The 288,358-nt window shown below is 39.8% G+C and overlaps 4 protein-coding genes and 2 long non-coding RNA genes across 28 annotated transcripts; 3 read left to right on the plus strand and 3 right to left on the minus strand.

The window, feature by feature from the left end:
* Nucleotides 1-1,169: 1,169 nt before the first annotated feature.
* On the minus strand, nt 1,170-11,488 carry LOC100567209 (alpha-aspartyl dipeptidase). The gene is made up of 8 exons (XM_016995153.2): nt 11,355-11,488; nt 9,138-9,226; nt 6,545-6,619; nt 4,781-4,860; nt 3,258-3,431; nt 2,507-2,566; nt 1,569-1,651; nt 1,170-1,468 (listed from the first exon to the last, which is right to left on the minus strand). The coding sequence occupies exons 1-8, from the start codon at nt 11,453-11,455 to the stop codon at nt 1,393-1,395; spliced, it is 738 nt and encodes a 245-aa protein (XP_016850642.2). The 5' UTR covers nt 11,456-11,488; the 3' UTR covers nt 1,170-1,392.
* Nucleotides 11,408-54,808, plus strand: LOC100567010 (cytochrome P450 20A1). 2 transcript variants are annotated; one of them, XM_003223540.4, is made up of 13 exons: nt 11,408-11,761; nt 14,009-14,058; nt 14,741-14,907; nt 32,311-32,456; nt 33,694-33,861; nt 34,105-34,183; nt 36,310-36,425; nt 38,569-38,623; nt 42,255-42,375; nt 44,206-44,317; nt 44,759-44,823; nt 50,876-50,965; nt 53,072-54,808. In XM_003223540.4, exons 1-13 carry the CDS (start codon nt 11,408-11,410, stop codon nt 53,220-53,222), a joined length of 1,674 nt encoding a protein of 557 aa, XP_003223588.4. In that variant the 3' UTR covers nt 53,223-54,808. The 2 variants fall into 2 exon arrangements, 1 of the variants encoding a protein (XP_003223588.4); XR_010000681.1 differs by lacking the exon at nt 44,206-44,317 and having other exon boundaries at nt 53,072-53,210.
* A 10,807-nt stretch (nt 54,809-65,615) lies between these two features.
* Nucleotides 65,616-120,891, plus strand: LOC134293729 (uncharacterized). Of its 2 annotated transcripts, none has more exons than XR_010000695.1 (5): nt 65,616-66,505; nt 109,898-109,971; nt 110,722-110,774; nt 118,236-118,298; nt 120,208-120,891. It is a non-coding gene; the product is annotated as an uncharacterized LOC134293729 (long non-coding RNA). The 2 variants fall into 2 exon arrangements; XR_010000694.1 differs by lacking the exon at nt 65,616-66,505 and adding an exon at nt 102,102-104,609.
* On the minus strand, nt 95,773-124,465 carry LOC134293730 (uncharacterized). Of its 2 annotated transcripts, none has more exons than XR_010000697.1 (4): nt 124,241-124,465; nt 119,478-119,592; nt 100,620-100,675; nt 95,773-99,476 (listed from the first exon to the last, which is right to left on the minus strand). It is a non-coding gene; the product is annotated as an uncharacterized LOC134293730 (long non-coding RNA). The 2 variants fall into 2 exon arrangements; XR_010000696.1 differs by having other exon boundaries at nt 95,773-99,479.
* A 42-nt stretch (nt 124,466-124,507) lies between these two features.
* Nucleotides 124,508-196,771, plus strand: abi2 (abl interactor 2). 15 transcript variants are annotated; one of them, XM_062962152.1, is made up of 12 exons: nt 124,508-124,691; nt 162,588-162,755; nt 163,796-163,972; nt 166,698-166,715; nt 171,641-171,738; nt 172,572-172,718; nt 173,699-173,820; nt 176,005-176,196; nt 178,538-178,696; nt 184,473-184,559; nt 185,154-185,327; nt 188,596-196,771. In XM_062962152.1, the coding sequence occupies exons 1-12, from the start codon at nt 124,575-124,577 to the stop codon at nt 188,769-188,771; spliced, it is 1,635 nt and encodes a 544-aa protein (XP_062818222.1). In that variant the 5' UTR covers nt 124,508-124,574; the 3' UTR covers nt 188,772-196,771. The 15 variants fall into 15 exon arrangements, with proteins under 15 accessions (XP_062818222.1, XP_062818261.1, XP_008113160.2 ...); XM_008114953.3 differs by having other exon boundaries at nt 124,509-124,691; nt 173,696-173,820; XM_062962191.1 differs by lacking the exon at nt 176,005-176,196.
* Nucleotides 196,772-197,878: 1,107 nt separating this feature from the next.
* raph1 (Ras association (RalGDS/AF-6) and pleckstrin homology domains 1) lies at nt 197,879-287,407 on the minus strand. Of its 6 annotated transcripts, none has more exons than XM_062962126.1 (17): nt 287,108-287,407; nt 270,396-270,556; nt 250,211-250,330; nt 249,018-249,123; nt 247,169-247,695; nt 231,779-231,859; nt 223,509-223,583; nt 215,124-215,201; nt 214,077-214,236; nt 212,736-212,857; nt 211,500-211,565; nt 210,159-210,302; nt 208,964-209,074; nt 208,263-208,361; nt 206,972-207,092; nt 206,362-206,507; nt 197,879-205,146 (listed from the first exon to the last, which is right to left on the minus strand). In XM_062962126.1, exons 3-17 carry the CDS (start codon nt 250,328-250,330, stop codon nt 203,212-203,214), a joined length of 3,891 nt encoding a protein of 1,296 aa, XP_062818196.1. In that variant the 5' UTR covers nt 270,396-270,556; nt 287,108-287,407; the 3' UTR covers nt 197,879-203,211. The 6 variants fall into 6 exon arrangements, with proteins under 6 accessions (XP_062818196.1, XP_008113159.3, XP_062818201.1 ...); XM_062962146.1 differs by lacking the exon at nt 270,396-270,556 and adding an exon at nt 206,024-206,102 and having other exon boundaries at nt 205,015-205,146; nt 287,108-287,404; XM_008114952.3 differs by lacking the exon at nt 270,396-270,556.
* Between the last annotated feature and the right edge of the window lie 951 nt (nt 287,408-288,358).

A 288,358-nucleotide genomic window follows, 5' to 3' on the forward strand; every position in this document is an offset into this window, starting at 1 on the left:
AAAATTAGCCACTCACCTTGGAAATTGTGCTGCTGTTTAAACTGATTTTTTCTGAACCACACAAAAATATACAACTCACTTAACATGTGCCTCTGCATTTACGTAATACACTACACACTGTAAAAAATAGAACACTAAGCCTTATGTATATACAGGCAAATGATGATCTTATACTGATTATTCTGATAGTACAATTGTGACTGATTACAAATGGGTTTTAATGCCAAAAAATGCCTTCAGATTTTAGACAGAAGTGTTTTGATAGTTAGTATCAACTAGCTTTTATGTAAAGACAAAAATATTTGTTAGTCTTGTGTGCAATACCTTTCATCTTCTTTGGGTGCTTTGGAGGTTAAATACCCTGTTTGTATTATTTTAAGTTTTGTTGGTAAGGTTTAATAATTTTAAGCTTGTATGTATGTATATTGGCTAACATTGGGTTTGTTTCTGTACAGCATGGTGGACAATGTTTTACAGTTTGCACTTTGTAGGATTTATCAATTTGTAATTTAACTCTTTTTTAAATAATGCTTGCTTACTTTGTACATAAAATGGATTGTCAAATTGGGTTTGTATATAACGGAAGGGTCTGAAGCCAATTAAATACAAAATGGGACACATGGCTTGTTTCTTAATGAACCTGGCAGTTGTTTTTCGCTTTCCAAAAAACTCTACACATGTATTGGGGGTGGCGGGGAGAGAATAAATGGATTTTGCAGAGATTTCCTCTTTTCGGTCCAAAGCATGGGATAATGTTCAAAGAAAATTCAAGAAGGTTTCGAGGGAGCAGAACTGGATGGAATCCCATCCTCCTTCTCGGCCAAATAGAGCTGGATCAATAATATTTCAGTCCAAACCGCAAGTGATCTGCCCCTTATCTACGGAAAAAATATCACAGGTAAGACCAACATTTTTTTCTTCTCCTTCAGGCAAAATTAGAATTCCCAAACAAAAAATGAGGGTGTTCCTTTCTTCTTCCCAATGAGAGTGTTGGAAGTTGGGCCATTATAATGTTTTATTATTTTACAGATTATTGTTTTTTCAGATGAGTGGGAAGTAGAGTATCGGGCAGATCTTGCTCTGGCTGATCTCTTCCTCCACTAAACTCAGATTTGGAAACCCTTTCACCATGGAGTAGCTAAGAAATAATGAGAGGGAAATACACTGTATGCTCTTACAGCATTTTTTATTACTATGTCTTTTTTTTTCCAGAGCTGACTGAGTATCTTTCCCAGTGAATGTGCTATGAGAAAGTACAGATTAATCCTGGAACCATTTACTAAGCTCAGTTCTGGGATGCCAGTAGCTCCTGGATTTGTGCACTCGCAGTTCTCACTCTGTTGCATAGCTGCTGCTTGAATTATTGCTGTGTTGCGGTCTTTTCAAAAAACATTATAACTTTTCGGGACCTTCATGCAACAGAAAACTTAAATCTGTTCCAGGCTCATATTCTGTTGGGGTGGCCCCCCTATAAAAACAACAACACGGTATTAACAACATTTATCATTAGTACCTTGTTTAAGGATTGCATGCACAATTGGTGAAATGTAATGGTTTTCTTCTTTTACCTCACAAACAGCCGAGCCCCCGTCTTTCCTTGCAAGGTGGCTTTCTCTCCTTCCACAAGTAAAAGGCATCCTTCACGTAAACCCTCCATGGGAGAGGAACAAAGTGTGCAGTTAAAATATGGAAAGAACTACCTACAAGAACGTTACTCCTCCCAAGACACAGGGCAGATACTTTTCACCTAGAGTTAAGTTGGAACATAGTTCTTGTTCACTCATCAGACCACAGTTAATAAGTGGTGGGTATGTTGGGAAGAGAGCAGCATAGGTTGAACAATATCTTTGAATTGTCAAATTGATTGTCAGTTTCAGGTTTCGATTTAACTATGTTGAGGTAGGTCATTTAGCTCTGTGCTTAAGCCATGCTTTGCATATGAAAGAAGTGATGCTCAATCCCAAGCATGGAGAAAAGGAAGGACTCATTCTCTGACATGGAAAGCTGCTGCCAATCAATGGCCCAACTCACCATATAGCTTCTTGGGTTCTTAAATACCCATAATTACAGAGTGCCATGTCTTCTGCTCACCTGCTTCGCATTGTATACATATTTAAGGAGAAAAGCATTGCACATATCAGAAATGAGCAACTTGACATCCTTTGGACATTGCTGAACTGTGAATGTCCACCGGCCCCATCTTTGTATGATAGGAATTGTAGGCCATCAACATCTGGCCAGCCACATGTTCATCATCCTGATTAACCCTGCTGCCATCTGTTTATTGACCATTTTATAATCCCTCCAATCACATTTGCTCTGTCCGTAGGTGCAAAGCCAACTCAACACATTCCCATAATTTAGGCATTAAACAATCAGCAACATTAATTCTGCAACAGTGAAGGAAAACACAGCTTTGTGGTCTGTTTCAAATGAATACGTATCAAGAACAGTTATCTGGGAGCAGAAATGGGTCTAGTATCCTGAATGAAAAGATCTGACTCACCAATACTGGTGGGGTGTTTGGCTCCTCATGGTATTGCTGAATCCTTTTTTCACGGGTTTCCTGCAACAATGGTAAAAGGTTACCAGGAGTTAGGACTTTAAAATAAAATATTCCAAATATCAAATATAGCTTGTTCTGATATAGATTATGGATATAACCTATTTCAAATTTTCTCATCTACCCCTGGGAATCATGTATACTGGTACCTGAGTGTCTGTTACTTATTATGCTGATACAAATGAGATAAACAGACCTGCCCTTTAAAAACGATGTACTGTAAACATGGATTCACAGGGGGATCTAATATGGGACTACACTGGATGAATGGGGACAGATAAGCCTTTAGTTAAGATTCCTTCCCCTTACGCAAAATGCTTCTGGTCTTGTTGAAGGAAATATAGAGATTATCAGGACTGTTTTTATTATTTGCTTTGTAGTAATAATAGTTATTTTAATCAAGGAAAATGCTATGGACTTCATCATAGCTGCAAGTAACATATTTACCAACTGGATACCCCACAGAGTCTCTTTGCTTTACCACCCTAATGTTAAGGGACTCCGTGCTGCTTCTGTTTAGATGCCACACTAAATCATGATTTGTGGTAGCACATATTGGAGTCTAAACTATTATTTGTGTTTGCTGAAATGAGGGAGTAGGGAAGCACTGGCACTTTAGATGCTGAGGAATTACTACCCCTTTATCCCAGCCAGCAAGAGCCACTGGCCAGTTACAAAGGAATCTGATACTTACCCCCATGTGGGTGCTGTTAACATCTGGATCCAAATAATGTGGATTGATGTTGAAAGGAACGAGTCCAAGGGCCAGCAAAGAAGGTGGGTATACGATTGGCATGTCATTGGTTGTGTTGATACTGATTGTTGCTACATTGGTTCCGGCACTGGATCCTATGTATGGGACCCCATCCTGTAAGACAGAGCTCCTTAGGCTGGATCTACACTGCCATATAATCCAGATTATCAAATCAAATAATCCAGATTATCCGCTTTGAACTGGATCGTGAGAGTCTACACTGCCATATAATCCAGTTCAAAGCAGATAATCTGGATTTTATATGGCTGTGTAGAGGAGCCTTAATAAATCAGGTTATCACAATTCCTGGTTTGTTTTTCCACTGTTTTGTTATATGCTGTCAAGTAAGCTTTGCCTTATGCAAACTTCATGAATGAGATCCTGATATTACCAGACATGCTTAGGTCATGCAAGCTCAGGGCTGTGACTTCTGTGTTTAAGTCAATCAATTTGTAGTATGGTCTTCCTCTTTTTTCGATTGCCTTTGGCTTTTCTCAGTGTCTTCCCCAATGAGTCATGTTTTGCAAACATAGGGCTGTGCCTTCCTTATTTGAGTTTATCCACCTGTATTATGGACTTCATCTCTTCCTACTGTCTTCACTGGCTTGAATATTCATGGTAATACATAGAGGCTGCTTTTTGTAACAAGATGTGTAGAGCGGACCTTGTTACCTATTGTGACAGCCTTTCCCATGATGGTGGCAGATTGTAAGAGTTGGAGCTCACCACATTTGGAGGCTACTAGGTTGATTTTACACTGATAATTGATACTTTTTAAGATATGGAGAAGAAAGTCCTACTTCCCTGGACCACTGAAAGTAGAACAGAATCCACACAACACTCCTTTTTCCCATTTATTAAAAACAAAAAGAGAATGGAACACTAAGTTATTTCAGAATGAGCATTCCTAGCTTACAGTCCACTTCCTCAAATGCATTTCTGGTGCATGATATTCAAGTGAGTGTGCATGATTTTATAAATGTGGGGGTTGGATAAAAAGTGGAAACAGAGAAAACCTGGGCAAGCCACCCTGATTGGCAAACAGGAATATCAGTTGATCTAGATGCTCAGATCACAATATTTTTTAAAGCAAGGCTGAATGCATTTCAGAATGCAGAAATGTATTTAAAGCAAGACTGAAAAAACAATGGTATTTCAGACCTGGATGAACTCCAAATGCTACCAGCCCCAACTGCTCTTGTAAAGCTGAAGCATGCTCATCAGCTTCTGGAGGACGAAATGTTCTCCACTCCTGATTTAGAAAATAACATCAGGTGCCCCCAGATTTTGAGTCAGAGTTGGAAGATGCCACAAGGACCATCTAGTCCAACCCCCCCCCCCCCCATGCTGGAATTCATGATTAACTTAATGCATTATTTCTACAACTTATTAAAATGGCCACACTTTGGGGGTAAGTTCCACTCATGTCCTTCATACTTTATTTGCACACTAGATCATACTACCTCAAGAACTCTTTTCCTGATTGGCTGTACCAGACCATGGTCGTAAAGAGTTTTCAAGAGACGAAAGGTATTGCCACCACCTGCAGGAAGAGAGAATCCTGTTTGTCCTAGTTTATCTTTTCCTTTGTAAGAGCCTACAAGGCCTAAAGATGAGAGGGTCATCCATACTCCTTTCCAGGGCAGGGCTATTCCAAATAGTCTAGATAAAAGAGCTAGCATTGCATCTTTTGCATATCTCTACTCATGAAACTAGATGGTAATATAGTGCCCATGTATACAGGGCTGCAAACTAACAGCACAATCCCATATGTATTCAGAAGTTCCACTGAGTTCATTAGGACTTATTCATCTGTAGTTCAGTGGCAGGGCTTTTGCATGCAAAAGATGGAAGGAAACGCCACATAAAGACTATGAAGAGCCATTGCTAATATACAGCCAAGTGGCCCAGTTGGTGGTGACTAAGGCCCCTTCTACACAGCCATATAAAATCCAGATTATCTGCTTTGAAGTGGATTATATGGGAGTGTAGAAGAGGCCTGGCCGTAAAGTGTTGTCTACAAAGGAAAAAAAATTGAATCAACTTGCATTTTTTTGGTTTGCAGTGACCACGTTAACACCAGATACATACTTATTAAATTAAAATGAGAATGGCATTACCAGGCACACGTTTTCCCTGTGCAAGCTCACTACGGTGTTCAAGTGTGGTCCTACAATGATCATATGTGCTATACTTAACATTATTTCTAACCACATGGTCAAGCCTGCTCCAGTTATTTTCCCTTCCTTAAGTGTGTAAATATATATATAAATAAATATATAAGATAAAGGTAAAGGTTTCCCCTTGACATTAAGTCTAGTTGTGTCCAACTCTGGGGGTTGGTACTCATCTTCATTTCTAAGTATTGTCCGTTGATGCCTCCAAAGTCATATGGCCAGCATGACTACATGGAGCGCCGTGACATTCCTGCTATTGATTTACTTACATTTGCATGTTTTCGAACTGCTAGGTTGGTAGAAGCTGGGGCTAACAGTGAGAGCTCATCCTGCTCACCAGATTCAAACCGCTGACCTTTCTGTCAGCAGGTTCAGCAGCTCAGCGGTTTAACTTGCTGTGCCACTGGGTGCTCCTACATACGTCTTAATAGAGCTTTGGTAAAGAAGCTGGTATTTAAATGCTGATCTATAGTGATACTGATATGCAATTGTCTGGACAAATATACTTTCAAAAAATAATGGGCAACCATATCCGTAGAAATGCACCTTGAAAAAGATGATGCCGATGGCACCTTGACAAAACAGAAATGTAAGATTTTTCAGAAATTCTAGGGTAAAAGGTTGATCTTTTAAACTCAGATTTCAGCCCTCAGTGATGACAAAACAACTGAATTAGATTCTAATCCTCAAAAGCACTGTGTTATGCCAACAGTGGATATGAGATAAGAACAATTTTGTTCATCCATGTAAACAACCCCTAAGACAGCTCTGTGGATCTCTACCTCCATTCTGATGTGCATAAGGTTGCAACTAGGTCTCGTTTTCATTGGCTACCCATGAGGTAGCAGCTACATCATGAATAGTAAATGTCTGGCCCTTCAGATGTTGCTGGACTGTAACTCCCATCATTCCTAGTTAGCTAGTCTTTATGATGGAACCAATTAGGAAATGACATTTATAACCCAGGAACAAAGATTGCATTACATCGTGTTATCTGGAAGACAATTGAGCAACTTGGGTCAAAGTCATCAGCAAAGAGCTAATATTTACCAATGAATATAGCTTCAGCTTTCCTTACAGATTCTCCTGGATCGAGCGCCTCATGGATACTGTCTAACTTATAGCCTACAGAAAAGAAAAAGAGAAGCCCAAGAACAATCAATAAGTAAAGTGGAGCACTGTCAAGGGACTTGAAAACCATTTGAAGGCCAGGATTAGTATCCTCTGGCAAGAATGAAGTGCTGTAATGAATCCTGGACCAAGAGACTAATGAAGCTGGAGGGTCCCCTTTCATAGGGTCAATATTTTAGCTTGAAAAGGGCAGTTAAGAGAAACTACTCAGGAAGGTTATCTGGGGTCTCTTCCACACAGCTGAATAAAATCCCACATTTTCTGCTTTAAACTGGAATATATAGCAGTGTGGACTCGGACAACCCAGTTCAAAGCAGATATTGTGGGATTTTCTGCCTTGACATTCTGGGTTATATGGCTGTGTGGAAGTGCCCTGGGAGTACACAGTCAGCCCTCCATATCTGCATGTTTAACTTTTATGGATTTAATACTTTGCAGGACTGATTAATATGTTCTCTCCAATTGTTAGAGAATAAGCTCGGCTGGCACACTGATTCATTATGGTCAACTTAATTCTAGATGTTCAGTGTGTTTCTAAACATGGAACTAACTCTTCAAATCAGAGAGAAGTCCCACCTGAATGGCAAAATATGGCACCCAGTCGTTGCCATGCTTGTTACTTATCCCTTGCCAGAACCTCCTGAGACGTGTTTTTTCATCCTATTCAGGTCACTTAGACTGAATGCAGGGAGACCCGGCTTGCAGCTCACCTCCATTACGTGAGCTATCAAAGTGAATCCAAACTACCACACGTGTCTATTAAGCTTCCTGAATTCTAGGGCCATTTAATTGCAAAATGATAATGTTGAGGCTCAGTTCCTCAAAATCTCTAGTATGTATTTCCAATCAGACATTAGAAACAAGATTAAAATACAATAGTTTAAGTCACAGGAAAACAGTATCCGGTGGGTACACTAGTCTTATCTGTGTTATGGGTTTTATAGAAGACCAGAGTTAGAGTAAAATAAACATATACAGTAGAGTCTCACTTATCCAAGCTAAATGGGCCGGCAGAAGCTTGGATAAGCAAATATCTTGGATAATAAGGAGGGCTTAAGGAAAAGCCTATTCAACATCAAATTAGGTTATGATTTTACAAATTAAGCACCAAAACATCATGTTATACAACACATTTGACAGAAAAAGTAGTTCAATACACAGTAATGTTATGTTGTAATTACTGTATTTACAAATTTAGCACCAAAATACCATGATATATTGAAAACATTGACTACAAAAATGGCTTGGATTATCCAGAAGCTTGGATAAGCGAGGCTTGGATAAGTGAGACTCTATTGTATATATACACACACAAACCATTTCCCCCTTTCCTGACTGTACTTTTTTTTCTCCCAGCTCTCCAAATCTGTCCCAAAACAATCCTGTTTTTTTTTCTCTTCAAAACAGTTTTCTTGAGCTTCCCCCCTCCCATCTCTTTCAGGTCATTTTGATCTCTGTCTCCACCTCTTACACCTCTTCATTCCTTTTCACTCCCTCCTTCCCCTCTCTTTAATCCATTCTCAAAACTTTCTTCTTCTAAAATTCACATTTGTAAAACCTCAGCCTCTTCAACAGCACCTCCATTCCTCTTTAACTTCCGTAACTGCATCCCGAAGAATCCTGCGATTTGTAATTTGGACCAGAGGTTGAGAATTCTAAGGTTGGAGCTACACTGCCATATAATTCAGTTTCTGAATCCAGATTGTCTGCTTTGAACTGGATTATGTGAGTCTACACTACCATATTATCCAGTTCATCGCAGATTATCTGGATTCAGAAACTGGATTATATGGCAGTGTAGATGGGGCATAAGTAAAGGTAAAGGTTTTTCCCGATGTTAAGTCTATTTATGCCCAACTCTGGGGATTGGTGCTCATCTCCATTTCTAAGCTGAAGAGCCAGTGTTGTCCGTAGATGCCTCCAAGTTCATATGGCCAGCATGACAACATAGAGCGTTGTTACCTTCCCGCTGGAGCGGTATCTATTGATCTCACATTTGTATGTTTTTGAACTAGGTTGGCAGAAGCTGGAGCTAACAGCGGGAGCTCATCCTGCTCCCCAGATTTGAACCGCCGACCTTTCGGTCAGCAAGTTCAGTAGCTCAGCAATTTAACCCACAGTGTCATAAGTTTCCCATCCTAAACTGCAAATCCCAGGAGTCCTTTGGATGCTATCATAGGAGTTAAAGTGGAATTAAAGTGATGTGACTGAGCAGAGTGAAAGGGTCCCAATCAATGCCTGGTTTGGCTGCTATTCAGGATCTGGATCTTGGGCTTATCGAGTTGCATTGGCGAGCTCTGGGTGTCCAGTTCTGCAGTAATTAAAATAGCAAGACAGAAGATATTTTGCAGCATGTCGGGGCAGTAGTTTCAAACCTTAAGAATGGGGAGAGGGCAGAGTGTGGGCCTGCTCTTTTATGTCAAAAGGACGGGAGAGAAAGGCTTATGGCTAGGCGCTCATGCCCTATGTGCCCTTCTTCTGCTCCAGATCCATCAATGGCAAACTTTCTTACCTAAACTTTCAAACTTTTCCCTGGCCATCTTGGCATAGGCATTTCTGTCGTGCAGAGCATAAGGAACGAAGAGAACTCGCTTCACATTCCTGGGTAAGATAACAACGTCACAACATTAACCAAAGTCTGCAACCAGGCAGCATCCTTCTATGACAAGGTTTTAAATTGGTGCTAGAAATATGAAGATTGTAGGGAAATTTCGCTGCTGGTGTATTTCTTATTTGGAAAGCAATACTGTCATTTTGCCTATTCCTGACTACAAAGCTAGACACCTATAGACCCACACATAACTATTCACAATTTACAATTTTAATACTTATTTTTCCAATATTAATCATTTTAACAAAGATTTGAGAAAGCATAGTTATACAAACTTTACAAAGGAAGTCAAAGAAGAAAACAAGCATGGGAGGAGCGATATCCCCACATATAGTAGAGTCTCACTTATCCAACATTCGCTTATCCAACATTCTGGATTATCCAAGCCATTTTTGTGGTCAATGTCTTCAATACATCGTGATATTTTGGTGCTAAATTTGTAAATACAGTAATTACTACGTAGTATTACTGCATATTGAACTACTTTTTCTGTCAAATTTGTTGTATAACACGATGTTTGGGTGCTTAATTTGTAAAATCATAACCTAATTTGATGTTTAATAGGCTTGTCCTTAATCTCTCCTTATCCAACATATTCACTTATCCAACGTTCTGCCGGCCTGTTTATGTTGGATAAGTGAGACTCTACTGTACTTCTGTTTTCTTCTTTGACTACATTGACAAAATTTGTGTCCAAATTATACTAGGTAACAAACGTTTGAAAAAAAATTATGTTCCTGGTTTGAAAGGGTCATTTCCTGTTTAATTGTGCAGAACTTACTTTGAAAGTAGCTCTTTTACTCCAGAAACTTTGTTTTTTGTGACTGCCACAAACTGTGTCGAATTGGTTGAGATTCAGTGAGATATTCATTGAAAAACTAGAGCAAAATGTGTGCAGGACGTCCCGCAAAAACAAAGTTTTGCAGTTTAATAAACTTTTCCCATGTTTTCTATGACAGAACCAATTAGGAAGCGGCATTTATGGGTAAAGGTAAAGCTTTTCCCCTGACATTAAGTCTAATCGTGTCCGACTCTGGGGGTTGGTGCTCATCTCCATTTCTAAGCCCAAGAGCCGGCATTATCCGTAGACACCTCCTAGGTCATGTGGCCGGCATGACTGCATGGAGTGCTGTTACCTTCCCGCCAGAGCAGTACCTATTGATCTACTCACATTTGCATGTTTTTGAACTGCTAGGTTGGCAGAAGCTGGAGCTCACACCTCTAAGGTCATGTGGCCAGCATGACTGCATGGAGTGCTGTTACCTTCCCGCCAGAGCCGTACCCATTGATCTACTCACATTTGCATGTTTTTGAACTGCTAGGTTGGCAGAAGCTGGAGCTCACACCTCCAAGGTCATGTGGCCGGCATGACTGCATGGAGCGCTGTTACCTTCCTGCCGGAGCCGTACCTATTTATCTACTCACATTTGCATGTTTTTGAACTGCTAGGTTGGCAGAAGCTGGGGCTCACACCTCTAAGGTCATGTGGCTGGCATGACTGCATGGAGTGCTGTTACCTTCCTGCCGGAGCCGTACCTATTGATCTACTCACATTTGCATGTTTTTGAACTGCTAGGTTGGCAGAAGCTGGGGCTCACACCTCTAAGGTCATGTGGCTGGCATGACTGCATGGAGTGCTGTTACCTTCCTGCCGGAGCCGTACCTATTGATCTACTCACATTTGCATGTTTTTGAACTGCTAGGTTGGCAGAAGCTGGGGCTCACACCTCTAAGGTCATGTGGCTGGCATGACTGCATGGAGTGCTGTTACCTTCCTGCCGGAGCCGTACCTATTGATCTACTCACATTTGCATGTTTTTGAACTGCTAGGTTGGCAGAAGCTGGGGCGAACAGCGGGAGCTCACTCCGCTCTCTGGATTCGAACCGCCGACCTTTTAGTCAGCAAATTCAACAGCTCAGTGGTTTAACCCGCTAGCACAATGATGGTCATTTCAGGGCCTGGTTGAGATCTGTGCCAGGTCAGGAGTTACTGCCTTGGGGAAAAAAGTTTCAATCCTCTGGAATGTTTTCCTGGCTAGGGACCTGGCTGGGGTTTCTGGGAGCTGAAGCCCTGATCTAATGGGACTGGGGGCGGAGTGGAGTCAAGGGAGCTCTTACTGGCCGAGGAAGCTGCGGATGTGGCTCTGGCAGTGGTCGAGGTAGCCTCCTCCATGGAGGGTGGAGTTGGAAGCCAGGAGGAGGCGGCGGCGTGCGGGCATCGGGAGAGGGGCTCGAGTCCGGAGGAGGCGCCGGGAAGCCAGCTCGGAAGGGAGGGAGGCAAGGGAAGCGAAAGCAAGAAAAGGCACTTCTTCCTCCCTCCCTCCCTCCCTGGGAGCAGCCTCTTGGGAGGAGGGAGGCGTGGCTGCCTGCATGCACAGCCCCTTCCTTCCTCCATTGCTCCCGCCTTCCTCTCTTTTGCAGCCTTGACCGGCTGTCCCTCTCCCTCCTCCGCCATGCTGGACTTCGCCATCTTCGCCGCCACCTTCCTGCTCCTCCTGGTGGGAGCCGTGCTTTATCTCTACCCGGTAAACCAGGAGGATTGGGGGGGACGGGGCCTTCTGAAATAGGCCACACTGTGCAAGGAGGGCATATGTGGTAACTTGGGCCCTCCAGGTGTTTTGGACTCCAAACCCCACCATTCCTAACTGCCTCAGGCCCTTTCCTTTTCCCCCTCAGCCGCTTAAGGAAAAGGAAAGGGCCTGAGGCAGTTAGGAATGGTGGGGTTTGGAGTCCAAAACACCTGGAGGGCCCAAGTTACCACATGCCTGATGTGAATGCATCCCTTGAGAGTTGGCTTGACGTGCCTTCCTCTTGGCACGCTCCATTCGTGCCTCTTCGAATTCCTCAGCACTGCTGGTCACAGCTGACCTCCAGTTAGAGCGCTCCAGGGCTTCCCAGTTCTCAGTGTCTATGCCACAGTTTTTGAGGTTAACTTTAAGCCCATCTTTCAATCTCTTTTCCTGCCCACCGACATTACATTTCCCGTTCCTGAGTTGGGAGTATAGCAACTGCTTTGGGAGACGATGATCGGGCATTCAGACAACTTGGCCAGTCCAGCAGAGTTGATGGCGTAGGAGCATTGCTTCAATGCTGGTGGGCTTTGCTTCTTCCAGCACGCTGATATTTGTCCATCTGTCTTCCCAAGAGATTTGCAGGATTTTTCGGAGGCAACGTTGATGGGGAAAAAAAAGGCCAACTACACTGCCATATAATCCAGTTCAGATCTGGATTTTATATGACAGTGTAGATGTGGCCTCAGGAGTCAGAACTGGATATTGCAAACAACAAGGTCTCAATACACTTCCAGCAATCATATAGGCTGAGTCTTAGGCCCCTTCCACACAGCCATATAACCCAGAATATCAAGGCAGAAAATCCCACAATATTTGCTTTGAATTGGGGGCGCTTCTGGACAGGACGTATATCTCAGGATCTGATCCCAGGTTTTCTGTTTATCCCAGATTTTTTGGCAATGCAGACTCCTATAATCCAGTTAAAAGTTGAAAACCTGGGATCAGATCCTGGGATCTAGGGCCTGTCTGGAAGAGTCCCCAGTTCAAAGCAGATATTGTGGTGATTTTCTGCCTTGATATTCTGGGTTATATGGCTGTGTGGAAGGGCCCTAAGACTCAGCCTGTACGATTGCTGGAACCCTTACTTACCCAAAATGCTTGGGATCAAAGTCTGGATTTTTTTTTACAGGAATACACATATATGTGCATACATACATATATACATGCACACACAGTGAGAAGCCTTGGAGATGGGGCCCAAATCCAAACACAAACTTCCTATGTTTCACATACACCTTGTACATAAAACCTGAAGGAAAAGTTGTTGAACACAGAACCATCAGGAAGGAAAGATTGATAGCAGCTTCTTTGGAAAGCTAACAAGTTTGGAGCCACCAATTCCTTGTTAAATTTGCCCCTGAAGTTTTATCCATCCAGTGAGGTGCCAAGGCAAGACTCCTAGGCTGCTCAGTAGAAGAGCAACCATAAAGTCCCCAAGTAAAAAATACAAATAGATGTAAGTGCCTTATAGGAATTGCCCTGCAAATAGTGTATAAGTTTGCATCCTAAATACATAACTGAAAAGCACACTGTCTCTATTCAAGGTAAAATGTTTTGGATTATGATTATGGACCACGGTTCGAATCCCTGCTTGACCATGGAAACTCCCTGGGTGACAGTGGTAAATCATACTCTCTGGCCCCAGCTACACTGCCATATAAAATGCAGATTATTTGATTTGAACTGCATTATATGACAGTGTAGACACCTTTAATCCGGTAATATGGATTATCTACTTTGATAATTTGGATTTGATGGCAGTGTAGATCCAGCCTCAGGCTCCATGATGTGTGAGACTGGAAATTATCCCACCTTTAATGTGCTAGGAACCAGCACCATATTTGTACCCATTGGCAACCATTATTTCTTTCCCTATAAATGACCATGGACTGGCAGCCAATTTCAGAGTAGGGGAACTATCATTTTGAGCAACAATGCATTAAACCATGGCCCCTTCTACAATGACATATAAAATCCAGATTATCTGCTTTGAACTGGATTATATGACAGTGTAGACTCATATAATCCAGTTCAAAGCATATAATCTGGGTTTTATATGACAGTGTAGATGGGGGCCATATTGCATTTAGTAGGGTGTCTAGTCCTGTAAATAGTTAAATAATGTTTGGAATGTAATGCCATGTTATAATCGATTCATACTTCAATGAGTTGTCATCTGATTGCTGCTTTCTTTCCTAGTCTTCCAGGCAGGCCTCAGGCATCCCAGGAATTACTCCAACAGATGAAAAGTAAGCTTCTAGGGAATCTATATGTTGCCTATGCCCTATGGGATTATGCATCCAGTTAAGATATGGTTCTTGTCCTTTGCCTTTCAGTGTATAGAAGGGTACACCATAGATCAGGGATGGAAACATCAACATTGTTGAGGGTGAAAGATGATGGGAATTGTACTTTGGCAGAATTTGGAAGATCTTGTGTTCCCCATTGTTGCTGTATATAGTTATCCTCACCATAGTAGACCAATGTAATCAACAAGAATTACCTACGTGTTGTCTTGCCATTCGAAAATTGATTAAGGCCCCTTCTACACTGGCATATACAATCCAGATTATTTACTTTGAACTGGATTATATGGTAGTGTAGACTCATAAAATCCAGTTCAAAACAGATAATGTGGATTGCTTTGATATACTCTGGATTATATGGCAGTATAGAAAGTTACAAAATGTTAATTTGATCATTTTGGTACCCTTGGGCATACAAATTTAGATAAAATATGACACACCAGGAAAAAGGACTGGCGGGTAGATGAAATTAGGCCCAGCCCATGCTGGCTTCCCTTCGCTCCGTCAGAGACAAACATCTGCCTATTTGGGGAGATTGAGGAGGGATGGACTTGCCCCCTTCCACTTTTCTTTTTCTGATTATGCAAACAGGTATTTAGATTTGCTTTTCTCGTTTCCATTGCAGAGACGGGAACCTCCCAGACATTATGACTAGTGGGAGCTTGCATGCGTTCCAAGTCCATCTCCACGAGAAATATGGCCCCGTGGTCTCTTTCTGGTTTGGGCGACGGCTTGTGATCAGCCTCGGGTCCATTGATCTCCTGAAGCAGCACATCAACCCCAACAGGACATGTGAGTGTTCTTCTTGGCAAAGCTGAAGTGTGTGGAACAATATAAAATTACACATTTATTGTAGCATAGAAGCCTCTGTTGTTTTTAGGACCTTATCACATTAGGAAATACTGTTTCTGAGACTGCTTGAGAAGGATTTTGAATGGGTCCCACTGCATGACGTTTGCCCCATTCCGTCAGTATTCTGTTGGAATTCGTCCTTGTCACAGAAATTGATTATTTGCAGACAGAATTCAAATCATGTTTTTTGAAATACTATGGATTCTACCATTGCTGAAGCGCCGTTTGAATGGATTGGGATGAGCCAGCCATCCGTGGTGTGATGAGTCAAAGTGCAATATTTTCAAATCATAAGAATTGTAATAATCAGGTGTGATGAGGAGAGTATGCATCCCGTCTCAATACAGTATGCATCCAGTCCTAAAAAATATGGGATGTATACTGATATAAACGGATTATATCCCAATGTGATAAGGTCCTTAATCGGCCTTGGGAGACCTTTGGTTGGTGGATTATGTGTATTTGAATGTAAAAGTATGAGAGGTGCGCGGATTTTATTGCCAAGTGATACCAGAAGGCTGAGAGGAAGGCAGCTACTGGAGCTAGCCCTTGTATCTTTAATGGTTGTGTAAAAGTGGGCATTTCCTAGTTAAATAAATAGATAATAAGCAGGCCCTGCTCAAATTCTCCCAAATTACAAGTAGTTGTTATACTTCAGAAATTTCATTTTTGTGGCTGTTATAAACCATGTTGAATTGGTTGAGACTCTATGGCAGATAATCCACATTATCTGCTTTGAGCTAGAATATATGAGTCTACACTGCCATATAGTCCAGTTCAAAGCAAATAATCTGGATTATTTGCTTTGATAAATTGGATTACATAGCAGTGTAGATCCAGCCTTAGATCCCTCTGCACTGTGCTTTTTATTGCCGGCCAGGGCAAAGCTGGATGTCTAGATTTCAGAAAGAAGCAAGACCAGATGAAGATGGATGGGACCCAAGAGCAATTCCAAAAATAGTATTGCTCTTCCTGCACAGCTGTGGCCTTTCCTAGGAGTGGTGGCATATAAATTAATTGAATAAATGCATAAATACATACCAGTAATAAAACATAGAAAACATAATAATAATTGAATCTATATATCCCAGGTTCTCTGTTTATCTATATATATAAAAGAGTGATGGCATCACGGCAATTCACAAAACAACAAAAGTACAGGCCCCCCAGCCTCAAAATTTGACAACACAACCCATCATCCACGCCTCAAGGTTGATACAACAAAAAGAAAAGAAAAATAAAGTCCTAATTAGAGGGAGAGTAATAATTGTTTTTATCCAATTGCTGCCAGTTTAGAGGGCTACTCTCTGCCCACTTGGTTGCCTAGCAACCAAGGGACAGCCAGGTTTCAGTTAGGGGACAGGCAGATTAAGGCCTCATTTAGACTTCTTCCACAGATTATCTAATTTACACTGGATTATATGGCAGTGTAGACTCAAGGCCCTTCCACACAGCTATATAACCCATTTATAATCTTATATTATCTGCTTTGCACTGGATTATCTTTACTCCACACTACCATATAATCCACTTCAGTGTACATTTTATACAGCTGTGAAGAAGGGGCCTCAGATAATCCAGTTCTGAGCAGATAATATAAAATTAGAAATATACAGTAGAGTCTCACTTATCCAACGTAAACAGGCCGGCAGGATAAGTGAATATGTTGGATAATAAGAAGGGATTCAGGAAAAGCCAATTAAACATCAAATTAGGTAATCGTTATACAAATTAAGCACCAAAACATCATATTATACAACAAATTTGACAGAAAAAGTAGTTCTATGCGCAGTAATGCTATGTAGTATTTACAGTAGAGTCTCACTTATCCAACACTCGCTTATCCAACGTTCTGGAATATCCAACGCATTTTTGTAGTCAATGCTTTCAATATATCGTGATATTTTGGTGCTAAATTCATAAATACAGTAATTACTATATAGCATTACTGTGTACTGAACTACTTTTTCTGACAAATTTGTTGTCTAACATGATGTTTTGGTGCTTAATTTGTAAAATCATAACTTAATTTGATGTTTAATAGGGTTATCCTTAATTCCTCATTATCCAACATATTCGCTTATCCAACGTTCTGCCGGCCCGTTTATGTTGGATAAGTGAGACTCTACTGTACTGTATTTACAAATTTACCACTAAAATATCACAATGAATTTAAAACACTGACTACAAAAGCATTGATTATGAAAAGGCAGACTGCGTTGGATAATCCAGAACATTGTATAAGCGAATGTTGGATAAGTGAGATTCTTCTTTAATATGAAATAATTACTGGGATAGAATAATGCAGAACAATATAATCTCTAAAACCAGGACAGTAAATAAACAAGGGAATTCCAGACAGGAAACAATCAGGGCCAGCTAACACCTCCCAACAAAGTATTCCCATCATCAAAGTCTGGCAAATCCTGTTTTCTCAGGGCCACAGACAGTAGAAGCACATAAAATATCGCAAACAACACCACTCTGAAAACAAGGGAATTCCAGACAGGAAACAATCAGGGCCAGCTAACACCTCCCAACAAAAAATTCACTCAGGGAGGAAACAGCCAGGCTTTAAAGCTGCAAGGCCATTACATCCTAATCATTTTTCCTAATTGTAGCATTCATACTTGCCTCCAACAAACAAAAAAAACCAATCAGAAATATTGTATATTCACAACCTTTAGGAAATAATACCCCCGATGGCACAGCGTGTTAAAGCGCTGAGCTGCTGAACTTCTGGACTGAAAGGCCACAGGTTTGAATTGGGGGAGTGGAGAGAGCCCCCACTGTTAGCTCCAGCTTCTGCCAACCCAGAAGTTCGAAAACATGCAAATGTGAGTGCATCAATAGGTACTGCTCCGGCAGGAAGGTAACGCCGTTCCATGTAGTCATCCCACATGACCTTAGAGGAGTCTACGGACAACGCCGGCTCTTCGGCTTAGAAATGGAGATGAGCACCAACCTCCAGAGTCAGACATGACTGGACTTAATGTCAGGGGAAAACCTTTACCCTTCACCTTAACTACCACCAATTCCTCAATACTTTATTTCCCATACCACCATACTTCGCCACAGCAACGCGTGGCCGGGCACAGCTTGTCTATATATATAAAAGGGTAATGAAATTTCGGCCTAGGACAAAACAACAAAACTACACATCCCAAAAACACTAAACTTGGCAGCACAACCCATCATCCATGCCTCAACGTTCATACAACAAAAAGAAAACAAAAAATAAGGTCCTAATTAGAGGGAGAGGAAGAATTGTTTTTATCCAATTGCTGCCAGTTAGAAGGCTAAGCTCCGCCCACTTGGTCTCCTAGCAACCCACTCAGCCCAGGGGACAGGCAGAGTTGGACCTCACTTAGGCCTCTTCCCCACTGCCTATAAAATACAGATTATCTGATTTTAACTGGATTATATGGAAGTGTAGACTCAAGGCCCTTCCATACAGCTATATTACCCATTTATAATGGACTTAATGGTAAGGTAGAACCTTTACCCTTTACCTTAACTACCACCAATTCCTCAATAGTTTATTTCCCATACCACCATACTTCGCCACAGCAACGCGTGGCCGGGCACAGCTAGTATACCTATATATCTGTATATCTATAGCTTTGCCTGGCCATGCATTGCTGTGGCTTATGGGAATCATTTGTTGGCCAGGTGGAATAGCAGTGAATAGCCTTGCAACCTCAAAGCCTGGCCATTTTCTGGAGTAGTAGGAGTAGCACCCTCAATCAAAGAGCCGCTTTGAAGCCTGGCTACTTCCTTAGTAGGGGAATCCTTGTTTGGCCAGCTTGAACTGCACTGAATAGTCTTGCAGCTTAAAAGCCTGGCCACTTTCTACATAGGGCATCCTTTCTAGGCCTGGTTGTATGGGACAGAGTAGTCTTGTGGCTTCAGAGCTTGGAGGTTTTCTATCTAGGGGAAATCTTGATTGGCCAGGTTGAATAGCACTGAATAGCCTTGCTGCTTGCAAGCCTGGCCGCTTCTACCTTGCAGAATCCTTGGTTGGCCAGTTTGAATAGCAATTAATAGTCTCAGTGTGGCAGGTATGAATGCTGCAATTAGCCACCTTGATTAGCATTTAATGGCCTTGCAGCTTCAAAGACTGTTTGCTTCCCGCCTGGGAGAATCCTTTGTTGGGAAGTGTTAGCTGGCCCTGATTGTTTCCTTTTTGGAAATCCCAATTTCCCTATTTTCAAAATGTTGCTCTTTATTTACTGTCCTGGTTTTAGAGATTATATTGTTCTGTATTATTATACCACAGTAATTATTTCATAGTAGAGTCTCACTTATCCAACATTTGCTTATCCAATGTTCTGGATTATCCAACGCAGTTGGCCTTTTAGTAGTCAATGTTTTTGTAGTCAATATTTTCAATACATTGTGATGTTTTGTGCTAAATTCGTAAATACAGTAATTACTACATAGCATCACCGCACACTGAACTACTTTTTCTGTCAAATTTGTTGTATAACATGTTGTTTTGGTGCTTATTTTGTAAAATCATAACGTAATTTGACGTTTAATAGACTTTTCCTTAATCTCTTCTTATTATCCAGCATATTTGCTTATCCAACGTTCTGCCGGGGTGTTTATGTTGGATAAGTGAGACTACTGTATATTTATAATCTTATACTATCTGCTCAGAACTGGATTATATGAGGCTCCTTCTACACAGCTGTATAAAATGCACACTGAAATGGATTATATGGCAGTGTGGACTCAAGATAATCCAGTTCAAAGCAGATAATATAAGATTATAAATGGGTAACATAGCTGTGTGGAAGGGCCTTGAGTCTACACTGCCATATAATCCAGTTCAAATCAGATAATCTGTATCTTATAGGCAGTGTGGAAGAGGCCTGATTGAAGAGGCCCTGGGCATCATTAAATGGCTGAGTGGGTTGCTAGGAGACTGAGCGGAGCTTAGCCTTCTAACTGGCAGCAATTGGAAAAAACAGTTATTCCTCTCCCTCTAATTAGGACTTTATTTTTCTTGTTTTTTTGATGTAAAAACACAGACCGGATGGCTATATCTTTTGTGGCCAAGTTTGATGTGATTTGGTCATATAGTTTTGTTGTTTAAGTGAAGGGAAAAATTATCAGAACATTTTTGTATATATAGATATATATGAGTATATTTTCCAAGATAGCCATCATTTCCAGAGAACACTGTAACCGCTGCCAACAACGGATCTGAACCAAACTTGGCACACAGTACCTTCACCCTCATCCCAAGACTATTGCATACCCCACTAGTCATGGATTTGGATGAAACTTGGCACACATACCCCCCATGACCATCTTTAAGTCCTGGTGGGGTTTTGGGCGGTTGGACACGGGACAGTGGGTGTTGCAGTACCCCTTTCATGACTACTTCACATATTGTTGCACTCTAGCCCTGGAACACCTTTTCATCCAGCACCACACCAGAGTCCAGTAGTACTAACTGCAAAAGTTTATTAGAAAAGCAGGCACAAATAGCAAAAAGGGCATTTCCCCAAAGGGCAGAAGACTAGAGAATACAAAATAGCAGTAATCCAAAAATGTCTAAGTCCATAAATTCCAGAGAGCCATCCACAGCAGTCATTCAGACATAAATCCATAGGCAGGAAAACAGGAACTTATTCCAAGGCAATTCCTTCAAAGAACATAGGCAAACAGCATAGGCAAAGACAGGATACTTGAATCATGAACTTGAGAGCTGAGTCAGGAAAGCCATCCGTAAGACAGTGTTGTCTCCTCTGAAGGCCTAAAGCCCACACACTTTAAGTCATGAGGTTATGCCTAAGGCACCTGGGCTTCAAAGTCTTCTCACTGATCCTGTCAGAGTGTCTATTTTTCACTCCCTCCCTTCTCAAGCCTAATCTAGCTTCTCTTGAAAATTCCCCATCAGATGAAGGCCGTTTCCCAGGGGACATGGGACTTCCACTTTCCCTTATTTCCCCTGTTGCCTGGGAATGGGTACTGGAATCCAAAACATCTACCTCATCTGGCTGCAGTTCTCTCCTAGCATGGACAGACTCATCACTCTGAAACCCATCAACGCCTTCATCCTCAGAAATATCAGAAAAATCCTCAGCTGCTTGCTGAGCTACAACGCATACTGGCGGGGTTTGGGGGGAAATACAGAGGTTGATGGGACTTGCAGGCCACTCATATCCTTATGCATTTTCTAATAAGCCCTTTCATAAAATCCAAAAAACAAACAATGACTTTTTCTAGTGTTTATCCTTACTAAATTGCCTAACCCGGGCATTGCCGGGTACCTTAGCTAGTAAGTAATAAAACGTAGATAATTACACAAATGTCATTCTGTGTGCATGCGTTTGAGGGAGATTTAACGTTTCAGTCCCACGTATTTGTATTCCGTTCCTAAAGTAAGACATAAAATTAGTAATGATAACAGAAGCACCAGGAAATTCAGGAACTGATTGTGAAAAGAGAAGGAGAAAACAAAACTTTTTTCCTCACCACAAAACCCATAGTGAGGGACCTGAACTAATTGTATCCGTTGACCCTGGAGGGCATTAATGCTGAGCTTAAAGAGGCAATGGTTTCACCTCTCCTAGGGGGAAAATCCCTAATAAATATCCCCTTGTGTTTAATATAAGTATGTAAGTGTCTGATATGAACAACTCTTACTGAATAGTTGGCAGTGGTTTATTTATTGCCAATCCCTCTTGACACATCAGAATGGTCAGTGAGAAATCTGACTGCAAAATGTCTTGCCTCCAGCATGAGCACTCTTTTTTGGTTGAGTTTTCTGCATTTTTGCGCCAGATGTCTCTTCATATGGAGTGGATTGTTGGCTGAAAAGATGTAAGCAGCTCCTCGGGGCTTCTGCTTTCTTGAAAGAGAAGAGGAAAGTATTGATCATTTCTCATTCTTGTGTTTGAGAATAAGATAAGAGATCATTTATAGTTCTGGCCTAACTTACACAAGAGTAGTTGAAGGCCTTCCTCAAGTTAAACTAGGATTGTAAAATCTCATTTCAGGTCTGCGATGAAAAAAGATAATTTTTGGATGTAGAATGCAAACATCCATTTTTACAAAGCTTTTTATGACTCTCAATTTTGTAGGCCTGCAATTAAATTCATTCTAGCCAGGAATTTGTCCTTGATTGGGGGGAAAGAAAAGCCTTAAGCCCCTTCTTTGAACTGGATTATATGAGTCTACACTGCCATATAAACCAGTTCAAAGCAAATAATTTGGATTTTATATGGCAGTGTAGAAGGGGCCTAAATCACACTGATGAATAACAATATGTAACAGAATTTGAAACATTTTCTGTTCCTGGTTTGAAGGATTTATTACCTGTTTAATTGTGTGGAACTTCCTTTGAAAGTAGTTGTTACCCTCCAGAAACTTCGTTTTTGTGGCTGCCACAAACTATGTTGAATTGGGTGAGACTCTCTGAGATATTGATGGAAAAACTACTGTGTTTCCCTGAAAATAAGACAGTGTCTTAAATTATTTTTTACTCCCAAAGATGCGCTAAGTCTTATTTTCAGGGGATGTCTTATTTTTCCATTAAGAAGAATTCATATTCAAATGAACATTGATTCTATACTGTACAGTAGTTGTCATCACAAACCAATATAACTAAACCAGACAAACTGTGACTCCTATCAAGAATTTCTTGTTACTACCATTATTTCCATATACAACCGGTATGTAAGCCGCCCCAAGTCCCTCTGGGGAGATGGAGGCGGGGTATAAAAATAAAATTATTATTGTTGTTGTTGTTATTATTATTATTATTATTATTATTATTATTATGTACATTTACCAATCCTGCATGCTATGGTGTTTTGTTTGGCAGGTGCCGGGCATGCTTCCAAACAAAAACTTTGCTAGGTCTTACTTTCGGGGGAGGCCTTATATTTAACAATTCAGCAAAACTTCTACTAGGCCTTATTTTTTGGGGATGTCTTATTTTCAGGGAAACAGGGTAGAGCAAAATGTGCTGCAAGGTATCCCGCCAAAACAAAGTTTTTTCAGGTTAATAAAAATTTTCAGTGTTTTTATGCTAGAACCAATTAGGAAATGTCATTTATAACCCAGGAACCAAAATAGTTTTACATAATAGCATAGTTTACAAGGTCAATGTATGGGGTGGTAGGAGCCTTTTGTATGGATCTCTCTACAGCTTTTGGTACTGTTGACCCTGTGGTGTCCTTTTGAATCGCATTCCTGGGTTTTGCTTTGGAGGGGATCATGATGCTATGCTAGCTGCAGTCCCACCTCTGTGATCAATTCTATGATTCTGTCTTCCTGATGGTAAGAGCTGTTTGACTGTGGAATAGACTCCCTTGAAAGATAGCAGGCTGTCCTTCATTATAAATTTTAACATAGAGATAAGGTGCCTATCTTTCAGTGGTCCTTTAGAGGTGGATTCCTTCATTGGCAGGGACTAGAGCAGAGGTCCTCAAACTACGGCTCGCTGGTTGGATGTGGCCCTAAAAGGTCATTTACCCAACCCCCACACTAAACTTTAGACTTAGAGTAGCCCTAAGTCTGAAAAGACTTGAAGGCACACAACAGCAACAACAATACTAGTTAACTTGACTGTTTCATTATCCAGAAGCAGGCCCACTCTTCCCATTGGTTAAAATTGTTCTTCATTTTCAATATTGTATTGTTCTTTCACGGTTTTTTGCACTACAAGTGAGATCTGTGCAGTGTGCATAGGAATTTGTTCATGTTTTCAAATTATAGTCCGGCTTCCAACAGTCTGAGGGACCATGAACCAGTCCTCGGCTTAAAAGGTTTGAGGAGCCCTGGACTGGAGGGTTATTGGGGTCCCATTTGATTCTGAGGGGATGTCTACATGGCTCTGGAGAACTACGCAAGATTGTATCTTGTCCCCCCCCCCCCATTCTGTTTAGCACTATGTGAAATGACTCTATGTGAAATCCTTCTGTCTAGAAGGCACACGTGATGGAGAGAACAGTTAGACTCTTGTCATTTCTCATCTACATTATATTCTTACTGGGTTTCCATTTTTGAATCCCTCAAAACATCAGTAAACCCTTTTATGTCAGCACTGTTGCCTCATCTTTATTATCTTCATAACTGCTACCTGGTTTGGTACGGTGCTCCTGATGCAGACTCAGATCCAAACATTCCTTTCTCAGCATTATTCATACTTTTATTTAATTCTCTCATGTCTGCCCTTAGTCACCTTTTTCTTCAATAATAAATAGCCCCAAGGAATGTAATCTTTCCTCCTGGAGAGGTGCTTTCTCTACTTGATCATTTTGGCTGCCCTTTTGAGTAGGTGAATGAACCTTCAGCAGTATGATTGATGCTGTCATTTCCATAGCTATGAAAATACAGTCGCTGCATATTTTATACTGTGAATCACAAATCTACAGGGAGAAGTGTCTTTTGACAGTATCCTGAATTTGCGTCACCCACAATCAGTCCTTTCGTATTTTTTCAAGAGACCATGAGATGACCTGCTTCTTGCTGCCTTCGGCAGATTGAACCTAGTTTGCCCTTCTAAAATTTGCCATAACAAAGGTCTCACAGTTCTGCTATTCACTGAAGAAATGGGGGTAAAAAGGCACAGGAATATTTTTATTTTGGTATTCCTGTGATCTTCCCTTGCCTTCCAGGCTAGTCTGTACAAATGTTTTCTTTCAGTTGGATTAGGGTTGAACCAAGAGCAAAATATAGAAAGGCAAAGTCTTATCTCTCTTTTTAGTTATAATATTACCAGAACTGAATCTGCTTCTTCTTCTTCTAATACTTATGTGTTCATTCCTTGGTAATTTCCCATCCTCATTATATTCTTTGGCTGTGTTTCCATTTTCTGGTCGCCAGCATTCTGCTATTGAGATTATATTTTTGGCTGTTGCAATCTAGCACTGAAACACTTTTTTACCCTGCATCACACCAGTAGTACTATCTAAAAATGTTTATTAAAGAAAGGTAAAAAGGGGGAAAAGTCATTTCCAAAAGGGTCAGTAGAATGGAAAATACAAAAAGGACAATGTACATAAAGTCAAGAGAACCAAAACCCACAGCAGTACTTCAAACATAAATCCATAAACAGGGAAATAGGAACTTTTTCCAAGGCAAACCCTCAAAGGAACAAAGGCATGAACCAGAACAGGAAACTTGAATCATGAACTTGAGAGCCAAGACAAGAAAGCCATCTTTTGTGGCAGTGTTGTCTTTTCTGAGAAGCTTGAAGCCCAAACACCTAATTTAAGCCCGTCCAGGTGCCCATGAAATCACGCTAAACACCCCGGGCCTTCAAGGTCTTATCTCGGAGAATATATCTTTGCCTTCTCAGACCTAATCTAGTTTCCTGAGAAAACTCCCCATAGGCCCAATGCCGTTTCACAAGGGAATTTGAACTTTCACTTTCTGTTATCAGGGAACATACACAGGGATCCAAAACATCGGCCTCATCTGCCTGCAGTACTCTCTGATCACTACCAGACTCCTCACTTTGAAACCCATCAATCCCCTCATCCTCTGAAACATCCAAAAAACCATCTGCTGCTTTCTGAGCTACAACATTGGTACTCATTTAGATCATGTTACATCAGTGTTGATGATGTTTCTATATCAGTTGACCATTACTTTTAGGATTTAACGCAGATTTGTAATTATAACTGTTCAAACCCTGTGTGATTTAGGTCTTCCCTATCTTTTAGCCCTCATTTCACTTTGTTTATATGCTCAGGACTTTTGTTCTATGGATTCTGTGGGTGGGTCTACACTGTAGAATTAATGCCGTTTGACACCACTTTAACTGCCATGGCTCCCTGCTATGGCATCCTGGGATTTGTAGTTTGGGGAAGCACCACCACTCTGGCAGAGAAGGCTAAAGACCTTATAAAACTTCAACACCCAGGATTTCACCTATACAAAGGACGAATCATGGAATCAGAAAGTTGGAAGAGGCCTCGTGGGCCATCCGTCCAACCCCCTGCCAAGAAGCAGGAAAATCACATTCAAAGCACCCCCGACAGATTGCCATCCAACCTCTGCTTAAAAGCCTCCAAAGAAAGAGCCTCCACCACAGTCCGGGGCAGAGAGTTCCACTGCCGAACAACTCTCACTGTGAGGAAGTTGTTCTTAATGTTCAGGTGGAATCACCTTTCCTGTAGTCTGTAGCCATTGCTTCGTGTCCTAGTCTCCAAAGTATCAGAAAACAAGAGGTTATGGGCTGCTGTAAAAAGGAACATATTTGTCAGAGGCTTTGTTAACAATGCCTGTATTTGTTGACTGTTCCTCCCATTGATTTTTTAACCTCAATTAAAAGCCTTCTTGTTTTCCAAAGCTTTTGGAATTTCGTTTCATTTAGTCTTATACAGTAGTCTTGTATATTGTGGTTATACGTATTGATTAGCCTTTTTTATAATGCATTACATCAGTTTTTATATTAGTTTTTGAATAGCTTTTCTTTATAACTGCATTGAGCTGGTTATATATGTGCCTTGCTGATTCCTTCCTCTGTTACTTCTTTTTCAAAGGATTGACACATTGTACGATTTTGTCAGGACTGTCTGTCTCTATTGTTGTACGCTGAAAGCACTATAAATACGTGATGATAAGAAGAACAACCCAGGGCCGAACTGAAATAGGACCGGTTGAATAGGTATATCCTATTGCGAACTACATGCACAAAGAAGCTAAATGTAGGCCAGTGTGCTTTAGAGGTTTCACCATTGGATGTTGACTCTGGAGCAGGGGTCCCCAAACTAAGGCCCGGGGGCCGGATGCGGCCCTCCGAGGTCATTTACCAGGCCCCCACCCTCAGTTTTATAATATAATATATTGTATATACATATAATATTGATAATAATATTATAATGTAATACAATATAACACTAATAATAATACCATATAATAATATTAATTATATATTCTATATTACATATAATATTACTAATAATATTACAGTATAGTGGTATAGTTCAATAAAGTAATATATAATGCTAATATTGTGCTATGCTAATAATATAATACATTGTATGTACATATAATTTGTAAGCCACTCTGAATCCCCTTTGGGGTGAGAAGGGTGTGATACAAATGTAGTAAATAAATGCAGTAAATAAATAAATAATAAATAAATACATTTTAGACTTAGGCTTGCCCAAAGTCTGAAATGACTTGAAGGCACACAACAACAACAACAACAACCCTAATTAACTTGACTATTTCATTGGCCAGAAGCAGGAACACACTTCCCATTGAAATCCTGATAAATGTATGTTGGTTAAAATTATTTTTATTTTTAAATATTGTATTGTTCTTTCGTTGTTGTTGTTGTTGTTGTTTTTGCACTACAAATAAGACATGTGCAGTGTGCATTGGAATTTGTTTGTATTTTTTTTTTCAAATGATAATCCGGCCCCTCAACAGTCTGAAGGATTGTGGACCGGCCCTCGACTTAAAAAGTTTGAGGACCCCTGCTCTGGAGGCTACAGTTTGAATCCTTGCTCAGTCATAGTCATTTTGTGCACATCAAAGTCTTTTAGGGTGCATCTACACCAGGCATGGACAAACTTTGGCCCTCCAGGTGTTTTGGACTTTGTAAGAAATCGTGAGAGCTGAAGTCCAAAATGCCTGGAGGGCCGAAATTTGCCCATGCCTGATTTAGACTAACAGACATCACTTTAACTGCCATGGCTTAATGCTATGGAATCATGGGATTTGTAGTTTGAGGAGGCATTAGCACTATTCAGCAAAGAAGGCCAAAGCTCATATAGAACTGTAACTCCCGTGATTCCATAGCATTTACCATAACAGTTAATGCGGTGTCAAATTGCATTAATTTTACAGTGTTGAATCTCAGAGAAAGGCAAAGGATGAAACCCCTCTGAACAAATCTTACCAAGAAAAACCCATGATTGGTCTGCCATAAGTCAGAAACGACCTAAAGGCACACAACAGACAATATATTAGTGTGACTTTCCATATGAAAGTATTCTACAGCAGTGGGATGAGAGTCTGTTAATATTTGGCCCAACAATGGGTTGTGTGTTGACTGTGATGATGTCAATACCCCCCCATAAGTGTTCTGACCCTCCGGGTTTGGGGAGCGGCTTAAAGAGCTGGGCATGTTTAGCCTGCAGAAGAGAAGGCTGAGAGGAGACATGATGAGGGCCATGTGTAAATATGTGAGGGGAAGTCATAGGGAGGAGGGAGAAAGCTTGTTTTCTGGTGCCCTGGAGACTAGGATGTGGAACAATGGCTTTAAACTACAGGAAAGGAGATTCCACCTGAACATCAGGAAGAACTTCCTCACTGTGACAGCTGTTCGACAGTGGAACTCTCTGCCCCGGACTGTGGTGGAGGCTCCTTCTTTGAAGGTTTTTAAGCAGAGGCTGGATGGCCATCTGTCAGGGGTGCTTTGAAAGTGATTTCCTGCTTCTTGGCAGGGGGTTGGACTGGATGACCCAACTCTAATATTCTATGATTCTTTGATTCTTCTTGTAAGGCTTCATGTAGTCTGCAAATGACAGGTGGAAGGAATAAAATGCAAAAATTCCTCCATCCTCTCACGCTGCAAACAAAAATGCTTCTCTAGCTACCAAAGATTTTTCTTTCTCTGCTCTGAAGAAAAGTCACAGGCATTCACTATTTGGACCCACAAGAGCTGAATGGATATACCCACTGCAGTTAAAAAAATTAAACTAGGAAATAATACCTCTGTGGGTAATTGTTTTGAATGATATGCAAGCTTCCTTACATCCTACAGGTTTTCTTCTTGGTCTCGCTTGCATTCCTAAAAACATCAGTCCTGAAGCAAAACAATCTCCTAGAAAAAATGCAGGGAAGGTGTGATCCCTTGATTGTGGACATTTCAGGAGTCACAATGACTTGAATGTCTTAAAACCGATTCCATACTTTTGATGTCTCAGTTGCTCCGTGGGAAATTCTGCATTATCTCATTTGCTTTGTGTTGCTGATTGCTTGCTAGGCTCCCATATTCACTGACTCCTTTGCTTTTGCTCTATGCAGATGATGTTTAAGGCTTGGGCTGGGAGGTAACTCGGCTGCATTTCGGGATCTTCACACGTTGGGTGGGAATTCTCCTTCCCTCCTTTGTAAGAGTCTGAAATCAGTGTGATACAGGTTGAACCTCCCTTATTTGAATTAAGAAATCATCCAAAATCCAAATTTGTACACACGGGTGGCTGAGATAGTGACATTTTTGTTTTCAGACTGTTCAGTGCCCACAAATGTTGTTTCATACACATTATTAAGCATATTTCATTAAACTACATTGAGGCTATGTGTATAAGGTGTATATGAAACATAAATATATTCCATGTTTAGACTTGGGTACCATCTCCAAGGTATCTCGGTATGTATATACAGTATGTGCAAACACAAGTATTCCAAAATCTGAAATTTGTAACACTTTTGGTCCCAAGAATTTTTGGATAAGAGATGTTAAGCTTGTACAGGAGTAGTCATGGCTCTATAACATATGAATAAGTGAGCAGAATAAAACTGTTGTTCAATACGAATACATATGCTCTGAGACCCTGGGGAGCTGAGTCTGAACCATGAGTTAGATGCAGCAGTAGTTGAAGCAAGGCAACCTTCTGTGCAATCCCAGGCATTCCTACTCTTAAATAATTTCTCTGTTCAGTGGGATTGACTCCCTGCTACTGAGCTTTGAACTTACCTGGGGTTTGTGCATTATTTTAGCCTGGAGATGGCATAGTGTTGATGCCAGGTGCAGTATGTGGTCTGCAAAGCTCACATTTCAAGCTAGCATGACCAATTAATATCCCTGACAAGAGTACTAGGAGAAAAAAAATTAATGAGTTACAGATCATGTGGCATCTTGTACCGTAATGTAGAAAAGCGTAATAGCAGAGAAGGAAGGAGGAGTGGATACTTGAAGGCACTCAGCTCATGATACACATGAGTGCATCAGGACATTTTAATGGGCAGAATTTTCTGTCACCTCTGAGCTTAGCCTGCAACTTTCACAGCAATTGTGTGGAGGGGCGAATGATTTCCCCAGTCATCATCATAGGCTATGACTTGTGGCCAAGTATGATCGCCTTCCAAATGGAGGGTCTTGGTGCTCATTCCGTAGGTGACTGGAGTTCTATTATTGACTCACATGTTCTTCCGCAGTGAGGACATCAGTTTCTAGATGGAAAGCGGTCCCAGTCAAGATTGGCTTGACACGCCTTCCTCTTGATGCGTTTCTCCCTTTCGCCCTCCATTCATGCCTCTTCAAATTCCACAGCACTGTTGGTAACAGCTGACCTCTAATTAGAATGCTCAAGGGGCAGGGCTTCCCAGTTCTCATTTTTAAGGTTAACTTTAAGCCCATCCTTAAATCTCTTTTCCTGTCCAGTGACATTCCATTTTCTGTTCTTGACTTTAGAGTAGAGTAGCTGCTTTGGCAGACAGGGATCTGGCATTCGGACAATGTGGCCAGTCCAACTAAGTCGATGGCGGAGGATCCTTGTTTCAGTGCTGGTGGTCTTTGCTTCTTCCAGAACGCAGACATTTGTCCGCCTGTCTTCCCAAAAGATGTTCAGGATTTTTTTTGGAAGCAATGCTAATGGAATCATTTCAGAAGTTGAGAGTAATATTTGTAGGCGGTCCACGTTTTGCAGGCATATAATAGGGTTGGGAAGACAATAACATTATAAAGAAGCATCTTGGTATCCCTAAGAATGTCCCTATGATTTCCCCAGTAACACCATATTGTTCAAAGTGATTCGTGTTATAATTGAAAAGGTTTTTTCCAAATTAGCTTGGTTTTGAATAACCAATTAAGACTCGTTTGCAAAAAAAAATCCACTGGTGGCAATGAAAAAGGGTTAGAACCACTAATGTATCAACAGACCATTTTTGGACTGCCCTTCAGTGTGTGGCCAGAGGAATTGTCAGGATCCACTATACCACAGATTGGCCCAAGGAAATGCTGCCTTTAACAGAGAAAAAAAATGCCTTAAATTAAGGGCTGTGCACCAATGTTCTCTGTAGAAGTGAAGCGGGAGGATTTATAAGCCAGCTGCACTGTGGCTAATTGAATTGAGCAGCAGATGGTGCGGAGTATGGATCATCTGACAGTGCTGAGCAGAGGATATTGAGAGCCAACAAAGTGACCTGCATAACAAATGGGTCTTGTTGCAGTTCTCATAATGGTTGAGGAGTGTTTTTCAGTCTTCTGATTAGTCCAGCATTAGTGAAAACTATACTCTGAAGAAGAGTGCTTTAGCGATCTGGTTGATGTGGGTTATGGACTGGATGTCACAGTGGTTGAGATAGCGGGACAGGCTTAGAACTTCTCTGGCAGTCCAGTCTTACAGGAGAGCTGGATCATGGAATCATAGAATCATAAAGTTGGAAGAGCCCACATGGGCCATCTAGTCCAACTCCCTGCCATGCAGGAAAAGCACTATCAATATACCCTGACAGATGACTACCCAGCTCTGTTTAAAAGCTTCTACGGAAGGAACTCCCACCACACTCCGAGGCAGTGAGTTCCACTGTTGAGCAGCTTTTATAGTTAGGAAGGTCTTCCTAATGTTCAGTAGAATCTGAATCCCTAATTCAACATGCCATGATATGGTAGTTGTAGTATTGGACTAGGATTGTGGAGTCTCAGGCTCACATCTTCACTTTTCCATGAAGCTGGTTATATAAGCTTGAGCATAGCTTGTCCTACCTCTCATCCTAACGTATTTGAGAATACACCCCATTCCTTTGCCTTTCTTCTGCAAAGCAAAGGGACAAGCTATAAGTGTGTGAGGCTCTTGATAAAATCATTAGGCTTGTGCAATTCGGCTGGAGGGCGATCCGTTTTTGGTATCTGAATTTTGTTGGGCACCCACCCAGATCTGTTTTTGGGAGCATCCCAAAAATTGGCTAATGGAAATATCTGTTTTTAGCTAGGCAACCAAAAGATCCAGAAGGATCCAGCCAATTGGCAGCAATGGGGAACTGACAAGGCTCCCCTTTCCGTTCCTGGGACCCTTTCCTTTCTTCCTTTCAAGGGAGTCTGGGTTTCAGCAACGGGGTTAAGGAAGCATGCCCTGCATATTCCCAAAGAGAAGAGAAGAAGCCTCACCCAGCAGCCACATGGGCCATTTAAGGTGAAAAAAACATGGCGGCTGAACCCTTGCCGTTAAAGCTTTCCAAACAAGCCGAATTGGCTGAAGGATTTCCAGATGACCTAGAAGGAAAGATGCTTTTAAATGAAGGAATAATACAGGATTCCTCACCCACACAGTGTCCAGAACTTGCTAAATGTCTTAAGGAAGTGTTCAGTGTTGTATGTAAGGATTTCACTTTAGATACTGTGTCTTTCTTTTTTTCCAGCCGACCCCTTTGAAACAATGCTGAAATCTTTGTTAAGATACCAGTCTGGTCTAGGTGGAGATGTGGGCGAGAACTGCTTGAGGAAGAAGCTGTATGAAAACGGAGTAACCAAATCGCTGCAGAGTAATTTCCCTGCCATCCAAAAGGTTAATAATGGCTCCATCTGAAGACTCTGTTTTGCTGTATAGGATGGGGGTAAACTTCAGCTGCTGACTCTGTTGAAGGGGAAGGTTCTGGAAGTTCGACCCGAGCCCCAGGTCCTGTTCAACTCTGAGCCAACCCACTTTTAATTGTTGCATTACTTCCATAAATTGGCACTACATTCCTCCATATGCAAACTCGTCAAAAGTGCAATCACTGGAATAACTCATCGTTAGTTTGGCAAAATGCCTCAGTAGGATTTTGGCCCTTTTCCCAGCTCTTATATGAAGATGTGTTCTGGGAAAGGCCTCCTATGGTATCTGTAAAAAGGAGGTAGTTAGTGTACTGAGATATAAATAACGTTGAAGCTGCATGCTATGTCCTTAACTTAGGAATAACATTGTGGACGCATTTTGTCCAATCCTTCATCATTTGGAATCGGTTCTGACTTATAGCCATTTATACCTGACAACTCTCCCATTCATCAGGGATTAAGAAGCCACACATTTTAAAGTATTGATATGCTTTTGATATAAGCCGCTTTGAGTCTCAGTGTGGTGAGAAAAAGCAGGATATGCATAAACAGTAATAATAATAATAATTATTATTATTATTATTACTGTTATTGAACCTAAGGTGCATGTGTGCTGTGTTGTTATGTACATACATGTAAATAAATAAATAAATAAATAAATAATAGCAGTAGGACTGCTGTGAGACCCGGGAGGGCTACATCACTGGTGCTTGTCTATCCAAAACCAGAGGGATTTTTTTTGCCCTCAAATGACCAATATAATTTTGACACTTTCTAAGACATTTTTCCTCACTGTTACTTTCTTAAAATCTATATAGGCTTTTTTCAAGACTCTGATTGGTTCTTATTTTGAAACACAAACACATAAATAAGAAGGCTAAAAAGGTTGTAGAGAGAAGACACCTGGTACTCTTCTAGGCCCCTTCTACACTGCCATATATCCACATTATCTGCTTTGAACTGGATATATGAGTCTACACTTCTATATAATCCAGTTCAAAGCAATCTGGATTTTATATGGCATTGTAGATAGGGGCCTTAGTTGCTTTGCATCAAAAAAGGCGACTTTCCCATTGTGGGAAGGCATAGGGACTTTTGGGGGACTGCAAATTAGCTTGCGATACATTTTGTCTAGCTGGTTTTATTCCATTTGCTCTTTCAGAGAAAATGGTTGGGATTAATACAGTTTCCCTTCCATTTTTTTCCAGCTATCGGAGGAGTTGCTAGCAAAATGGCTGTCTTTTCCAGAATCGCAGCATGTGCCCTTGTGCCAGCACATGCTTGGGTTTTCAATGAAGGCCGTGACACAGACTGCCATGGGTAGCCGGTTTGAGGATGATCAGGAAGTGATCCGATTCCGAAAGAACCACGATGCGGTACGGTTATGGAGCTGTTGTCTTGAATTCCATGTCACACAGCAGAGGTCTCGGTCATTGAAATCCAGTAAAGGAAATAAACTTTGTCAATGCCATTAATTCAGTCCACAAAGGTCATTTTCCAGTTTGGTATCCTTTCTATATAGAGCCTCACTCCTAATTTTAAAGTTCGAAGAAGATTAATATAAAACAAGACTTGATTTAATGGGATGGTCAGCGTGATTTGTTTGCCTTTCTTTGCAGATCTGGGCTGAAATTGGAAAGGGCTTCTTGGATGGGTCACTTGACAAAAGTGTGACCAGAAAAAAGATATATGAAGATGGTGAGTTGTGCTTATACTTTTTTGTCCATGTCCATTGAGACCTCGTTTACACTGCCATATAAAATCTAGATTATCTGCTTTGAACTGGATTATATGGCAGTGTAAACTCAGGGCTCTTCTACACAGCCGTATAACCCAGAATATCAAGGCAGATAAGCAACAATATCTGCTTTGAATTGGGTTATCTGTCCACACTGCCATATAACTCAGTTCAAAGCAGATAATGTGGGATTTTATACAGCTGCGTGGAAGGGGCCTCATATAATCCAATTCAAAAGCAGATAATGTGGATTATCTGATTTGATTATCTGGATTATATGGCAGCATAGAAGGGATCTCCAATAAGGTGATCGAACCCAGAATATAATACATCTCTTCTTTTAGTGGGAAACCACCTCTGCCTATTTTCAGAGGGAGATCTAAATGGTTGTCCTAAACATTGCATTACCTTATTTTCCAGCACAGGTTGTCCTGAGTTTTGCCTCTAGTCTATATACTTTGTTTTCATGAAAAAGAAAAAGATGCTTATTCTTACCCTGACAGGAAGTGTTTTAAAATGCGAGCTCAATAACTGGGAAATCAAATACTTTCTAACTAGAGCTAAAAGTGCTTAAGGGATTGGAGTGCTACCCCTGTGCTGTTGAGTAGTAGTGCCTCTGGCAAATTGGATAAGATAAAGCGTGTTTGCTTAAATACTTCCACCTGCCTTGCAGCCATTCTCCAACCCAGTACTTTGTCAAATTATGCATCGTGTTGCCAGAGGTGTGCTGTAATTCAATATACCTCCTTTCATTTTACCCACCCATTCACTGTCTTGTATTAATGAATCTTTTCTTGCCAAGATCTTCATTACCTTGGATGCAACCTTAGACTCCTTCTACACTGCCATATAAAATCCAGATTATCTGCTTTGAACTGGATCATATGCTTTGAACTGGATTATATGGCAGTGTAGACTAATATAATCCAATTCAAAGCAGCTAATGTGGATTATCTTCTTTGATAATATGGATTATATGGCAGTGAAGAAGGGGCATGAGACTCACATAAAGCTGGGGAGAGGTTGGCATGTGAGAGATATTCCCATATTTCTAGACAGAGATTAAAAAGAGTTTCTTAGTTTGGGTTGGAACAAGTGGGAATTATGCAGTTCTACAGATGTTATAATGAAGAAAGCTGGTAGTGGCAATCAATCGCAACATCTGGAGGACTATATGATCCCCATTTTTGTTCTATGCGTTTTAAGGTAGTTTGAAACTGGGGCCCCTTCCACACAGCTGAATAAAATCCCACATTTTCTGCTTTGAACTGGGATATATGGCAGTGTGGACTCAGATAACCCAGTTCAAAGCAGATATTGTGGGACTTTCTGCCTTAATATTCTGGGTTATATGGCTGTGTGGAAGGGCTTTGGTTCTGTTTGAATTGGCTCTGGCCGTATTAATCTGTTGATGATTTCTAGAAGTTGAAAGCATATGAGAGACTTTTCAAAGGATCCTTGAAATGCCAGGTTAGGAATATCTTCAGGATGCAATAAACAGCCCATTCCCAAATTGAGTTTTGTTGTTGTTGTGTACTTTCAAGTTGATGTGTAGTTTTCTTGACGAGATTTCCTCAAAGGAGGTATGCCATTGCCTCCTTCTGAGGCTGAGAGACTGTGAATTGCTCAAAGTCATTCATCAGGGGTCTTTGGTCAAGTGGGGATTTATGTGATGTTTTCTTGCTAGATCCAGAGCTTAGAAAAGTTTTTTTAGAGGGTCAAATCTACTTGTTAGTCTTGACTAGAATGGTCCAATGGAATTGGTGCACAAAAGTTCCAGTTAATTCAGTGGTTTAGTTTACTTTGGACCAACAATTTGATTGAGTCCTTGAAACGAGGCACCCAGATTCCTCCAGTCATGCAGCCAGTAGCCATACTAGCTGAGTGATAAAGGGAGCTATAGTGAGTTTTTTGTTTTGTTTTCAATTTCCCAATCTTTAAATAGGGATGTGTTGAAAGGTCTATGTGTTGCTGTTTTAATGTACCTTTCCATCTATCAACAATCTCCACGTAAGAGAGGCCTTGTATGGGGCACTGAAGTCCACCTTCTTGTTGAATAATAACCCACTCTTTCCTCTTTTTCAAGCCCTGATGGACATGGAATCGGTCTTGAAAAAAGTGATAAAAGAGCGACAGGGAAAGAACTTGAATGGGTACATCTTTATAGATTCGCTACTGCAGGGAAACCTAAGTGACAAGCAGGTATCTGCATCTGTTATGTAATTAACTGCTAATGTCATTCCCGCTAGATTTGCTGCTAATTGCATCTTGGTGGATTAGCTGAACTGAATCACCTGCATCATGTTTTGCTTGATCAAATCTTTTTCCTTGTAATATGTTTATTTCCCTGTTTCTAGCCCTGAGGAAGAATTTCTCTCCACGCACATAGAAAAACAAAAAGAGGATCTGTAACTTACGACCCTGATCTATACTTTATCCCAAGTGATGGGAAAAACCGCCTTAAGACCAAAAGGAACACATTCAGTTTCAGATACGTTCTGAGGGCTTCTTTCCAGATAGTGGCTGGGGCCAAAGACAGAAAGGATAGAACCAAAAACACCACCATATTTTAGTTTAAATTTTTGACTGCCAACAACTGGATATCTGGGGAGGCATTTCAGCTTTTTAAAAGGGGAAAGAAACCTGTACAAAAGTTGAGATACTACCAAACTGTAGTGTCATGTGGAAGGTGGTTCTCTTTAGTGGAAATGGTTTGAGTGGGGGAATCTGGTTGAATCTGGTTGAATCCTTCAACAGCTTTGAAAGCATCAACCATCTCTTTGGAAGGGTCCTTGGATTCATTGTTATGCAGTGGCTTTATTTATTCCTTGAAGGACAAGTTCAGAAGGTGGTGCTATATGATCCTCTTCACAGCATAGACCATTGGTCCTTCAAGGATCTGTCTTTTCTTGTGTACCATTTCATACAAGTTGAGTATCCCTTATCTGAAAGACAGTGATACCTTGACATACGAGTTTAATTCATTCTGTGACCAATCTCATAACTCAGTTTGCTTGTATGTCAAAGCAAGTTTCTGTATTGAAATGCTGTTAATCCATTCCAGAGCTCGGTCAGAGAACAAATTACACCCATTTGCCAAGGTCCTTCAGGATTCAGGGACGTCAGCCAGCCCTTCCTTTCTCCCTTTCTCCTTTAGCAGCTCCCTCTCTGCCTCCCTACCACTGTCCACCCTTCAGAGGCAGAGACGGAGAGAAAGGAGGCCTCAAGATGCCCATGCCAAGGTCCTTCCCTTACTCCCACTCTCCTTTTTTCCTCCCTCCCTCTCTACAAGCTTGGCCTGCCTTTCGGGCTGTCTCTGGTTCTTCTCACCACTACGGAGGCTTCCCTTAAGCTCTCTCACCAGCCTTGTGTAGTCTGCTTTGGGCCCAAGTGACAGCAGAATGCCATGGTGGGCCGATGGAGCGGTTAACACTCTGGCTGTTCTCTCTCCGCCTCAGTCTCTTGGCATGGGCACCATCTTGGAAGGGACTCATAACTCAGATCAGGCTTGCATGTTGAATCAAAAAATTCTACAAGCGATGGCTCATAATTCGAAAAGCTCGCAACTTTGGACGCTCGTAAGTCGGGGTTCCCCTGTACTTGAATTTCAAATTTTGGAATACCTGTGTTTGCATATACATACATACTGAGATACCATGGAGATGGGACCCAAGTCTAAACATGAAATTCTTTTATGTTTCCTATACACCTATACACAAAACCTAAAAGTAGTTTTATGAAATATTTTAATATTTTTGTGCATGGAACAAAGTTTGTGTGCACTGAACAGTCTGAAAACAAAGATGTCACTATTTCAGCCATCCAGCTTGACAAATTTGGATTTTAGAGGAATTCAGATTTCCAGATAAGGGGTTTTCAATTTGCATTTACATAAAGTCTTATCCAAGATTTGCCTGGACATTTGAAGAATATGTTCATAGTACCCATATCTTTTATCCCATATTATTGAAATCTGAGAAAGTTGTTTTGGTTCTTTACTGCCTTTCCAAATTACTTTAGATTTCATGATTATAATTCTGATTTTGAAGTATGAATGAACCACAGTATAGAAGATCTTTGTCTATTTGAATATTTTCTTCATTTAAAATTATGTAAGTCATATATTATCATTAATTTTGTTTTTCTAAATGTTCTGCTTGTAATCCTGCTTTTGCACTTTTAGATATCAGGAATATCTTAAATATCCTAACAACATATTGTAATCAGATTTAGCAGTGAGCTGTCACTTGCTATTTCCTTCCTGCTTTCTCTTAGTCAAGATCTTTGGTGGGATTGTAAAGCAATTGCCAATTCTTTCTCTCTGCACTAAATTTTTGTTTCCTAGGTTTTGGAGGACACAATGATATTCTCCCTGGCAGGCTCCATAATCACAGCAAAATGTAGGTATATAAAATAGGCTGTAAAGGGCGGACATAGACCAGTGTCTGGGAAAGCTCATCTCATAATAGTTTAGTTGAACTTGGGTTTTGCATGTTCACATTATAACACTATGTAACACAATTTTTGTTCCTGGGTTATAAATGTCATTTCCTAATCGGTTCTATCATAAAATCATGGAAACAAGTTTATTAAACTGCAAAAAACCTTGGTTTTTGTGGGACATCCTGAAGCACATTTTACTCTGGTTTTTCAGTGAATATCTCAACCAGTTCAACATAGTTTGTGGCAGCCACAAAAACGAAGTTTCTGGAGTAGAACAGCTACTTTCAAAGTAAATACCACACAATCAAACAGGAAATAACACTTTCAAACCAGGAACATAATTATTTTTCAAATTTTGTTATATAGTGTAATAATAGATATTTTGCATTTGTGCGATCCTAGAATCTGGATCCACATAAACTGGGATTTAAAACACTTACCTGACTACAGCGAAAGTTTGAGTCTATTGAACATATTGGCCAGGATTTACACTTTTATTTTTGCTCGCTATGAGAAGTGTAGAGGCAGAAATCTCTGTTTTCCTTTCACCAACAGGCAAAGAGATTTCTGTTCAAGCATGTTTGTAATATGTAATTACTCTCAACCTGGTAATTGGTGTGCATGCTCTATTTTTTAACGCTTCAACTTTTGTAAACAACTGTAACTTTTGTGTGGTTTTAACTAATTGTGTCTGTGAAATGTCTTGGGTCGCATTTTGGGAGAAAGTTGGCCTATGAACAAATAAAAAATGAATAAGAAATTTTGATTTCTCCTGAACTGGGTGAAACTGGGCCCTTTTCACATTAGACAAGCTTCAGATGTGTCATATGAAATCTTAGGAATTATACTTTGGTCAGAGGCACCAGAGGAGATTGCTCTACAGATGTATATAGGATGTTGCCCTGGCATTCAGAGTGGTGTCATGGTCCTGTAAAAGTGAGCCCCAGGTAAAGGCTGGAGCCCATCACTTTTGTTTCACTGTGTTATAGTTATTTGAAAAAACTGCATGGGACATTTCTGGCTACAAGACATCAGATAGAAGAAAAAAGTCTCCAATAGCAATTACCTTTGCTGTGGTCTTCTTTCTGTTGTTTTTTTTTTAAAGCTGCATACCTGTACACAAATACTGACAATTTGGAGAAACTGTTTACATCTCCTCAGCTCCTACAATTGCTAACACCTGAACATTTTTGGAAGTGTAATCCAGATTCTGCTGTTTCTATCAGTGAGAATAGGATACCTGATGCTTTTTAAATGGTTTGCATATGTTTTAAACTGTTGATATTTATACTGATGGGACTAGCGGCCATGAGCTGCTTTAATTGTGTTCAATTATGTTTAACTATGTTTATTGTTTTATTCTTAATTTATTGTGTTGCATTTTTTGATTTACTGTTTTTGTTTGATACTATGTATATTGGTTTTGTGTTGTGAGCCGGCCCGAGTTCCTTTGGGGAGAGGGGTGGAATATAAATAAAGTTTATTATTATTACTACATTTGTTCAGATGAAATTGCTAAGATTGTAGATCCTGCCCCAGCCATTTAGGCCGAGGAGATGGCATTAGAGGAATGTTTAGCAATTTTTCTATAGCCAGAGGCAAAATACTATTGTTGTTTGCTGAGACCTGTGACTCTGAGGGTTATGATATCTTGTGTAGGGTATGAATCCCTGCTTAGTCATGGAAACCCACTTAGGTGACCTTGGGCAAGTCCTGTTTCTTTAGCTTCAGATGGATGCAAGAGCAATCATTCCCTGAACGCATCTTGCCAAGAAAGTCCTATGATAGGTTCACTCTGGGGACATCCTAAGTAGGAAACAACATGAACGCACACGACAACAATTAAAATCAAATGAACCATTCATGAGAAATCTTCACGACGTCAGGAAGAGACAAGAAGCCATTGACAGAAACTACCAGTGTCCATTCAGGAAAGCTTAGGGAAATGGCTAATACCGTATTTACTCTAGTGTTAATGTGTCAATAAATCTAATACGCACATCAATTTTCAAAACCTTAAAAAGTAATTGCTGCCTAATGTAATGCACAATGCCAAATAGTGCACTCTTTGTAATTTTGCCAAAAAAGGTATGCATTATAGTTGCTGCCTGCTTATAATTCCTTCTTTAAAAACAAAACTGTTAGAACACGGAAGCTTCCAGCAATGGAAAGGTAAACCTTGGGGTACATCTATGTTGTAGAATGAATCCACTTTAATTGCCTTGATTCAATGCTATGAAATCATGGGGGCTGTAGTTTTACAAGGCCTTGACCTTTCTCTGTCAAAGAATGCTCCTCAGACTACAAATCTCAGAATTGCATAGCATTGAGCCAAGACAATTAAATTACAGATGACATCCTTCAAATAGGAGCTCCAGGTCCAGCTCCTGAAGCAGCTTCACCTTTGGCTTTGGCTTAGCACTAAGACTGCCATATATTATGCTAAACTAAAAGTGCACTTGAATTTTGGCAAGGTAATTTAGCCAAAAAAAGGTGTTCATTAGGCTTGATGTTTCTGCAGGGAAGTTGTGCTCATGGGAAGAATCTTTTCCATAACTGTAGCTCTCATTCCATGAATGAAAGTACCTTCTGTTTATGGGTCAGTCGTTTCAGTCAACACTTTATATCTTCATGATCCTAAAGTGACTAGAATGTAAGGGAGGATTTTAGACAAGATATTCTTGTTTACATTATGAGAGAACACCAGAGCTCTCCCATCCATTTTAGGAGCAGAAATGGCCCGGTTTGCATTAATTCAAAACCTAATTGCTGTGCGTTAAAGGACGTGATTTTAGGGAGTAGCAATTGAGACATTTCCTCCCATCTGTTTCTGCATTTGGTAGAAACATATGGGAGGAGAGAGGTGGAAGAGATCCTTTTGGTGCCAATGAGAATTTTGTTTTTGCAGTCCAATTGTGAAGGGAGAAGGGCAGCTGGGGGAAAGAAAAAAGATGATTGAACAAATGGCTGCGTTTGGGGGAATGTGGGTCTGTGAATGGGATGTATGCTTGCGTATTTGTGAAACAAGTGGGATGGGAGGTGTATAAGATGTTTATTTGTTTACTATGCTGCCTTTCTCCCAATACAAGATCCAAGAAACTATGTGTGGATGGTGTGTGTGTCTTTGTGTCTGTTTTCTGTTGGGAATCTCCCTCCTTTATAAACGGGCCTGGCACTGCGGTGAGACCGCTCCCATTTAAATCTAGTTTTAACCAAGCCTTGGCCTTTCAAGCCTTCTCTCTAACACAGCAATGATAATAGCAGCTTACTTTACAATGTGGCTGCGGTAATAACATATGCGAAACACACTGAGCACTTAGTAGGAGAAAGCATTGTATAATTGCAATGTGGCAGCATTACTTCAAAAGAGAGTTGAGAATTGTAAAATCTTCTCTTGGCTTTTGCAAATGTAGATTCTCATTTCCTTGAAACCCACCAAACAGCTGTTTCCTCTTTTTGCGTCATATGATCTGTGCAGCTACTTTGATATTATTTTTAATTAAGCTAGAGTACAGGAGCTAGAAAGAAGTTGCTGACCAAACGTATTAATTATTTTGTTTTCTCTAAACTACGTCTTAAATTTTTCAGTGTGCACCTGGGCTGTCTACTTCTTGACTACGTCACCAGAGGTTCAGCAAAAGCTTTACAAGGAGATGGATCAAGTTCTTGGGAAAGGCCCAATAACACATGGGAAAATTGAACAACTCAGGTGTGTGTGTGTGTGTGTGTGTGTGTGTGTGTGTGAAAGAGAGGAAAGGGGAGGGAAATGAAGAGTTCATGCATGTGTATACACATAGAGACAGTAAAAGTTGGATTACAGAAGCACACAATCCCCCCACCAACGTGCTGATTGATCATGGTGACCTGGGGATTTTCAAGGTGTGTTTGTAAGTAAAACAAGTTCTCAATCACCCTTTGATTCTAAAGGAATCAAACAAGTTGGCCCACAATTTAAAACCCCCTCATGTTATAATACTTCAGCTTTTAAATTGTCAGTAGACCCTTGATTCTTAAAAAAATCTATTTTCTGAGGCATTTTTGTCACTTTTGCTGGTGGCCCAGTGCTCCTCATATTGAAACCAGTTCAGACGACAAGATTGTACGCAGGCTTTCGTACTTGTTCTGCCTCACTTCTTCCCCCCTTCCATTGCATTTCTACCTTTTCTTCCCATGTTTTGCTTTAACCCTAATACAATGTGATGTTTGCATGGTTAAGCTAAAGCAAAACTGCCCTCATAAATAAAGTATTGGCTCTCATAACTTGCCATTGTATATGGATACATGCTTACATGGATACCTGAACACCTAGACACCTCTACTTAGATACTATAATTTTAGACTTCCTGTGGTTGATTTTTAGGTCATTCTGTGAGCAACACTATAGGAATTTCCTTAATAAGGAATTTAGTCCTGCCCTGGATTTTGAGGTGTAGCAGCAGCAGCAGCAGCAGCAGCATAGAGCAGTGGGTAAACCTGTGGGTCCCCAGGTGTTTTGGCCTACAACTCCCAGAAATCCTAGCCAATTTACCAGCTGCTAGAATTTCTGGGAGTTGAAGGCCAAAACATCTGGGGACCTACAGGTTGGGAATCACTGGCATAGAGCAATAAGGGGATTCTTCTTGTTCCGAGCATGGGCAGATGTCTATTGAGGTCTGATAAGGTTTCTTCCAGATCATTGATGAATATGTTATACAAGGTAGAGTCAAGGATGCAGCCTTGTCTGACTCCTTTGGACATGGATATTTCTCCAGAAAGTTGTCCCAGGTTGCCACATCTGATCTGTAGCTAACTGCCACTATAAAGGTAAAGGTTTCCCCTGACATTAAGTCCAGTCATGTCTGACTCTGCGGGTTGGTGCTCATCTCCATTTCTAAGCCGAAGAGCCGCCGTTGTCTATAGACGCCTCCATAGACGCTGGCATGACTACATGGAACGCTGTTATCTTCCTTCCAGAGCAGTACCTACTGATCTGCTCGCAATTCTGTGTTTTTGAACTGCTAGGTTGGCAGAACCTGGGTCTAATAGCAGGTGCTCACACTACTCCCAAGATTCGAACCTGAGACCTTTCGGTCTGCAGGTTCAACAGCTCAGCGCTTTAACAAGCTGCGCTACCGGCTAGGAATCATTCTGTAAGTTGGATGTTTCTTAACATCCCTATTTAGTTACTTAGCTATTTAGTCTAGTAGGATCACACCCTGATTCGAAGCAAGTGTTGGAACAAAATGCTGGAGGTGAAATTTGCTGAGGCTTGTGTGAAGTGATAGGCAAAGTGTATGTGGGCTCACAGCAGGCTCTCTGCTTTCAAAGCAAGGTTAGCCATTGAGAAAGTTACATCTCTGCTGGACCTTTGTGGCCTAGAGAAAGGCACTCATGTGCTAATGGATTAATCTTGTTACCAATTGTGCTGTGATTTGCTTGGTTTAATAATGTTGAGACCTTTGTTAGGTTCCTGCTGTTATGGGCTCCAAGAGCTCTGCCTCTAGTCTCCATAGGAATCGCCCTGCTAAAGGAAAGGCTTCTAAATGGTATTTATCTGCAGATATTGTCGGCAAGTTCTCTGTGAGACTGTGCGGACAGCAAAACTGACACCGATTGCTGCAAGGCTTCAAGAGCTGGAGGGCAAAGTTGACCAACATATTATTCCCAAAGAGGTAGGATTGGAAGCCAGTACTCAAATCTTCAGTTTCATGTTGCTTTACTGCAGGGATGTATGGGAAGACAATTACATATGAGGACATAATGTTTTTAACACCTTAAGGCATGTGTAGGAATTGTAGATTCTTTCAGTATAATTGTAGCCCAATGATTCCACCTGAACTGCTGTTGTTCCAACATATGGAATCTTGGGATTTATAGTTTGGCCAGTGATGGTGCTCTTTGTGTGTGGTTTCTGCATGCTTTCCCTAAACTGCACATCATAAAATGGAGCCATGAATGTTAAAAGTGGAACCATTCTGCTATAATTGGGTGGTGCAAAAGGGTCCTGGGAGTTGTCGCTGCTCAGAATTACGTTTCTAGACTCTGCAGTTAGTTTTGCAGTTATGTCATCGGTGTTGGCTAAAAGGATGCATTTTTTTTCTATTATTTTCCAGGCTCTTGTACTCTATGCTCTTGGCGTGGTGTTGCAGGACAGCTCGGCTTGGCCGCTGCCTTACAAGTAAGGCAACAAAAATGGTTTTCTGTATCCCTTTGGTCCCCATCTTTGCTAATGTGCCATTTGCTTCCGAATGGGTGGTTGGGCTGTGTTGTGTCCCATTGGGGGTACTGCATTTTAGATACAGATGGAAGGTTGTAGGCTTGTGCTGCTGGATAAAAAACAACCTCACAAGTGCAAAAAAAGCACATCAGATTAGGAATAGGAAACTATGTGGAAATCTGGGACCACTCTCCCTGACCAGCCCCACTGCTGAGCTACATCCCCCCATAGCAAACCCAGGGATTTCATTATTCCTATCCAGTCTTCCATTGCTTTTTATCAAACAGATTTTAGAAACTGATGGGAATTGAATGCGATTTCTGACCCCTGCCCAGCATTCTAAACTCAGGCAGGGGCAGAAACTGTTCATGATCACATAGTTCAGCTTCCCAAGGAGAAGCTGGCAAACACAGTGAAGAACGTTTACATTTGCTTCCAAAATTAGACATTTTTGTAAGTGTTATATCAGTGTAATGTGATCTTGCAAACTGTCTTTGTCATGTTCCATTCAACAAAACAATTAACTTGCTTTTCTAAATGGCCATGACTTTTTGTTGGAAATGCTAAGTGTAGTTTTTTTTACAAAAAAATCCAACTGTGAGCTCAAAATATTGTATTCGCAGTTCAGGGGAGAAAATGTCAACGAAGGCCTATTCTTCTGGAGATCACGCAAGGTCTTCCCATTATTTCCAGATCTGACTGTGTTTAGTTCTGTTTTGAAAGGATTTGGGCTTCAAAACTTCAATTTCACAGCGTGGCAGCAAATGTCGTAACTCTCTATAACCTCCAGATGGCAACTTCTAACATCATTCGGGAGGAAAGCAAGAGCAGGAATGAAGCTGAAATAGAGAGGTTTGCTTTTATAATATTTGGAAGTATCCAGTTTAATTGGAAAAAAAAAACTTCTCTGAGGACACTCGTCTCGCTCTAGGTATTGTTACTTTAGTTTGGAAAGTGAAGAGGCAAGAGAGCCTCAAAGCGGTGGAACTATAACTGTGATTGTGTCTCTAAACAAGATCCTGGGTTGCATCATTAGGATTGTAATGTCAGATTGAAGGAAGCATTGGTCCCACTTTATTTTGCTTTAGTTAAAACTCACCTGGAATAACTGTGTCCAGTCCTGGGCAGTGCAATTCAAGAAGGATATTGACAAGCTGGAACGTGTCCAGATGAGGGAAAAGTTGTATTAGATACAATGTGTGCATTGAATAATTGTGCATTATCTACTCACAGAATGGTCTATAACAGGCATGGGCTAACTAGGGCCCTCCAGGTATTTTGGACTACAACTCCCACAATGCCTAACAGCTTCAGGCCCCTTCCTTTCCCCCCTCAGTTGCTTAAGCTGAAAAGGAAAGGCACTGAGACTGTTAGGAATTGTGGGAGTTGAAGTCCAAAACACCTAGAGGACTGAGGTTTGCCCATGCCTGGTCTATAATGTATCTAATAAAATGATTGTTTTAAAAAGGAAAACCTTTCTGACTGTCAGAGCTATTTGACAGTGGAATAGATTGCCTCAGAGGGTAGTGGACTTCTGTTAATTTTGGAGCTTTTTAAATAGTGATCAGATGTCCATTTGTCATGAATTCTTGAGTTGTATGTTCTCACATAGCAGTGGGTTTAGTAAATAGATTTTAGGCTCCCGTCTGTTATGCAGAGATAGTGGTGAATGCAGCTTTGCTTTAAAAATCCCACCTTGATCTTTTATTCAGAGTGGAACATAGAAGAAACAGCCATCCCTATCATTATGCAGGATGAAGTTGGCATGTCTCGGGTTTCAGATTTTGGAATATAATTTTTAAAAAATCTTCAGGCTGTCAAATTACTTTGCATAGAACTTTGCTTTTCAACTGCAACGTGGGCTTTTTCTCCCTTGGATCCTAAACTATCAAGACCAGTTTGAAAGTCTGCAAATTTGGAGCATTCCCAAAACCTGTCTCCTGTACTTCCATTACTCCTTTTCACCTGCTGCAAAGGAGGCTGTTCAGATCCTGAAATGGTGCTTGCCTGCTGTGACAGTCTGGATGAGAGTGAACAAATTGAAACTGGATCCAGATAAGACAGAGGTCCTCCTGGTCAGTTGTAAGGCTGAACAGGGTATAGGGTTACAGCCTGTGCTGGATAGGGTTACACTTCCCCTGAAGACACAGGTTTGCAGTTGGGAGTTCTCCTGGATTCATCGCTGAGCTTGGATCCTCAGGTTTCGGCGGTGGCCAGGGGAGCTTTTGCACAATTAAATCTTGTGCCCCAGTTGTACCCATACCTTGAGAAGTCAGACTTGGCTACGGTAGTCCACGCTCCTGTTATACATCCCAAATAGACTACTGCAACACACTCTACGTAGAGTTGCCTTTGAAGCCTGTTCGGAAGCTTCAAATAGTCCAGTGGGCGGCAGTCAAGTTCCTTACTGGAGCAGCGCACAGGGAACACACAACCCCCTGTTGTGTCAGTTCCACTGGCTGCCATTCTGCTACCAAGCACAATTCAAAGTGCTGGCTTTAACCTCTAAGTCCCTAAACAGTTCCGGTCAAGTTTACCTATCCAAACACATCTCCCTTTATGAGCCACGTAGAGCATTAAGATCAGCTGGGAGGTTCTGCTTTTGGTCCCACCACCATTGCAAGTGCGGTTGGTGAGGACAAGAGACAGGGCCTTCTCAGTGGTGGCTTCTCGGCTGTGGAACTCCCTCTGCAGAGATCAGATTGGCCGCCTCTTTCCTGGTGTTTAGAAAAGAACTAAAAACTTGTTTATGTAAACAAGCATTCGGTGAGTGACAACAATAGCGTAGCAGATGGATGATAACCTCGGGATCAGTGCAATGTCAAATGTTTCATGTTTATGTTTGATGGTTTTATAGATTTAATGGTTTAATTTACAATTATGTTATTGTTTGGGGTGTGTGATGTATTGTTTTATCATATGTGAGGCATTGAATTTTTGCCATTTAATAATAATAACAACAACAACAACAACAACAACAACTTTATTCTTATTTCCTGCCACCATCTCCCCGAAGGGACTCGGGGCGGCTTACACCGAGACAAGCCAAACAACAACAAAGCATAACATTACATACACAGAATTTAACAGTAATTTAAAACATATCAACACTAAACTAAAACGACATAACATGACAATTATTTTAAAAGCCCGAGCTTTATTTATTTGATGTGCACTGCTTTGAGTCCCCCTAGGGGTAAGAAAAGCGGCATATAAATGCAATAAATAAATAAATCTGTCCTCCCTTTCTGTGGAGAAGCAGCATATAAATTGGCTAATCAGAGACATGAATAATAGTGATAACTTAAAAAGTGCAGTAGACAGCCATGTCTCCAAACTCTGTGAGTGCATTTTTCGGCCCTGCGAGATTAATGAAACTACGGCTCAATCCTTTGCATTTATATTCACTTACTAAAGCAATACATGAAATGGTTTTTGAGAGCAGAAGCAACGGGTGTGATTCAGAAAGTGGCTATAGAAGGAGGACAAGAAAACAAAACATTTTCCTCACTGCAGGGACTCGGGTCAATGAGAGACCTGGGGCAATTGCACCATTTGACTTGATGATAATCAAGCCACAGTCCTTGACCGTCTCTGCAGTTTGTTTTATTGTTTTATTATTATCATGCATTCATCCAATGCTTTTGGCCTATGACACGGTGCAACATAGAAAAATGCTGCATAAAGTCTACCATATCACCCGGGACTTTGATTTTACAAAAACTGTCCAGACCCTCTTAGAAAACCGTAGCTTCTATGTGGAGTTTCAGGGCCAGAAAAGCAGATGGAGGAGGCAAAAGAATGGTTTACCCCAAGGCAGCGTTCTTGCACCAACTTTATTTAATATCTTCACGAACGATCAGCCACAACCATCACTCACAAAGAGCTTTATATATGCTGATGACCTTGGCCTTACAACACAAGCAAAAGATTTTGAAACAGTTGAAAAGCAACTCACCAATGCCTTGAAAGATCTCTCCAGCTACTACAAAGAGAACCACCTGAAGCCTAACCCTGCCAAGACACAAGTGTGAGCTTTCCACCTACGTAACCGCGAAGCCAACAGGAAACTGAAAGTTACTTGGGAAGGCCAAGAGCTCGAACACTGTTTCCATCCTAAATACCTTGGTGTCACTTTAGACCGAACACTAACATATAGGAAACACTGCATGAACACCAAGCACAAAGTAGCTGCACGCAATAACATCCTGCGGAAACTGACTGGCAGCGCATGGGGAGCAGACCCACAAGTAATAAGAACATCAGCCCTGGCCTTGTCTTTCTCAACTGCTGAGTATGCCTGTCCTGTTTGGCACAAGTCTGCCCATGCAAAGCAGGTGGACATAGCACTGAATGAAACATGCAGAATCATCACGGGATGCCTTAAACCTACACCTGTTGATAAACTCTACAAGTTAGCTGGCATTGCCCCTCCTGACGTGCGACGGGAAGTTGCTGCTAACGGTGAGAGAAAAAAGGTTGAACATTGTGAAAGCCACCCACTGCATGACTATCAGCCTCCTCCCAGTAGACTCAAATCAAGGAAAGGCTTCATGAGAACCACCACTCCTCTTGATGTTCCTCCAGCAGCAGCAAGGGTGTCTCTCTGGGCAGCTAAACCTGGCAATCCCAACTGTATGCCCCTCCATGAGGGTCTTCCTCCAGGGGCAAACCAGGAATGGGCAACTTGGAAGTCCCTGAACAGACTCAGAAGTGGAGTGGGCAGATCTAAAGACAACTTGGCAAGGTGGCACTACCTGGAGGAATCCTCCACCTTGTGTGACTGTGGAGCTGAACAAACAACTCAGCATATGTATGCTTGCCCACAATGCCCTGCCTCATGTATGGAGGAGGAGTTGTTTAAAGCTACAGACAATGCCCGCTTTTGGTCCAAAACTATTTAGTTGCTTGTGATTTCTTTTCTTTTCTATCTTATTTCCATTATTTGAAATGTATTTGCTGTAGCAATGCTTTTGACACGAAATAAATAAATAAATAAATAAATAATCATGTATTTAAAACAACAAAGCAGTCCCCTGCCCTCAGGTTACAACCTTGGAGTGTGCAATATTTTTCACATTGCTCTTATAAAAAGGCCAGCTGGAATTTACAGGAAAATAAACTCTTTGGCCACGAAGAAGAGGAAGGTGGAAAACTCTAACACACAGTTGATAACTTGTATATTAAAAACGATCTGGTAGCCAGTAAAACACCATGCTTTTTGATAATTATGCACATGTTCTGGTGTGACCTCTAATCAGTATTATGTGTTGCAGTAAATAGTTCCCCCCCTCTGTGGAAGTAAGCAACCTGGCATCACCTTCCTGCCTTGTCAATCCTTTGATTATGGGATTCTTAGCGATAATTTAGGCCAGGCTGTGTAATTGCTTGTTTTAAAAACCTCGCTGACCCGATGGTGAAACAAGCTTTTCTTTCTAATGAATCATCGTCTCCTGTGTGCACATTTGCTCACATGCCAGCTGGGTTGTGGGGGGAAAAAACAGGATGAGGCTCAGTGCAGGCAGCAGGGAAAGAAGGAGGAGAAATTAAATGGCAACACTTCAACCAAATGGTGCAGAATAAAGAGTTATGATTGTTCCAGACAATGAGAAGCTATTGTGTCCCCTTCTACACAGCCATATAATCCACATTATCAAACCAGATAATCCCTTCCCTGTTTTCCCTTTTTATCCATTGTCCATTAGAATTTTTTCTTTTGTTTTCTTTCTTTTTTTCTATTTTTTCTATTTTTATTTTTATTCTATTTCTTATTTATGTACAAGGAAAACCTAATAAAATCCACATTATCTGCTCTGAACTGGATTTTATGAGTCAACACTGCCCTATAATCCAGCTCAAAGCAGATAATCTGAATGTTGTATGCCAGTGTAGAAGGGGCTTGGATTTTGTGCCAAAGTATTTCTTAATGAGAATGACTTTTCCCGGATCAGGCTTTGTAGGAGGTACTCTAATTGTTGTCTTCTGCCTTTTCACTACTATCATCCCATTCTAGGTTTGATCCAGACAGGTTTAGTGAAGAATCTGCAATGAAAAACTTCTCCCTTATGGGTTTTTCAGGAAGCCAGGAATGCCCTGAACTAAGGTGAGGAAATAGCACAAAACTCTGTTTTGTCTTTTTGTAAAAAAAAAAAAAAAAAAAAAGTGGAAGTGATCCATCCCTTGTGATGTTTGGTAGCATTTATCTAGTTTTGTCTATTTGGTGGAGTCTGCGATCTTCTTTGTTGCTTATTCTGCCTTGGGCCCCAAGCAAAGTGGATGGGGGGAAGTTACATGACTTTTTGTTCTCATCTCCACTCCAATCCCCGTTGTCTGTGCTCTACAAGAAGATCTCTCCTGAATAATGAGTCTGGAGGGAATCACCCCAAATTGATCAAGAGCAGCTTCCCATTTGAGCTGATTCCCATTCCCTCATCAATACGGCATGTTGAGGTGGCCACTCCACCTCACAAAGCCTCTCATCCAAAGGGTCTTTGTACTCAGTCTGAAATGTTACTTATGTTAGTTAAGCACTTTCCAAAGCTTGTTTTTGATATCACACTTTAAATGTAATTTACTGGGATAATTGTTTTATTGCTTTGTTACTGTTATTTGTTTGTTTTATCGGGCCAGGCCCCATGTAGCTGCCTCGAGTCCCTTCGGGGAGATGGGGCGGGGTATAAAAATAAAGTTGTTGTTATTATTATTATTATTATTATTATTATTATCATTATTATTAAATGTAAGCCGCTTTGAATCTCCTTCGGGAGAGATGAAGCAGAGAATAATAATAATAATAATAATAATAATAATAATAATAATAATAATAATAATAATAATAATAATTTGTTGTTTTGCTAAACTTATTCTGTTTTTGGTGGATTTGATTGGTTCTATTTTGAGAACTAATATTTTGGAACTATATTGAGTCCTAATATTGTGGAAAGAGGGTGATTATTATTATTCGTAGTAACTGAAATACTAGTCCTCCTACGAGGAACTAAAAAGGAATACAGGCAGTCCCCGAGTTTCAGACATCTGACTTACAAATGACTCATAATTAAGAATGGAGGTGAGACAACAGGGAGTGAGAGACATCTTCCCCTCGGAACGGAGTTATCATGGGGAAAGGTTGTCTCGACTGAAGCTTTAGCACCAGTCCTTGTTTCATAACAAATCAAATTTTTCAGTATCTAATTATCATAGGGATAGAAAATGAAGTGAAATCTTCTGAACAGAGGCACAGCCAGCAAAACAACTGTATCAGGAGTGTTAACTTTTCCCAATGATAGCCAAAACTTAAAAAAAAAATGACTGGAGTTACACTTTTAAAGTGTACCTGTTCCGACTTACAAACAAATTCAACTTAAGAACAAACCTACAGAACTTATTGTGTCTGTAACTTGGGGGCTGCCTACATGTCACTCTTCAAATAATAAGTGATTATAATTAGAATGAGAATGATAGCAATCATAATTTTCACATTACCTTTCCTTATGATCTGAAGAGCGATCTGTTCCTGCTTTGTTATTAGTAGTTAGAAAATACCATTTTAAATATTCTTTAAAATAGCATTAGTAATAACAACAATGATTATTATTATTCAGCCTTACTCCAAATATGAATTAAAACACAAAAAATGGATAATACAAAAGGTAAAGAACAAATAATCATGTTAAATATAAAATAAAATAATAATCATGAAAAATATATATAAATACAGCCCATACCATTTAAAACAGGGGTCTCCAAACTAAGGCCCATGGGCTGGATGAGACCCTCCAAGGTCATTTACTCTGCCCCTGTCCTTAACTTTAGACTTAGGGTTGCCCTAAGTCTGAAACGACTTGAAGGCACACAACAACAATCTTGACTATTAACTTGACTATTTCATCATCCAAAAGCAGGGCCAGATTTCCCATTGAAAGACAGGTAAGTTCATGTTGGTGAAAATTGTTCTTCATTTTAAATATTGTATTTTCTTTCAATTTTTTTTGTACTACAGATAAGAAATGTGCAGTGTATATAGGAATCAGTTTATGGGTTTTTTTTTCAAACTATAGTCTGCCCCCCCCCCCCCCCCCAACAGTCTGAGGGACTGTGAACTGGTCCTCCACTTAAAAACTTTGAGGACCCCTGATTTAAAATGATTGCTCACTTGTCCTAAGACCTCTGTTGTCTTCTCAATTGCTGTCTCTTTTTCGACTGTTAGGTTTGCCTATGCGGTCGCCACAGTCCTGCTGAGTGTGATTGTGAGAAAACTTCACCTGCATCCTGTGGAAGGTCAAGTCTTGGACACCAAGTATGAGCTTGTCACATCACCAAAGGAAGAAGCATGGATAACCATATCCAAGAGAAACTGAGAGAGGGTATAAAGTCCTATTTTGGCAGAAGAGTCTTCTTACACCAGTTTTTCACCATTTGGTGTTGTAGGGCAATGATCTCCAGGCATTCTCAGCCTAAGATGCTTCTCCTGTTCCTGAACTAAAATGGTCTCACCACAGAAAACTCCAGTTTGCCTTATTCTAAACAGGTCTCTAGGATTCATGAAAGAGGAGAATTTTGAAAAATAAGGACACTCTCAGAAATCAGAACTGCAAAGGAGGCACGTGATCTGATTTACCACAATCTAAAATATCTGTTGGAAAATTGTGGTAAGGTGTTTTGCGCATGCACAAAGGAATCTTTTGTAAAACTTTTTGTATATTTAGTAAAAATCACGTGTTCAGAATTAAGATGTAGCATAGCAAATCCCAGTGTGGATGGACCCCAGTGAGGCCAGATCTTAAACGCAAGCCCTGATTTGTCAACAAAAGACATAGGCCAGCACACAGTTCATTTTTAAAAAACTAAACTGCTAGAAGAATAATTATTAAAAATTATTTAAAATGTCTTCAGAAATTGTAGTTGCCACTACATCTTGAGCTGTGGTTAAGATAATTGATTTTGTAATAGAATGGGAAAAGTCTATTGGTGAGTATTCAGGATTGCTTCCAAAAGCAGGTAAGATACTACCACAGATTACCTGTTTATACTTCTTTTGGGGATTGATCTAACTCAAATCAGTACAGTAGAGTCTCACTAATCCAAGCTAAGCGGGCCGGCAGAAGCTTGGATAAGCGAATATCTTGGATTATAAGGACTGATCAAGGAAAAGCCTATTAAACATCAAATTAGGTTATGATTTTACAAATTAAGCACCAAAACTTCATGTTATACAACAAATTTGACAGAAAAAGTAGTTCAATACACAGTAAAGTTATGTTGTAATTACTGTATTTATGAATTTAGCACCAAAATATCACGATATATTGGAAACATTGACTACAAAAATGGCTTGGATTATCCAGAGGCTTGGATAAGCGAGGCTTGGATTAGTGAGACTCTACTGTAATTGTTAAGTCCACTATGGACAAAGTTATCCAGGAGTTTCCATAAGGGTACTTGATGGCATTAATGTGAACTGGATGGGAAGTGGACTAATTCAGATGTGCTCCAATACAGAGACTGAATCCATACATGATATCAAAGTGGTTTTGTTTACTTTGGATAATATTCACCAAGTAACCTGCAAGTATAAGGATATTGTCTTGTTATTTTTTTTAATCTGCATCTTCTGCTCTAGATGTTGGAGAGAGGGGTAAAGCCATTACTATTAAATCAAATCAAATAAAAAATGTTTTATTGATAAGCCTATTGGCTGTATCAAAACATTTGACAAACATTTAACACATACAACATACAACCCACATTACAATCAAAGTTAAATGAACAAGCTGTTAATAAGGGGTCAAGATCCTGAACCAGATCAAATATCTGCCTCACCCCTACAATTTACACCAATCGACTCCAAATATGCAGTTTTCAGCCAAGTTGCTGTAAATTTAAAAAAATTTTGTATGTTATTTTAGTATTCTGTCCAGCCAATAAAAATGTAGTTTTAATATAAGGATCCCAGTGTGTTTTGTATAACGTATGGCCCGGGATATTGGCTTCTCTCTTTCTTATACAAGTTACAACTCAACAGAACATGTGTGATATCTTCTACTGCTGCTCCACAGATACAAAATGGTTCATTATACAGAACTTGGTTAAAGCTTCCATGTCTGACCATTGTGTCCAGCTGTTCAAATCTAGTTCTGGTCAATACCCTTCTGAGTTGTTTAGGCATTTCTGTCTTTAGATATTGGGCTGTTTGAAAAGTATGTTTAAAACGACTTGGCCATTTCGATGTGCCAGCTTTACTGAGGGTAGCAATGTTTTTCTGAGCAGTCTATAAATGAATTAATATTCATTTATATATCCAATATTCGTTGTGCAACAATTTTTGGATCTAGTTCTTCTAGGAGATTTGGATTTAGGGTCGGAAGTCAACAACTCCTAATGTGTTTTATTTATTTATTTATTTATTTATTTATTTATTTCTGACTGTTTTTCCTCACCTCTGGGGAGGGAGTCAGTAAAGCAATATACATGGCAAAAATTCAGTGCCTCACATCCATATAAACATATAAAAACATTACATACCTAGAAACGATCACATATGGCCATAAATTAAATAATTAAAAGACTATATATACCAATTTATCAATTGAACTCACCAAGAGGTCTGATGTTGATTTTTTGTCTGCTCTAACTGGCACGGTTTTGGTAGTCTGTCATTTGCCATGGCATTCAATTTTATCCAATAGTTATATGCCCTAATTTTGGAGAAACCATCAGCTGTTATAATCCCTGCTCTGCTCTTACTGCAGCAGCTGTGGCTCTTTTGTCCATTCCCAGAAAGCTTCACAGGTGATGTGATTGAGATTGCTCTAAATCTCAAACCTCAGCCTTATATACTTTAAGAAGTGGGTCTAAAGATCCTGGTTGGCTATGATTTGTTAATGTAAGCAGTAGATTTGCACATACTCTTGCTCTGGCTGAGCTATTTTGATGGTGTGGGAGCCAGGAACCGGTCTCAGAAAAAAAACAACTCCGAGGTACGTAAAAGTGCAAACTTGCTCTATTACTTCACCATCCAGAAGCCATCTATGTCTATTATGTTGTTCCATTCCTACTAACAATGTTTTGTTTTATCTGATCAAAATGAGCCCAAAGCAATCTTTCTGTACAATTACCCCATTACATGTCAAATAATTCAACTTAACAATGTCTGCATCAAATCTGTTTCCCTTTTTTCCTCCCCTCCTCCCACAATTTTTTAACTTTTAAAATTGCAAATAGTTGCAGTATTTGTATGCAATAGCTCTAATATGGAAAGTAAGCAACGCAACAAGTGACTATATGGATGCCACCTCATGGCCAATGTAGAAATCAAATAGACTACAGTTGGAAGCAAAAGATGGAGAAGCTCCATTCTCTGTAAAAAAAAAAAAGATTGTGAAATTACCGGTAGCAAAAATTAGAATAAAGCTAAAGTAATATCAAACTAAGTATCATGCTGAAATACAATCTGAAGAACATCCTTATAGAATTTAAAAATTTAAAATTTCAAGGTAAAAAATAATTTTACACTATTAAGCCTAAGTAACAGGGCCCCTGGTGGCACAGTGTGTTAAAGCGCTGAGCTGCTGAACTTGCGGACCAAAAGGTCCCCATGTTCAAATCCCGGGAGCGGAATGAGCGCCCGCTGTTAGCCCCAGCTCCTGCCAACCTAGCAGTTCAAAAACATGCAATGTAAGTAGATCAATAGGTACCGCTCTAGCAGGAAGGTAATGGCGCTCCATGCAGTCATGCCGGCCACATGACCTTGGAGGTGTCTACGGACAACGCCGGCTCTTCAGCTTAGAAATGGAGATGAGCACCAACTCTCAGAGTCGGTCACGACTGGACTTAATGTCAGGGAAACCTTTACCTTACCTAACTGGGAACCAGAAGTACTCTGGACTGAACTGAGGGACATTGTCAGGGAGGAATGCAAAAAGAGGAATGCAGCCAAAAATAAAGAGAACAGTCATTAGATGACATGAAACTCTTCAAGAAGTTAAGGACAGAGGAGAAGTAAAAGGTAATAGAAATAGAGTCAGAACCTGAATGCAACGATTTATGAACAGAGACGAGGAAAGCTACTATAATAACCAGTGCAGAGAAATAGAAGATGATAACAAAAAAAAATGAAAAAGATCTCTTCAACAAGATCTAGGAAATCAAAGGGAAAGTTAAAGCATGATTGGAGACTAGTATGGTAACACAGTACATGACCAAGTAGAAATAAAAAGACAATGGAAACATTACACTATCTGTTTATTTATCTGTGTGTGTGTGTGTGTGTAGATATATATATATATATATACACACACACACACACACACACACACACAGTAGAGTCTCGCTTATCCAACGTAAACGGGCCGGCAGAACATTGGATAAGCGAATATGTTGGATAATAAGGAGATATTAAGGAAAAGACTATTAAACATCAAATTAGGTTATGATTTTACAAATTAAGCACCAAAACATCATGTTATAAAACAAATTTGACAGAAAAAGTAGTTCAATACACAGTAATGCTATGTAGTAATTACTGTATTTACGAATTTAGCACCAAAAATATCAAAATGTATTGAAAACATTGACTACAAAAATGTGTTGGATAATTCAGAACGTTGGATAAGTGAGTGTTGGATAAGTGAGACTCTACTGTGTGTGTGTGTGTGTGTGTGTGTGTATAATGAAAAATTGACAGGTGCGTTACAGGAAGAACCACATGAACCCCCAGATTAGAAAGTGAAGTGGAAACTGCACTCAAAGCACTTTGTGGAGAACTAAATCACCAGGAACAGATGGCATTCAAATCACTAATAAATGTGGAAAAATGGCCCACAGATTGGAAACACTCAAATGCATTGCAGTCCCCAAGGAATGCTGCAGTAGGAGTTGCAGTAACCACAGGAACATTGCAATAAGTCATGTTCAAAATTCTACAAAAAAGACTTTTACGTGTTGTTGAAGACTTTCATGGCCAGAATCACTGGGTTACTATGAGTTTTCCGGGCTGTATGGCCATGTTTCAAAAGCATTCTCTCCTGATGTTTCGCCCACATCTGTGGCAGGCATCCTCGGAGGTTGGGAGGTCTCACAGCAACCCAGGGGTCATTCTGCAAACATGTTGAATAGTGGAACACACCAAAGAATTTTGTTTTTAAATCAGCCTATGCTTTATAAATTATAGCAATGCTTGGATCAGGAATCACTCAGTTGCTTTTGAAGAAATGGGTGTGCCACAACATTTGATTGTGTAATCTGTACTTGGGACAAGAGGTTACTATTAGGACACAACATGGACAAATGGAATTGTGTTCAATTGACAAGGGAATCGGGCATGGCTGTATTTAATCACATGATCCTTTTAACTTGTATGCTGAACATATATGTAAATCAGGAGTAGTCTTGGAGAGAGGATACGTAAAAACTGAAGGAAGGAACATCAACAATGTTAAATATGCAGGTGACCCCATACTACTAGCAGAAAACAAGAACGACCTGGAACATCAAGGCAGAATGTACAAAGGCAAGTCAGGCCTGAATTTTCCTATTTAGCCAAAATGACTAAATTGAAATTATTGTACCTTGGACATATAATGAGAAAAGGGGATTCACTAGGAAAGATGGTAACATGGAGGGCAGTTGGAAAAAGGATGATGTGATTCCAGGTGGATGGATTCAATCAGGGAAGCCACCAGAGAATAAGATGACTTGAAGGTCTCTTATTCATAGAGGTAAAGGTAAAGGTTTCCCCTGGCGTTAAGTCCAGTCATGTCTGACTGGGGGTTGGTGCTCATCTCCATTTCTAAGCTGAAGAGCCGGCGTTGTCCGTAGACACCTCCAAGGTCCTGTGGCTGGCATGGCTGCATGGAGCGCCGTTACCTTCCCGCTGGAGTGGTACCTATTGATCTACTCACATTGGCATGTTTTCGAACTGCTAGGTTGGCAGAAGCTGGAGCTAACAGCGGGCACTCATTTCGCTCCCGGGATTTGAACCTGGGACCTTTCGGTCTGCAAGTTCAGCAGCTCAGTGCTTTAACACACTTCACCACCGAGGGCCCTCTTATTCATAGGGCTGTCATAAGTTGAAGTCCACTTGAAGGAAGTTAATAACAACAATATGATAGAAGGCATTTAACTGACTGAAACTTTTAATATGAGAAATTTTGGGATTCTGGCTATCAGCAAGGTGAAGGTACGGGTGATTTTCTCTTGACATGTCTTAAAGCTTGAATGAGTTATTTACATTGTTTTGTAGAATGGTTACTTAAATTCTTTAGTTATAATGTAGCCTCTTCCTCCCCATATTACCACCTTTCAACACACTAGATTGGTATGAAAAGTATTCTTTTGGGCTGGGGTAAAGCTATTGGGGGGGACAAAATATGAATGTTTGCGCCCAAATAAGAAATAATTCTCCAGTCTCCAAATGTCTAGCATTGCAGCAACTGGGATACTGAAAATCATTCGCATCTATAACTATTGGCTTTGTTCCCCTTCCCTTGGTAACTTTGCTTTCCCATTCAATCTTTGGATACCTAAATGTTCATATTACGTTTTAAGTTACTGCAGTGCCTGAAGAGAAATTTCATGGGAGAATTCATATTTGCAAGCAGGCAATGCTCTAATTTTGTCTCTTCCACTCCACCCAGTACGACTCTGATCTTCAGTAAGTATGGGCTAGTGCATGGAAGAGGGTTTTACAGCAGGATATTGGGCAAGGGAAATCTCTGGACCCCTTCCAGCATTATGCTTCTGTGATATTTTTGAAGTTAGTAAAGTATTTGATTTGATCGCTCTCCAAAGTGATCAAAGTTTCTCCATACAAACAATGCAACAGCTCCATGTCAGTGTACAACAGCAAAGTTAAGGAAGGATTGCTAGAAATTGCTGATCTCAGGATTCATGACGCATGTCTTAGGTATGGCTGCTAGGGCTTTTTTTTAACAGTTTGAGCACCAAGACCGCAAATGTTTCCAGGCGTGACCTCAGACAATTGTATTTTAAGAAGCAATCATATACACAAATAGTTGCATGGGGGGATAGCAAATAGTATGGTAGAGTTTTATAAATGACCAAAGGCCATGAAGGTTTGAAATTAAAAGCAGTTTGAAGCTGTAGGGGTGTTTAATAGTAACACAATACTTTAATAGTAACACAATACTTTGCCAAATCCACACATGCATGTATATGTGTGCAGGGCCGTAGCCAGAAAAAAAATTCGGGGGGGGGGGTTTAACCCCTAGCACACACCCCTCCCCGCTACAAACCTGTCAATATCTGCTTGAGATAGTGCCTGGAGGGACTCTTAATGTTTTGTGTCTCATAGACTTAGCATGGGGATTTGGTTAACCAGTTAAAATTCATGAGTAAACCAGGTTTTTTTTTATAACCTGAAAAATTTCGGGGGGGGGGGGGGGGGTGAACCCCTAAAACCGCCCCCTTGCTACAGGCCTGTATGTGTGTACATGTACACACATGAGAAAGGACTGGGCATACTGCAGTTTTTGGGAGGAGATGCCAGATTCAGCTTGCCCAACCTTGAGACTTGAGAGGCAAGAAAGGAATAATAATAATAATAATAATAATAATAATAATAATAATAATAATAATAATAATAATAATAATAGTCCTCTGCCTAGAAGATCAGGGGGCAGAGGACTCTTACAAGTAAAACAAGCAGCCAAAGAAAAAGAACATGCCCTGGCAGAATATGTAAAGCAAAGTGAAGAACCTGCTTTGATTGAAGTCAAAAATCAGAAACTCCTCAAAAGCACAGCAGACAAAAAACCAGTTCAAGAAAACCACACTACAAACTAGAGCTGACAGCTGGCACAACAAAGCATTGCATGGAAAGTTCCTTGACAAAATTGAAGGAAAAGCTGATAAGGAGAAGACCTGGCTCTGGCTCACGAATGGGACCCTGAAGAAGGAGACAGAAGGCCTGATCCTTGCAGCCCAGGAGCAAGCCATCAGGACAAATGCAATTAAGGCCAAGATCGAAAAATCAGCCTATGACCCAAAAGGCAGACTGTGCAAAGAAACCAACAAAACCATTGATCATCTCAGCTGCTGTAAGAAAATTGCACAGACAGACTACAAACAGAGGCACAACTATGTGGCCCAAATGATTCATTGGAACTTATGCCTCAAGTACTACCTGCCAGCAGTAAAGAACTGGTGGGATCACAAACCTGCAAAAGTATTGGAAAATGAGCACGCAAAGATACTGTAGGACTTCCGAATCCAGACTGACAAAGTTCTGGAACACAACACACCAGACATCACAGTTGTGGAAAAGAAAAAGGTTTGGATCATTGATGTTGCCATCCCAGGTGACAGTCGCATTGACGAAAAACAACAGGAAAAACTTAGCCGCTATTAGGACCTCAAGATTGAACTTCCAAGACTCTGGCAAAAACCAGTACAGGTGGTCCCGGTGGTGATGGGCACACTGGGTGCCGTGCCAAAAGATCTCAGCCGGCATTTGGAAACAATAGACATTGACAAAATTACAATTTGCCAACTGCAAAAGGCCACCCTGCTGGGATGTGCACGCATCATCCGAAAATACATCACACAGTCCTAGACACTTGGGAAGTGTTCGACTTGTGGTTTTGTGATATGAAATCCAGCATATCTATCTTGTTTGCTGTGTCATAACAAAATAATAATAATAATAATAATAATATCCAGCATATCTAATTTGTTTGCTGTGTCATAATATAATAATAATATTATTATTATTATTATTATTATTATTATTATTATTATTATTATTATTATTATTATTATTATTATGTTATTTGTATCCCGCCCTATCTCCCCAAAGGGAATAAGGGTAGATTCCAACATACAACGACAAACATTCAATGCCTATATGTCCGAAATGTATTGTTGATCTGTCAGCCCCAGCTTCCCATGTAGGGACATGAGAGAAGCCTCCCATAGGATGGTAATAAATCCAGGCATCCCCTGAGCAATGTCTTTGCAGATGGCCGATTCTCTCACACCAGAAGCGACTTGCAGTATAGTCTCAATTCACTTCTGAGACTATAGAAAAAGCAGCATTTTCTTGTGACATTTTGCCTACATCTGTGGCTGGCAAAACATCAGGAGAAAACACTACTAGAGCACAACCAGGCAATCCTGAAACCACCCAACACCCCATGTCCAAAATTGCCCGTGTATCCAAGAATGGATAAGGGCAGTAGAGTTGCCAAGACTAACAAAGCATACATTTGAAACTTGTGAAGTAGATTTGTGTGTCTGTTATTGGCCTTGATGCACTTGACAGAAAATATGTAAGTGATTGTGACTTTGGCTAATGCCAGGTTTCTCATCATGTGGAAAAACAAGTATATGGACAGCTCTCCATAGTAGTTGGCTGTAGGTTCGCCCAAACCATATGTACAGTGAAGAGAATTTAAAAGATGGGAGTAGAGCTGAATTTAGAACTAACTTCACTGTACTTCCATGATGGTCTGGGTTTGCTGTTGAACATTTCATTGTTCCTTCAACAAATAAAGTTTGGGATGATTTTGGTTGTCTTAGGTTATCCTGCTTCTTCTAAAGTCAGTTTTTAGAAATTAAGGAAGCAAGTTAGAGGAGATTTGAAGGCTTTGGGCTTCTCCACTTAAATGAATAGGGTGGAGAATCAAACATGATGGGCATTTAAACTCTTTACACAGCACTATTTTGCCCAAGAACAGAATATTATCTCCCTATAACAGAAATGTATCAGTGAGTAACTCTTCTCGGATCATTGAGAAAGACCTTAATTATAATGATGTATGTGTATGATTGTAATTCTGTGGTTTTATGATTTTAGATTTATGTATTGTCTGTATGCAGCATTTTGCTGTGTTTTGTTAGCCTCCCCGAGTCCTTTCGGGGAGATGGTAGCGGGGTAGAAATAAAGTTTGCTGCTGTTGTTGTTATTATTGCATGAAAAGTTGAGTCTTTCATATCCAAAATGCTTGGAACCAAAGGTTTTTCAGAATTTTGGTTATTTATTTATTTATTTTTGCATTTTGAAATACTGTGGAACCTTGACTTTAAAGCATCCCAAATTAAGAGCATTTTGAGTTAAGAGTTGTCACTCGACCCTCATTTTGCTGTAACATAAGAACAGCATTTGAGTTAAGAACGAGTGCCAGAAGGAGCACTAGGGTGAGAGACCCGGGCTTTAGGGCTTCACGGGAGCAGCCTCTGTGCTTCATGCTCTTGTCTGCTTTGGGAGATTGCTGTCCGCATTGCTCTTGTCCGCTTTGAGGAACTTTGGGTTAGTTGATTTTGTGTGGTTTTTATTCCTGGTATGGTTAGCTTCATGAAGAGAGAGGAGAGAGCAAAAGAGGGAGGGAGGCTCAATGAGACAGTAGGAAGAAAATGATGCTTCTGCCTCTTCACTTTGTGCTTCCTTACCACAACTTTGTGCTGCTACCATTTTAAAGTTGATCTTTCTTTTTTTAGCATTTCAATACATTTCATTGGGAAAATTCACTTTGAGATAAGAGTGATTTGAGTTAAGATCTCAGTCACTGAACAAATTAAACTCTTAACTCAAGGCATCACTGTACCTCTATTTGTGTATATGGAGTGAATGGGAGATAATGGGGAGCCCCTCAGCCTCACCTTGGAGCTCTCTTTACAACTTTCAGAACCCCAGTGGGGGAATGAGAAGGATTTTGCTTACATTAGGCCTCTGCAAATGCAAATTCCTAAATGCATAAGGTGAGCACAAAAGCATCTGGGACATCTACCCTTCACATAGGTCTGCATGAGTAAAGCCACAGGATTGTGCCCTAAGGTAAAAAGGTAAAGGTTTCCCCTGACGTTAAGTCCAGTCATGTCTGACTCTGGGGGTTGGTGCTCATCTCCATTTCTAAGCTGAAGAGCCGGCGTTGTCCATAGACACCTCCAAGGTCATGTGGCCAGCATGACTGCATGGAGCGCTGTTACCTTCCTGCCGGAGCGGTGCCTATTGATCTACTCACATTGGCATGTTTTCGAACTGCTAGGTTGGCAGGAGCTGGGGCTAACAGCGGACACTCATTCCACTCTTGGGATTTGAACGTGGGACCTTTTGGTCTGCAAGTTCAGCAGCTCAGCGCTTTAACACACTATGTCACCGGGGGTATCCATTATGGCAGCTGAAGGCACTGTTATGTGACAGCAGAAAAAAAGGGAGGCAGTACCTTAGAAATCTTCCATTTGTACACTCCAGTTCCCAGTATTTGCGACTGAAATAAACATCAGACTCCTAAGGACCCTTTCAAGCATGGCGGCAGCTCTGGAATGGAACAGTAGCTTAATAGACCATTGAGAACTGTTTTTTTAAGAATGTGGAAATTTAAGAAGTATCACAGTTGTTTGCTCTACTTTGAATGTTTTTATAATCACAAAAAAATGACCAGTAGGTCTGATCCCAGAACATGACAATTACGTGACTGTTAAAATCATCACTTTTCTTCTCCTGTGTGTTTTTTTTTAAAAACCATCTTTACATTATGAAGAAACAATGTGTTTAAAATGTTTGGACCGTGAATTGCGTAACCTTCACATATTTAATTTTTTATCTTTTTAGTTGGAATAGGAAAGGTCTTACCATCATAAAAACGTTGTTCTTACGTTTAATAACTTCGCTATTTCCGTGATGGTGTGATTCCACTTTTACTGTCATGGCTACTCCAGTAAAATCCTGGAATTTACAGCTGGGTTTTTTCCACGAATCCTCAACTAGAGAATTCTTTTCTGTTGCTTTTGACCAAACTCGAAATTCTCGTATTTCATAGGAAGCGGCCAGTTGAAGTGGAATTGAACACTATATAACATGGGTTTTGTGCCTGGGTTATACATCTAATTTCCCAATTGGTTCTATCATAAAAGCATGGGAAAAGTTTATTAAACTGCAAAAACTTTGTTTTGCAGGACAGCCTGCAGCACATTTTGCTATAGTTTTTGAATAAATATCTTTCGGGCCCCTTCTATGCAGCTGTATAAAATCCACATCATCTGCTTTGAACTGGGTTATATGGCAGTTATTAAGGGCCCTTCCAGACAGGTCCTATATCTCAGGATCTGATCCCAGGTTTTCTGATTTAAACTGGATTATATAAATCCGCACTGCCAGATCTTCTGAGATAAACAGAAAAACAGGGATCAGATCTTGGAATACAGGGCCTGTCTGGAAGGACCGTTAGTCTGTACTGCCATATAATCCAGTTCAAAGCAGATAATGTGGATTTTCTGCTTTGATAACCTGAATTATCTGGCCGTGTAGAAGGAACAATAGAGTCTCAACCAATTCACCATGGTTTATGGCAGCCACAAAAACAAAGTTTCTGAAGAATAACAACTACAGTAGAGTCTCACTTATCCAAGCCTTGCTTATCCAAGCTTCTGGATTATCCAAACCATTTTTGTAGTCAATGTTTTCAATATATCGTGATATTTTGGTGCTAAATTCGTAAATACAGTAATTACAGTGTTAGGCGATTTAATGTGATGAGGTCCTTATTTTATGTCCAAGGTATTGCTGAATTCTTCAGTCATTATGACACTATCCTGTCACCAAATAGAAAATTAGATTCAACTGTCTGCCTAGTTAGGTTCTAAAGATGGAGTGAGGGATCTTGCCCTTAGCTTCAGATATCAAGAAAAGAAGATTTTCCCTGGTCCAAAGAAAAGATTGATATGACAAACTACAGTTAATTACAGTTATTAAAGTAAGTAAAAAAAACAACAACAGTTGTTTGTAGCAAGTACTACAGTAGAGTCTCACTTATCCAAGCCTCACTTATCCAAGCCTCTGGATTATCCAAGCCATTTTTGTTGTCAATGTTTTCAATATATCGTGATATTTTGGTGCTAAATTCGTAAATACAGTAATTACAACATAGCATTACTGTGTATTGAACTACTTTTTCTGTCAAATTTGTTGTATAACATGATGTTTTGGTGCTTAATTTCTAAAATCATAACCTACTTTGATGTTTAATAGGCTTTTCCTTAATCCCTCCTTATTATCCAACATATTCGCTTATCCAAGCTTCTGCCAGCCTGTTTAGCTTGGATAAGTGAGACTCTACTGTACTTGAAAAGTAAGTACTGCACAATTAAACAGGAAATAATACTTTCAACCTAGGAACAGATTTTTTTTCCAAATTCTGTTACATAGTATAATGCTATAACTCCATAGTGTGAAAATAGTGCTGTACATGCATAGTGTGAAAGGACCTGTTGTCTGATCTTTGGCTCACTCAACACTAGGCATGCCCCCCAGAAAACAAAACACATCAAATGCTTATGTAAAATCTATTTTCTTTAAGTTAACAGATGTTTCCAGCACCATTGGAAACGATTCTAGTTAAAGGAATTTATTTTAAGCTTATGTCCCCAGGGAGAGATGAAGGATGAATACATGTTTATTTCTAAAGTCGTCCCTTTAAAAATGTTCCCTCCTTAGGAAAAAAAATGACAGTATAACATTGGAAGTGCTGCCTGGGCGTTCTTGATGCTTGCACACAATCCAGCATTTCGAGACAGTCACACAATGATAATGGATGCAGCAGACAGACACAAGGAAAATCTCTTAAAATAACTGTCCTGATGAATCCATCTCCAATGGCAAGCTGTCCTCGGAAAAGGAAAGTAATTGGTACACGTGCCACATTATCCTATGCATGTTTTGTTTATTCTGAAATGCATTCTACTCATTTCAGCAAAGTGTCTTTCAGGAAAACAGCCATAACTCAGCTAGTGGCACCTTTTCTTTCTAAAAAAATCTCTGAGTTTTAGAACAGGAGAGGGGATAAAATGGCCATCCAGCATTCATCACTTTTGGACAATGCTGACAAAGGTAAAGGTCTGGAGCAGTGGATCTCAACCTGGGGTCCCCAGATGTTTTGGCCTTCAACTCCCAGAAATCCTAACAGTTGTAAACTGGCTGAGATTTCTGGGAGTTGTAGGCCAAAAACATCTGGGGACCCACAGGTTGAGAACCACTGTTCTGGCAGGTATGAAAAAAAAATCAGGGGGCAATTTTCCCTGTCTTTGCTAAGATGCTTTTTCCAAATATATTTTTAAAAATCAACCATGGCATGCTTTCTTTTCAGACGAATGAATAAAAGATTCAAGATTACGTAGTCATCTATTCACAGCAACCCATTCATATATTTGTTGTATGTCTATAAGTCATTTCTGGCCTTTGACTCGGTTACAGGATTTTCTTGGCAGGATTTGTTCAGAGAGAGCAAACTTGTTTTCTGCTTCCCCAGAAACAAGGACACAGAACAAAGATTCAGATTACAGGAAAAGAGATTCCACATTAGGAAGAACAGCCTGACAGTAAGAGCCGTTCAACAGTGAAATATGCTACCCGAGTGTAGTGGGTCTCCTTCTCTGGAGGTTTTTACACAGGAAACTCGATGGCCGTCTGTCGGGGTTATTTTGATTGTAGGAGCCCCCGGTAGTGCAATGGGTTAAACCCTTGTGCTGGCAGGACTGATGACTGACAGGTCGGAGGTTTGAATCCGGGGAGAGCGCAGATGAGCTCCCTCTGTCAGCTCCAGCTCCCCATGCAGGACATGAGAGAAGCCTCCCACAAGGATGGTAAAACATCTGGGCGTCCCCTGAACGTCTTTGAAGACGGGCAATTCTCTCACACCAGAAGTGACTTGCAGTTTCTCAAGGTGCTCCTGACACAATTTTTTTTATTGTGTGTTCCTTCATGGCAGAGTGAGTTTTGGCTGGACAGCCCTTGAGTGCTGTGGTGGCACAATGAGTTAAACCCTTGTGCTACTGAACTGCTGACCTGAAGGTTGGCAGTCCAAATCCACAGGACAGAGTGAGCTCCCACTGTTGGCCCTAGCTCCTGCCAACCTAGCAGTACAAAAACATGCAAATGTGAGTAGATAAATAAGTGTCGCTTTGGCGGGAAAAGGCAAAAAGACGGTCCAAGTAATCTTGCCAGCCACATGAACAGGAGGTGACAACGCAGGCTCCTCGGATTGAAAATGGAGAAAAGAGCCTCCCCAGAGCCATTGATGAGCTGGAAATTAAAGGAGAAGCCTTGCCTTTGTGTCTGTGTGTCTCGTATGTGTGATTGTAAAAGTATTGAATGTTTGCCTATATATGTAAATGCTATAATCCGCTCTAAGTCCCCTAGGGAAGAAGGGCAGAATATAAATAAAGTGTATTAATAATAATAATAATAATAATAATAATAATAATAATAATAATTTTATTTTTATACCCCGCCTCCATCTCCCCAGAGGGACTCAGGGCAGCTTACAGATATAAAACAAGCATACAATGGTATCAAATACAGAAAAACACACAAATAAAATTAAAGATCACTTTCAATTCTATGATTCTGCCATATGGAGGTCTCAGAGTTGCCCACTCTTGATGCCAAACGATTTGCCCAATGTGTTTCAGCATCTGAGGCATCAAATAGTGCTTCATCTGTTCAGAGTGAACCCTAGATACTCGCCTTTCCCAATTTAAATGCCAATAAGCACAAAGATGATCTTGGTTTGTATTTCACCATCCTCTCTGCCTTGTGACCAGACCAAAGATCAAGCAATGTTGGTATTGCAATATATTCTTTTGTGCCAATCTCCCTGTGCCTTAAGGAGCTCCTCTCTCTGCTTCATTCTGTGCATCTCATCCCTTTCCTTTTACAGTTCTTGCGTGACATTAATTTTCGTGCATTTGTCTATGTCATCTTACAGCATTATCTAGACCCGCGGTGTAAGACTTTGTCTTACATTTTTGAGGTATAATTATTCTTTCCCTTTACCAGCCGGAAAAGACCTTTTTGTTTAAGCAGGATTTTAGCGTGTGAGCATAAAAGCTTCTTATTGGGGTCTAGTAATTTTTAGTGATTGGTTTTGTTTTCTGTCCATCTTTTCATTGATTTCTTACTGTTTAATCTGGCATTAGGAGCCTCCGGTGACCTCGTGACTTGAAGGTTGAAGGTTAGGTTGCTGACCTGAAAGCTGCCAGGTTCGAATCCCACCGGGGGAGAGCGTGGATGAGCTCCCTCTAGCAGCTCCAGTTCCATGTGGGGACATGAGAGAAGCCTCCCACAAGGATGATAAAACATCAAAACATCCGGGCATCCCCTGGGCAAAGTCCTTGCAGACGGCCAATTCTCTCACTCCAGAAGCAACTCCGGTTGCTTCTGACACGGAAAAAAAAAAATCTGGCATTTTTAATTGTTCTAAAATTTTCATAGGCCCCTTCCACACAGTTGTATAAAATTCTGGATTAAGTTAAGGTTTTGTAAAATATTCTTTTGGGGAGCCACTTTGGTTCCTATTCAGGGAGAAAAGTGACATAAAAATAAACAATAAATAAAAATAATGTTTCTTCAGCACCAGCTGGTGAAGTATGCAGGAGAGGTACAGTGAATAGATCAATGCTTACGTTACAACAATAATGTAGTGTCCCTTAAAGTAGCAATGGAAAGACACAATTCTGGCCCCTTCTTCACTGCCATATAAAATCCAGATTATCTGCTTTGAACTGGATTATTGGCAGTGTAGACTCATATAATCCAGTTCAAAGCAGATAATGTAGATTATCCACTTTGATCATGTGGATTATATGGCAGTGTAGAAGGGCCCTCTGTTTCATGACTTTTCAGTAAAGTATACGTTTTCATTACAGCGGGAAACTAAACAGAAAACCAGCCTACATTTAGTGAATTATTTCTACATAGCCCTTGTCACAGACTGGTTTATTTTTAAAAGCAATGGATAAATAACACAGAAGGCACCTGTTCTTTGTTGAGACATCTGGGTTGTCCTGAGTTATGCACAATTCATAAAAAATACCCGTAATAGCAGGAGGAGGATGAGACTCATTTGGTTTGTGTTCGTCTTTAATGGGTCTGGTCCACAAATATAACATCCAGGTGTGCTCTGCTGATGTCATCCAAAGGGTATGGAGACCAGGGTTCAATGGCAAACTTCCACTGGCAGAAGCAGTTCCGTCAGTCCAGTTGTGACTGCATATAGATATACGAGGGTTGAATGAAAAGTAATGCCTCCAACTTCGTTACTTGGGTTTGAATGGGAATATTTTAATTAAACAAATGCAGAAATAATCCTTAGAATGTGCTCTTTAACTACCACTATTCACTTTTCCACATAATCACCGGACAATTGGATACATTTCTGCCAATGATGAACAAGTTTTCCGAAACCGTCACGGAAGAAGTCGACACTCTGTTTCTGAAACCAGCGTCTCACAGTACCCATCGTGCACCGATCTTCCAATAGCCAAGCAAAGCAATAATGTGACCCACACATTCTTGTGAAATGCAGATTATGCTTGAAATTTCTCTCTGAGTGATACGACGATTGTCCTGAATCAATCTGACAATCTTTTGCTTTTGAAACTCGGTGGTTGCTGTCACAGGACGTCCAACTCTTTGTCACACAAGTCAGATGTTCCCACCTCAACATCTTTAAACTTACTCGCCCAACGACGCACAGTACTCACAACAACACAATCACCATAAACAACTTGCATTCTCTAATGAATCTCCTTTGGGGTGACACCTTCTGCTGTCAAGAATTCAATGACTGCATGTTGCTTAAGTCGCATTGACTGACTATCTGCACAGGGTTCCATACTTCGCATTTTAACAACACAACCGTTCAATGCTAAGGCTTCCCGCCAAATGGGACTGTAGAGGAGAGTCTACTGAACAACCCAGTACCTGCCGCATACCAGTACTGCCATCGGTTGAGGAGTTACGAAGGTGGAGCCATTACTTTTCATTCAACCCTTGTAGATACAAAAGAAGTCACAGATATTTGCACAGTAGTGGAACCCCATAGGCCTCCACCTTCGACATCTGCTCTCAATGGCTGGGGGCCCTTACACAGCCCTATATCACGGGGCTGTGGTGCAGACGGGAGAGCAAGCCAGTGTAATTAACTGCAATGAGTCACTGACCAGGAGGTCATAAGTTCAAGGCCCGCTCAGAGCTATGTTGTTTGTCTTTGTCCTATGTTAAAAGGCATTGAATGTTTGCCTGATGTGTGTAATGTGATCCGCCCTGAGTCCCCTTCGGGGTGAGAAGGGCGGAATATAAATGCTGTAAATAAATAATATCAAGGCAGAAAATCCCACAATATCTGCTTTGAACTGGGTTATCTGAGTCTACACTGCCATATATTCCAGTTCAAAGCAGATAATGTGGGATTTTAATCAGATGTATGGAAGGGGCCACAGTGTTATAGGCCAGGATGAATATGGGTTGATTATTTAAGCACAAAATACATCTTCCTTATCCTATTTAGGACAGGTAAAGGTGGCAGCTAGGTGAAACCAGAAGCCGGGCTTATAGTCAGCAACACCAGCTGAAATTCCTATTGTGTACAACATGGAATAGAAAGAGCCTTGCCTCTGATTTCACTTGGCAACCTTAGTGACAACTGCCTATAAAAACAAAAAGCCAAAGCTTGGACCATGTACAAAAGAGAGTTACTGGTATGTCAGGTATGTTCTCAATTTTATAACAAAGATATATACTTAAAGGAGGTCAAAATGGCATTTTGCAACAAACACACATTCCCAGTATATGTTACTGTGCAATGTGTGTCTATGTGTGTGAATGTTGATTGTATTGTCAAAGACTTTCACAGGCGGAATCACTTGGGTGTTGTGTGGTTTTCAGGCTGTATGGTTGTGTTCTAGCAGCATTTTCTCCTGACGTTTCACTTGTATCTGTGGCTAGCATCTTCAGAAGATCTAAAAACAGAGAAATACCAAAATACTGAAAAGGTGGGATTATAGGGAGTAGCAAAGATCATGGACGGACAAGACACTCTGGGAACTGGCAATGCAGTGGGCTGTAGACCTGTGCAGATACTTGGTGATGCCAACTCCCTCTTCTAGCAAGGATAATGAATAAGATACAAAACCAAATGCATTCCACTGAACTTCAGCTTCATTTAAGATAAAACCTGATAAATTAATGCAGTTATTTGCATTTGATCTTATTTTAGCATGGCCTTTATACTGGATTAGAGTACATTTCACAGTCTAGATTTAAAAACATTCCTAATCTCATTTATTTATGTGCCCATGTCTTCTCTTTGCTGTACTCATTCACCATCCCTGTACTTAGCTTTCAATTGATGGCATCTTAGGCTCCTTCTACACTGCCATCGAATCCAGATTATCAAAATAGATAATCCACATTATCTACTTTGAATTAGATTATATGAATTGAAACTGCCATATAAGCCAGTTCCAAGCAGATAATCTGGATTTTATGTGGCAGTTTAGAAGGGGACTTAGAATCAAAGAAATGTGGTACTACACAATTTTTAACATTTGTGTCTCTTATAAGATGGAAAATTAGTATTTGCAAGCAGAAGGTGAGCAACAACCGTCACCCAATAAAAAATAAAGCTTTGTAGTCTTTGTAAAATATACAAAGCTGGTTAACTTATAACTTGGAAAGGTTTCATAGCTATTCATGATGGGAAAGTTTATAACATGTTGCTTTTCAACTTCGGGCTCAAAAATGGAAGGCAATTCAACTGAGACTAAATTAAGAATAACCGATGCTGGAAGTGAGATCAACAAACATGAAATCGCAGTAACACACACAATGCCTAAACTCTTAGAGCCCTCCCAGACAGGCCCTATATCCCAGGATCTGATCTCAGGTTTTCTGTTTCTCCCAGATTATCTGGCAGTGCGGACTCATATAATCCAGTTTAAAGCAGAAAACCTAGGATCAGATCCTGGGATAAAGGGCCTATCTTTAGAGCCCTGCAAACTAGAAACAATAATCTAGGATGCTATTTCTAATAGAGTTGTCTTTCCAATTCCCTTTACCTATAGTTATAGTTTGCAGTTTTATAAAGTAATTAAGTCCCATTTAAAAATAAAACTGCATTAGTTACATAGTTGTCATCTGAATGCTATAAGCCACTAGCCTGTGATATAAAACACACTTTTTTCTCATCCTCCTTGTTGTTGCCTTAGCAGCTCAAAAAGAACACTTGATCCTTTTGATATTTCTCTTCCATCATTTAGTGACATCACAGCTTTAAGTTGCTAAATATGTAACAAACTCCCCCAAAGAGCCATCCAATTTTTTTCTTGCTACTTGGTACACATGGCAACCCCTGAATATGGTTCCTAAATATTTAGCAGTTGCCTCAGAAATGACTTAGGACCTTATCACATGTTTCTTTTTTATCACGTATATGTTTTAGCAAGGTTTCTTACGGTTTCCTATGGTATATCTTCTTTCCTGTACCACAACACAAGCTCCTATTCATGTGCACTAGAACTGTACCAGTCTTGGATCTGTCTGCAAAGTGTCACTTTTATTCACAACTAGCTTGGGTACTCGATGTTGCCCGGGTTATTAGAAAAAGTCAATTTTTAATTGTACAAAATACATAAGGTTGTGGATTAACTACAACTGACATAATGCCAGGTTAATCCCAAAAAACTCCATCAGTACTTAAAGTTTGTTATGTTGGGCAAGTTTACTCTGGATGCATCATTGGTGGGGTTCAGTGTGCTCTCTGGCTGTAGGGAAAACTACAACTCCCACTATGGTGAGCCAGTCCACTCAATCCCCTCCAGTAAGTTGAGTTAGTTATGGGCTTCTGTGTGCCAAGTACATCATCGGTGGAAGTCATAGTTTCCTTGGTTGTGAGTGAACAGCAACTCCCAGAAAAGAAGGTCAGTTCCCCTCAAACCCCTCCAGTAATCAAATTTCAGCATATTAGGTATGTGTGCCAAGTTTGGTCTAGGCCCATCTTTGGTGGAGTTCAGAGTGCTCTTAGATTGCATGTGACCGATACATCACAGTACTTACAACTTCTATCAATCATGGTAAATTCTCCCCAAACCCCTCTCTCTAGTATGTTCAGTTGCTGATCAATTCCTCTGTTTGCTGTGTGCCATAGAAAAGAATAGGAAAGGGTTATGGGAGAGGCAGTGGGCGGGATCATGCAAACTCCACACCAATGGAGAGAGTAAGAAACACTGGGATGTCTGTGGTGGAGGAAAAACTGAAAAACTAGGATGAAATCTTTCACTTGGGTAGTGGGCACTATGGTGTTTGTGGTGGACTTTGGTAGGGCTCTTGTACATGTTCATGGTGCTCACTGTAACCTGCAATGTCATTGGAGGAAGAGCCATTGGTGTCTCCTGAGTAGTGGGAGCTATAGCTGTTTGTGGAGGCAGGAGTTTGTTTGTGTAAGTTGACATTCCAGCACATGTCAGCACATTTCAGTATCCACATACATACATACATATTTTCACATTTATTATGTATAGAGATGTCTTACTTACATATTCGATATTCATTACTGGGAAAAGGAACTAATCACAAGTGACCAGATACTTATAACTATTTACTTCCAAGCTATAAGAATGCCTTATTTTGTAAAAAATATGCAATAAAACATAGACTGGTCATCTCTGCAGGTATTTCAGATACTACTGCAGAATGCTGAAGAGATCCTGGAAACCAGTGGAAATATGCCAGGATTTTATAGAATCGGAAGGTGTAAATACAATGTGTGTCTCCTGTTCTGCAGCCTTAGATTTATCATGGCACCACTTGGAGCGTTTCTAAAATTTATGACTAATAGTTGGCTCAGCAATGCAAGCACCTCGTTTTTCCCTGCTGAATACCAATCACAATTCCAGAGTGTTTTTTCTTATCTAAAAATAATTGATCTGGCTAGTCTGGCAGTCAATAGCACTTCCTGTCTAAGTCTGTCAAAAATCCATAGTTATTCAAATTATTTTTCTCCTCTCTAGTGTAATCCTCCCATTATGATCTGCACTTTAGAAAGCATCACAAAAATAAATAAAAGACAATAAATAAATAAATAAATAAATAAATGAAATAGAGAAGAACAGTCAGGCTAGTTTCAATGATGATGATGATGACAATGATGATGTTTTGTTGTGCCAACAAAACACAACAAAGCATTGCATGGAGAGTTCCTTGACAAAATTGAAGGAAAAGCTGATAAGGAGAAGACCTGGCTCTGGCTCACAAATGGGACCCTGAAGAAGGAGACAGAAGGCCTGATCCTTGCAGCCGAGGAGCAAGCCATCAGAACAAATGCAATTAAGGCCAAGATCGAAAAATCAGCTGATGACCTAAAATGCAAGGAAACTGACAAAATCATTGATCATATCCTCAGCTGCTGTAAGAAAATTGCACAGACAGACTACAAACAGAGGCATAACTATGTGGCCCAAATGATTCATTGGAACTAATGCCTCAAGTACCACCTGCCAGCAGTAAAGAACTGGTGGGATCACAAACCTGTAAAAGTATTGGAAAATGAGCACGCAAAGATACTGTGGGACTTCCGAATCCAGACTGACAAAGTTCTGGAACACAACACACCAGACATCACAGTTGTGGAAAAGAAAAAGGTTTGGATCATTGATGTTGCCATCTCAGGTGACAGTTGCATTGACGAAAAACAACAGGAAAAACTCAGCCGCTATCAGGACCTCAAGATCGAACTTCAAAGACTCTGGCAGAAACCAGTGCAGGTGGTCCCAGTGGTGATCAGCACATTGGGTGCCGTGTCAAAAGATCTCAGCCGGCATTTGGAAACAATAGACATTGACAAAATTACGATCTGCCAACTGCAAAAGGCCACCCTACTGGGATCTGTGCGCATCATCTGAAAACACATCACACAGTCCTAGACACTTGGGAAGTGTTCAACTTGTGATTTTGTGATACGAAATCCAGCATATCTATCTTATTTGCTGTGTCATACAATGTCGTATATACTCAAAGATAAGCAGAGTTTTTCAGCCCTTTTTTGGGCTGAAAAAGCCTCCCTCAGCTTATAATGGGGTCAAGGACAAGGCTGGGCAACAGAACCTGGAGGCCATTGTTTGCAATATATGATATATTTCTCTCTTACCCTCCCTTATCAGTGTGTTTTCCAAAGCCTCCCTCATTCCTAACCAAGGGAATGTTTTGAAAAGGAAAGGTCAGGAAAAAGAAAAATATATGTCCATTAATCTTATAAAAGCATTTTCCCCTGAAATATTTGTTAATCTCTCCTACAGATATATAGGCATTAACCCCCTGCATGCATTTGCAATCCCTATGCCCTTCTATCTATCTATCTCTATCTATCTACATTAATTTTATATATGAATTTCTCCTCATATGTTTGCAGGTCTTTGCAAATCCTATATACATATAGATCCATGTACCTGTATATCTGTATCCATATACATACATCATTTAACCTACTGATGCCTCGATTAATGTAATTTTATTGGTATCTATTTTTATTTGGAAATTTACCAGTAGCTGCTTCTTTTCCCACCCTCATCTTATACTTGGGTCAATAAGTTATTCCAGTTTTTTGTGGTAAAATTAGGTGCCTCGGCTTATATTTGGGTCGGCTTATACTCAAGTATATATGGTACACAACAGCACACCAGTTTGCTTCTCTGGGTGCACTTACACCACAGAACTAATGCAGTTTGATACCTGTTTTAAGTGCCATGGCTCAATGCTATGGAATCCTCTGATCTGTAGTTTTACAATGTTTTTGAACATCTGATGCCTCACCAAACTGCAGGTCTCATGACTTCATTGCATTACGTAATGACACTTAAACTGAAGTCAAATTGCATGGTGAATTAATGGTTGAGATGGGAAGGTGATTCAAAAATGTTTTTTGAACCAGTTGAAACAAAAAAAAAGTAAAGTAAAGGTTTCCCCCTGACATTAAGTCTAGTCATGTCCGACTCTGGGGACACAACTAGACTTAACGTCAGGGGAAAACCTTTACTTTTTTTGTTTCAACTGGTGTTTTTTTGTTTCAAATTGTGCTCATCTCCATTTCTAAGCCAAAGGGCCAGCATTTCTGTAAACACCTCCAAGGTCATGTGGCCAACATGACTGCATGGAGCACCGTTACCTTCCCGCTGGAGTGGTACCTATTGATCTACTCACATTTACATGTTTACTAAGCTGGGGCTAACTGCTCCCCATATTCAAACCATCAACATTTAGATCAGCAAGTCCATCAGCTCAGCGGTTTGACCCACTGCATTACCAGGGGCTCCGATTGAAGCCTTTTTTAAAAAACAAAAAGGACTATCTCAAATGTTGGAATCACCCAACAAAGAGAACTCTAGACAGTAAAGAATCTTTGTAGTTTTGGACTATGAGGGAAATTCAGAAAAATTATTTTCTGTGCAGAAAATTGTGCAAAAACATTTACTGTGCACAAAATGCTATTTTCCTGAACGTTTTATGGATTTTGAAACCTGCACATCTGGGATCCTTTATGACTGTTGAATTTGATACCTAAGTAGTGCTTGTGGCTATGAGCTTTGTGCAGGCGGGGTGGGAGTGAGTAACAGAAAGGCTTCTACTAGTCTCCCAGTGACTGATCAGCATTCTTGTCAATGTACAACATGCTTATACACTGTATTTATTTACATTTTGCCCTTCTCCTTGGAGGGACTCAGAGCGGATTACAGTATCATCGAGCAGACAAAGGGAAACATTCAATGCCTTATTTACAAACATACAATGAGACATACAACACAGACAAAGGCAGAGATTTCTTTCATTTCCGGCTTTGGAGGTTGTTCAAGCCGAGGAGCCTGCATTGTGTTACCTCTACGTCATTTGGCTGGCAAGATTGCCCTTTTCCACTGAAGCAGTACCTATTTATCTACTCACATTTGCATGTTTTCGTATTGGTATGTTGGCAAGAGCTAGGGCTGACAGATGGGAGCTCACCCCATCTCGCTGATTCAAACTGCCAACCTTCAGGTCAGCAGATTCAGCAGCACAAGGGTTTAACCCATTGTGCCACCACAGCCCTGTGTGTGTAAAAAAGGTAAAGATTTCCCCTAATGTTAAGTCCAGTCATGTCTGACTCTGGGGGTTGGTGTTCATCTCCATTTCTAAGCCGAAGAGCTGGCGTTGTCCGTAGACACCTCCAAGGTCATGTGGCCGGCATGACTGCATGGAGCGCCCTTACCTTTCCCGCCGGAGTGGTACCTATTGATCTACTCACATTTGCATGTTTTCGAACTGCTAGGTTGGCAGAAGCTGGAGCTAACAGCGGGCGCTCACTCCGCTCCCGGGATTTGAACCTGGGACCTTTCGGTCTGCAAGTTCAGCAGCTCAGTGCTTTAACACACTTTGCCATCGGGGCTCCTCAGTATATACATACTCCTGTGTGTGTATATGGCAGTTTTTGGTTCATCATTATGCAGTCATGATGTCTGCGATTGTCCCATCATTTAGCCATGCTGTGAAGGAGAAAACAAGAATTCTTGTTGCTGTTGTTGCGTGCCTTAAGTAATTTCTGACGCATGGCAACTCCAAAGAAGATTCATCACAGGAATTTTCCTGGGCAGCTTTGTTCAGAGGAGTGTTTCTTTTGTGGTTTGGTAAGCGGTTGAGAGAGTGTGACTTGGCCAGGGTCACCCAGTGCCTTTCCATGGCCATTCAGGGATTGAATCCTCATTTCCCAGAATCCTAGGGAGCATCTACAGTCACTGTAGGATTAATGCAGTTTGGCATAATTTCAACGTCCATGGCTCAGTGCTGTAGTATTCTAGGAGTTGTCATTTGGTGAGGCACCAGAACACTACTAAAACTACAACTCCCAGGATTCCATAGCCAGTTGAAGTGGTGTCAAACTGCATTCATTCTGAAGTGTAGATGCAACATGAGATCAACACTCAAACCACGGCTTCACATCGGCTCTCAAAAAACAAGAATACTGTCTTCTAATTTACTCCAGATTTGGGAATAAATAAATGCAGTAACTAGTTCCAGCTAGAATAAAACGAGTACATAAATTAGATTTGCAGAGGCAGTTGTTGGATCAATGTGTCTACGAGGTTGCTGTGAGTTTTCCAGGTTGTGTGGCCATGTTCCAGAAGCATTCTCTCCTGACGTTTCGCCCACATCTACGGCAGGCATCTTCAGCGGTGTGAGGTCTGTTGGAAACTAGGCAAGTGAAGTTTATATATCTGTGGAATAATGTCCTGTTTGAGGCAAGTGTGAATGTCACAATTAGCCACCGTAATTAGCACTGAATGGCCTTGCAGCTTTAAAGCCTGGCTGTTTCCTGCCTGGGGGTATCCTTTGATGGGAGGTGTTACCTGACCCTGATTGTTTCCTGTCTACTCTTGCTGGGACTATCAACTTGGGCCCGGGCTGTGGCGCAGGCTGGTGAGCAGCCAGCTGCAGCCAGCTGCAACAAATCACTCTGACCAAGAGGTCATGAGTTCGAGGCCCGCTCGGAGCCTGCGTTTGTCTTTGTCTTTGTTTTATGTTAAGGCATTGAATGTTTGCCTTATATGTGTAATGTGATCCGCCCTGAGTCCCCTTCAGGGTGAGAAGGGCGGAATATAAATACTGTAAATAAATAAAATAATAAAATAATAAATAAATAAATAAATGTGAGCCATTTACGGTGTCAAACGAGCCCTGACTTCAGGTGAAGGAGACCAGAAGTTTTGCCTGTGGAGTATATGTTACTGGGATCGATATATACTTTTAGTCAGAAACCAGTAAATGCTACACGGAGACTAGATTAGGAGGCTCCTCAAAAAGAAAAACAAAGCCCTTCTTACTCATAAGGAGCAGGGCATGGGGAAGAGATAACAGATAAGTGTTGCCATGGCAATAGTTGCTCAAAGACGTGTATTTTTAAATCTGTCTCAGTGTAAGTATTCCAAACACATTTGTCTCTTCCTTTGAAACAGAGCTGTTGAAATTCTCCTCCGTTCCAGAGCACTTAAAAGGGCATCCTCCTCCATATAAAACGAAGGGTGCGATGTTGTTAACACTTCCTGGAAAGGAAACCATCAAAGCAAAGAGGCTGGTGTCTTTCTCTCTCTCTATTTCTTTGGTCCTAAAAGCCTCATCTCAGCTCTTATCCTTCTGGATATTCAGTTTTTTCATGTTTAAATCGAATTACGGAGTTGGGAGGGACTTAGTTTGGGGCCCTTGTGCTCGACTCTTAAGATCCACACTATTTTATTTATTTATTTATTTACAGTATTTATATTCCGCCCTTCTCATCTCAAAGGGGACTCAGGGCGGATCACAATGTACATATACATGGCAAACAGTTAATGCTATTAGACATACGACATACAGACAGAGACAGAGACACAGAGGCAATTCAACATTTTCCAGCTTCTGGCTTCATGAGGGTATGCTCAATTTCAGCCACAGGAGGAGCTGTTGCTTCATCATCCACTGTGACACTGAGTCCTTGATGGAGTACTTCCTCATTCTTCCGCATACTGGTGTCGTAAATTAGTTAAATTAGCCTCCCCGCATGAATGGTACCTAAATTTCCTACTCGACAGATGCAGGTGTCTTTTGGTTGCTTAGGTCAACAATGAGTTGGCCTATTTAATGGTTGGGCGCTCAATCTGACCCGGGCTGGATTCGAAGTCGACCTCTCTGCCAGTAGTGATTTATTGCAGCTGGTTACTAACCAGCTGCGCCACAATTTCTAGGAATCTTTAGGTCCTCCAGTGCAACTCTGTCAATGTCTCCCAGAAGCTGACCATAAAACAACACTGGTGGACATACAGTTTCCAAGGTAAGTGTTTTTCTAGGAGTCCTAGGTCCTCCCAGCCCAGCTCTGTGGTTTAAGGTAACCATGGAGTCACACCAGATAACCTAGAAATTCCTAGAAAGAACACAAAGATTAAATCCAAAAGAGTGATACCTGCAACGTAGAGGGCCAGCTGTAACTGGTTTTGCAAAGTGATCTTTTGAATGGCAAGTGGGTGCTGTACTTTTATCCTTATTGTTAAGATTTAAAAAGTACCCTGACCATCAGATGTGCAAATTAAGCCCCTGTTTACTTTCTAATCATCAATCATGTTTTGAGTCTCTTTGCCCATTTGAGACTCTGTTAAGAGAGAAAAAGTGGCATATAGATAAATACAGTAGAGTCTCGCTTATCCAACGTAAACGGACCGGCAAAACGTTGGATAAGCGAATATGTTGGATAATAAGGAGAGATTAAGGAAAAGCCTATTAAACATCAAATTAGGTTATGATTTTACAAATTAAGCACCAAAACATCATGTTATACAACAAATTTGACAGAAAAAGTAGTTCAATCCGCAGTAATGCTACATAGTAATTACTGTATTTACAAATTTAGCACCAAAATATCATGAGGTATTGAAAACATTGACTACAAAAATGCATAGGATAATCCAGAACGTTGGATAAGCGAGTGTTGGATAAGTGAGACTCTACTGTATAATAATCAATATAATATAATATAACAATAAAGCATGCTAAATACAAGACACATAGTTAAAGGTGACCATCTGTTATCAAACAGATGTCTTTCACCATTTAGGGAGCATGTCTTTTAAGTAGGTGTGAAACTAGGGGTAGTAACTAGAGATTGGAAGCTGCATTGGCCACCTGTGAAATCTGGGATGGAGGCATATTTTTTATCATTAAGAAGTTTGACAGACAGAGGAACCTCAACTTAAGAGTAAGTGGCTGGGCTTTAGTACAGTGGGTTAATCACCAAGCTGCAACAAATCTTGCCAACTGGAAGATTGACAGTTCAAAGCCCCGGTCAGGGTGACCTCCTGACCTTTAGCCCAGCTTCTTCCTACCTAGCAGTTCAAAAACAAATGTGAGTAGATAAATAGGAACCGTATTAAAGTGGAAAGCTATTTATGCTCAGTATTTCTATCAAAAAAAGGAGAGGAAGTTTACGAACAAAGAAAGCTCTTCGTGACAGCACCCCCGGTGGCCAGAACCAAGCACAGCCTCCAAAGATGCCGAAAAATGGGAAAGCCTCTATATATCTCTATCTGTTGTCTATGTTGCCATTATTACAATAAGCTTTGAATGTTTGCCATATATGTGTTCTGTGCTCCGCCCTGAGTCCCCTTCGGGATGAGAAGGGCGGAGTATAACTACTGTAAATAAATAATAAACAAATATCTCAACTTAAGGGCTTTTTTAGTTATGAGCTGTCACTTACCCCAGGTTTCGCTTTGACATACAACGAGCGTTTTGAGTTAAGAGCTAGTGCCAGAGGGAGTGCTAGTGCGAGAATACAGGACATTAGGGCTTCAAGGGAGCAGCCTCCGTGCCTTGTGCTCTTATCCATGTTGGGAGATTGCTGTCTGTTTTGCTCTTGTCTGCTTTGAGGAACGTTAGGTTAGCTGATTTTGCGTGATTTTTATTCCTGGTATGGTTTGGCTTCATGAAGAGAGAGAAGGGGAGAGAGCAAGAGAGGGAGGGAGGCTAGAATGAGTCCAGTATGAAGAAAAGGATGCTTCTGCCTCTTCACTTTGTGCTTCCTTGCCACAACTTTGTGCTTCTAACATTTTAAAGTTGACCTTTCTTTTTAAATTGTTCCATGTGTATGTGCATTTATACATGATTTCTTATTTATAAACTACGTTTTCTTATTTAAAAAACATAAAAAATGGAGGGACGGTTTGGGGGCTGGAATGGATTAACAGCATTTCAATGGGGGAAATGCTTTGAGGTAAGAGCAATTTGAGTTAAGAGCAAAGTCACGGAACTAATTAAACTTGTAACTCAAGGCATCACTGTATAATGGAGAAGGCATGAAGGTAACTTTTTTGTCTGGTTGGTGCCTATAGCAGATCAAAGGAGCTAAAAACATGGGAAATTGCTGAATGTGGGGGACACGGGGGGGCAGGGACTTAAAATGAAAGTGGGGAGGGGGTTGATGGAAGCCCAGGCTTTGGGGTCCTGTATGGTCCAGAGTTTGCATTGCGCTCACTCCTATGTTAAACATATCCTGTTAAACAGACCAACAGAAGGAGAGAACAGCACAAGGAGGGTACTAAGACTGTGAATGCTCTGTCACTAACAGTAATTTGCCTAACTTCAAGAAAACCTTAAAATAAAAAACTAGTGGGGAGGAAGACATTCTTGGAGGACTATATAAATAAACAATCTTGCACATGACTATTGCACATGTTTATTCTGCCAAAAAAGGCAGGAATTTTATCCAAAAGTATCCTACTCTGTGCACTGCCACAACAGGGAGAGTAAGTGTTTGAGAGGTAATAGCATTTCAGTAGACTTTGGGTTGCATCTTCCGGGCATCTGTCCAGAATATGTTTTTGAAATTGGACGTTTCTCCCCATTCAAGTTTCAGGAAAGATCAGATTTCTAATACAGTAGAGTCTCACTTATCCAAGCTAAACGGGCCGGCAGAAGCTTGGATAAGCGAATAACTTGGATAATAAGGAGGGATTAAGGAAAAGCCTATTAAACATCAAATTAGGTTATGATTTTACAAATTAAGCACCAAAACATCCTGTTATACAACAAATTGGACAGAAAAGGTAGTTCAATACGCAGTAATGTTATAATGTAATTACTGTATTTACGAATTTAGCACCAAAATATCATGATATATTGAAAACATTGACTACAAAAATGGCTTGGATTATCCAGAGGCTTGGATAAGTGAGGCTTGGATTAGTGAGACTCTACTGTAACAGTACCAGCTGGGGTTCCTTTCCTTATGTCTTCTTGTTCCCTTTCTGCAGCACAATCCAAGCAAGTCCCTTCTGTAAAAAGCCCAGAGAGGAGGAACCCGCTCCCAGTCTTGTCCTTCTGTCTCATTTCTAATTAACTAAAGAAATTTTAAACTGACACCTCTCAAAGTCCACATAGTGAGTCACTCGTTGCAGCAAGAGTTATATTGATCCGTTTCTTTAGCTGAGTGGAAAGAAAATACTCCCAATAACAATCCTAGGCCCTTAATGATCTGGGCTGAAATGCCAAGAAATCCTATAGATACAAGTCCCTACCGATGCATTTTTGTATTGGGTGTGAAAAGGTCAGGTTTAAATGTTAATTAATTTTCTTGGCCAGAGAAGAGGCATGTCTGTGTGTGTATGTATATGCATGCCTTCAAGTTGCCTGTTGACTTATGGCAACCCGCTAATTTTTTTTAGGCAAGGAATACTCAAAAGTGGATTTTCACTTTCTTCCTCTGAAGTATAGCATAAGGTAAAAGGTAAAGGTTTTCCCCTGACGTTAAGTCCAGTCATGTCTGACTCTGGGGGTTGGTGCTCATCTCCATTTCTAATCCGAAGAGCCGGCGTTGTCCGTAGACACCTCCAAGGTCATGTGGCCGGCATGGCTGCATGGAGCGCCGTTACCTTCCCGCCAGAGCGGTACCTATTAATCTACTCACATTGGCATGTTTTCAAACTGCTAGGTTGGCAGAAGCTGGAGCTAACAGCAGCCGCTCACGCCGCTCCCGGGGTTTGAACCTGGCACCTTTCGGTCTGCAAGTTCAGCAGCTCAGTGCTTTAACACACTTCGCCACCGGGGCTCCTTGAAGTATAGCATACCAATTGGTAAATCAGCTCTTCCCCATATTTAGGACTCTGCTTATTCCATGTGTAAATGTGTTTACTGTCCAAGCATTCCTACTATAAAATATCATATTCTGGCCACCTTTTCTTTTTCTTTTTTTAAAAAATGCATCCCTTTTACTGTATACACTTTTTGCTACCACAATGCCCCATGTTATGATGTGTGGGTGGTTTTTTTTTTTTATCATGTCAGAAGCAAATTGAGAATACAGCTATAATGTGTAAAAAACCACAAAATTAAAAATTTGGCATTATACTAAATGTTCTTTGAGCAGAAGCTGGACACTTGGAGTGCCTCTGGTATTGCTGTAAGAAGGTCCTCCACTGTGCATGTGGCAGGGCTCATTGTATTGTAGTAAGTGGTCTGTGGTTTGCTCTTCTCCACACTTGCATGCTGTGGACTTCACTTTGTAGCCCCATTTATTAAGGTTAGCTCTGCATCTCGTGGGGCCAAAGTGCAGTCTGTTCAGTGCCTTCCAAGTCTCCCAATCTTCTGTGTGCCCAGGAAGGAGTCTCTCATCCAGCATCAGCCACTGATTGAGGTTCCAGGTTTTTACCTGCCCCTTTTGGACTCTAGCTTGCTGAGGTGTTCCTGCAAGTATGAGAGACGGGGACATGAGAAAAGCCTCCCCGCAGGTTAGTAACACATCAGGGCATCCCCTGGGCAACATGTCTGTAGATGGCTGATTCTCTTACACCAGAAGCGAATTGCAGTATGCAACCAAACAAACAAATGTTTGAGTGGTCATAGTATATGGAGGGAAGACTTATACACTGGGAGTGAAATTTTGTCATTTTGACATATTGCAATATACTTCTTTTCATTCTTTGGGTGATCCCTGTCACTGAACTCTTTGCAGACTTTGCCATCACTGTACTCTATTTCTAGCCATGGTTTTCAAGCCACCATCTCCTTGTTGCTCACCCTCTAATTTTGTTTTTAGAATGTGTACACTTGGCCTTCCGCATCCACGTTGTCTGCATCCACATTCATAGTTTGAAAATATTCCATCCCTGGGTTTGCTGTTAGTTTTTCGGGCTGTATGGCCATGTTGTAGAAACATTCTCTCCTGATGTTTCACCCACATCTATGGCAGGCATCCTCAGAGGTTGTGACGTCTGTTACGAGGATGCCTGCCTTAGATGTGGGCGAAATGTCAGAAGGAACATGGCCATACAGCCCGGAAAACTCACAGCAATCCAGTGATTCTGGTCATGAAAGCCTTTAACAACACATTATTCCATCCCTCCCCCCCAAAAAAACCCCAACAAAAACAAACCTGAGAAACTCCTTACCTCACAACCTCTGAGGATGCCTGCCATAGATGTGGGCGAAACGTCAGGAGAGAATGCTTCTGGATCATGGCCACATAGCCCGAAAGACATACAACAACCCTGTGATCCCGGCCATGAAAGCCTTCAATGACAAACCTGAGTTCGCCATTTTATATAAAGAGCATCATTTTATGAATGTATTGAATGTAATGGGGTTGGAGTTTCTAAGGATTTTGGTATCCATGGAAGTCCTGAACTAAACACCAAGGGAACATTGTAATGAAAAGCAACCTTCCCAGCCAAATTACAGCAGATCAACTTGGAATTTCAGTTTTGAAACTACATTCAATTGTGGTGTTTGTTACAGGGCATGGCAACCTTTCCCTCCCTTCCAAACCACGGGGCTTTCCCAGAACTTTGATGATAAAGGGTTGTTATCCACTTACTCAGTTTCATTTGCCCTTCCCCTGCATGTGAAAGTTGCAGCATTCAGCAATCATGCCAATTAATTGAACTTTTCAGATGTGTTTGGCACTGCAGGTTCCAGCAGACCTTACCATCATACCTAATAGTGAGGAATACTAGGGGTTGTTGTTCAACAAGTATCAGGAAGGTCACCATATCTATTCAGAAGAGAAGAAGAGAAGGCTGAGAGGCGACATGATGAAGGCCATGTATAAATATGTGAGGGGAAGTCATAGGGAGGAGGAACTAAGCTTGTTTTCTGCTGCTCTGGAGATTAGGATGCGGAACAACGGCTTCAAACCACAGGAAAGGAGATTCCACCTGAACATTAGGAAGAACTTCCTCACAGTGAGGGCTGTTCGGCAGTGGAACTTTCTGCCCCGGACTGTGTTGGAGGCTCCTTCTTTGGAGGTTTTTAAATAGAGGCTGGATGGCCATCTGTCGGGAGTGCTTTGAATGCGATTTGTTGGATGTTGTAGGTGTAAAGAAATAGAAGCTTTATCATGGCTTCTGAACCAAAGTTTACCCTGCAGTATAATAACGTGCCACTCGGGTTTGTGAAATAAGTAACAGTAACTTTACTTCAGTTCAATAGGTCAAACAGAGCAACAATATATACAGTAGTCTCTCTGATATCTTACAGAGAACAGAGGGAATAAACAGACCTTTAAAACAGCTTTTAAATATGCCCCATTGCCTTAAAATTGATCAGGCTTCAGAGAGACAGCAGCCATTAATTCCATAGCTGTTACCTCTTCGCTCTCTGAGGTAAAAGTACCTTTTCAAACAGTTTCTCTCAGCAGCAAGCCAGAGACAGCAGCCAATCATAATATTGGCTCCTGGCACGCTTAGCCAATCAGCTGCTGACACATGTCTTTCCAGTCAACCCATTACATCATGGTGCCTTTTACAAATCCTCACTCTGCCGTGGAATGTGGTGGATGCTCCTTATTTGGAGGTTTTTAAACAGAGGCTGGATGTGATTGAATGCGATTTTCCTGCTTTTTGACAGGTGGTTGGACTGGATGGCCCATGAGGTCTCTTCCAATTCTATGATTCTATATTTCCTGTGGTGTAACTAATTCTTCCTTTAGAGCTACAAATGTACACATTCTATTTTTTGCTGATGCCTGTTTTGCTTTAAAAAATCCTTATAGTGTTGGGTTGATATGTCCTCTGCTTCTGAAATGTCCTGTAAATGGCAGATTTGTAGTTCCTTGAACTGCACAGTAGATCATTATGTTCATGCAGGAGTTTAGTCAGATGTAAAGGACTGATTACATTTATCTTGTTTGTTCCAGATAATCCTTTAAGGCAATTTAAGCTTTTCAGCTCGACTGCCGCACAGCGCTTTCTCCCCTGCTGTGATCGGAATCACGGCTGAATATCCATCCAGGGATTCTAACATATCCAAGCAACAGAGAGGCGTTGGCGTCAGTTCAGCTCAATAGATCTCAGCCCCCAGTGAAGTCAAAGGAATATGTTGATCTATATTTTTATACTTCCTTGGGTTGCTTGCAGTGTATCGCCTCGTGTGCTGATAATGGCTGCAAAAGCGGCAGTGCATCAAACAATGGGTAACTGGATTATGTCGGCCTAGAACATTTGGAAAAGCTGCTGGCTGGCTTCAGCATTTATTAGCATTCTTTGCCATCCTGGGTTTTGCACAAATATGATCCCATCCCTGAAAAGCTATCGTAGGCTGGAATTGTTTGAATCCGCCACCGACTGGCTTTCAGAGCAGGAAGGCAATGTGGAATGTGACCTGGTATGTCTAATGGGGTGAAAATGTGCTTCATTGGGAGATTTTTCTTTTCTTTTCATACATTTAAAAAAAATCTCACAGCAGGTTTTTGCTTCAGCTAAAATCATTCGCAGGGGTTCTATAAAAACTTAAGTCAAAATTTACCAAGTTTCCTTCTCATTTCCCTTTCAGGGTTTTCCCCTTCTGCAGCAAGTTCATTTCCAAAAAGGGAAAAGGCATTCATGTTAATTTAAAACTAACCTTTTCCAACCTTTTCCAATCTTTCTCACTCTAGATTAGAGTTTCCATCCTTCCCAACCATTGACTAGCTCAGCATCATGGGAGCTCCATCCCAGCCTAGCATTTTGGAGAAAGCTTACATTAATAAATTGGTTAGAAATAAGTTCAAAATGGCATTTTATCATCATCATCATCATCCTCGTCATCAATCTAAAACAGAGATGGTTGATCCTTTTCTATTTGTGGAATTTATATTTTTATTTGAGAAGTAGAGAACACATTCCACAATTAAGTGGGCCAAACAAATCAAGTTAGGGTCAGTTGTAATTCTTAACCATTTGGATACCAAAACAGAACTCAGTTCCAGGTGGGTCCGCTCAGGATAAAGGTTTCTAGCACAATAGCTTCCCTATTTATTTATTTGTTTGTTTGTTTGTTTATGACATTTCTACCCCACCTTTCTCAACCCCGGAGGGGACTCAAGGCAGCTTTACACTTAGGCAACCACTTGATGCCTTAAAGACAATGTGCAATGAAAATCAACATTTTAAAATAGAATTATATAATACATTAAAACATTTTAAAACGTATTAAACAATACCTTCACTGTTAACAATGATAGCATATCGATGATCTCAGAACCAAAGTGAACATCTTTGAGAGTAATCATATCCTCTATCAGTTGGTGACAATAAGAACTCAATCTGCCCTCTTTGTCAGGTGTACTTTCTATTCTATTGCTCTAAACCAGTGGTTCCCAACCTGTGGTCAATGGACCACCAGTGGTCCCCAAGAACTAAAATACGGTCTGTGGTCTCACCGTTACTACACTGTTGCAATGAGAGCGACTGGTCTCGCAAAACCCTCTTATAGTGCCATAGGGGCACTATATAGGGGATGTTGGGAGAGGAGAGGCTGACTACCCACAAAAGGTGCGACAACAAGCCTCCTGACTGCTGCTTCTCCTCCTCCCCTGAGCGGATCCATTCTATGTGGCGCCTGGAAGTGGGGGTGCCTTGTTGTCTCCGTTTTAAGCCTGTTCCTGGGGTTATTTGGGGTGCTGATTCAGATTCAGCTCTAGATCTCAACCTGGGGTCCCCAGATGTGTTCGGCCTTCAACTCCCATTAATCCTAACAGCTGGTAAAATGGCTGGGATTTCTGGGAGTTGTAGGCCAAAAACATCTGGGGACCCCAGGTTGAAAACTACTGTTCTAGATGATTAAATATGGTTTTCTGTGGGCGAGCAGATGGGTGACATATGTTCTGTATCAAAAACTAGAGCTGATGTGGTCTATCCAATGCAGCTTTCCAAATCAGCACCCCAAATAACCAAACCGAATCTAAAGCGGACCAAAAACTTATTCGTAACCCTTTTGGTACTAATATTGGAGAGTACTCCCTGGTCAAAGTGGTCCTTGGTCAAAAAAAGGTTAGGAATCACTGGTCTAAACCAACTGGCCATTTGTAATGCAAAAAAAGTAACTGGCTTATGTTGCTATTTAATGTACCATAATTTTGATGGAACGAATGTATTCAACAATAGTGAAGCATCCAACTGCATTTTCTCTTCTTCTTGGAGTTACCTCTCATTTCTAACTCTTGAGCTAAAATTGAATCCCCGGAGTCATTTCAGGCAATTTGGCAACCTGCTCCTCGAATTCATGCAACCTGTCATTTGAAAATCATTGCTTCTTGCTTTCATGTGTGACACACACTCCTATCATATAATTTATAGTTCTTAGGAAACCTCACAATCACTGCGGCAGCCAAACTTAGAAAGCCTTTATATTTGGACACCTGCTCTTTGGCTTTCAGAAACACTTAACTTGCTTCTTGTATGCATGTGCCAGTAATAGTGAAAAATGTAGTAATTCTTAAAGGGATCAATATGCTTTTTCAGCTTTCTCACATCAGCTATTCGATCTGTCCTCAAGGTTCAGTCCTGAAGAGTATGTGGAGGTATCAGCTGAAAGTGTAAATAGCCTCTTGCTTTCTTGGCGGGTAAGCACGCAGAGTAAATGGTTCTCTACTAAAGCTTTCTTGCTGCTTGGTTTGAGAAATAAGTCTTAAATTCAAAGGAAGCTTTTGGTCTATTATTATTATTATTATTATTATTATTATTATTATTATTATTATTATTATTATTACCTCGCTTTATCTCTCCAAAGGGACTCATGTATGCACATAAACTGGCTGAGATGTAACGATCAACATAGAATCATAGAATTATAGAGTTGGAAGAGACCTTGTGGGCCGTCCAGTCCAACCCCCTTCCAATCACATTCAAAGCACCCCCGACAGATGGCCATCCAGCCTCTGCTTAGAAACCTCCAAAGAAGGTGCCTCGACCACACTCTGGGGCAGAGAGTTCCACTGCTGAACAGCTCTCACAGTGAGAAAGTTCTTCCTAATGTTCAGGTGAAATCTCCTTTCCTGTAGTTTCAGCTCTGCGACTGGGAGTAGTGACACAGATGGTAAGGTGATGATCCAAGAGGGCCAATGGGATCTCAGTCTGGTTAAACTGTGTGGATCTTGATCCATAATGTTTTCAGGATGATGTGTGTGTCTGCCTCCAGGGTCAATCCAGAGCATATATGGCCCAAACTGGCCATGGATTAACCATCCATGTAGACTCGCCATTTAGTCACTTTGTGACACAAATGCCAGGACTGAAACTCCTGCTCTCCCCAAACTATTTCACTGGGCATCTGATCCATGTTTTTTTGTGTGTGTCAGGAGCAACTTGAGAAACTGCAAGTCGCTTCTGGTGTGAGAAAATTGGCCATCTGCAAGGATGTTGCCCAAAGGACGCCAGGATGTTTTATCATCCTGTGGGAGGCTTCTCCCATGTCCCCACCTGGGGAGCTGGAGCTGACAGATGGGTGCTCACCTCGCTCTCATCTACCTTTTGGTCAGTGATGTTTGCATAAGGTTGGATAGAAGATCAGGCCTGGAGAAGGACAGGGACAAGAACAAAGTCAATCCTAATGTTAATGCTCAAACTAGGAAACTTGCAGTGAAGATGGACAAAATTATCAGAAGATTGGAATTCTTTATTTAGAAGGAAAAACAAACGTGTATGTGTTTTCTCTACTTAACTGGATGATCCCACTGACCTGAGTGGAATTTACTTTTGAGTTGAGGAATTATATGCCATTTTGAGCTCAATATCTGTTGTTTTGGAACATTCCATGTCAAATACGTGAATGGAAAAAGCCTTTCATTCCTAAGACTTAAATAACAAATGGAATTATGAGAGGAACAAATTGGTAGATCTAGCTAAATCTGATATTAAAGTCACTTTTTAACCATTTTGAAATGATGCAAATGCCAAAGAAATGACACCAAATGTACTGACAGAAATGTGGAAGCTGTGTTTGGAGAATATGGGACATCTATTAATTTTACAGAGAAATCAATATACTTATCTGGAATTGAGGTAGAACATAACTTTGTTAATAACCATTGCCCAATTGTAAACCCACTAAGCCATGAATTTCAATTGTTTTGAAAACCTGGAAACCTCGAATCCACCCTATATAGTCTTGTGTCTCCACTGGCAGATGCTAGTGACGGTCATGATGGCAGCAATGGCATAGACCGCAGCATTGCACTATGGAAAACATATCAGGAATAATTTCTGTAATGAGAAAAGGCTGTCTTGCTATTGGAAGCCAGTAGAGAAGTTTTCAATAATAACAGCAAGAGCTTTTCCCATCACCCCACTGATGTAACCACACCACTTTAAAAACTACCTAATGTTCTCACAACTGCATAAAAGAGTATTATATTGATGTAAACCACCCAAAGGGTGACTTTTCTAAGTGCTGGTGTTAATATTGCTCTACAAGCCTGCTTACCTTCTATATGTGAAAGTGGGGGGTGGCACCATTGTGTCTTTACGCTGGGTGTGTGTTGAGGGTTAGTTCTGAGGGTTAGTTCTTCAAGTACAATAGTGGTCATTGTGATAGAATGCTATTGGAACATAAAAAGTTGAAATCTAGGAAGAGCTAACTGCCTTCCAGAGGCAGAAGGGGAAGAAAAAGCCTTGGTTGTGTTGAAGGGCAGAAATTAGATGGTGGTCTATTGCAAAAGTGAGAGCCAGTGTTCTATAACAGTTTGAGCTTTGGACGATGACTTTGGAGACTAGGGTGCAAATCCCCACTCGGTCATGGAATCCCAATGGATGGCCTTGGGTAAGTCACGCTATTCAGAAGCAAACCCCTTCTGAACAAATCTTGCCAAGAATACCCTATTATAGATTTGCTTTAGGGTTGCCCAAAGTCAGAATTGGCTTGAACAATTCTACAGTCTATTCCACAGTCTTGACTTGATCTACTCTTTAAATAATATATCATTATCTTCTTGACTCTTGGAATTCCGAACAGTCAATTAGAAAGACAAGGCATTAATTAATAGTAAGAGTTGTTAGTTCAATCACTGTGGACCACATACCATGAGAAACGTCATATTACCATGACGCTTACCACTTTATCATATAGGGCTTTTTTAGTGTACTGGGACATGTCTCCACCAGTCCAGCAACGGATGACACATTGCCCATCACACAACATAGCTGGACTTCTTGCAGAGGCCCCACCCACAACTGCGGTGGAAGTGTCCTTCCACTGGATGCTTCCCTCCAAACACAGGAGCCTGCCTATGTTGTGGTGGCTCCAATGGAGCCAGTACGGGTCCACACTAATTTGGTGATGCGTCCCCCATGTGAAGGGGGAGGTGTTGCCACGACAAAGCGGTGTGCACGGCGACCCCCATCCCTGCCATTTTATCATGAAGACTGGTGAAACGGCATGGGTCAGAGTCCCTCGTGTGATTAAGTCCTTAGTCTTGTTGCATTAAAAAACAAATCATATCATTTATCCATACCCATCACAAGGTGTTGTTTCTTGCATTTCACCTAAATTGTCAGTTTTCAAATTTATTACATGAGTGAGCGCAGGCAGACCTTGTTCCTCTCCATGGTCTCTTCTGCTCTCCCTCCCAGTGCCCCTATTCCCAAGGAGACAGGCGACATTGTTCTTAAAAGGCAGACCCCTATTTCTCCCCATGGGTTTGTCTGCTTTCCCTCCCAATGTTTTTTATGGATTGCTAACTCTAGTTTGAAGAAAAGGGAAAGAAAAGGCAGGAAAAAGTGATTTTGAAAGGTTATAATCAAGCGAAAGCATAGTAGCGATCTTCTGAAGAAGCACAATTTCTACTGAATACATTTAATTTAAAAAATACTGTGCAAGGATTAGGTGGCTGGATTTTGGGATATTACCGGAGCTTCACTGCTTCGTAGGACACCACCCATAGGAACACCTATCCCCCCATGTCACCAAATCAATTAATTGAAGGGGAATCTGACGGATCCCATCCCATGTGTTTCTGTCATTTTCTCCTGTTTCATAACAATTCTTGAGTTTAGAAGAAGATTTTTCCTTCATTTCCTTAAGGTTTTTGAATTGTTTAGAAATTGGGGTGGATGACTGCCTGAGATATTGTCCTATATCCTTTCTGACTTTATAAAATGTATTTCCCCCATGGGACTTATTATTGATTTTCCATTTCTTTTTATGCAGGGATTCCTATTCTTTGAACAGCTATGTATGTGAGCATTTGGGGAGCAGACAATAATGTAGGTGGAAGATGCAACAGCACTAGAAGAAATAAGTGATGAGAACTATTTACCCGATTGAATGCATTCCTGACATGTGACAATTTCATTGGTATATGCCTTCCAGTCAACTCCAGTTTATGGTGTCCTTCTCATAGGGTTTCCTTGACAAGATTTATTCAGGGGAGGTTTGTTATGTTCTGGGGCTGAGAGGATGAAACTTGGCTGAAGTCACCCAGTAGGTTTTTATGGCTGAGTGGGGATTCCCAATCTAGGCTTCAGAGTTGTAGTCTAAGGCTCAAACTAAGGTAAAAGTAAAGGTTTTCCCCTGACATTAAGTCCAGTCATGTCTTAGGGTGTTGCTCATCTCCATTCCTAAGCCGAAGAGCCGGCATTGTCCGTAGACACCTCCTAGGTTATGTAGCCGGCATGACTGCATGGAGCGCCGTTACCTTCCCGCTGGAGTAGACCTATTGATCTACTCACGTTTGCATGTTTTCAAACTGCTAGGTTGGCAGAAGCTGGGGCTAACAGTGGGTGCTCACTCTGCTCCCTGGATTCGAACCTGAGACCTTTTGGTCAGCAAATTCAGCAGCTCAGCGCTTTAACACACTGCGCCACCGAGGGCTCAAACTACTACACCAAAAATTCTACCATTTAAAAAAAACTGGAAACAATCCTAAAGAACATACTAATACGTTTTGTACATTCTTTGTGGCTTTTATAAATGGAATGTTACTTACAAGAACTTACATCAGAGCAATTTAATTTTCCTAACCAACCAGGTATCGGAAGGGGGGAAAGAGTGTTGCCTTTTCTGTTATGCATCTCCCCTGTGACTGTGCTATTGTATTTTAAAATATAAAGAAGTTGTGCATGTGAGTGTGTTTTAACAATGCAGCCTCTTTCTAAAATTGGTTGTGCCAAGTCTTTCACTGTCGTGACTCACTTGGTTTGCTCATGTGGGCAGAAAATGTAGATAATGCAAGCAGTTAATGGAAACCGGTGAGATAGAACTGCTAGTTTCTTTGGAGGAGGTGGTGGAGGAGTATTCTTGTTGCCAGCATTTTGTTCAGAAATGCTGCTAAATTCAAGGCGCTCTCGTAACATTATAGAAGATTTAGTTATTCTTTGTTCATTCATTCGTTTTAAGCAATTATAGAGGAATAAAAACAGATAGAGACTATATATGCAACTTCTAGTGTATGTTCTATTTTCCCCTGCGAAGAAGATACTGGAGAAATGTGGCTTTGTTCAATTGAACAATTACCTGAATGTAATCTTTTTGTCCCTAAAAGCATATCCATGAATAACTGCTCTAAATATTTGTTCTAAAGCAACTGTGCTGAGAATAGCTAGCGAGTGCCCTAATTAATCTTTTGTTTAAAAGCACTGTAAGTACTGACAAGAAACAGATCGGTATAAAATAAATAAATAGCCCTCTGAGACTATGCACACACTGCAGGTCAGCTAATATAATTAAGAGTTCAAATACCAGAGAAGCTGTTCTGGTTACTCATGATTAAACAAAATTGCACACATCCCGATTAATGCAAAACGGAACCCTATAAACAAGCATTTGGAAATCTGAGGGGTTGGATACAACAGGTAGAAAATCCATACTTACTTCTATTACAGCACTGTAGGAACATACAGTGTACAACTATTTTAATAGCAAAAGCACTTCTTTTAGACTTTAATGTGATTTTAAAAAATGAATTATTGCTTTGCAGTTTCTAATTTTTTAAAAATAAATGTTCAGTGCTACTTCCTGTGTATATGTGTATATTTAATATTAGCTGATTCCCATTTATTATGAAGGAGACAAAAAACAAGGACCTGATTTAATTTGATCAATAAATAGCAATAGTATGAAGAATAGGATTGATTAGATACAATGGAAAAGTTTATAGAGCTCAATTGAAGTGTCTGCCATGAGAAACACCCACATGAAAAGAACTCACAGGGCAAGAAAACTCCACAAACTACAACCAAATAGTAGCAATAAACAACCCATCACCTTTCTTAATAGTGCAAAGGAAATCAATTGAAGGATAAAACTCACATAGGCAGGCAGGGCTATAAACCCTAGAAGCAAGTCTTAGATGTAGGAAAATTCAAAACAGAAATGGTATTTTGATTTTAACTGATTCAACCAAATGAGAACCTCAAACAGGACACAGGAAATCCAAATGGTGTTTGATATATTGAATGATTGTAATTGGGAAATTGTGGGGAAATTGCCTATTCAAACTATTTTGATAAACAACTGATGAAAGTACCATATATGCAGGATAAAAGGGAATATCATGGGAAAAGAGGATGTTTGGAGGTGTGAAATGTACTTGGAAATCCTATAAAAGCCTCAGCCGACCTATGCCTCGTGGTGACACTTTCATTTTCATGCTACTACCCACAGATTGTTTACTTGCAAATAATCCTGTATCTCTATCTCCTTGGCTTCCCAGAGCCTCATTGAGAAATCGGCCTGGGAGGCTTAAGGGTTTACCTTCTTAAAGGGGTAATGCAACTGAGTCTCAATAATATTACTAGCTTAGGTACCCACTCCTGGGTTAGGGTTAGCCCCTTGGAGTCTTCATATGGAGAGAAAAAATAGGATAAAAATAAATATGATGATGATGATAATAATAAGGAATTTTTCTAAGAATGAACATTAGAAAGAGTCTTTGTTTGTGTTTGGATTTTATGAATGGTCCCAATAGAAAATGCATAAGGATATGGGTGGGCTGTTAGTCCCATCATCCTCTGTCACTACCCCCACACTGCACTAGTAATTAAAGTTGGTCATGATGGGTATATGTGCCAAGTTTAATCCAGATCTGTTGTCAGTGGGGTTTATAGGATGCTTTGATTATGGGTGAGAGTATCTTCCATCATCATGTCATTGCCCTCAAAATGCACCAGTAGTCAAAGTTGGTCATTATGGGTATGTGTGCCAAGTTTGGTCAAGATCTATCATCAGTGCAGTTCACAGGGCTCTCTGGATGCGGGTGAACCAAAAATCTCCCATCATTCTCTGTCCCCAAAATCCCAGCAGTATTTAAAGTTGGGTATGATGGGTATAGCAATTTAAAAACATGCAAATGTGAGTAGATCAATAGGTACCACTTCAGTGGGAAGGTAACAGCACTCCATGCAGTCATGCTGGCCACATGACCTAGATGTCTACGGACAATGCCGGCTCTTCAGCTTAGAAATGGAGATGAGCACCAACCCCCAGTCAGACACACTAGACTTACCTTTATGATGGGTATGTGTGCCAAGTTTGGTCCAGTTCCATCATTGGTGGGGGTCATGGAGCTTTCTGGATGTGGGGGAACTGCAACTCCCATCATGGTGAGTCAATCACCCCCAAACCGGGGCAGCCCCAAGACAAAATACTCTGAATTGCAACTGGGTTGTTGTGCACTTGTAGACAACCCCCCAGGTCTCTTATGTGGACCCAGCAGGTTTTTAGAGTCTCTGTGAGACAAGCCAGTCATGAGGTAGGTATCTCAAAAATGTCTGCCCAACTCATTTTGAAGTGCTGTCAAGAGTTGAGTTGAACTATTAAACCATCTAATTTGAATGTAGCCTCATCACTCCACACAATCTTTGTTGGAAAGTGTGCCTTCTCTACATATAATGCCAAGTACCACTTGCAATACTCAACTCTTCAGTCTGAATCATATTCATTAATAGCATGGACTAATCTTGGAATGTAACTTTTCCATTGACAGCCCTTCAAAATGTGTTTTGAGATACCTACCTCATGCCTCACTTGTCTCATAGATTTTCTTGGGCTTCAGTGATATGTTCCCAGTACTCTTTCTTCCTTTGTGGAGTTTGTCAATATCCATGGCCTTCCAGAACGTTTCTCATGGACATTTTGAACAGTTCCATCGGATTCAAACTTTTCTCTAATTCAACTAATGCTAAGTCGTGTTGGTGGATCTCTTTGAAACTCCCTCCTAAATTGTCTTTGCACTTCAACTATGTTTTCACACCTGCAGTAGCATTTTGAAATGAATTTCCTTTGTTCAAAGCTTAGTCTGACTTCCATTATTAATTCTAATGGGTTTAACCTGAAAAAACAACAACAATAATTAAGCAGTCAGCTTTTAAAGTGTGTATACATTTTTGGGACACCCTGTATATATTAGCTTTGGATAGCCTAGGGAAGAGTTAATGCCCATGTGGTGTTTGGTTTGCTGCCTGTGCCTGTTTGGAAGATTTCACCTCACTTTATGTCCTTGTAATTGGACTGTGAAAAAATGGGCTTGTTACAGAAATAAGGATTGGCGAGAAAGCTTCAGCTGAGACAGCTTTTCCCCATGAAATCACTTTGAAGAGTGGGTTTCCTTTCTGAGGGATAGATTCCTCTCATTTCCTGTTGTCTCACCCCCATTCTTAACTATGAGTCATTTGTAAGTTGGATGTCTGTAACTTGGGGACTGCCTGTACTTAGGTAAAGGTAAAGGTTTTCCTCCCACATTAAGTCTAGTTGTGTCCGACTCTGGGAGTTGGTGCTCAACTCTGTTTCTAAGCTGAAGAACCAGCATTGTCCATAGACACCTCCAAGGTCATGTGGCCGGCATGACTGCATGGAGCGCCATTACCTTCCCGCTGGAGCGGCACCTATTGATCTACTCACATTTGCATGTTTTCGAACTGCTAGGTTGGCAGAAGCTGGGGCTAACAGTGGGAGCTCACCCCACTCCCCGAATTTGAGCCATTGACCTTTCAGTCAGCAAGTTCAGCAGCTCAGCGGTTTAGCCCATTGTGCCACCAGGGGCTCCTGCTTGTACTTAGAGTAAGGGATTTATGGGTGGCAGTCCTGAAACACAGAAATTACAAAGGAAGACCAGAAACTGTTGCACTGAATTATATTCCCAAATTCCAATCCATTAATGGGTATGAACAAAGACAATGGCTGAACGGAGCATTGTATATATTCATACAAGAGTTCTCTCTACTGCACACATGGCAAAAAGAATCTTCTCAGAGAAAGTTTTGACTTTTGGCAAGCAGATTGATTGCTTCCATACATCTACACTTTAAAGGTCACCTCATTCAGCCCTTTGAAAAAGTAGGGCAAGGGACATGGTTCGCATCTTTTTGGATCTTATTACATCCTGTCCTACTCGCACAACTGTATAAGTGTACTTTATAACCTGAAGTTTTAATACCACTTAACACTGTATCTAAAGATATGGATTTATGGTTACAAAAGCACTGGCTAACACAGTCTTAAAATTGAGGCTACATTCCTTTCCTCCCTCTTTTCCTTTTTATAGGCACATCTTTCAAAGCTGCTAATATTGGGCAAATTGTCTCAGCAGAAGGCAGCTTCTTCTCTTTTCCTTGCCGGCGGATCTTCAGTATAGGATTGTGCCCATAATTGCTAATGATGACATTGCTGATGCATAAAATAATAATAAAAAATCGAGTGAGTTATCAGGGCGTTTCTGTGAGTGATAATCACATGTCATCTAAAACACCCGAAGGGACCTTTCTAAATGCCTCCCCTGCTGGCCAGCTTGGTTTTCAGCTAAGCCTCCAATGCAGTGTGCAATCTTTTCCCATCCCAATCAGAAAACCACTCAGCCTGCGGTAATGAACATTTGACTTGTCATGTAGCCAAAACCAATTTTATATTTTGTCAAGTGAACTGCTCCTCCGGGTCCAGCTTTCAACAAGTTGCCATCTGTTAAAATGACTTCCAATTTCTGTTCTCGGTCCGTATCTCTTTCACTTCCCTTTCTCCCAGACCTCGGCAGACCCTGGTGCTCTCTGTGAATGACTCTGCGGTGACACTGACAGATGTAATGCTGCCATCCTTTCTGCTGGAAACAAGGAAACGCATCTCATGCGAGTGACTAGAGGAGGGCACTTTGGTCTCGGATGATTCATGGCCGAAACGTTATCATGTTTTCAGTGTCAAAATCAGATGACAGTAACTGGAAAGAGGGGCATTCTGTCACTATGATTTTTGACAGCATACAAGAGAAGAAGGAAGACCTGCCAGTAATGCTTAGGAATTGGGATAGCCACTATTACAGTTGACATACTGTACATAGAAGGCATTTCTGTTCAGATCAATACAAGTGCTCGCGTTAAAAAATGCATGAACATAACAGTTGCCAAAGATATCACTTTTCCGAATAAGATATTTATATACTTTAACTTAACAGACTGCAACCGGTACGGTTAAAGATGCCTGAGCAATGGACTATGAAGAGGCTGCTGAATATTAGTGTGGATAAATGTGGCCTAAAAATGGTCTGCATAATAAGAAACTGGTTTGCTCTGATGGCTGGAAGCCAAAGTTTCCTGCAGTAATGTTTATGCTTTGTTTATGTGTCTCAGGCCTGGCCCATGACATTTTACTGCCTGGGGCAGTGCAGTGATTGACAGTAGCATCCGGAGGCTCCCATGTCAGTGAAATCCACTCTGGGTTTTCGTCTGAACTTTAAAAATCTATCCAATGTACTGATCCTATTTTGGGAATAGGGTTCAGCACTTTGGAGATATCTTTTAAAGTTCGTATTAAAACCCAAAGTAAGTTCATTACCCCACTGTCATGGAAGAGTTACAAGCCTACGATGAAGTACTGTATTTACTCGAGTCTAATGCGCCGTCGGCTCTAATGTGCATCTCAATTTTCAAAACCCTGAAACCCAAAAAAGTATTTACCATATTATGTGAAACTAATGCACACCCAAATTTTGGGAAGGCGTTTAGTCAAAAAAGGTGAGCATTAGAAGCGAGTACATTCTAATTAAATTCTAAGCAAATTCTACCCAAACTAACTCAACGAACATAGCCCCTCCTCTGCCAGGCCAGCCTGGTTATTTTACTATCTAATGTAACAAATATAGTACAAGTATCTGTATTTTTATGATAGCTTAATGCTATCTGAGGTGGCTGCCTCACTTGATTTAATGGCAGGGCTGGCCTTTGTAACTAAATTCAAGTATACTTACATCACAGTTAACAAAGTAGATGTGTTCCTGGGCTTTACTTCTTTTTTTATTTGGTACTAGAGGCAAAAAATAAAATTGAAAGAATGAGGAAAGCCTCCAAAGCCTCAAAAAAGAAGAGTACCTCATCATGTTTCAGCGAATTCTTAATTTAAAAGAAACATTATGTGTATATGAAATGAAACAACCAGGTCAGGTAAGCCTTGAACCAGTAAAGAAAAACACTTTGAATCTCCCAGAAACAACTTCCAATATGTACCCTAGGATGACTGTTTTTTTCTTTCAACATCTTCCACTTTCTTATGATTTTCATTTTGATTATGAAATTTAAAGATCGCATAATAGTCACATTTGCCCACCCTTTTTTTGAGGGGTGGGGCAGGAGGGTGCTACTATTATGTGAAGAAATAATCTTGCAGTTACGGGGCCTCCCTTGGCTGCTATCTACCCATCCACCATTCTCCTCCGAGCAACGGAGGGTCACTCACTTGCATAATAGTCACATCTGTTAACTGTGGGTTTGACTATTGTGCGAGGAAAACAAAAATACAATTTTGGCACCGCAAAAAGGGGTGTGTGTGGCTATTACGCGATGGTGACTATTATGCAATGATATATGGGATATTTTTCAGCATGCCAGGGTAGCTGGTAAATTGGGGTAGCCTCCTTTCTCCTTTCTGTTTTGCTGTTCACACATGTTCAGTAAGTGATTTTGGGTTTGACTATTATACAAGGAAAACAAAAATACTTCACTTCACTTCACTTTATTTCTTAATTAGTCGCTCTCCACCAGAGTGCTCTGAGCGACTTACAATTTAATATAAAAACATTCAACATAAAAACATTCAACAGTGACTATTTGGCAAACTAGATCTGATCTACTCAAATGCACAACCAAACAGCCACGTCTTGAGCGCTTTTCCAAAAGGTCACAACTCCGACATTGCTCTAACATATGGAGGCAATGAGTTCCACAGAATTGGAGCATAGATCAAAAAGGCTCTATGCCTTGTAGCTTCCAGGTGTACCTCCCTAGGGCCCAGTACGTATAGGAGATTTTTCTGGGAGGATCGAGGTGACCACTGATGAAAAAAAGGAATGAGGAGGTCCCTAAGATATAATGGTCCTTGGCCATTTCGAGCTTTAAATGTCAGGATCAGTGTCTTGTAAGAGATCCAATGTTCTATTGGTAGCCAATGCAGTTGTTTCAGAATCGGTGTAATATGGGATCTTATAGATGATCCCGCTAGCAGCCTGGCCGCCGCATTTTGGACCATTCGGATCTTTTTGTCTTAGGAAGGCCGGCATATAAGGCATTACAATAATCAAACCTAGTGGTGACTGTTGCATGGATTACCATTGCCAATGCTTCTGTCGAAAGGTAGGATGCCAATTTCCTTGCCTGGCAAAACACAATTTTTTTTCTAGAGACTTTGTTAACAGACAGGGCCATAGACCTGGGTGTGTGTGTGTGTGTGTGTGTGGGGGGGGGGGGGGGGGTTGAAACTATTTTTTTAGCGAATCATGAAGAGTAGTTCCATAACACAAAATAATTTAGAAATCAGACTCTATTGATAAACTTCAGTGGACACTCATGGGGATTTGGTTAACCAGTTAAAATTCTTGAGTAAACCAGATTTTTTTTAATAAAAAAAAACTTGAAAGGTTTTGTGGGTGGGGGTGTTGGCTACAGCCTTGTTAAGAGATGTATACTGTCGTTGACATCTTTCATCTTAACATGTCTGATTGAGTGTTCCATTGGCTATAAATCCCCATGCTTGCTGTATTCTTCATACACTGAAAATTTTATATTTCCAATAGGAACAAGCTGTTGGTATAATTTGTTATTGTTACTCCCTTGTCCTTTCACTCTCCTTATCTCCAAACCCATAATTACTTTCACAAGCACATCCTTACCTTTGAGAGGACCTGGTACTTTCCCCTGACCCAACTCCCATCATAGAGCTTAAGCACAGTTTGTTTTTCTAGGCTACCAACAATGAATAAGCTATAAAATGCTTCAGGTTTGACCTAAGAAGTGGTTTTGGAACATGTGTCATTGGTGTTAGCCACAAAAAGCATTTATCCTTTCACAGAATTAATAACATAGCCAAAGGTTATAGAGCCACAATTGCAGGGAAGATTTGAAGACGCTCAACTAATATTTCTTGAAAAGCAGAATTAGGATCCCCACATATTATTTACTTATGTGTTTGGTTGTGTTTGGCCCTAGAAGGCTTTTCATTATTTTAAGGTGAAAACTCTTCTGTATATAGATGCTCTCATAGTTAATATAGTACCGCAAAAGCAATCTCATCAGATAATCTTCCCTAAGGTACAGTTTGGAGGCTGTTACTCTTTCTCTGGCTGCAGTCAGAATATAAAAATATATCTATTTAATCACACCATCAGAAAACCGAGTAAAATGGAATTTGCCTAAATAAGAGAGACTCTGTTTTCTCTGCTCAGAGACCTGTGTACTAGGCTTGAGTCTGGATTCGTTTTTAGCCATTTCCTTTGGCCAATCAGACATTTTTTGTTTGTTTGGGTGCCCACAATGGCAAGAGCCCAGCCGTTATGGATTCCTGTCCAAAATGGGACCACACAGCAGCCGATCTTGGCTCCTCCTCCCCTATTCGGCCCCACAGTTTAATCTTTTTTTTAAAAAAAATTATTTTCTTGATTCTTTTAATCTTTTAATTTAGTGGAACTGACTGGGAGTTGGGGATGCGTGAGGATGGGTGATTGGGTGCACGCGTGCATTTGGGGGTTTGGGAGAGTCACACTTTTAGCTTTTTTTCTCCTTCCCTTCCTCTCCTTCAAATACTTTTAAAAGATAATAATAGTAATAACAACAACAATAATAAATCACAGCAAACAAACAGAAAACCCTCATTCCCTGAAAACTATTATCATCTAGTTACCTCTCCTCTAGAAAGTAAGAAACGGCTTTAAGGAAGCATTAAACCCGGAGATTGAAGTGTGCCCATACCAGACAGGGCTTGCAGTAGAGAAAAAAAGAGGGTTTTTAAAAGGAAGCCCAGGGAGATAGCTCCAGGTCGATTGCTCTTTCTATCCTGGGTAGTGTGACACCTCCTTAAATGCTGCATGCAGGGAGAGAGTGTGTGCGCCTGCAGCCTGTCTCCTTTAGAGTAGAAAGAAACAGCTTTAACAAAGCATTAAACCTGGTCTCCACTACAGCAAGAAGGGAAAGGATCTCAAAAAGAGTAACTATGATGGTTTTATTCTAGGTCTTAATGAAGAATATTAAGCACGCCCGGATAGGGTGCTTTCTTAACCCTGTTAACCCTGTTGCTGACACCCAGGCTCTCTTGAAGGAAAAAAGGAAAGGCTCCCAGGAACTGAAAGGGGAGACTTGTAAGTTCCCCATTGCTGCCAATGGGCCGGATCTAGCCACAGTTTTTGGCTACGGATCAAAAATAGCTATCTGGCTACCTACTCATTTTTGGGAGTTGTGCGAAAACAGATATGGGGGTCTACCGGTATCCGGATAGCAGAAGCGGATAGAGGTTTAGCCAAATTGCACAAGCCTACTGTGTACACTACACTGCTTTTTTGCTGCTTTGCAGCTATCATTTGGTAGTAACACATTCTTTTTAGCTTTTTAAAAAAGTGTATAATGAATTCCCATTTTCAAAGTTACATAATAAGTGGGAAATTATATTACAGGTAAGACATAATTTCTGCTGCCCCATTTCATAACATTTCAGATTTACTGCATTTCTCCAGAAATAAATGAATAGAATCTAAGCCTCAATACATAACTCTCTCAACACACATGCAGTTGAGTAAGGTGGGGAACCAAGGAAAGCGAAGTGAGATAATGAAGCTATTTGGAGATTTGAGTGGGAAGAAAAGCTGGACAGGTTTTCCTTTGCATGTCTAAGTTGGGGGTATACAAAGAAAGTAACTGCACTCCTAACGTTGATGGAAGGAAGAGGTTTCCTTTGCCTGCTTCAAAAGGGGAACATGGTAGGGAGGAAAAAACTTGAATCTTATTGTCATTTGGAGGAAAATACCTTTGCCTGCTTAAAGGGGGAACATTTGAGGGGAGAAGAAACTTGAATCTCATCATTTCAGGAAAGTGGTTTTCTTTGCCTGCTTAGAAGGGGGATATGACAAGAAAGAAGAAACTTGGATCTCATTATTGTTTGGACATAGGGGTTTTTATTTTCCTGCCGAGAAGGGTTGCTTGAGAGGGAGGAAGGAACTGAAATCTTGTAGCACTAGTTTGATTGGTTTCCTCTACTTGTGTAGCTGAGAATGAGCAACTGTAGACGTATCATTTAAAAGGGAGGGATTTTTCTAACCTGAAAAAGGCAAGCACTAATATTTTATGCTTGAAGACTTTCTAAAATCAGATTGAATACAATTACTAACACAAATGTTGCAGTTATTTCAGCTACATTGAAAAACATACCATATATACTTGAGTATAAGCTGACCCGAATATATGCTGACACATCTAATTTTACCACAAAAAACTGACTTGAGTATAAGCTGAGGGTGGGGAATGTAGAAGCTACTGGTAAATTTCAAAATAAAAATAGATACCAATAAAATTACATTAATTGAGGCATCAGTAGGTTAAATGTTTTTGAATATTTACCGTATTTCAAAGAAAAACAGTAAACTAGCTCTGTAAGTGGAAAAGTAGAGTCAACAAAAGCAATATGGTATCAACAATAACATAATAATAATAATAATAATAATAATAATAATAATAACTTCATTTGTATCCCACCCTATCTCCCCATGGGACTTAGGCTGGCTTCTAACATAGTAACAGGCAAACATTCAATGCCTATATAAACAATGCAAAGTTAGATATAGATCTATAATTATATATGCTAATTTCACATATGCATTTCCCCCTGAAATGTTTGCAAATCCTCTCTCTATATATATGCATTTCCTCCTGCAATATTTGCAAGCCCTATTTATCTATGTTTATATCTATCTAGACATCTCTCTCTTTATGTGTGTGTGCATTTACCCCCTGTAATATTTGCAAGCCCTATATATCTATATTCATATATATCTATTTAGACATCTCTCTCTATAGATACTTATATCTATATAGGATTTGCAGGGACTTGCAAACACGTGAGGGGAAAATTCATATATAAAATCAATGTATTGCATGGAGGAAAATCAATATATTAATTACAAGCTTTGGGGCATGCATTTGCCCAAGGAAGAAATGCAAGCAAGGCCCCACTAAAAAAAGCTTTGGTTTCTTTTCACCTCCCCTTTCCCACCTCTTTTATTTCTCTCTTTTTCAAACTCTAAAAGGAGCCAGAAAAGGGTTTTTAAAACCTCCCTCTGCCCCCAAAAAACTCCACCCTATTTTTGTTTCCTTGGGAATAAAAAGAAATACACACCTTCTGCTGCTGATTTATGCAAAAGTAGGGCTTCATTTTCTTTTGTAAAGAGGAGTGGAATAAATATGGGGAGGAGTGGAATAAATATTGCTTCTTCCCCACTAGAATGAAAACTCATTTGACCAGGAACTTGAAGGGGAAAAGGGATATCCCTAGTTTAGATTTTCTCTCCTCTGCAAGTTTAGGAAATTGGGTGGGTTTGAAAGAGAGCTATACAAACAAGGAGGAAATGAAATATATCTCCTTTCCCTCATTCCCTCCCTTTTGACTCAAACTATTCATGCAATGTTGTTGTATGTCTTTCGGGCTGTGTAGCCATGTTCCAGAAGTATTCTCTCTTGACATTTCGCCCACATCTATGGCAGGCATCCATAGCAGGCATCCATCTGGAACATGGCCACAGAGCCCAAAAGACATACAACAACCCTGTGATCCCAGCCATGAAAGCCTTCGACAACATATTCATGCAATAATAGTAGTAATAATAATAAATCTTGCAAATTTGCAAGAGTCTCTCTTTTTCTTCCCCTTCCACTCATACAATCTTTTTCTTCTTCCTGGCTTGTAAGGGCTTCTCTCACTCACTCTCCTTTCCCTTTTGAAAACATTCCCTTCTTGTCTCTCTCTCTCTTAAAAAATAAGATAACTCTAGCCTGGGAGGAGAAGCAGAGGAGGGAGGTTTTGTGTTTGACAGCAGAGTCTGGCTTCCCATTTTCCATATACTGGTGATAGGAGAATTCCCATTAAAATGTTTTGTTGATAAAGATTTTAAGTTTCCCTTCCCTGGCTGCACAGCCTTGAGTTGAGGAAGATCCTGACACATGGCCAAGCTCTGTTCACAAGTACAACATTATTTCTTCCTTAACAAAGGTACATCCAATATGGCGAATGTTCAGAAATACAAAGGATCTTCTTCCTAGCTATCTGTAAACTTTTTAAATAATGTTGTAAAATTACTTCCCATTGCAAGTCTTTGTATATTCTGGCCATAACACTCCAAATTATTTGAACCTCCAACCCTTTGGGACAGATTTCTTTAAAATGTGTGATCTCTCACACATATAAAATGATATCACTGTGCTTTTTCTTCTTCTTGGTAGTTCACTAAGCTTTCACAACAACATCCTCTATAGAGGATAAAGGCTTTTTCTTTCTCTTTGTAGGGTGTATCCCATTGACATGGACAGAATGTCAGTTGCTTTCCAGGCTACACATTGACTTTCCATTCATCTACGGAGGCCACTTTTATAGCACACTTGGTCTATAAACTATTGCCAAAAGTTACCTTCCTTGGTCCCATTAGCGTTGTGGAGAGCTATGGGGCACTCCTGGTTGAAACACTGCAATCTGGCCCCAAATCCCATATTTTGGGGGTCTGAAAGATTTCAGGATTTTTTTTAAAAAAAACCAAATTTTGGCCTGGAACCCACACATTTGAGGAAGCAGATGTTTCTGCTTGTGTGTCAGCATGCTGGTGGGAACGTGATGTCAAGGAGCTGGATTTTCCTCCTCTCCATCTTCCTCTTAGCTATTCCTAAGATGAGTTTTACTTTTCTTTTATACATATGTGCTCTTGTTTACAATTTCAAAATGTCAATATTGTGCAATTGTACCAATCTTTTAAATAAAGAACCACAGTAGAGCAGGAAGATGTGGTTATGAGAAGATGATGGAATCAACACAATTGTGCTATGGATGGGATAGTGAAGGTGCTCAATTCGGCATGTATCCATTAGCTATGACAACATATATGAAGCAGAATAGCAGGTTGGTATAATGAAATCTGTAGTCTACAAAAGCCTATGCTTCCAACTTCAAGTTAGTCTTCAAGGTGCTACAAATCCTTTTGCCTACTGATACTCCAGACTAATAACACTGGGTCTTTGAATTCTTAGCTTAGAAAATGATTTCAGCAGGAGAGCAGCAGAACAGATGTAGGATGGAGAGGGTGTGGGAGAATATACTAGCAGTCAAAAGGAACATTGTGTGGAGGTCATCTCATAATCCTACCAAGTTTTCTAGTTGGGAGGAAACCCCCAAATTAGCTCATAGGGAGAAAATCGTTGTGAATGCATTACAAATAATGTACTTGATGTCTGAAAAAATGTTTTCTTTCTTTGAATATCCACGTAGAGATATATAAAGAATGGCTAATGTTTTTTTCCAGCAGTTGCTAGTACATACCTTGGGTCTGATTACTCTTTCTAGGTTTATTTTTAGACTACATATTTATTCCTCCTGGTCATGCGTCTCTTGTTGTGCAGAAAACATTCTAATAATGAATAAATGCTCTTCAAAAGAAGGTGTTTATTATAGTAATGAAGATGGAGAGAGTAAAATTTTATCCACTTTAGCATATCATTTAATTTGACAGATGGGGACTAATTTCTTGGAATTAGGGAAATTAAATGGAACTCAATTATAGCCTTCTGGATTGAAGTAATATATTTCAGCATCAGCATGAATCATCAGGAAGTTTATTAAAGAAGAACCATTGTCATGAAAGTGGGATTTTCAGAGCTTAATTCAAATTGAGACTTTGTAGCTCCCCAGTCAGCATGTGCAGAGCCATGCAATTATAGAAAAAGGCAACTCCAAGATTTTGACAAAAGGCCCATGCTTGACGCAGCATTTGTTCCCATTTATAGTACCATTTCCTTCAGAAAGGTTGCTATTGAAGCAAAATGGCAAGGGCAGCAAAATTATGCTTAATGAAAGATCACGCCAGATCTTTCATTAAGCAGTTAGAATGATAGGGTTTGGATTACTGCTCTATCAGAAAAAAATAACTTCTTATTTATGATCATTCAGAGAATGCATAAAAGAGGATGATGTCATAGATCTGGTCATCATTTCTCTTCTATGTTGTGGATTCGACATATGAACTACTGGCAAATCAACTGGAGCTTTGGAACAATGTGTGTGTGTGTGTGTGTGTGTGTGTGTGAAAAGAGAATACAATCTATGAAATTCAATCAAACACAAATATTATTTCACCAATCCCCCCCCCCCCCCCATTCCTACCTGTGTGAACCATCTTCATGACTTCTGACACCTCACCATATGGAACTAGCATCTAACAAAAAACTGTCCTTATCATTATATCATTATATTTCAAAATGTATTTTTGTCTTCTTTTTAAAATACCCAAAGGCAAGTCTCAATTTTCTAGTGAACTCTTCTTCATTTCCTAGTAGGAAACTTGCTAGGAGGACATGTATGCAACCTTATGCCATTGGAGATCTTGGCCATTTGAAGGCACTCAACTAACTTTCTTCTCCAATCCCTTAATAAGTACCGTATATACTCGAGTATAAGCCGACCCGAATATAAGCCGAGGCACCTAATTTTACCACAAAAACTGGGAAAACTTATTGACTTGAGTATAAGACGAGGGTGAGAAATGCAGCAGCTACGAGTCAATTTCAAAAATTAAATAGATTATTATTTGAGGCACTAGTAGGTTAAATGTTTTTTAATATTTATATAAAACTGTAATTTAAGATAATAATAAGACTTTAATAAGATATGACTGTCCAACTCTGAATACTATATACTCAAGTATAAGCTGACCTGAATAGAAGCTGGCCAAGACCCTCACTCGAGTATAAACCAAGGGGAGCTTTTTCAGCCCTTAAAAAGGGCTGAAAAACTAGACTTATACTCAAGTATATACAGTAATTCTTTTTTCCCTTACAAGATTTTGCTATTATAATTCTCGCTGCCACACAATTATATTGGCAAATTTCTACATCTTCTTTACCAATTATTTCCTGAAACAAACCCTATAGGCACATTTCTGTTTTTTTCTTAGAAATCATTTTGTTTGTTTCTTTAGTGTCTTTTTTTCTATTTTTTTTTTTTACCACCCTACAGGTTCATCAAACATGGACGAAGGTACCTTTGAGACAGTGAGTTACTTTCTGAAAGAAGACCCATAATAAAAACATGTAAGGGAAAAGATGTGCAAGAGTGTGAATAGCTAATTGACTAAGATGTGGTTCATTGTTATTTGCTAAAAATAAGAAGGGGTAGGAATAAGGATGGCATCCCAAACAGGCATGGCATACTCTGGACAGGCATCTCACCTATTAAAGAAGCACAAATTCTACTGACCTGTAGCTTTGTTCCAGGCCACACATTCCTCCTTTTGGTAAAGGCAGATCTAAGATCCCAAATTATGTGCATGGATTTCCTTCTTCTCTTTGCCACACATATTATCATCTAGTACCATCTCTTTACAGCTCTGTTGCAGAGCAGGGTAAGCCTCAGCAAAGCCTGATCAGAACTGTTGGTATCATCTATCCATTTGCTGGAGGCACACTGTGTCAGCATGTGACAGTTCAGGCACCTCCTGGGGTTCCATAAGAAAAAAAGAGGTGCACTGGGTTGGACTGAAGGCCTGCCTAGTTGTGCTGGCACAGAGGGGTACTAGTTGCCTATGGGAAACTGTTAGGAGGACATGTATACAAACTATACCTGCTGTCTTGTATTTGTATCACTCCAAAGGATTGCTGTTGCACTTAAGCCTACTCTGGGCTCTCTGTATCCAGAACTTTGCTGCACACTTGCTGCTATTCCTTGCTGTTCCCCATGGCATAGGATAGTGGTAACTTGCTGTCATGGACATCTTTGCACAACCACTGTCATAATGCAATGGTGACACTTAAGTTAACAAACATTTTTAAATGTCTTTCTAGCAAGAGGCGCATGGAGGAGGCCACCAGAGAAGCATCAGAACTTACCATACCAAGTAAGTCCTGGGAATGTGGCCAAGTTAGTGATTATTTATGGACATTGCCTATCAATAGCTGCTGCTGGATTCATTGTAGGAAGATGAAAGATCAGCAAATGGTATCACACAATGTTGATGCCTGTTGCTACTGTGCCAGTTTGCTACCTCTGTGCAAGAGTGTCCCAAGCATTTGAATGTGAGTTTCACATAATGTGTCCAATATATAATGTTACTTATGGGTCAGTAAACCCACTGGAACCAACCAATATGAAAAGGTTCTGAACTGACTTGGAGGGGGCTGATTGGAATAAATTTTACAACTGCCTCTTTCCAACCCAGAGACATTTCTGATCTATTGGCATGTGTGTGGTCTAGGAATACTGTCTATGCAACTCCTTTTGCTAGATGTAGGATATTTCTTGTAGTTCATGCAATCTTCTGCAGATACTATTTCCAATGGACTTTCTTACTCCTTGTCTTCAGAGTGCCCTTCTTGCATCTCCAGAACATAATAATACTGCCTTTGGAGGAACATATTTGAATTCCTATAGTCCTCAGGACAAAGTGATTAGCCATTTTTCCCACATGTTAGTCCACACAAACTTTGGTGCATCAGATAATTAATTATTTTTCATTTTTCTGTAGAGGGAAATGTTCTAAGACACATGAAAGCTCACACACATTCAGCACCAAGCTGGTGCCATAAAAGGTTTCACTGTAACAGATTTTTAGAGCAAAGGAGACAATAGGACATATCTGGAATGGTATCATACAAGAAAGACTAAGCTCCTAAAAATTCCATATAATGAGCTCTGCGGGAGAAATTGTGGCAGCTGTTGCAGATTGGTTAAATCAAGAATGTATGCATACTACAATTCTTTGGCTGTTTTCAGAACAAGGTCTGACAGATTATTCAAAGGTTTCTTGCTGACTGTAGTCATTGATTGAACACAAAATTTCCTTGACATCATTGTCTGGAGGGCGATTCTTGTTTAACAATGACTAAAAGATTAACCTGCATGAGCCAAAACGTTAAAAACCAACAAATACTCTTGAGGGACCCATTTTCTATTCACAGCTGAATTCAGGTTTATACTATTTTATGGCAGTGAAATGCCCTAAACAAATCCATGAATATATTATCTGAATTACGGTACTTACATCTCCTTCTTTAGATCAATTTTTGTTAAAACAATAGCAACAAGAAGAATCACTATAGGGTCTTTTTGATCCTTATATATTAACATTGGCTGGAATAGCTGCCCCCTCCACAAGAAAATCCCAGCAAAATGACAGAAATTAGCAGGCTTTGTTAACTTTAGTAAGTGGCTGAAAATTAAGGGCTTTTACCAACAGGGGAAATTATTCTAGGACTATATAAATTTTACAATGAGAAATGAATTTAACGTATAATTTTGTATCATTCCTAGGATCCTTGTAAAGAAAAATACTGTTCGCAGGTAAGGGTGCAGGCAGGGAGGGAAGAGATATCTTTCTCCACTTATTCTTAAGCTCATAAAACTTGATAGTTGTAGTTGAATCTCCATTGTGCATACTAGTTAATTTTTGGTAGTATTCAGAAGACCTTGCTATATTTGGTCCTCACTCTATATTTTCCCTTCCTTTTACCCCACACTCCACAGCTTACAAGGGACAGAAGGACCCAGTTGAGAAGGGATTTCTCAGTGCTTGGATTTGCCATTGCACTTTGCACCCCGGTGTTGCAGAAGGTCTTGCAGAAATGCCAGACTTTATTTTCATATAGCAGTTCATTGCCCCTTTCTGATTCTGTCTCCTCCAAACATACTGGTTTTATAAACTTCATACACTTTTTAAAAACTGCAATCACAAAATATCAAAATACTCTAGGTCAGAGTTTCTCAAACTCTGCTCCTCCAGATGTTATGGACTTCAACTTCCACATCCCAACAGCTGGTAAACTGACTGGGATTTCTGGGAGCTGAAGTCCAAAGCACCTGAAGGAGCAGAGTTTGAGAAACACTGCTCTAGGTTTACCATTTTGAAATTTGCTCAATATTTTGTGTATCCTCATCCTATTCTTCCATTTACAAAGAGAACATCTTTTTGCACCCAGAGGTAGATATATATATCTGTCATTTAAAAAAAGAAAAAGAAAGCCCTGTATATGATACTTTCAGACAATAAAACATATCAAGGTGTACATGCAAGTGTACTAAACATTTGGGCCAAGAAATGTTAAAGATACTACATGTAATTTGGGGAACAGGAAAATGTCAAAATAGTAAAGCAGGATCCTTGTGGGATTGTTGCGTGTTCCAGAAGTATTCCCTCATGGCCATACAGCCCGGAAAACACACAACAACCCTGTAATTCTGGCCATGAAAGTCTTTGACAACACAGGATCCTTGTGATTTTTTATAAGTGCTGTTTAAAAACATCTGCCCATTCAGGCATGTAGCCGGGGGGGGGGGGGGGGCTTGAGCCCCCCGAAATTCTCAGGGTGGTCCACGAGAAGGCCTTACATTTATTATTTAAACTGTTATGTTTATTCATATCATGATCTGACCACCATGCTCAATATATCCCATATGCATGGGGGTCTTGGGATAACGATACAAAAGGTTTGCTAGGGTAGACCCTCTCCCGCTCAGACTCAGCCCCCCCCCAACCAAAATCCCAGCCCCTCCCAAAACAAAATCCTGGTTACAGGCCTGTGCCCACTGCTTACAATGACCATTTGGCCAGGATCAAGGATGGGAGTGAGGAGACATTGAGGCTAGCAAGGCAGGTACTATATATAGAATCCCATTTTGACCTCTCTGCATGTGTGGACAAAATGAAATTTATTTCTTTGCCCTAAAACATAGCAGGAACAACTGCATTGTAGATCTGCAAAAATCATTAACACCCCTAGGAGCAACCAGAATATTTGGATGCTTAGGAAGTCACACATTTCCTGAATGGAAAATAGTTCTGAGAAGAGAAGACAGTGAAAACATTGCAGTTTATCTTGATGTGAGTATGCCAAGACTCTTTCTATCATAATGTCAAAAAATGTTTCCCTACTATACAGTTATTTTCAAAAGGAAGGAAGAACTAGTCACTCCTTTCTCTTCCTTTCTTCCTGTGAAGATTACCTTCTGTTGCGGCTTATGGGCATATGCCATTCAAACAATAGAATAATTCTTTATAATGAGCCCAGCTTGCAATATTGAAGCATTTGCTATAGGTAGATTCTTAGATGTGGCTTAAAATAGCAGCCTAGACACTCTTTCTTTGCAACAAATGTGCTCCGACATTGATGGGGACCAGATGCAATATTATTTAAATATTGTGCAGCAATGAGTTTGTTTTTAATGGGAATAACTGTCCTGCAGTCAAATCCATATATGGAAGATTCCACACATCAAGTTGTGTTGGTGACCGCACACATACACACACACACACACATAAGGATATGGTACAGAACCAGGCATGTAGGCAGCCGGGGGGGGGGGGGGGCTTGAGGGGCTTCAGCCTCCTCCCCCGAATTTCTCAGGGTGGTCCACGAGAAGGCCTTACATTTATTATTTAAACTGTTATGTTTATTCATATCATGATCTGATCACCATGCTCAATATATCCCATATGCATGGGAGTATTGGGATAATGATACAAAAGGTTTGCTAGGGTAGATCCTCTCTCACTCAGACTCAGCCCCCCCCCCCCCCCCCCCGAATCAAAATCCTGGTAACAGGCCGGTACAGAACGTATTATTTTTGCTGCATATATCTTAAAGGAAAAAAAAATGCAGACAGTTCTAGAGGTGGTGATTCAAAAACACACTTTCTGTATTAAGGAACAATGTCTTCTGAACTGAGTAGGATGTACTTGCACGAGACTATGATCAGGGTCTGTACTGTACAAGCAGATGAAAGGATGAGGCGAAACACCTGTGCGTTGATTCGTAAGATTAAGTCATGTGTAGCAAGCTAGATAACCGTTGTCCTTACTAAATGTAAAGCTATGTATCCCTTGTACAATATGCATTATTTAATTGCCCCTGCATATCTAAAAACAATGTTCCTTATAAAATATGAATTAGGTTTTGGTGAGAATTCAGAATAAAATAAATAGGATTAGCTATCAGTTTATAGAGCACAGATGCATCCTGTAGTGTTGGACAGTGAAATACTATATGAGTGTTTCATGTGAATGTTTGTTGGAGGAAAAAGCATGCAGAGCAAGGATAAATGTAAGTCTTCTATCTGTTGTCCTTTACAAACATTTGTTTCAGATTGTTGTCTTGGGCCTGAAATGAACTGAAGATTATCCAGTATCTAGGGATATGGCCTATAAACTCTTCATTTTTAAAGAGTGAGATAATTTAGAGATATCCAAAAAGCCAAATGCATTGACGCAGCATTTCTTGTGTTTTGTGCTGTCTCCATGGTTACTTTTTTAGAAACATCTTGAAAATGGCCTGGGATGGTATCAAAACAAGCGATGCTCTGAGCTGTGTTCATGATATGAAAAAAAATAGGACACATATAAGGCAAAGTGGTGACCTAATCACCACCATTTTAAAGCACAATTCTCCTGGATCAGACATCTGTTTCTGTCAGTAACCAGCAAGATGCTTATGAGAATTATTTCACCAAGACTAGAGATAATGATCATTAACAGTTAGACTCTATTTAAATGTACAGAATGGGTTACTACCATTCTGTACAGCTGTCATGGCAAATAACAATTTATAAGCCTATATTTTCTTAATTCAGCTAAGATACTCCAGTTTGAGTTAAATGAGCGGTGGAAAAAAAATGCCCGGTAGGTCATATTTCCCCACTTCTTATCTATTTCTTAGGCACCTTTCCTTTGATATTATGGTGGTTTATTTATTTATTTATTTACAATATTTCTATCCCGCCCTTCTCACCCGAAGGGACTCAGGGCGGCGTACAATTGGCAACAATTCAATGCCGATACATCATTAAAAACAACAACATATAAAAATATATTACAACCAATTAAATACAGTATAAAATATAAAACATAAAACATATGCTTAAAATCCGTTCGTCCAATATCCTCCAACTTTATCCATATATATTATATATATATATTTTATATATATTTATCCATATATAGTTTATATTTTATCTCTAAGCTCCTTGTGCCTATAGATGTATGAGTAATATAATTGTTTATTTTGCTGCTTTATTAATTTCTCTAGAAAAAGCCACCATATGTATGAAATGACATACACCTCCTGGGTTAGGCAGGGGTGGAAACAAGTTTTTCCAAATGCTGGTGTTGGGGTTGCCTAAATTATAGCTTAGAGAGGTGGATATGTCTGAGAAAATATGGGAAGCAGAATTTTTGATGAGGTAGTAAATCTGGTCTGGACTGTAAAACTTCAGAGTCCAGATGGGGGCTCACATAACTGAATGCCTAAAATTTTGTAAATAGAAAAATAGCATGTCAGGGCTAGAAAGATGACTAGGTTAGAACACTTACCCTTGGTGTTCTAGTTTTCTTGTAAACAACACTTTCACTAGGGAGTGGAGGGGGGGGGTACAAATCACACTGACACCATCAGAAGGAGAGATACCAAAATGAGTGCCTGCCTGTACAATTTGGGAGTGTCAGCAGAAATTCATTTTTAATACAAAAATATACCATCATTTAGATATAACCACAAAAACATTTTTGCAAGCCCATCCTGCATGTATTTATATATTTACAACACAGCTAAAACTATACTAATTTAATTTTTGAACTTCTAATGTGCATGTACTTCAGCCAGAGCTGTCATTATTTAGGAATTACAGTGATGCTTTGAATCATTTGGTTTCATCTGCATGCATTACAAGTGTACACTGTTAAAATTGTTGTTGCTGCTTTTGTATAGTTGCTCATTTTGTCAATTTTTCTAGTATTTTAGTTACAATATGTTCTGATATGGGAGGAGGTCCATGGGTTACTACCATGAGTTGCTACACCAGGTGATGCCAACCAGGGCCGTAGCCCGGGGGGGGGTGGTGTTAAAAGTTCAACCCCCCCTGAAATGTGCCAGGTTAAAAAAACCCTGGTTAATTATAAATTGGTTAACCAATTAAAATTTATGAGTAAACCAGGTTTCCCGGGGTGGGGGTAGAACTCTTACACCCCCCCCCCCCCCCAGCTACAGCCCTGATTGGAACCCTAGCACTGCCTTTGCTTGTAAAAAATGTTTCAAAGAAGGAGAACTCAATCTCTGGAGCCAACAAAATCTGAAAATCAGACCTCGGTGAAAGCCAAAATGAGATCTGCCACAGGACAACCATTGTGATTCACATATTGTGGTAACAGATTGAACTATTTGGGTGTTTAGAAAGTGTATTGCTGGCACAGCAAGCTGGGAAAGATGGTTAACACAATCATGCAGCATCTAAGGCCCTTTCTAAACTGCTATATAATTCAGATTATCAAATCAGATAATCCACATTATCTGATTTGAACTGGATTATATGAGTCTACACTGCCATATAATCCATTTCAAATGAAATAATCGGGAGGGACCCACTGAAAAAATAGTGTTGAAGCTGCTCCCTTTTTAGATGGCAAAACATGTTCCCCTCCTCTTTCTAAAATGTTATAAAACAGCCCTGATATGTTGAGCACTTTTTGCCCCTTCTTCTGATGGGACCCTAGACTTCCATCCTCATATTTTATCTTCATGACATATGGTTTATCCATACTATAAACTGGTTTTACTGTCCTCCACATGGAGTTTTGTGACAATGATTGAGGAATCTGTAACAGAGATTTCTGCTCAACTCAGCAACAGGCAACTTGCTGTCATCCTAAAGTAGCATGAAATTGATTAGTAAAAAATGCTGAAGTTTGAAAATGCCTGGTTTGTTGAGCTTGTGGTGCTCAGCTACAAAGTGACCCAAACACTGTTTCCAAACAGGTTCTTCTCAGTGATTTTGTTCATGCACAACCCACACTACAGGAGTTTAGAAACCACATTTTGTATTTGCATGTTCTTCCACATTAAGCTCTTATTTCTTGATGACATTCTGTTTTTATTACCATGAATCATGTCGATAGATCATCTGACTTTTTTCCTTTGGTGAGTATAACTTTCTCTCTGCCATCGCTAGTGCTGGGATGACATAGACATAGTGCATCTTAAATCACTGGCAATATATGCTTGCGCACATTTAGCCTTTTTAGTGAAATTATATTTTCACAGAAAGCTTATAAATAGCATAGTGATTTTAATTCAAACTAGGAAAAACATGACGGCCATTAAATGTCATGATGAATAGATAACATTGCTGCCTCTTTCTTCAAATCCCTTTGCATTTTTTTCGGGTTTAAGAGACATGACGCGGGGGGGGGGGGTGTGTGTTGGGGATGTTGCTGCTATATAGATGATGTCTTGCCCCAAGTTGGGCTGATTTAGAATATGAAGTTGTTTGAAAAAAAAAAGAAATTTGAAAACTATGTTTTTTTTCTTTAATTCAGTCACTATACTGAAATGTTCACAGATGTGCCACTTGGATGTAATAATTCACAGCTCTGACAACTGTAAGTGTACTGATGAAAAATGAATGTAGGTGTCTCAGCTCCTGCCTTCCCATTTGATATTGCGTTACTGTTTGATGTAACTCCAATGAGATTTTAATTGCATTTAATGAAGGTCAGTTTTTGTGACATGGACAAAAATGGATGGAAATTAGGCATCAAAAATGGTATTCAAAAATCATGAGGGAACATTTAAACCTCCCAATACATTTTCTCTCTGACCTCATAGTGGTCACCCTTCAACTTCCAGGACAATATGAAAAAGCACATTAAGAATTAATCAAGAGGTTCGATTCTATATCCTGTGTCTTTTCGGCAAAGGCCTGTCACCTTGCTAAGCTAATTAGCTGATTTATGCAAGTTTATCAACCTGCACACCTACTGCACATTAAACTTTTTTTAAATTATCAACACATTTTTTCTGCATGTAATTTTTCTGCCATCTGTCTCCCACCCATTTCTTTGCTTCAGTGTTGGCTGCCTTTATTCACTTCTCAAAAGCTGTTATATGACCACTGATTAAACATAATTTGTGCATTTCAGTTACCTTCCATTTCTATTACCAACCCATTGTGCAACCCTTTGAACTGAGCCTATAATCCGTGTATCTGGTGAAATGAGATGGAATTTACTAATGCTCATGTGAAATAAAACATGCCTATTTTAGATATTTGATCTCTTATGTTTCTAAACAAGCATCTTCCATGTTTTAAGGGTAATAGATATTGTTTACTAGAATATGATCAACATCTGCTGAGAACTGCACAGGGTGAATCAAGATATTTGAAAAGATACATAATGCTGAGGAAACCAATTTGTAATATATCCCTGGAGAGAAGAAAAGAAGTACATTTACTTCTCCAAACTCCAAACAGTGTGATGTTGTGACTTTCAAGTTTTCAAAATATTTGAAATTAGAATCTAGAATGGCTAATATATAATATGAGTTAATATTAATATACAGTGGTATTTTCAGTTTTTATAGATAGATATCAGTGTCCAAGAATGCTACTGTATTTATCTAAGTGTCTGTAACAGGAATTTTACAGTGTTCCTTATGTAAACCAGGTTTTCACATTTTGGACCTAGTCCAGTGTACTGTTTGTCTACTTTCACACCATACTGATGTTAATGAATAGAGTTACAGTAGAGTTCTACATGTCAACGTAGGAGAGCACTTACCAAATTCAATGAGACTTGGACCTGGGTAACAGAGTATAGTATTGCAGCATCATGCATGAAATTTTCCACATGGGAATCAGCCGACTTTTCTAAGTGCTGGTTTGCTACTCTTTATCTATAATTAAGAGCAAAAGTAGAAATTATATGAAATACTCCTAAAGGTATGCTTTGGGGATAAAAACGATATAAAGACTGAATTTAAACTTAGTAAGCAAATTGAGCCAGCACTTAATCTCTCTGATGTGTGCAACTGGCAACCCATCCGCCCTCCAATATGCCAGTGGGAAGCAACATACAAAGAAGGCCACATTACATATGGAGATGTGGGGTGCATCTACACTGTAGAATTAATTTGGCAGTACGTTAACTGCTGTGGCTCATAATGGGAGTTGCAGTTTGGTGAGACAGGCTCCTTCTACACTGCCATATAAAATCCAGATTATCTGTTTTGAACAGGATTGTATGGCAGTGTAGATTCATATAATCCAGTTCCAATCAGATGTGGGTTATCTGTTTTGATAATCTGGGTTATATGGCAGTGTAGAAGGGGGTGCATACTCTTTGGAAGAGGAGGCTAAATATCTTCTAAACCTACAACCCTCAAGGTTCCATAGCACTGAATCATAGTATTTAAAGTGGTGCCAAACTGCATTAATTCTACATTTCTGAAATTACGAAGTACAAATGAAAAATGTTATTGTGTCCCTTTCTGTCTTTTGGCAATCTTAAGGTGGCTCTATGATGGAGTTTTCTGGCACCGAGAGTGTGTGACTTGCCCAAGGTCCCCCACTGAGTTTCGATGGTTGAATGGGGAGTCAAATTCTGATCTCTGGAGTCAAAGTCCAACGCTAATATCAGCTACATAACACTGGATCCAGCAAAGTCTATGAGGAAAATGCCTTGCCAAATCTCTGGAGGTATCACCAACTGATGCTCTGAGGCCAGAGCAAAGAAGGGGCAGCCAGGAAGACCGTTCCACCTCGTCTCCTGTGCCATCAGTTGGAGGCCAGTAATATGCTATGCTGATAGTATTATATATATTATATACATATATATATATTGTATATTATATACAATATAATATACAATAATATATAATAATGTCATATATTGTATGTGTATATGATGTTGATGATATTGTTGTAATGTGATACAGTGTGCTAATACAATTAAGTAGTTTTAATTATATATTATATATTACATGTAATGTTACTAGCAGTGTTGCGATGTGGTGGTGTAGTACAGTATAGTGATGTGTAGTGCTGGTGTTGTGCTATGCTGGTAATATAACTTATTGTATGTACATATTATTTGTAAGCCACTCTGAGTCCCTTTCGGGGTGAGAAGGGTGGGATATAAATGTAGTAAATAAATAAATAAATAACTCATTAAATGTTAAACTCCCCTATGAAAATGCCATTCAAAATCATTTCAACTTGGCACAGGCATTCCTCAAAGCCAAAAACAATCTTTCTAGACCACCAGATTTCAGGTAAATGTACTGAGCCATTTTTAGAGGAGGTGACACAGAACTTATACTCCCCCATTCCGCGTAGTATTTATAATGGTGGGTTTTCATTTATTTGATTTATATCTTGCCTTTCTCCTAGCACTGCAACCAAGGCAGTTGGCAGCATAATTCAAGAACAGGAACAGCAAGGGAAACACAATTATGTTATAAATATTAACAAATAAATAATTTATAATATTAAAACAGGATATTATTTTCATGTTATAAATAATGAAGTATTAATTGTGAAAATGTTAAAAACGTGATTCATCTGCCTCATATTTTTTGCAATGTGGTTGCTGGTAGGATGAAATTAAGCTGAAGGCCACAAGTTATCTATTTTTCTTACATATGCAAATAATATTACATTGTTTGAAAAATGTTCTGTTCCAGGTTTGAAAGTGTTATTCTGGTTTACTTATGTGGCACTTACTTCAAAAGTTGTTGTTATACTCCAGAAACTTTGTTTTTGTGGCTGCCACAAACTATGTTGAATTGGTTGAGACTCTGTGAAATATTCATTGAAAAACAATAGCAAAATATGCTGTAGGATGTCCCGCGAAAACTAAGATCTGGCAGTTTTATAAACTTTTCCCCTGTTTTTATGATAGAATCAATTAGGAAATGACATTTATAACCTAGGAACAAAAATTGTGTTACATAGTGTTATTCTCAGTTAGGAGGTTTCTCCTAATAGTGACCCAAATGTTTCATCCTTGCAATGTAATTGATTTTAGTGCTTCTTGTTAGAATAATAAAAATACAGTAGAGTCTCACTTATCCAACGTAAACGGGCCGGCAGAATGTTGGATAAGTGAATATGTTGGATAATAAGGAGGCATTAAGGAAAAGCCTATTAAACATCAAATTAGGTTATGATTTTACAAATTAAACACCAAAACATCATGTTATACAACAAATTTGACAGAAAAAGTAGTTCAATACGCAGTAATGCTATATAGTAATTACTGTATTTACAAATTTAGCACGGAAATATCACAATATATTGAAAACATTGACTATAAAAATGCGTTGGATAATCCAGAACGTTGGATAAGCGAGTGTTGGATAAGTGAGACTCTACTGTAGATTAATATGTTGTAAAAGGCTTTCATGGCCAGAATCACTGGGTTGCTGTGAGTTTTTCAGGCAGTGTGTCCATGTTCCAATAGTATATTCTCTTGACAATTCACCTGCATCTGTGGCTGGCATTGTCAGAGGTAAGGCAAGTGGAGTGTATATATATATATATATATCTGTGGACTGTTCAAGTTGGTAGAAATAACCCTTGTCTGTTTGAAGCAAGTGTGAATGCTGCAGTTAGCAAGTTTGATTAGCATTGAGTAGCCTTGCAGCTGCAAAATCAATCAGTGAGGGTGTCTTCATAGAGGTCGCCTGGCTGTTGTACTTGGAGGCATCCTCTGTTTGGGAAGTGTTAACTGGCACTTGATTGTTTGCTGTCTGGAGTTGTCCCATTTCTGAGTGGAGTTCATTATTTACTGCCTTGATTCTGGTGTTTTTTAATATTGGTAGCCAGATTTTGTTCTTTTTCATGGTTTCCTCTTTTCTGTTGAAATTGTCCATATGCTTGTGGATTTCTTTTTTTTTCATAAATATTTTTATTGGAAAAATTTCACTTATTCAAAAATACATATTACACAAAAAAACCTTGTGGATTTCAATGGCTTCTCTGTGTAGTCTGACATGGTGGTTGTCAGAGTGGTCTAGAATTTTTGTTCTTAAATAATATGCTGTGTCCAGGTTGGTTCATCAAGTGCTCTGCTATGGCTGACTTTTGTGTTCTTTGATTCATGTCTGGGCAATGATGCCTTTGGTGGTCCCTATGAAGACTTAGAATCATAGAATCATATACAGTAGAGTCTCACTTATCCAAGCCTCGCTTATCCAAGTTTCTGGATTATCCAAGCCATTCTTGTAGTCAATGTTTTCAATATATCGTGATATTTTGGTGCTAAATTCATAAATACAGTAATTACAACATAACATTACTGCGTACTGAACTACTTTTTCTGTCAAATTTGTTGTATAACATGTTTTGGTGCTTAATTTGTAAAATCATAACCTAATTTGATGTTTAATAAGTTTTTCCTTAATCCTTCCTTATTATCCAAGATACTCGCTTATCCAAGCTTCTGCCGGCCCGTTTAGCTTGGATAAGTGAGACTCTACTGTAGTTGGAAGAGACATTGTGGGCCATCCTGTCCAACCCCCTGCCAAGAAGCAGGAAATTGCATTCAAAGTACCCTGACAGATGGCCATCCAGCCTCTGCTTAAAAGCCTCCAGAGGAGCCGCCATCAAACTCCGAGGCAGAGAGTTCCACTGCTGAACAGCTCTCACAGTGAGGAAGTTCCTCCTAATGTTCAGGTGGAATCTCCTTTCCTGTAGTTTAAAGCCGTTGTTCCGCATCCTAGTCTCCAGGGAAGCAGAAAACAAGCTTGCTCCCTCCTCTCTATGACTTCTCCTCATGTATTTATACATGGCCATCATGCCTCGTCTCAGCCTTCTTTTCTGCAGGCTAAACATGCCCAAAAGCATGTTTAAGCTGCTCCTCATAGGGCTTGTTCTCCAGACTCTTGATCATGTTAGTTGCCTTCCTCTGGACACATTCCAGCTTGTCAACATTTCCCTTCAATTGTGGTGCCCAGATTTGGTGCCCAGTATTCCAGGTGTGGTCTGACTTGCCCACAGTTGCATGATATATTCCACAGATATATACACACACACATCATTTGCCTCACTTCCAACAGACTTCTGAGGATGCTTCCCATAAATGCAGGGGAAACATCAGGGGAGAATGCTACTGGAACATGGCCATAGAGCTCGACAAACTCACTGTAACAGATTACCTATTTAAAAACAAACAAACAACTGACTGTAGATACGATGCAAAAAGTCTTTCTCCAGCCCTCCTCCCAATGGTGATGCTGCCAAAGATTTCCTGCTGGACTGAGGACGAGGGGGGGGGGAGTTCTGGTTTGGAAGACTGGAATGGGTTAATGCCTCTTCTTGGTCAAAGGTCTTGTGAAGAGAAGCACAAATGTCCCAGCATAGTGTAACGTATGTTAAAACGACCATCTAAGGGGCGCCACAAATGTTCTTTCTGCCTCAGCTGTGCGAGGAACGCAATATTCCGTCCACAGGCCTGTGTGTGGACACCAAAAGCATCCTGAGAAGCAAGGAGAGTGAGGGAGTAAGATGAGGAAACCTTCCTCTTCCTTGGTTCCTCCTCACCTCAGTGTAGCAGAGAAAGCGCGCAGGGCTTCAGCGCATGCGCAGTGCCGGCCGTCGCTGTTGGTCTTTCGCGCCGCAGACTGTTCCTCTCAGGGAGAAAGAGACAGAGAGAGGGCGGGGGAGGAGGAAGTCACAGCGACGCTTGGGAGGGAGGAGAGCAGCGCGAGGAGGGAGCGCGAGGCGAAGAAGGCGGCTGCAGTTGGTCGCCAAGGCGGCAGGGGGAGGGAGGAAGGGCGCGCGCGCGGAAGGGGGGCGGGAGAAGAGCCGAGCGCGAGGGAGAGAGAAAAGGGGCGGGGCCGAGTGGGGGCGCGCGCGAGAGCGCGAGGATGTGAAGATGGCGGAGCTGCAGATGCTGCTGGAGGAGGAGATCCCGGGAGGGCGCCGGGCCCTCTTCGACAGCTATACCAACCTCGAGCGGGTCGCCGAGTATTGCGAGAGCAACTACATCCAGGTACGGGCCGCTGCCTCGAGCGAGGGAGGGCTCCTCCGCCCGTTAAAACCCTTTCCCCATTTACCCCCCCCCTCCTCCTCAAGAGCCAGCGTGAAGGGAAACGAAGGTGTGTGTGCGCGCGTGCGTGAGTGTCATCTCTATCCTCGCTATATACATCAGTGCCTCCTTCCCTTCCCTCAAAACCATTTGGCGCACTCTTGAGGCCTGGCTGAGGTGTTTGTCTGGGGGATGCGCACGCTTTAATGTCCAGAACCGACCCCCTCCCCTTTCTTTACAATTCAATGTATGTCTCAGGCCGCTTCCACACAGCTAGATAAAATCCCACGTTTTCTGCTTTGAACTGGGATAGATGGTAGTGTGGACTCAGATAATTCAGTTCCAAGCAGATACTGTTGGATTTTCTGCCTTGATATTATGGGTTATATGGCAGTGGAAGGGCCGTCAGGTCGCAGCTTCTTTGGGGCGGCCTGATGCACGGGTTGAAGTGGGTGAATACTATTGAGGTGCCCCATTCTTGCGCATTGGGGCTTATGGCGTGACAAAGGGCAATCCTTCCTGTTCTGGTTTCGCCCAGAGGCTTTCAATGTGCCTGCATTTGGATGTGATTGTACATAGAATCGTATATTTGACTGTGAAGATCCGGGACCGGAAATTAGCTTGGATTAATATATCTATACTGGTTGAGGCCCCTTCTATACAGCTGAAAAAAATCCCACATTATCTGCTTTGAACTGGAATATACGGCAGTGTGGACTCAGCTAACTTGGGGCCCATCCACACAGCCATATAATCCAAAATATCAAAGCAGAAAATCCCACGATATCTGTTTTGAACTGGATTATCTGAGTCTCCCTTATGTGAAATGCTTGGGACCAAAGGCATTGTGGACCCCTCCCCCAGAATACCTGTATTTGCATAACACACATCATGAGATATCATTGAGATGGGACCCATGACAGAACACGACATTCATCTATGTTTCATATGTACTTTGTACACACAACCCTGAAGGTAATCATATGTATAATATTTACATAATTTTATGCACAAAATAAAGATTGTACATACTGAATGGACAAAGTGCAGGTGTTCCTATCTCACTCACTCATGTGGATAATTTTGTATTATTCAGATTTTGGAATTTGGTTTAAGGGGTGTTCAACCTGTATCTTATTTGCCAAGAGGCGAGTGCCATAAAGAGTGGGCTTTTCCTCTCTTCCATTGTGCTCCTGATCAAATTACCAGTTAGCAAGTAATTCAGATTCCCAAAGTACCAAACAGTGCCTTTTTGTGGTCTGATTGGGAGATGAAGTCAAACTACACTTGAGGTTCAAGCCTCCTACTCTTGTTTGGCTATCTTAGACCCCTTCCACACAGCTGTATAAAATACACATTGAACTGATTTGTATCAGTGTGGACTCGGGACTCTTCCATACAGCCATATAACCCAGAATATCAAAGCAGATAACCCACATTATCTCATTTGAACTGTGTTATCTCAGTGCACACTGCCATATAATCCAATTCAATGTGGATTTTATACAGCTGTGTGGAAGGGGCTTTAGATAACCCAGTTGAAAGCAGATATTGTGGGTTATCTGCCTTGATATTCTGGGTTATATGGCTGTGTGGAACGGCACTTAGACCTGACTTTGTGGCTAGATGAGTTGATGCTTTTACTGTGTTTTGGCAGAAAAACAGTCTCCTTTGAGAAAAATATATTGTGGACTGAAAATACTTTAGTATTTGAGTAGATATCTGAAGGAAAGCTTTGTACTTATGTGTATATATTTTAGATAGCATCTTTCTCACCCCAGTTTTTTGTCTCACAAGTAGAGATGATATAGTTAAAGATGATGTTAGTACTTGGTTTGTAGTTTCATTAGCATGTTGCATTGTGATACAATTCAACAGCAATTAGAGAACAAGTGAAAAAATTGCAAGAATAATGGCATGGTGTTGGATTGGAGGAGGTATACTTCAAATATTGACATAATTGTGACTTGCCTTCCATGCTCACTAAGAGAGAAGTAGGATGTGGCTAAAAACTGAATGACCATGCTTCAAGTGGCTATCATGAAGCTACATCTGTCTCTTGATACCTATCTGCATTTTTGTTATCTTTGCATTATATTTTCCCACATATCATTCAAAACTCAGAGAATTGTAGAACTTGGGTTTGTAAATCTGGGGTTTCTGGGTTGTTGAAATAGGAGAAAGGGAAGGCAAAATAATCCTGTAGCTTGTTTTATATTGGAGATTAAACTGGGCTATTATACTGATCACACACACAATCTCAAACCTTAGAATGTATCCCTGTTTTGTAGCTAAATATAATTTTAATTCATTTTCCATTCCTAAAATTGGAGTTTAGCTGTATTTACTGAGATGCCTTTGTTTTCCCCCAGTCATATACGCAGTGAGAAATTCTGGTAATATAAAAAGATGAAGATTAAGGGAAGGACAGAACATTTAAAATGGCAAAATGAGAGATGATACACTGTATTCCATTGTGTTGTTGAAAGACCAGTTATAGGAAATAGATATTCAATCTCCTGGTGTGTTCAGAGAACTTTTGTAATCCATCAGATCGGTGCATGCACCACGGCTTCACCATGGTACCCTTTATGGTTCATGCTCAACAGAAGGTTTTCCTTTTATAGCAGAGACAAGGGATGAGTAAGATCTGTTTTTCTGTGTTACTGCACTTGTTGGGAATTGGTAGAATTGCAGGATGTTTTTTTTTGTTTTTAATCATTTGAAAAGAAAGTGGTTTTTGACCGGTAAATGTTTTCCCCTGACGTTAAGTCCAGTCATGTCTGACTCTGGGGGTTGGTGCTCATCTCCATTTCTAAGCCGAAGAGCCGGCGTTGTCCGTAGACACCACCAAGGTTATGTGGTTGGCATGACTGCATGGAGCGCCGTTACCTTCCCGCCGGAGCGGTACCTATTGATCTACTCACATTTGCATGTTTTCGAACTGCTAGGTTGGCAGGAGCTGGAGCAAACAGCGGGCGCTCAAGCCGCTCCTGGGATTTGAACCTGGGACCTTTCGATCTGCAAGTTCAGCAGCTCAGTGCTTTAACGCACTTCGCCACCTGTAGATAATTTTATTTCTGATCAGACTTTGCTGAAAATGTGATGTGGCACAGGAGCTGCTATCATTATTCTCTCATCCCATAACCCTGGAGACTTTCATTGAGGATTGCAGAAAGTTAAGGAAGTCTTGTCTGCAAATGAGTACACAATCTTGGATGACATTTAGCCAGCAATGCCAATAGAGACCTTTCCTCCAAATAGCTTTTGTGTAATTGTTTAAAATGATTTTGATGTATTGCAACTTGCTCTTACACTGTACAATATAAGGTAGGTAGGTAAAATGGGTAAGATTAGGAAAGATATCTGAACCATAGTGAAGTTGGCAGATGACTGTGAATGTGTCATGTGAACAAAACTTATAATTCAGAGTTGCTGTTTGCTGGGGAAGAATGAATTATAGATTTGTTACTGGTAATTACTGTTTTCCCCATGGTTTGCAGGAAAAACAAGAGCTTCATTTTCAGTATTTAAAATTATTGCATATTTTCCATTTGGGTAATAGCTAGGTGGGGATACAATCCTCATTTTAATTTAAGCAACAAAAGCCAAGGAGCCTGTAACTCTGAAATTGCCTTAGCAGTACTAAACTTAGTAATAGTACTTAACAAAGAAAACAAGGAATTTCAGCAGTCTGTTTGGACTAAATAAACTGTTATACAGATTGTTCACAAATAGGTGGTCAATTAAATGAATATAGAAGCTAGGGACTTATTTTTAAATAAGTGTGTAGCTACATTAACCTACATTAGTGTTTTTAAACTGTGATTTCAAACTGTTTTCTAATCTTTTTTTATAACTGCTTCACTAGGGAACTGTGTTTCCCCTTCCCAAGGCGTTTCTGCCCCACTTTGTGCTGGTCATGGACCGTAATAAAGACAGATTGATTGATTAAATAAATAATTAGGTGTGCAACATTTATGACTACTAGCAGACAAAATAAATGCTTAACAATGCTTACTTATAAAAAGACTTTAGTGTTATAAACAGCATTCTGTAGTGTTACCTGTAAAAATTAACACATTGCTTTTTCTTTTTTGATATATGCAAGTAGGAAAATGATTTTCTTTCCCTACTTATGCACATATTAAATGAAAAGCTGGTGATATATAAATGTATGCATCATTTAGGACTGATTTAAAATGCATGCATTTTTTTCAGAATGTCACAAAGAAGCTGGTTTTAATGCAGGTTGACAAAGAGGTGTGTGTGAGAAGGTAGACTACTGTATATGAGGAAATGGAATGCAAGAATAGACAAAATATATATTACTTTTTCTAAGCATATATGAATCTTTGAATCTGATTCTGAGGATGACGTCATGGATAATACTATATTGCTAAGTAAAGGGTTGTTTTTATAAAAAGAAACCAGAATTCTCCAATAATTTTATTTGTATTTTAAATTTCTGAAAGTACCATTGTACACAGCTGTACTTTGAACATGTGATTAAATCTGAATTTACTGTAATCCATGACAGTGTGGAATGCGGTATATTAGTAGAGGGGTTTTAAAATAGGAAGTCTTAATATTTTATAGTAGAAATACTAATTATTTATGCTCACATATCTTTTTTTCCTTTCCATTGCAGAATGGAGAACTTGGGGTGGCTTACACAATGTATTCCATTTGAAAAACAACACAATTGCAAACTATATAATTAGGCATAATTTTTGAAATGCTAGCATTCCTAGGTTTCCTTTTATGGTCATGTCTGACAAAGCGGAAAAAGTCTTTGTAACCTTCTTTTTAACTTTTACAGAATACTAGTTTGGGCACCCGGCAGTGTCCTGGTTATTTGAAAAATGCATTGTTTGTTTTGGGGTATTAGGTAATATCATTTAGTTAATTAGTAAAACTATTTATTAGGAAAAAGCCAGTCTTTGATTTGGATTTTTATGAATGCTCCCATTGGAAAATACATAATGATGTGGGTTAATTACAATTCCCAGAATCATGGGACAATCCTCCCCAAACCAAGCCTGTATGTACAGTTGGCCATGTTGGGTCTGTTTGCCAAATTTGGTCCAGGTCCGTCATTAGCCAATGGGTTCAGTGCTTGCTGGATAAGGGTGAACTACAACTCCTAGATCCAAGGACAATCACCCCCAAACCCTGCTTGTATGCACAGTTGGCCATGTTTGGTCTGTATGCCAAGTGTGGTCCACATCCAACGTTGGCTGGGTTCAGTGTTCTCTAGACAAGGGTGAACCTTAACCCCCAGATTTCAAGGTCAATCACCCCCAAAGTATGCAAAGTTGACTGTTGGGTCTGTGTGCCAACTTAGTTCCAAGTCCATCGTTAGTAGGGGTCAGACTACCAATGCAGAAAGAAAGGAACAGTGGGATGTGGCTCACTGTAACCTGTAATGTCTTTGGAAGGAGGGCTTTGGTGGCTCAGCTCTGTGGGTTAAAGCAGTTTGTGGAAGCCGGAGGTTGTCTGTGTAAATGGACACCTCCACCACATACACACATACAGATGTTCACTTTTATTATGTGTACTAGCTTGGGGACCCAGTGGTGCCCGGGTTATTTAAAAAAGGCATTTGTCTTTGAATGTTATATATTCTGTTTTGAGTGGGTGAACTACAATTCCCAGAATCATGGGTCAATCCTCCCCAAACCCTGCCACTATTCAAAGTTGGCCATTTTGGGTCTGTGTACCAAGTGTGGTCCAAATCTGTTGTTGGCTGGTCATCGCCTGGCTGCAGTGCTCTCTGGATGGGGGTGAACTACTACAACTCCCAAATTCCTGGGGCAATTGTCCCGAAACATCTGTCAGTATCCACAGTAGGCTATGTTGAGTCTGTGTGCTAAGTGTGGTCCAGATCCGTCGTTGGCTGGGTTCAGTGGTCTTTGGATACAGGTGAACTACAACTCCCAAAATCAAGGCCCATTCCCACAAACCCCTGCAGTATGTTCAGTTGATCATGAGGCTTCTCTGTGCGAAGTTTGGTCCTGGTCCATTGTCGGTGGGCGTCACTGTTTCTCTGGATGCAGGTGAACTATAAGTCCCTTTCCCCCAAACTCGTCCAATATGCTATTGGTTATGGGGACTCTGTGTGCCAAGTTTGGTCCTGATCCATCATGGGTGGGGTTCAATTGCAGGTGAACTATAAATCCCAGTACCTACTACTCCCAAATGTCCAAGCCAATTTCCCTCAAAACCCACCAGTATTCAAATGTGAGCATATCAGGTATGCATGGTAAGTTTGGTCCAGACCCATCATTGTTTGGGTTCATAGTGTTCTGGGTGTAGGTGAACTACAACTCCTCTAAATTCCCCAGTAGGAGTCATAGTGCTCTGACTTGATGCAGGGTAAACGACAACTTCCACCATGTGAAGTCAATCCCCAAACTCCTCCAGGAAATTTAGTTTCTGCTTTGTTCTGCTGTGTTTGTTATGCAGACAGATTTGAAAGGGAAGGGCAGTAGGCGGGATCATGCAAATTTCACACCAATGGAGAACCCTGGGATGCTGCCTGTGGTGGAGGAAAATGCAAAATCTAGGATGAAATGGTCTCCAAATGAAAGCATTCCTTGGGTGGTGGTTCGTAGTGTTTGGGAAGGACACTGGCAGCGTTTGGGATACACCATAATGTCAGTTGACGGGAGTGACTTGGTGGCTTGTTAGCAGTGGGAACTATAGCCTGTTTGTGGAGGCCGGAGGCTGTCTGTATGAGCGGACACCTGTGCCACATACACACATACAGGTTTTCACTTTTATTATGGACTAGCTTGGGGACCCGGCGGTGCCCGGGTCATTTGAGAAAGGCATTGCTTGCCTGTGTTCCAAGTTTAGTCTAGATCCGATATCAGCTGGGTTCAGTGGGTGCAGGTGAACTACAACTTCCATGTGCAAGTCCCATCATCCATGGTCAATCACCCTCCAAACGCTAGGATGTATAGTAGGTCATGGGGACTCTATGTGTCAAGTTTAGTCTTGATCAGACTGGTGGGGGCCACAGTGCTCTCGGGAAGTGAGTGAAAATACTGCAAGTCCCATCATTGATGGTCCATCCCCCTACAAACCACAGTAGGATGTAGAGTGGTTCATGAGGGCTCTGTGTGCCAAGTTTGGTCCTTATTCGTCATTAGTGGGAGTCACAGTGTTCTCAGGAAGTGAGTGAAGGTATTGCAAGTTCCATCGTCCATGGTCCATCCTGTGCAAACAGCGCCAGGATGTAAAGTGGGTCATGGGGGATCGATGTGCCAAGTTTGGTCTTGATCAGTCATTGGTGGGGGGTGGCAGTGGTCTCGGGAAGTGAGTGAAGATACTGCAAATCCCATTGTCCATGGTACATGTTCTCCAAACTGCACCAGGATGTAGAAGGGGTCATTCAGGCTCTGTGTGCCAAGTTTGGTGTTGATCAGTCATTCGTGTGGGTCACAGCGGTCTCAGGAAGTTAGTGAAGGTACTGCAAGTCCCATCATCATGGTACATCCTTCCCCACACCATACCAGGGTGTAAAGCGGCCAACATTGCATCTTTGTTCCAAGTTTGGTCCAGTTGTGTCATTTGTGTGGGTTGCAATGGTCTGTGGGAGGTGAATCGGGTGATGGTACTGCAAATCCCATAATCCTTGGTCTGTCCTACCCCAAACTGCAGCAGCATGTAAACTGTGTCATATGGGCTATATGTGCCAAGTTTGGTTCAATTCTGTTATTCCTGGCAGTTGTAGTGGTGTCTGGAAGTGAGTCTGGAAGGAAAACTGCACCAGGACGTAAAGGGGGTCACGGGAGCTCTGTCTGCCAAGTTTGGTCCATTTCTGTCACTCATCGGCATGGCAATGATCTGTGGGAGCCGAAGCGATTGAAAGTACTGCAAATCCCATCATCCGTGGCCCATCATCCCCCAAACAGTACGAGGACATCAAATGGTTCATAGGGGTTATGTGTGGCAAGTTTGGTTCCAGGTTCGTCACAGGCGGTCACAGTGGCCTGCGGAAGTGGCGGCCAATCAGAAAGCTGCCACATACACAGATACATACCCACAAACATATCAACAAACATACAAACACTGACTTTATTATATATATAGATATAGTTAGATATAGATATATAGATATAGATAGATATAGATATGTGTATAGGTGGTTTGGGCATGATTCAGCCAAAGCCAGGCAATTTTAAGTTCCTTTTGAAGTGCTTATATTGTATAGTTCAAATAAAAGGAGTTGGATCCTGTACTTGTTCCCCTGTGAACTGAAGCATCACTTGTGTGAATGAAATGGTCATAGATTTTAGAGGGTGGAGTGGTTTCAAAATCAACCTGTGGAGGCTTCTGTCCCCAGCACTCCTTTCCCCCATCAACATAATCTGATTTATAAACAATTGAGGATGAGGATGAGAGGGCAGTAGTACTGCCAGGAGGACAATAATGGTGTTTCCTGCCTAAGTAAGGCAGATGATTTTTGCCAGTTCTTCCTGTCCCCACACTACTTCCTTTTGGGGTGGGATGGGGGAAGTTTCTCAGAACATTAATGCTCCAGATAATTTTTAAAGGAGTAGAAATGGAATCTGCAGATCTTATCTGTCTGTGAATTGGATTTTTATTTGTGCTGCCTTCTCTATCAGCAGAATAGCATTCATTGGCTGAAGTTTAAAACTACAGTACCTACATGTTTTGTGTCATGCTCCATTTTTTTTTAGTACTAAAGCTCTAAAACAATTATGTTTTATATCTATGACTGCTACTTGCAATCATATTGGTGCCCTCAAAGAATCAGGTCCAGAGTTTCTGTTGAATTGTATATTTGTTCTTGAAGCAAGATGCAGATTATGCTTTATTCTTTGGGAAATCCTGGATCCTATTAATGATGACGGCATATGCTCTTAATTTTAACCATCATTTGTGAAACCCCTTTAGCATATAGCACTTTCAGTTTAAAAAATTAAAGAAAGCAATACATTTGATTTAAATAGTTGTTCTGAATTCTAATAACTGGAATAAATTTATTTATTACTTTAAAATATATTTGATTATGATCTACAGCTGCATTTATTCTGCAGTTCAAAAATAATGATAGAGTAGTGGATTGTACAAATGTATACATTGATTGATGGGAGTGTTTCGGTAAAACTTGATTTGAACAAAAAAGAAAATGAGTAATTCCATTTTAAAAGAGTAAGTAGTCCATCAGAACAAATTAGAGCAAGCATTTCTTTAATTTTGTCTTCGCTTCATTTTCATTGTCTTGGAATTGTGCATAGTACCTTTTTAGGCACTATGTGAGGTATGTAGTGGGATTGTTGATGTGTGCCATCAAGTCATTCTTGACTTATGGTCACTCTGAGCAACCCCATGATAGTGTTTTTTTGACAGAATGTGTTGTTGGTGGTGGGGAGTTATTCTAAGGCTGAAAGGGTGTGAGTTTCCCTGGCCAAGTCACAGTTCCAACCCTGGCCTCTTAGTAGCCTAGAAAAGCACTTAAACCATTACTCTGTTGACTTCCTATGCAGGTCTTGTGGCCAAGGATTACCCTATATGTTTATGTATACATCTAAAAGTTTTAGTCAAAAAATCAACTCCCAAAACCTGGTTCAACTTTTCTACATGTCAGTTTGAATTCTGTCCCTTAACTTTTTTTTTTAAAGCAAAAGGCAAAAGCTTAGTTCGTCCTGGGATAACATGAAAGAATTACTGACCCTCTCTACTCTCTCTGCCACAGTGCTATGTCTGGCCTTTTTGGATGCATGGGTAGGGAAATGTCAGCATCAGCCAGAGACAGCGGCTCCCCTGAATAAGCACTGGTGCTTTCCCCTCTCTGCAGAATGACCCTTAACTTGGGTCATATCAAAATCCGTAATGTTGGCTTCAAAACCAATTATTGCCTTATACATGAGGTTGATTTATACAGGAGTATATATGGTAATCATGAAAAATGCAAAAAGAAAATACTAACACAAATGAACCAGACCCAAATGCTCTGCATTTTTACATCCTTCCTTGGGCAGCGTCCTAATTCTTGTCAGGCATCTTTCAAAATGTGATTCGTTACCTAACTTTACAACGTATACTGCAATTATATTTCTCTACTGGCCTTCAACCCAGATGTATTTGGAATCATTCATATGCAACAGCATTTCTGCACTGTGTGTAGTACAAGTGACATATAAGTGCAATACTTTCAATATTGGGAGTTGCCAAAAACCTTGCTTGCTTCCTCCATAACACTATTTTTTCAATATTATAATGATGTGATTATTTTGAGGAGAAGATTTACTGTTAGTCTTTAACAGTCATCAGTGATATACTGTTATATTCAGTACCAATGATGACTTCTGTATAACTTTGTAAACACTGCCTATGAATCTCAAAAACAAGTTTGATGCATGCAGGGGACTGAGAGGAGCACACCGCAGCCCTGCCTCTAGCATTGTTCACTTTCCTCATCCCCAGCATCCACACACTTCAGTTTTTACTTTTGCATAACTAAAGCTAATATGTGTGCACTAAGGTTCCACCTCATAATGAAGAGCGTTCATGTAAGTGTTACCTAGATCAGTAGTTCCCAAACTTTTTTTGACCACTTTGACCAGAGACCACTTTCCAACATTAGTACCAAAAGGGTTACGAGTCAGTTTTTGGCCAACTTTAGATTCGGTTTGGGTATTTGGGGTGCTGATTCAGAAAATTGCATTGGATAGACCACATCAGCTCTAGTTCCTGATACAGAACATATGCCACCCAGTAGTTGCCATCTGCTTGCCCACAGAAAACCGTATTTAATAATCTAGAGCTGATATGGTCTATCCAATGTAATTTTCTGAATCAGCACCCCAAATAATCCCAGGACCAGGCCTAAAATGAAGTCACCAAGGCACCCCCACTTCCAGGCGCCACATGGAATAGCTCCGCTCAGGGGGAGAGAGGAGGAGAAGCAACAGCCAGCAGGCTTGTTATTACGCCTTCCGTGAGTGGTCAGCCTCTCCCCGCCCGACATCCCCGTTGCCTCAGAACTATAAGAGGGTTTCACTAGACCAGTCACTCTCATTGCAACAGTGTAAAAATGGTGAGGCCACAGGCCATATTTTAGTTCTTGGGGGCCACTGGTGATCCACAGACCACGGGTTGGGAACCACCGACCTAGATAGATTTCCAAACCCAAAGGTTAGTATGTACTGAGGTGGGCCCAGTTAATTGTGTGATCTTTGAAAACAGAGACAATGATACACATGTCGTACCATGATATATATAGCAGACCCTCCAGATATTGGATCAAAACTAACAGCATTCTTCACCATTGACTATGTTGGAATCACAGACGCCTTAAAAGACCAGACTTAAAAGTGACTTCAAAACAGAATTTATAATCCAGATTAACTGGATGCAAAGAGCAACAAGTCAAACAAAGCACTCTGAGGCAAAACAAAAAGGCACACTACACAAATGGTTAACAAAAGGAGTCGCAGGAAGAGAAGCGTCGTCAGCCGAAGTCCAGAGTCGAAGCGGGAGAAATCCAAAGCAGCGTTGCTCCAGTGTCCGCAGAAGCAGCGTCTTTAGCCAAACCAGTCCAGGTCCAAACTGCAGATCCGAATCCAATGCCGAACACGAAACAGGCAACAGCAAGTCTACAAGAATCCCAATACACAGCACCCAGCACACGAACGCACATCAACACCTTGCCTTCTGCAAAGGCCCCTCACCCCTGGACCCACTTTTATATACAAATCATTATCAGAAGATGAACTGACCACCGCCCCATTACTATCCCCCGCAGCTGCTCCCAGCTCTTCACGTGAATTCCCTTGACTTTCCCTCCAATTCCTCCATCTCCTGTCAAGTTTTAGATCCCCCCAAGACTCAGTTGGATCCCCTGATTGCCAGTCTTCACCCCCAGAGAACCTCATAAAGGTATCACTAGTTGTTGGCGCCTCACAATTAGCTTGCACTTCTCTTATCTTAGTCCAATCCATGGTGTCTCCTTCTTCTCCTTCACTCAATACCCATTGTCCCCAGAGAATCCCTCAAACAACTCATCTGTAGGTGCTGTAAGTATGTCCTGGATCCTTTCTCTGCTGCTCATCATCAGATTCTTTCTCCCTAGTAACCCTTTTCCTGCTTCTGGCACCCATACTACTGTCTGCAACATTATCATCCCCAGAGTATCCTTCAAATGACTCCTCATCTGTAGGTGCTGTAAGTATGTCCCGGATCCTCTTTCTCTGCTGCTCATCATCAGATTCCTGCTCCCGAGTAACACTTTTCCCCCTTCTAGCACCCATACTACTGTTTGTAACATTACTCACAGGCTCTACTACAATAGGCTGTGCTGGCTAATGTTTCTAGGAGTTGCAGTTAAGCAACATTTAAAGGATTATATGTTTGTCACTCCTTGTATATGTGAAGCCTTTTTGTTTAATTAATGTGTGACTGTGATATTGTAATAAAAAGGTTTTTAAAAGTTCCAGTTAATCTAGCCCTGTGTACAGTGCATCATAATAATCTAATTGAAAACCTACTAGAATGAATAACTGTGGTCATACTTGCCTTGGGAATGCCAACAAGATGATTGCAATTTGAACAGTCTGGTTGTCTAATGATAAAGGCCTGTTGAATCTCTACTAATGAATCTGGGCCTAGGACATCTCCTAGTTTAAACATCGCATCTTTCAAGAGAAATGTGAATCTGTCTAGAGCAGGCAGTACCTCTAAATCTGGGCACTAGGAGCCACAAACAATGTGCTTTCTTCTTGGTAGTTGATGCATACATCTATGGCTAAGCTACATTGGCACCAAGCTGGCAAATACCTGTATATTTTTATTTTATTTTAAGTGTACCAGATGTACGTTGTATTTCATGTTTGTATTGTCTGTGCTTGATAAGGCCAACTGGCTAATCAATAAATTGTTGTATTGTGCTTTCTTCTTGGAATTGAACATTTTTATTTACATTCGGCTTTTCTTCTTGCATGAGATCCAAGATACTCATACTTTACAACAAGTTTATTAGTCCGTCTCCAGGCTGCTGCTGAGTCAGGACCTGCATGACCTTACCTCACTTAGCTTACAAAGACAAGCAGAGCTAGGGCGTCATCAGACTGCCTATGCTGCCTCATAGTTGGATAGATGTGAAAACATGGGGAATACTTTGGTTTAGCAAAAATATGATGCTTCAAGCATTTTGGATATCATTATGCCTGTTTGAAAATACGTTGTTTACTTCATCTAAGTGTGGGCCATGCAATACCACTATTGCCTTAACTGTATTATATGATGTGAATGTGTTCCATTGTATTCCTTTTTGATTAGCTGTATTACAAAGTATCAGTTTTGTAATGGAAAAATATTTGTTATTTGTAAGAGCACACGTTCTTTTAAATTATATGGAGTGTACTAATGGTCAATGTGATTGGATCTTGTGTGCTCCTATTGTCAGTGATATTTCAAGGCTGAAGATAAACATTTTCTCCCTATTGTTCAATGACAAAAAGATCCCACTGTTTCATGAACATGTATTTTATACATTCAGTTTGTACAGTTGGTATGAGTTCATATCCTATGCTCTCTACCCATTTCTGACCTTTTTTCTTTTTGACTTTTTTCTTTTTTTGTAGTCACACTTCTAAAAATCCAACACAAAATTGTATAAAAGGGTGTCCCTCACTTCCAAGCAAAACTACCCTCCTCCCATTATGTTCTCCTAAAAATGGCCCTAAAAATAGGAGACCACTGTGGTGGTGTGCCATTGCTCTTAATATTTAGAGTTGGTCACACTATTCTTTGCTTGATACTATCAACAGCTGTTGAGAAATCAAAGACAAATCAAAAACTGCTAAAGCCACTAATAGAGTCACCAGCACGGTTTCAGTGCACAGCCAGAATTAAACCTGGATGGAGTTGAATTTAATCCACTGTGGTGGTGTCATTTGAGTCCAGGGTCTCAATTCTTGCTTGGTCATGGAAGCCTATTGGATGACTTTAGCAAGTCATGCTCTTTGCCTCAGGTGAAGGCAATGACAACTCTTCTCTGCCAATAAAATCTTTTGGTAAGTTCCCCTTAGGGCAGTGGTTCCCCAGGTGTTTTCCCCAGGTGTTTTCGCCCACAACTCCCAGAAATCCTAGCCAGTTTACCAGCTGTTCGGATTTCTGGAAGTTGAAGGCCAAAACATCTGGGGACCCACAGGTAGAGAACCACCAGGCTTTCCAATAAACTAGAGGAAATGAGGCAGATTGGACACAAACAGAAATGCACATGGCACAAATCTCACCTTTCTATTCTGAGTTCAAAAAAATAGTTTCATAATTTCAAACGTCAATGTTTCTAATTTACACCTTGCTTTACTATAATTTACAAAAAAGTAGAAACATTAATACATATGTCTTTCTATTTAATTGTTTTTAATATTAAAAAAATAATTTCCAGGGGGTGCTAAGTAATATTTTTTCTGGAAAGGGGGTGGTAGGCCAAATAAGTTTGGGAACCACGGTTTGTAGGATAGCTGGTTCTTGGAATGCAACGGAGCTTTACTTGTTTTAAAAGAGTGACAGAATGGTTGTTGTGCCAAGAAAGTGGTAAAGCTATTGATGTAATAAAAAGGATTGTTTGCTTTTTTCATTCTTGAAGATCTGTAAATGTCAGGTTTCCTCTCTAGAAGGAGATTGATCTCAAGAGATTCTCCCAATTAAAATGCTTCTGGCCTAAAGGTTCACTCCTGCTGGTGCAACACGGCATTTCTCCAGTGCTTCATTCTCTGTGGCATCTGCACTTACAGTGATGACTCTGAATTATAAACCTGACTAGATCTATTCCTTCCCAGGAGAACAAACTTTCTGGGCTAGAACCCTCCCTTCCAATTTTTATTAAACAAAAAGCATTCTATTCAAGAACAACAGAAGTTGGGTCCAGAACCTCAGAATTAAAAATAACAATAACAACAAAAATCCTATTTTTAGAGGGGATAATGCAAAATGGGATTGAGAAAATGGAGGCATCACATTGATGTGAGAGAAAAAAACAACCAACCGAATAATTGAATCATAGAACCATATATGTGTAAGGGACCAGAAGAACCATCCAATCTACTCCCCTGCCATGCTGGAATACACACCTAAAGTATTCCTGAAAAAAAAAAAGCAGCCATGACTTTATCATGGTAATCTATCCCACAATGTAAGGTTGTTATCACAGTAGTTAAGATAGAAATTGCTATTCTTCAAGAATTTGGAATCCTTTCGTAGAGGTAGTACTTGAGCTATATTGTGATTTTGTAAATTTCACTCTGTGAAAGGCAGTATGGCCCTCCAGATCTTTTTGAAACTGCATTTTCATAATTTCTCACCACAGACAGTGCTGACAAGGGCTGATGGGAATTGCAGTCCAGCAATGTGTGTAAGATTACAGTTGGTGGTCGCCCATTGCCTTTATATCTGATAAGATTAGGAGCATGACTATCCCTCACTAGATGAATTATTCACACAGTACATTCATTTCTATGTGACTTTCCTATGTGACTTACCATATGGGAAATTTTATCTTACGAGAAACAGTACTGTGAGGACAAAGCATTATATCATTAAAGAGATTTAAGGATGCAGGGGAAAAAAGATCAGATTGTAGTGGATTTAAGTCATGTAAATACTTCAAGCATCTAATGGTTTAAGTATTTATTGGACAGATTTAACAGGCATTAGTCTAATCGGAATACTTTTAAACCAAATTCTGTTTTTTGTTTTAAAAAAACTTAATGTCAGATTTATGTACAATAAAGAACATTTACATATGTAGTTTAGAGGTACTCTGAAAAAATATAACACTACTTGTGTGTATTTTATGTGTATAAAACTTCTCTTGATGTGCAACTAGGTTGAGGTGTTAAATTTTAATTGAAATACTACATTTTCTTTATTATGGATCTGATTAATAATATTGTACAGTAAAGTCTCGCTTATCCAACCTTCGCTTATCCAACATTCTGTATTATCCAATGCAGTCTGCCTCCCGTCCCTGGCTGCAACAGACTGAGAAGCCACTCTCGTTGTGTTAACCACACCACTGCTGGGATCTCACTCTGTGAAGACTGTGTGTTGACTCGCCGTGCACCGACCTCCACACATTAAAAAAAATCACACACAGGCGTCTTCCAAGTAAAAGAGATTTAAAGATGGGCTTAAAGCCAACCTTAAAAACTGTGGCATAGACACTGAGAACTGGGAAGCCCTGGCTCTTGAGCACTCTAATTGGAGGTCAGCTGTGACCAGCAGTGGTGCAGAGTTTGAAGAGGCACAAATGGAGGGCTTAAGGGAGAAATGTGCCAAGAGGAAGGCCCGTCAAACCAACCCTGACTGGGACCGCCTTCCACCTGGAAACCGATGTCCTCACTGTAGTAGAACATGCAGATCAAGAATAGGTCTCTTCAGATACCTACGAACACCCCCCCCCCCCAGACAACAGAGATGGAAGACAATCGTCCTCGAACTACGAGGGATCGCCTAAGTAAGTAAGCCTCCCGCCCGGATCTACAGTTGTTTCTCTAGGCGGCAATGCACAGCAGGCCAACACGCCCATTAACAACACAAGTGCAGCCACACTCCCAAACAAGCGGCAGACTTATTGAAAAACATGTTTTGATGCTTAATTTGTAAAATCATAACGTAATCTGATGTTTGATAGGCTTTTCCTTACTCCCTCCTTATTATCCAAAATTTTTGCTTATTCAACATTCTGCCGGCCCGTTTATGTTGGATAAGTGAGACTCTACTGTATTTGGTGAGGTCTGCATTGGCAGAGAAACTTATAAGAGTAACATATTTCTAGTTTTCTTGGTAACTAGGCCAAGTAGCTATTGTCAGAAAAAGCATGTCCTGTACTATATAAGCTGTATATGCTAGTTTTCTAGTCTAAGGCTCAAGCTGGCTTGGTATTGCAGCTAGGCATATTTATTTATTTATTCATTTGATTTATATCCCATTTTTCTCCTCATGCAGGACCCAAGGTTGCATTATGAGCAGGTTTCATTTGGATGAAATGAATAAAGCTTGCTTGGTTTAATTCAAAGGCTGACACAGGAGGAGATGAGGCCTTTATTTCTGATGGGGTTTTATAGCCCGGTTTCAGGTTTATGTATCAGCTCTTAGGTTACATATTCTAATTACAAGGATGTGGTGTGTGTGTGTATAGAATATGCAATTCAGAACCATTTATATGGAGTTAGATTACGACAGGCTTCAGGTTAGTTTCTTCTCGAGCAGGAATGTCACACATTCTGGATGGACCATATTACTTCAATTTAAACCACACTTGAGAAGTAGCTCTTCTACTAATTGTGCCTGACTCGATCTATTGCAGCTTCTCTAAAGTGAGAGAAACAGCTAATGTACAAAAGTAATTACTCAAAGAATTGAGTATGCATTAAGTTATCAGTATTCTAAGCTGTGTTTAGTTTAGTTTAGTTTAGTTTTAGGAATTGAATTTTCCAATATATGAATCTCTGTTGCCCTTTCTTTTGGTTTCGAGGCAGGAAGTGGCACACCACTGTGGTGAACATTAAGTAAGACTGTGCCTAGAGCTGTGTGTCAGACTTTTCTTTAACAGCTAATATGGTTTTGTTAATATTGGAAAACCCACAAGACCTTAATTTGCCTCTTACAACTGAAGTACTGTACTGTACACAGGCCGTATAGATAATTTAATCAATACCGTTGCCACATTTTGTGTAGCTATTTTATATTGAAAAAATTAGGATGGTAAAATGTTATGTGGTTTCAACGTTTTCAATCTAAGTTTGATAGCCAAGCAAGATTTCTAGTAGCCGGCTGTTGTATGTGACATCAGTTTAGTTCCTGATTTATAGCTATCCTATCATAGGGATTTATTGGCAAGATTTATTTAGAGGAAGTTTGCTGCTGCTTTCCATTTGGGCTGAAAAGTGTGACTTGATCAACATCACTCAGTGGGTTTCTATGGCTAAGTGGAAATTTTAACCCTGGTTTCCAGAAGTCTATACTAATGCAACATTCAAATTGTTACAACATGGTGCTCTTTGTTAGTCAGCAAGAAATTAGTAAAAATCCATCAGAACACATGGAGGAATGCCTTTTTTGTTTCTCCTGAGCACATGTAACCTGGGTAAGCACATACAGAATGGATGAAAGAAGTATTGAGTTGGTCTGTATCCCCCCAAGCTGCTATGGGAAATCTTGTATTTTTGCATTTTTCTAGAATCCAGGGATATAACAACTAGATCAAGACCCAAAATTTGACCTTGGTGTTGGAGACAGACTAAGTGCCTATTGCATTCTGATTACACATAAAATGGATTGACACATGTGTCAAAATACAAAACTGAAGAAAGAATTCTGTTTCTAAAACCTTCTCTGCATCAGCAGAGTTAGAAAAAAACCTCATTAGAGGCAACCAATTACTCTATATACTTATGTATAAGTTGAAGTTTTTTGTTCCCAAAACCTGGGTTGACTTATATGCATGTCAGGGCTGGAATAGTAATTCAGTGCAAAAAAGAGTGACGAGAGGCAATATAAGAAACTCCCCCCCCCCCTTACTCCTCCCTTTCCCAAAGCAGAGAAAGAAAGATGGCCAGGATGGGGGTGGGTGGGTTGGATTTTGCTTACACAAAATTCCTGTAAAAAGAAAATGTCCCAGACATTTTCCCAATTTTAGCATTCTTTTCAACCTTTGAGAAAAGTACTTGGAGAGGTCGGGGAAAATCCTACCCCCCCCCCCCCTTTGAATCTTATTCATTTCTAGCACTTACAGCCTATTTCTCAGGCATCCACTCCAATGTACACTGCCATTGATCAGGTGGAAGGCAAGTGCGGAAGTGTCTCGGACTTCTGCCTTTTTGCAGGGGCTTTGTGTAAACAGTCTCCCACCTAAGCAGGCACTGGATGTGTGACTAACCCCCCTTTCCCAAAGGCAGAGGGAGTGACTGATTACAAGTTTTGTTATTTGGAGTTTTTTCTGATTTCCAGATAAGGGAATCTGTATCCACATTTTACTGGTAAAGAACATAGTTGCAGTTTTTAAGTAACAGCAAATTATATTAGTTTACTCAATCATACAGTCCAGGACTAGTGATACTCAACAGTGTGCAAATGGTTGTGTAAGAGATAGTTTATGAAGGCATTCTCAGACATAACACGTTGGTCAAAACCTGACTTAACAGTTTGTTATTCACACATTGATTGTTAAAAAATTGTTAGAGTTTGGAGATTGTTTTATTGAACAGAAGATGTGGCATAATGTGTACAAATCTCACTTCATTTTTCTTTGGCCCGAAATTGATTAGATTGGAAGGGAAGAGCAATTAAAACAGGCTGTGAAGGATAAACATTAGTAGAAGAACCTCATTGATGGAAGGAGATGAGAGATAATAAGAGAAGAAGATGAATGGTTCTAGATCAGGGCTTTCTAAACATTTAATGGTGATGACACATTTTTAAATATGCGTCATTTTGTGACACAGTAATTCAGTTTTATTAGAAAACCAGAAGTAAAATCAACCCCTCATAAAAGATATGGACACATACATACATTGTAATAATGAAATGTAGGGGACGTAACATATCTCATGAAAACCTTTCATTAATTTAAAAAAAATATATGATTACTTATTTCACATAGACTTTGAGGTTTCCATTATGCTCACGCAACACATCTACACACTTCAGCCAACACGCTAACCTGTCCCAACACACAGTTTTAGAAGCTCTGTTCTGGAAAGTGGGAAGAATTTGAGACACTACCATGGAGAGTTGCATGCCCTCAGTATTTCATAGACAGTGATATTTTTATGCAGGACCAAGCACAATCTGGAGAAAGGAAACATGAGGGAAAAAGAAGTTGAGTGTCTGCAGTAGAATGGGTTTACTCAGCTACTGCAACCTTTTCATTTCACATTCTTGAAATTAAGGAACAGTGCTCCTATAGCATGTTCAATATGCCTTTACCCACTAATATTAATGAGAATTTGTAGCTTGTACTATCCCTCATGCTTCAGTTACAATAGAATTGATGTATTCATGGTACCAGTATTTGTAGTTTCATTTATTAACGTGCGATCTAATATATCCTCTCTAGGCATTTTCTAGATTCTCCAGCTTGACTCTATGGTATTCTTGAGTGAAATGTTCTTCATTTCCTTAGGGTTGGCTATTATTTGCAATTCACGTATCCATTTGAAGTCAATGAATATATCTCCTGTGGATATGTGGGTCATATTGTACTTATAAGGAACAGGTGTAAGAGTGTGGTTGCTTTTCCTAAACAGAAAAATCTAGTATCTATTGCTTATAGAAGCTAGGTACTATTCTTGCTACCCTTTGAAAGGGGAAATTTTATATATTTTGACAATTTCTAATGTAGAGAATTTTCTCCTGAAGGTGTTTGTAACTTATCAAACCTTGTAGCTGTCTCTTTTTGTCGGCTGAGTCAGATCGCAATTTCTCCACAGGTGTCTTACAATCTGCACTCTAAACTAGAGCATAATGGAATGTTTAGAAGTATGATATCAATAAAAAAGCTGATATTTGCTGGAGCTATCTGGGATTTCGTTGTGATGAGGAAACATTTTTAAAGACCCTAAAGTGTACATGCAAGGTGCTTCATAATTGAATTCTGTCATGGTTGAATGCATATTACTTCCCCTAATATGCTGTAATTAGAACTATTGGAGACCTGACAGACAAGAATGTTTCTGTTACCTCTGCTGTAATACATATACAAATTTAGTGGCGGAAAAGGATTATTAAAATTGCTTAAGTTTTCAGCAGCCATGTAAAATCCGCATGAATGAACTTGTAGAACAGCTGGATAGTTGATTTGTGTCTGTTCAAAAGATTGCTACTGGAAACCTTGGGATGAAAATCAGCAGCTACTGATCTGGCACTGTTTGAAGGAATGTGGGAAGAAAGCCGTCAATGTAGTAAGCATCAGTAGGAGACATGTGAAGCTGTGCTCTGTTAAGGGACAAAGTGTGATAAACAAGTGCCGGATAGAAAGAGGCTCATGGATTGAACATGTATTTATGTAGTTTGCGGTTTTGAAACATACAGTAGAGTTTCACTTATCCAACACTCACTTATCCAACGTTCTGGATTATCCAACGCATTTTTGTAGTCAATGTTTTCAATGCATTGTGATATTTTGGTGCTAAATTCATAAATACAGTAATTACTACATAGCATTAATGTGTAATGAATTACCTTTTCTGTCAAATTTGTTGTATAACATGATGTTTTGGTGCTTAATTTGTAAAATCATAACCTATTTTGATGTTTAATAGGCTTTTTCTTAATCTCTCCTTATTATCCAACATATTCGCTTATCCAACATTCTGCCGGCCCGATAAGTCAGACTCTACTGTACTTCATAGTGTGATCTTCTTTCTGAAGTCTGGACTTTAGTGTTTATAAAAACTGGATAGGGTGTTTTTTCTGCTTGTACTTAATAATAAAATTGTAATATTATTATGGCCCCTTGATTGATTCTTAATGCCTCTGGACTTTTTTGATGTCTCATTGTCCTATCACAGTTGAACTTGGTCTCCTTTGCTTGATGGTCTGCTTTTGGCTGTTCTGTCCCTGGGGGTTTCTTTTATGGCCTCCTCAAGGTTGTTGGAAAATCCTGGAAAAAGATGAACATTTCAGACATCTACCTACTTGGGTGGGGGTCATAAAATTGTTCTGTGTTTTCCCTACTAGGCTTTCACAACACAGGCCAGGAGTAATTTGACTTAGACTTTAGGGCATTTCTTTGAGTACACTCTGTCAGTGACTACTAAGGCACAGGCTGAGAGAAACAAACTTCTCTATACTGCCTCAGTTAGGGTAGCATCAGGTTGGTATTCCTGGGGGGAAATTAGCAATTGATTTCTGCCTCCATGATCTTTGGCTCTTTTAAAAAAATCCCTCCAGGGAATTTCTTTGCAACGGAAGAAGAAGGCTCAATCTGGTTTGAAAACAGTGGTTCAAGCTGAAGTGCCCTCAACACAAGACTGCTCACTTGATCTTAGACTCAGTCATCTCAAGCACATTTTCCTTTTGTGGGAGCAGTGCAGTCTTAGAATTAGGAGAATGGTCTGATCATCATCATCTTCTGATTCAACTTTGTCTTCCTCCTTCTATTTCACAATCAGTGGACGTGTGCTTCCCACTTGAGATTCTATAAATGTCCTATGGACTCTCCTATTTATTACTATGACTGATACTTCTAGGTACTGCCTGTGCTATTCTCAATACCATGAGGACTCAATACAGAATCCCTATTATTATGAAACTGAGGGAAACTAAGACTGATGAAAGTCTTCCTTTAGTCTCTCTAGCCTTAATCTGAAATTTGAGAGAGGTTACTGTTGCTTGGCTTTCTCTATGTCTTTCAAGGCTAGAAGGCAAATGGAGGTATTAAGGCAGTTTAAAACTCTGTGAGAAGATGAATGGATGGCACTGGGAATTGAACAAGTAAAGCTAGATGAGCACTGTTCAAATGGAATTTACAGCACTGTGTTAGAACAATTCTCTTGCTGTAACACAGTGTGCTGTTTCATGAATTTAAATTCCAGCACTTTTGTCTAGTGTTATAAACAGAATGATGCTGGTAGCAAAACCAATTCTTGTCTAAGCAAACGTTCTCGTTCAGTTATATCATTGAACTAGCATGTCAAAAATTTTCTTTGTTCATTTTGCAATAAAGTATGTAAATGTTTATTGCTTTCATAGTCTATTTGAGAACAAATGAAATAATTTATAAACATGGATAAATATATAAATATGTCTGCACTTGGTCAACACTTGTTTTTATTTGAAGCTCTATATTTGGGTTTTATTATAATGTACTCAGTCAAAGAACATCCAAGTCTAGATGTTTCAAGTGGTTTTACTTTAAAAAGTAAGTAAAAGCTAACCTTTTGTGTTATGTGTGATGTAGTAATTATGAAAACTGGAGATTAGGAATTTTTAAGTGAAAGTTGTAATTTTGTAGGAAAAGATTTGAGTTCTAAAGATTTTCAGGAGGATGTGGATTAAAAAGTACAGGAGGATGAGGATTCAAAAATGGGAACACATGAAAGAAAGAAACCCAAGTGGCTGGACAGGAGCAAGGAAGTAAGAAATATCTCATGATTGAGAACAAGCATACAAAGATAAAGGTGAATGGTAGAGGTGGGTTGTGACGAGGCTAGATTTAAAAATCAGAACAACTGGGTGACATAAATTGGGTTTATGCGGGAGGAAAAACAGAATGGGGAGACGCAAAGAGAGGAAGCATGTGCATGAGGGTTAGTTGGTAGCAGTTCTAGTAAAATGAAAGGTAATATTGGCTATAGAGATGTATGTACAATTCTGGATGTTTTGAAACTGAGATTGGGATTTTGATTTTTCTACCACTCCTCCCAATACAGACATTTTCAAAAAACGGGGAAAATGCAATATTAGTTGAAAGTGACTTTATTACTATCTAGGAACATACAGTACATTATTTATATCTTAGCTTATAATAAAACTTACTATGTTTCATAATTAGAGGTACAATTTATTCACAAAATACTCTTAATAGCAAATAAAGTTTGCTTCTTAATTTGTTTAAATGGAGCTACATTCTCTTTAGTAGTAAATTAAACCTGGGAAACAAGGAACCCTTTTAGTTTCCCCAGTTTGTGAAACAGTAAAAACAGGCAAAGCTATCAATATTATTAAAGCAATAAAAATGATGTCCAACCCGATTCTTCATAAAACCAAGAAGACATAAAGGTCTCATTTCCATTTTTAAAAAACTCTGAGAAAATGAAACAAAGATTAGGAATTACAGTTATATGAACCTACTAGTTCAGCTGCTACTGGTGCATAGTTTTTAAAAATAATGTGATGGAAGTAGATATACAATCACCTTGTCTGAAATACTTTATTCATCATTCATGAGGCTACCTAAGTTGACAAGTGGCTTAAAGGCATACACATACACACCTGTCATATCCTCACAGTATACCAACACTGCTGTCAAATTCCACACTATAGCCACATCAGTCTTAACCATCTATTGTACCTTTGGATAACCTGCAATGAGAGCAACAGAGAGCCTGATAGCTTAAGCTTGATAGTTACCAATTCAGAACTATGTGAAAATACCCAGATAGAGTGAGCTTCCTTTACTTTTTATATTTTCAAGCAGCTCTTTTTATTGCACTGATGTAGACTCTTGCACTTGGTATTCATTTGCAGTCTCTCAAGTATTAACCATAGCCAATCCTGCTTGGGCTTCCATGATTAGATGAGTGCTGGTGTCTTAAAGGTATTTCATATGAATCGATGTGCAAATAACATTTTTCTTGTGCATTTGGGGAACCATGATCTGCAAAGTGTCTTTTTCATACTCAGGAATAAGAATAGATTGTTTCAAACAAGTGGATTTCATTACAAGTTGCTAGCTGTCCATTCTCTAGATCGGCTATCCCCAAACTGCTGCTTTGAAGATATTTTATACTACAACTCCCATAAGCCCCAGTTAGCATAACAATTTGTGAGATATCATTTAAGTTGAAAGCTACAATATGTCTATGGCTACATTTTGGGGAAAACTGGCTTAATTTGCTTTTTTTAAAAGAAGAAGAAAACATTTTCTTCTTGGGAAAAAATAGCAATTGTCTCATGTGAGCAGTTGAGTACCAAATGCTCTTTTTTCTGGTGCTTACTTGCTTAAATGATTTCTATTTTTAAGATTGTTTTCTGTATCCCAAAAGCAAAACTGTTAATGCTGAGAGTTTTAAGGTATCAAATCCGTTGTTGCATAGAACAATGAGGGAACTTGTGCATCCTGTTTGGAATAAATCTGTATATGTTGGATATTTCTGTTAATATGCCACTCAGTTTTTATCTGAGTGGTATAATTAGGAATAGAAGATCTTTTGCAGTGATTTCAGCAGGGACCATGGTTAAAAAGGTTCATGCTCGGTGAGCATCTATGAAACTGGAATAGCCAGGACAGAAAACAGCTTTCCGAGTTGAAGGCAAGCCACAGAGGTGTATTGCGATTTGGCCAAAAAAGGATGCAAGTATGCTTTAAGTTGTGCTTTAAAAGGCACAAGCATGAATTCACAGAAAAATACAAGACGTCTTTTACAGTTCTGACAGCTGTTCAGACTTCCTGTACCCTCCCCTGATTGGCTGAAAAAGAGGCAGGCTAGGATCTGTGCCTGGATTGCCCGGGGTTTCCCTCGACATCACAGCCTGTAGGAGGAGTTTTGCAGGGCAGGAAGAGTGGCAGCTGATGGTTGGTTGGCTCAAATAATCGGTTGCAGAGACGCCCCCTGGGAGAGCACAGTACATGTGGAAATAATGGTGTAGATATGCTGATGAGTCTCTGATTAACTCAAGTGACTGGTTCCGTGTGAGAAAAAGTGCAAGACTCAGAAGATGAAGGGGTGGTGATTTTAGACAATCAAGGACTTGGCTGCTGGCATAGAAAGTTAATGAATGCATTAAGCCATCTCTTTTGTGGGAGGAGAAGTCTCTTAGCCTCAGGTTAAATGGACAAACACCCTGAGCTTATTTTGTTGGTAAAGATGATCATCTAACTACATATATACACAGTGGTTCTGATAGATATCTGGCTTGGGAAATGGCTGGAGGGATCCTGGCCACGGTCCCCTTTCCAGCTCTCTTCAAGTTACATTTTGATACATATGCTAGCTGTGCCCAGCCACGCGTTGATGTGGTGATATGTGGAGGTATGGAAAATAAAGTATTGATGAATTTGTGATAGTTAGAATATGTTATTTAGGAGCCCCGGTGGCAAAGTGTGTTAAAGCACTGAGCTGCTGAACTTGCAGACTGAAAGGTCCCAGGTTCAAATCCTAGGAGCGGAGTGAGCGCCCGCTGTTGCTCCAGCTTCTGCCAAACTAGCAGTTTGAAAGCATGCAAATGTGAGTAGATTAATAGGTACCGCTCCGGCGGGAAGGTAACGGCGCTCCATGCAGTCATGCCGGCCACATGACCTTGGAGGTGTCTACGGACAACACCGGCTCTTCGGCTTAGAAATGGAGATGAGCACCAACCCCCAGAGTCAGACATGACCTTGACTTAACGTCAGGGGAAAACTACCTTTTTTAAAGCTTGTGAATATACAGTATTTCTGGTTGTTCCTTTTTTGTTTGTTGGAGGCAAATATGAATACTGCAATTAACCAGAATGATTAGCATGTAATGGCATTTATGCTTCAAAGCCTGGCTGCTTCCTCCCTGGGGGATTTTTTTTTGTTGGGTGGTGTTAGCTGGCCCTGATTGTTTCATGTCTGGAATTCCCCTGTTTTAGAGTGTTGTTTTTTTTTTTTGCAATATTTTCTATTCCCCTACTGTATGTGTAGATGAAGAAGTCCCATATATAGTGCTTGAGCACACACACTCAAAAAGAAAGGCTGTGGCCCTCAGAAAACAGAGGATTTGCCAGGCTTTGATGAAGCAAGGCTATTCAGTACTATTCATGCTGGCCAACAATGGATTTTTCTAGTAGGAAGCACCCAGGCAAGTGGGGTTTATATCCCCGTGGAATAATGTCCAGGGTGAGAAAGAAATCTTGTCTGTTGGAGGGAAGTATGAATGCTGCAATTAGCCAGAATGATTAGCATTTAATGGTCTTTCACTTTCAAATCCTCCCTGGGGGAATCCTTTGTTGGGAGGTGTTAGCTGGCCCTGGTTGTTTCCTGTCTGGAATTCCCCTTTTTTCTGAGTATTGTTATTTATTTAGTGTTCTCATTTTAGAGTTTTTTAAATACTTGGAGCAAGATTGTGTTCAAGTTCATGGTTCACAGCAACGCAATAATAACAATATTGATAGTAATAGTAATAATAATGATTTTGATAATACTATTTCTCTCCCTCCTCAGCTTCCTGCCTGGGGGAAACCTTTGTTGGGAGGTGTTAGCTGGCCCTGATTGTTTCTTGCCTGGAATTCCCCTGTTTTCGGAGTGTTGTTCTTTATTTACTGTCCTGATTTTAGAGATTATATTGTTGTGTTTTATTACACTATAGTAATTTTTATATATTATATTTATAATCTTATATTATTTGCTTTGAACTGGATTATACAAGGCCCCTTCGACACAACTGTATAAAATCCACACTGAACTGGATTATATGGCAGTGTGGACTCAAGATAATCCAGTTCAAAGCAGATACTCTAGATTATCTGCCTTGGCATTCTGGGTTATATAGCTACTAGCTGTGCCCGGCCACGTGTTGCTGTGGCGAAGTATGGTGGTATGGGAAATAAAGTATTGAGGAATTGGTGGTAGTTAAGGTAAGGGTAAAGGTTTTCCTGACATTAAGTCCAGTCATGTCTGACTCGGGGTTGGTGCCCATCTCCTTTTCTAAGCCGAAGAGCCGGCATTGTCTGTAGACTCCTCCAAGGTCATGTGGGATGACTACATGGAGCACCGTTACCTTCCCGCCGGAGCGGTACTTATTGATGCACTGATATTTGCATGTTTTTGAACTTCTGGTTTGGCAGAAGCTGGGGCTAGCAGTGGGGGTTCTCTCCGCTCCCCCAATTCAAACCTGCGGCGTTTCAGTCCAGAAGTTCAGCTTTAACACGCTGCGTCATCAGGGGATATTATTTCGTAAAGCTTGTGAATATACAATATTTCTGATTTTTTTTGTCTGTTGGAGGCAAGTATGAATGCTGCAATTAGGGAAAATGATTAGCATGTAATGGCTTTGCAGCTTTAAAGCCTGGGTGTTTTCTCCCTGAGTGAATTTTTTGTTGGGAGGTGTTAGCTGTCCCTGATTGTTTCCTGTGTGGAATTCCCTTGTTTTCAGAGTGTTGTTCTTTAGTGTTCTGATTTTAGAGATTGTATTGTTCTGCTTTATTATACCACAGTGATTTTTATATATTCTGATTTTAGTGTTTTTGAATACTTGGAGCCAGATTGTATTCATTTTCACGGTTCACCACAACACAACAACAACAATAATAATAATAATGCCAAAAGATCTCAGCCGGCATTTGGAAACAGTAGACATTGACAAAATTACGATCTGCCAACTGCAAAAAGCCACCCTGCTGGGATCTGCACGCATCATCCGAAAATACATCACACAGTCCTAGACACTTGGGAAGTGTTCGACTTGTGATTTTGTGATATGAAATCCAGCATATCTATCTTGTTTGCTGTGTCATAATAAAATAATAGTAATAATAATGACTTTGGTAATACACACTGCTTCACTCCTTTCTCAGCTTCCTTTCTGTATAAAATGCACAGTGAAGTGGATTATATGGCAGTGTGGAGTCAAGATAATCCAATGCAAAGCAGATAATATAAGATTATAAATGGGTTATATAGCCGTATGGAAGGACCTTGAGTCTACACTGCCATATAATCCAGTCAAAATCTGATAATCTCTATTTTATAGGCAGTGTGGAAGAGACCTAAGTGAGGCCTAACTCTGCCTGTCCCCTGGGCTGAGTGGGTTGCTAGGAGACCAAGTGGGTTGGAGCTTAACCTTCTAACTGGCAGCAATTGGATAAAAACAATTATTCCTCTCCCTCTAATTAGGACTTTATTTTTCTTTTCTTTTTGTTGTATGAACATAGAGGCATGGATGAGGGGTTGTGCTGCCAAGTTTAGTGTTTCTGGGATGTGTAGGTTTGTTGTTTTGTCCCAGGCCGAAATTTCATTACCCTTATATATAGATAGATAGATAGATAGTCCTTTGCCTCAGACCCCACATGACCTAGACTGGAGTTTCCTTTGCCTGCATTGAGATTCCTCCAAACCAGCCATGAAACAACAGAAACAACACCTGATATAAAATGTAGGCCTGTGATTCCAGCACTGTCACTTTTCTTCTCCTGTATGATTTTTGCCTGAAGTAGCTGTTTGAGCTTTTCAAAGGTCCAAAAGATATGAATCCTAAGTGTATAAAAGAATACCTATCTTCGTATCACCCTGCCTAGATGTTTAGGCCATTTGTTAACATTTTTTCTGCTTGCTAATTTGCACAAAGAAAGCTGTGGTTTTACTCTGGTTTTTCAGTTCCCAATAGTATTCTTCAAATTCTCAGACTTCAGGAATGATTGTCAAACTATTTTAATAAATCTGTTAAATGTTGTTGTTGTTGTTGTTGTTATGTTTATTTTTACCCTGCTTTTTTCTCTCCACAAGGAAACTCAAAGTGATTTACATTAAAAGCATTTCAATACAATTTAAAATCTATATACAAACATTAAAACCAAATTAAATGTAAATAGTATTTAAAAATACGTTCCTAACCAGCTATTTCAAAAAGGTGGCAGGAATTATGCAACTTATATTCCCAAAGCATGTAGAATTCTTACCATTAACTTTTAGCTGGTCACCTTTTTTTGGATTCCAAAATCAGAGACCACTCAGTGTTTCCTCTCATGTGTGGGTCTGTTCTGCATTTCAGGAAGAAAGCATGTATATCAATGATATATACATGTCTAAGAAAAATGCATTTCTAAATGTGTATTAATTGACTTGTTCTTCTTTTCTATTGCATTGGGTCTAATATCTATTTTTAATTATGTTCTTTCATAAATAATGCAAAATTTGTAGAAAGATGGGATTGCAGTTATTTGGTTAGCTTTGTCAATATCCTATGGCTAAAGTGGAGCATGAGGGAAATACCTCTTTTGCTTGTTTGTCTACTGTGAATGTGGTACTGAAAAACTGTTGTTGCATCTGATAAAATCATTGCTTAAGGAACAAATGACCAGATGGTTAGCTTCTCAGCTTTTATTAAAATGGCCTCCGACTGTTTCAGGCTGAAAAAAAAGTTATCTTCTTGCCAATTGATTTCACTAGTTTCTTTAAAAAGCAAATTACTACGTCCATGTTGAAAGATGACTGCATTGTTGGCTGGCAACTGACTTAAAAATGCTGCCCTTGCTAAATAGGTAGGAGTGCTCAATTATTGACTGCATTCCCTTGGCACTGTTTGGAATGGTAGATATGAAAAGGAAGGATGTAACTTTTTGCAACTATTATAGATCACATCATTTAAAGCTTTTGCGTTTTTAAATTCAGTTGTTAATGCCTGACTGCTTCATTGCTTTTATCCTTTCTTTTTTGGTACCTGAAGCAGAACAAAGTTGAAAGTAGTATGCATAGTTTAAAATGCCCATTTTAATTTAACTATTTTACTTTTGGCTGTACTAAGTAAAAGAGTGTGTACGTATGCATGTGCCTGTGTACATCCAATCTTCTACTCTGGAACAATAGCCTAAACACATGGCTTAACACATTAGAAGATTCTTAGAATGAACAAAGTACTGTTACTTCAGCTGCTATTGTGTCAATTCAGGTTGAAAAATAATACAAGGTAAATTTTTTGATTGTAATAGTGAATAATATTTTCTTAGAAATTCTTCAAATACAAATTTTGAACTGTATTCTAAACTGCAGGTTTCTAGTCACATGTTGTATTATGACATTGTAATTTGCAAGTTTAATACTTCATATTGTGGAGTACAGTAATCCTTACACTTTTATGAGTTTCACATTCATGGTTTTGATTATTTGCATGTTTGTGCCATCACCACTGCCTTCCAAAGTTGGTACAGCCATGTGAATGTCCTTAGGAGGTGAGCAGGGAAGTTGTTTAGAAGGTGGGTCTGCCTGGGCCAAAGAATGGAGTTACTGGGGGGAACAGAAATATGTGACAAACAGGAGGAGGAATGGGATCTGTGAGTAAGTGATATTTTGGATGTGCCTGAGACCAGTTCTTTCTCCTCTTCCTGTTTGTCCTGGGTTTCTTTTGCCTTGGCCAAACAGACGCTCGCAGCATGTAGGAGAGGAAAAGGATAAGTGGCACACAGGGTTGGTTCCGCCTCCTCTTTCCTCTGGGATGATGACAGGTAACCCCTCCCCCCCAGATCACAGTGATGGTGCCTCATTCTTCCTTAGGATTGGGGATAGAGAGCAAGGAAGGAGTGTTCAAGGGAAAAAGAGAAAGCAGAAAGAAGGAAGAACAATCTGAGGAACCAGGAAGTGGACAAGGAAGGGAAAGAAGCAAAAGAAGGAAAAGTGAACCGTATAGGAGGATTCCAGAGGGAAACACCAGGAAGATGGAGCATGAACCAAGAAACAACCCTGAGGGAATAATAGCTTGGAGACAAGAAACCAGCCTTGTCTCAGGACATGATGAAGAAAAATTATAGAGGCCAGACTGGAGAAAGGTACCTGGTAATAAGAGTTCCACCCCGCTATTTCTGCTCAAGGCACAGGAGTGCGCACCAACATAGGATGTAGTTTAGGCCTTGTGGGGTGGAGCCAGAGGCTGTTACTCTGTGCTGGAATCCTTCAGAGGTAGAGGCTAGAGAAGAGTTGCCTTAGGATTCATTTGTGCCTAAAATACATGACCAGTCTGGAGTAACAATATTTTGTGTTGGCCCCGGGAATGGCTACCATTTCTATGTCTATGCCCACAACTGGCGGCAAGGCAGAGTCCAGACCCTAGAGATGGGAAGGCCTGGAAAAAAAAACCCCAGAAAAATTGGGGAAAAAGAGTTTTTTTCCAGACCTTCACATCTCTAGTCCAGACCATCCTGTGTGGGTGAAAACTGTTCAATCCAGTTGAACTGTCACTTTACTGTTGTTGTCCCTTTCACTTCTACAGAGTTCTGGGACAGCTCTTGGCTGTTTCTGAGTGCTTTTGCTGACATCGGTTTAGTGCTAGTGTATACCAGCCCTAGAAGTTGAGAATCTTAGGTGGAATCTAGAAGGCAGTTGAATTTGTAGAGAATATAATGTGTACCTTGTGCCTGAAGTCAAGCTGTTATGGCATCTTGTAAAAATATTTTTACAGATTATAGCACTTTATATCCATGGTCATTATGGAAGAGATGGTTTGGGGAGCCATTTTATGCTGAAAATGTGCAATATGTATTTATATAAGTATCATCTGGATTTCTTCATAGCATCTTCTATTTTTATAGAATGACTTGAAGGTAAATTATGCACCCTATTCTAGAACACCGTTTAATAAAAAATCATGCAAAGAAATTCTGAATACGGTGGAATCCCTAAATTATGCAAGAAGTGTTGTGTCTTTTTATTATCTGGGAACAAGATGGTTCTTCACTGGCATTTTGAATTGCCTGCTGATTACATGCCAACACTTTTTATTTGTATGCTGTCCAGAATTCCTAAACATTCTGTTTCCTTATACCACCTGTACTATACCACCTATATTCTTATACTTCAGAGTTTTAGACGAGAAAATTGTATCTCCAAATACCTAGAGAATAGTTAGAAAGATATTCTTATATTGAATTATTGCACATAGTTTGGAGTAGTAGCAGTGATTATTTGATTTTGTGAATATTTTGTTATGAATTAAATAAACCATCCTCACATCTAAAGTTGTCTTTGGTAAAATATATATATTTTTTAGGATGTACGGATACTCTCCTTTTCATTGTAAGATTCCCAAGCTGCAGTAAAATGAAAACAACACTTTCAGAGAGGAAGTTGGCAACTCCTTTTCTCCCCAACAATGGATAAAAGTATTTTCAAGGAGAAGACAAAGACTATGCATTTTTATAAGTCTTAAACTCTTTTGATTATAGCTCATTTTACCCTCTCCCCTTCTAGAATTTTAGGAATTATAACTGAGTGTAGTGCTACGTATCTGCTTCCTCACAGTACTGAAGTTCTCTCACAAAACTACAGTTCTGGGAAGGGGAAATATTTATTAATTCAAATATGTTCTCTGGAGAAGACAAAGAAACTGATGATGATGCTGGATTTTTCTCCAGTGGATGATACATCAATTGGTCTAAGACCACACACCTACTTGTTTTGCTGTAGTGATGGGAGCTGTGATGGAACTACAGTAGTATTAGTCACAATTTAATTAGCATATGAGAAATTACATCAATACATTCTTGTAACAATCTTGTGGAGATTTATAGTGATTTTGCCAATGCTATTTAGTTAGCTTAGTGGCTGAGAATAAAATTCTTGTTGCCATATACAACACTGGGGTGGGGAATTGTAGAGCTGGGGGCATTTTAAACTCATAACCTCTGTGAAGTGTGCTCTGCTGGACTTAATGATAATGGTTTTCATTTTGGAAAAAAAATCTGGCATTAAAGATTTACGAGTACTGAGAGTTCTGGGGCCAAACTTTCTTTATTCTCTAATGTTATTGATGGGTGAAAATTTTCATCTGAAATAAGTTGATGGGATAGTTGAGGGCTTTGGGAGAACCAGTGTCAATTACTGGTTTGTTTATTGAATTAGGACTTTGAGAGAATAAAGTTTGAATATCTGCTCAGTCATGGGAACTCACAAGGCGATTTCCAGCAGGCCACACTCCATCAGCTTCAGAATGGTAGACGTGTTTGGAACAAATCTTTGAAAGGGTTGCAATAACTGGGAATCAATTTGAAGCCATATCACTATAAAAACCATACAGGAATATGCAGCCTATGGGGTACAGCTCCCCGTCCCTTGTCTAGCCCCTCTTTGAAGTAAAAATTCCTTGTACGTATTCAACTTGAATTATGGTTTGTGCTTTTCCTACATAGTATATTGGATGTTCTCTATTCTGATTCGATGTTTGTGTGAATGTATGTGCCAAAGAAGCAGCCTGTGGTGTGCCAACACTATTCAAAGTAAGCAAAATGAAAGTAGCTCCAAATTTAGATTATATTGTGTGCCTACAAGACTCCTGTTGACTTATGGTGACTCCATGACTGTCTAGGGCAAGGGTCCCCAGACTTTTGAAGCAGAGGGCCGGTCCACAATCCTTCAGACTGTTGAGGGGCCGAATTGTCATTTGAAATAAACAAAACAAATTCCTATGCATACTGCACATGTCTTATTTGTAGTGCAACAACAACAACAACGAAAAAACAATACAATATTTAAAAATGAAAACAATTTTAACCAACATAAACCTATCAGGATTTCAATGGAAAGTGTGGGCCTGCTACTGGTCAATGAGATAGTCAAGTTAATTAGGATTGTTGTTGTTGTGTGCCTTCAAGTCATTTCAGACTTTGGCTGAGCCTAAGTCTAAAATTAATTATTTATTTACTGCATTTATTTACTACATTTATATCCCGCCCTTCTCACCCCAAAGGGGACTCAGAGCAGCTGTATGTACATACAATATATTATATTATTAGCATAACACAATATTAGCATTATATATTACTATATTGAACTATACCACTATACTATTATATAATATGTAATATATAACATATAATTAATATTATTATATGGTATTACTATTAGTATTATATTGTATAACAATATTATCAATATTATATGTATATACAATATCTTATATTATTAAAACTGATATAAAAATATTATATTATAAAACTGAGGGCGGGGGCCAGGTAAATGAACTTGGAGGGCCGCATCCGGCCCCCGGGCCTTAGTTTGGGGACCCTTGGTCTAGGGGCTTTCTTAGGAGAGGAATGCCAATTATATCATATTCCCCAACATCTATATAATGTGTTGATACAGATGTGGGAAAGTTGGGAAAATGTTTATAGACATTAATTTTTGAAGATATATAAAGGCAACAAGTTGTCTGTATTAGTGGAATTGGGAACTGTTGGTTTTGCTTTTCATGATGGTGTCACACAAACAACCAAATTCTAATTACTATTTTTGTTCAGTTATGAGTCTGTAATTCATAGGGGAAATTTCCTCTTTTAATGCAGATAGAGTAGCATTGAGCAGTAGTTGTGTTTCCTATATGATTAACATTTAGTGTGACATCTGTAACAACATAGTGAGGGCACAGTTTCCCACAATTCTGAAAAAGTTTAAATAGTGGTTGCCAACAGAGCGAATTACAGGGCGCGTTCAATGCCTCTGTTTAAGGAGCTTCACTGGCTGCCATTTACTTTCCGGGCCCAATTCAAGGTGCAGGTTATCACCTACAAAGCCCTAAACGGTTTGGGACCCACCTACCTTAGAGACCGCATCTCCCTCTATGAACCCACACGTTCTCTTCGCTCGTCGGGGGGGGGGGGGCTTCTCTCGCTCCCACCACCCTCGCAGTCACGGTTGGTGGGGACGAGAGAGAGGGCCTTCTCCGTCATGGCCCCCTGGCTTTGGAACTCTCTCCCTAGAGAGATCAGGCAGGCCCCTACCCTCCTCTCCTTCCGGAAGAGCTTAAAAACCTGGCTGTTTCAAAAGGCCTTCGATGTTTAGTTGTTGCTGGATTGATCTATCTGTCCATTCCATAATAGTCCCATTGTTGTTGTTTTGCCATTTTATACCGCACTTTATTGTCCAACTGTGAAATTTCCTTTTCCCATTTCGTATCACTCTGCATTTCGCCTGGGATCTACGAATTAGTCTCCTGTTTTTAACACTGTATCCTGCTTGTTGATTTTAATGATTGTTTTTATTGATGTTGATGTTTTTACTGGGATAATTGTCTTATTGCTTTGTTACTGTTTTGTTTGTTTTGTCGGGCCTGGCCCCATGTAAGCCGCCCCGAGTCCCTTCGGGGAGATGGGGCGGGGTATAAAAATAAAGTTGTTATTATTATTATTATTATTATTATTATTATTATTATTATTATTATTATTATTTTATGCTCAGAGCAGCTTGGTATGCATTACATATTTTATTGTATTGCCATCCTGACTATTGAGGCTGTCTGTTCTGATGGGAATTGAAGATGGCTTCTAGATGATACCAGGTTTAGAAAAGCTGTTTTGAATTATAAAAGTGCTGTTGAAGATGTCTGCTAGAACACTAGAAATAAATAGCTTCATACATTGAGCTGAAAGAGAGCTTGTTGAGGAGGGAAATACTTGCCCATGTTTAATTGTAACACATTGTCAGGAAGATCTAAAACTGACAGAGATTAGACCAATGTATAGAAATATGTAAGTCATTAAAATAATAACCCTGACTTCAAAACAGCTTTAAAAAGCAAATTTGGCACCAGCCAGATTTCATGGGGAGTTTATCCTGTAATTAGATTAGGATGAGATGACTGCTGAAAAGGATCACTTTGCAGTAGTTATTTGCTGTTCTCAGAACAAACACTTGGAGCAACCCCCTCTGAAAGTGATGGCAGATTATGAATATAAAGGAAAACTTATTTCTTTAGGTTCTGTATCCCATGCCCTGAAGGGCTTACTAGTTAGCAGAAGAACTAGCTATAGCAGGGAGATGGGAGCCAGTGAAAAAGATATAATGCTGGCATAATAGGATCATGATATCACTTTTCAGTCAGTAGACTAGCTGCTATATTTTGTACTATTGTACTTGACATTTCCAGACCATTTTGGGGATAGTCCTATGTACAGTACATTGCAGTAATCAAAACAGAACAGTGCCAGTACATGAATAGTGGAGTCTAAGATATATTTATCTAGGAAGTAGCTGTAGATGTTACACTAGCATAAAATGGTAAAAGGAATTCCATGTTGGAAAGAATATTTGTGCCTTGGTCTGTAAGCACCTTCAAGCCATTAATGTGGTCCATCAAGGAAGGTGCGGCCTCTTCAGGAACAAGCTGAATATTCTTCATCCTATCATATGATGAATCTGGAAATAAATGCTTAATATGTTTACGTACTGTTGTTGTGTACCTTCAAGCCATTTCCAAATTATAGTGACCCTAAGGAGAACCTATTATGGGTTTTTCCTGGTAAGATTTTTTTCAGAGGGAACTTGCCTTTACCTTCCTCTGAGGTGGAGAGAGTGTGACTTGCCTAAGGTCACTGAGTTGTCTTCCACTGTCAAGTCTCCAGAGCCATAGTTTAATGCTTAAACCACTACAACACACTGGCTCTGTTTTTTTTTTAAACAAAACAGAAATTTACTTTTGCATTAGTGATTGGTTCATTTGGCAAGAATGAGATAGTTAGGATCAAATTTGAAGGTGTTTGAAATTTCTAACATGTTATTTGAATCAATCTTATGAAAATAACATAAACCTAGTAATGTCTGGTAGAAAATTTTTCTCCCCAAACTTTACATGACTCACATGAATAGATATTTTATATGCCAGTTGACAATTGGGAAGATTTTTAGGCTATTTTTGTAAGTTCTAATATGATTTTAGTAGTTTTTCCAGGGCACTGAGGGAGGTTTACTAAGATACGGCAATCATGGGTTGGATTTAAAACTTTCGGTGTTTGCTAAGTATTCGGGTTGTTATGCAGTATGGTACATTGTAGTACAGGATTACGAAATTGCTGATTTGTTGTTTTGTATGTTATTTAAACCATCTATCTGTTGATTTAATCATGAAAGTAAAATGAATATTGTTGTCCTCCCCTTTTGTTGTATATTTGTTTCAAATGGCACTTCCTTTTTTATTTTTAACCTGCCTACTTACAAATGCTTTCATTGCAGGTTACAGCAAAACTAAAGGGATATAATACAAGCCTGCAGTGCAGTAAGAACCAGTTTTTGGGTAAAATAATACATTCAAACATGAATACAAAGAAAAATTGCAAGATTCTTGAACACTGAAAAATGTGCTTTGGTTTGGTTATTAGAGTCCCTAAAAGATTGTTGTATGACCTGTCTGTCTCATCTTGGAGAAAATGGGTGTTTGGACATAGGTCACATTTCCTTGTGTACTTGTTATTGTGGTACTTAGCCCCATGCCGTATATTGAACTATTGTCCTCCATTCCTGTTTGGATGCTGTTTTTGTTAAAATTTCTTTAAAATTTCTTTGTATGCTACAGAATGGCTGGCCTTGGAGAGAGAAAATTGCTGAAGTGTGCATTGACTCAGCATTTGAGAATGTTCAAAAAGATATTGTAACACATTGCTTCATGACCAAAATATACAAGTCTAATGATTCCCCCCCCCCTTTTTTTTATTTAGTCAACAGATAAACAACGGGCCCTAGAAGAAACCAAAGCATACACAACTCAGTCTTTAGCTAGCGTAGCTTATTTGATCAACACCTTAGCCAACAATGTTCTCCAGATGCTGGATATCCAGGCGTCCCAGCTTCGGCGCATGGAATCTTCAATCAACCACATTTCACAAGTGAGTTGTTATTTATGTTTGCTCTATTTGTATGCAAGAATACAGTGGGTAACATTGGATTTGGGTGATCTTGAGAATCTGAATTAAAATGTAATATCTTTGCCCATTCTAGTTCAATGTGGGTCTGATGATAAATGTGCATAGTCCTGAAATATACCCTTCTCACAGGACTAGTGAGATACCAGTAATAACTAAATATCATGGTGGTTGCTACAAATAGACCTTAGAAGGTATTGTCATATTAGATAGATCCAGAAAAACTGCTTGAGACATATTTAGTAGCCTTAAAATGTACTTTAGAATTATGTTTTTTGGCTTAAAATGGCAACTATAATTTAAAAAATCTCTGTGTAGTACTAGTAGATTATGGGGGGCAGGCGGGGGGGGGGGGGGGGGGGAAAGAAGGATTCCAGCTGTGTAGATTTTCTGCTACCCTGGTCATGTTTAATACTAAATGTGTGAAATTATCTTTTGGAATAGAGGACTCTAGATGATTCTTTAAACCAGGTTTGACTACTTGATTGCAAATGCCTGTGACTAGTGATATACAATTTCTGTTTGTGAGAGCATTCAGGAGGAATAATGGTTCATATTTCTAGTAGTGACATCTCTTCTAGGACAGCTTCTCAAATTTATTTTTCTGACATATTTATTACCATAATTGAAGGAAAATTTATAAAATATGATAATGAGCATGAAAATGCATGTCACACTCATAGCAAATGTAATAAGAGCCAGGGGCAAGCTTTTAGATCTGACTTGGATTGTTTAATTATATGACATTGCCGTTAGCCTTTTGTTTCTGTGAATAACATTCCTGTTCTGTTCAAATATAATGGACTATTGCCATCTCGTATAGATGAATGTGGTAATACTGAGTAATATAAACCAAAAGTTACATTAAAAGAAGATTTATGTTAATTAAAGTAAAACGATAGGCTACAGATATCTGTGACATGATGAAGGTAGTGGTGATATTAACTGGCTTTATTAATTCATGTTAATAATAATTGAGTTAATCACTTTGATTATGTTTGCAGACAGTTGACATACACAAAGAAAAAGTGGCTAGAAGAGAAATTGGCATCTTGACTACTAACAAGAATACTTCAAGAACTCACAAAATCATTGCGCCAGCTAATCTGGAGAGACCAGTTCGTTATATTAGAAAACCTATTGATTATACAATTTTAGATGACACTGGGCATGGGGTAAAGGTAAGTAGTGTTGTGAAATAATTTTAAGTTGTTAATATGCTTGTGTACTTCAGAATGCAGATGTTTGTGTGTGGACCCCCCTCCTTTTCCAAATATCAGCATGGATTCTCCATTCTTACAGTAATTCTAAGCGACCCCCTATTATGATTCCTCTGTCTCAGTTACTTTTCAAGAACACATCTCCTCCATAAAAAACCCTCATGTTTTGGCTGTTTGTGGTATCTGTGTTTTGAGAAATCAATGGAAAGCTTATCTTATAGAGCATTTTGTGGCTATTTGATGTCAGGTGCACCCCTGATATCAAGCAGTACCTCTGTGAAAACAGTCTGCTCTTCTGTTTACCTATCCCAAATCTTGCTAGTAACCCACATATAACGTCACTGTTCGCATGGCATTTGCCTTGTCTTACACCAATGTCATAATTTCCTGTGTGTTAGGATTTCTTAAATCTGAAAGCAAGGATTAGTAGGAAAGTGTCTAGACCACTGTGCATGTAACTTTTACAGCACTCAAAGCACAACCAAATTTTTGCTTCATTTTAAAATGGAGGTACATGTACAATTTGTCTGCATGGTGCGTGTAGGTACACATTTGGAAGCATGTACAAATTTTGTTCTCTTCCTTGCATGTCCTTTCCCAAAATGTGCCATTGAAATGATATGAAGTAGTTATGTGGCTGACAAAGTGGGAAAACTCCACTTAGAAAGAAAAAAATAATGTGCATAGGAGTTATTTGCAAGGCCTGACTCTTCTTTTGTCACTAGAGCTGCAGCAAGGTAATGGTTCAGTAATATTCCATGCTGTTTATTTCTCTGAGAATTATTTGATCTTACAGAAAAACACATTTCCTCTTGTAGCTCTTCTGTACTACATAGATTACTTGCTACTTCACAAATCACTTAATATGAACAATACTTCCAGTGAAGAATAAGAGATCAAACTTGAATCAGAAAGGTATATGCCATCTTGAGTCCCATTGTAGCTACCTTGAGTTCCACTTTTGGAAGAAAAACTATGGGATGTAAGTGAAGTAACCGATTGAATAAAAAAAGCAATCTTCAGTGAAACATTTTAATAATACCTCAACATGTGTTATACAAGTGTATTCCCTTATTCTTCTCTAGATTCCTGTTTCATATTGCTTAAAGTAGCCTATACATTTTAAGTGCATTACTGGCTTTAAATATTAATAGGTTCAAAATGTAATCTAGCAACTGTTGCAATTAATGTGTATGACATTGTAAAATGAGGTGTAGAGTGAGACACAGTTTCTCAAGTGTTAAAAAGTAAATACAGACTTGAAAGTTGCTGTACCAGTTATATTCACATCATTGCAATGAGGCAGCAACATGGTTGTCTGTTTGATTTATGGGAGTATCTTCTTTGTTTAGTTTTTTATAATATAATCAATAAGGTGACAAGTATTTAATAACAGCAAGCTGACATATCCCATCTGAACGGGAATGTGTGGCTATCGCACTGCACTGGAAGAACAAAAATATATTGCAGAATATTGAGTATATTATGGTATTGTTGGTAATCCGTATCGGCGACAGTCTAGCACTGTGTAATGATTTTTGCTCGCTTGCTGTCATACACCTTCCAGATCTGCTTAGGACAACCCTAACCCTTGAGAACAGATAGCACACAGGATGGGTAAAATGGGAGATGGAAATTCTACTCTGTTTGTAAAGTTTGTTCTAGTGAATACAAACTGTTACTTTCCCCCTGAACATGAAAATGAACTGGAAGAGAGCAAGATTTAAGTACCTCTCTTCCCAGTGTAGACTTCAATGAATTAAGCACTGTTAGTGTCCTTTAGCAGAAGTGCAGGATAAAGAAAAAGTATTTATAGAGAACTGTATAGGGAAATTACATAAATCTCTAGTTTTATTTTTTGGGGAAAGGTCAAATAAATTTAATTCTTCAAGAGGGAATTCCTTGCAGGACAGGACAGCTCCCTGGTGGAAACCATATTTTTTTAGTTATACTTTCAACATGTAGCTTTTATTTTGGCCACAAGACCTGTTTGCTTATTTAATACAATATATTGTAGATTTTTAATTATATGCTTTAATTTAAGCAGTTAAAATGTCTGCTGCTATGTAAAAGTGATACAGTCAACTACAATTTATGCAGTTCTATCACTATAGTGCTTATGCAAGTTGTATAGCCTAACAAGTGACTGATTTCTGATGCATCAGATTTGCAGAGGGTTGTATTTGATAATGCTCAATGTTTCTAGTATTGCATGAAAGGCGTGATATATGCCATATTCTCCTCAAGAGAAAAGAAATAACAATACTAGTAAATGGTTCTGATAAGAATTTGTAATTGCAATATTCTGATTTTCTGCAATTTACTCTAAGTAAATTTAAGTTACCAGTAGTTTACTTAGTAACAGGATAGGTTGGCAGAAGAGAATTAATACTTTCTGTTATGTCTCATGAAACGGTGCTTGAAACATTGAGTGATAACCCCTTTAGAATAGAGTTTTAAAATGGTTATGTTAGTCTATAATGTAATAAATAATTATCTTGAAAACCTTTTGTTCATGACACATTCTGCTTTAGTCACTCTTTCTATGATCTACTGATACATTATTTTGTTGATGCTAAATGCTTAACTTCTTTTCTCCCCTTCTCTCCCCATATCCTGAAGTTTCAACTAACTTTTCAATGCTTTTCTTTCTTACCTCTTTTATTTGCTTCATTTATGCATTAAGTGGTTGCTTAGATTTAAGGTAAGAAACGACAGGACTGATGTCATTCTTCTTCTTCAGACTGTTACATATGGGGAGAATGTTAATTTTTCACAAGGTGTGGGAATTATACAATCTTAAACAACTTCCTTTAAGCCTTTTTGGTACAATGATGCATACAACATGCATCATCTGAATAATTAACAAAGTTCATCAGTTTTCATAAAAAAATAAGATAGAAGTTTATTCTTAGATCTCCCCCTCTGTAACAATCTTTTTGTCTGTTGTATGATGTGAATTGGCTAACTTTTTGAATGGTACTTGAGTTTGCAAGCATTCCCTATCTTGAAAAATCACCAGTAAATTGAGGCATGCCCCCCTTTTACATTATTGAGTAGCTGTTTCCAGCTTCTGCACCAGTTGAGCAATACCTGCAATCCATGTTAGTTTGGTTTTAGCAGAATTGTAGAATGGAACAAATATCCGAGACCCCATCTGCACTGCCATATAATACAATATAAACCTGCATTATATGTTCAGTGTTGACTCATATAATGCAGTTTAACTTCATTTGAACTACATTATATGAGTCTATGGTGACCATAAAATGCATTTTCAAATGCATTATATGGCAGTGTAGATGGGGCCCCAGCTAGGCAGACACTCTCAAGCTTTCTATGTTTATTGTCAGACTAAAATATGAGTTAATACTAAAGGTAGTGGACAATAGGATGTTGACTTACATATCTGTCAGCCTGTAGAGCAGCTGTGTCACATTCATCTCAGGTTTTCAGGAGCCTTTCAACAGAAATACGTTCATTGCTTTACTCATGCTTTTGCTAAGATATCTTTTGAGACTAGAATGTACTATATCATATTATGTGACAACTGTGTTTCCTAGACTGCATTTGAAAGGTTTTTTTTTCTACAGAGCTTACAAATTATGAATTGTATTGTTCCTGTATTAAAATGGAATTGTTTCAAAGTTTGGATGATAGCTGTATGTCCAGGGCAGAACCAAAGGCATTTTTTCATCGGCGAACATCACCTCTGTGACACCCACCTGGAGTTTTCTTGCCGGCAACATGGGACAAGGCTGCTTAACCTGTTTTTGCCCTGTGTTACACAAAGTATGGGGATGCTCTGGAGCTTCACCAAAGTTCTGGAGCAGTTCTGCACTTTGGGGTAGTGAAAACAGTTGAGTCTGCAGTTCACATGGCTGTCCTGCTTTCCCTTGGCACTGCAGTATGGGGTGAGAAGGGCAGGGTATAAATAAGGAAATGTATTACAGATTTCATGTAGCCCAGACACTCCTGGTTTCCTATGGCTTCCTGTATTTTAGGATGCAATCAGTCTAATGCAGTCACCGAGCGCTCTATCATATACAGGTTACAAGAGTGCATTGTCTTGTTAGGTGTTGTAGTTGAGATATCATCTGTATGGTTATTTAGGCTGAGATCCTACTATTTGCAAGTAGAGATTAATGTTCCTCCACTGCAGTTCTGCTGCACTATATTACGCCTGCCCTCAAATACCAGTTTCCCAATGCCAGATCGCACCCTCATGACTGCTGGCCAGTACTTGTGAGCAAAAGTGGAGTCACTGCCCTGTTAAATTTCCAGGAAGTATGTTTTTTCTCTCTCCCAGCTACAAAACTGTAAGACAAGTACTTCTTGAGCACCTCACAGGTCCCCCCCCCCCCCCGATGGACTATGAAATGGCTCCTCTACCTTCCCCCAGTTAGAAAATGCATGTTATCATAGTGAAACTTTCTTACTTGGTTGAGGTGTGACTATGCAGGTAATTGAATATTGTCTGATCAACTTCTGCTAAGTTGGAGTTTTGCCTAAGTTTCTTTTCCCAAGCTTTCTTTGTCTAGGACCACTACTGCATAGCCTCTTACCTCACAGGAGCATGCAGTCCCACCACCTCAAAAAGGTAGTACTGTTGGTGGTCTACAACTCTATGCCATAATACAAATAACATATGAAATTTGAGTTTTAAAAAAGAAGTTTCCATTGTCTGTAGGAGTAGATCAATTCTCAATGAACCCAATTCCCACAGACAAAACAGAGATAGTTGAATAGTCCTCTGGAATTGAAATGAGATGGTAAATATATTAGATGTAGTTTATTGCAGCCTGAGACACCTGTGGGATTGTTTATGTTCTGTAATGCTAGTGGAGATTCTTTTGATGGAATAGCCTAGTTGTTATTTGGTCCTTCAGATATTTTGAACTCTTGCTGCTAGTATCCCAGACCATTGGCTAGATTGGCTAAGAGACTTCTAAGGGTTGAAGTAGCAAACACATAGAGATCTAAAGTTTGAGAACCACATGGTTATAGTGTCCACAGTCACGCTTCAAACAACTTCACGGACCTTCTACTCTTGTTTGCATGAGTTGAGGATCTTTAACTAATCATAGTTTGTTTTATGTACCTGAGATTGAATAGTCAAAACATATGCTTCAAGTTAAGCGCATATGCCATGACATGTATATACATTATATATTTGAATGGTGCAGTTCTCATATCATTAAGATTTCCATTCTAAAGCTCTTTACAGATTGTTCCAAAGTATTTTAATTAGCCCATTTTTTGTTTTGGTCCCTAACTTAAACTGTCCAAGGTTTTGGATAGTTTTCCAAATAGAATCTGTATTGATTCAGTCATGCAGAGAGTTTATTTTTCAAACTTTAAATTGGCTTTAGCTTGGATCTTACAGAGGTAGCATTACAAGTGAAAACTGCATGATTTCATAACTTTAATGTTACACTTTTTCAGTATATGTTAATGTTAGTTTGAAAGCTATTCTTCCAGGGACTTTTTCTCATGATCCTAACACCTACAGAAGTGTTCTTTAATAAAATAAAATAAAATAAGGTCTGGAACCCATGATATTCCATAAAACTTGTGGATATTTTAGGTTGACCAGTTGTTTTTTAAATGAAAGGGTACAATTTAGTAGTTTTTTCAAGGTCCCATAAGTAAGCTGAGATATGAATCTAAGTTGGCTCAATTTGTTAATTTGAGCGATGGCAATAGCAAACTCTTTCTGGCCAAAGTCTAAACTAGAGTAGAACCACTAACCCCATTGCTGAATGTTATAGTGCTGCAGTGAGTCCATTCTAAATTTGGACTGGAAATTGGGGTGTAGATCCCATATGTAAATGCCAAGACATTACGGTCTCGCTTGTTTGTGATTTATATGATTGTAAACAAGATTTTTTTTCTTAGATCAATTCACATTGATGGTGATCAGCATAACACATGCCATTATTCACTCCCCATATTTGCAGCACTGCAATCAGCATCTCGTAAAACTGATCAATAAAATAGATTACTACCTGCTGGTGAAATTATCATTTCTGACAATAAATACTAGGAAGATCATCTCTTTCTCTCTTACACACACTTTTTTAAGGTCAAGCTAATTTGATCAGATTGTTGTAAGTAAAATTGCATATCTTAAGAATGATGCTGATTTGTAAAAGCCTTTAATGCAGATCTAAAGCATCATAATATATAAATATCTTAAATATCTTTATTTTCAGCAACATTAGGCTATTTAGTTTAAGGTTCAAAGGCTAAATAGGTTGCTTTAGTAATGATTTGCAGCAACTTTTAGCAGACACTGGCATTTTTGCCCCTTCCCTGTTTTGTTCTCCTTTCTTATTGCAACAGTATGAACCATGGTAACGCTGTCTGAAGATGAATCTGGCATGTAGCAGACAGAACAAGCTCTTCCATTCTTGGTTTAGAAAGCAACTAGCCTGCAGCTGTCATATGAGAAATGACTTTGGTGGATGCATGCTGGTCATTGTAGCTCCTATAAACTTTGTAGAGAGAGAGGCACTGGAAGGAACTCTACCAAATGAAAATGAATGTGCTCTTACTTGGCAAGGACAATGGATGCCATTGGTACAACAGCACTGATGTGTCCCACTCTAATACATGCTTCTGTTGCTTCGGAACAGACCCGCTACTTTCAGCAGAATAAGAGAGATTCACTGAAGCTTGGCAAAGTATTTTCACCCTCTTCTCATCAGAAATGGAGATACTAGATTAATTGTATTTCAGGAATCATTGGTTTTTATAATTCCCATTCTTTGGTTTCTATTGTGCTTATTTTAAAAGAGCTTCAGATACTTAAGATCTTGTTCTCTGTGGTAGGTATATCTGGTGAAATTCTTTGTAAATCTCTAAATGAAGAAATGAGTGGTTTTCTGCAAGTCAGTTCATAATTGCTTGGAGGGGCACTTCTTATATTATTCTGTGACTAACTTGTACTAACTGTCCAATGCTTTAGGTGGCAGGAAATCTCAGCCACAAATAGCTCTTAGGCATGTGGATCTGGCCAGTTGAAACCCCCTATTTGTCTTTCATACTCACATGTCAATACATATGTAATCCAATTATGTGTTTCCAATGTACACATAGGCTTCAGTCTGTATCCATTTACATGCAATAAACCCAAGTAGACTCAATGCGGTTTCCTCCTGAAAATACACTTAATAAAGTTCCTTTGCTAGAATTATAATCAGAGAAGTGGTCCTGCACTGAGCTGAGTGTTCCACATTTTGGGGGAGGGCGTGGAAAGTTTAGTATGCCTTACTGCAGGTAAGTGGATGTAGAGTGCAGCCAAATGAACATGCTTGTTTGGATAACCCTGAAATATTTTCTGTGCTCTGGCCTAAAAGCACATGCAATCAGAACACCTCTTAAATACACCATATAACCATATGTTCTTTGCATGTATCTAATAACTTTGAGAATAGCAGAATTGGTATATAAGTAATTAAAATATAGTATTTTAAAATAATGTGCCTCTTTTAAGTTTGTGAATAAAATAATACAGTAGTAAATATGAAAAACATAAATCAGTTGGTGAAGGAATCTTGTTTCATCCTTATTGTTTCCTTGAAGTTTCAGGATGGTCTGTTTTTCTTCCCATTGCTTTTCATGCAGGTTAGTACACAGAATATGAAAATGGGTGGTCTCCCTCGTACCACACCTCCCACCCAGAAACCACCCAGCCCACCAATGTCAGGGAAAGGGACCATTGGGTAAGTACACTTTTATGTTTGCCAAAAGGTGGATGGGGAAGATGCCAAGGGAGCAAATAGAAATCATGTATTACTGTTGCTATTGCCTGGTGTCTCGTAAGTTGTTAAAAATGGCATTGTGGGATTTGGATATGTCTTTTTTTTCTGTACTTAGTAAGCAGATAACATGTTCATACTATAGCCAAGAGAAGGCAATAAGCCAAGTAAATTTCTGCAGGAGACATTTATGTTTTGTTTATAGTATAGGCCCTGTTTTCTGTTGTATACCTGAAATAACTAGCTGACCTGAATAACCTATAGAACATGAATAGAAAAAAAAGTCAGCAGGTCAAGTTAGATGCACCGAGGACATGGTGTTAGGATGGGGAAGGGTCTTATAGACTCAGTGGACTCCTGCCTCCCTTTTTACATCCCTCTTTACATACGTGCAGAAGCATGGCAGATATGTCACAGCTAGGCCAGCAAGAGAAAATGGTTGCTCTGTGCATGCTTTCTGCATCTTTATCCAGCTCACCTTTTCTGCTCAGTACAGATTACGTGCATACCAAAAGACAGCTCATTTCGCGATGTAAGGGAGAAGGGGCTGGATGAGGTTGCAGGAGGTGTGCACAGATCCTTGTGCACCAATTGCACGTACACCAGCAGGGGAATATTGGACTGTCTTGAGCCTAAGGGGATCCTCCTCCGGTGCTGCACCGGCACTGGACTGGGTTCTGCCCTATGCATTTTCAAACCTTTCAGTGAACAGGAATTATACACAGCCTTGCCCCAAGGTCTTTGGTGTATTTCATTGTCTGAAATTGCTTCCATACGTATATGTTTTTCTTGTGTAGGCGCCACTCTCCCTATCGCACACTGGAGCCAGTGCGTCCTCCAGTGGTACCAAATGACTATGTACCTAGCCCAACCCGTAATATGGCTCCCTCGCAGCAGAGCCCTGTTAGAACAGCTTCTGTGAATCAGAGGAATCGCACTTACAGGTATTCAGTCTGCTCCTGCGCCAAATATTAACAGTAATTAAGACCCGCAACACAGTGTATAGCCATCTGCTTTTAACCCCCATCCCTCACTTAGACCTTCATAGGTTCATGTGATTTCCTGGGAAATCCATTGGGAGTCTAAGGGAAATCACTCTGCTTATAGTATACGTTGTACAGTGTGTAATGGTTTGTCTATGAAAAGTTTGTTCAGAAGCAATATGTATACACTTGACCCAAGGACTTGTGCAACAGGAAAAATAAGGTCTTTGATATATCATGCATCTCATTCAGTTTCATTATTGACCTGTCTATTCTGACGCACCTGGTTTTTATTTTTAGAGGGTTTTTTTGTTTAAATTGGACATGCATTTTAAAAAATGTGGCACCTGCCAATGGGAGTAGTGAGGCTCCTATTTATAAAATAAATGTTTTGAAACCAGAGATTTTTGTGCTGATTTTGTTGCCTGCAAAAATGTAGAAAAATTGAAGCATGAGATAGTTCAGTTAGTTACAGGAAACATGAGTGATTTCATTTCCTCCTAGACTACCAGAAATCTTAGAATAGTTTTAAAATGGCCCTGGTAAAATGACTTGCCTGTGGAAATTGGGGGAAAGGGTGGGGGAGGGGAAGAGAAAAGCATATTGTCGAGATTTCTTTCTGTTATCCTGTATGCTGTGTTGTGCTTGCATTTCTACTGGGAAGACAAGAAGTAAAACCAGCTTTCTACAGAGGTTGGTCCTTTTTTCGCCCAAGAGCCATATTGCTAGTGCTCATGGAACCTCCTAGGGACAGTTTCCTAAAATTTATTAGGCAATGTTACTGCTCAGTTTTTGCTTAGACATGAACAAATGCGTTTAGGAAAGTGTCATTTTTGGTTCTCAAGTTGCAGATACAGCAAGCTTTTTATTGTAAGGCTGTTTTGCTGAGATTCGCACTGAATGGAATATAGATATCTTGGTGGTTTTGATTTCTTCAGCAGCAGCGGGAGCAGTGGAGGGAGCCACCCCAGCAGTAGGAGCAGCAGTCGAGAGAACAGTGGAAGTGGGAGTGTGGGGGTTCCTATTGCTGTCCCTACTCCATCCCCACCCAGTGTGTATCCAGGTAAATGGGGAATAGAGCTCACTCTGGGGTTTAGGGTGATGAATGTTATTTATTTTAGTAATTAGTCATTGCTATGAAAATGCATATATTCTGTGAAAGGTTCAGAAAACCAATTCACATAAAGTGGGTAATCCTTAATTTGTCCAGAAACAGAACAATCATGTGGAAGGTAAGAAAGAAAAAAATGTGCCTATGTGAAGGAGTCCTCAGCAAAGATCTGTACCAATAAAGCATATAATAAACTTATTATATATGACTCATGCCTCTCTTCTGGGAGAGGCCAAGGATAACCCACTTTGTGTAGAGGACTCCTCTATTCCTCAGAAAAATGAACCTGTATGGTAAGTGACTGTTGCTTCAGTTTGGTCATCTTTTTTCAGCCTTGTGCTAACCCGGGAGGTAAATGAATGTTTTATATTTCTTCATATGCTTCTAACAATTGTTTAAAGTCTTGTTTTTACTATCCTTGTGCATCTTTGAGGAGAAATGGAAGTTGCCATTCAAAGAATAGAAAGAAAAGTATATTGGCCAAATATTTACACAAAATGTTTCTTTTTGTTTTTTTTAACAAAAACTAAAAGTTTTAAACTGGGTGGCACTTGTAATCTCTTCCAACTCTATGATTTGGACTGATAAGGTTGCATACCAAGATTTCTAGTCGTACATCGTCTTCTATCGGGGAAGAGACACTGGATTTGTGCAGCAGAGACCATTGTACATATATATCACATTAATCCATGGACTTTACGGTGGATCTGGGTAGAGAACTTTTGTGCAAATAGAAAGTTCAGGCTTATGTAGAATCTTCATTTTTCTCCCCAATTGCAGAAAATGGTAATTGGTGCAGCAGATTATCAGGTGCAGGTGCCCTCCCACCAATGTTTGGAGAAATGAATTATCCTCTAAAGCTGGGATGAATAGTTTTGTGCTCCAGAGTTTTTTGAACTGCCATAATATCTCAAAATGGTGGCCAAAAATAATCTGGAGCACCAGTTGCTCATCCATTCTTTATATGAACAACATCAGAATTATGAGTGTTAAAAATTATTGACACTGTTTTGAAAATTGTTATGTCATTGAATCACAGAATGAAGGAATACAGGATGCCAAAATTATCAATAATTCCATTCTAATTTTTTAGAGTACAGTGAGATAATAATCAATACAACAGTGCAGGTTGTCACTTAACGTTCACTTTTCCTAGAATTCCACAAAATATGTTAAGGATTAAAACAAGAGGCATGCTGAACTATGTTTCTACATGTTTAAAGATTATTGTCTGCATTAATTGTAGAAATAGAGACATTTGTGTCACTCCATTTCAGCAGATTTTGTCTTTGTGTTGTCTTTATACATTCAACAAAAGACAGTGACATTGAAAAAGAAGTTCTGATTTTAAAACAAAGAATGTATGCCATTTTCTGTTTGATATAAATGTATATTTTTGAAAAACAAACAAGCACAAGAAATTATAATAGGTCTAGAAGTCAGGTTTCTGCCTCTGACTCTTTCCAGGTGCTGTGTGCACTAGAATCAACTTCTAGAACCCCCAAATCTGTAGGTTATTGGGAATCTGCTTCTTGTTTTGAGAAATAGGTATTTTGTGTCCCCTGTAATGTGAAAGATTGTCACTCCTAGGGGCTTCCAGAAATGGCAGAGAAGCCTTTTTTGGGAAGAGAAAAAGGGTAGCAAGGCAGGGCACAAAGTAAAATAAGGTATAACAACTGAAGGGAGAGAATGTCTTAAAAGTTACGTTTGCCCTAAAGTGTAGAATCTAAATCATGAGATAAATATTAGGGGCTAAATCAACATTTGAGCCAAATCTTTGAAACATGGAAACTGGTTTGCCATAACTAAATGAAGCCTCATTGATTTCTGCTGGCTTATTTTACATAGAATAATACGGGATTTACCCATGTGAGTGATTTAGATTTGCAGTTTATGAGCGAAGTGTGTTTGTGTTTCCGGTTTTCTTTCTTTGTCTCTTGTTTGCTGCACACCTTTTTGTCCAAATAAACATCATTCTTCTAATCCTTCTCCTAGCATATTTTATTACTGGAATGTACATAATTGATAGATCATCTAACAAAAATACTCAAAAGGCTTTTCTAATCCTTGCTAACCTGGACCGGCGTGATTATTAACCCCCCTATTAACCCCCGCTCTCCCCCCTCTTTTCACTAGCCCCTGCCAGCTCGGCTGGCACTTCTCCCCTTCCTGCTACTTCTGTCCCTGCTCCCACTGCTCTCACTCCTGCTACCGTCCCATCCTCTGCTGCCCCAGATGCTGCTGCCACTACTGCTGCAGGGGCTCAACCCCTGGCCGATGGCTTCACCTCTCCAACTCCCCCTGCTGCCTCTTCCGCTCCTTCTGCAGGTGAGTCCCACCTGCTCTCCAAAACCACCGGAGTCAAGATGCAGATGCCTAAGGATGATCAGAATATCAAAGCTTTGATGAATCTGAAAGTTATAGGTTTTTTCTATCGACAGAAAGAGATTTTGTTTTCTAACATTCGGGTCTCACAGGTTCTTTGAGTTGATGTCATTTCTGGGGAAACAGTGTTCTTTGGCGAGAGGTTTATGGCATGGTATACTTAGCAAAAAATCTGTGTCTGACACATCACACTGGACCAGTAGCTTTTGAAGAATCGGAGTGTTCATTTTTAATTCAGTATTTAGTGAAATGAAAGCTAAATCTAGCTAAACTGGCAAATGGCATTTTGACGAACAAAGCCTGTGAAAAGGCAAATATTGCTCATTAGTTTAGTCTAAAATGTATGGGGTGTGCCCCTTATGTTATCATATAGTTTAAGTTTTTGTATCTCCATGTATGGGCTACAGGTATGTTTTTGAAAATAAGTAACTGTTCCTAACAGTTATTCTGACAGCTGTTCACTAGTTTGAGTAACATATACATAGGAGCCCCCAAATATTTACATTCAGTGTTTTGTAGGAATGTGGCTTGGACTGAATGTGTCAGATATTCATGTGACAGTTTTGAGAGACTGTGAAGCTTGGTGATGAATCTTGAAATGTTAAGTATATACAGTGTTCCCTCACTTATCGCGGGAGTTAGGTTCCAGGACTGCCCGCAATAAGTGAAAATTCATGAAGTAGGGACACTATATTTATTTTAATATTTATACATTATTTTAGTAGTTATACACTCTTTATCAACCAGACGTGTGTTGATAAATCGCCTCCTTCTCCCCCTGTTGCCGTTTGGGCTCCTTTTCTCTCCCTTTGGCTTCTCCTTCCTCCCTTCCTTAGGCTGTAAATTGTAATTTTTTATGATTTATAATAGTCCTTTAGAATTTACTAGTTGTGCCCAGCCACGCGTTGCTGTGGTGTTGTCTGGTGGTGTTGGTGAGAAATTGTTGAGGTAGTGGTGGTATTGAATGTCTGTTGTATGGTTGTCTTTATGTTTAGTATGCACACTGAAGTGGATTATATGGCAGTGTGGAGTCAAGATAATCCAGTTCAAAGCAGATGATATAAGATTATAAATGGGTTATATAGCTGTGTGGAAGGGCCTTGAGTCTACACTGCCATATAATCCAGTTAAAATCTGATAATCTGTGGAAGAGGCCTAAGTGAGGCCTAACTGTGCCTGTCCCCTGGGCTGAGGAGGTTGCTAGGAGACCCAGTGGGCGGAGCTTAGTCTTCTAACCTGCAGCAATTGGATAAAAACTATTATTCCTCTCCCTGTAATTAGGACTTTATTTTTCTTTTCTTTTTGTTGTATCAACCTAGAGCCGTGAATGATGGGTTGTGTTGTCAAATTTCAAGGTTGGGGGGCCTGTAGTTTTGTTGTTTTGTCCGCTGCCCTGATGCCATCACTCTTATATATATAGATTGAAAAACCACAAAACAGCGAATCCGCGAAAAGTGAACCACGAAGTAGTGAGGGAACACTGTACAATGTTTAAATACTTACAGGAAGGAACCAATTAGGTGCTAGCCAAATTGATTTCTCATACTTATTTCACTGGCCTCTGTGAAAAGTGTTCCTATTATCAGGGGGACGTAACCATAACGCTGCTCTTGGATTTGAAAGTGAAGGGGGAAATCTGGATAGGGAGGGTCTGACTATCTCCAAAAATGGGTCAGCTGTAGTGACTAAGCCTGGTCAGTAACCTTGCATGAAAAATTTTGTGCTCGTGATTGCTGAAGTATATTCAAACCTGGGGCAGCTTGGGACTGGTTCATCCATGAATTCCTTTCTCTCTGTTATTCTGCAATTTCTGATTTTCTCCACTAAACAAGTGGGCTTTTTCATTTAACATTGTGGCTGAGCTGATGACCACAGTTCTTCATTATGTTTTCTCATGCTAGTTAGCCTGAAAAATCAGGCACCACATACATTATATACTTGTTCCGTGTTTGGTCAACTTCTTTCAGAGCTAAAAGAATCAATTTTGTGACCCTCACTCTTGCTATATGATATGCTACCATTCATCATCTTCAAGCATGCCCTCTTTTCAGTTTCATTTCAAGTGCAATTCACATTTTCCTGCCTAGCATGCCTGTTTTGCAATGTTTTGTTATAATTTGGACACTTTTTGTGTTCATATTGAGTCACTGAGTTGTCATCTGAACAGGCTTAAATACTTGTGGCAGAGTTTTCAGAAAGTGAGGCAAATCTCACTTGGAAATACAACCTTCAGTTTCAAGGCATTCTTTTCCTTGCCCCTGAATGTTTTCTTCTTTCAAAACAGGCCATACTGTTCAGTTCTATAGCATGAATAGACCGGCTACACGACATACCCCGCCAACAATAGGGGGCTCCCTGCCCTACAGGCGTCCCCCCTCCATCACTTCACAGAACAGCCTTCAAAACCAAGTGAATGGAGGACCCTTTTATAGCCAGAACCCAGGTAAGATGGACCATAACAGAATTCACTACTCCTTTCTTCCAAGAAAGATGCCAGTGTTGTGGCGTTGTTTGCATGTGGTTATACCATAACCTAATACGTTTTATTTTTTGTTTGCTTGTTGTTTTTCCACTGTAAAGTTTATACTGTTGTAAGTCTGCATAATTTCTACAGAAGGCTTAATTTCCCATAGTATATTCAGTGATATACTCACAAAAAAAGAATTTTGGAAGGATATCTGTGCTTAGCCATTTGCACTAAGTGTGCAGAACCTGGTGTCATTCTCCAGCCAATAACAAAGCTGCAAGAAGAGCCTAACCCAGTAGGACCTTATAATGTTGTTTTAACTTCTGCGTCTTGCTTAAATAGATGGCTTGCTCTGATCGTGCAGAGCTTATGGTTGTGCTTCTGTGTGTTAGATGTCTATTATGGCACCTAGTTCTTAGCAAATAGCATATGATGTGATACAGTTTGTGCTTGGACTTACCACTTCTTTTCATTTATTTTTTATAAATGGTGTGATTGATGTGTTATGTAACATCACACCTCTTGTGCTCTTCAGTGTCCAAACTCACACCTGAATGTAGAAAATTCAGGCAAGCTAGCTTTCAGTGCATACATTTATTTATTTTACTTACAGCATTTATATTCCACCCTTCTCACCCCGAAGGGAACTCAGGGTGGATCACAGAACATATACACGGCAAACATTTAATGCCATTAGACATACAGGACTGACAGCAGATAGAAGTATTATGTCAGCATTTTTCCAACTTCGACGTCCTGGAGGTTGTGCTCGATTCCGGCCACTGGGGTGCTGTCACTCCAACTGCTATGACGGTTGATCACAAACTTTCCTCTTGTTCTTTGATCGCAGGCATTTCTGGTATGATGCTGTAAAATACCTCCCCGCTTGTGTGGTGCCTAATTTCTCTACTCACAGCTGTTTTGAAACTGCTTAGGTGGACAGTGAGCTAGGCTGAAGGTGGAGTGCCCACCCCAACCCGGGCTTTGAACTGCCAACCTTTCGGTCAGTAGAGATCTATTGCTGCTGGTGATTAGCCAGCTTTGCTAAAGCCCAGCCCTGTTGTTTCATAGGGAAATATTCCCTGATGTGAACTATTCCTTGCAGTCTAAAGGGATAGGTTTATGACCTCCCTTGTTCATGAAACCTAAGCCTGAGAAGCCTACTTGAAATAATTATTATACCGTATTTACTCAAATCTAATGCTCACCTTTTTGGCTCACTTACCTTGCCCCCAAAATTTGGGTGTGCATTTGATTCGCATAATACGGTAATCTTAGTGCTGAGCCAAAGCCAAGGGGAAAGCTGTTCAGGAGCACCTGAAGTTCCTATTTGAGGGACATCATCTCTTATTTAATGGCCATGGCTCAATGCTATGCAATCCTGGGATTTGTAGTTTGGTGCGGGATCAGCACTCTTTGGCAGAGAAAGCTTAAGACCTTGTAAAACTATAGGCCCGTAACTCAATATCATTGATCCAGGACAGTTAAAGTGGATTCATTCTATAGCATAGATGCATTCTAAGGTTTTCCTTTCCATTGCTTTTTTATTGTTCTAACACTTGATTTTAAGAAGAAATTCTAAGCAGACAACCACTGCACACCTTTTTTCTCCAAATTATGAAGAATGCACCTTTTGCCCTGCTGTACATTTGCAGCAAATTGTTTTTTGGTTTTGAAAATTGAGGTACACAATGGATTTCATTGCATATTAGACTTGAGTAAATATAGTAGTAGCATAGAACTACAGATAGGCCTGAGAGCTTATAGAATAGCAGAGGCTGTTGATTGAGCTTGAAGTTGGTTTTTGAATCTGGCTTCACACCCACACAGAACTAATTCCATCTGTCTATTCGAAAAGAAAGTATTGATTTAAAGATAACATTTTCTTGGCAGCTATATTTCCAAAGGAAGTATCTTTCCTTGTAGCAAATGATAAATAGAAGCCTGGAAATTAGAGTTGTAGTTGCTCAAAGAGAATGGCAGAGAGGCCCTTGGGTCCTTTCCAGAATAGGAGTAACAGAGCTCCCAATAAAGCCGCATTGTAGGGAGAGGGCTGCTGAGGACAACCAAATTGATGTGGTACCAGAACATGAAAAAATTGGCAGGATAAGGGTAGCAAGAAATGTCTTTTGGAAATGGGGCAGTTAATTTTTCATTGAGAGAACATGAGGAGAAAATGCTCATGAGAATATGCATTCAGAAAGGTGAAGGGACATTTTGTAGGCTGATCTTTTGGTAACAGATCATTTTTACCCTCTTCTTGTTCGGGAAAGCAAAATGGATTTTGGAGTATGTACACTGTTAGCATTCCAACATTGGGACTGAAAACTACATTTTGATGTTGAAAAACAAATGAGCATGTGCCTGTGAATATAGGACTTCATTGGCCTAAGGGCAGTGCTTTGGTCTTTAAATATTGCACTTGCTGAATGTTCTCTTTTTTTAAAATTTGTTTTTATTGTTGTTTTGTCATTTTATCCCACTCCCACCCTCCCACTCTCCCCTCCTTGTACATACACTTTATACAACAAACTACAGAAGTTACATTTGAAATATCAATCTCAATCTTAATTTTTCCACTCCACATCTTAGTACATTCTCTAAATAGTTCCTAACTGGTTCCCACATCCCCTTGATTATTGCAGTCTTTTCAATTTTATCTAAATTATTCCATTTGCAATTTGTGATTTCAACATTTAACATATCAACTATCTACTTATACCAATTTGTCAGAGTCCATTTTGTTTTATCTTTCCAACCCCTCACTAAAGCAATTTGTGCACATGTTACTAATTTGTCAACAATTTTTTCTTTTTGTATATTCTTCGCTTCCGTTATTCTTGCATGTAGTACATTTCTATTAACTATTACTATTTGTAGATTTAGCATTCTATTGATTTCTTCTTCAATCATTCTCCAGTATTTTTGCACTCGATTGCACTCCCATATCATATGATTAAACACCCCTCTTTGTTCACAGCCGTGCCAACACCTATCTTTCATCCCTGGTGAAAAACGTGAAAGTTGTGCAGGACTTCTGTACCATTTTTGTAACATTTTCCTTCTTGCTTCCCTTAATACATTCTACTTTTCTTTTGCTATATTACTTATTTCCCTTTGTATATCTTCCCTCTCAATTTCCATGTCCATTCTCCATGTTTGGAAAATTTCCTCTATTATTTCTTCTTTTACCATTATAATTTGTTCATACAGATCTCCTGCCACCTTCCTTTCGTGTCTCAAACATTTCGTAATCACTTTCTCAAATGGACTGTCCTGTTCTCTAATTTTTTCTCTCAGTCTAAAAATTTTCTGTCTTATAGCCCAGCTTTGAATCCAATTCCCTGATCCTATCCAATTCTGAATTTCTTTTTGTTCTACAGGGTCTCCATCTACTGTATACAAATCCTCCACTAATCTTTTCCCTCTACTTTCAATTGATCTCAATGTTCTGCCTATAATTTTGTTATTATTGTAATTAATTTGCCATCTAGTTGCCATCTTATTCTCATTACCTGGACTTAGCTTCTTCTTTCTTCCCCCCCTCAACCCACACTTTTATTGTTCCTTTAAAAGGTTCCTTAAATTCTGCTTCTTCTCTCCTACTCCATTCCCTAAATATTATTTCTTTTTCTTTAGTATTATTTATTATCTTCTCCATATTTGCCCATTTTTTTAGTGTACTGTATTTCCAACAATCTTTGGATTTGAAACGCATCGTTGGTAGACTTCTAAATTTGGAATCCCCCAGTCTCCCTCTTCCTCTTTTGCATTTAACCATTTGTCCCTTGTTTTGGGCCTTTTTCTTCCGACTGCCCATTTTCATATTCTCCTGCCCCATGTCTTTAGTGTCTTCCTATCTACTGTGTTCGGTAATGTTTGAAATAAATATATCAATTTTGGTATTATAAACATTTTTAGTGCCTTTATTCTGTCCACTCTTGTTAATGTTTTCCCTTCCCAATTCTTAAATTGTTTCTCTATTACAGTAGAGTCTCACTTATCCAACACTCACTTATCCAACGTTTTGGATTATCCAACGCATTTTTGTAGTCAATGTTTTCAATACATCGTGATATTTTGGTGCTAAATTCGTAAATACAGTAATTACAACATAACATTACTGCGTATCAAACTACGTTTTCTGTCAAATTTGTTGTATAACATGATGTTTTGGTGCTTAATTTGTAAAATCATAACCTAATTTGATGTTTAATAGGCTTTTCCTTAATCCCTCCTCATTATCCAACATATTCGCTTATCCAACGTTCTTCCGGCCCGTTTATGTTGGATAAGTGAGACTCTACTGTACTTTCCATTTTTGTTTATAATTCCCCTTGACTATACTCTTTGGGTTTTTATATATCCATACTCCTAAGTATTTCAACTTCTTTAATCCTAATCTTAACCCTGATATTTTCCTAATCTCCAGTTGTTCCCTTGGTGGGGTATTAAGACATAGTATCTCTGACTTTTTGATATTAACTAATAGTCCTGATATATTCTTAAATTCTTCCAATTTTTATTCATATCTTTTACCATAATTAACGGTTGGCTTGTAATAATCATTGCATCATCGGCAAAGAAATTAAGCCTTATTTCTTCCTTTTGTCCTCCTTCCTTTTCTATTTTGTACCCTGTCCAATTGGTACTATTCCTGATACTTTCAGCTAGCATTTCTATCGCTATTACAAATAAAGTGTGGGATAATGGACAACCTTGTTTTGTACCATTTAAAATTGGTATTTCTCCCGCCCTTCCAGTATTCACCCTTATTTTTGCTTTACAGTTGCTGTACAATTGTTGCAGTGTTTTGCAAAAGTTTTTCCCCATATTCAACTGTTGACATAATCTTAACAGATAATTGTGATTGACTTTATCAAATGCTTTGTAAATATCCAATTTGAGAATTCCCATTTTTTTCCTTATTCGAATTTGCATGATTCATTGCAATTACTACATTTTTTATTGAATCCACAATTTTTCTTCCCTTCACAAATCCATGCTGAATGTTCTCACATAGAACAGTTCTTTTTCATTTTCTGTCAAAACTGTGCACAAAAATCTACACTTGCATTCTTTTAAACACTCATTTAAACAATGGTATACTACAGTTCATTAAAGCCACTCTATTCATAGCTTTCCATATGCTCAGAGCCACCCTGAGCATTCAAAGTCCTTTTCCTTCGTTTTTCTAACCAAGATTAGAAAGAAGAATTGTTTGGTTTCCCTCTATATCTTGAAATAATGGATTTTGTAAACTAAAAGGTTTTGGCAGCCATAATAGAGATGATACAGAAATCATTTGGATTGGGGGGGGGGGATGGATTTAAGACTAATATGCGACATCAAATTATTTTCCCAAATAGCCAATAATGTCTGTGATTCAGATGGAATTGTTTTGTGAATATTGTTTTGTAATCACAATAGGGGAATGTTTCACATAAACTTGATCTCTGTCTGTTGCAGAAACAGACTGTAGCTTAACTTCCAAAGAAACATCAGTATTATTAAAACTAGTTAAAGCAAGTTTCTGTGTTGTCATTGAATTTGTTGCTATTTTAAGTTTACCAGTTACAGTTTCTCCTTTCAATAGTCTCTTTTGTACTTAATTAGAAACTTGCATCGGTAGGAAGTAATTACCCTTTAAGAAAGTATTTATTTACTTTATTTAATTCCATTCCTCCCTTCACTTTTTGGCTCAATATGTTCCTAATCAGAAATGTCTCTTTTTTATTGTCCTTCTCTGCAGTATCTCTTGCACCACCCCCTCCCTCTATTCTACAGGTTACTCCTCAGTTACCACTGATGGGATTTGTGGCCAGAGTTCAGGAAAATAGTAAGTTCACATTATTATGTGATTTCTTTAGAGTTGCTATATTTTGGGATCTTACTTTAAACTCATCTGTGCGTGCTAACTGTAAGTGATGATTATGAGTGTGGGTGACAGGTGATCTGGTATTGATTTATCTCCTTGCCCACACTATACCAAACATGGCTGCGTTTTTGTTCGTTGCCTGTTTAGTAAGTTTTTTTTTTCATATAGGAATAGGGTGATGTATTTTTGTCCTCAATCCCATGCTGGGGTATGGATGATGTTGAACTACAGTTTCCATCAAGACCTGTCATTGAGAGACCAATGGTAATTGGAGTCCAGTGTCACTTAGAGCTATAAATGGAAAGACTAGCAAAAGTAAGAGTAAAATGTCATATCTCCAGTAAAATACGGTGTCACAGACTGACTATGGGAAGAGTGATAGGAGCTGAAGGAGCATTAGAGTTCTGGTTTTCTCTCCCTGAGGTGTAAAAAAAGGTGTCATCTAAATTTTCTTTCCCACTCCTCCAATGGCCAAGGACATTTTTTCAAAGCCCTCGTCCATGGAATGTGCCATGTAGGCATTTAAACTATAGAATTGTTTTGGTTCTTCTCTAGTTTCGGAGACTCCTCCACCTCCGCCCCCTGTAGATGAACCAGTCTTTGATGAATCTCCCCCTCCACCACCCCCTCCAGAAGATTACGAAGAGGAAGAAGCAGCTGTGGTGGAATATAGTGATCCTTATGCTGAAGAGGATCCCCCCTGGGCACCGAGGACCTACTTGGAGAAAGGTAGGCTGGCTGGAAATTATAAGACAGAGTTGCAGTAGAGGCAAAGACGTATCTGTGCCTTTGGCATGGATTTAGTACAATAGTTCTTACTTTTCATCCAAGCACTATTCTATGAATTAAAAGTTTTGTCAAGTGATAGTATGCAATTACACTATGTAACAAAATTTGAAAAGATTTCTGTTCCTGATTTGAAACTGTTATTTCCTGTTTAATTGTGTGGTATGTATTTGAAAGTACTGTAGTTGTTCTATTCCAGAAACTTCATTTTTTGTGGCTGCCACAAACTATGTTGAATTGGTTGAGACTCTATGAGATAATTTTTGAAAAACGATAGCAGAATGTGCTGCAGGATGGTCCCGCAAAAACAAAGTTTTTGCAGTTTAATAAACTTTTTCCATGTTTTTATACTAGAACCAATTCGGAAATGACATTTATAACCCAGGAACAAAAATGGTGTTACATAATGCTATAGGAATGTTTTGCAATGGAACATAGCAATTGAAAGCCAGTCTTCTTTATCCTTTTGCTTTGTGGGTAGCCAGGCCATACCAGCATTTTTCAGTCCTGTGAAGCACCCCCTCCTTCCTTGCTTATTCTGAATCCTAGTCGCAGGCAGTCTCCTCTCTCATCCAGGATTCCAGAATAACCAAAGAATGGCTCAAATGCAGACATCTGTATCTGTTGCTAATTTGTAAGAAAAGAAACTGTTAGCAGGTGTTCATTACAGAGCCCAACAACAGCAAAAAAAATTGGCATCTTGCTTTTTAGGCTTGTTCCTGGGGCTATTTGGAGCACTGATTTGGAAAATTGCATTGGATAGACCACATCAATGCTAGTTTCTTTGATATTGTTAATATGATTTTCTATGGGTGAGCAGATGAAGACTGGTGTATGGCATATGTTTTGTATCTCAAAAGCTGATAGGGGGAAATTGGTGCTGTTTTTGGAATCAGCAGGTCAAATGTACCCAGAAACAGGTCTAACATCTGAGGCACTGAAATGTGTGTTGGCCAATGTTACCTTCCTTTTGCAGTTTTATTATGTGAGGTATAGTGCTTTTAATGTAACTACTGGATAAATTGACATGTTTTGCTATGCTCTTTATCAAATGCCAATGTGCAAAATCACATTGAACTGTAAAATGATGTACAGTTCTTTTTTCAGGGGTGGAAATCAGGTGACTCTCCAGGGGTTTGGGGACAGCATTTTGAGGAATGCTGGCAATTGCAGACCAACGACATCGGAAGGATTACATTATTTCTGTCCTTGTTCTTAACAAAGATACTAGCATTACATTCTTGAAGCTGAGCATCAGCGCAATCAAATTGTTTGCTTCCTGTTTGTTTTAGGGTACTATTCTGTGCAGCCTATATTTGTACCTTTTTGTCATGGCCTTTGGCTTGTACATTTTGTTTTTTCGCGCTGAACAGGAAAAAAAATCATACCTGTCTTGCCATTAACTATAGCCCACCGTCTGCTGTGGCCATTTGCAGTTTCTCCATTTGTTTTGCCACTGATGGAAAGGGGAGTGACACAGCTGCAGCAACAGGGCCTTTCCCTTTACATTGAGCTCATAAATATCCTGGCTAATTCCCTTGGGATTTAATGATCTGAACAGAGCCTGTGTATATTGTGGCTGAGAAGATAATTCTGTATGGCAGTCAGCCACATGATTAGGTGGGCATCAGTGAAATAGAATTACGACGGGCTCTTAAAATACGTTGCCATTTCTATATGGGAATGTTAGGGAGCAGGAGCTGGGAAAAGTCAGCATACAGTGATGATAGAACATTGTATAAATTGAGAATCTCTTTTGAACAGGATGCCTGTTTAGTGTTTTACTACCCCTGCTCCTCTTGTTGTTCTGCTTTCTGCTTGTATTTTGAGGTGGAAATAGTCTCTCCATTTTATCACTGAACAATTCTGAAGAAGGAACTAGTTAGTTTTCTTCCGTAGAATCCTTCTGTAACCCTCAGGAAATCAACTATGCATTTTTCACTGTACACTAAGTCCACATTTTAACTGAGATCACTTCTCTGGATTGGTGAAGGGAATGTTGTCTTGTAACTTTAATTACATAGTTGTGTACACTATTTCTCTGAGAAAGCCTGGGCCCAATAGAAGCAGCGAGAGTGTTACGTCTTCCCTGTGCTGCAGTGCATCTCTTGACAAAGCAAAATTTATTTCCTAATATTGTTGAGAATTTTGATATGCTTAGCCATATTGTAAAAGTCTTGTTTTGGCTTTTAGTTGAGTAACAGACTGTTTAAACCAGAAGGAGGCAGCCTGGAAACTGCAGATGTTCTGGGTTCCCCTCAACCTCAACCAGCTTGACCATGTTAGGGGTTGTGGTAGTTGTTCAAAGTATGTGGAGGGCACCAGGTTGCCTAACTCTGCTTCAGGCAAATGGGGAGAAAAAAACCCCACAACATTTCAATTAGTAACTGCTAAAGCACAACTGGGGAATGTGTTACCTTTCTAACATTATGCAACATATCCCATAAATCCTAATAAAGCAAAGGTACTAAGACAAGATGAAGGGAATTAGAGCTTGCTATAGCCTCTCTTCCCAAGTCCACTTCTCAAGAGCAAGAAAATACTTAAAAAAATTACATAGCTTCTACATATTTTACTTTAATAAACATCTTTCCTTCTTTCCTGCTTTCACAAAGCTCTTACTGGCTAGGCCAAGAAAACAAACATGCTTGAACAAATGGATTTTATTAAATAACTTGACTAAAAGTGTGCTCATATATTCTTGTGGTTTCAAATTCTTACTACATTTTAACAGATCACAACATATTGTACTTCTAATCTAAATCCCTACTTGCTCTCTCCTGCAACCATACCCACTGGGAGCACTTCCCACTTTCAGATTCATCTTCAAATCCTGATCCTCACTCTCTGTCGTTTATCACTCTCCTGTTTCAAGCTTGACATGTTCTCTATTCAGTAAAATAGCATCTGTTGTACCATACTTACTCACTCACTGAACCACTCATCCTTCCCTGCTCTCATAGCTTACCTTATTGTAAAATACTAATTGCAATGCACTGTACCATAATCACGAGAGCACAGATGTGCAAAGCTGTCAGGCACCACACTGCCCCACAACATCTGGAGAGCCAGGGGTTTGCTTATCCCTGCAGGAAAGAGAAATCTCTGGCGTTTGGAAGGAAGGGCTGCATTAAAGTGTTGAGAAGCTGAGATCACATTTTTCAATGGGTTTTTAAGGCGCACTTATTTTTCTTTTTGTGTTTGTTCCTAGTTGTGGCGATCTATGACTACTCTAAAGACAAGGAGGACGAACTCTCCTTTCAGGAAGGTGCCATCATTTATGTCATTAAGAAAAATGATGATGGGTGGTATGAAGGTGTCATGAACGGAGTGACCGGACTCTTCCCAGGGAACTACGTGGAGTCCATCATGCACTACTCGGAGTGAAGACCGCCGTGGAGGGCAAGAGGCACCCTTGCCCCTTGCTTGCCAAGAGACTGTGGGCTTCCCCAGACGTCCACCGGCCCCTGGGAGAGACCCTGGCATGTGAACTGAAGGATGGGAGGAAAGAAGGAAGGATCATTGTAACAAAAACACTCAAGTTTATTTTATTATTGGTTTTACTTCCCGCTCCCTTTTTATAAAATAGTGATTTCAGTTGTTTTGAAGAAATGGCTCTTCCATTTCTGCCAGCAGTGGCAGAGCTGAGCATTGTGACAGATTTTAATAAGCAGATCCATTCAGGCGTAGAGTCAGGAGATGCAAAGAGCTTGCCAATTAACTGATCCATTGCTCAAATTGTGACCCATTCAATCTAGACATGGGATTTTTCTCAGGAATCATTGTAAGCCCTGGGTATTGGGACACCCCAAATACCAGTGTGGGAGGTTTGGCTTTGATAGGCCATTCATTCCCTTGCCCCCTTCCCCAGCCTGCCCTCCCAATCTCCCTACATTACACACTTTTAACTGCTGCGAGAATAGTATTGTGCTGACAAACACCTGGATCTCAGGTTGGTTTCTCGCATCTCTAAATCAAGTAGTTGTTCAGCACATGTAGCCTAATCTAAACATGCAAGAAGATAGTTTCCAATTCAGTTGCCTCTTACTTTTGGAATTGTATAAGGATGTTATATTGGGGATGGTCTCCTAATTATGTGGACCCCTTTCAAGCACAAATATGGCCACTCTCATATGGTTAAATTATTTTTAAGATGTTAAAAGAAGGTCCTAGAGGAAGATAATATGTCAATATTAAATATTACCGCAGGTTGTTTTTGATTCTACAGGCAGCCATATTCTGTTCCCCAGTTTGCAAAATATTGTGAGAATGGTTTACATCTTCTTGCCTCATGTTCTCCATGTTGTTCAGTTATTTCTTTCAGAGCATGTGTGTGCCAGATGTGGTGGATATGCACGTCAGCCCTCAGCCCTGGTATTCCTTACTGAGACTCAGTGTAGTCTCCTGGAATCACCTCATGTGTTATAAATTGGGAAATTAGAACTAGGGAGAATGAGTATATCTAGGGAAGGGAAAAGTTTGAGTTTGTTGCATGGTTCAGATGAAGCCCTGATCAGCTCAAATATTTATCACCATGTATACTATTTGTCAATTTCCCGGTCTAGGAGCCTATTGCAAATGGTCTGTGCAGGCAGGCAAATATTGCCCAGTTCTGTCAGATGATTTTACAAGGATTTCAAAGGGCTCCCTTTTTCTGGTTTTCTTTGAACACTAATTAGAAACGGATGAGAGCTGTCGCTCTCTTCCACCCCCAATGAGGTGGTTGTTTTTCCTGTATGTCAGTGGAATCCTGCTATGATAGCTCTGGGGATTTTAGGACCACACCAGATGATATATGAAATGTACAGTAGAGTCTCACTTATCCAACGTAAACGGGCCGACAGAAGGTTGGATAAGCGAATATGTTGGATAATAAGGAGAGATTAAGGAAAAGCCTATTAAACATTAAATTAGGTTATGATTTTATAAATTAAGCACCAAAACTTCATGTTACACAACAAATTTGACAGAAAAAGTAGTTCAATACACAGTAATGCTATGTAGTAATTACTGTATTTACGAATTTAACACCAAAATATCACGATGTATTGAAAACATTGACTACAAAAATGCGTTGGATAATCCAGAACATTGGATAAGCGAGTGTTGGATAAGTGAGACTCTACTGCAATTGTATTTGATTAATCAGCAGCTATTGAAGTTTTCGAGCAGGATTGTGCCTGAGATGAGTGGAAATTGGAAAGAAGAGAAATGTAGAAAGAGGTTCCTGTTGTTGGCAGGAACAGCTTCTGTCTTTCGACAAATAAACTAATCTGGGGGAAAGAATTTTGCTGGGACAGGGCAGTCTGTGCCTGCCACATTTTCAATCCGAGTTCTGCCACTCCCTCTTAATAAAAGATATGTGGATGGTGACCACACATTTCGTGTATCATCTTGGTGGGTTACACTGATCTGTTAGGCTACACAGACCAGACTTGAATGCATTGAGATGACACTTTAAATGTGATGTGCTTGGAATGCAGGCTGTGCTAGCCTTTCTTTCTTCAGCTAGCTCAAAATTCATTAATCCAGCAAAACTGAGTTTTGCATCTAGGCTCCCAATCTGTGCAGACTGTGTTGGTTTAACCACCATGGCAGGAGGGTTGTGGAATCTCTCTCTTTTTTGTTGCTAGAGCCATGAACAAACTTCAGGTATTACCGAGAGTCATTATCCTCCTATAGATGGCTGTAGCCTCCAAGATTACAGCTGCTTATGTGGGTGATCAGGGTGCTTGCAAAGGTTACAGATACAAAGCTTAAGACTAAGATGCTCTTCTTTGACTACATACAATAAAAAGGGATCACAGTGCTCACAGGAGAGGTGAGTAACTGACCTTCCAGATGATTTTATCCTACTACTCTCACCAGTCACCACAGCCAGTGATAGTGGATTATGGAAACTGCAGTTGAAAAACATATGAACTGGTGTATTTGGGGGTGCTGAAGTATAGTTTGGCTAGGTGGAGCCACCTCCATAAGAGTAGGTTCACATAGTGGTTCTTCAAGTCCTAGAAGGATGGAACATGTTCAGGGTGCCAGAGGTTTAAGAACAGGTATGTTGGTACTATCTGGATACATTTTTTTGGCATAGCTCATGACCCAAATAAAATTATTATCCATGATTCATGTCAGTAATAAATAACTGAGAAGGAAGGTACCTTAAGTGGGCCAAAATTCACTTTAAAATATGCGATAATTTGGAGCTATAGTTTTCAGACTTTTGTCCAGGCAGGTACTGAAATGGGGGTGAGGATGACTCAGGTTGGGCAGAAATTAACTGTAATGCTTGGAAGTAAGATACAGAATGAGTGCATTGGAAATTATTTATTTATTTAAAACATTTATATTCTGCCCTTTTCACTCCGAAGGGGACTCAGGGTGGAGCACAACATATATACAGCAAGCATTCCATGCCGGGACATAAAATAACTATAATATACACAAACAGTAAAATCTGTTATATCTCAGACAGGTTGAAAACATTCTAGTTGTTCCCTCCTACTGGATTTTATTAATGTAAAATATGATTTTAACTTAGATTTTGTTAACTTTACCAATGGGCAGTTCTCCTTTTCTTCTGCAGTGGCTCTCAAATTTGGAACCAGTGATATTGCATTCCTTACTTGTTGTCATTTTAAGAAGGAGGGAATCCAAAAGAAAACAGAAGTATTTAGGGCTGTAGAGAGTTCTGGGGTGGAATTATATTCATGCAGGATATTTCATTGTGTTTCTCCATGTTTGGAGGGCTCTCTACAGTTTGGGGCAAAAAAGTCAGAAAAGTGGGGTTCATAGGCCACATATTGTCCAATGTCACTCACTCTTGTTGTACCAGAACCTTTCTAAACACACTCGCCATACTGGAAGTAATTTGGTTCTTTAGTGCTCATGCCATAACAGATGCTGAATGACTTCAGGGATAAAATTGTGAAAACTAAAGCTCCAAAGCTGATATTATATTGACTACATTTTAAAAACCCAACTGAAGTTTCTTTCCCCACTTAACTTTTAAACAAACCCCAGTAGAGCCACTCATTATTTAAGACAATCATGGCGGACAATTTTAGGTCATGAGCTGGCTAGATAAAGTGCAAGTTTTGTATATATTCCTGCGCAGCAGGGGAGATTTGACTGGATGGCCCTTGAGGCCTCTTCCAACTGTATCCTTTTCTGATTCTATGAGCTTGCATAATCCTTCAACCACCTCATCTGGCTCATAGAAAAAAGTTTCTTGTATGATCATTCTGCTCTACATATTGGATATGTGTATGTTAATGTTCTTATGCATCTATATTTGACTACGATCACCTTACCACTCTTAGTATGGTGAATCGGAGTCAAATAGCATCTTTAAAGGTATTGTGCACAAGCCTAAGGTATCCTAGCCTGTGAAGAAGCTTTGGAAGTACTTATTATAGTATTGCTCCTCAGGTCCCTGATCAGCATGAATGAGAAAGCCCTGATGCTTCTGTAAAGGAGAAGATCTCATGCAGAGCTTTAGAGAAGGAATCTACTCCTGTTCATTTCCCTGTGTGAGAATGCTATCCTTTTCCTCTCGCCTGAGATTTTTTAAATTGTTGAATGACAGTGACAGGGCCAGGGGCAATAACAAGTTATGGCTAATTGATAAACTAAGGCATATTAACCTGTGTGCCTGGAAAAAGGTGTTAAAAGGATCAAAGAAATGTAATGTGAAAGTTGTCCAATTATATTTGCAGTTCTAATCAAAGCATCCAGAGATTTTCTCCCCCCATTCTGCCTTGTTTCCCAAAGATTATCCAAAACTATAAAAAGGCAGATGTAATGAGGAGGGTGCAGTTAAGAGTCCCATCTGGTTTAATTGCTGCTGAAGGAGGAGAAGCTTCTTCCCCTTTGCTTTACAAAAATTGTAGCTTTGATTCTTCTCATTACTGATGCAATTTACTCCTGGCATGGGGCCCTACATGCTATGGTCAGTTTCTCAAGGACACAGTTTTTTCATTTGCCTCCCCCCCCCCCCAAAAAAAAAACAGTAAAAAAGGAAAAGAAAAGCAGTCTGCCTTAATTTTGAATTCATCATGTCAGAGGTGAGTTGATCTGTTCTCTGCCCTTCTGGGAAATGTCATATCATTTATCTTAAATAGAGTACACAATGAGACTGAGGAATGCTTACCCCTAGCATTGCTTTAGCATTATCCCTAAAAATGTGTCTGAACCCTTAACTTTGTCCTTTGCAAGGTCCTGACCACTGGAGCTAAAGAGCAAATGCATACTTGATCCAAAAAGATTGGGTCTAGATTCCATAGTCCCCTCAATTCTAACAGAAATCTTCAGTTTGGAGAGGTTTCAGAGACTGTGGCTGCAGTGTTTATAAAAGTGCATTCAAATTCAGAAATGGCTCATAAGGAGCTTCAGTGCACTGATTAAATGGATACGTTTCTTTGGTGGTGTGTAGAGTCAGAAGACCAGGCCTGCCGCTCCAAGCCTCTGGCCGCTCCAAGCCTCTGGCTGCTCCCTGCTGCCTGCCAAGCCATGGTCATCTTCCTGTGGGGTTTGTCTCCTGATTTTATTGCTTTTTATTCTTCAGTAATAATGTTGTAAAGAAATTCCTTGGATTTCATGCTTATTTTTTTATTTTGTACAACTTTGAAATCTGTAGGATGTCTAGGGATGATACTGTATGTACAAGGCCCAAAGTAACCAGACTTTTTCTGTATGTAATGTTGCATAGACTGCATGCTATATCAAGTCAGTGAGGGTGGTATTCCATCTATAAATTGTACATTTTCTCCAACGGTCCTTCTTTTTAATGGTTAAAAAAGGAGGGGTGGGGTGGGGTAGGGTGGGTGGACGGACAAGGTGAGAAGGCCTGGGAAATTCCTCCTCAGGTCCTTCTATTAAACATCAAGTGAAGGTGTCAAAACTATTATTTGAATATTTGAGGGAGAGCAAATGAAGAGCCCTGTTTATGATCCAGTTTATGTTCATGAAATAATGGCACACAGATCTGAACATAGATGCTGCTCCTTGCCCATTCTTTTGTCGGATTGGGCTTTTTGAAGAGCAGATCACTTTATCAAAGCACCAGGAACAGATCTTTCAGTGCAAAAAGCGTGGTCTGCCTAAAATAGAAATGGTAATCTTTTGTGCCTTTTTTTAAGGCTTGAGGGTTGTTACGTTGCTGTTTCCAAGAGCCGCCTTTGCTCTACTTTTGTATAAATTGCTGCCACTTGTCTCTGGCTTCATCTGAGGGCTTGCACATGCCACATTAAAGAAGGTAAAGAGCATTTCCCACAGTCCATGGAGAGGTTTATTTTCTGCTTTTATGTGTTTATGGTGAATCAGCCTGGCACAAAGATGATACTTTTGAGATGTAGCTCTGCTAGTACGGTTAGTCATTTATTTTTGGTTATATTATCAACATTTGGAGAGGAGAGTGAATTAATAAGGGGTTCATGAAGGATTTATTCCCAGTTTGCTTATGACTAGTGTTTCTAAGGATTACTTTGTGTTTCAGGTACTAACAGTTGCCTGTGTGAATGGATGGACTGCTTTTAATGGGGTTTTGCATGTGTATCCTTTTCCCCTTTCTGGATTACATTTTAAAAGAACTCTCTGGAGCCCCAACCATGTCCTTCCTATAATTTTGCATGAGAGTCTTAGGCCCATTTTCCTATCAGTTCACATAGCATAGCCTGAAGGCAAATCCCATTCTAGGAGTGCAGCTGAAGACACAGGATAAACTGGGTATTTGGCTTTAAGTAGAGCATTCCATGGCAGTCACTGGTTTTGCAAAAACACATCTAGCCATCTCTGTTTTGATTATTTGGGTGAGTGGAATGGAGAATGACACCAGCCCATTCTCTTTAAAGTAACAATTTCTTGCCTAGACCAAGTTAAGATTGTCTTTGTGTCTTCTAGTCTTTGTGGATTTTACTGGTTGTAACTCTTAAATTTTTCTGCTGACCTCTGCTAATGAAGTATTAAACGTTTCCCCCATTAAAAAGAGGTATTAAAGCAAAATATATTCCATGGCATACTGACCCGTTGGTCCCACTCGAAAAACCACAAGTGAGTACTCTGCCAAAGCACTGAAAAAGAGTGGGGGCTGTTTATGGGGCCCTAGGGTTAAAATGGGAAAGGGAATGTTTTCCAGTTAGGCCTGACTTGGATTGGCTAGTTCTGAATAGAAGAGGCTCACTTGTGGTTTTTCGAGTGGGACCAATGATTAGATTCCAAGTTGCTGGGGCAGCCTTTGGCTGTAGCAATATTTGGAAATGTCATTAGCTTACTGAAGAAAATATTGATTATTGTAATTCTCACTGATGCTACTTTTTAAAAACCTCTACACAGCTGCTAAAATAAATGAAGGAGATGGGGGAAAGGCCTTAGTCATGAGAAATAATGTAACAAGTGAGAAATGATTCCTGTCTCGCATGCAGTATTAAACTTGTAATTTTTCCTGGATAATGGGTACTGCAGTAATTATAACTCAAGGAGATACTAGCAGATATTGCCCAAAGCTAGGCATTCAGTGGATTGATAAGATGGTGTATTACATTTTTTAAAAGTTGAATCTTGCGGATAGACTCGAACTTAATAATGTATAAATTACCATACCTTCATTTACTGTGCTAAAATCCATATTATAAAAGGGTGATATTTGTCTGCTTTTCCCTCCAGTACAGTTTGGTCAAGGTTGTCGCCAAGTGCACCTTGAAAGCAGGAAATGGTTCTGTTTCAAACTGAACCATGGAACAGAACTTATGCAATTTAGTTGTTCTTTTGATTCCATCATGTTAGCTGTAGTAGTAAATGGGGAATTAGTGCAAACTGACCTCCATTAAAATAGTGGTTCTCAACCGGTGGGTCCCCAGGTGTTTTGGCCTACAACTTCCAGAAATCCCAGCCAGTTTACAAGTGGTTAGGATTTCTGGAAGTTGAAGGCTAAAACATCTGGGGACCCACAGGTTGAGAACCACTGCATTAGAACTTGGCGAATGCTCATGGGTGAGATCCAGACTTACATTTAAGAGACATGTAAATCAGTGACTAAGCCCTGTGTAGTTCACTGGGTCTTCTCAGAGTATGCCTAAGTCTGGATCTAGTCCATTGAAATGTCACATGACTTGGAAAGATGGGCTTAATAAAACAAGTATAATGTGGATAGGCAGTTATGTGACCATTGTGGAGCATAATCTGAGCTCTTGAGGTGACCCAATAAGTAACAGGAAAAGGATTCAAAGGAAGGCTGTTACTGGTTGTTCAATTGTGTGTGCCATTAAATGACCTTCCAATGAGTGAAGGAACAATTTTTTAAAAGTTTTACAATTGTATTTGGAATTGACTGTTGCTGTGTACTAAACCCTCTTGTTACAATTACAAATCCTAAATAAAAAACAAAAAGCACACTCTGACCCCTTCCAAGCGTCGTGAACGGGAATATGACAGCACTGGGACATCTGTTTCTGGGTTCTGAACTGTGAATTTTTATTAACTCCGGAAGTCAAAGCAGAATGGAGGAGGATCTCGGTTGCCATGGGGACAAACGTTATGTGAAACAGCTTTCTAATTATGTCAGCACATTGCAGTTTATGAAAAGAGTGGAGGAGCCTGTTGTAGTCTGTATTGGGTTACCAAAATGCTACCGAGTGCGTAGTCAAAGTCAGTTCAGCTGCCCTTTTTGGGGTAACTGAGGCTGGTGTTCAGTGTCAGCTCTTATTCATGGTGGAATTGGGTATATGCTGACATATAAAGTAAATGCAGCCAAGGTACTGGGAAAAAACACATTGTAAAGTAGTTTGAAGTAATTTGGTTGTTATTTTGTACTCGTTTGTGGAGCTACACAAGCAAGCTCCTTGTGAGAATGGTGCTTTATCATTAAAGATGCTTTACTTAAACCACCTACTACATTACCTGTAGCACTGCAGCTCAAAAATAGTAGGTATTTTTCAGCCAATCCAGAGACCACAAAGAAGAAACATTCAACCTGATGTAAAACAACTTCTTGCTACTTATCTACAGGGAGTAAATGGGAAATACCAAGCCAGGAGGTGGAGCATGAGAACTTCATTACTTAAATGTAAGGTCAAGTTTTTCTATTCTGAAAAAGGGGCTGGGTGTGTGGATAAAATTACAGGAAGTGTGAAAACTTGTGGACTCCCTTACCATATTATTGAGAACGCAAGTTGATTATGCTTATGAATGCCCACCAAAGGATTTATATTCAAAATATCACCCAAATAAACATTCTTTTGTGCACTTGAGCAAAGCCATCCTTCCATTTAATTTTCCCCCCACTGGTATCGTTGATGACTAAGACAACAATAATTGTTTTATTTGCTATGGGGAGGAAAATGTCTGAATGAAGATTACTTTTGCTGCTTCTACTACCTTTGCATTCCGAATTCAGCTCCAAAGAAGTCTCATGTGGGTCTTGGGGCCGAAGATCAATATGAAAACAAGTCCAACACAACAGAGCATTCTAATAAACAATTGCAACCACAAACAACTACAGATAAATGTAACTATATCTTTATTAAGGTGTGCATATTCCATTGTATAATGATTTCTGAGTACTTTGTCATGAATGCATTTTGTATTCTCCCATGCTTTAAAAAAGTATATTTATACATATTTATAGAATATTTATATAGAACAAACCTCTTCTCAACCATAAGTTATCACTTGCAATGAACTTTGCTTTCTTTTTTAAAGGGAAAGGAGATGGGGAAGGCAGTCCCATTCAAAGATAATGTGCAATATTTTTTCCCGTAGAAAGCAGTAAACATTAATGTATTTACAGCACTTTAGCACAAATCCGTTGCACGGACAAAAAACATTGCTGCCACATGGGTGTTGCACATGTGTAAATTCAGTTACAAGGATCATCACCATTGACTCTTCCCAATGGTTGCGAAACGACGCCAATGTTCTTTCCCACAATTTACAATCCTAACATTTACAATTACAAAATATGTAAAGCAGGAAAAAGCAGACAAATTATTCCTTCCATTTTCTGAAGGTGATGTACATACTTAGTGGGTAGTATAATAAGCTGCAGCACAAAGTGAGTAATAGGTAATTTTACAGGAGACCTTCCACATTCAAACAAAGGCAACACACATATGATTCTAAGGTGTTTTTGTATTATGGCCTGTGCCTCTGATAAGGCTGCAACTTAGAGGAGTTGTAAGAGAACTGCCTCTGCTATCTTGTTTTTCTTTGGTCCACAGAGAATCCCAAATATTTTGGGCCTGTCCTATTGAAGCTTGAGGGCATGTATGAAGGGCCCCTAAAAAGCGATGCTGAGGTTGGCTATGTGCTCACTGCATCCCTCAATAACTTCTTACTTACAGAAATGCTGCAATATTCCTACATTCCCCATTGCCAGAGTGTAAGGCAAGTCGTGTACGAGGCAGGTGCTCCATGGCAGTTCTTACTCCCCTCAAAGGGGACTGTGGCAGTGAGGAAATCCCACAAGAAAGGAATTTGCAACCAGACATTAGCAGTGTGAAGTACCTACATTACACACATTTCTACCATGCTATTGTATTGACAGGGTTACCCTGAATGGGTACTTTCTGAATGTCAGGAAGATACAACTGAGGGGTAGGAAGGATCGTAGTACCTAACAGTGTTCAGTATGCATTACATTAGCAAATTATAAATACCTGTTCGATTTGTAATCAGATTAGCACACTCCTTATACTTGGGGGAAAATATGGCCCCCAATGACCCCCTCTCTCAGTAACCCCCCTCCAGTGTGCAGGTTCATCATGTTTTAGGCCGGGGGGTGGGGGGGGGAAGATGACATGAATCCTCCCTCGAGTGCATACAGTACATTTTGAGTAAAATAGATAAAAATGTCAACAATTGGTTGTATGTGTATATGAGAGAGAGGGACACATGCAGTCACCTGGCTTTGGGTAGTTTTTAATGCCTGCTTCATAACTTAAATGAAATGACCTTTGAACGAAGTTTGCTTCTATATATGCAAAGGGATAAATGACAGAATTAGGGTGTAATTACCAAAAGCAAATTCACTGTGATTAAATAGCAGGCCCAGGGTGCAGTAGGGGGTTGATCCTTATTCCCCTACTTAATGCCATTCTTCAGTTGCCTGCTTGACTGTCTGCCAATTCTGTTAAACACAATTTTTAGCTTTGGGGGAAGAAAAACGATTAAGTGAACCCCAGAAGCATTTACTTTACTTAACACCTCTGTTAATAACAAGCCAGAATTATAATGCTGTGGAAAAAAATATTTTGAATGTATGTCTTTGCAAAATGCAGGGACATAATCAGAAGTTTGATTTTCTCTTGAGCCATGGTACTCTAGCTTATAACTTATGTTTTCCCCAAATGCAACCGCATTTACTACTTTACATCTTAAAATAAACTGAGAGAAATGTGTAGTGCCTTTACTGAAACTTTGTAAAAAAAAAGCTACTCAGATGTATATTTTGTTAATCATCATATGATCAGTAAAAGAAACAAAAGCAGAAATGGAAATAGAAAAGGATTTTCACTTCACGTTGCTGAATTCAGCTGTTACTGCTTTATCTGGTTGTCAGGTCTCATTTGCATTTAACCCATTTAGTACTAATTAAATACTGTCAGTTTTCTTATTAGTGATTTTGAGGTGAAGCTTGTTAAAAAGTATACCTTAATTCCCCGGATCAAGTTCACAACATTCAAGGAAATTTGTAATTAAATTGCAACCATGAGGTATTGAAGTACCTGAAAACTCAATTCGGAATTAGTGTGAACACCTAAATAGTGTTAACAAATAGAGAACGGAGGCATTATATAAAAGAAATGACAGCAAGCACCATAATAGTTGGGATACATTAATTAGGGTCAAAGGTTACCACAGCAATTCTATTCTCGAGATTTGAAAAGACGATTTGAGTGTGTATGTGCGTTGCCCTATTTCAATGCCTTTCATGTGCATTACAGGCCATTGGTAGTCTTTAAGTAAGGTTAGTAGAAGAAAGACACAGAGAAATGATACATTATCAATCAGTAACAGGGTGTATTGGTGGAATAGAGAAATATTAAGATATAAACTCACCTGGAAATTTTGGGAAACCAGGGAAAGTTTGGGAAGTCACAGATGAAGATAGTGCAGAAGACACCTTTCTGGCTCTGCTGTTGCTTTTTGGAGTAAATGCCGTGTCAGAGAACCATGCTTAATGGAGCACAGATACTCATGTTCCAAACCAGTTAGGTCAATACAAATGACTTTGGATCTCAAGCAGGTACTGGCAGTTTTGTCAACATGGCAGAACTAAAGGTCTCCCAAGACACCTATTCAAAATTAAAATGTGTGTGCAAGGGAAGTGAGCCATCAGACAAATGTATCTGCTCCAGGTTTGCCCTGTGTACTTCTACCACTCCTGGCCTGAGCACCTGGCTGCGAGGCTACTTAGGTGACCATGCTTCACTTTGCTCAAGTGAAGTGTTTGCTTTGTGTGTCACACATGGTCCAAGCAGCAGCAGGAACAAAGTCAGAGCACCAAATGCATTACCAATAAAAAAAAGCATTCTTGGTGTAAGGCGTTAGCAAGATCACATTAAACATGCTAAAATGCTGTAATGCAAATGGTTAAGGACACTTTATAAGCACAAAAATAGATGAAACAAAAACTTTGAACACTTCAAAAGATACAAAAAGGTGCCTTCCAACAGCAGTGCTTTAAAAATGCACACAATGGTATATTCTTATTGCTTAAGTAAAGTATTCCACAACAGGATGACTAAGCCCAGGTCACACTGAAGGAAGAAGAAACCAAAGTAGATTCAGCATTAGATCACAGCACCAAACTTTTTCTGTTTTTAAAACTCTTTTGGTCCAAGTTGTACCAAGGCAAATATGTCTGCATTTTCTTTTATATCTTTTCAAGGACAAAATGGAAAACATTTTTCTTCATCATACAAATGGGTCAGAGCCAACAGTTGGTTTGAACACTTAAGCCCAATAAGTAACTTCCCATGTCTTCAAAATGTTTGGATGAAACTGCAATACTCCTCACACCAGTTCTGACACAATTCTCTTCAAACTGATCAATATGTTTAAAGTACAGAAAAAATAAAATGTCTTCCTTCCACTACAGAGAGACATATCCACCTTCATAGCATTCATGATATGCAGTTTATGATAAATGCCTCATAGTAGTGAATATGTAGAGTTTTACCACCTGCGTATTGTACATTGCAATGTGTATACTGCACTTAGTGATTCAGATCTAGGAATTCCTCACCCAATGAAATAATCTGATAAAAATACTTTTCCAAAGCACTGAGAAATTTACTGTATTAATTAAGCCATATCTGGGTTGTGAGTTTTCCGGGCTGAGTGGACATGTTCCAGAAGCATTCTCTCCTGATGTTTCGCCCACATCTATGGCAGGCATCCTCAGAGGTTGTGAGGCATATTGGAAACCTTAACCTCTGAGGATGCCTGCCATAGATGTGGGTGAAACATCAGGAGAGAATGTTTCTGGAATATGGCCACACAGCCCAGAAAACTCACAACAACCCAGTGATTCCCGCCATGAAAGCCTTCAGCAACACATTAAGCCATATCTCCCCTTATCAGGGGATGTACTGTGCCTTTTGCTCTGTGCTGCTTTCTAGGTATTTAACTGGTGAATGCTTAAGCAATGCTTCCCTTTTTGTAAGCAACTGTAGAAATAAGGGTAGTATTTGCATGTACACTAAGATTAAAATTTAACATGTAAAGCTGACATGCCACATCTGAACTGACACACTGGCAATGCCATGTCAACCAAACTGAATGAAATTTGCAGCCAGACATGCCTCAGGACATCCAGAATGCTTTCAAAGGGAGATGGCAGGCTACAAGTAAAAAAAAATTGGAAAAGCAGCACAGAACACGGGATGTTTGTAGAACTTGAGCTGGTGAAAGTAGACTCCAATGAGATCTTTAAAATTTACTCCCTACCTGCATGGCTAGATTGCAGCCTTACAGCTGGATCCTATGCTTTTATGCAGACGGAAGTCTTCCTGTGTTTAATGGGGTTTACTCCTGAGTGAGCACAGAATTACTAAAGGGCAAGTGAATTGCTGGACATTTTAATTCCGTACACTCTCTTTTTAACCCTTTCCTAATGTCCAAATATATTTCACTCCAGCACCACTGTACAGCATTTTTTCTATGTATAGACCTAAATCTCAGTAGTATTACAACCAGAATGTTTTGGTAGTTTGTGTCTGTATTTTTCAATCAACTGATGATGTACAGAGACTGGCATAACCTGTCAGCGCTGTATACCCGTCACCAACTACCCAAAAAGGTCTTTGCCAATTTAAAGTGCCCCCTAATATCTTCATTTTTCAAATGTAAAGGATTTTTCTGGTTAAGATACACAATCCAAATTCTCGTAATATATATATATCTATATTTTTATCAGTTGACTGAAACAATAAATACAGATGTACAAAAGCATTCTGGTTATCCCCTATAACTGCAACAAAGTATTTCACAATATATTATATACCTACATTTATAATACATGCACCAACATGTCTCACGCTGACAGACAACAGTTGTTTTCCTGAACTGCAGGAAGAAAAAGTGTTAGTTTTGTCCAATCCACATTAAAGGTTTGAAAACTGAAAGATTTCAGTCCACCCCTCCCCGAAAGACCAAATACAAACAGTAAACCATTTTGGACTGATTTTGGAAGTGAATGCTATCATCATAGCTACCGTTAACAGCACTTTGTTCTTGTAATTATGGATATTAGACAAGGAGTCACAATGCAAGTACATCAAACCTATCGCTTGTAGTGTCTGCCAGAAGCCAATGTGCGTCTCACCCTCTATCACCAGTCTCTCGACAGTTTCGTATTTTGATCTCTCTTTGGAGGTGCTGGAGGTGGGCCCCTCCGTAAAGTTGCATAGCCTGATATATGACTACCTCCAAAATTGCTGGTCTTCTGTTTGTCTGTTAGAAGTTCAGGTGGGGGTGGAGGCAAAGCCATGTCATCCATGGTTGCCATTGGCTCTGCTCTGGATATCCGGGCGGAGGAGAGGGAGCCGTGGCGGGTGATGGACTTGCGCTGCAGAGTCCTGTTCAGATCAGCCAGGAAGCCCGGCTGAACACTAAGGCTGGATTTGGGTGAGGTGGGCACTTGTGGGGAGGCTGTGGTCACCTGTGCTTCTGCCATCTCTGCCTGTGTCAGTCGGGTGCTGTCATTACGTTTGGGGCGGGTGGGAGGGGGAGCCTTCTTCATGGATGATTTAGACCAGGGCTGAGGCTGGGGATTGACAACAGCCACTTTTGGAGAAGTATTGCCTGAAAAGACCGCAGGGATCTCTACGGGTGGTAGAGGAAGATCTATTTCAGGAGGCGGAGGAGGAAAGTCTGAATCCGATGGAGGAGAAGGAAACTCTTCTACGGCACCCTTCCCAGGTGGTTTTGCTGAAATCCCTGCTTGCTGAAGTGCTATAGGCAGAGTGAGCTTTCCTGGCTTTGGAGGAGCAGCAGGGGGATTTGGAGACTCCTTGGAGGGAGACCCTGAAGGCTCTGGTGGATGTGCAAATTTGCTAACCAGGCTGTCCACAGAAGGTCTCTTAGATTCGTGGTATTCTGCTGAGCTGTTAGACTTTATGCTGGAGTTGCGCTGTGGGGTGGGGGGTGGCTTTTTCCCACCAGGACTGGATGACTTCCCAGCTTTTTTAACTGGAGAACCCCCTGTCTTATCTGGGGTGGGAGAGACTACCAGGGGAGAAGGAGAAGGTGGAGGAGGAAATGCCAAGCTACTTTCGGGAGGAGGAGGAGGAAAGTCAGGAGAAGGGGCAGAGGTGGGCTGCCATTTGGGCTTGGCTTTCACTGCTGGAGGAGACGGCGGTGGCACACTCAGAGGGGCTGGCTTTAAAGGCTGGGGCTCTGAGACTGGCAAGGGAGGAGGGGGGAACTGACTTGCTATTTGCTTCACAACTGATGGCACAGGGGATTGCGGGGAAGGAGGAAGCTTGCTGGAGTAGTTCTGCTGCTTGGGTAATGTGGGTGGTGGAGTAGGGCCCAGTGGGACAGGAGATAATGGAGCCGGCAGCGTTGTGAAACTTGGCTGCTTCTTTACTGCTGAAGGAAGCAGAGCTGGGGGTGTGGGATGAGCCACCACAGGAGAGGCAGCTTTTGTGCTGTTTTGTGTAGGTAGAGTCATGGCAGGTTTAGGGGGAGCCTGCGGAGGTGGGGGTGCAGGAATTGCGGGAGGAGGTGGTGGTGAAGCAGTAGGCTGAGGAATGCTCTGATGAACCTGGTGAATTTTCAGCGGAGGGGCAGGAGGTGGGGGCGGTGTGAACTGTGGCACTGAAGGGGCAGAAGGCACTGGCTTCATGAGCTGTGCCATGGCTGACCCTGGAGTAGGAGGTGGTGGAGGGGGCGGTGGTGGAGGGATCACTCCATTTGGGGGTAAGAGGTTCTGTGGTTTTCCTGGTGGTGGGAGCGATGTTGCTTGGTGCATCATAAGGGGTGGCTTGAAGAGAAGACCACCATGCTGAGCAGCATTTTGTAACCTTGTTATAGTGCTGTACTTCACAAACACTGTGGCCGATCCACCTCCGGATGACAAAGACTGGCTGGGCAGAGGAGGCGGGGGTGGAGGAGGGGGCGGAGGAGGAGGGGGCGGAGGAGGGGGTGGAGGCGGGAGGGGTGGCGATGGTTGTGAGGCTGTGAATGGGGCAGCAGTTTTAGTCTGTGGAGACAAAGGTGGGGCAAACGAAGGAAAGGGTCGGTTCATTGAGTCCATTCTAGCCTGAAAGGAAAAAAATATATAAATATATTCAGACACATATTTACAGCAATACAGACATAATAATGGAAAGCCCATCTGAACACGCATTGTTACAGTGAAGTATGAAATACTGAATAAGAGGTGTCATACACCTCATGGACAGGCCATGTGGTAAACTGAAAAACCATGTACCACAGGTCCTACATGGTCACAATTCTACTAATGAGGACTGGATATGAGATATGTCCCTTCTTGCTTTTAATATTTAATTCTTCCAATTGCAGAAGGAAAAAAACCCCCAATGTATCTGTAGAACATGTAAGCAAACAAGTAAATATGATCATTACAGAGAGAAAGGGGTGAAAACTATCACTACTTTCATATCATTGTGCTGGAAAGGCAGTCAAAGCATGCATGATATATATTTTATGGGGAAAACCAAAAAGTCAAACAGAACATGAAAAATACCAATCAGTTCTGGTCAAGATATTAAGTAATTCATTCTATGACATTATATTAACTTGTAATCCTAGAGCATAAAATGAAAAATGTTTTACGAATGTCTTGTCCTTCTTATGCAATTTTTTTGAGCTTTGAACTTCTGTGATTTAGATTATGCACTACAGCGAGTAAGCCCTTGAAGCTTAGCAAACCGTAGCACCTTTTAATTTTTTCACTCTGGGAAGAATTTTCCAGTAACCTATGCTAAACCAGAACTATAATATATTAATAATAAATGTTGGGATGCATTACACTGTTAAAATAGGCTATTAAAGACTCAGGCACTTGTGCACTAAATCAACGTGTTTACAGATTAGGACTCTGGGTAAAAAGGTTAGTCTGCTTGATTTTGGTTGCACCATTCACCCAGGTTAATAGTTCGAACAAAGCCCCTGACCTTAACTCTAGCCCTGCTTAAGCCATCACTGCAGTGGAGCTCTGAGCTGATCCGGGTTTGGCATTTGCCACACGAGAGACTGCGAGGCAACAGGAAAAACAAAAACAAAACAGAGTGAACCACAGGGGACCAAGCGACAATGTAACCAAGGGAGTGACAGGAAGTGATGGTTTCTGCAATGGCACATTCTCAACATATCTGAGACTTTATAATTTCACACTTAATCTTTCAAGGCTTTGTTTGCGGAAATCAAGACTTGCAAGCAAGGCTGAGTTTTACAGTGATACCAACGAAGATCCTGCAAGTACTATCAAGTAATGTCAAATGCATATACTTACACTTATCTTACTGGACTCTTCCAGCTGAGTACCCCGTTTCCATGCCTCTGAAAAGATTGAACTAACAATGCTTTGCGAACGGACATGTCCGGTTTGGGTATCTGAAAGTCCACTATCGGATTGATTAGAATGGTTGGATTGAGATTCTGTTGAAAGAAGTATTTATTTATTTATTTATTTATTTTAAAAAAAACACATCCAAGAACATGTTTGGCATTTCTGTTCACAGGAAACTGACAAAAACCAAATTTATTTTAACTCTAAAGGAGCGTTTTCACATCATTCTGTGGGATAACTAAAGAACAGCAGTACGGCTTAACACTTCTATAAATGTTCAAAACTGTTGTCTTAAAGTGAGAAAAGGCGCCTCTGCTTAAGAATAAACCTGTCTCAATTGTCAAGCATATCATCTAAACAAGCTCTCAATGTACTCATTCTTTAACCCATTTCCAGTTTATTTAATTTCTAACTTCAGATAACACTTTCTGGTGTCAATTGGGGGGGGGGGGGGTGGATTGATGGAAAATGCATACTTCGTTACAAGTAACTGAACCAAGCCTTTAAAACATTTCATTTAGACCACCCCATCTGTATTTTGAGGTTTACTTACCTGGCAAACTGGATGAGCTAGACCCTGACTTAATACTTGAGCTGGATAGGGATGTCCAATCATATGCTGATTCTGTCCTTTTCAGAGCTTCTTGATAGTTTACATACAGTTGCTTTCCATACTAAAGAAAATAAAACTGGCAATGTGATCACCCCCACAGTGAGTATTTCCTAATTGCATAATTTAGTCCCAAAACTACCCAACTCACACCCATCTAAATAAACTTTAATTTCAGAGCAGACACTTGCTCATGACAAAACTAGTACTATAAGGAATAGTTTTGGCAAAAATGTGATTTAAAACTGGAGGCTTATTTTACCAAGTTATCATTGAGCTACAGTGATAAAATGAAAATTTTCTAATAAAGCACTGCATTTAAACAGCCTTTCTAACACTGTGGGTGACAAATCTGATGCCCAACCCTTTTCGATCCACGTGAGCCTATACTGAAGAACAGAAGCAACGGTAAGGCTTTGAAATTGAACTGGGTGGTAAAACAGCACCCTACATATGTCTAAATATGAAGTTTGCTTGCATGGAATTCAGAAAGGGACACTGTTATTGGGCAGCTAACTAATAATACAAATGAGGAATAAAACATTTTCAAATGTAAAAATCTGGAATTTTTTAGATATGAAAGTGTTGCTGTAAATATGTCATTGTTTTCCAGGTTTGATAGTCTTTAGTATGATTTTATGTAGACAGAAAGACAGAAGTGGAGCCCCTGAGTATGTTTTATAAAGTTCTGCTAAAGAAGGCATACTGAATCCTGCGAGATACATAAAGAGAATCCATTTCAATGGGTATTTTTCACTAGTTTTTCAGGTGAATCTCCATGCAAATGCATACCTACCATTCAGGGTGAAGAATAAGGGGTCAATATTGGCATGGTAGCACTAGTCAGGTTTAAATCTGCCTCTCATTCACAACAAATTACTCTCCTATACTTTTCCCATTACTTTCCTATCTCTTGATAAATCTTTGCTTCAATTAACAGTACCTTCCCCAAGCACATGGGAGGAGAAATATTGAAACTAAAAGCTACTGTTTCACCTGGCTTTGTAATGAACATTTTCATGGCCAGCTTGGAAATGCAGTGGCTGCCATTTCTCTCTCTTAGATGGTATCCCTGGTTGATTTGTACCTTGGTTCTTATTTGTAAGAATGACTTGAAGCTTTGCTGCATTTGTTGATTACGTTTTCCTTCTCTTACAATGCATAACATTTATAAAAGATTTGGTCCAGAGGCAGTGCCCAATCATAAAAGCTTGTGAAAAGATGTAAAGCTTACCTTAGCAATACGGATGCCATTTACCCATTGATGAAGGGTTCTTATATCATCACAACATAAATATTTAATATATTGAGATTTCTTTTGAATTTGAGGATGCTGAAAAAGAAGTATTTGATCTAATTAGTTCAAATTGGGTTAAAAACAACAGTAAAGATTTAAGACTTTTTCAATCATGTTAAAAATCACTACTATAGTCTGAATACAACTAGATTTTTTGATTATGCCAGTATAAAACTTGTTATACTTTCACACAGGCACATTAAAGCTGCTGAAAGGAAACAGCCTCAGACTTTGTTAGGAATTTCGCTCTTTCTTTCATATATGTTTTTGGAAAAGGTACTTCTGCTCAATCTGTATTTAAAGTGATACAGTTGGCCCTCCATATCTACAGGTTCTGCACTCACAGATTCAACCATCCACAGCTTGAAAACATTAAAAGAAATGGTATCAATGGAGGTGGGATGGGTGGCTCCTGAACCCAAACTCCAGAAGATACCAAGGCCCATGTACTTCCAAATCAAATGCAATGCTGTTGACACAACCTCAAGTACACAGTGCTGAAAGAGGTTCATGTTTACAATTAATAAGATGGGCACACTTGGCTTTATAGAAAAGCAGTATTTCACAATCTCTTTTCATGCCTTTTTCCTTTGCTCTTCTAATCATTTGTTATATTGGTAGCTGCCATGCTACGTTACCTTTAGAACTAGGCAATAATCTGTAGGGGCTTTATACTTGTTGCGATAGTCTTGCCCGTAGTAAACATTGACATGGTCTAGCTGAAGAAAACAGACAAGATCTCGCGAAACCTATAAAAAGAAACATATCTGATCAGGAAAAAAAAATAGACCAACCATTGTACTGCTGCCTTTTCAAGGCTTCCTCTTGGATGTGCAGCCAGCTGTACACAAAATGCAAGCAATTTATCCTGCAACATTGATGTGCTACTTTCAGGAAACGTGTCTCAAAAGGAAAAGTCAAGCCAAATATCTGTTGTCAGATTTGAATTGCTAGTTTTGCAGTCACCGAGTTACAAACATCCGACTTACAAAAATCTCCTAGTTAAAAACGGGGGTGAGACAAAGGAAATGAGAGAAATTTACCCCTTGGAAGGGAAATTCACTCCTGGAAGAGTCATCATGGGGAAAAGGTGTCTCCACTGAAGCTTTATTACCAATCCTTGTTTCCACAACAAGTCAAAGTTTTCAAAATCCAATTATCACAGGGAGAGAAAATGAGGTGAAATCTTCTGAACAGGGGCACAGGCAGCAAAACAAACACCCTTCCCTATGCTATCCAAAGCTTTAAAAATTATATATTTTGATAGAGTTACACTTAAAAAATGTATCCATTGCAACTTACAAACAAACTCAACTTAAGCACAAACCTACAGAACCTATCTTGTTTGTAATTTGTGGGCGGCCTGTATATATTTCCTTGCGAGACTCAATAGACTGACAACTCTAGGACCGTCTTTTGTGGTAGGAACCTAGCTGTACCTCGAGGTTGGAATCAAAGCCCCTTATCTGTGGGCTCTCCACAGACAAGACAAGTGTATATACTATACTGCACTGCATGCAAATACCCATACATAGCATCGCTTTTGAAATTCTGTTTCTCCTCTTCCAGAGGCAGCCGTTTTACAACTCTCATATCTACCATAAGAAAATGTCTTGATAGGATGTCTTCAATTAGCCTTCCCCCACAATTTCCATAAGAGGTCTATTCTCCAGAAAAAGTGTTAAACCACAAACATCATCTAGCAGTGTTTTGACAACTCTTCCATAACTACCAATGTTACTGTTTGAAACTAAAAAGTAACTTGCAATAACATTTCGGCAAAGATTTCAAATTACTGACCAAGCCAGTTGTGATTTTAAAAGAACACTTTACCTTAGCCTTCCCTTTTGGAACATAATAGATTCCGGAAGCTCGCAGAAGAAAGTAACGTTTCTTCCAAGACTTTTTGCCATCATCTTTCAGCCACAACACCCCTTCAATCTCTGGCACGGTTACTGAGCTTCCACAAAAACACTCCTAAAACAGAAGGAAAATTTATTAGAAAATTTATTTTAGCTTTGATTTGTATACTAAAGTTTCAGGTTCTCCTTCTCTAGCCATTTAAATATGCCAGAGATTTTAGTCAAAAAGTCAAACCAAAAAGCCTGGGTCAACGTATCCACAGGTGAACGTAAATACTGCACTGTAATTCTTATTTAAAAAAGGAATAATCTTCTCCGAGAAGAGTGGAGAAAGCCAATCTAAAAGATGCACTGATCCCCTCTACTCTCTCTGCCATAGTGCCATTGCTGGCCTTTTTGAATGTCTGGCCGGAAAAATGGCACCAACAGCCAGGGATAGCTGGCTTCTTGAAGCAGATATTGGTGCTTTCCCTTCTCCATGGAATAACCCTCAATTTACCCATGGGTCAAATGAAAATCCCTAATTTTGATTCCCAAACCTTTTCTTGATTTGTATACAAATTTATACGGTAGGCCTTGTATTAGTAGGAATGCCAGCAGCACATTTATCCCCTGGTGTGGGCAATCTTGCTTCTGAAAAAGAGTCTGTATGTTATATTGTATATTGCTCTTGTTATCTCTTTGCTCTCTGTATAATTTCTGCATGCCTTTCTGGTCTTTCCTTTTAATGAAACCAACTTTCCTGTTGAACGGCTTCTGAGTCACTGCATTCTCTCTTTTCACAGGCTCAGTTAATGCAGCTCCTTGATTAACCCCTGGCTATGGGACCTGTGGCTGTTTAGACATTATTACTCCATTCCCATTATTATTACTTAGCATAGCCAGTGGCCAGGCATGCTGCGAGGGGCAATTCTGCAATATCCAGATTCTCCATCCTTGCTCAAAACTTTCCCTTATTTCTAAGCTGCTCAGAGCATTGAGGCCATAAATTTCATAGATGGGAATGCTTTCAACATTACCAGATACCACTTCACACATAATGTAAGGTAATAATAAACAACTATATTACAAATAACAATACACTATGACTGCTCAACCCACAGGAAGACTTGTGCAAAACCTCGAGGAATTTCTCGATCTTCTAGTAAGACCTTATGATTACTTCTGGCAGACATTCAATTCAACAGGGGTTGCTATTATCTATCGTTTCCAATTTCCACAGTAAGTTCAAGAACGATTTCCCCACAAATCCAGGCACTGTACTATAGTAGTAAAATGATTGCCATCTCATCAACATTGTGGAAAATCTTACCTCCAGTAATACTTCTTTGTTCCTGTCTGCCATTTCAGAGGTTTCCCTTTTCCCAAGAAGATAATTCTGTAAAAAAGGAATTGAAACATCATTTGTAGCATCTAGAAGAATTCAGAAGTTCAACTGTTATCCCTTCTTCTCCTCAATGCTTGTGAATACATCTTCTCTAGGCTTCAAAAAACAAGGAAGTTACAATATTTGGTATTTTACCCTCCTTTGGTTTTAAATATTAATTGTAAGTTTTAAAGAGTGTATGTGTGTGTGTGTGTGTGTGTGGGGGGGGGGGGGGTTGTGAGAGAAAGAATGCACAGCACAGAAATAGTGATTTCTGTATCTCTTCCAGTGACAGAAAAATTGCTTAACATTTTAAACTCTATGGACATTGACTGAAATTTATCCAGGACTGCTCTAAGGAGTGGCATGGGGTATGAAAACTGCAATATCAGCTTTTTCCTATACCTCAACTGCTGTACAGCAGGCAGGATGATATACATGTTTATCCAGTTTCATTGACAGTGTTACATCCTCTGCATTCTAAACAAAATCTTTAAGATGCAAGTATACCAGAAACCTGGGCAAGCACCACAGTGCTGAAGAAGAACATCTCTGTCAATTGCCATTTGCATCTTAGACAAAGGCTTTACCAATATCATTACCTCTCTCCACCAGAGAATCCATGTGATTTCATGTTGGATGTGATGTCTTAGAAATACTGAAATTTTATAACCTATTCTCCCACATTTATTTTTTAGAATATAATCAACTTAGAAGGTCCCTCAAAGAGTATTACCCTCAAACAAATAAATCCAGTTAAGAACCTGCTTTTAGTTCAAGGGTTGACTTCCATTTAAAAAAAGATTCCAGTGGTAAACAGGTCCAAAAGCAAAAAGGTGTGGCTAAAAATGCTGCTATAGTTTAGCTTCAAGCTCTTACTGAATATAACTAAGAATTCAGAGAGGCATATCAAGTTTCTGGAATGGGAAGAGGCCCACACAAAACCACCAAATGGTTTCGGGGGAAAAAGACATTGACTGTGAGGTTATGTCCTCAAAAATGCCCAAGAAAGCCAGATTTAGCTGTAGAATGTAACCCTGTGTTCAGGGTTTCATGAAAATCCCTCCCATTTCAAGTTTGTCTGTAATTTTTATTTAAATAAATTTTGTCAATATTTTCCCCTGAGTGCACTGAATAGAATGCACTAAAGTGAAGAAGTAACAGAAAAGGTATCATGCTTACTTGAGGATTTTTGAAAAGTGCATATTTTTCTATACGTTCAACAAACATAAGTTTATTTTGACTGTCTCTTGTCCAGTTGAGGAGGTTTTCAACTAAATTTTCATGATCTTCAAAGATTCGCTCTACATAATGACAAAAGACATAATAAATATTTTAAACATGAAAATCCAGGCTCTTGCTTTTGTGGAAGCACAAAAGAAATGTTTTACTAGAGTGTTTGCACTGGAAAAGATCCATTTTTTTCAATTATATAGTTTCTATAAATCACCAAGTATGCCCAAGTGCTTTTTACATAAATATCAAGGCCTAGAGAATATAAACAAACTACGGTCCAAATCCTAATGAATCCAATTATGAAAGAACACAATCTTCTTTGTTGCATAAGTAAATATTTCATTGATTTTGTAAAATCAGAGCCAGTCATTACAATGTAGAAATTTTGTCTCTCTCCGTCTTGTGGTGCTCCCTCGATCTGGTCATTATATAACCCATATCCCTAAATTACATAGATCTGATTTCATATAATAGCAGACTATCTCTCTATTAAAACTACAGCTATAAAGAAAAGCTTCCATGTAAACGGAGTGTCCACACGTACCATCTGTGCATAAATAGTATATTCTCTGGGTAGGACTGCAGAAATAGCTCTGGTGGTCCATGCAGCCCATAATTTCCATCCCTGCTATATAGAATGCATTACTTCTGTAAATCTTGCAAAGCTAAGCGTAGTTTTGTCTAACAAAATGCATTGTTACAAAATAGAAGCCGGATCATGTTCAGAACTCGCTGCTGTTGAAAGCTATTCTAAAGCTGAAATGAAATACCCACAGAGATCTTTTATTTACACCAAGATAAAGGAGATTAATTTTTCAAGTTGTTAAAACACAGATGCATTGTCAACACAGAAACTTTCAAAGGGAAGCCAAAAGCAGAATGACTAGAAGGAAAAACAGAATGGAGTCACTGGAAAGAGAATATGCAAGGGAACAACAACACACAGAGGTAAAATGGATAGAAGGATATTCACCTCATTATCTAAGTAAGTCATTCTGAAGTTCGCATATTTTCTCTTTCAATTATGATCTCCTCCTAACTTTTGTTATGACATTTTCTAATTGCCCTCATGAGAAACAGCTACATTAAAAAAAACACATCAGATCACTTCCTGGAATTTTAAAAGACAATTCCAATAATACAAATTCTTGAGCTGCTATGAAACAGATTTTGAAAATTGAAAACTCAAATACATAATCAAGTTGGCAAAGAATCCTATAACATGATTAACTACGAGCAACATTCTATTATCAGTTTAGCATAACCAATATTTCAAGCTTTACGAACCCATTTGTAATTCTGAGATGGTTTCCACAAGAGACCAGTCTAAGCTAAACCCGCAATGAGACTTGTCCATCAAGTTATCCAGCACTTGCCGTACTGTCTGCCTTTCATCTACCATCATTGTCTTGGAGCTGTCATCAGACATATGGACTCGTATTACAAGCTGTACGTGGAGAAAAGGAAGAAAGGAGTTTGAGAATCAGACAAATGGAACGCGAAAACATACAGATTATGCTATCCCTTTTGCGCTGAAGTCTTTTTTGATTTAAGTCTATTTTACTGTCAATTACTTTCAAGAGGCCATAAATGTGGCACCTAGAATTTTGGCTGAATGAATTACTAATCTGTAAATGCCTGTAATTGTCCTGTTGGTATTTAAGAACGTATTTAATATTTGCAAAGTAAGGGAGATCCAAGTCATCAATGGATGAAAAATATCAATTATTACAGTTCTCTGTAAAAACAAAGACATTTCGCTGCCTTTGTGAACACATCATGTTGGGCTAGAACCACAAATACTGATATGACATATTTCCAGGGTTTGTGGTACTTCCATTTAAAAGAGGCATGTTATGAAATCAAATGACTCAGTGACAGAGTGCTCTTATTAGTACTATCTTCAGAAGTGAATGACTAAATAATGGTGTGATATACGCTTTAGCAACACTTTGGGAAGATAACTCAAGATAAAAGTGTGATGTGAATACAATACAACCTGGGCAATATGTTCCAAGATCACTGCTACTACCTCTGATACCTGAAATCGAGGATTATACTGAATCCAACATTTTGCCTACTTTTCCTGGAAGCATAGTACAGAATAACACTAGAAGTCTCAAGAGGCCCACAAACCCTGGCTGGTTGGTGGTTTGGAAAAATGGGTAAATGAAACCACACATAATGAATCTGTGGGTAAGGGGGGTTGCATTGCATACCACAATATGTATATGTATATGTAAGAGAAAAAAATACACTCAAAAAGAAAAAAAAACCTTGCATTTCAGATCGGACTTCAATTGTACACAGCATAAAAACAGAACTAAGGTTTACCTTCTTAACTTGTGCTTCTTTAATCTTCTCTAAAGCAACCCTGATTTTTTCAGCCTTTAACTTTGCAGCTTGTTCCTCCTGTGGGAAAATAAACTTTAGTTAACTAGCTAACACCAAATAAAGATTTAACTATTGCTACCTTTCCAATACTAACTGCTTACTTGCAACAATCACTGGACAAAACCAAAAGGCAATCCCCCCCTTCCCTTTGCAGCCTAAAATACTATTGGTCAGGTCCCTTATCCATCTCACCAACATTTCCTTTCACCTTCCCAGTTATAAGTATTTCAAGAAATTCCAATTATAATGCACAAATTTTAACTAAGTGTCTTCCTGTTTTAAAATTACTTATCGCATAGCAAAGACAGCATCTATGTTAAGCCATTCTCTTTTAAAGTATATTTTTATTGATAAACACATGCTATTGATGTTCAAAGTTTTACCTGATCTAACAAAGACACAATTATTTTTCAAGTTGCCCTTCCAAAGTGCCTTTCTATTTGCGTGTTCTTCTAGCCACATGTAGCTACTTCCTGTCCCATCATTTTCAGTTTGTACTACAATGAATAGTGAAAAAGGCAACAGCTGCTGATACCAATGGCCTTGTTCATAAGGAACACAATTATCTTCAGTGAAAGTGAGGAGGCAGATTGATAACAGCAGTAATAAATGGGCCTGAAACATTATCTGAATAGGCAATTAGGCAGGAAACAAAGGACATCATTAAGCTGGTGTAAGAGTCCATTCTTATTTGACATTAATATGGTTTCATGTGGTTTGAAAAGTGAAGCTAGCATAACCATTTTGTAGCACAAATTTCATCAGCAATTAAATGTATATGAAAAAAGTACATCAGAAGAGAATGCGATACTCAAAGGTCGCATGCTCCTTAACAGGAAATCTCTTAAAGATCCTCAAGTTTCAAGGAAGACTGTCTGCATTTGATGCTGCTTTTTCGAAAGAAAATGTGCCTGAATAGGGAATTCTATGCTACTTATGGCTCCCACAGAATTCAGCAGGTAGGTACAGATAAAGGTTTTTCCCCTGACATGAAGTCTAGTCGTATCCAACTCTGGGGGGGATGGTGCTCATTTCCATTTCTAAGCCAAAGAGCCTGTGTTGTCCGTAGACGCCTCGTAGGTCATGTGGCCGGCATAACAGAATGGAGCGCTGTTACCTTTCCGCCGAAACACTACCTATTGATCTACTCACATTTGCATGTTTTTTAACTGCTAGGTTGGCAGAAGTTGGGGCTGACAATGAGAGCTCACCCGTCCTCAGATTCGAACCGCTGACCTTTCGGTCAGCTAGTTCAGCAGCTCAGTGGTTTAACCCACTGCGCCACTGGGGGCTCCAATTCAGCAGGTACCACATAGTATTTCCTGTACTGCTTTGTGCCTCACTCTGCAGTAGCAGATGAGGTACCAACCATGATATCTCTCAACCCAGGAAAAATCTTTGGCCAACCATTCACACTCAGTAGTATAGCCCTGAATGCCTGATACAAGAAAGAACTGAGGCTCATAGACTAAAATAAAATCTCACAATTAAGTATCCTGGCTCCCCTGGTGGTATATTCAATGGGGTGATAGAATAATATTTTATTCCATTTCAAAATGTATGTCTACTCCTGGCCTATTTGCCTGTGGAAATGTTGTGTAACTGGACTACAGTTAGACTGATTCATGGGCTAAACGCTGTTTTAAAGGAGATGGAATTCCAGCCCCATATTCATTTCCTAACTTCCCTTTTTCTTATGTTTTCTGTGTTTTGGGACTATAAGCCCGAGGGCAGAGAACTGTCAAATTAACCATGTTTGGGTCACTCTAGATTTTATTTTTGGCTGAATGGAGAGATAAAAATGCTTTAAATGCATAAACATAGGATTAGATGTGCAAAGTTCATCACTGATTATTCCATTCCCTCCTATCTACAAAATAAATGGACAAAAAGGAAGTAATTGAGCAACAGCTTTGCAAACAAAGCATGACTTTGTGAGCTTAAAATATGCTCAGAGGTCAGCATTCTCATTGATCAATCATCAGTATCTGCTGAGGAGGACCATTTGATTCTTTACTATTGAACTAACGAGAGGGAATGTAGACAATCAGCTCAAAAGTTGTGTGAGTGACTGTCCAGCTTTTCCTGTTATTTAAGTGCTTACTGATATATATAAAAGTCAAAGTGTGCACATATATTTGTTTGTCTATTTGCACCTCAAAGGCTGTTGCTTGGTGTAGGGCCCTCCTGTGATGTCACTGAGAAAAAAGGTGACATGTGCATGAGAGGAAGGGAGGAGAGAAAGAGAAGAGAAAGAAAGAAAGAAAAAGAGAAGGGAAGGAGGGGAAGAATGAAAAAGGAAGGATAGAGGGAAGGAAGTAAGGAAGTGTGAGAATAAAAAGAGGAAAAAGTATGAGGGGAAAGGAGAGAAGAAATAGAAAATGGGAAGAGAAAGAGAGAGAAGAAAGGTAGGCCTTTTCAGAGCTGGAGAAAAAAGAAGGCAGGTGGATCGTGATTTCAATGATACCCGGGCAAAGCTGGGTATATACCCTAGTTATTTTAAAAAGTGGAAAACCTACCTATTGAGCCAGTTTTCTTGGGGGTACTATATCACTTAGGCCTATATCCTATAGTTAGTCCTGACTAGTGCATCAATGGAATATACCTTGCATGTCAAGTCACCATTCCACAATTGACTGACTAGGTCTATATGTTGGAAGTAACTAACAGTGTCCTCTATATGACTGACGAATGTTGTCAAAATACATAAAGCTCTATCTATCTAGCAGTCTAGACCAGAGCTTAGAAATGAAAATTTACAAGTAATATAATTAAATGATTTATTTATTCAAACCATTTTTGGATCGTGAGGGTGTAACAAAGTTACATTTTAAACCCATTGTAAGATTAAGATTGTTTTATAAGTTGAACAAGTTAGTTTAATGGATAATTTTATGTAATTTAAGGATCATTTTATGTAATTCTCCTATGAATCTGAAGATCCTCACACAAAAAATACCAAAAGTAATTGAAAAGTCATGAGGAGTGTAATAACTAATATAATGTTAACTTTTTAAAATCATCACCATTACTGACAGGAACAGAAATTTTAAATGATTACTTCTGAAAATGTAATGAGCAGTGGAAAAAAACTTTTGAAAAATAAATTTTGAACTCCTGACATAGAGAACATTATCCAAAAGAACAACTTTCTTGTTATAAAGTTCTATTTTATTTTCCTTCTTGCAGGTTAATCTGTTCACTCTCCTTCTTTAATAGCCTACAGAAAAGCACTGGAAAAAATTACCTGCTCCATAAATAACAGTACATTATGTAACAAAATCTGAAACATTTTCTGCTCTTGGTTTGAAAGTACAGTAGAGTTCTGCTTATCTGACTTCCGCTTATCCGACACACCATATTATTCGACGCCCTGGGCACCCTTCCTCCCTCGCTAACCCATCCCTTCCTCCCTCCCTTGTTCGCTCAGGAGGATCGCCAGGAGAAGCAGCAGGGACAGCCTGGAAGCCTCCCTTGAGGGCTGCACTGCCTCCGCCGCTTGTCCTCTTCCTCCTCCCCTTCCCTTTCCTCATCAGCCAGGGTGCCAAGGGAGAAGAGGAGGATCGCTGGAAGAAGCAGCAGAGACAGCCTGGAAGCCTCCCTTGGGGGCTGCACTGAATCCGCGATTTGTCCTCTTCCTCCTCCTCTCTCTCAACAGTCAGGCTGCCGAGAGAGAGGAGGAGGACAAGGAGGAGGACCTGTCATCCTCCTCCTCTCCCTCGGCAGCCTGGCTATTGAGAGAGAGGAGGAGGAGGAGGAAGAGGACAAGCGGCGGAGGCAGTGCAGCCCCCAAGGGAGGCTCCCCAAGGGAGGCTTCTTGCGGCGATCCTCCTCCACTTCTCCCTTGGCACCCTGGCTGTTGAGAGAGGCGAAGAGGAGGAGGAAGAGGACAAGCGGCGGAGGCAGTACAGCCCCCAAGGGAGGCTTCCAGGCTGTCCCCGCTGCTTCTCCCGGCGATCCTCCTCCTCTTCTCCCTCGGCAACCTGGCTGTTGAGAGAGAGGAAGAGGAGGAGGAAGAGGACAAGCAACAGGGGAAGAGGGTCCTTCTTCTGCCACCCTCCCTATTATCCGACAGTTTCGCTTATCCGACTTTCTGCCCGCCAGTTTAAGTTGGATAAGTGAGACTCTACTGTAGTTGCTATACTCCAGAAACTTCGTTTTTGTGGTTACCACAATGTCGAATTGATTGAGACTCAGTGAGATACTCATTGAAAAACTATAGCAAAATGTGCTGCAGGGTGTCCTACAAAAACAAAGTTTTTGCAGTTTAATAAACTTTTCCTGTGTTTTTATGAGAGAACCACTTAGGAAATGACATTTATAACCCAGGAACAGAAGTTATGTTACATAGTGTAATAGGAACAATAAACGAAATTTCACGTTCACAGGCACATTCAAAATACACATCATTGTATCCAACATACCATTAGTTCATATGCAATGCCAAACCATGACCTGGTACCACAGCAATGCTCTGTGCTTTTGTATTCCCCTGCATCTGCTTGTACCATGTTTCACATGTTTCTAACTAATTTGAACAAGCCTAGTTTGCTATTATAATCCTCACTGATATAGTTTATGTTTCCCTCCTACCAGGAAGAAAAACTATTTTCAAACGACAGTTTGTCAATTTTGACATAACAGCAAACTTGGCAACTTTTTTTTTGTGCCAGGAGAGACTTGAGAAACTGCAAGTTGCTTCTGGTGTGAGGGAATTGGCCATCTGCAAGGATGTTGCCCAGGGGACACCTGGATATTTGATGTTTTACTATCCTGTGGGAGGTTTCGCTCATGTCCGCACATGAGGAGCTGGACCTGACAAGAGGGAGCTCATCTGCGCTCTCCCTGGATTCAAACCGGCAACCTTCAGGTCAACAATCCTGCTGGCACAAGGGAATTATTTACTGTGATACTGTCAACTCTTTTAACTGAATGTAAGCACATTCATACATTTTTGGAGAGTCACAAATAATCAGTAATATATTCTGGTTACATTGTCTCCCCCTCACATATATTTTGTGAAACAAAACACTACTCTGCAGTTTCCTAACATAAACACGATGTCTAGAATTAAAACTGTTAGGATTTTTATGTTAATTTTTCTCAGCCCTCAATTTCTTTGAACTCCTTCTGTGTTATGTCTTAGGAAACGGGTTGTCTACCATCCCAGAAGAAGCCTCCTAAACAGTTCTTCTATTCTAGCCATTAGTGAAAATGATTGATACTGTGATTCAAGAAGTCCTTCATACTTATTGTAATGTTTAATTTTAGGGCAGTGTTTCCATATAGTGGTTCACAAAATAAAACATAAAACAATAATAGATTAAAGCACTTTAAAATAATTGAAAGGGTTTTGCAAATCTTTTATAATGTTTTTGGATTTTTTCTGGTACTAAGGATGAATAAGCATACTTGTGTGTTTCACAGTCTTGGGACAGTCCACCAGATGCACAAGGAAAACGACTACTAATGTTGCAGTGACTCATTAATTAGTCTCTATGACAGTTAGATTACTTGTGAAGTGAGTTCATACTGGGTGAGAACAGCCTATAGCAATTACTCATTAAAAGCTATCTAGGCTTTAGATGAATGGAAGTGAGGATGAAACATGAAGTTTTCCCCCCCATTCACACTAACATTCACATCAAACCTATGATTTGCTTATAAAGAACTACAATTAAACTAAACTAACTGACAATGCACCAATAGGCTGAAGAGTTCTATTCTGCTGCTCTAGAAAATAGTTCTTTGATGCAACTCACTGCTTATTTTTATTGGAAAGGGGCTATTGCTTTGGTCCAAACCAGATCCTTGATGCTACTTCAAAACAATATAAAATTTTATCAGTGAACTGTGGTAGTTTTTGGGGGCAATATCCAATATTTAATTACATTGCTGTTTAACAATTTGTTAATACAGAAAATAATGGTATAATTCAGAAATCTTTCACAACCCAGAAAGTGGCTTCGGGGAACACATTTTCATTGAAATTTAATATATACTCCATGGACATGCATTTGAACATGCATTTAAATGCAGACTACCTCTAGGTCTAAAAATACTTTAAAAAGACAATTCAAGTTGAGTACTCCTTATCTATAATTGCAAAATCTGGAATATGCTAAAATCCAAAACTGTCCATGTGGGTGGCTGAAATAGTGACACTTTTGCTTTCTGATGATTCAATATTAAAATATTGTATATAAAATAATCTTCTGGCTCCCATCTCCAAGATATCTCAAATTCAGTATATTCAAATATAGTTATTCCAAAATCCAAAACCCTTCTGGTCCAAAACAGTTTGAATAAAGGATACTCAATCTGCAGTTTAAAAACCACACCACTATTTAAGCTGCATGAGCCCTATACAAAGGATTTTTGAACCAGAGAACATGGAATGGCACAAATGACTTTTTTCTGGGCTACAGGTTTTATATGCTGCAGCGCAACTAGTGATACTCTCCCCTAATTGTAGTAATGAGATCTAGTTTTTCTTTGCAAAGAGATTTGTCTTAATGGACCACTGGCTACATAGTTAATCCTGCACTTCTAATAGACAGGGAATCTTCCATAATGGGAGCAGTAACAATGTCTACTCACTGTGAATGAGCTCAACTCATCCTACAAATGGGAACAACTAAACAAATCTGCTTCATCTTCTTCCCAAGAAGCCAGACCTATGAACCATGAAGAACCCTCTTCTTTAATCAGCCAGGGTCTCTATTTCATATAATGTAGTAAGCAAAACATGGGAAGAAGGTCTGCTGTTGTTTGGCGACATCCACGGTAAATTAGGCTTGCCATGAAGTATGAACAGGACCTATATGTTGCTATATTTCTTAAGCGTCATTTCCATTATCTTAGGAAACACCAATGGGTTTAGAAAGCCTTTGTTTAATGCACCTGTTTAAAATAATAAATCTAACTATTGTAGACCTATTGAAACAAAAAAAAATTGCCCGCGTGCACAGATGTTAGAATTGACTTATTCAATTAATGATATTTTGGATTAATAATATAAATTAGTTTTTAAAATTCAATTGGTTCAATGTAAATATTCAAGATGTGCTATTTCTGAGATTAAAATGTTTCTTCTGTTGCAAAGAAGCAGTGATGATTTTTACAAAATGCAAATACAGTATAAATAGTTTATCAAACTAAAACCAAAATCCACAAAATATGGCAGGGAAGGCAGGTGGAGTAGATTTGTTTATCTGAGACCACCTCTCATCCAGTACGGCAAATTATGAGCATGCTTCACCTAAACTGATAAACTATATTGTGTACCCTCAGCAGCTGGGCCTGCATGCCAATCATAAGAAATGCCAGGACTAAGTACAGAATACAAAACAGTAAGTTTACCTCACACTTAAGCGAAAAACAGATTTCTAGATCTGGAATCTCCACTTCACAAGTATCTGACAATACTTGTCTTGCGGAATCCAAAGCTCAAAAACCATGTGTTCGCCAGGGTGGGAATGGTGTAATCCCCAGATACTACTGAACTGCAAGTTCCAGCTGCATCGGCTAGCATAGTTAATTGGGAACTACAATTCAATACACTGAGTTGCATTAGATTCTGAAGAACCTTGGAATTCTGATTTATTGAAACTGCAACATGTGATGCCAATTCAGTTTTCAAAAACGGAAGGCAGCCAGTAAGAAAAAACTCTCATTCAGTGTGTGGACATTGTATTTTCAGTCTTCCCCTTCTAGTTCCTAATCTCTTGGCCACTCCTCTTTATTTGGGAATGCTGCAGATGTTATGCAAAACAAATTAGATTTGAGAAGCAGCATTTAATGCACCATATACCTATCATACCACTCATACTGAATTACATCAATTCATGTAATTTGTTCTGGGCATAGGAATGGTGCAAACTGTAATTGTGATGTTTTGGGTGGAGCAACACACTATGAACAAACCAGGTTTTATAAATGCTCTTTTCAAAGACATTGTACTACGCAGAAAGATATTACAAAAAGCAAACTAATTCCTTACTATAGCACAACATGGATTTCTTATTAAACAGAACAGTTTACAGATTTTTATTTAAAGGAGGAATTCCATCTTGACAAGCCTTACTTTCTCTGAAGATTCTTTGTAATTTTAATGGGTTCATCCTGGGAAAGGACACATTAATAATATATAGATTTTAAAATACTTTAAAATAAAGACTTCCTCCCCTCTTAACAGAGGACAAGTTATTCTCACAAACACATGAATAGAAACAAAGTCCAAATGTATAGACATGCACACACAGCAGGAACACCACTTTATCTATAAGAAAATGATCACATGCAGGTGAGAAGTAAGAGAATCACCTTGGTCAGCAAATGAGAAGGCTTTCCTGCAATGTTTCTCAGAAGAAGGGAGGTTTCCCTGTCCAAATAGGAGTGCTTGTGCAGAAAAGAAAAGAAAGAAATTAAGTCAAAAGAAAGCCAGTGCAGTAATTTTATAGTGTATGATTAGCAGCAGACAGGTGGCATCTTTTCTTCTTTCCATATGAAGCACAAAGAGAGAATTCTAAGTGAATTTCAAGCTGAAAATAAGCAAGCAAGCAACCAAGAGATTTTTATATGCCTGTGCAATGAAGATTTGTGAACTTCATTGTGCAACTGTAACTCCCTGAGCTACTTGATAGCGATTTTACAAAAATATTAGAGTCAAACGCTACGTAAGTATACAATTAATAAGGATTCTATGCTCTTTCATTTTAAGCAACTAAAACATGTTAGTATGCACCACTATCTTTCAAGCAGAGTTGCTTCAAATTAAAAGCTACACATTTTCATACAACATGTTAGCACACTTGACTTTTTGACTGGATAAAGCACAACGTTACATGAAAACACATGGAATTTTTTTTTTTTACCTTTTATGCTTAGGCATGTATAAATTATTAGTATGGATTTTTTTGCTAGAATATGAATGGGCAGAATATAAACTTTTTTGTAAACCTCCTTAATTCCTGTACTGGGAAAAAGGTAGGAGATAGATACATGTAGATTTCTGGATGATCTGAAGAAAATCAGCAAGGATTTCTAACTCTCACTTACTCAACAGTAAAAACAGAATGACTCTCCTCAAAAACAAATTATAATGGAATGAATGAAAATGAAGCATTAAGCAGAAATGGATTTATGTGTGGAAAGACTATGCACTATGGTTAGTGTGTGTGTGCGCGCAGTGTGCCTTCAAGCCAGTTCTGATTTATAGAAGCCATAACACAAATCTATTACAAAGTTTTCTTGGCAAGATTTATTCAAAGGGGGGATACCTTTGCCTTCCTCTGAGGCTGAGAGACATACCCAAAGTCACCCAGTCAGTTTCCATGAGCAAGGATTCGAACCCTGGTCTCCTGGGTCGTAATCCCAACACTCAAACCAATACACTATTTTGCCTCACTCTGCTTAGAATCAGTATTCAACTATAATTCTTAGAACCAACATATAAGCTTGGGTTTTTTTTTACCAGGGTTTGGATCACAACATTCTTGGTTTGTTGTTTATGTTTGAAAGACCATGCAAACTTGAAGTCTGGCCAATCCTGGATTAAGAATCCATTCAGTTTCCGTAGTTCTCAGATTTGTTGTACTACATTGTTAGGGACAGCAACTCTGATACCTGGGATTGACTCTGCTTCATCAAAAGATCCACCTAGAACGTGTAATCAGTTGATCCTCTTGTAGCCTCTTGTGCGAAGGCAACTCAACTCTAACACAAACAGATCACCCTCACCTTTTAAGCCCATTACAGATGCAGACTAGTCAGCCTAGGTCAAGCAGAGAGACGGTATAAAATCCGTCTGCAGCTGCTAAGCAGATGCCAAACTAATCCCAGATTAGCCTTATGCACTCAAAAGCAACCTGTTTTGTAAAACACAATGGACTCTTCATTTAAAAAAGACAATAAAGATAAAATTGGCTAATTTGATTTAGTTCCATTTTATCCCACTTTAGCCATGGGTGGGCATGGTTGGTCCACCAACACTGCTTCTGTGGCCCCCCTCACTACCTGTCCCCAGCTGAGCTCTCTTTGAATGTACAACATTGTAAGATGGCACAAGGAAAACAACTGAAAGTGGGAAGAAATTGATATGGAAAAAGGCATATTAATCTCTTAATTACTGGATGTTAAAAGTTGGTTGGCTCTGCAGAGTTCTGATGTTTTCTGTGCAGAAATGAGAACTAGTCACTTTCTTAAAAGGAGTACAGAATACATCTAACAATCCAGGTTCAACGCCTTCCTTCCAATTCCTTTTTACTGAGAAGCAACCACTGTGATCGATGGGGGTCTGTTGCCTAGTCACTTGATAAGCTGTTGGTTGCCATTTCAATGATCTCCCATCAGCAATCTCCAGTAACAGCCAGAAAAAGATGAACCCCTGTCACAATTCATGTCAGAAAATGCTCTCATGAGTGGGGAGTGAAATCATTAGCCAATTGGTTCTGATCGACAAGGGAAGAGACCTCAGTCAATCACAGCAGCTTCTTTCCAGTAAGTAGTCCCTGTTTATTCCCTAAAATGTCTTAGTGCCTCATCACACTAGAATTTTAAAGAGTAGGTAAAGCATACACACCTGCTTTCAATCCTATGGTTGCCTCCTGCACAATTCTGAGGTTGTAGTTTAGGGAGAGGCTGGACATAGGTTGGACCTGGTTTTTGTTGTGGACGGAGGAGAGGTCATTGTGGAAGAGCAAAATATTCTTCCATGGTCATAAACTGACCATCATCTAATCAATTTTAGACTAACTGCACCACCTATCCTCCGCGAAGGTGGAGGACCAATTAGGATGATCCGCCCCAGGAGACTTATGGATCCGAATGGATTCCTGATGTCTCTTGGGGAATGTCCTGTCATGAGGGCTGGTGATCCTGTCGATGCCTTGGTCAATCTCTATAACTCGGAGATGACCAGGGCAGTAGACACGATTGCCCCTGAACGTCCCCTCTCATCTCGCAGAGTCAATTCAGCTCCTTGGTTTTCTGAGGAGCTGGCTTTGATAAAGCGGATGAGACAGAGGCTGGAGTGCATCTGGCGTCAATCTCAATGTGTATCTGACCGAACACAGGCTCCCTTAAGGCCTATTCAGCGGCATTGCGGGCAGCCAGAAAGGATTTCTCGGCTGCCCGCATTGCGTTTGCAATTAACAGGCCAGCTGAGTTGTTTCAGGTGGTGGGGGAGCTTCTCCACCCTGGTGGTGGGGAGGCTTTCCCCGACCACCTCACAACTCGATGTGGCGAGTTCGCCCATCACTTTGCAGATAAAGTCACTCAGATACGCTCCAACTTAGACACCAGCTTTTTAAAAAAAAATTATTTGTTATTTTAAGTGTACATAAAAAGTAGGGGAACAATATATAGGAGATAGCAGTAGGGGAAGACTGAAGAGGAAAAAACGAAGAAAAAAAAGAAAGGAAATAAGTTTAGAGGAACCTCCCACCAAAAGCTGTGGTTCCTTTCCAGATTCTCTGCATCAGCTTTGAAACAGTACCACAGGAGGTAACCGAGACATCTGCTTGTCTAGCTTTAATGGATTCATTTCAGACTGTTCAGCCTGATGACGTCAAGGGGATCCTTGCGGCTGTGAGGGCGACCACGTGCGCTTCCGACCCTTGTCCTTCTTGGCTTTTAAAACTTGCCAGTGGGGGGGGGGGGGCTGATAAATTGTTATATGGGGATTATAAATGATTAGGGGCATTTTCCATCTGCCACTGGATGAGGGCTAACAAGCTGAAACTTAATCCTGACAAGACAGAGGTCCTCCAGGTCAGTTGAAAGGCAGATAGGGGTATAGGGTGGCAACCTGTGCTTGACGGGGTCACACTCCCCCTGAGGGCGCAGGTCCGCAGTCTGGGGATCCTCCTGGACTCAGCGCTGATGCTTGATGAAACTTGTACGCCAGCTGCGACCGTACCTCGTGACGTCTGACTTGGCCATGGTGGTTCACGCCTTAGTTACCTCTAGACCGGACTACTGCAATGCACTCTACATGGGGCTGCCTTTGAAGACGGTTCGGAAACTACAGTTGGTACAAAGATCGGCAGCCAGGATAACAGGAGCTGGCTATAGGGAGCAGTCAGCCCTCCTTTATAAACAGCTCCACTGGCTTCCAATAAGTTTCTGGGCCCAATTCAAGGTGCCAGTAATTACTTATAAAGCCCTAAACGGTTCAGGACCTGCTTATCTCAGTGACCGCCTCCTCCCCTATGAATCCACGCAGACCTTGAGATTGTCTGGGGAGGCCCTCCTCTCGCTTCCGCCTCCGTGTCAGGTTCGGTTCGTGGGGACGAGGGAGAGGGCCTTCTCAGCGGTGGCCCCCCGGCTCTGGAACTCCCTCCCTAAGGAGATCAGGCTGGCACTCTCTCTCTCCATTTTTCGTAAGGACCTCAAAACATGGCTATTTCGAAATGCTTTTGACTGAATAGCCCAGTTAGAGATGTAGTTGTCGCAGCCTTCGCACCTTATCCATGTTCCTCTCTTGTTGATTTTATTTTTAAATGAGATTACTCTTCCTGATCACCCTATATTTTATCCTGAGTTTTACGTTGAGCCTGTATAATTTTTGCCTCTCTCTATATATTGCACTATGCTCAGACTCATTGTTCTGATATGCTGTTTTATCCTGTTATATGGTTTTATTGTTTATATTGGTTTTATTGCATGACTGTTTATTATATGTGACATTGGTCTTGTTCCCCATGTGAGCCGCCCCGAGTCCCCCTGGGGGAGATGGGAGTGGGATATAAAAATAAAGCATTATTATTATTATTATTATTATTATTATTATTATTATTATTATTTTGGGATTCTCAGCCAGAGAGGTCCTTGGCCTCCCTAAACCTCAAAATCCAAAATTCTGCAGGAGGTAGCCAAAGGAGTGAAAGCGGGCGCACATGCTTTACCTACTCTTTAAAATGCTAATGTCATGAGGTCATTTGGCTACATTCTTTCATTCTACTCAATATCACTGTTTTCTTTTTGGAAAACCACATTCCACCATACCATTACTTCCTTCTTCAAGGATTAACTAATTACATCAGCAAACTCACATGATCTAAATGAATAAAACCATTATGCTTTTTTACACCAGCAGATTTGAATTTGTGATATCACTGAGAACAACTGAAGGCAATTGTTTAACTGAATGGGAAACAGATGAAAAAATAAGGTTTAGAGCAGTGGTTCCCAAACTTATTTGGCCTACTGCCCCCTTTCCAGAAAAAATATTACTCAGCGCCCCTTAGAAATTATTTTTTTTAAAATTTTAATAGCAATTAATCAGAAAGATATATGTATTAATGCATATGGCAAATGCACCTGTGGCATCACCGCCCCCCCCCCCCCCGGATATCTGCAGCGCCCACCGGGGGCGGTAGTGCCCACTTTGGGAATCACCAGTTTAGAGCATGGCATGGTTATTGTTGTTGCTTTTTTTAAAAAAAGAAACAAATACTTTAACCTCACTTTATTCATCTTGGTCAAGCCACTTAATAACTGACTTTCATGTATTAGTTACATTTTTGCTCTTCTATACTTCAAGATGTTCAGGCTGACATACACAGTTCTCCTCTATTATTGTTCCATCCTAACAACCACCTTGTAAAATAGTTTAGGCAGATGAAGTCCCTGGTCCGAGGCCACCAAGTGAGTTTAATGGCTGACAGACAACTACAGAACTGTAAAGTTCATTTTTAATATAATACCTTGTTTAATTATGTTTAATTATTCTTTTTATAACTACATTTTAGATTTATTACCTTAAGAGGAATACAGGATATAAATTCTGTTCCATACGGCTTCTCTTCACAACAAAATTTTATGTAGATATTCTGAGGTATTCACATAATGCCTACAGTCCAAATTAGTTATACGGTTAACAGCAAAAATTATAATTCTAAATTCTGCATTGTGGATGCATTGATGTTTTCCCAGACACAACACCCAATTACTAGAGATGTTTGCTGTTTTTAGAGACTCAACCGTAAAGGAAGCCCCAGCCATTATGCAGTATTTTGCACTGTGGAGAAACTGACTAATAATTTGCATCTTTCCAAAGATTTCTTTTTTGTTTAAGTTATTGAATGCTTTCGTACCACAAAATAACTGGTGTATATGCAGAATTAAAAAGACTCCACAGATGTACACTTGTTAGTCCCAGTGATGGATGAGGAAAACAAAAACACTCAATATGCCTTTAAGAAAATAAAATTAAGTATGTCCAGAAAGAAAGGACTTACTAGAGCAGTGGTTCTCAACTTGTGGGTCCCCAGATATTTGGCCTTCAACTCCCAGAAATCCTAACAGCTGGTAAACTGGATTTCTGGGAGTTGAGGCCAAAACACCTAAGGACCCACAGGTTGAGAACCACTGTACTAGAGAAACAAAGACAGTTCAGAAGAAATTAAATGTGCAAATCAAAAGCTCTCTACTGCTGAACCCAGCACAGAATTCTGGTAAAAACATGTAATCTCCTAACTTTAAGAACAGGAGAATGTTCTTCTATAAAAGCAGAAAAATATCTAAAGGCAGGAACTCACAAGAAAGGGAAACTGGTAAAAGCTTAAAATATATTTGTTTTTTTTAATTATTTTTAAGAAATTAGAGCACTTCATCAAAAACTGCAATAACCTGCTTCCTCCATCATAACAACCTGCTGTGCTGTGAATCTCATCCCATCCCTGACCACAAAATGATAATGCATGCTGCATATGAATTACTGAATATTATCTTTAAGAATGCTATTTTTATGTTAACAGTTGAAAAAGTTTTATAAACTTCTTACAAATAAGATTTTGAAACTTCTTTAAAAACCTTAGCATATAGCTAATATGTAAATACTTTAAGATAGTCTAGCCAATTTTAAATGCAATAAATTGGAATAAGTTTATTCCAATTTTAGGCAGCAGATGGCAACACTGTTCAGTAGCTAAAGAGCAAAATGCTTTCACTAAGATGGGTAAAATATCATTCACTTATTTTCTGGAAAGAGTGCAGATTGGTACATATTTGAGATTAAAAAAAATTGAGGGGAAACAGAAACTGAATGATGTGTTCATTCCAGCAAAAGGTTTGGAGGGCTTAGCTTTTAAAGGCCTGTCTCTGAATTCTAGCCATGTTTGTGCTACACTTGTTTAGTTAGTTTTTCTGAAAGAAACCACGGCCAAAATTCTGTCTGTTATTTAGCTATGTAAGCAACTGAGTTCATAATTATATAGTATCGTCTCATCCAACCTCCCACTTATTGGACAGTAGCTACTGGTAGCAACTGCGGTCTGTTCCCTATCACAATTCCCCCCTTGTACCAGTAATCATTTGCATGTGGGGTCTGTGGGAAGGTCAGTCAGCTACTTCCTGATCAATAGTGGAACAACAGATTTTGATTACTCACCACAGCTGCTGACTGGTAAGCGGGGATTAGGGGACATTTATGTGGTAGACAAGAATTTTGTAAGGACTTTGTAGATAGCAGACACTGCAATTCTTTATACCCTGATTCACCCAAGGGCTTTCTAATATGTCTTATAAACAAGGAGATGGGACATTAGGATTCAACCAAATGAATTTACTGAAATATAAACATATCAAAAAGTTAAGATTTTCCTGTTACTTAGAAGGCAAAAAGCCTGCCTCTGAAAATCTAGGCCAGTAGTTTCCAATCTTGGTTCTCCTGGTGTTTGGGGTTTCAGTTCCAAAATCCTCCATCAACTATGCTAACTGTTAGGAATTCTGGGTGATGAAGTCCAGAATATCTGGAGTACCAAAGACTAGGAATCACTAATTTAGGTAAATTCATATAAGCATGTACCTGTCTATGGAGATCAAGCTTGAACAGACTTGATATAGTTTTTTCAGGAATGAAAGTACAGTTCTGGAAAAACTATTCTCTAAATTTCATGTGTCCATTTCTAGGCTTTTACATTTTGTTTAAGATTAAATTGGATGTATTTCTCTTTTTCATTTAACGTTTGCTGTTCTATTATATTCTAGTTACCTGAGAATAATATTGAAGCAAGGCATTCACCTCATGTATACGTCAAGGTAGGTTTGGGTGGCAAAATTATGGATTTTGAAATGACTTGTAGATAAATTGAGGGTCATTTCACATAGAGAGGAAAGTGCCAGTGCCACCTCAGGGGACCAGCCACTCCTGACTACCATGACCATTTCCCCACCTAGATATTCTAGAAGACCAGAAGCAACTGTGATGGAGATAGCAAGGAAGAGTAGGGCTTCTTTTAGATTCTCCAAGAGCAGACTAACCCCTTGCCATTCAACACTACTCAAATAAGGGAATGGTTCCTTTTTTAAAATAAGAGTTAATGTATAGGACTTATATTGACCAGTGGATAAGTCAACCCAGGTTTTTTGAGCTGATTTCTTGACTAAAATTTCTAGACTTATACAGAAGTATACACAGCATATTAAAATAATATAGAACTAGCACAACCCAACTCTAAGGAAGGATGTTATATTTCTCCACTGGAAAACATGCTGCTGATTTCTTTCCCTACACATTGTCCATAAAGGAACTATAACAAGAAGCGCACCCAGAGACAGACATGGACACACAAATCCTGCCAGTAACTTACAGGAGCCAATTCAGCCTCTTCTTCAGAAAAGTCAATGTGACGTCTGGCTTGCTTGCTGGAATGTTCCATAGAAACAATATGCTGTGAAAATGCCAGAGGAAGAAGAAAGGAGAAGGAGAAAGGGATGGGGGAGGAACGATTTATTATCATGCAGGATAGGGGCAAGGAATGGCAATATGAATTGAAATACACTGGCCAGCATGCATCATCATTATCAATTTAAATATGAGCTAATTTTCACTCTTTCCCCACATTTCCTCACATACAATTTTGCAGTATCATTTGATGTTGAAGACAGCTCAATTAACCAAATTTTAGGGAAAATTATCTGTTTGATGTTACTTTTGTGCTGTCTCTCAAGCCATCTATCTAAATACAGAGAGGACTAGAAAATAAATAAAATTTCAATTTAAACCTATTTAGGATTGATGTGCAAGACCATCAAGCTCACTCTTCTGCTGATCAATTTGTTCTGTATTCTGAGGCATTGCCAATGAATGAATGAATGAATGAATGCAAACCAATGAATTACTGTAGAGATATTTTATCCTGTAAATTTTTGTTGTCTTTGCTGTTTTTATTGCGTTAAATGAATTTTGATTTGGTTTTTGCTATATTCTTTCATTTATATTTATAAGTTCACTTGTACGAGGTCTGTAAAGAAATACAGCATAAATGATAAACATTTTCCCCAACCTCATGTAGTTGACCTTTGGAATCTCCTCCTAGGAAGGTCCTGTTTTAATTTCATTTTATGATGGCTTTCTGGCCACACACAAAGACCATTTTATTCAGATGAGAATTTTGTTCCAAACTGTCTCGGCTGATTCTGTGGGTTAGATTTTAGCTGGCTGACTTACTGATCTGTTTTCTTTATCACCTGCTTGTTTCATATACTGTTCTGTTTTTATTCAGCCTTGGACAGCATGGTGTGAAAAAGTTAGCTTATAATGAAAAAATGAATCCAGCCTGATTGTGGTTAAAAACCTTTCCACACATGGCAATATTTATTCCAAGAATATATATTATGGAAATACTGAATCAAATACTATTCAACTGCTAACTTAAGAGCCAGCAACCGAAATTGTTTGTCATATCTGCATGCGTGATGTTTACATACAGTTTTATATGTACAAAACTAAAGTCCAACCACACACACACGTGTGTAGCCTGCACTGAATGCATCAAAGAAAGAAACCATGTCCAATAAAACTGGTTGGTGATTTAAGAGCTCAGAGCATCTCACCAATGTGGGCTACATTTATCAAAATAATGTTATTGAAAAATACTTGGAGATCTCTTAAAAACAGATCAATACGTGCTTCAAAGATGTGGCGAAAAAATTCTGAATATGAGACTAGATCTTCTTAAATCACATTTATGATAATTATTTCCCTTTTCTGAAACCTAAAGTCCATACGCAAGACTTTAATTACAAGTTGAATAACTCCTCTGGACCTCTTCCAATGGAAGAGTGAAAGCTTTGCTTTCATTTTTGTTCCAGAAATAACAGATGCTAAACTGCTGATATTTACACTGCCAACAATGCTGCAGGCCAAAATAATACTTCAAGATCATTACTAATAAAATATTATATATTTTACTTCTAAATTAACATACACAAAGCCTCTCAACTGCTTGTGCTGTACTATCATGGATATTTACAAAGCTTTTGTGCATTTCAAAAGGAGTGTTCAGCTTAAGAGTGACATCTGAACAAATCCCAGTCGCCAATACAGTGCTGTGAAAAAGAAATGATTTCTTAAAAAATCTGTTCTTATGTAAGTCACAACTACTTTTTACAATACTAATAGTCATTGACCAAATAAAAGAATGGTTGAAACCCCATTTGCTGGTCTGCATTTTAAGTTAGTTCATGGTTACATGGCAGAGATTAAAATGGATGGCTTCCAATGAATAAAAGCTGCCTGACTTTTTGCAATTCTGTGAACAAAAATGGAATTTGGATTGCTGAAAGTTTTAGTAAGCTATATGTGACCTGGCAGCCTATGAGGAAAAATAGAAAGTGCTAACATCATGATTCAGAGTAATTTAAACGTGTCTTTCCATACAAAGAGAATAGTTACTCCTACAGGAATCACACCAATACTGCTTTATTTGCAAGTTACTAGTGAAGGAAAGCACAAAACTTAATTTCTGCTACCTTTGACACAGGGGAGAATTAAGTTTTAAAATTACTACATCTATAATTTGTAAATACTAGCTTAAAATAATAGAATCATAGAGTTGTAAGAGACTGCATGGGTCATCTAGTCCAATCCCCCGCCAAGCATGAAAAGCACAGTAAAAGTAAATCTTGTATCATTATCCTTTATCACTAAATGACAAGGGTATCATTGATATAACAACAACAACTTTATTACTATTCCGCCCTATCTCCCCGAAGGGACTCAGGGCGAATTCCAACAAACAACGACATACATTCAATGCCTTCAAAAACAGATAAATATTGGCATAAAATCCCAACAAGACCCCACATATGAATACAGCGTTAAAACCTAACATCAAATTAAACCTAATATCAGTGAATTAAGTATAACACCAATAACCTAATCCAATTTAATCAGACAGTATCAGATATGAACTAAGCTAAAATATTTTATATGAAGAAAAGCAGAATGGGACACTGTGAGGGAAGCAGGTGCTAATTTATGTTCCCATGGCCTCTTTGTGCTACATTGGTATGCTTGGGGACGCTATCAGTCAGTATTCATAGCAAGGAATTCTGTCCCAAGCTTCCCGTCCTCTTATCAGGAAGCAGTTACTTCAATTGATACTGGTCTGTTTCCCTGTCAATTGGAAAGCAGTTAACTGACAATCCCACCCCTCTTGTGAATGATCTCTGGTATGTCAGTCACCCATGTCCAAATTCCCTTTTATGCCACAGATCAGTTTCACAACTGGGGAGGTGGGACCATCAGTCACCTGCTTCCTAACCATCAGAGGAATGGACTTTCATCTATCACAGTGGCTGCTTCCCAGAGAGTGAAGACTGGGGATTTTCACAGTCCCTATCTAGTTCTTAAACTAGGGGTAACATCTCTATATATAAAATGATAAAGTTGTTTGCGCAGTGACTATAACAACAAAACTAAACATCCCAGAAATACGAAATTTGGCAACACAATGCAAAAGGCTTGCCTCCAGGTTACAACAACACAACCACACCACAAAACCACAATCCAGACCCACAAAACTCACAACAACGCATCATGCGATAACAACACAACTAAACGCCCCAGAAATACAAAACTTGGCAACACAACACAAAAGCCTTGCCTCCCAGTTGTAACAATACAACCACACCACAAAACCACACTGGACCCACAAAACTTACAACAACGCATCATGACTATAACAATACAACTAAACGCCCCAGAAATACAAAACTTAGCACACAACTAAATGCCCCAGAAATACAAAACTTGGCAACACAACACAAAAGCCTTGCCTCTCAGTTGTAACAACACAACCACACCACAAAACCACAATCCGGACCCACAAAACTCACAACAACGCATTGTGACGATAACAAATACAAAATTTGACAACACAACTCATCCACCTCCCCAATCCCTACATTCACACTTGGCCTCCAAAAAAACAATTACAATAATAACAATGACAACAACAACAACAATAAGAATCAACACCATCACAGGCAAGAAACAGCCAGGCACTGAGGCTGAGAGGCCAGTCAGTGCTACACTGGGCCTCCAAAAAACAATACAGTAGCATCTAACTTATCCAACCTTCATGACCACTACAACAACAATAATAATAAACAGCTACACAGGCAAAACAAAAAAAAGACTATTGTACCACAATAAAAATATAAACCGCACTCAGCAGAATCAGACATTACAACTAACAACAAACCAAAGACAACAGGGATCTCAAGCAATTATCAATCAACACAAAAATTGAAGAAGGTAACAGACTTCAAATACTACTACTAATGTGAATATAAAGAAGGTGGAGGTCACAGCATAAATACAACCTAATGTAGACTGACCAACGCCACCAGACTAAGCCACAGCAACGCGTGGCCGGGCACAGCTAGTAGGGATATAAAAAGCCACAAGTGTGTAACTAGACCCACATTTGAAACCGCCCAACAGGATTCTGGTCATAATCTAGCTGTCATTCTGGCCGATTCAGTCCTATTTTGGAGGGTGGAGTTTTGGAGGTGGAGTACCTAAAATATGGCATCTGCAGAATGTTTTGGGACCTTTGGGTCTAGTTTTGGGCAAAAAAAAAAAGAATAAATCCCAAAGGAGACTTTATGTGCTATAGAATGGATTTAGAAGCTTTGTGTCCATCTACGTTCTCCCTCTACTTTAAAAACCAGGTGATAAGTATATATATAAAAAGAAAAAGACGCAAATGCAATTGTTAGATCAATTTAGGACAAAAGCAACTCGGAAAATACATTCAAGTATCTCAACCAAATGCAGCCTGTCAAGTATTGCCACTTTTGTCTAATGCAAATAAATCACTGATGAGGTCTGTGATTTGTTGTGGTAATGGAAGGGGTGGGGTGTGAGTGCTTCACCTGCTCCACTCCAAGATGGCAAACTTTGGTGACATTTTGGAAAATTACCTAGAGATGTGCATTTTGTAACAAATGGAGATGTGGGATGAACCATTCTGACATGACCATTAAAATTAAAACACACACATGGAGACAGGAGGAGAAAGATGGTTGGTAGAGTAGCCAGGGGTACTTAATTTCAATTCTATGTTTCTCTCCTCTTCCTTTCTTATTTATTTTCTTTCCTCTCTGTTCTTGTTAGCTGACTGAGTGAGGATTTATAACAACTGAAAACAAAACAAAAGTTAAAAGTGGAGCAAACAGATGTCCCAAAAGTCGCCATACATTGAGAAAATGGGAAATTGCAGCTAAATGTATCTTTATTTACGAAGTATTCATTACAAAATTTTACAAAACTCTCTCTCTCTCTCTCTCTATATATATATATATATATACACAGTAGTCTCACTAATCCAAGCTTCACTTATCCAAGCCTCTGGATAATCCAAGCCATTTTTGTAGTCAATGTTTTCAATATATCGTGATATTTTGGTGCTAAATTCGTAAATACAGTAATTACAACACAACATTACTGCGTATTGAACTACTTTTTCTGTCAAATTTGTTGTATAACATGAAGGTTTGGTGCTTAATTTGTAAAATCATAATGTAATTTGATGTTCAATAGGCTTTTCCTTAATCCCTCCTTATTATCCAAGATATTCACTTATCCAAGCTTCTGCCGGCCCGTTTAGCTTGGATAAGTGAGACTCTACTGTGTGTGTGTATGTGTGTGTGTGTGTGTGTGTGTGTGTGTGTGTGTGTGTGTATATATATATATATATATATATATATATATATATATATATATATATATATATATAAAACATGAAATATATATAATTTATAATATGTTTGTTACTTCGAGGACGGACTGTATAAGAATACTGAAAACATAATACAGGAGATAAAGATTTTAAACCACAGGAAACACCATCTTGAACTAGAATCGCTATCCAAACATTTGAAATTCTTAAAGCAACAAAACTTTGAAAACGAAAACAAGCCTGGGAAATGGCTAGCAAGACAGGTAAACAAAAAGAAACAATTGAAGCAAATAATTAAGATCAAAATAGGGGATAAAGAATTAAATACAGATAAGGAAATATTAGAAGAGTTCCAAAGGTTTTATAAACAACTCTATACCCAAGAACAGATATCAAAAGAAGATATTTCCTGCTATTTAGGAAAATTCAAATTACAAAAGATTACAGAAGTACAGAGGGAAGCATTAAACAAAGAAATAACTGAGGAGGAAATAGAGAGGGCCATCAATAGCTTGGACCCTAATAAAGCCCCTGGCCCAGATGGGTATACAGTGGGGTACTACAAAAACATGAAGGAGGAACTAATACCATTGCTAAAAAAAGTAATGAATAGGGCGCTTACAAATAAAGAAGTCCCAGAAAGCTGGAAAAATGCAGAGATTGTGATGATCTATAAAGAAGGGTCAGAGAAAACAGATTTATGTAACTACCGGCCAATCTCACTATTAAATTCCAACTATAAAATATTTGCGAATATTATGGCTGCACGTTTGAAAAATTTCCTACAAGATTGGATAGGAGAGAAGCAGACAGGCTTTCTCCCAAATAGAAATTTGAAGGACAATATCCGAACAGTTTTAGATTTAACTGAATATTATGAGACGAATAATCAAAAAGAATTGGCATTATTAGGAATTGACGCGGAGAAAGCCTTCGATAATCTTAATTGGGATTTTTTAAACTATTGATTGAGGAATTAGACATGGGCTTTCATTTTAACAATGCAATTAGTGCAATTTATTAAAAGCAGACAGCAAAGATTTTTATCAATGGCCAAATTTTGGAAGAAATTATGATCCTGTCGATGCCTTGGTAGATCGCTATAATAGCGAGGTGTCCAGGGCAATTGACATGATCGCCCCCGAACGTCCCCTCTCGTTGCGAAGAGTCACTTCGGCTCCCTGGTTCACGGAGGAGCTGGCAGTGATGAAGAGCTCGAGGAGGGGACTAGAGTGCCGCTGGCGGAAAACTCGTAGCGTTGCTGACCGAGCACAGGCTAGAGCCACTATTAGGGCCTACTCCGCGGCTTTGCGGGCAGCCAGGAAGACCTTCACGACTGCCCGCATAGCGTCTGCAACTAACAGACCATCAGAGTTGTTTCAGGTCGTCGAGGAGCTCCTTCCCCCCCTGAGGGGGGAGGGGCACCCGAAGACTTGGCAACTCGGTGCAGCGAGTTCGCGCACCACTTTGCAGACAAAGTCGCTCAGATTCGCTTTGACTTGGACGTTAGCTTTGTTGCAATGCCAAAAGAGGTAACTGAGGCACCTGTCTGTTCGAACTTGTAGGATTCGTTTCAGCTCGTTCACCCGGATGACATGGACAGGATCCTTGGGGCGGTGAGAGCGACCACTTGCTCTGCGGATCCTTGCCCCTTGTGGCTAATTAAATTGGCCAGAGGAGGGTTGGTAGAGTGGTTTGTGATGATAATTAATGCCTCTTTGGACCAAGGCAAATTTCCATCTGTCCTCAAACAGGCCATAGTGAGGCCCATATTGAAGAAGGCCTCCCTTGATCCGACCATTCTAAACAACTACAGACCAATCTCGAACCTCCCTTTCTTGAGCAAGGTCCTGGAGTGGGTGGTTGCCTCGCAGCTCCGGGGTTTCCTGATGACACCGATTTTCTGGACCCATTGCAGTCCGGCTTTAGACCTGGTCACAGTACTGAGACGGCTTTGGTCGCCTTGGTGGATGACCTCCGCAGGGAACTGGACAGGGGGAGTGTGACCCTACTGGTTCTCTTGGACATCTCAGCGGCTTTCGATACCATCGACCATGGTATCCTTCTGGGACGGCTCTCTGGATGGGCCTTGGGGGTACTACTCTGCAGTGGCTCCAGTCCTTCCCGGAGGGCCGTTTCCGTTTCCAGTGAAGCTGGGGGAACCTGCCCGGACCCCTGGCCATTGACCTGTGGGGTCCATTCTGTCCCCCATGCTTTTTAACATCTATATGAAACCACTGGGCGAGGTCATCCGGAGTTTTGGAGTTCTGTGCCATCTCTATGCTGATGACACTCAACTCTACTACTCCTTTCCACCGAACTCCAAGGAAGCCCCTCGGGTACTGGACCAGTGCTTGGCGACTGTGATGGGCTGGATGAGGGCGAATAAGCAGAAGCTTAATCCCGACAAGACAGAGGTCCTCCAGGTCAGTCGTATGTCCGATCAGGGTATTGGGTGGCTACCTGTGCTTGACGGGGTCGCACTCCCCCTGAAGGCGCAGGTCCGCAGTTTGGGGGTCCTCCTGGACTCAGCGCTGATGCTTGATGCTCAGGTGTCGGCAGTGGCCAGGAGGGCCTTTGCACAATTAAAACTCGTGCACCAACTGCGACCTTACCTCGTGAAGTCTGATCTGGTCATGGTGGTCCATGCCTTAGTTACCTCTAGACTGGACTATTGCAATGCACTCTACGTGGGGCTGCCCTTGAAGACAGCCCGGAAACTCCAACTAGTCCAACGTTCGGCAGCCTTGCTTCTAACTGGAGCTAATTATAGGGAGCGTTCAACCCTCCTGCTTAAGGAGCTCCACTGGCTGCCGTTCACCTTCCGGACCCAATTCAAGGTGCAGGTGATAACCTACAAAGTCCTGAATGGTTTGGGACCCTCCTACCTTAGTGATCGCCTTTCCCCCTACGAACCTGCATGATCTCTTCGTTCGTCAGGGAGGCCCTCATCTCGTTCCCACCTCCGTCACAAGCGCGGTTGGTGGGGACGAGGGAGAGGGCCTTCTCCGTGGTGGCCCCCCGGCTCTGGAACTCGCTCCCCAGGGAAATCAGGAAAGCCCCCACCCTGGTAGCATTCAGAAAGAGCTTGAAAACCTGGCTCTTTACTCAGGTCTTTAGATAAAGATTGCTCATCCCCATAGCAATCTGTATCTGTGACCATTCTTGTTCTCACTCTTTCGATGTATTCTATTTCTATATATGTTAATAAAAAATTTTGAAGAAAAAAAAGAATACTGAAGACATGAAATACACTATGGAACTGTAAATGAAAAGGATTGAAATGGAGGATATTGCCAAATAGGGTCAGAAGAAGCCATTGACGCCACCTGCCGTTTATAGCTTGAAAACAAAAAACAGTAGCAAAAACCTAAGGAAATAAAATTACAGAAAAATCTAAGGAAATAAAATGTTATAATCAGATTGATTATAAAATTCCCAACTCTGTTATGAATCCACCTTTTAAAAAAAAGAAATCTCAAGCAAGAATTACTTGATTCAAGAAAAATAAGGAGGTGGCTGAGGGACAGCAGTTCTCAGACACTAACACTGACCTTACAGGGTCACTCTCAAATTATAATGAAGATCACAAAGAAGACTTTAACCTAGTTAGATCATCTGCTGAGTTGTATTTTGCAAAGAGCCCTGTAACCTGAGGGTGAATCCAGACTGATCAAGTGATTAATAACAAAGGAAATTCTAAGCATAAAAGAGTCTCATGCCAGTCTTCCAACACAAGTGAGAAAGTATTATTAGCAGAGGACATTGAACATATAAAATCCCTTCTATCTGATAATAAAATTCTTTCTATTCTGGTAGAAATTTGCAAATCTTTCTGGATAAAACCTAATAAAAAGGCTATGAATCCTTGAAAGAAATCAATATACTGCTCTCTACTAGAAGAAACAGATCAACAAAAAAGACTCATAACATTCACAAGGGAAATAGCACAACTGTAAGATATATAATGGAACAGCAAATTACAAACACACAGAAATTGGAAACGGGAAGCTAAGAGGGATTTTAAACATACTAGAAAAGTAATCTTCTCCGCCTGAGCATTGGAAGTTGTCTAGGGCTTCTTTACCAGAGATTTCCTTGAGAATCTTGAGGGAGGGATAACCTGGCCACATCCACACTGGATCCACAAATGGATAGTTCATGGAAGAGTGCACTGAGACCTCCACACCTAAACTGATTATGGAATTATCATGGGAAAGGGACCATTAACCAATTATTTCCACTGTGAAAAAAACCAACTATTCTGCAGTGCGACAGTGCTTGGAGTGCAATGACATCTGATGTCATGTGATCATGCTGATGCAAAAGCAGGACTATTGCATTACTGTGAAGCTATAACAGTATGGCGCGACCTGCAACCCAAGGAATGTGATAATCCTGAGACCCTTGGACTTTGCACTTGATGAATTATTTTTTGATAATACTGAAAAGGACTTATTATATACTCCTTCTGTGTCCTGCCTCATGAGGCCTGGAATAAAATGTCCAGTTTTGACCTTTTATTTATTTTTATCTGATTAGTACAAAGAAGGGACAGAAGGTTTATGCAGGCAAAATGTGACCTATTAGGTTCCAGAGACTTCTGATGCAGCTCACCAGGCAATTTTATTGGAAGACATTAAATCTTTCTTTTCCTCCAAAAGATCAGGGAGTGTGATAGATTGAAATGGTTTTGAAACAAATATCTTAAAATCAGTGCCCAGGTATAAAGGGAGGTTGCTCTAAGGGAGGTTTTGGGACACTCATCTCAGCCATGCCTTGAGCTGCCTTCTTTGACATTGATTTCTTGCCTACTTCTATGATTGCTCTGGATATTAAATTGTGTTCATTTTTTTCTGGTGTTAATTTATACTATGCCAAAGATGGACAAATAAGGATAAGTGGTTCAGGACACAATCCATAAGATTGCCAAAAGATGTTTTATACTTGTATGGGAATCTAACTCTATATGTGCAAAATTGTTGATTACGAAACAATCCTCCAAGCCAACATCCCCATCTTTAAATCTAAATCTTAGTTTTTTTAATATAATTTATATAGGAAGTTGAATATGACATCTTTACCTGTTGCTAAAGAATATAACATTTTAATTAAGGAAAAAAGAAACAGGCACTGAGAATGAATAGGTAGAAATTAATTGACATAGTCAGCTACAGTCTAAGGATTGGCAAAGCATCTTACATCGATTAGGTTTTCATACTTTTGTGAAGACCTTGGAATCACTTTTCAACTATATGCATTTACGGAGACAATCAGGAGACTCGTTAACACAACAAGACCTCGAAGGTCTCCCTGATTGCCCCCCTGCTTCATTATCTGAAATCGGCAGGCTCCTTTCTGGACTTAAATTGGCAAGTCAAATTCAGAGTGTTTTCTTTACATGTATTAATCACATGAATTCCAGCTGATTGGAAGCTTCCAATAACAATCCCAATTGACAAAAAAGGTCATATTCTTCCAATTACAAACCAATTAGTCTTTCAAATATTATCAGTAAATTGTACTCCAGTCTTCTTCTAGAGAAATTATCAAATTGGATCAAAGGGGGGGAATTCTGGAAAAGGAGCAAAGAGATGTTAAGTCTGGGTGTTCTTTAGCTGATCAGGGATCAATAGTATATTATTTGTTAGAAAAATATTCTTTATCTACTGGAGGGGATCACTTTATGTAGCTTTTCATAGATTGCATTTCATGTGATCACAAATATAGACTGTGGCACAAACTTGAAGCCACCAACATTGATAGGGTGCTTGTTGATTTTTATTTGCGGTATTTATGCTAAAACACATATTCTAGAGAGATGTAATCATGAAGTCATGTGACTAAATCAGCGTTTCTCAACCTGGGAGTTGGGGCCCGGGAAGGGGGGGGGAATTGCAAGGGGGGTTCAGAGAGGTTGCCAAAGACCAGTATTTTCTGTTGGTCATGGGGGTTCTGTGTGGGAAGTTTGGCCCAATTCTATCGTTGATGGGGTTCAAGGTGCTCTTTGATTTTAGGTGAACTATAAATCCCAGAAACTACAACTCCCAAATGTCATGGTCTATTTTCCCCCAAACTCCACTAGTGTTCAAATTTGGGCATATTAAGTTTTTGTACCAAGTTTGGTCCAGAGAGTCCGCAGTGCTGGATGTAGGTGAACTACAACTCCAAAACTCAAGGTCAATGCCCACCAAACCCTTCCAGTATTTTCTGTTGGTCATGGGAATTCTGTGTGTCAAGTTTGGTTCAATTCCATTGTTAGTGGAATTCCGAATGCTCTTTGATTGTAGGTGAACTATAAATCCCAGCAATTGCAACTCCCAAATGACAAAATCAGCCCCCCCCCCCCCCCCCCCGTATTCAAATGTAGGCATATTGGCTATTTGTGCCAAATTTGGTCCAGTGAAAGACAATACATCCTGCATATCAGATATTTACATTACGATTCATAACAGTAGCAAAATTTCAGTTATAAAGTAGCAATGACAATAATTTTATGGTTGTGAGTCACCACAACATGAGGAATTGTATTAAGAGGTCACAACATTAAAAAGGTTGAGAACCACTGGACTAAATCAATACCTACACATTCTGGGAATAAAACATGAATGAATCTTGCCACTACTCAGTTCAACATTTATAGTAATTCCTTGATTAAGGCACTTTCTGAAATAAATTTCCTTCCTCCTAAATTGGCAGGGACAACTGTATGCATTCTATTCTATGAGGAATGAAAAGTTGAATGAAAAGTAATGCATCCACCTTCGTAACTCCTTGTAAAGCAGGTACTGGCTTGTTCAGTAGACTCTCCTCTACAGTTCCATTTGGCGGGAAGCCTTAGCATTGAATGGTTGTGTTGATAAAGTGTGAAATATGGAAACCTGCGCAGACGGTCAGTCAATGCGACTTAAGCAACGTGCAGTCATTGAAGCTGTTTATGGTCATTGTGTGGATGTGAGTAGTTGCGTCGTTGGGCGAGTAAGTTTAAAGATGTTGAGGTGGAAACATCTGACTTGCGTTACAAAGAGTTGGATACCCTGTGACAGCCACCACCGAGTTTCACAAGCAAAAGGTTGACAGATTGATTCAGGACAATCGTCGTACCACTCAGAGAGAAATTTCAAGCATAATCGGCATTTCACAAGAACGTGTGGGTCACATTATTGCTTTGCTTGGCTATTGGAAGATATGTGCACGATGGGTACCCAGGATGCTGATACCTGAAATGAAAGTGCAGGGACTTGAAATTTGCCAGGAACTCCTCTCGCGTTACGAGAATGAAGGTGACACCTTTCTCCATTCAATTGTGACAGGAGACAAAACGTGGGTACACCATTGCCCGGAGACAAAGCGTCAGTCTATGGAATATCGACACAAAGACTCGCCCCAGAAAAAGAAATTCAAGACACAGCCCTCATGGCAACAGTGTTCTGGGATGCCGATGGTGTTATCCATGTTGATTTCCTTGAACGTGGAACAACAATAAATTCAGAGCGTTACATCACAATGCTGTGAACTTTGAAACGATGGCTAACAAGGGTCCGAAAGGAAAAGGGAAATGTTTTCCTGCAGCATGACAATGCCAAACCACATACTTCACATGCCACCACAGCAGAACTTCAGAGACTGGATCTCACCACCGTAGGTCCAGTCCAGATTTAGCACCGTCTGACTTCTACCTGTTCCCAATAATGAAAGAAGATCTGCGGGGACATCATTATGCTTTCTGATGAAGATGTTGAGAGAACTGTGAGACGCTGGTTGCGGAAACTGAGTGTCGACTTCTTCCGTGACGGCTTCAGAAAACTTGTTCATCACTGGCAGAAAATGTATCCAATTGTCTGGTGATTATGTGGGAAAGTGAATAGTGGTAGTTAAAGAGCACATTCTAAGGATTATTTCTGCGTTTGATTTACTAAAACATTCCCATCCAAACCCAAGTAACGAAGGGGGAGGCATTACTTTTCATTCAACCCTCATATGTAGATTATGTAACACCTCTGTCCTTGTCATGTGTGTGTTTGAGATCTTCAAAGAGAATAGAAGTAGCACTGTAGCAGAAAGATGTACCACACTGACCTATGTTGTAATTTTTCAAAAGTGTATTGAATCTAGTATTAGGAAAAAGGAGGGGCCCTTATGAATTAACTACTACTATAGAGAGCCAGCATGATGTAGTGGTTTTAGCACTAGAGACCAGGGTCCAAATATGCACTTGACTATGGAAACCCAAAGTAATTTGGTGAGTCACAAACACTCAGCTGCAGAAGGCCTTATAGTGGGTTTTCCTAAGGATTGCCATAAGTCAGTAATTACTTATAGTCTATCAGTGAAAGCGTATTTATGAACGAATAGTCAATTCACACATTGCACCTATAACTGTTTTATGCACAAACAGAAAAGGAGTGTGTGTATGCATGAATATGCCAAAGTTTTGTTTTGAAATGCATGCATCATACAAGTATGTTTAATTGCATAGGAAGAGACACATAGCATAACATGAAATCTAAGTGAGTAGTCACTAGTCTAAATATCTCTAAGAATATGAAATTCAATTTTACTGGCTTTTAAACCGAGGACCTGCTATTTATTGGCCTCGTTTTTGAATGTGATTTTGTAATGTTTTTTAACTTAATATTTAATGCTTAATTGCTGAATTTTAACTTTGTTTTAATTATCTGCTTCTCATCCTAGGAATATTTATTTGGAAATGCAAGCCATTATGAAATAAAATAATATCTGACATGCTGTCATATGTCAGGGAAAAAAACTGAAGTCCATTTTTATTGAAATAAGATAGCCCATTTTGGGGTTCAATTAAGATATGGAATGTGTTTAAGTGTGCTCTTTATAATTGCAAATCCGATTCTTGAGGCAAAATTCTCTGAGACCTAAGCATCTCCGTTTTTTTTTACCATATGTACTACATCTCCTAAGACCTAAAGGGCTAGAATGATTTTAAGAATAATGTCTTGAAGAGTATGGATGACATCTGGTAATATTTACTGAAACCCCTTCCCCTGATACACAAACACACACCTTTTTCTACTAAAGTCCTTAAACCAAACAATACTCTGATTAGTTTAATATGTGAAATTCAACATGTACATTCCTCGTGGTCTCTTAATTTTCCTCCTAAATTTATCAAATTCATGTTTCATTAGTGCTAAGAACACCTAGTGCAGGCAGTCCGTTAGTTATGAACAAGATAGGTTTCTATAGGTTTGTTCTTAAATTGAATTTGCTTGTAAGTAGAACAGGTATGCTTTGGCTAGCATAGGGAAGGATTAACACCACTTTGGTGATTGTTTTGCTGCCTGTGCCCATTCAAAAGGTTTCACCTCTTTCTGTCCCTGTGATAATTGGATTTTGAAAAAACTGGCTTGTTGTGGAAACAAGGAATGGTGAGAAAGCTTCAGTGGATACACTTTCCCCCCATAACTCTTTCAGGAGCATTTTTCCCTTCCAAGGAGTGGATTTCTCTCATTTCCCATTGTCTCATGCCCCTTCTTAACTATGAGTTGTTCATAAGTTGGATGTTTGTAACTCGGTGAATGCCTCTAATATAATTCTTCCTCTATGTAATTCAAGAAACATATACCTGCCGTTTCATGTTCCTAACCTGGCAACTCTTTCCTACCTAAGCCTTCTGTTTTTCCTATCCACCTTTATCTTAGAAATGACTCTCTTATACTCTTTTGAGAAGAATTAGTTGCATTAAAATTTTACTGTTTTAAGATGAAACACAGTAGCTCTGTCCAAGAAATCAATACTAATTCCTCACTTGACTGTCATATTTTATACCTTTGACCATTTAGACATGTTTAAATATTTCAGTGTTAACTATGCAACGTGAAAAGAAGCAAGACAGTTAAAGACAGGAAGATGACAATTTTCTCCAAAAGATTTTTGAAATATATATAAAACGTATTTTTAAAAGTCATCAAGATTCACTAATGAGTTGTATTTTAAAAGCTTAATTACAATGAAAAATGAATTATACTTTACCTCACTAACTGGTTGCCCTTGTTGAGTCAAATCCAGTTCCTGAGGTCTTGTCACCTTATCGATGTCTAAGGAGTCCATACTGGAGGCTGCTGACGTGATGCTAGAACGGGAGGAAGTACTAATAGAACGAACTTCAGCATCACTCACAGTACCTGCCGATGCTGTTCTCCTATGTTGGGTAGCAACTATAGGTTTGCTGTCTTCCATTACAGGTTGCTGAGCAGCTTCATCCATACTCAGAGATGCTTTTTCTAGCTGTGCAGTAATATCATCCAAAGAAAAGATAGCATGTGAAGGCTTTGTTGCCCTACTAGATGATGAAGATGACAATCCTTTCATACTGCTGTGTTTGGCAGCAACCCGAACACTGCCAGGTGGTTTTTGAGCCATTTTTCCATCTGCAGCAAAGCGTTTCATTGACATACTGTTTGCAGATTGTGATCCAATGCTACTGAGCTCCTGTTCTATGGAACAAAGGTCGGCCATCAGAGCATCAAGATCTACGGCTTCTCCCTGATTCAGGGCTTCTGTAATGAACAACAGGAATATTATCAGCAACCCAAATTCTATCTCTATGCTCAACTGTGTTAAACACTTCATTATCCTGGTGCTGAGCTTACATACTTTAATCTATGGCAGTACTTTCTTAAATTTCTTATCTTCACTGACATCTGATGAGAAACTGAGAGTCTGCCACAGAATACCCGCACATTGCATTCTGGTTTATGCTCTAGGAGGCAGACTTGGTTCACGAGGAGCACATCCACCAAATGTTAGTCCTCACATTAACTATCTTCCTGCCTTAAAACACATACAAACCTCTCTGGCTGCATAATAGCTGTAGTGGTAGGAAAATAAAAATCCCATTATTTCCGATTCTATCATTCAGAAGCTCATAATAAATCTCTGAGGAAGTTTATTACTTATTTTCCATTCCAGCTGCATAGGAGGTATTTTATTTTACTTTGCTTTTTCAAATGCCATGTAGGCTGAAAATATTTTCTCGTGAATTTTCCCTTGCATATCTGTTTAATTTATTTATTGCACACTTGCATGCTATAAATCAGGCATGGGCAAACTTTGGCTCTCCAGGTGTTTTGGACTTCAACTCCCACAATTCCTAACAGCCTAAGCGGCTGAGGGGGGAAAGGAAAGAGCCTGAGGCTATTAAGAATTGTGGGAGTTGAAGTCCAAAATACCCGGAGAGCCAAAGTTTCATCATGCCTGCTATAAATGCAACAGATATAAATTCTAAGTGAACCTTTTGCTTATGTCATATTACACTACTTCATAATTAACATTTTAAACCATTCAAATTTAATCTTTATTCAAGTTTAATATTTACTACTTTTCACCCCATCTTTATTTAAAAACAAGTTTTCGTCTGTACAGTCTTAGAATTACTACCAATTAAAACCCAAGATACTGCACTTTCAAAATTATATGACTCCTGCAGTAACTGTTGATTTTTAATTACTGATACAATATTATTTCCAATTTAGAACTATCTGATACATATTTTCAAATTTAGACATCTATATTATGTATTTAAATCTGGATAATTAAGAGAAAAGACAAAAAGAATGTATGGAACTTTAGCGAGTATCTTTGTCTTCTATTTTATTAATATTGAGTCAGGATAGTACATCCATGCAAATATTTCAAATATCTTATGTTCATACTCTGGCAACTGAACCCCTCCATTTTGTAAGTAATACAGTTGTGCCTTTATTATGTCTTATAAAAATCCTTCATTTTAACACACACACACACACACACTTTTGTATCAAGAGCACCTTAATTCAGAGTTTCTCTTCCTTTTCGGAAGCCAGTTTAGTACCTATCTTACCATTGAGATTGTACATAGAAAAGCGATAGGAGAAGTTTGCAATATTCGTTTCTTGGCGAAGAGGGGATCTTTTTACAGGTTCCATGGGTTTGTCTGTATCCAAACTCTAAATAAAGGAATCAGAAGAACAAGCAAAATTAGCTACTGTAGTCTAAAACATAAACAAACAAAATGTTCAAAACATAAATGCAAATGTGCTAAAATCACTATTTCAATAAATCTAAAAAAATGAGACACAATGGTGTTACCAAATTCTGGGTGAACTGAGAGCAGCTCACTAAATACTAGTTTTGGGGTTCCTCCTACCATTGGGAACAGATGACCAAACCAACCAGGATTTAAGAACTGAGATTCTAATTCCATATTCACCCTTAATATGGCAGAATTCTCAACTACTCTGGTTTACTAATATATGCAAACTAAGTCAGTATCTACAACATTTTTGATAGTCTGCACTTTTTCAATATTTCAATTTCATCTGTCCAGATACTGAAAATTTTACATCCCCAACGAATTCTTGATACTTTATATTTTGCAATTCGCAATTCATATTCACTGAAGGCTCACAATCAGTATAGATTGTGATCACAAATCAACAATGCACTCATAAAGTAATGTTTGTATGTGTAGATAAGTAGGAGTCTACCAGGGGTTTTATACAGCAGTTCTGGATGTTTAGATTTTTTTATGAAATGCAAAAGGGAGAAAAACAAAGAACCTATTACCCATTCAAATGTCAAAGTAAAAATATTTTCACCAAAGTAAAGAGAAATTGTCAAGATTAGCAACTGATAGGTTAGAAAATATTGTTTTCCTAATTGCCATTCTTAGAAGGCTACTAGCATTATTTTGGTTCCCAATTTGATTTAATTTTTTAAAATCAAAAGTTAGTAGTGTATCCAGTATCATCTTCTGAACAAATCTAATCCTTCTTACTTTTCCAAAACATCATTCTACCTACAGCAAGCTCATAACCACATTGGAATACCACTATCTTACACAATATAAATGTATCCTTCAACAAATATGTCAATTTACCACTTTGTCACCTGTCAGGCAGTACAGCAAGGAATTGTATGTCATCAGTAATGGTATGAACTGCTGTCAACAGCAAAAACAATATACCGTACTAAATTTTAAAATATAATCTCTTGTACTAAGGAATGCCAATAGTATTACAAACAGAATTTAACCTGTGTGAGTTTGTCTAATTCTCCCAACCAAGCTCCAAACATCTTGTCCAAATCCTGATCTTCTTTATCACTGTCCTCTTCAGCACCATGATCAAGTTCTTCATCAGACAGCTGCTCCATCTGAAAGAGAAAACAAAACAAAAAATAAATTAATTTGTATATTACACTACGTTACTACAAAAGAATGATAATGTCTGATCCTTTTCTTAATGTTTCTTTATAAATTAGTGACCACCACAATAAATTATGTTTGAAGTGTTAGAAGATCTATAAGGACTATGAATTGACAAAATTTCATAGGTGTTTTTTTGAAACACTGAGCAATTTGTAGTATCACATAAAATAATGACTGGGAAACACATTCTTCCTGGACACAAATACAGATTAACACCCCTTCATCAACTAAAATGTATTATATGAATGTAAACGGCAATATTGTAGCAGCATTCACTTCCCTGTATACATCAAATCTGTTATCTTTTTAATTAAACACACATTTAAAGCATAAAACACATACAAAGAAAACTATAGAAGAAAATCTGCATACAACAGGGAATCCTCATGAATCTCTAAAACATTTGTACTGTATAAAAATTCAGCCCCACTTTTCATTGAATTCCTAGTTGAATGCAATAACATAAAGATAAGCAGACTGACTTGAAAATTCAGAAAAAATAACCTAATGTTTTATTTAAAAGTTAACTATGTATGGTCTTCTACAAGATGGGAAAAGAAGAAGAGGAATCTAACATCTCTTCGTACTATTTTCTGGAGACATATCCATCTATATATATAAAAGAGTAATGGCATCAGGGCGACGCACAAAACAACAAAAGTAAAGGCCCTCCAACCTTGAAATTTGGCAACATAACCCATCCATGGCTCCAGTAAGATACAGCACAATTAGATGCCAAACACAATCACAGGGCCAACAAAAGCCCAAAAACCGCAACAGGCGATCTGCGCCTGCGCGCACACCGCCCTCTCCTCCCTTCCCGAGCGCGCGCACACACACACACATCATCCTCACCCAGGAGGCCTCACAAACACCTCGCCATAGCTGGGCCTGGGCTGAAGGAAGGAAGGAAGGTGGATTCCTCTGCCCTCTCCCCCCCAATCTCCTCCCCCTCAGGGCCCATGGAGGGTCGCCGAGCAGCCCCCTCCTCTGGCCCCTCTCCCCTCCCCTCAGCACCAGGAAGGCCCCGCGGACCCCTGCCTCACCCTCTCTCCTCCTCCCGGCCTCGGCCTTCCTCCTACCGGGCCCTCCGCAGCGCCGTCTGCACCCTGGCCCGCCTCAAGGACTTCTTCCCCGGTTCTTCTCTGAGGACTTCAAGGTGAGGGAGGAAGAGGACAGCATGGCTCTCGAGCAAGCCTGGACCTCCCCTCCAGTTGTTTTGGGCGCCAACCCCCGCCCTTCCCGGCCTCAGGCCCCTTCCTTTTCCCCCTCACCCGGTTAAACGGCTGACGAGGGAAAAGTAAACAGCCTCAGACCAGGAAGGGTGGAAGTTGGCACCCAAAACAACTCGAGGGAAGGCCCAAGTTGGCCCAGGCTGAGCCCCCCCTTTTCTGTTGTTATTGTGGTTGTTGTTGTTCTCACCCACAAATGACAACCCCTCCAATGCCTCAGCAGCCCCCCTTTTTTCCCTCTCAAGCCCTATCGCCTTCACCTTTCCCTTCCCTGTCAGTAATAATTATTATTAATATAATAATAACTGGTCATCATTTAAGAATGTAATAGTAACCAATAATAATAGTGATTTATTATTGTTATTATAACAGTAATAATCATTCAACAATGCAATAATAACTAATCATAACAAGTTATTATTATTACAACTATAATAAACATTCAAGGCTGTCATAATAATTATTATTATAATACTGATAATCATCCAACAATGTATTAACAATTCAAAATAAGAGTAAATTATTATTATTATTATTATTATTATTATTATTATTATTATTATTATAGTGATAATCATTCACAAATGGAATAATAATTATTAGAACATTGATAATCATTCAACAATATAATAATAACTAATAATAGTAACTTATTATTTTTATAACACTTTGAAATCAGGAAAATTGGGAATGCCACAAAACAAACTATCACAGCCAGCTAACACCTCCCAAGAAAGGATTCTTCCAGAAAGGAAGCTCACAATGCAGTGAAGCAGTGTGTATTACCAGACTCATTATTATTATTATTATTATTATTATTATTATTATTATTATTATTATTATTATTATGTTGCTGTGAACCGTAAAAATGAATACAATCTGGCTCCAAATATTCAAAAACAATAAAATCAATATATAAAAAATACTCTGCTATAATAAAACAGAACAATACAATCTCTAAAATCAAAACACTACATAAAGAACAACAATCTGAAAACAGGGCCATTCCACACAGGAAACAATCAAGGCCAGCTAACACCTCCCAACAAAGTATTCCCATCATCAAAGTCTGGCAAATCCTCTCTTTTCTGAGACACAATAGAGGCACATAAAATATCGCAAACAACACCACTCTCAAAACAAGGGAATTCCAGACAGGAAACAATCAGGGCCAGCTAACATCTCCCAACAAAAAATTCACTCAGCCAGAAAACAGCCAGGCTTTAAAGCTGCAAGCCCATTACATGCTAATAATTTTCCCTAATTCCAACATTCATACTTCCCTCCAACAGACAAAAAACAATCAGAAATATTGTATATTCACAACCTTGAGAAAATAATCTCCCCTGATGACGCAGCGTGTTAAACCGCTGAGCTGCTGAACTTCTGCACCCAAAGGTCGCAGATGAACACAGCCCCCACTATTAGCCCCACCTTCTCCCAACCCAGAAGTTCAAAAACATACAAATGAGAGTAGATGAATAGGTGCCTCTGCGGCGGGAAGGTAACGACGCTCCATGCAGTCATGCTGACCACATGACCTTGGAGGAGTCTACGGACAACGCCAGCTCTTCGGCTTAGAAATGGAGATGAGCACCAACCTCCAGAGTCAGACACGACTGGACTTAATGTCAGGGGGAAACGTTTACCCTTTACCTTAACTACCACCAATTCCTCAATACTTTATTTCCCATACCACCATACTTTGCCACAGCAATGCGTGGCCGGGCACAGCTAGTAATTTTCTATTGGAAGATTATGCATCATTTTAAAATGAGGCTGTATCAGCCATCTTTCCTAATGAGCAGAAACCTCACAAAACATTTCCAGAATCCTGGCATGCATCAAGATGACACAGGCTGATAGCTGTTGCTTTCCCAGCAACAAATTTTGCACAGGAAAAAGATTTGCATAGGCAATATGAGCTGACCAAAAGTTGTACAATATAATACAGAAAGAAATGTGCACTGTCATAAGAGATGCTCCTGGTGCCATTCACCAAGAGCATTTCCAAGTTACACACCTGATCATTCAAGAAACATATAGTGTGATCAATATTAACAAACAAGTAGTGTTCAGTACATAGTTATTGAAGCTAGCTTTTTTGAAGTCAGTTGTGATTAATATTAACCACAGATCAGTCTGGATACCATGGCAAAAGGTTATACAAAAGCAGAATGCAGTCCTCCTGAACTCCTGCTCTTGGCTGCAAAGGAAAAGGGGAAACATAACATAATAGCCCAGGGCTCACTGTACTGCCTTCAGATTGCATCATCATCACATCATCCTCACAGCCATTACATGATAACTAAATAACTGAACTGTGTAAACATTATCAATAAGGATAAAGGCTTGAAATATAAATGGAAGGGTGAACATTCCAATTCCCTTGGACACTCAAGGGGCAGTTAGAAAGAGAGCTTTTGAAAGTAGAATATTTTAAAACACTTGACTGAATGTCTCAGTGTCTGAACAAAGATAGTGGACTTGCTTATTGTCAAAAGTAATTGTCTCTCAGAAGACTATGTTGTGTCTTATTGATTTGTTCTCTTTCAGGTTCTCAAGAACTGAGTATTTTTCAATACATTTTGCTTCAGAAAATATGTTCCTTTTATACTGAGTTACTGGATTATCTCTCAATGTATCAATGGATTACATCAATACAAAATAAACCATTTCATCTGAGATGTCATAGCACTTTTCTTGATATCTTGATTTTTTTTATGAAGATGCCAATCTGTCTTATGACTGCTCACTGTTCAGTCCTATTTTCTGTTTATCTCCCATGAGTGACATCAGAAGTTTCAGGCAGTAATTCCTCAGCTCTTCAATTTCATTTATATGATTTTATTAACTCACATCAATGGCAAAAAATAGGGTATTGCATGTTTCATTGTGAGTGAATCTCTATAAATGGGATTTTTGTTTTTAGATTGAGATTACTTTTTCCAGTTCATAGCTGATAAGGAAGGTAATGGATGTAACCTCGTGCTTACATACATGAGTGACAACATCCTCACTTCATACTGTGCTTTAGCCATTATCCTATAACGTACCCAGTAGAGAAGGCCCCGCCCTTTGTTTCACATGTCTCATTCATAGAATCATAGAATCATAGAATAGTAGCGTTGGAAGAGACCTCATGGGCCATCCAGTCCAACCCCCTGCTAAGAAGCAGGAAATCGCATTCAAAGCACCCCCGACAGATGACCATCCAGCCTCTGCTTAAAAGCCTCCAAAGAAGGAGACTCCACCACAGTCCGGGGGAGAGAGTTCCACTGCTGAACAGCTCTCACAGTGAGGAAGTTCTTCCTGATGTTCAGGTAGAATCTCCTTTCCTGTAGTTTGAAGCCATTGTTCCACGCCCTAGTCTGCAGGGCAGCAGAAAACAAGCTTGCTCCCTCCTCCCTATGACTTCCTTTCATGTATTTGTACATGTCTATCATGTCTCTTCTCAGCCTTCTCTTCTGCAGGCTAAACATGCCCAGTTCTTTAAGCCGCTCCTCATACGGCTTGTTCTCCAGACCCTTGATCATGTTAGTTGCCCTCCTCTGGACGCTTTCCAGCTTGTCAACATCTCCCTTCAATTGCGGTGCCCAGAATTGGACACAGTATTCCAGGTGTGGTCTAACCAAGGCAGAATAGAGGGGTAGTATGACTTCCCTGGATCTAGATGCTATACCCCTATTTATGCAGGCCAGAATCCAGTTGGCTTTTTTAGCAGCCGTATCACATTGTTGGCTCATGTTTAACTTGTTGTCCACATGGACTCCAAGATCTTTTTCGCACATACTGCTGTCGAGCCAGGCGACCCCCATTCTGTATCTTTGCATTTCATTTTTTCTGCTGAAGTGAAGTATCTTTCATTTGTCCCTGTTGAACTTCATTTTGTTAGTTTCGACCCATCTCTCTAATCTGTCAAGATCATTTTGAATTCTGCTCCTGTCTTCTGGAGTGTTGGCTATCCCTCTCAGTTTGGTGTCATCTGCAAACTTGATGATCATGCCTTCTAACCCTTCGTCTAAGTCGTTAATAAAGATATTGAACAGAACCAGGACCAGGACGGAACCCTGTGGCACTCCACTCGTCACTTCTTTCCAAGACGACGCACTGGTAAGCATCCTTTGGGTTCGTTTGCTTAGCCAATTACAGATCCAACTAACCGTAGTTTTGTCTAGCCCACATTTTACTAGTTTGCCAGAAGGTCGTGGGGGACTTTGTCGAAGGCCTTACTGAAATCCAGGTATGCTACATCCACAGCGTTCCCTGTATCGACCCAACTCGTAACTCTACTAGTTCCTTCAATACTCTTGGATGTAGCTGATCTGGCCCTGGGGACTTGAATTCGTTTAGAGAGGCCAGGTGTTCCTGGATAACTTGTTTCCCTATTTGGGGTTGGATTTCCCCCAATCCTTCGTCCATTCCATGTTGCCGAAGTTGAAGATGGCTTTCTTTTTGTGAGAAGACTGAGGCAAAGAAGGCATTAAGTAGTTCTGCCTTTTCCCTGTCCCTTGACACCATCACCCCATCTTCTCCTCGCAGAGGCCCTATTGCCTCCTTTTTCTTCCTTTTTCTACCGACGTAAGTCAAAAAGCCTTTTTTGTTGTTTTTAATGTCCCTGGCAAGCCTGAGCTCATTTTGTGCTTTAGGCTTGCGAACCTTTTCCCTACAGGAGTTGGCTATATGTTTGAATTCTTCTTTGGTGATTTCTCCCCTTTTCCATTTCTTGTGCATGTCTCTTTTGAGTCTTAGCCTGGTTAGAAGTTCTTTGGACATCCATTCTGGCTTCTTCACACTTGTCTTATTTTTTATCTTTGTTGGCAGTATTTGCATTTGCGCCTTGAGTATTTCACTTTTAAAAAACTCCCATCCATCCTTAACTCTCTTGTCTTTTAATATTGTCCATGGAATGCTGCTCAGTGTTTCCTTTATTTTTTGAAAGTCAGCTCTCTTAAAGTCCAGAATGTGTGTTTGACTTGTCTTAGTTTCAGCCTTCCTTTGTATTGCAAACTGCAGGAGCACATGGTCACTTGCCCCTAAGGATCCAACCACTTTGACTGTATTGATCAGGTCTTCCACATTTGTTAAGATTAGATCAAGAGTAGCCGATCCCCTTGCTGCCTCTCCTACCTTCTGGACCATAAAATTGTCTGCAAGGCAAGTGAGGAATTTGTTGGACTTTGTACTCTTGGCTGAGTTTGTTTTCCAGCAGATATCGGGATAGTTGAAATCGCCCATGACTACTATATCTCTTCTTTGTGCCTGTTTGGTCAGCTCTTGACAGAAGGCTTCATCAAGTCCTTCATCCTGACTCAGAGGTCTGTAGTAGACGCCCATGACGAGATCTTTTTGAGTCCCGATTCTCTTGATTCTTATCCAGATGCTTTCAAGCTGGTTTCCCGGATTACAGTCTTGCATTTCTTTTGCAATGTAACTGTTTTTGTCATATAAAGCTACTCCCCCTCCTCTCCCCTTTGTTCTATTTCTGTGAAAGAGGTTATAGCCCTCAATGGCTACATTCCAGTGATGGGAGTCATCCCACCAGGTTTCAGTGATGCCTATGACATCGTACATGTGGTGCTGTGCTAAAAGTTGGAGTTCATCTTGCTTATTTCCCATGCTCTGAGCATTAGTGTAAAGACATGTAAGCCCCTGTGATCTTCCCCCGAGCTATTTATTTTGGATTATTGTGCTCTCGGTACTTGGTCCTTGCTGTGTTTGTGCAGCCCTCCGTTTAGCCTTTTGGCAGTTCCCTGTGGTCGTGGGTAATATAGTGTTCGCCAGGCTGTTGTTCCCCTCCGCCAGTGGATCTAGTTTAAAGTGCGCCTGATGAGGTTTGCGAGTCTGTGCTCAAAAAGATATTTTCCAACTTGTGTGAGATGCACCCCATCACTTGCCAGTAGGCCATCCTCCTGGAAGAGTAGGACATGTCAAGGAAGCCAAAACGCTCCTCCTGACACCATTTTTTGAGCTAATTATTGACCTGTACTATTTTTCTGGCTCTTGTAGAGCCGTGTCCAACAACGGGGGGAAGGGATGAAAAGATCACATGTACATTACACAGTTTTAGCTTTGTTCCGAGAGATCAAAAATCATTTGTGATCTTTTGAAAAGTATGCCTAGCGGTGTCATTGGTTCCTACATGAATCAACATAAGGGGAGGGTGATGGAGCTTTAGGAGCCTGGTGAGCCTCTGAGTGATATGGTGTATTTTTGCTCCGGGAGGCAGCATATTTCTCGAGCCATCCCATCCAGTCTGGAAATGATGGCTTCCGTTCCTCTAAGGAGGGAGTCACCTACTACCCAGACCTGTTTCCTTTGAGGATTGACAGGGTCCCTTTTGTGCAAGATAGTGTGTAGGAAGAGTGTTCCAGTTGAAGTGAATCGTGTAGGTGTAAAGTGTTGTCCTCCTCCTCGACATCCCCAGTGCATTCATCAATGACAATCCATTGAGATGTGTCCAAGAGCCCATCACTCTCCCAAGGGTGTTCCTGTTGCACCTGGTTTACGATTGGGAATGGAGCATCTGCATGATTGTGTAAGTGTGAATGTGGTGATGCATCGCCCCTGTCAGGGCTATCTGCCGTGCATTGATTAAGGGTGGCCCACTGAGTGGTATCTAAGTAACTGTGGTCCTCCACAAGATGTTTCCTGATCAGATGTTAGTGGTGTAAGAATTTGGAATCTGCTGTGTAAGTCAAGCTGAGCAGAAATATTCTGCGGAGGCTGCCTGGTCCTGTGTCTCTTTCTACGGGTGACCTCCTTCCAAGCCTGAGGGTTGTGGATATTCGAATAGATCTCCCCATAAAGTTCCTCATCATGCTGTTGGTGTGATGCGGGTCATGTATCTAGAATAATGTGTTGTGCAGTGTCCAAGAAGAGCTCGAGTTCCTGAATGTCCTTAAGGGTCTTAATACAGTCCTCGAGTTGATCCATCAGAGTCATCTGTTTGCATTTGGAGCAGATGTAGTTGACTAGTTTTTGTGTGAAAAAGCGGAACATGCCACAGCTGGTGCATGTGATGGGAAAGTTTTGCTTTTGTTGCATCTCTTGGTGAGTGAGGTGTCCTAGTGGGATCTTTATACAGTTAGGTAATATGAACACACTTTATGTGCAGACTGCCAAAAACTACCTCTGTGTATTTGCTTATGTTGTTTTGTTTTCTGTATGTACTGTAAAGGATAGTTAGTAAAGGTGTCTTTTTCACGCGTGCCTAACGGCGTGTGCGACACTGGCTAATATTTATTTATTTATTTATTTATTTATATCATTTCTACCCCGCCCTTCTCACCTAAGGGGACTAATATAGCTTCCCCAATCACTCAATTAACAGGGGACAATGCCTGTTGTCAATCAACTTAAGTACCTGGCTCTCTTTCAATACAACAGTCACACAACAGTAAGACTTTGACCACAGGAGCCAAGCCCACACTCAGTTTCCAATCTTAGCCAAATCTTACCTGAAGCCAGGGAGCAAAGATGTCCTCTTGCTGCCTCAACTTCTGCGAGAACCAAATTCGTGCTTTTGTACCATACCGTTTATTCATATTGCACGGTACCACAGACCCCTGCCCACACAGATGAAGCAGTGAAATGAAAGGGAAAGCAGCACAAAACCACTTGCTTTGCTGCTGTTCATTCCTCTGCCTGCCTCGCTTGTTCCCTCTTGCCTGTCTCAGTGCCTGCCTTGTAGCCTGCTTATTCTTTAAGCTCAGGTCTCCTCCGCAGGCAGATCGAGAGGGGGACCTCTCAGAATCAGTGGTACCTTAAGCCCTGCCTTTAAGCTCAGGTCTCCACCGCAGGCAATTGAGAGGAAAGCTTCTTAGAATCATTGGTATCTTAAGCTCTTAAGTTAGAGGGTGGGACCAGCAGGAAAAGAGGGAATGTTTTTAAGGAGCTTTTATGTATAGAAAGAAAAGAAAATCCCTAAAATTTGGGGGATGACCCAAACTTTGCATGAATTGGAGGGTTAAAAGTGATAGATATGCCCTCCATGTGTGGTGATTTTCACCCCTCTAGCCCTAAAACTGAGCAGAAGGGAAGCCCGGGCAGCCCATCCATTGCTGCCAATGGGAAAAATGCATTTGTATAATCAGATGGTAAAACAAAAGAGCAAATTTGAATGGGCACAGGTTTCGGAAGTGGCAGACAGACATGGAAATGGGGCCATATGAATGGAACAAACAGAAATGATTAGCGATTTTATACAAATGCACAAGACTAGTACACACTAATGTCATCAGTAATGGACTGGATGAGGGCAAACAAACTGAAACTTAATCCAGACAAGACAGAGGTACTCCTGGTCACACTCCCCCTGTGTAGGTAACCAATTAAGTGTAGACAACAAATTGTCAATGGGATATAGAAATCTGCACACACAGTATACACTTTTCTACAAGTGAATTATCTCCGGACAAAATAGTTTGAGATGTATTTTTATATATCTAATTTATAAGCTGTCTTCAATGATTTCAAATATCTCAATTTAATAATTCATCTACACTGAATATTTTAATATTTTGTCTACTGTGAGAATTTGTTCCTGAGAAAGATCATTTACATTTACTGTGATTGAAAGACCAGGGTAAGTTTTACTTTATGGATAAATTTGAATCTCCTTCTCATTCTCCAAAAACATGGTAAATTAAAAGAACAGCCAGTACATTCTCCTTCAGCACCTGTGAGAAGGTTTAACAACAGCCAACTTCAGAAAATCCGAAAAGACCAACTACTCTGCAGATTATCTTCTAAGAGAAGAGAAGGCACTAAAATGCTAGAACAGTGGCAGTAAGACCAGCAAGAAGAACATCTGAAGAATGTAGAGTGAAAAATGAACACAGTAACATCTTTATTCATGCCTGCATCCTGCAAATCCAAAAGGAGCAGCTTGCCAAATGCAAGAAAAGGAAAAGCTTTATCTTTTAGTTCTTGATTTTCTGGACAAGGACATCAGTCAGAAAACATGAGTGGTTATTATACGAGTAAAAACTACAGTAATAATATTCTATCAATACATTTTAAACCATTGAATGCATTCTGAAGTGCTTTCTTACTAAAATAATAAGAAAGTTAATAGTACCACTCACCATAAATTGGTATTTTACAAACCTTTACTACCACAGAGCTATTTCTAGTACACAAAGGAGGAAGTTCAGGCAGGATGTGTATGTAGTGAGCATTTCATTGTTGATGTGGTTTTTTTCTGAAGACTGAAACAGCTGTTACCGTATAAGAAGAGTCTGATTATTATTGTGTGAAAAAATGTTTGAAACCAAATGAATAGTCCTCATTAATTAATAATGTTGGCTTCATAAAAGGAAAGAAAATTTTACCTTTTGAAATGTAGGCAATGAAGTTAATATTGCCAAAGCAGCATAGAACATCACTGCTCTACAGATTCCCTCAAAGGAAACACAACTAAATAAATCCTTTGTTCTAGTTTTGGGTGCACATACATAATTTTAAAATCTGGGAGGAGGCATACATGTTGCTAACCTTTTCAATAGTTCTGAAGGTAATATTCCCTGGCCATCAATCCATGTTCTGTTTGCCCAAGGCTCAGAGAATCATTAGTCGTAGTACACGCTTTCAAGCCAACAGCAGCACTATTAATTTCATAGGTTGTCTAAATCATAAACTTTGTTATGGCAACCAGCATGGAAAGTATCTAGTATAGTCCAACTTTGGGGAAAAAGGGCCACGCCCGAGTTACAAACATTTGACTTACAAATGACTCATAGTTAAGAACTGGGGTGAGACAACAAGAAGTGAGAGAAATCTACCACTCGGAAGGGAAATTCACTCTTGGAATAGTTATCATGGGAAAAAGGTGTCTCCATTGAAGCTTTATTAACCAATCTTTGTATCCACAACGAGCGATTTTTTTTTCAAAATTCAGTTATCACAGGGACAGAAAGTGAGGTGAAATCTTCTGAACACAGATAGCAAAACAATTACCACAGGGGTCTTTGCCCTTCCCTGTGCTCTCTAAAGCCTAGATAGATAGATAGATAGTTTTGGCTGGAGTTACACTTCAAAAATGTACTTGTTCCGACTTAAAAGCAAATTTAACTTAAGAACAAACATACAAAGCCTACAGATCTTGTTTGTAATTTGGGGACTGCCTGTACTGGCAATGTAGCAAGTAAGATACTTTTCAAAATGGTGACAGACTACTGCTTAACAGAGCCACCAACAATTATCCTAAAATAGAAGAGATTATTTTCACACAGCCCGGTACAGATTCCTCATTAAAATTCCATCACAAAGGAAAAGAAATAAATGGGACATAGTGATTATAACACCCTTCCCTGTACCATAGGAAAAATAGCTATAACAAAGGACAGAAATAGTAAGAAGATTCATAAATTCCCTATCATGACATTTCTGTAGCATCACTAGCCCATGCAACTTTGTGAGGCAATGGAATAAATTCCAATATGGTCTACTGGAAAGCAAAAACAAACAAACAAACCAGAAATAGTGCCTTACCTGCAATCACACAATATTTGACATTATGGAGGGAAATCATTCTTCTACTTAAAGAAATTGCTACAGTTTGAACAATGGTATGATGTTTCTTTTAAGTTTACAAACCACAAAGTTGTTCTAATGATCTAATTAATATAAATTTAACTCTTTCAGAATTAGAACTTTTGTTGTGACTAGATTAGTTAAAATCTACTTGCCCATCCTTGAACTAGGATGATATTTTTGGCTAGGACCAAGCTTTAACAGATGGCAACATACAGGAAGTTGCCAAATTCTGGAATATTCCTTCACTCAAAAGAGGGCTGAAAATTCATCCACAAACCAAACTTTGCTGACTTACACTTATTAATTTTGGTCAGCAGAATAACTTAACCCTTTTCTATATCAAACAAACTAGAAAACCAAAACTTTTAGCAAAGGAAACCAAGAACTCAACAAACTGGTAAAAAAATGGAAACTTGCCATGTTGTCACACAACTGAAAAGCTAAGCAGTTTCAGATGACAATGTGAATAGAATGCTCAGTCCTTCCACCATTCAGTGGGTCTAAGTGTAGAATAAAATAATAAAGCTGAGGAAGTTTACAAATATTTGATGTGGAAGTTTACAGAGGTGGCAACATATAACCATCTGTAAAGAAGTTAGCCTATGTGTAAATCTGTCAGTAATTTGTTAAAACCACATACAACATACATAAATAAAATCAGACTGACACTATCCATGGACTAACTGAGGGAGGGCATGGACATTTATTTGTCAGTGGAAGCAAAATTATTGAAATGTGGGGATACAGAAATGCTGACTCAGTATGTAGTCAGACCAAGAGGTTTAAAAAAGCAGCAGTGATCAATCACTGCTCAAACAGAGATTTCTAGAGGTTGCTTTTACAAAGTTATTATTAGTAGCATATTTATATTTATATTTTGCTTTTCCTCTCTAAAAAATTAATGCATTTTTATTTTTTTGAGTGGCATTTTAGACATTTTCCACTTACTTCAGGGCAAAGTATTCAATCTGGGGTAACCAGATCAACCAAACACAGAGGTCTACTACCATATCAGTTTAAGCAGTTCTCTAGAGTTTATTTGATTACGGTGAAAAATGCTTTTCAGAGAACAAGGAGATAGAAACAAGATGGCAATCCATCAGCCAGCAACTGGCACTTCACCAACTCTATAATTCAACAAAAAAAATCCCTTATCCCAAATTTCCACATCCTGAAACAGTACTTGAATTTCAAAGATCTCTCCTGCCTCGGCAACACCCCAAAGTGGAAATCTCTCTTAAATTCTAAGAAAATATACTTTGGTAGCCTGGGAAGCCGTCACGAATGGGTGATGGTGAACTCAGCTTCTCATAGTCCAATTTCTCTCTCTCTCTCTCTCTCTCTCTCTCACACACACACACACACACACACACACACACTTGATCCAGCACACAATTATTTCAAAGATGGAACCATCCTACCTTCACAATCTGTAGAATCTCTAAAAAAAATTCTGGAAATTGTTCAAACTTTGTTTTTGTTTGTTTGTTTGTTTGTTTGTTTGTTGAGTCAGCAAGTTTCTGGCTCTTTTACCCTTTTCAGTTCATAGTTCAGTTCATAGCCAGACAAACATAACTTTTTAGATTTTTTGCCATGTGAGATATTGTTAGTTTGTACAATGTGGGTACTTATCCAGTAAAACTCCAGAGGCGCTGCCAAATTCCTTTCAACAACGACTCAGTATCAGCGTTTCAACTGTGGTATGTTTTTGTTTTTATAAAGATGAACACAATCTTCTAGCTGCTGTAGTTTAAAAAATTCTGAATATACAAAATATATAATTATAGCTGACATAGTAAACTAACCCCAACTACAATCAGATTAATGTTTCTAGTTAATTCTTGTTAGGCTAACAGCCTGTTTTAGCGTAACTATAGGTACATGCCTTCACAAAAAAAATCCTACAGAAGTATAAATAATGGTTCATAGAAGTCTTCCCCCTTTAGAAGCAGATTTCACTGGACTTTTAGTCATACAATGGAATCCCTTCCCAAACCTAGTATCTTCCACCAAATTCATATAGAAGTGGGAAAGTACATCCTAACTCAGTCCCTTAATAGATCATCAGTCCTTAATATGCAATTATTCAAGACAGTGCATGGCAATTAATGGCTTCATTAAGCTTTCTATTTTTATTGCCTATCCAACACTTGCAAGGAAAACCAAAACCAGAAAAGAAATGAAAGGCTAATAAACGCCTGGCAACCTATAGTAGTGAGGGTGGTGTGGATTCCACTTGATTCCACAAGTGGTGCAGGCAAGTCCTACAATCAAGGATGGGAAACTTAGAGCCCTCCAGATCTTGTTGGATAGCAAGTTCCACCCGAGGCCCAATCAGAACAGTCAGTCATGAAGGCTGGTGAGAATAAGAGCTGCAAAAATGACCTTTTTGGTTATTGGTCTCAGACCCACCTGCCAGCATATCCAAAAAGGTATCTTTTCTGAGCTCTAGTGGGAACTTTAGCCCAAATACATCTGAGAATAGACAAATTGCCATATCTTACTCTACCTCAAGAGAACACCATAAAACCCATTTTGTATCAGATAACAAAGTTGAGGTGCAGAAAGATACATTTTTTTGTTGAGTATCAAGAGCTATAAGAGTAATCCTGGTGGGAATATGTTTGGACAGAAAAACAAGAAAATTCATGACCATTCATCATTCACTGCACCCTCGCAGTGATGTTGACCGGCTATATCTGCCTACAAGATCAGGTGGCAAAGGACTCTTACAAGTAAAACAAGCAGTCAAAGAAGAAGAACATGCCCTGGCAGAATATGTAAAGCAAAGTGAAGAACCTGCTTTGATTGAAGTCAAAAATCAGAAACTCCTCAAAGCACAGCAGACAAAAAACCAGTACAAGAAACCAGCACTACAAACTAGAGCTGACAGCTGGCACAACAAAACATTGCATGGAAAGTTCCTTGACAAAACTGAAGGAAAAGCTAATAAGGAGAAGACCTGGCTATGGCTCACGAATGGGACACTGAAGAAGGAGACAGAAGGCCTGATCCTTGCAGCCCAGGAGCAAGCTATCAAAACAAATGCAATTAAGGCCAAGATCGAAAAATCAACTGATGACCCAAAATGCAGACTGTGCAAGGAAACTGACGAAGCCATTGATCATATCTGCAGCTGTAAGAAAACCGCGCAGACAGACTGCAAACAGAGGCACAACTATGTGGCCCAAATGATTCATTGGAAATTATGCCTCAAGTACCACCTCCTAGCAGTAAAGAACTGGTGGGATCACAAACCTGCAAAAGTATTGGAAAATGAGCACGCAAAGATACTGTGGGACTTCCGAATCCAGACTGACAAAGTTCTGGAACACAACACATCAGACATCACAGTTGTGGAAAAGAAAAAGGTTTGGATCATTGATGTTGCCATCCCAGGTGACAGTCGCATTGACAAAAACAACAGGAAAAACTCAGCCGCTATCAGGACCTCAAGATTGAACTTCAAAGACTCTGGCAGAAACCAGTGCAGGTGGTCCCGGTGGTGATCAGCACATTGGGTGCTGTGCCAAAAGATCTCAGCTGGCATTTGGAAACAATAGACATTGCCAAAATTACAATCTGCCAACTGCAAAAGGCCGCCCTACTGGGATCTGCGTGCATCATCCGAAAATACATCACACAGTCCTAGACACTTGGTAAGTGTTCGACTTGTGATTTTGTGAAACGAAATCCAGCATATCTATCTTGTTTGCTGTGTCTTATAATAATAATAATAATAATAATAATAATAATAATAATAACCCCTGCTCCCATTTCACTGGCGAAGGAGATCATTCCCTTTCAACTTCTGAGCCTAAAACATACTTGATAGGACTGAGAAAAGACAAGAAATGTTAAAACTCCTATTGGAGAAAGAGGCAACTAACATTTGGGGACATTTTCCACACAAGTTTCCAAACAACCTGCAGATGACACTCTTATGATTGCTTCCCTAGGTGGTAATCATCCTGAGGTAAGGAGGCCTTTACATCCCTCTAAGATAAGTCAGTGGTCCTCAAACTACGGCCCAAACTAGGGCAGGCGGCTCGCTCACTTGCTTACCGGGCAAGCAAGGGTGTCTTCTTCCCTAGCTGCAGGAGCAGAGGCAACCAGGGCAACAGGGCAGGAACCAAGCAAGGGGCCCGCTGGTAAGAGAGGCTTCACTCTCCCCGGGGCTTGCAAGGGGCAGAAGGGCCATTTAATTATTAAAATAATGTTTAGATATTAAAATAAAAATAGTGCCCCTACTTCACGGATTTCCACTTATTGCGGGTGGTCCTGGAACGTATCCCCCACGATAAGTGAGGGAACACAGTATAGGCTTTGGATAGCATAGGGAAGGGTGAACACCTCTGTGGTGTTTCCTTTGCTGTCTATGCCCCTGTTCAAAAGATTTCGCCTCACTTTCTGTCTCTGTGATAATCGGATTTTGAAAAAAATTGGCTTATTGTGGAAACAAGAAGATACCTTTTTCCCATGATAAGTCTTTCAGGAGTGAATTTACCTTCTGAGGGGTAGATTTCTCTCACTTCTTGTTGTCTCACTTTGGTTCTTAACTATGGCTTGTTTGTAAGTTGGGGCTGCATGTCTTCTTTTTGTGTGTGTGAGCATGTTTGATTGGACCTCATGCTATATGCAATCTCATGTCTACATGCTCAGACACTAAAATCCATTAAGAGCTCACAGCTTAATTCTCAACCTTATCTACACAGTTCCAATTATAAAATACTAACCACAACATGGCTACCTTTCTTCTCAAGACACAGCCAGATTCTTGGTCCACAGTAGCCACGGTAATAGGAAATTTGATACTGTCTACATGCTAAGCGTTATTTTCCAGGTTTTGCTAGATTTTGGGCTGATGGTCTGACCATTATAAACCACCTTTTTCTCTAACACTTTTTCATTACAGATAGGTAGACTTTTCTGCACATACCAAAAAGTGATGCCTATATATACAGACTTCAAAATACAACCACTAGAGTTTGTAGAGAAATGGAAAAACCAGGATGCGAGAAGACACCTGCAATTTTGAATTCTCATCTGCAACAGTAGTTTAAGGGAGTCGTCCTTCCTGCATAATTATCTAGCTAATTATTAAGCAAAAACAGTGTTGCAACTGTTCAATTTTACTGCTTGAAGCAAAGGCAGTTCTTTATCTTATTGAATAAAACATAGCTGAAAGGATGGCAAACCTTCTGCTTCGTCTGTGTATGATAAAAAAAACCACACACAGTCTGGCTGGCACAGTAACAGCAATAGCATTTTAGCAGGTCTCTACAAGTACTTGTTCACTAATACAAAAGGTAAACAACTTGGTCAGCACAGGCAGGCACAAAAGAAATGCAGACATTTTCATCTATATGAACACAGTGGGAAAGTCCACTACATAGGAATAACAAAATAAATTTAACTTTTGCTAATAAAAACTATCAGTCCTATAAATCACTGGCATGTTCTGTTCATGATCTGCCTCCCTCTGAATATGAGAGAATTGGCTACCGAAGGTCACCCAGTGGGTTTCCAAGGATGAGCAGGGATTCAAACCCTGTCATAGCCATTACACTATACTAGCTCCCAAAGAATGGTTTACATTCAACATCATAAATACAAAACAAGTTTTTTTTTCTACATAGTCTACATTAGTGGTGTTCTTTAGATTTCGTTGAGGCACTATGATTGATTTCATGTTCTTAAACAGCTTTACTCTAATTTTTGAAATTAGTAGATCATCCTGATCTTGTTTTGGCTGAGGATGCAATCTCTCGATCTTCTAAATCCAATTATATAATCTATATATAATCTATTTGATTTTTATATCGACCATCTGGTGATGTTGATGTACACAGTTTCCTGTTGGGTTGCCTAAAGAGTATGTTTGCAAAGAACAATCTATTGGGTTTATGAAATTTGACAAATTTTCTCTCATCCTTTATTTCTTGATTCTATGCCTAGTTCTCCAACAATGTTAAGTTCTACATCTGTATCCTACTTTTACATTTTAGTCACTAAGATTATCGATGTATCCTGTTATGCTGTGTGATCAAATTCCTCCTGAACATAAATATGAAATGTTTTGATGCCTTATATTGCTAAATTTCCCCTGCAGTCAGACTGCACTATAAACTCTACCAATTTGTCTTGATCCAATTTTTGTTTGTATCTAAAAGCATTGCAATAGAAGGGAATATTTGGCATTTAGGAATAGGAAGTATATACAAGCTCTGTTTCTTCAGGTCCACCACCCAAGCTGCTTCCTTGCTCTCTTCCTTTCCAATTTCTTCAAGGTTAAAAAATACCTTGTCTCTTAGGTTTTGCTCAAGAGGGAGAGCAACTGCAGTTAAACTTTTCTTACGCCTCCTCGTCTTTTGATTCCCATTTGCTTTGCCTTTTCTTGGATTTGCTCCTGGCTCTATCCATTAGTTAGTTGGATACTGAAAATGGCAGCATGACAGTTACATTTTCAGGGTGGGTAGAAAATGGTCTGGCATTGTCCAAGTGAGAAGCCAGTAAGAGCCATGGCAGATATGGCAGATTAAATGAGGAGGAAAAGGTGATTAGTGCTGGGGCAGCTCATTACATCTATGGACTTCAGGCTCATTTAAAGCAGAAATGACAATAAAAATGACACTAACTTTAGCCTGTGGTGTCCCAAACAATATTCCAAGAGCAGTTCAAAATTATGTATGTTCTGTTTATTTACATTTCAATGCACCTCACTCCTGTCAGTCAGTACATGACACTGATTGTCAACTCACCCCCCTCAAATAACAAGCAACTCACTTTCAAAAATCCACAATCCTAACAAAAATATTTCAAGTAAACTAAATCAATATAGAAAAGACATGAAAAAATCAGTTAGTATCAGAATGATAGAAATGTTAAGAGATCTAAGAAAACATTCTTTACTTGACACCGAATTAGCTGCAGAGTTGACTGTTTATAATAACTTTCCCATTTTACTTCAGGTCAAACCCCCTCTTGGCTCTGATGCTATCCTAGAGCAGTAATTCCCAAGCTATCTGATGAAGGGAAACATTAATTTCTTTCCAGTGTGCCAGGGATTGGCACTGAATGTGTGCCCATTAGCTACAATTTTTTTCCCCTTCCTATGATGAAGAGCACTAATGGTCATTCACATCAATAGCAAAAAAAATGCTAAAAGGGTGATTCAAGATCAAAGCCTATGATCCTGTCAGGCAGAGCCTGCATGAACATAGATGAAGAGCAACTCAGGGAATTGAGTATGTTTAACTTGGGAGAAGAGAAGGGTCTACACTGCCAAACAATCCAGATTATTTATGCAGATAATCAACATTATCTGCTTTGAACTGGATTATAGGAGTCCACACTGCAGATAATCCAGTTCAAAGCAGACAGCCTGGATTTTATATGGCAGTGTAGAAGGGGCCTAAGGCTCCTTCTACACTGCCATCTAATTCAGATCAAAGGAGATAAACTACATTATCTGCTTTGAACTGGGTTATATGAATCTAAGCCTGCCATTTAATTCAGTTCAGATCAGATAATTTGGATGTTACATGGCAGAGTAGAAAAGGCCTACGGCTGAGTGCCCATCCTTACTGCCCCCTGTGGGGGAACTTCAAACTACTGTAGAAGAAGTTCCAATTAACTAAGTCACACATATCAACAAATACAGTCCACATTTGCATTTGACAGTATTTTATAGTGTTTTAGTCATTATAAGGAGCTCAGCAGTTAGCCAAACTTTAATCATGTGAAACTGAAGGTTATGCTGTTTATTATTTTCCATAGTAGATGTAGAAAGTAAATATTATATGTTACATTATAGAACTATTGTATATTGTTTGACAATGGACACCATAATAATTCACAAAATCATATGTCTGTGCTGAGTTAGAACAAGTATGAATGAAGGAGGAAGGAAGTTCTTATTTATTCCCTCACTTGAACAAAAAACCATTATGTCATCCTAGCAGCTGTGTGACATATTGGCACTGTTCATACAGATTTCTGTGTATGAATAACAGCCCAAAACAACTATTATTTTCTTTTTCTAAAAAAATATCCTTTTTGGCATGAAGATGTTAGTCTGCTGGGAACTGCATGAGCCAAATTCAGGACACAGGATATAAAAATCAAGACTGATTTTAATATTGAAACTTCACTATAAAGTTCACTGAACTGGCCTTTTAGATAATTATATTTCTGCTTATCAAGACAAGTTATAAATGAGCACTTTGCCCATACTTACATTCCCTCTATACCCCCTTCACAAGAACCATATTTAGATATTGCTTGGCTTTCTTGAGGGCTTCTCATTTGAGATGGACAAATTCATTTGTACTTATTAACAAGAGACAAGATGATTTGGACATGCCAAGTGATTGAAGAGTCTATCTGTTCTTGTTGTTCCTGAAATAATAGAGAGAAGAAAGCTACCCTAAATACTCATGTATAAATCAAGACATTTTAGTAAAAAAAAATCAACTCCCAAAACTTGGGTCAACTTATTCACAAGTCAAGTACTGTACCTTAACTCTTAGCAAAAAGGAGTCACCCTTTTTTTGGAATAGAGTAGCAAAACACAAGGTGTCCAGAGAAGGGCGACCCAAATGATCAAAGAGCTTGAAATCAAGCCCTATGAGGAGTGGCTTAGGAAGCTAGGAATGTTAAGCTTGGAGAAGAGAAGGTTGGATAAGACAAGTCGGGATCTGGATAAGAGAAGAGGGGACCTGATAGCCATGTTTAAGTATTTAAAAGACAGCTACATTGAGAAGGGGCCAAGCTTGTTTTGCTGCTCTGGAGACTAGGCCACGATACAATGGATTCAAATTTCAGGAAAAGATAATCCATCCAAACATTAGGAAGAATTTCCTGATGGTAAAGCTGTTTGGCAGTGGAATATGCTGCCTTGGAGCACGATGGAGTCTCCTTCTCTGGATGTTTCCAGCAGAGGCTGGATGGCCATCTGACAGGAATGATTTGATTAGGTGTTCCTGCATTGCAGAAAGGGTTGGACTGGATAGTCTTTGTGATCTTCCAACTCTGTGATTCTTTAAGACCTAAGTCCATCCCAGGAGAATCTAAAAAAAGAACTGGCCCCTTCTACTCTCTTCATTAGGGTGCAAATTCCTAGGTTGGAAAATGTCAGTGGTAGCCAGGTAGTCTCTGCAGAATGTCCCTCAACCTATCCACGGATCATATCAAAATCCCCAATTTTAGCTTCAAAACCTGCCCTTGACTTATTCATGAAGTTGACCTATATATGAATATATATGTTCTCGGTGCTGTTAAAACTGAAATTTGGAGCTGCTTAGCAAATCCTAGTAAAAAAAAGTCATGCTCAATGCAAACAATGTTTAAAATTATGGTGATACAACATTCCTAGTTGAAGGCTAACAAGGGAAGGGCAGGAATATTTGTTTATGAGCGGGCAAAGCTGGAGAACAGGCAAAGGCTTGCAGCCCCTGCTATGAGAACCAGAGATCTGGACGGTACCTTATAATTCAAATCTAAGATATCACTCAGCATTCATCAACCAGGGGAAAGCATAATCCTTATGAACAACATTCTTTCAGTTGCAGGTATGAAACAGAACAAATACATTATCAGACTATACTAGATCTGATAAAGCTCCATTTGAGTGAACCTTTCAAACCAAAAGTTTTAAAAAATGGCAAGTACTGGGCAAATATTAGACAATCCAGTCACCTTTAAAAAGCCTTCTGTTAGCACAAATCTTGCATGTTTACTACAACAGAATCTTGGCTTCATGGCTAATAGTTGGATAGAAGTAACCCCTAATATGTAATAGTAAAGTCTTGATAATAATTGGAATCTGGGGAGAGGAACAGTATGGTAGGAAACTGAAAGAAGCCATGATTGAACTGCAGCAAACTGGGGCAATTGCAGCACAGAGCGCTTGTCAAATTCCTGTTCAGTAAAAATCCTATTGTTATTTTAGATGGTAAGCAGCCTGGTGAACCACTGAACATACTGCCGATGAGATTAACTCTTTAATTCCCAAGACAATTTCCTGTACTCTGCACAATTTAAGTCTGAAGACAAAGTGAGGAATCCTCAATTCTTTTCTACCTCAGCTCAGTTTGCACTCTCTAGTGATGTAGAAGGAACATGGAAGCAACCAGTTTGAAGGGGAAAAACATGCTTTGCCTGATCTGTCATTTTGCTGTGATAGATGTTGTTGGCCATATATATTCTCTCTCCCTCTCTCTCTCATTTCTTCTCTCCTTCCTTGTTTGATCTGAAATCAACAATTTGTTAGGAAACCCATGAAAATAGCTCTCTGTGGTCTGCCCACTACTCACTGCAGACTTTTGAACATAACTGGAAATCAATTTATCAGTCTTACCTAAGTGGACAAGGTAAGGTAAAGGTAAAGGTTTCCCCTGACATTAAGTCCAGTCGTGAACGACTCTGGGGGTTGGTGCTCATCTCCATTTCTAAGCCGAAGAGCCGGCGTTGTCCATAGACATCTCCAGGTCATGTGGCCGGCATGACTGCATGGAGCGCCGTTACCTTCCCGCTGGAGCGGTACCTATTGATCTACTCACATTTGCATGTTTTCGAACTGCTAGGTTGGCAGGAGCTGGGGCTAACAGCAGGCGTTCATTCCGCTCCCGGGATTTGAACCTGGGATCTTTTGGTCCGCAAGTTCAGCAGCACAGCCATTTAACACACTGTGCCACTGACACCTTTTTCATGAAAACCCAATCATTTGTTACTCAGAAATTCCTGGCTGAAGTTTCAACAGGCAAGTATTTTAAGATGACTTGTACAAATTGAGCAAGTATTGGAGGATGATGGGCAACCCATTTCCCCTCAAATTTGGTTAGACATCAGCTTCCATTTCTCCTAGTCAGCATGTGGTCAGAGATAGAAATTTCAGTCTAGCACTACATTCATCTCATCTCAACCTAGACAGGAAAACAACAAAACTATTACTAATGCTTGCACAACCAAAGCTGCTTCCAGTCAGTCATGCTACTATTCTGCTTCATGGAATTTACTGGGGTGCATTTAATGTCACCTTCAATTTGTATGTTTTCAGTTCATCCTTACAGCCTCCTAATTTTTCCCCTTTTCTTGCCATGAAAATCCATTGAGGAAAGAAGGAAATTGTTGCCTTTTGTTTATGCTAGGACATTTTGATTTAGGAAATGTTTCTGAGCTTCTCATTTCTAAAATGAAGAATAACTTTGATAACACTTTTTTTAGTGGGGAAGGGTTTTGGGGTTGATCCACATAGAGATATGTGTGTGTCTTCAAGTTGCTTGTTGCCTTATTGTGACATCATGAATCCCCTAGGTTTTTCAAAGACCAGGAATACTGAGGGGCAGTTTTATTAGTTCCTTCCTATGAAATATAGCATAGAACGTTCGGTATTCATTGACTGTCTCCCATCAAAGTGCCAACCAGGGCTGATCCTGCTTAGCTTCTAAGATCAGACAGACTCTTATGCCTTTAGGGAAAGATATACTATACAATGGACACTAAAATATTACTGATTGCATTGTGCATCACTGTGGTCTCAAAGACTTACCAAGAAGATCCTTCTGAATCACAGTGTTATCCCTGAACCACCAAATACTAAAGAAGTATACTGAGATATTTTGACGGCTGAATATCAAGACCTCCTGAGCTGCAAATAAGAATTAAGGAGCAACTGCTTGTGAATGAGCTAAGTAAATAATTTTAAAATATATACAACTATGTCCTGTGAGCCATACTGCCACTAGCATAATTATATTATGCTCTGTCATAGCTGAAGCTAAAGCAGCTTCTCTTCCAAATTAATGACTTGCATGCTAGATTTCCAAACAAAACCTAGGAAAAACGGGAGCATCCACAATTTGTTTAAATTAAATAGAATTGGAAAGTTTAATTAAGGAAGGGGAAAATAGGCATTTATCCAGATGATAGAGAGATATAATTGCCAAACCCTTTCTCTTGTGAGATAGACCTTTTATGAAATATTTTATCTGTTCTCCAGAAAAAGCTGTGGAGAATGTATCCTGCATGTGAGTGCCAAGGAGAACTAACTGTTAGCTATTTTCCTGTTAGCTATCTTCTAGACGTCTCGCAAAGATGGAGCAATGTAGTTCACAGCAGTCTCCAATGTTCAATTGAGCTGTCATTCATTCAGGATCATGTACGAAATCAAACAAAATTGTAAACTGCAAGAAATTTAAATAGGACTTAAGTTAGCTATTAGGGCTGTGCAAAAAGTCGTTTGTACTATCTCTTATGTTGGATCTATTTTGCAAGATTTGTACATATGACACTATATGAAGAAAAAGTGGGTGGTATCCACGCAAAAAACTTAAGATTCAAAACTCTGACCTATGATGTTTTTGAAATTACATAAGTCTCAAAAGTGGCTCCAGGTCTCAGTCGCAGGCGCCGCTTCTCCCCCAAAAAGGCCAGGTTTGGTTCCCCCAAAGGGCCCTGAGGAGGATGGCAAGGCCTGGAGTCAAATGAGAAGTCCTGCTTTCCCCAAAGGGGGCAGCGAGGGGAGCCTGGGGTGAGCGGGCAGGTGGGAGAGATGCTTGGCTGGATGGCCAGGAAGGGAACAAGCCCCTCTGGCATATGGCCAGCCCAGAGAGAGAAAGGCAGAAATCATCAAATTGAGGCTTCAGTTAGGCAGCCCCGGTATTCTGAAGCAAGCAGAATTCTGGAAAATGTAGTGTAGGGTGGGTCCTTTTGAATTTTCTGCCACAGGGGTCCTTGCTTTCCCAAACTACATTTCCCAGAATTCTGCTTACCGCCTTGTGCCTGCTGCTTCTCCCTGAAAGCTTTGGTGGGGTAAACTGGTGTTTATTCTCTAAAGGGATTTCAAGATAAAACGGGATTCTTGGGAGTTGAATCAAACCTGTGAGGTAGGCAAAGTTGAGAGGAAGTAACTTCCAAGTTTACCTATTAAAATTCCTATTATTATTACTATTATTTCAAAGGATGAGTGGGCATCTGTTGGGGGTGCTTTGACTGTGCTTTTCCTGCCTGGCAGAAGGGGATTGAACTGGATGGCCCCTGGGGGGTCTTCCAGTGAAATAGTACTGTTAGGTTAATGTTGGGTAAAATTCCCTAAAAATCAGTGGATGCGCAAACCTTTCTAAAACTTGGGGTGGGATGATGCCCTGGTTATGTTGTATCATTGAAAATATAAATTCATGGGGATAGCTCTTGCAGTTTTTTTTTAATGTTATTCATAAAAAACCTTTTAAAATTCCCAAAACTCAGTGGATGTGTGAAATGTTCTGATACTGGGGGGGGGGGGGGGGGGGGTAACAGTGGTAAATGTGTTCTACAACTGCAGCAAGTTTCATTCTGATCGCTCTAAAAATGAGGGAGAAAGGAGCCCTGTAAGCTTCCCCACTTGCACAATTAAATAACGAAAAAGTAACAAAATTTTCATCATAGTTACGATATGGATCCCTCACGCTATTTCAGAAACATTTTAGAAATGATCCCCCCCCCCCCAATTTAGTAATGAGCATTGAAATCTTTTTGTTTTCATTGATCACAAAGGTCTATTAGCTATCATTATTCAACCTGAAGAAGATTGTGATTATAACTTTATAAATGTCAACAGTAGACTTTTCTTGCAACATTATTTGTTCAAGCACCTCAGGGCAGGTTCACCCAATTTTTTCCCCTCCAAGTATTACCCAGCATTGTAGGGAAATAACTCTTTTTAAAAGCATAACCTATGATTTCTGAGGAATAAGCAAACAGGAAACAGAAATTCAAGTAGGTTGATGACACAAGAATTATAAAAATAAAATGGGTGACAATCATATTTATGTACCCTATACTCATATCTGGAAATTCTAGTCAAAACATCAACCGAAAAACTTGGCTCAACTTATCCATGGGTCAATGTATCACACCATAACTCTTATTTTAAAAGGAACCATCCCCTTCACAGTGGAGTAGAGAATGCAAGAGATTAGTCCATCGCAGGAGAACCTAAAAGAAGCACCAATCCTTCCTACTCTCTCTGCCATGGCAACGTTTCTGGTCCTTCTGAATGTGTAGATGGGGAAAAGACAGTGGTGGCCAGGAATGGCTGGCCTCAAGGCATTAGTGCTTTCCCCTCACTGCAGAATGACCCTTGAATTATTTACATGTCATATCAAAAACCCTAATTTTGGCCCCCAAATCTGTCCTCAACTAATATATGAGAGTGATTTATACATGAGTATATGGGGAGATCTTTTATGCATTTTCAAGAAACTGCATCTTTCTTTAGATTGCCTGGTAAATTTATTAAAACTAAACCTGAACTTATACAGTTTGCAATCATATACCATGACCCAGTATTAAATAAAGTGATCTCTTCAAAGTAAAGAAGGAATAGGGGAGAATCTGTTTTCAAGGGCAAGGGTTATGAATATTTTGATGATAGCTCATACCTCGATAAAGCAGGGTCTACAGTGTTCCCTCACTTATCGCGGGGGTTAGGTTCCAGGACCACCCGCAATAAGTGAAAATCCGTGAAGTAGGGACACTGTATTTATTTTAATATTCACACATTATTTTAGTAGTTATACACTATTTTAAATCTTTATCAACCAATCGTGTGTTGATAAATTGCCTCCTTCTCCTCCTGTTGCCGCTTGGGCTCCTTTTCTCTCCCTTCGGCTTCTCCTTCCTCCCTTCCTTAGGCTGTAAATTGTAATTTTTTATGCAGTCATGCTGGCCACATGACCTTGGAGAGGTCTATGGACAACGCCGGCTCTTCGGCTTAGAAATGGAGATGAGCACCAACCCCCAGAGTTGGTCACGACTGGACTTAACATCAGGGGAAACCTTTACCTTTATGATTTATAATAGTCTTTTAGAGTTTATTGAAAAATCGCGAAACAGCGAATCCGCAAAAAGTCAACTGCAAAGTAGTGAGGGAACACTGTACTTCAAATCCCAATAGATTTTTTCACCAGATATTGACTTCAGCTTACCAAAAGCTTTCTCATACTTGATCTAACAAGTTCCTCTTATCAGTCATGATAATTAAACAAACTTTTCAGAAATAGTAAACAGTAAATGTATCAGGTATTGAAAGAGTATTGTTGCTTCTAAGCCTATGTCAAATGAATGCTCTGATAAGATAAATTCAGAGTACTAGGTATACACTATAGCAAATGGGGATAAGAAGAGGCACTGAGCTGGATATGTAGAGCTTAGGCTCCACCTCTTTCCTGTATCAAATTTGAACAAAGCTGGTTCTTTTTATGGTCTGCGTCCAGCAATAGCCTGCCAAGTGTTTTTGGTTTCGGTTTTTGGTTTTAATATTAATTATTCATATATTATTTCTTCAAACACACAATTATAAAAAGTATTGCCAAAAGACGTGACAACAGTTGTTTCGGAAATGGCTTTAAGAAGGAATTGCATTGACTCTTAAGTCAAATTTGAAGTAATTTAAATTGGCTTGTTTGCATGTCATATGAAGTTTTTATGTCAGGGATAGGGAAAAGATATCCTGCAGAGGCTTTCTGCAGATCTTCCAAGTTCCCCCTAGATCTATCAAACCCACCTGATCTAAAACCGCACCACAGATGCTGGAAGTACAACATGTGCCGGAGAGAGGGGGACTCCTGCTCACTTCAGTCTTGAGTGATGAATTCTGTCACATCAATTTTTTCATGGACAGGGAGGAATGAAATTGAATGGATGCTATTAATACCTATCCTTGTTTATTAAATCACAATTCTTGGCTTAGCACTATGGACAAACCAAGGTAGTATTTATTATGGGCTTAATTCCACATGCAAGAAAACAGCATGTCATCATAGACCTATCCTCTGGATCCAGGATATTTTGTCACCAATTAAATAATTTTCTACAACAGTAGAAGAACTTATATACTACCTGCTGGCAAAATAGTATAAACCACCACCTTAACTATAAATAACATTTTAATGGTTATGCCAACTTAATTAACACGCAATTTTTTTATTTAGAAGTATATGAAGTACAACAAAAATGCTGGTTTAAATAACTAGTTATAGCATAAAACTCCTACTCATCTCACATATAGAGAGCAACAAGGCTTTGTTGTTATGTGTCTTTAATTCATTTCCAGGAACCCCCAATGGCGCAGTGGGTTAAACCCTTGTGCCAGCAGGACTGATGACTTGAAGGTTGGATTGCTGACCTGAAGGCTCCCGGTTCGAATCCAACCCGGGGAGAGCACGAAAGAGCTCCCTCTATCAACTCCAGCTCCATGAGGGGACATGAGAAAAGCAAAACAGCATTTATCTTTGAAAATTCAAAATATGATGTAAAGTACACTCTTGAAATAGTTAATGGCATGAAAATATAGTACAAAAGCAAGAATTTGTTTTAGAAAATATCAGACTATATGAATGCTTATACTTTTTATCTTATAAAGGTCATTTTCATAAGTGAACAACTTTTTCCAGCAAAGCCAAGTTGTGGCTGGTATAATTTTTAAGGAGATAGCTGTGTTCGTCTGTTTCAGTATAAGAAAAAAAATGGGAAGAGGACCTTTGAGACCCATGCATTTCAGCCTGGGTTTTTTTAGACTCCAGCAAAGTCCCTAGAGACAATAAAGTTTGACCTACAATAAAGTTTGACCTACAATAATTAAAACTTTTTATATCAAGAGTAGCTGTTATCATATACATAAAAACTGACTGCTGAAACTTGCCAAGTAAATACCTCTTAGATAAGAAAGTTTATATAATTGCAGAATTATAGAATGAGAAGGTATTCCAAAACTAATCTAATCCAGCTCTGTCAAGATATTTAATCAGACTTTTCTTTCTTGTGATCTGAATCTACTTATTTGGGTCCTATGCAAAGAAAATAGGGTTGCTTCTGCTTCCATTTTGATAGCTCTTGAGATATTTGAACATGTTTACCCTATTATGCCTCAATAATCTTTTCTCCAAACTAGATATATTCAGCTCCCTCAACAATCCCACACTGGGATTTAGTTCCCTGAGCCTTCATTATCTTTTTTTAACTCCTCCAGCCACACTCCAACTTGCTCATATGCTTCTTAAACTTTATATGGATCTGATCCGGCAGGCTCCATCCCTTTTGAGTTTTAGAAAGAAAGTGAAGATCTGGCTATGCGAGCAAGCATTCAAAGAATAAGTTTTGTTGGGTTCAACTTGGTCTGGACTAAGGTTTATGTACAAGGTTTTGTGGATGAATGGCTCAAGTATAAATGGATAATTAAAATGTTTTGTCTTAGTATGCGGAAATTGCAAGATGATGATAATAATAATATTAATAATAATAATAATAATAATAACTTTATTTATATCCTGCCACCATCTCCCAGAATGGACTAGGGGCAGCTTACAGAACAGAATCTAATAGTACCATAAAAACACATAAAATACATCAACATTTATGACAGTAGCAATATCAAGTAACATAAGACAACACTTACAAAAAATCGCAAAAAACCCAACTCAATTATAAAATAGTCCATTGAAATGCAACAATAGCTATTAATTAAAATGGGCAGTACAACCAATGAATATACATTATGAAATGTATGTGCCTTGAGAATTGAGAGTGTGTGTCTGGCACATCTGTAGTCACTAAGACTGGATACTGTGTTCTGAAACGTTGCTTGAAAGATAAGAAAGCAACAAGAACAACAACAAAAGGTGCATGTATGAAACATACATACAGTAGAGTCTCACTTATCCAACACTCGCTTATCCAACATTCTGGATTATCCAACGCATTTTTGTAGTCAATGTTTTCAATATATCGTGATATTTTGGTGCTAAATTCGTAAATACAGTAATTACTACATAGCATTACTGTGTATAGAACTACTTTTTCTGCCAAATTTGTTGTCTGACATGATGTTTTGGTGCTTCATTTGTAAAATCATAACCTAATTTGATGTTTAATAGGCTTTTCCTTAATGCCTCCTTATTATCCAACATATTTGCTTATCCAACATTCTGCCGGCCCGTTTATGTTGGATAAGTGAGACTCTACTGTAATTTGAGAATTCTTAACATATAGTGAAGATAATACAGAACATGGAAAGCAAAGAGAAGACAAGACACTTTTTTACTCTCTGCCTTGGAGTGTGGTGGATGTTCCTTCCTTGGAAGCTTTTAAACAGAGGCTGGATGGCCATTTGTCAGGGGTAATTTGTGCTTTTCCTGCATGGCAGGGGGTCAGACTATATGGCCCATATGGTCACTTCCAACTCTATTATTCTATGATTCTGTGATGAGAAAGGTTTGTTCTACAAATCTTCAAAGAATGATGAATATGAGAAAAGATGGACCTCTCAGGATTTTTTAAGGCAAGGAATCCTCAAAGGTAGTTTAACTACCGTGTTTCCCCGAAAATAAGACAGTCTCTTATATTATTTTTTGCTCCCAAAGATGCTCTAGGTCTTATTTTCAGGGGATGTCTTATTTTTCCATGAAGAAGAATTCACATTTATTGTTGAACAAAAAAATGAACATTTATTATATACTGTACAGTAGTTGTCATCACCAACCCAGCATAACCAGACAAACTGTGAATTCTATCAAGAATTTCTTGTTACTACCATTATTTCCATGTACAATTAGTATATACATTTACCAATCCTGCATGCTCTGTTGTTCTGTTTGGCAGGCGCTGGGCATGCTTCCAAACAAAACCTTTGCTAGGTCTTACTTTCAGGGGAGGCCTTATATTTAGCAATTCAGCAAAACTTCTACTAGGTCTTATTTTCTGAGGATGTCTTATTTTAGGGGAAACAGGGTAGGTCCTTCCTCTAAAATATAGCCTCAGCACCCAGTATTCATTGGCTGTCCCCCATTTCTTGCTATATTAATTTTATGACAATTCCAAACTGCACTTGTTCTTTGAAGAAGGATACACTTGTTCCTGATTACTAAATACAATATACAGTAGAGTCTCACTTATCCAACATTCTGGATTATCCAACGCAGTTTGCCTCCCTCCCAGATCCACAGCTATTTCTCTAGGCAGCAAGGAATGAACTTTTTACAGCTTTAATTTTTGACAATGTTGTTACTGTAAGTTCATTTTATGTATTCTATCTGTATTTGTAGTCAATTTGTTAGTAGCCAATGTTTTTATAGTCAATGTTTTCTATATATTGTGATGTTCTGGTACTAAATTTGTAAATGCAGTAATTATTACATAACATTACTGTGTACTGAATTGCTTTTTCTGTGGAATTGTTGTAAAACATGATGTTTTGGTGCTTAATTTGTAAAATCATAATGTAATTTGACGTTTATTAGGTTTTTCCTTAATCCCTTCTTATTATCCAACATTTTCACTTATCCAACATTCTGTCGGCCCATTTATGTTTGATAAGTGAGACTCTACTGTAGTCTCATATTTAAGACATTCTCTCCTGCCAATAAAATACCTCATCGAAGATAGGATAATTACATTTCAAGACACAAAAGTTTAAATGTATTAGTATGCAAAGTACGTTAATTCAACGTACAAAATTAACAGTTGCATACCCATATAGTTAGTGCGGAATCCAGAATTGATTGCTATAATCACAGCCAATGTATGGACGTGTTGACTCAATGTGGTTTTTAATCTGCTTTCAAACAAACAAACAAAAAGGATAACAGCTCAAATCTGAGCAATACTTCCTCTTTGCATGCTAAAGGTCACAAATAGTGAAATACTTCCCAAGAACTGTCTCCTTATACTTGCTTGTTCTTGGAAATTCCCATCAGGAACCAGTGTGACATACATAGGAGAGCTACATGCCAACTGAAGCATGCTAAGGCAATTAGCTCTATATTCTGCATGCATACCCCTAAAGAGAAACTGGCACATGAACAGCCAACACAGTTACATTTAGTCACTGGAGAAAAAACACCAAGACACTGAATTCTGATTCAGCATTTTTCCACATTCTTCTACTTCTCAACTTCTTTCATTTACAAGGGCTTGTTCAGCATGCAGAGTGTTATAATTTAACAAGCTACACACAGAAAAAAACAAACTATTCACATAGGATACTTCTCCGTATATTGCTACACATGTTTGGCTACATTAAAATGAGCCCCATTTTAATAATCAAAATGGATATTTGTTAAAAGTTTAATCACATATTATTAGCTACAACTGAACTAGAAAAAATGTGATAATCTAATTATATACCATCTGGGGCGAAATTCCTTTTGTTCTGGATTATTTAGTTTTATCAATTTAAAATATCATCATTCATCCTAATACACTCAATTCCAATTGTCTCTTTCAAAGTCAACTGCCCATACAAAATTTATTAAAAACAATACCACTAAAATATTCAAAATTGTGTTAAGGTATTTCTTTTCAGATTTTCAAATATATTAGATAGTCTTACAGAATCACCAGACAGTAACATATTCTATGTTACACAACTAGATTCAAGACACTGGTGTATATTAAGAAAAGACAGAAATCACATTAAATGGTTGATTTCTTCTTATACAAAAAAACCAATCTTAAAAAGGGTAAGTTGCCAAGAACAAATACTGCTGGGGAATAATCTCCAACAAAATATACTATCTGGAATAGCAACAGTCTTATTTCCACCACACATTCCGAGTCTCTCTTCATTTTAATAGAAGCCACCAGCTGTGCCTGTAAGATTCCTCACTCACCCATTAGCCCACTATACTTCGAATTATCCACATTTCAAAAGGAAACACTGATTTCACACCAATCAACACTTGGTAGCCCTTAACACCCAGTTCTTAATTTGTTGAGCGGTCATGAATTATTCCACACAGATTTGCATATGCCTGTAGAGCGGGATTATGGGGTGGAGTCTGCTGGAACGGACAACTGTCTGAATGCTTCCCTGCATTCAGACACAATCATTCCTCTTGCAGCCTTAAATTGATGCTGAAGCTTTGGCTCAACGATATGCTTTCCTATTTTTATACACAAATCTCTGCCTGTTTGACAGCAATCCTGGAGACCGCTATTGGGGGAGATTTCAGATGGGAAGGGCGGGCTAACAAGGATAGTAGACCAACCCTTCTTCCCCCCCCCCCCCCCTTCACACAGCCAGTGCTTAACTGATTCCAGCAGGAAAGGGAGGCCCCTTCCACACAGCTGTATAAAATCCACATTGAACTGGATTATGTGGCAGTGTGGATTCAGGGCCCTTCCACATAGTCATATAACCCAGAATATCAAGGCAGAAAATTCCACAATATCTGCTCTGAACTGGATTAACTGAGCCTACACTGTCATATGTCCTTGTCCCTCTTGGCTGGTTAAGCAGGCCAAAGAGGGGTTGTTGGATTGGTTTGTGGCTATAATAAATGCCTCCCTGGGTCAGGGGTCATTTCCATCTTGTTTTAAGCAAGCGGTGGTAAAACCGTTACTAAAAAAGACCTCGCTAGACCCATCTGTATGTAACAACTACAGACCAATTTCCAACCTCCCGTTTTTGGGCAAGGTTCTGGAGCGGGTGGTGGCCACGCAGCTCCAGGAGTTCCTCGATGACACTGATTTTCTGGACCGCTCGCAGTCTGGCTTCAGGCCTGGGCACAGCACTGAGACGGCTTTGGTCGCCTTGGTGGATGACCTCCGCAGGGAACTGGACAGGGGGAGTGTGACCCTGCTGGTTCTCCTGGACATCTCTGCGGCTTTCGATACCATCGACCATGGTATCCTTCTGGGGAGGCTCTCCGGGATGGGACTCGGTGGCACTGTTTTGCAGTGGCTCCAGTCCTTCCTGGAGGGCCGTTCCCAGATGGTGAAGCTGGGGGACACCTGCTCGGACCCCTGGCCTTTGACCTGTGGGGTCCCGCAAGGGTCTATTTTATCCCCCATGCTTTTTAACATCTACATGAAACCGCTGGGAGAGGTCATCCGGAGTTTTGGAGGGTGTTGCCATCTCTACGCAGATGACACACAAATCCACTACCCGTTCCCACCTGACTCCAAGGAAGCCCCTCGGGTGCTGAACCAGTGCCTGGCCGCTGTGGCGGACTGGATGAGGAGGAACAAGCTGAGGATCAATCCTGACAAGACAGAGGCCCTCCTGGTCAGTCGCTCGTCGGATCGGGGTATTGGGTGGCAACCTGTGCTGGACGGGGTTGCACTCCCCCTGAAATCACAGGTCCGCAGTTTGGGGGTCCTCCTGGATTCAGCGCTGACGCTTGAAGCACAGGTGTCGGCGGTGGCCGGGAGGGCTTTTGCACAACTCAAACTTGTGCGCCAACTGCGACCATACCTCGTGAAGTCTGACTTGACCACGGTGGTGCATGCATTAGTTACCTCTAGACTGGACTACTGTAATGCGCTCTACGTGGGGCTTCCCTTGAAGACGGCCCGGAAGTTACAGCTGGTCCAACGTTCGGCCGCCAGACTAATAACGGGGGCGAGTTACAGGGAGAGATCTACTCCCCTGTTTAAGGAGCTCCACTGGCTGCCGTTCATCTTCCGGTCCCAATTCAAGGTGCAGACCATCATTTATAAAGCCCTAAACGGTTTGGGACCCGCCTACCTTCGTGACCGTATCTCCTATCATAAACCTGCCCGACCTCTCCGATCATCAGGGGAGGCCCTCCTGTCGCCACTACCTATATCTCAGGCTCGCCTTGTAGGAACAAGGGAGAGGGCCTTCTCTGCGGTGGCCCCTCGCTTGTGGAACTCGCTGCCCATTGAAATCAGGCAAGCCCCCACCCTTTTAGCCTTCAGGAAAGATTTAAAAACATGGCTCTTCCGGTGTGCTTTCGGAGAGTAAATGTTCTATGCTACTCCCCCCCGATATTTATCCTCTAGACTGGTTCACTATCTGATGTCCCGTCCCTCGAGGTTTTATTCTGATCCCTTTCTCACCCAGAGTTTTAATTTTTAATCTAGTTTTTAAATGTAGTATTCATGCGGCCCGCTCGTGTTATATTGCTGTTTTGATCTTATGTTGTACTGTTTATTTTATGTAATGTATTATTTAATTGTATTATGTTATGGTTTATTGTATTGTCTTGGGCATGGCCCCATGTAAGCCGCCCCGAGTCCCCGTTGGGGAGATGGTGGCGGGGTATAAATAAAGTTTTATTATTATTATTATTATTATATATTCCAATTCTAAGCAGATAATTTTATTCAGCTGTGTGGAAGGGGTCTCAGATAACCCAGTTCAAAGCAGATACTGTGCGTTATCTCCCTTGATATTCTGGGTTATATGGCTATGTGGAAGAGCTCAGAGACAGAGTGGAACCAAGGGATGGGATACTGCTTTTTCTCTGTTGCAATACCACCCCTTCCCTTCCTGATGCAGCCTGGAAGAACGGGAGCTGTTTCCCCAATGGAGAAATGGTTGGCTCCTTCCTTGGCAATCGGATTTCCATACAGATAAAGGGCCTTTCCACACAGCCATATAACCAGACTATCAAGGCAGATAATCTCACAATATTTGTTTTGAATTGGAATATATGGCAGTGTGAAGTCAGATAACCCAGTTCAAAGCAGATATTGTGGGATTTTATGCCTTGATATTCTGGGTTACATGGCTGTGTGGAGGGCCCTGAGTCCATACTGGCACATGATCCAGTTCAATGTGGATTTATACAGCTGTGTGGAAGAGGCCATACACACCCAGCACACAACCCAGCCCTGCCCTTCCCCTCCTTGCACTTCAAATAGAGCAAGAGACGGGGCACCACCCACCAGCCTCAGACACACACAGACCCGGCTTGTCTATGCCTCTTTTACTCAGGGATCTGAAAGAGCAGCTCACCCTCAGTTAGGGAGCGGTAGAGCCAAAGCGTTCTCACAGCTGCCTCTCAGTTTCCACAGCTTGAAAAGAGCCCAAAAAAGCCAACATGGGCCCCTCCAGACAGCCATATAACCCAGAATATCAAGGCAGAAAACCCCACAGTATCTGCTTTGAACTGAGATCTATTTGGGCCCTTCCACACAGCCATATAACCCAGACTATCGCGGCAGAGAATCCCACAATATCTGCTTTGAACTGGACTATATGGCAGTGTGGACTCTGACATCCCAGTTCAAATCAGATATTGTGGGATTCTCTGCTGTGATAGTCTGGGTTATATGGCTGTGTGGAAGGGTCCTAGGTCCACGCTGCCATATGATCCAGTTCAATGTGGATTTTATACAGCTGTGTAGAAGGGGCTCTTGATGTTGTGACATTTTGTTGAAAGGGAGACCATTTTAATACGCCCTTGTATGCAACGAGACTTGGGCTTTGGCGCCCATGGGACGACCGTAGAGCCAAACCTCAAGGTGTAGTATAGTAGTATTGCTGCTATCCTCCCCTATCCACACACACAGGGCTGGGAGGAAAGCACGGGACCAACCAGAGAAACCAGAATCCTGGGCCCCTTCCACACAGCTGAATAAAATCCCACATTTTCTGCTTGGAACTGGGATATATGGCAGTGTGGACTCAGATAAACTAGGTCGCTTCCACACAGCCACATAACCCAGAATATCAAGACAGAAAATTCTACAATATCTGCTTTGAACTGGGTTATCTGAGTCCACACTCAGATAATGTGGGATTTCCTGTCTTGATATTCTGGGATATATGGCTATGTGGAAGGGCCCCCAGTTCAAAGCAGATCTTGTGGGATTTCCTGCCTTGATATTTTGGGTTGTATGGCTGTGTGGAAGGGCCTCAGGACCCGTCTTTCTTTTTCATATACACACACAGGAGACTCTCCCTTCCCGGCCCCCTCGGAGGCCCAGGAAGAAACAGAGGCAGAGCATGAGAAGCCCCCTCACCTCAGGGAGAAACATAGCCTCTCCACACAACCTTTTGAGCGCCGAGAGAACGCAGAAGGGACCCCCCCCCCCTTTCCCTTCCCTTCCCTTCCTTCCCTCCCGAAAGAAGGGCGGGACTCTGGGAAAATGGTGGTGGGAGAAGGTGTGGCGGCGGCGGCGGCTTTGCTGGAAAAGGAAGACGAAGAAGCGGGCACTCACTGTGGCGGTTCCTCCTTTTCTTCTTTCTCTCTCTCTCGCTTTCTCTCCCCTCGGCGCCCCGGTTTCGTTAAAGGCCCTCCTGAGGAGATTGCCCTTCCTTCTCCTCCTCCTCCTCAGCGCCGTTCTTCCAGTCAGTCAGTCTGTCAGTCTGCCGCCGGCCGGGCTTTTTTCTGCCACAGAGAAGGCAGCAGTAGCGACGGCGCTCACTTCCGGCGGGCGCGCGAGCAGGCAGGCCTCGCGCCCCTCCCTCCAGCTCCTCGCGCGCTCCGCTCTTCCCTCCTCCCCCCTCCGCTGCTACTACTGCTGCTGCTGCAGGAGCCTTTGGCCGCCCAGCGCCATTCAAAGGAAGGCGGCCCCTCCCTCTGCTCCCAAAGAAAGGCACTCCTCCTCCTCCTCCTCCTCTTTTTTCTGGAGCGGCTCTTCTCTAAACATTTGTAGAGTTGTGCTGTCGAAGGCTTTCATGCCCGGAATGACTGGGTTGCTTGCTGTGTGTTTTCGTTCACGTTCCAGAAGCATTCTCTCCTGACGTTTCGCCCACATCTGTGGCAGGCATCCTCAGAACTGCGCAAGGGAGGTTTATACATCTGTGGAATAATGCCCAGGGAGGGGGGAAAAGAACTCTTTTCTGTTTGAGGCAAGTGTGATTATTGCAGTTGACCACCTTGATTAGCATTGAATGGCTTTGCGACTTCAAATCTTGGCTGATTCCTGCCTGGGGGAATCCTTTGTTGGGAGGTGTTAGCTGGCCCTGGTTGTTTCAGGTGGTCCAGCATTTCTGTGTTTTGAAATAATATGCTGGGTCCAGGTAGGTTCATCAACTGCTCTGCTATAGCTGACTTCTCTATGACTTTACTATGGCAGAGCACTTGATGAATCAACCTGGACACAGCATATTATTTGAAAACGCAGAAATGCTGGACCACTCTAAGAACCACCATGTCAGAGAAGCCACTGAAAATCCACAAGCATGCGGACAATTTCAACAGAAAGGAGGAAACCATGTAAATGAACAAAATCTGGCAACTAGTATTAAAAAACTAAAATCAGGACGGTAAATAAAGAACACCCAGAAGATTGTTGGGGATTTCCCAACAAGAAACAATCAGGGCCAGCTAACACCTCCCAGCAAAGAATTCCCCAGGCAAGAAACAGCCAGGCTTTGAAGCTGCAAGGCCATTACATGTTAATCAATGGCCAATTGCAACATTCACACTTGCCTCAAACAGACAAGAGCTCTTTCTCCCAACCTGG

This window comes from Anolis carolinensis, chromosome 1 (assembly GCF_035594765.1).
Source record: "Anolis carolinensis isolate JA03-04 chromosome 1, rAnoCar3.1.pri, whole genome shotgun sequence".
Taxonomy (NCBI): Eukaryota; Metazoa; Chordata; class Lepidosauria; order Squamata; family Dactyloidae; genus Anolis; species Anolis carolinensis.

Bases quoted from the DNA above. Each gene is read 5' to 3' on its own strand.
- abi2 (XM_008114953.3), top strand. From the start codon at position 124,575: ATGGCGGAGCTGCAGATGCTGCTGGAGGAGGAGATCCCGGGAGGGCGC. The intron at 162,756-163,795 runs GTGAGTTGTTAT...TTATGTTTGCAG, and splicing joins CAATCAACCACATTTCACAA to ACAGTTGACATACACAAAGA. The intron at 178,697-184,472 runs GTAAGATGGACC...CCTTCTCTGCAG, and splicing joins CTTTTATAGCCAGAACCCAG to TATCTCTTGCACCACCCCCT.
- raph1 (XM_008114952.3), bottom strand. From the start codon at position 250,330: ATGGAGCAGCTGTCTGATGAAGAACTTGATCATGGTGCTGAAGAGGAC. The intron at 223,584-231,778 runs GTAAGTTACTGG...TTTCTGCACAAG, and splicing joins AAGAGGCTGAATTGGCTCCT to CACTCCTATTTGGACAGGGA. The intron at 208,362-208,963 runs GTAACGTAGCAT...CTTCTTTTTCAG, and splicing joins ATTATTGCCTAGTTCTAAAG to CATCCTCAAATTCAAAAGAA.
- LOC100567209 (XM_016995153.2), bottom strand. From the start codon at position 11,455: ATGCCCGCACGCCGCCGCCTCCTCCTGGCTTCCAACTCCACCCTCCAT. The intron at 9,227-11,354 runs GTAAGAGCTCCC...TATCTTACCCAG, and splicing joins ATCCGCAGCTTCCTCGGCCA to GAATGTGAAGCGAGTTCTCT. The intron at 6,620-9,137 runs GTAAGAAAGTTT...TCTTTTCTGTAG, and splicing joins GGAAAAGTTTGAAAGTTTAG to GCTATAAGTTAGACAGTATC.
- LOC100567010 (XM_003223540.4), top strand. From the start codon at position 11,408: ATGGAGGGTGGAGTTGGAAGCCAGGAGGAGGCGGCGGCGTGCGGGCAT. The intron at 14,908-32,310 runs GTGAGTGTTCTT...CTTTTTTTCCAG, and splicing joins CATCAACCCCAACAGGACAT to CCGACCCCTTTGAAACAATG. The intron at 33,862-34,104 runs GTACGGTTATGG...CTTTCTTTGCAG, and splicing joins TCCGAAAGAACCACGATGCG to ATCTGGGCTGAAATTGGAAA.